This window comes from Struthio camelus, chromosome 4, assembly GCF_040807025.1.
Source record: "Struthio camelus isolate bStrCam1 chromosome 4, bStrCam1.hap1, whole genome shotgun sequence".
In the NCBI taxonomy this organism is placed as follows: Eukaryota; Metazoa; Chordata; class Aves; order Struthioniformes; family Struthionidae; genus Struthio; species Struthio camelus.
The window spans coordinates 70,469,456-70,753,087 of NC_090945.1; the positions used below are offsets into that span (position 1 = coordinate 70,469,456).

General features: G+C 39.7%; 6 protein-coding genes and 1 long non-coding RNA gene across 22 annotated transcripts; 3 read left to right on the forward strand and 4 right to left on the reverse strand.

Moving 5' to 3' along the window:
• Nucleotides 1-9,967: 9,967 nt before the first annotated feature.
• FGFBP1 (fibroblast growth factor binding protein 1) lies at nucleotides 9,968-12,614 on the forward strand. The gene is made up of 2 exons (XM_009673281.2): nucleotides 9,968-10,021; nucleotides 11,358-12,614. The coding sequence occupies exon 2, from the start codon at nucleotides 11,390-11,392 to the stop codon at nucleotides 12,104-12,106; it is 717 nt and encodes a 238-aa protein (XP_009671576.2). The 5' UTR covers nucleotides 9,968-10,021; nucleotides 11,358-11,389; the 3' UTR covers nucleotides 12,107-12,614.
• A 20,262-nt stretch (nucleotides 12,615-32,876) lies between these two features.
• Nucleotides 32,877-60,900, reverse strand: LOC104143030 (ADP-ribosyl cyclase/cyclic ADP-ribose hydrolase 1). 4 transcript variants are annotated; one of them, XM_009673279.2, is made up of 9 exons: nucleotides 60,609-60,900; nucleotides 43,755-43,884; nucleotides 42,960-43,095; nucleotides 42,252-42,334; nucleotides 40,290-40,366; nucleotides 39,441-39,533; nucleotides 38,454-38,540; nucleotides 36,574-36,688; nucleotides 32,877-33,229 (listed from the first exon to the last, which is right to left on the reverse strand). In XM_009673279.2, exons 1-8 carry the CDS (start codon nucleotides 60,845-60,847, stop codon nucleotides 36,610-36,612), a joined length of 924 nt encoding a protein of 307 aa, XP_009671574.2. In that variant the 5' UTR covers nucleotides 60,848-60,900; the 3' UTR covers nucleotides 32,877-33,229; nucleotides 36,574-36,609. The 4 variants fall into 4 exon arrangements, with proteins under 4 accessions (XP_009671574.2, XP_009671572.2, XP_009671575.2 ...); XM_009673277.2 differs by lacking the exon at nucleotides 32,877-33,229 and having other exon boundaries at nucleotides 33,554-36,688; XM_009673280.2 differs by lacking the exons at nucleotides 32,877-33,229; nucleotides 38,454-38,540 and having other exon boundaries at nucleotides 33,554-36,688.
• A 10,728-nt stretch (nucleotides 60,901-71,628) lies between these two features.
• Nucleotides 71,629-90,718, reverse strand: LOC104143028 (ADP-ribosyl cyclase/cyclic ADP-ribose hydrolase 2). Of its 8 annotated transcripts, XR_011141092.1 has the most exons (11): nucleotides 90,337-90,717; nucleotides 86,437-86,566; nucleotides 84,767-84,902; nucleotides 84,196-84,278; nucleotides 83,473-83,549; nucleotides 82,259-82,351; nucleotides 80,982-81,068; nucleotides 80,430-80,489; nucleotides 78,217-78,282; nucleotides 77,982-78,108; nucleotides 77,148-77,268 (listed from the first exon to the last, which is right to left on the reverse strand). XR_011141092.1 is itself a non-coding variant. In XM_009673274.2 (10 exons), coding segments are annotated over exons 1-10 (900 nt in total). In that variant the 5' UTR covers nucleotides 90,504-90,717; the 3' UTR covers nucleotides 71,629-77,267. The 8 variants fall into 8 exon arrangements, 5 of the variants coding, with proteins under 5 accessions (XP_009671569.1, XP_009671565.2, XP_009671566.1 ...); XR_011141093.1 differs by lacking the exons at nucleotides 77,982-78,108; nucleotides 78,217-78,282 and adding an exon at nucleotides 78,629-78,777 and having other exon boundaries at nucleotides 71,629-77,268; XR_011141094.1 differs by lacking the exons at nucleotides 77,982-78,108; nucleotides 78,217-78,282 and adding an exon at nucleotides 78,692-78,888 and having other exon boundaries at nucleotides 71,629-77,268.
• Nucleotides 90,719-94,513: 3,795 nt separating this feature from the next.
• FBXL5 (F-box and leucine rich repeat protein 5) lies at nucleotides 94,514-129,186 on the forward strand. The gene is made up of 11 exons (XM_068943346.1): nucleotides 94,514-94,718; nucleotides 106,491-106,706; nucleotides 108,663-108,758; nucleotides 110,170-110,353; nucleotides 113,580-113,762; nucleotides 115,744-115,869; nucleotides 116,842-116,990; nucleotides 117,176-117,258; nucleotides 118,949-119,671; nucleotides 121,837-121,985; nucleotides 128,539-129,186. Exons 1-11 carry the CDS (start codon nucleotides 94,587-94,589, stop codon nucleotides 128,613-128,615), a joined length of 2,118 nt encoding a protein of 705 aa, XP_068799447.1. The 5' UTR covers nucleotides 94,514-94,586; the 3' UTR covers nucleotides 128,616-129,186.
• A 2,033-nt stretch (nucleotides 129,187-131,219) lies between these two features.
• Nucleotides 131,220-198,046, reverse strand: CC2D2A (coiled-coil and C2 domain containing 2A). 5 transcript variants are annotated; one of them, XM_068943340.1, is made up of 38 exons: nucleotides 197,971-198,046; nucleotides 196,222-196,282; nucleotides 195,440-195,520; nucleotides 195,060-195,156; nucleotides 184,497-184,585; nucleotides 183,941-184,042; nucleotides 181,969-182,070; nucleotides 180,948-181,130; nucleotides 180,630-180,783; nucleotides 179,072-179,208; nucleotides 177,430-177,561; nucleotides 174,942-175,151; nucleotides 172,143-172,249; nucleotides 168,884-169,024; nucleotides 168,286-168,442; nucleotides 166,873-167,108; nucleotides 166,058-166,235; nucleotides 164,766-164,922; nucleotides 163,391-163,538; nucleotides 161,557-161,695; nucleotides 160,751-160,954; nucleotides 155,934-156,026; nucleotides 153,841-153,932; nucleotides 151,919-152,083; nucleotides 150,388-150,493; nucleotides 148,861-148,970; nucleotides 148,648-148,744; nucleotides 147,213-147,311; nucleotides 144,614-144,790; nucleotides 141,681-141,701; nucleotides 140,340-140,543; nucleotides 139,759-139,848; nucleotides 138,951-139,064; nucleotides 137,003-137,137; nucleotides 134,578-134,700; nucleotides 133,897-133,955; nucleotides 133,190-133,367; nucleotides 131,220-132,134 (listed from the first exon to the last, which is right to left on the reverse strand). In XM_068943340.1, the coding sequence occupies exons 2-38, from the start codon at nucleotides 196,258-196,260 to the stop codon at nucleotides 131,946-131,948; spliced, it is 4,845 nt and encodes a 1,614-aa protein (XP_068799441.1). In that variant the 5' UTR covers nucleotides 196,261-196,282; nucleotides 197,971-198,046; the 3' UTR covers nucleotides 131,220-131,945. The 5 variants fall into 5 exon arrangements, with proteins under 5 accessions (XP_068799441.1, XP_068799442.1, XP_068799445.1 ...); XM_068943341.1 differs by lacking the exon at nucleotides 141,681-141,701; XM_068943344.1 differs by lacking the exons at nucleotides 141,681-141,701; nucleotides 195,060-195,156; nucleotides 196,222-196,282; nucleotides 197,971-198,046 and having other exon boundaries at nucleotides 195,440-195,706.
• On the forward strand, nucleotides 195,043-207,432 carry LOC138067234 (uncharacterized). Its single transcript, XR_011141095.1, has 4 exons — nucleotides 195,043-195,193; nucleotides 203,483-203,536; nucleotides 205,651-205,908; nucleotides 207,060-207,432. It is a non-coding gene; the product is annotated as an uncharacterized lncRNA (long non-coding RNA).
• Nucleotides 207,113-241,032, reverse strand: C1QTNF7 (C1q and TNF related 7). 2 transcript variants are annotated; one of them, XM_009673260.2, is made up of 4 exons: nucleotides 240,942-241,032; nucleotides 211,084-211,279; nucleotides 208,594-208,839; nucleotides 207,113-207,744 (listed from the first exon to the last, which is right to left on the reverse strand). In XM_009673260.2, the coding sequence occupies exons 3-4, from the start codon at nucleotides 208,829-208,831 to the stop codon at nucleotides 207,113-207,115; spliced, it is 870 nt and encodes a 289-aa protein (XP_009671555.2). In that variant the 5' UTR covers nucleotides 208,832-208,839; nucleotides 211,084-211,279; nucleotides 240,942-241,032. The 2 variants fall into 2 exon arrangements, with proteins under 2 accessions (XP_009671555.2, XP_009671558.2); XM_009673263.2 differs by lacking the exons at nucleotides 211,084-211,279; nucleotides 240,942-241,032 and adding an exon at nucleotides 210,669-210,894.
• Between the last annotated feature and the right edge of the window lie 42,600 nt (nucleotides 241,033-283,632).

The window sequence follows — 283,632 nt, forward strand, 5'->3', positions numbered from 1 at the left end:
TCATTACTCTTCAATCCTTTCTGTTCATTGCCTCAGATATGTTGATTTAGAGGGGAGAAAAACAGCTGATAAGGAGTGGAACATAAATAATAATATTTAAAACCTAGTTTGTTTTTTTGTATAAAAAAGCTCTGTACAAATAATCAGTAATTGGTCTGGGGTAGCCAGGTGTACAGAGTATGTATTGATAGGTTAACAGAAAAGGTCCCTTGAGAAAGCCAAGATTTCACTGGTTATTCCAAAACTAAAATTTACAGGTAGCTACATGAGGAGAAGAGATTAATGGAAAAGGTTTCTTTTGCACTTCTGTTGCACGTCATTCTGTTTTTATACCACCTTTAAAATAAATTCCTGTTTTGAACTGATTTTGTGAGATCAATTCATAGATTTTGTTCATCTTCAAAATCTCTTTATATCTAACCAGTGCAGAAACTGTGTGAATGTTATTTTACTTCTTGATGTCAACCTAGTGTTGGAATGAAAGAAACCTGTCTGATGCACCCCATCTCACCCCTTCCCATAGGGATGGGACACCACTAAAGCCATTTTGTTCTACAGACCATGCTTTAATGGGCAGCTTTTGGAGTTTTTAGTGGAGCTAAAATGACGCACTAGGGTCTCTTGGGCTCAATTATACTTCAATTATACTATAAAATACTGTTTTAAGGAATTGCTTAGCTCCATATATTTTAAAATCTGAGGTCAAAACATGACTAGAGCAAATAGAAAGAATTCCACTACTTTCCCTGCCAATTCTGGAGTCTGGATTAAGAAAAGACTTTACAAAAGCAAGAGGAAAGCCAGTTTCACTATGTATATGCTGTGCTCTTACACTAATCGTTAGTGGAAGCAAGTTCAGACCATGGAACTTTTATTGAGAAGGTGGTTTGCCATCTAAATCCAGCAGCATCTAAAGTTTCTCTTCTTTTGATATTTTCTTCCTTTTCCTGTTCAGCCTCAAATGTCCAATCAATCAAAAGTGTTAAGTAAGTTTTTCTAAGTTACAGGCATAGGTCAGATATTCTTGTGAAGACTGTAAGATATCTGAGCAACTTCTGAGAACACTAGCCGTTTCTAATTCACTTGTGAGAATGGGCAGGGGACATACAATCTCTCTACATGCTGACTTTATTCCTCCTGGAGAGATCTGAGAGGATGGCAAATGTCAGCTGCAAGTCTGCAAAAGATAGTTTTCTATTCTGTTCTTTTCAGCTTTCCCCAAACATGAGGCTTAGTAGATTTTCTGAAGCAATTTTGCCTATATCATCATCAGCATGCAGATAATATCCAGTATGTATTAAATCATTGTTTTAGATATTGCATTAAATAATCTAGAACTCAGTTATGAAGGCTGTGGATAGGCAGTGTGGGGAGTGGTTATGTGAAGACTGTTCTTTACTAGATACAGCCTCCAGCCCCTTTCCGAACCAGCAGGGTAGTTAACCAGGATGTAGGGTCCTCTCCATCATCCTGTGAGAGAAAAGCCCCACATCCCCTGAAAGCATGAAGAAGGATATAGAGATTCCTATACAGCCATTTAGGAACAAAATAAATTAAACACCAATAAAATTAATTTGTGAATTTCATGTGATAACTGAGAAAAAATTGTAATTTAAATTAGAATTGGAATTGTAATACCGTAGGGTTGGCAATTGCATTCTGATGTAGCTAAGAATCTATTACACTGCTTTTCCTCTATTTTCAGAAAATGATTTTATTTCAATCTGCCTGAACAGGGTTAAGTTCCTCTAAAAATGTCCTAAATGTTTAGAATATTACTGGTCCTGTGCAAACCCATAAAAATAAGTATTAATAACTAGTGTTTAGGCTTATTCATTTCTTGATTGTTAATCTCCACATGGAGGAGCTGTAGAGTTAAAAATGATTCGAGAAAAAACAGTGTTAACTTTTAAAAGAGCAGTAGAATCAGAGGCATCACAACTTCTGTTGGTCAACTGAGCAAACTTCAAATCTATCTTAAATTCTTGGGGATGTGTATCCTTTTAGTTTTTCCTAACCATAACAAGTCTCACTAAAACTTGGAAAACGTGGTTCGAGAAACCTTTTTCTTTGTTAACTGCTTCTATTTGCTCTGTATCAGGACATGCTGATGTCAGTATAAATACGCATGAAAACTGCAAGTAAGATTTGTCCATTCCCTTTGTCCTTTCTCTGTGCCTTCAGAGAGACTTAAGTCAGGAGTGAAAATGATGAAAGCTACCAACCCACCCACTAGCTGTGAAATGCAGACGTTTACAGTCATTCTTTTGACTTACTGAGCTTTCAGTGGGGCTTTTCGGAGCCCTTCCCAGATGTGAGCTTAAGCCTTACAACCATAGTGCATGTAAGGGATGTTTACACTATGCTTCAGGGATAACCCGAAGATTATAGAGGATAAGCTTTGTGAGTGACCCTGTCAGTGGTCACTTGCTCTGGTCTCTGGTGGCCAGCATAACTTGTGGAGGCATAGCTTGTGTTAGCCCAAGAACACTTTTCCCATGTAGCTGAAATAGCTTCTGCAAATGCAATAATTTGAATTAGCAAAGAAACTGTCACAGCTGTGACTGTTTCTCATTGCTGATTTTGCTGATATAACTGTGTTGGTTTAGAGGCACGGAGTCAAGGTGGTATCTGGGCAGCTTTGCCACCAATATTTTTTTGTGAAGGGCAAGTTCTGCACATGGACTGAACTCTGTTTATTACCTTCTACCTGAAATACACTGAAATCAACATTTCTTTTAGGTATTTGTGGGATTGGAGTCTCACCTATCATAAAGTCCCTGGTTTCCCATTTCTGGTTCCTGGTTTCCTTCTTCTGGAACCATTTGCTGGTTCCTAGTTTCCATTGTCCTGCTATATGTAAAAGGTGTACCCTAAATGAATGCTTATTGCATAGCAAGCTCTAGAAACGTTCTGCTGTACTTGGCACCAATCCTAAAAAAACACAAAATTGCCAGGCACCTATAAATTCATAAGAGCTTTGGGGTATACTTTCTTACTGCAGATCCATCTACTCTTCTTTCTCCACACACATATATACACCCCTTATTTCAACAAATATACAAATAAAAGCATTAATGTTTATGTGACTGTAGTGGAATGGGAAAAACTATTCAATAGTATAGCATACTATACAGTAATATACATGAATACATTATTATATTTACTAGTGCAGCTTAATGTATTTATGGAATAACTCTAAAGTTTATACAAATGATTTTGAGAGTAGACAAAGCCCAGAGCTATTACTGATATCAAAGACACAATATTGAAAGTCCAGTTATTCTGACCAGCACTGTATTAGAGAAAAACTGGAAAAGAAATCTAAGTCGCTTTGGTTTTTCAAAGTAAAAGCTAGAAAAGATAATTTCTCTATCTTCCTTGGAAAAAAAAAAAAACAAAAACATTGTTTGTGTCAGTTTGGGTCAGGGGTGGTTTACAGAAGCCCAGAGAAGATCTCTGAAAAGGCGATGGTGCAGCTAGGAAAGAATGTCTTTCTAGTATACCACATCTTGGCCTGTGCATATTCTGTCTTTAATTCCATTCATGTTCATTCTGTATCACGTTGCAACTACATCAAGTTGTGGAAGAATGTCACCAATGATGTAAGTATTTGAAATGTTCCACACCACACTATAACCGTCAGTTGATATTGGTCCACTTTACTCGTATAGGATCAGTTAATATTTTTGCTACCTGTGAAGGAAGTAATTCAGCAGAGTTTGCTGTGTATACTTCAGAAAAAATAAAACAAATGCCTAAGATGAATAAAATTCTCATCAAGAAAAAAACATCTTACCTTTATGAGCAGGTGGAATAGGACTAGAAGAGGGTTGAATCTCATTTTTTACCCTAGTCTTTCTTTAGTAACTCCACCAGAGTTGCAGATTTTTTAGTGCAAAGGTTGTTTTCGACTATTCATCTGAATAAGCATATGGAGCATTTTTTACTACAATGCTTTAAAGAAATCAGATATTCTTGACAAATAAAATAATTTTTTTGATTCACTGTTAAGCTCAGTGCTTGTGGTAAATAGCGCTGCTCATAAGACAGTGCCTTATTTTCTACAGGTACGTGTTTGATGATTTCATGTAACATGTCAAATTCTTCCTTCTCATGAATATATATGACTTGCTGTTACCTTGAGTACAGATTCCAGTTAAGTAGCCAACGGTAATTTACAATGGCATCTTTTTATTATTTTACTCATTTTATTATTCTGTAAGAGAATAATCTTTTGTCTGATTGTATCTTTCAAGCTGTTTCGGTCAGACAGACAGGCTCTTGCATTGCTCTAAGCTATAAAAATCTTACTAGACTAAATAGTTCAGAAGGCAATTAGTCAATAGCTGTTTTTCCAGGGCTGCCAAAACAACTTGAACATGGCCAGAATATAGTAAATCTATGCTAACAAATCAAGGAGCCGGCTCACTCAAAACCACAGGATAATGAAATGATTGCACTTGGAGAATCTTTGACCATAAGTGATATCTTCCATTAAAGCCAAAAGTAATGAAAATATTTAGAATTCAGGTGTTGACATTAGGTTCTTTCTGATACGAGAAAAAAATATAAAACACAAATTTCTGTGTAGTATCTCTCCATTTTACAAGACTTCTAAGATATTTTTTTGCTTGATGGAATGTACCCTTTATATTCTCTGAAAGCTGAATTCTAAAGAAGAGAAAATATATATATATTTTTTAATTAGGAAGTAGCATTTCAAGTTTCTGGTTATCTCATATTTAGAAAGCCTCTTCTTTCTTCAGAAAGTCACCTCTTCTTTGGTGACCTCGTAGTTTTATCAGATGCAAATATGGAAGGACCAAAAATCTTAGGAAGTGCTTATATTGGGGTATATTTTTCATGAACTCTTGCAGTAACAATCATCTTTGTTATTTAACATGGTATCATTATTTAACATCCTGAATAATTGAGAGTAATTATGTTTAGTTGGTAATAACAATTCTTTGTATTTGGGAAGTTTCAAAAACACAGTATATTTTCTCTAAGTTTGTTTCAACATACTTTCACAGTAAAAACAAGGAATGGAGAGCACCTCAACTTCTTTTATCCTTGTTTCGGTTTGGACGGCTCCTCCTACCAAGGCTAAACAAACGCCGTCAACTGCATTTGGAATCAAAGTTTTCCTTCTCCTAGAAATTCTCCTCACCGCTGCAGAGAACATTCCTTAAATGGTCATGCTCCATCACTGGCTTGGATCTCCTTGGAAATTACCGTGTATATATATATATATATATCTTTTTTTTTTTTTATGTATGTATTTTTTTTTCGAACCACAGCTGTCCTTGCCTACCAACCTAGACCCTGCAGATCTGAAAAACATGAACTTCCCCTTTTCTAACTGTGTAGCTGGAGCAGTGTGATATTGTAAAAGTGTGTTCAATATGCAGCTAGGTAATGGATTAACAACCACTGACTGCCAGATATGAGCTGGGAAGCAGGAGAGGGTTAGACATCTGCTCCACAGAGACTAAGCCTTGGCAGTAATGAGTTTGAGGGCATTTTTAGTGAAATACTACCTACATGATGCAGCAACTAAGTGAAGAATGACACTACAAGTAAGACCGACTGAATTCATAGATGAGTGAAGGTAATGAGTAGTAGTAGAGCTACAAATGATGGCCCAAACGATTATGTTGTGTATTTCACTATAAAATAAGCACTATATGAAGGAGTAGTGCTTACCTACCTTACCAATGTCTTATGAATTCAGTCCTTAATGGAAATCCTCAAGCATCTGCAGATGGGAACCTCAGCATGAACTGGAGTTTGGTGTAAAAGAAGAACCTTACCCTACAGTATGGTAAGGTTTCTTTTTTATTATGTTATAATTAATATATCCATTTTAATTCACTATGCTCAAGCACTTGCATGGAGGAAAACATCATGGCGTCTATATAGGTGATTGACAAATAGCTGATATTCATATAGGTAGACATATTTGCCTGTGGTCAAGGGAATTCACTCATCATTTACTATTTGTATTTAACCGTTTATTCAGTCAGGGGAAGAACTGTTTATGAGCAAGAGCATCACAATGTCACACGGATGACACAAAAAGTAAACTGCAATTTGCAAATAATGCACCAATACAACTAATAAATAGATTAATAGTAGCTGTCTATATTAAAATATATATTTATGGATAATACATAAGCAGCAATAAGGACTACCTATAGAAAATATTGTACTTCTTCCAAGTGTATGAATCATATATTCATAGTTAGGAATAAGAATAAAAACTCTTTCTCTCTTTGCTTGAACAGCAGAAAGATACCAGTTAGATTTAATTACATCAGTTCTAACGAAAATAAAAAATGCTCATTAACTACCCCATGTTTCAATCAAAAAGGCAGCTGGGAAGGAAGACATCTGGGATAAAATTTTCAGTAGAAGATTCACTTGGAAATTTTTAGACGTGTGTGTATATAATTTTTAATTACTTCTTCCATGTGCTAACATTGCCAAATATTTTCTGTGCCTGTCTTTCTATTTCAACAGCTAAACAGATCCCCATAAAGGTGATCTTGCTGAATTAGCTGTCCAGATTTGCTGTATGTTGCCTGGATCGAGTTGTCTTTAGACTACTAGTCTGCACTGCTCCATGGCAGAGTTGTGCACTCAGTTTTACAGTCAAATAGGGTTCCTGTTCCACGAAGGGTAAGACTAAGGCATATTTTAAAATGTGTACAAAAGAAAGGGAGAGGAAAAAAAAAGACTTTCTTTGGGACTCGTGTTAGAAACAAGTTTTTACAGCAATTTTTTTTTAATAGTTGTTTGCTAATTAATTGTAACCAATTCAGAAATGAAGATACTAGTTTAATTTGCTATGCTTTCTTTCTATGGTGAAAGTTGCAGAAACCCAGCATATTGATCACTTGGTGATAAGACAACTCCCTCGTAGAGAGGATTATTGAGCACAATAAAAATAGGCTCTGTATGGCCAGGCAGATAAAAGGCAGTCATAAAACACTTGCCCACGTTTAAAAACAAAAAAAGGAGTTAAGGAATTCTAGAGACATAACAATAAAACTGCAGGACATCCAAGGCAGCCTCCATAGAATGAGAATGTATTTTATGCACCTAGGAAAGTACATATTTGTCTATTGGAATTTAAAAAAATCTAAACAGGTTAGGCAAGAGGTCCATCTGGCTCAAGACAGATAGACAGTCTTGAAAAATGTAATCACCCATAGCAACAAGCAGTAGATTACAAAGTTCTCTCCAGAAGCTTCTTCAGTCTAAAGACAGGAAGGGCTAATGTATCCAATCTGTCATGACATCAGGAAGAAAGTATGAGATCTGCAGAAAGGCAAATCATCCCTTTCCTAACCGTTTATCTCCCCTTCTTCCTCATTTGTGTGAAGTTGTGAAGTAGGAAGCCTACACTGACATGTCTCATTGACAGTGGGGCGGCTGAACTGAGGTGGACATTAAAATGTATTTTGGTAGGGAAAAACTGTCAAAATAGGCAATTTTGAAAATGGTGAGTGGTTAACAGCTTAAATATTTTCAATACATTGTGATTAATTTCAACAGAAAACAATGTCTTGTAAACACCAGTAAAAAATCATTGCAACAGCATCTGCAAAAATATTATTATTCCCTTTCCAGATAAAGAGCATCTGGTAGACTGACATCCAGCAAACATTTCAGAGAAAGTCTGTGACAGAGCTAGAACAAGAATGCATCCTTCCTTACTGCAAACCTTGAGCTCAGTCCCCTTGCCCATATTTTCTTGCATAATTCTTTGTAACCTTTCTCTCTTCTCTATTGGAAGAAGTTGTTCAGCCTAACTTGACTCAGGCAACTTCTTTGAAGAGATCCTAATTATGCTATTGGTCTTACGAACAAAGGTAGACAATATCTTTAGAGGAAAGGGGAAGAAAATATTCGGTCTCTATTTCATTTTCATTGGTTACGTTTTCCAGGTTCTCTTGAAGGGGAAAAAAGAAAATTAGGGAAGGAGAGGCAGGGAGGAAGAGATTAGAAACAAAAAAGCTAGAAAGATGTTAAAAACTGAGGTCAGATCTGTCTTGTTGGGTCACTGCAGGAAGCAGATTCACTGATGAGGGCATGGAGACTGCAGACTCCAAAGGTTAATATTTGTGTTCAAACTATGACAAGCGACCTACAGGTTCCAGACCGATCATGATCCTAGATCTCCTAGATCTATTTTAAGAGTATATTTTAAGGGTTGGGAGGGTTTTTGGTGATAGACCCAAACCAAGTCCTTAATCAGACATACACAAATCAATTTATAGTGTGCTTACACAAGGCAACGTGGCCTGGTAAAGACATACCTGAATTAGCACCAGCACCTGAGGCAGTGCCGCCACTTTGACTTGATGCTGTCCCCAAAGTAATTAGCCCTGTAGGGAGGCTCATTAGCTTCGGCACATAGCCATGCTAATGCAGCTGCACTGTTCTGAGGATCCAAGCTAAACTCTCCAGACAATACTGTACATACTATGTGGTGTTAGTTTAGGATTCCTGAGTAGGATAATCCCTCCTTTACTCATCTCTTACATTATCCCCTGTTCTCTGATCCCCATCCCATCTGCGGCACTGCTAAACATTTTCTGATCCCTGAATTATCTTTATTTCATGGGCCCTTGCTATTGCTAACCACAAATCTTTCATATTTAGTGGAGTGCTGCAAATACTACCTCATGCCAGTTAGAGGTGCACAAATACAAATTCGGTGGCTGAACTTGCTTAGAAAATATCAGAGGTAGCTGAACATACATAGGTGGGTTAGCAGATGGTTGTAGCATACAGATCAGCCCCTTAGTATTTCCAGTATGTGAATCTCCTTCCCCACACTTATCTGCTGTGCACACATTACAGAACTATTTCTCTTCCTTTTTCTCACTTCTGTTTTTCTTTTACAGAAAGTTCAATCTCCTCATCCCCAAACCAGTGCAGACAATGCCTTGCCTATAGCTTTGTGTCCTTCTATCTCATTCCATTTATATCTAATTGGAAAGAGTCAAAGAGGAAGACCTACCTATTTCTTGTACCAGTGTCTACTTCCGTCTCTTCTTACATCCCACCTTTTATCTTTGAAAGTATTTCCCAAATATATATAACAAATGTCACCCTTACCTCTCCCCAGTAAAACCACTTGAAACACCTTAGCTATAAAGGCACTAGCTACTCTGTCTGTTCTTTCAGAGCAGCAAAATCCTAGCTCCGAATGCACTGCATTTTTATATTTGTCTAAAGCTTGTACTTTCACTGTCATATTCTTTTTCAGGTTACTATGCATTAGACACGGTCTCATAATGTAGTCGTATAATGTAACCTACTTCTCTACATACATAGAAGCTGTGAGAGAGAGGGTAGCACAATCAGTTTTGTGCTACCAATCCTAGCTCTTAGACTGTCACTCTTATTCACTAATCTGAGGGAGCCTGAATTTGTTTCTGTACTTTGTGGTTATGAGCATCTCATTGTAATGATTTTAAAATGGTCACCTACATTTTTATGAGAAGAGGTAAAGAAATGTCCCAAAGGTAAATTTAGAATGCTTCATGGAATGGATTTCATTTTATAAAGAAAGAATAAACACTACTACCCAAATTCTACTAAACACAGTGGTAGTGCAAGTTGTTGAGGTCATTGCTGGATACAGCTCTTAGTGGCTGTGAAGAGTTTTTCTAAAGAAGCTCATGATTTAATAATGTTCTTATCATTGTGCTCAAGGAGAGAAGGACTTGGCTAGAGTAAAATTTATGCAAACACACCTTATCACCCCACAGTAGCTGATTTTTTTATGCTATCAGTGAGAACTGGCATTTTTCCAAGGAGGTGTGTCAGAGGTAAATGAACATGGCACTGAAGTATCCTATTGTGTTGTAATAGTCTTGCTGGAGACCTGAAGGTGTGTCTCCGCTTTTATAAATACCACACTGCTGTTGTAACTAACTGATTCTTTTGACGGTACTGAGTTTCATCGTGAGTTGCATCTGGAGAACTCCAAGTACCTTGCAAGGTATGTCTTTTAGTTATCTTACTTCTGCACTGTTCCACTTGAAACAGAACATTACTGTCACATCATTATTTGTTTTAATCATATTAGTTGCCATATTTGCAATAGAACTGTAAATACTATATGGTATTTTCTATAAGGATCAATTTATAGTGGGTTTATGCAGTGAAAATCTCTGTGCCTGGAATACGGCATGAACACAATAAAGTAAGAACTATGCAAAAGTGGGACCTGCTCACATCCACTGAATACCTATTTTTCAAGATTAGTAAATTTATGAAACAAAAGATATCTGCAGATAGATGAATGCTGAAATAGGTATCGTATTAGCACGCCATCACATGAAAGTCTGCTTTCTTACATGGAAACTTGGCTAAAGAAATGGCCAAGATGGAAACATCTGAATAGTACATTTAGGGATCTGATCAACTAAATGCCAGATCTGAACCCTCTGCTATTATGGTACGCTCTGCTAGAGCTTTGATCCTGAAAGCTTCTTCACACAGAGGAACTTCTAGAGAAATGTGCTTTGTGCAATGCAAGGATCAGTTTGATGATAATTTGCTAACTAGCTACATTTCAAAACTGAAAAGTTCCACTTGTCCCTTGAGTTGGGTAGTTTTAGACATAGCCAGGCATCTTCAAAAGCAGGAAGATATTTATTTTTGTTTAACAGTCAAGGCACTGAAGAATGTATGACTGGTTACTCTTTTTAGCATCCAAAAAGACTAAAATATTTCTGTCAATAGAAATCTGAAATATTGGCATTACCAGTGAATTAAGACAATTTGCAAGAGGCATAAGAAGTAATTTTGCTTAACACAAATGGCTTCCTTTCTGTTTGGCGCATTTTTAAAGAAAAGCCAAAGATTGGAGTCAAAATGGCTTGTGTGCCATTCACAAAACCTCCAGGAAATGGGAGGTCACGGGAACAACCGTTGCTTTATGTTATATAAATTCAGACGTTCACCTGAGATAGACAAGTCCCAGGTTCAAATTCCTTCTCTGACTGCAGCTGAGATTTTTTTAATTAAGGTGCCTCAATCACTGGGCTGTGGCATGACCTGGGAAAGTATGTCTTCTGTTGGAGCTGTTCCATGTTGCATAGATAATTAAGTAATTGGATCAGAAAGACTTACTCCCTAGCCAGCTACATTTTTCAAGAATAATATGAAATGGCTCTAGAAACCAGAGATTATTCACACATAGGCCAGAGGATCCTGTCAGTAACATCACTCTAATATGCTATCAAAGACTAGTGCAATACCATGTCCAAGATACTGCAAGCATTCAGTCCAGAATTAAGTGAAAATATTTTAATGCATATATTTTTTTTCAGTTGGAAAGCAGATAACAAGCGAAACAAAGGCCATGAAGATCAAAAGCTTTGGACTTCTTTGTATGTTGCTTCTGCTCTCTCAGATGCTACTAGCTAATTGTGAAAGACAGAAGGAAAGAAAAAAAGAAAGACAAAATATAGAAAAGGGTGGAAAAAAACAAGCTGAACCTAATGAACAGAGTGAAAAGGGGAGGAAGTCAAATGGAGAAAAAGCATTGCCTAAAGGCAAGTTTAAAACCAAAGAAAATGCTGAGTGCACCTGGGCAGTGGCTGACATCAACGCTGCTACTGTGCACATAGAATGCAAGAATGGTGAAAGCAAGTTCTGGTGTGAATTCACAGGAGACCCTTCCGCCTGTCCACAGTATGCAGCAAACCAGAGATCCTACTGGAAACAAGTCTCCCGATCCCTAAAGAAGCAGAAGCAGATCTGTCAAGACTCCAAAAGTGTGCTAAAATCTAAAGTTTGTAGGAAAGGCCCACAAAGTGCTCACCTCGAATTGACAAACTCAAGCCTGTTAACATCAATGGGTCCTGTGAAAGGGACTGCAACTCATCACGCAAAGGAAGGCGCACGGACTTCAGCCTCTGCTTCTGTGACTAAAAAGCAGCCAGAACAAAGTTCCCAAGACTGTGTTGAAGACATAGATTATATTGATCAGAGAAAGGTGGCGGAGGAATACTGTCCAGAAAGCTTACTCTCTTTCTGCAACTTTTTTATCGCCATGGTACAAGACAAAAAATGCTGAGCAATATTTGTAAAGCTCTGAATCACACTTTCTTGTCTCATCTAAGTTACTACAAACTATTCTAGATTTTATTCTCATGTTACATAGTGTATATAAGGAAAAAAAGGCATACAGCTATATATTTATGTGTCTTTTGTGATTTTGTGTTTACGGAACAGACTACACTTGGCATAGTTGCAGATGTTATAGATTTGTTTGCATATATATTGCTATGCAGATGTTACCAGTAGATGTTACATATTCAACATAAAGGTAAATAAGTAGTCTCCTTGTCCCTCTCTGAGCTGTGCTAGCCAAAGTGATGTGTTCAGTGCTATGCACTTCTTGGTTGTGTACAATACTTTTGACCTAAAAATTACTAAGAAAAATAAACTTCAAAATACATTCAAAATATTCTCTCTCTTTCTCTGCGTTGAAATTAGATTCCTCTGTAAGTGCTAGACCTTTATCAAAGATAGATCATTCACAGGATCCAGGCACAATGGTGATTATAAAGCAGTTTTAACAATGCTCTGCAGCTTTGCAGAATTCAGCTATCTCAACCAGAATAAGTAACATTTTGATAGGCAAATATATTGTCACTAATTTTTCATCATCATGATAATAAAAGGAAAAAAGATTTTCGAATTGTCATAATTTTGCAAAGCTTTGACTTCCGAATCTCATCAAAAGATCTCAGAAAAGTTTGCAAACTTAAATTCTTTCATCTCTCCTGTGGTACTTGTATTCTGGCAGGTACACTGAGACACAGGGATTAAATGGCTTGTCCAGGTTCAAATACCAAGACAGTAATGGACCAAAGAAGAGGCCCAGAACTGGACACCTTACTCTATCCACTAATACACTTGGGCTCCCTGTTGCTTGTACATTCTTTTGAAGTTCTGTTATCTTTGTCTATGGACAGCAGTAATAAATAATTTTCTATGGTTTAGATTTCATCTGTATTTTTTGAAAAATAGCCAAACTCTTCAAGAATAGAGATTTTAGAAAATCAAAAGCTAAATAATGACAACTGATCTTTACTAATCTTTGAAACTCCAGCTGGAAGCAATGTAATATACAAATTAAACTCTTCTGCTGGCGTTGGGCTGGTAACAATGGTCTTCTACCACAGTGATCTGCGTGGAGAAACTTGAACTTTCATGAAGTAGAATTTTCGTGAGCATTTCTAGCAGATTAAAATAATATTTCTGTCTCTCCACTTGTATAGCCTTTTTCCTGCTACAGTTATCCCACTGTGCTGCCCTGGCTTGCCCTCAGTCTTTTAGGGAATATCTGTAAGATGGGTAGTTATGATTAACTCATCTCCTGCCACTTCCCTCTTTTCCTTCACTGTCACACATTCTCACTTTTTATTTAAATGAGCATGTCTAGGGTGGATGTTTTAATATCTCTTTAGCTTGTTTGTAATGTCGTAGAGGCATAAGCCATTACCTAATATCAGTTTATATTTTCTTTGCAATGCAAAAATAGATTAGAAAAAGTACTTAAATTGAGACAGAAGCCCTCAATAAGAAGAGGAAAGTGCTACAAAACACAGCTTTTCAGCTTTTTGCATGACAGTAGGGATCATGCTCTGTTACACAACCTGAAATGATTTTGGCAGTCAGGAAGAAGGCATGGCATCAGCTCTGATGCGAGCCACAGTACTTAAAGAGGATGTTATTCTGGATTTTCTCATAAGTACTTGGTTTGGTATGCAGTTACATTTTTTTGCTACTTGTGACATTGCTACAGGCAAATTAATCTCTATGAGACTAATGCCTTGAATATAGCATGCAAACTCTGTAATTTTAAAAGGATTCAACTGTATTTTATAAAGTCCAAATGGCAGAAAGGAAGCAGGTCCTTTTTATGAAGCTCTAACCTCTGCATGCCCTTTGGGAGAACTAGGTATTACCAGGATATAGAATATAAGTTCTGTTAGACTCTGCCCACTGCAAAGCAAAATTCTGGTAAAGAGGATTTGGTGCTAACTCCTGAGGAGGCTGGAGGACATATAGTCATTCTAGTGCCAACAAGGTGGAAAAACAGCTACCAGTTCCTTGCTATCCAAACAGATATGTAAGTATTGAAAGCGCAACAGAGTTCTAGCTTCTAGACACCTTGTCTTTTGGCATAAACCACTTAGTATTAGGAGACTGTAGAAATAAGAAAGTGAAGAGACGCAGAGGAAGCACTAGGACCAAACATTTGGCTCAAGCAATCACATACTGAAGCAGTTAAGCATGAATACCTAATCCAGTATACAGATACCTGTAAAATAGTCCCAGCTCACAACTAGAGCACTGGCCATGGCTGGCTTAAGAGCCTGCTATTACCCTCACAAATATTAAATTAAGTAAGTAAGTTCTTCATTGCGTTAAGTGTGATCCGCCCCTCACTGTGCTGCCAGGAGGCACTGCTCTCTCTGTGGCTGCTGGTCAGCCAAGCACACTGAGCCAGAGTGACATATCCCAGAGCAAATTTGAGCCCAAGATTCCAGACCTGAAAGTTAGGTATCTGTGTGCAGGAGTGTCAGGAGCTGGAACCATGTGTGGGAGCTGCACTTTCTTCAGCAGGGATGTGGGATGTGTTCCATTTCTGCTTCTTTGTCTTCCTATTTTCTTTCAGGACCTATTTGTATCTCTGCACCTGGCATTTTCCAGCAAGAAAACATGCTCCATCTCAACAGTTCCAGGGTTTGTTTCACCTGTGATGTGTGGAATTGTTCCAATATCCTACAAGGATGGTGTAAAACACTAGGTCAGACATGAGGAAAAGCATGAGGATGTGCGGCCTTTTTCCTTGGAAAGTGGGGTTAATGTAAGAGCGCGCATGTCAGAACTGCTTCAACCAAACGATGGGATTTTTAACCTTCTGCGGGTATGTAATTTTACCTGTTCTTCAAAAGGGGCACATTTCAGAGTAGCAAGATCTGAGGAAGTATGGCTGGATTCCAACTTCAAGAACAATCTTTTCTATAACAGTGTAGACCACAGGTCTATATACTTCTGAGCTTTCATGCCATTTGCCAAGCCTTGTATTTTAGTCATGCATCTACAAAGCCATCACTTGACAACAGTTACATATGAGCTGCTTTCTTCTGGGCATTACAGAACCAATTAGGTCAGTATAACCTTGATGCTTCAGGAGCCAAGCTGGTTAGAATAAATAAAGCATTTCCTGGCATTCTTCATCTCAAGATCTGTGATCATTATAAAAAAGTTCACTCTTGAGTTCTATTCTATGCATTTATTCCCTAAGTGCACCAGTTGTCACTGTGTCAAAACTTCAGGTTTGAATAATTTGGAGAAATGGTTGTAGTGAGTTTTCCAACACCTCCTGCGTGGTAGGGCAAGAGGGAGCACACTGGATGAAAACATTTGTGCAGCCCAAGTCCTCTTTTCTACCGTCTTCAAAGCATAAGGAGTTCTGCTTTCTTAGAGGCTCTCTGAGTTATGGAAACATCATCCCCATTTTACACCTGGGGAAAGGATGTATAGAAAGAAGGAGAGGATAACCTAGAGTCATGAGAAGAAAATCAGTGGCTGAATCAGGAACAAAACAGAGGTCATCAGAGTTTCATTGGCCCCTGTCTCATGTCTCGTGATTAGATCGTTCTGGACAGGCACAACATATACTTAGTCTGTAAAGTATCCAGCTAACTTCTTGGTATTTAAAAATTATTAGGAGTATCTTTGGAAGAAATGTAGTTTTATTTCTGGTACAACGTAGTTTGTTTCCACAGTTTCTATAGTTTGTTTTTGTAACCCAGTGTATTATAATTTGAACATTTACTTAGAAGGAAGAGTAGGACTTTTGAAGATGGAAAACTCGTTCTAGTTTCAGAGACAAAGAAATTTCAGGGAGTTTCCCTACTCTTGCGGTGTGGAATATTGATACATATGGTAACCTCTTTAGACTATGGATGATCTTTTTAGGTAGTCCCAACCCACATACTTACAAACTCTTCCCAGAATTCGGAAAGACAAAAAAAAGATTGGAAAAGAAGAGGAGAGAAAATTTTGAAACTCAGAGTTTTTCCAAAGATCTCTCCTAAGATACGACAATTTTATCAAGAGAGTTTTAGATATGTCTCTGTATTTACTGGGAAATGGAGAGATATTATTAGTGCTCAGCAAATAGCTCTGGCAATGCAATACTAGTTAAAAATCTTTAAAGTGTCAGATCCCTTACTTTAAAGCTTTTATTCTTTTATTATTTTCTGTAATATATTTTCTGCTCACTTTCACACACTATTTCATTTTAATGAGTTTCCGTTCCTTTTGCAACCTCCTTTATTCATTTGCCACTTTGGCAACAGTACAGATTGCACATCTAATCTCATAATACATTGCAGAACTGCTTGTAGGAGAATAGAATGAGTGACTCAACCCTCCTGCTTTCAAGAGTGCCCAACTCTCCTCTTCCCCTGAGGGAGCCAATGAGTACCTACCGCCTGATATCACCTCACCTGAGTTTGGCCAACCATTGCAGAAAACGAATGTTCAGTCGTGACACATTTTATACTGCTGTGCTAAATGTGTGTAGACACAGCTGAACCTAGATAACAAATTCCCCTCCCTTTTCCACCTTTGCCTTATATTTTTCTGATGCTGCCCTGAGCAGGGCAGCTCAATACTTGTTGGTAGCTGCCACACCTCACCTATACCTTCACCCTGTTTTCATTCAGTTTCAATATATTATATTGTTTGTTGCTCTAGGCTATTTCCAAGAGTGATTACCGCTTTGATTAGCACTTTGATTAGTCCCAGCCCCGGGACTTGATCAAATGCGAAAACCCAGCTTAGAGGCCAGAAAGTTCCACAGGTTCCAGCTCGCAAAGGTGTCTTGCAATCTTGTCAGTCTGATGGCAGTACCATCTCATTCCATGGTGGAGCATGCACAGCTTCTTGCCCTTCAGCCCCGTGAACGGTCTTACAGATCCCATGCATCTCAGTAGCACCATAGGTATGCCAGTCTTCTAATGTCTCTGAGCTTCTCTCTGCTGCTTTCCTTGAAAGAGCTTTGAACCCCACTTTCAATCTTCACATCCCCTTAAAGAGCCCAGGAGCGCACAAGGCAAAGTATAAGAATCCTGATAGGGTTAGAGCTATCAGACAATGAAAACCTGGAGGTTCCAAAACGAGATGGTGAAATAAGGGTTCCCAGCTTGCTCCTTCTGTTGCCATTACTGCAGTGAGACAATACAGTCTTACATAAAGAGAAGGGACTGGCCATGTGACAAAACTTGCTACCTGTTTGTAAAGCTACTGCTAGCAGAAAAGGATGCATTGGGGCCCAAAGTAGCTATTTAATAAGGATTATCTGACAGGTTGCTCTGGAAACATGCTCCTATCCATGTGAAGTATGTGTTTTTTCAGCAACGAGAACAGGTTTTTTTCCTCCTGGCTTTCTTCCAAATTTGTTTATTCATTTCACTTTAAATAGCTGTTTTAAGACAAAGAAGTGATAGGGAGGGGGTGGAAAGGCTGTGAAGATTTCCCATCAGGTTGTTGCCACCTGGCTGCCTCAGTCACCGATCATAGCAGTTCCTGTATAGAAATGATAGATTTATTAACCTGAAGCTCCCAGTGGACCATGGAGGTCTCACACTGATTTACAGGCAACAAGCAGTCACTTCAAAGGGACTTACTTTGTTATACAGTGAGAGACTGCAACATGTTTCAAACCATCTGTGAGTGTGCACATAATAAGCACTCTGTGGTGCTTATATATGTATGGCAAGGAAGAGGAGAGTTGCTCCAGTTAGCCGGAATGTTTAATGTTAAGATGGATCTTAAAATCCAGGAATTATGGTATTATCTGTAACAGTAAGGTATTTTATATATCCATAATATGTGCACTACATATAGGTAATGAGTGCACTTATATAATAGGATATTATTTAGTTAGTAAGAAAGAGTTACCTTTACATCTAGGTGATGTGGTTTTCAGTCACCCTGGAGATGGTGTGACTCCCTGGCCAATCCTGGACTCCTTTTGGGCTACTCCACAGCTGCTGAATCCCCACAGAAATATATACTATGGCAGCTTTATTCCTATTCCTCATTCCAAAGGGCTATGTAAAGGATATTGGCAGTTCTCTACAGTGCAGGCTTCAAGGGAATTTTGCCTCTTGTCCCTTATATCTGCAGGTATGAATAGGGTCTCCACTCTGTATGTGTGGCAATCTACAAGTTTCAGCATCCTATAAAGAGTACTCCTGTTAAGATTGTAGTGGGAGATCATAAAAAACAAAAACAGTTCAACCGTCATGTTTAAGAGGCTTTGAAGAATAGTGTACGTTCCTACCTTATGCAGAAAAAGTAAGGAAGCCCTATTGTAACATACAATGAATTTACTATTAGAAGTAAAACAAAGCGTTGTCAAGACCTTCTAACTTCTAACAGTTAGAATTTTTCCAAGCAAACTTCCAGTGGAGTTTTCCTTTCCAAAAGCTGAGAATGTTTAGCTGGATGCCACTGCTATCATATTTCTTTCTTAACATGCTGAGCCTATCCTATTTCTTCAGCTGGATAACAGCAACTTGTTTTATGTCTTTGTGGGAATGAAAGAACTGAAGACGACCTATCATAAACCAGGATCATTCCAGCAGAACACCACACAGATTCATGTCTTTTTCCTCTCAAAGAAGAACATATGAAGTAGGCAAGGAGAGTCAGGGGCAGCTGAAAAAAGCAGAATTGTCTGAGAGCAGAGTGATTTAGTGAGGTTTGGTCAGTCATTACAAGCTCCTGGACTGGCAGGTGCTTGTTAGCTTTTTGAGCTGTTCCAATTAATAATTTTAAGCATTTTATTTTAGTCATTTTTTATGCATAGTATTGCAGCATTGAGGTCACCTTAACGCCTGAATTTAGGCTATTAGTAGGAGCTGATGATACAGGATTATGCCTGTATGGCTAGTTGGAATTTGCTCTGGGCTTGCTCTTGTGGATAGTTTGACAACGATATAGCTGACATTTCTAGTACTTATCATATTGGTTTCAAAGTCTTTGGAAGCAGGGCAAGATTTACTCAGAGATGAAAACGAACTGACCCGAGTTCCTACGGTTCCTACCGGTCTTTATAACATGCTTCCTATTTCCTTCCTATCTCTAGCCTATGCCAAGCATAGACGCTTGCTGTATTTGGCTTCTCCTTTGCATTTGGAAATATTCTATTTGTATTCCTTGAGAGGCCCTGTTTTTCCCTTTTGAGGTCCATCTGTTTACAAACAAACACTGCTTTCGGTAACATAAGTTTTTTCGACACTAATGGAGCTCCTCTGAAATTATATAGGTACTACGCAGAACTGAATTAGGCCAATGGCTTGCCACTATAATTAATTTTATTCTTTGAAATTACTACTGTAGTTTACTATTGATGAAGAAGTCAGAAGAGGCCAAATAACTAATTGCTTTCAAAGCAGTTTCTTGTACAACTGAAAACAGGAACAAAGGAGAAAGCAGCAAAGGCACAGTGGTGACCGTTAATAGTTCTCTCTTTCCATTCTCCTGGTAGATGTAAAGAAGAGTCATATCTTTTAGCCTTCCTCATGAATACAAGACACAGCTATTGCATGAGTTCGGCAAACATTCTCGACAATATAACTCCACTGATACCTTGAGGTAAAACTTGATGGAAAAGCAAGTTCTTCAGTAGCCAAGAATATGCAGCTCTCATCCAACTACCAGAAATGCAGCCCAGGTACTGAACAGTACTTGTAGGCAATATACCTTTCGCTTTGGCAGTGGTGTAGATAACTGTATTTGAGCCTCCTTTTCTCCCTTACCTTTGCCTGAAATATCTGGTATGAGAAAATTGTTAGACTGTGCAGTATACAATATCAGTATAAGCCTTAGTGTTGGCTTATTAGAGTTGTGTGACGCAGAGTTACTCTCAGCTATTCATCCAGAGAGTTTGTGGAATTAATTCAGAAAAGCATTTGCATAGTTCCTACCTTTGTTCTGCTCAGATAGATAGCACACTTACTTTTTGTGACAATAGGTATGTCAGAAAATTTTAGACAAAGGCGGTTCTGTCTTTATGAATTTGAATGGCGAGATGAGAGGAGAAAGTGAAAATAGGTGTTGCTGCAGGAACAATAGAGGCTTTTCTATTGCTCAGGTTTGGCTAATGGGAGCAGTCTGGGGAATTTTTGAAAAAAAATTGCAGACACAGTAGAACTGACCAATATCCACTTTTTTATGTTTTCTGACTACAGAACTACAGCTTTTGAGAAAGCCAAATGCTCTTCTGGGTGTGATTATGCTATATAAATGTTATATAATGCTATATAAGTGCTATATAAGCAATGGGCTAGGTCAAAACCTAGGAAAGCAGTCGAAGCCATCACGTATCTGTAAGAGTTCTTGGCAGTTCTAAATGGAGACAGCATGGGATATGGCTATGGAGGATCCTCTTGCACCTCTCCTGAGAAGCTTGCATGCTTGATTGGCTCTCTGAAATGCCTGTATACCAATGCACACAGCATGCGGAATAAGCAGGAAGAATTAGAGATCTGTGTGCGGTCACGGGGCACACAGATCTCGTTGCAGTGACAGAGACATGGTGGGATAGCTCACATGACTGGAATGCTGTCATCGATGGCTATGTGCTTTTTAGGAAAGACAGGCCAGGAAGGCGAGGTGGTGGAGTTGCTCTTTATGTAAGGGAACAACTAGAATGTATGGAGCTCTGCCTCGGGGTGGATGAAGAGCAAGTTGAGAGCCTATGGGTAAGGATTAAAGGGCAGGCTAACACAGGTGACACAGTGGTGGGGGTTTACTACAGTCGATGAGGCCTTCTACAGACAGCTGGAAGTAGCCTCACAATCACGGGCCCTGGTTCTCATGGGGGACTTCAACCACCCTGAGATCTGCTGAGATGAGAGAGCACAGCTAGGCACAAACAAAGAGGTTCCTGCAGAGCATTGATGAAAACTTCTTGACACAGGTGGTGGGGACGCCAACAAGGAGAGGTGCACTGCTAGGCCTTGTACTAACGAACAAAGAAGGTCTAGTTGGAGATGTGAAGGCTGGGGGCAGCCTTGGCTGCAGTGACCATAAGATGGTAGAGTTCAGGGTCCTACGAGGAGGAAGCAGGGCAATAAGTAGGATTGCAACACTGGACTTCAGGAGAGCTAACTTTGGCCTCTTCAGGGACCTACTTAGGGGAATCTCATGGGGTAGGGCCCTAGAAGGAAGAGGGGATCTAGGTTAATGTTCAAGTATCACTTCCTCCAGGCTCAGGACAGGTGCATCCCTCTGAGGAAGAAGTCCAGCAAAGTGGGCAGAAGACCTGCATGGAGGAGCCAGGAACTCCTGGCAAAACTCCAGCAGAAGAAGGAAGTCTACAGATTGTGGAAAAGGGGACAGGCCACTTGGGAGGAATACAGGGACATTGTCAGAGTATGCAGGGATGCGACAAGGAAGGCTAAGGCCCAGTTGGAATTAAATCTGGCAAGGGATGTCAAGGACAACAAGAAGGGGTTCTTCAAATACATCAAGAGCAAAAGGAAGATTAGGGAAAATGTGGGCCCACTGTTGAACAGGGTGGGTGCCCTGGTGACGGAGGATACAGAGAAGGCAGAGTTGCTAAATGCCTTCTTTGCTTCAGTCTTCACTGCTAAGGCCAGCCCTCAGGAATTCCAGACCTTGGGGACAAGAGAGGAAGGCTGGAGAAAGGAAGACTCTCCCTTGGTGGAGGAGGATCCGGTTAGAGATCATTTGTCCAAACCTGACATCCATAAATCCATGGGCCCTGATGGGATGCACCCACGAGTGCTGAGGGAGCTGGCGGATGTTATTGCTAGGCCACTCTCCATCATCTTGGAAAGGTCCTGGAGATCAGGAGAGGTGCCTGAGGACCGGAAGAAAGCCAATGTCACGCCAGTCTTCAAAAAGGGCAAGAAGGAGGAGCCAGGAAACTACAGGCCTGTCAGCCTCACCTCCATCCCCGGAAAGGTGATGGAACAGCCCATCCTGGAGGTCATCACTAAGCACATGGAGGACAAGAAGGTGATCAGGAGTAGTCAGCATGGATTCACCCAAGGGAAATGATGCTTGACCAATCTGATAGCCTTCTATGACAGAATGACTGGCTGGGGAGATGAGGGGAGAGCAGTGGATGTTGTCTCCCTGGACTTCAGCAAGGCTTTTGACACTGTCTCCCGTCACATCCTCCTAGGTAAGCTCAGGAAGTGTGGGCTGTATGAGTGGACAGTGAGGTAGATTGAGAACTGGCTGGATGGCAGAGCTCAGAGGGTTGTGGTGAATGGCACAGAGTCTAGCTGGAGGCCTGTGTCTAGCAGTGTCCCCCAGGGGTCAGTCCTGGGTCCAGTCTTGTTCAATGTATTCATTGATGCCCTAGAGGAAGGGACAGAGCGCACTCTCAGCAACTTTGCCGATGATACTAAACTGGGGGGAGTGGCTGACACACCAGAAGACTGTGCTGCCATTCAGAGGGACCTGGACAGGCTGGAGAACTGGGCGGAGAGGAACCTCCTGAAGTTCAACATAGGCAAGGGCAGGGTCCTGCACCTGGGGAGGAATAACCCCAGGCACCAGTACAGGCTGGGGGCTGACCTGCTGGAAAGCAGCTCTGCAGAGGAGGACCTGGGAGTCCTGGTGGACAACAAGTTGAGCATGAGGTAGCAGTGTGCCCTTGTGGCCAAGAAGGCCAATGGGATCCTGGGGTGCATTAGGCACAGTGTTGCCAGCAGGACGAGGGAGGTGATCCTGCCCCTCTCCTCAGCCCTGGGGAGGCCTCACCTGGAGTGCTGTGTCCAGTGCTGGGCTCCTCACTACCAGAGAGACATGGCACTACTGGAGAGAGTCCAGCGGAGGGCTACAAAGATGATGAGGGGACTGGAGCATCTCTCCTCTGAAGAAAGGCTGAGGGAGCTGGGCCTGTTTAGCCTGGAGAAGAGAAGACTGAGAGGCGACCTCATCAGTGTGTACAAGTATCTGGAGGGAGGGTGTCAAGAGGATGAGACCAGACTCTTCTCCGTGGTGCCCAGTGACAGGACAAGAGGCAACGGGCACTAACTGAAATCCAGGAAGTTCTGTCTAAACATAAGGAAAAGGTTTTTTACTGTGAGAGTGACAGACCACCGACACAGGTTGCCCAGAGAGGAGGTTGTGGAGTCTCCTTCACTGGAGATATTCAAAACCCACCTGGACGCGAACCTGAGCAATGTGCTCTAGAGGACCCTGCTTGAGCAGGGGGGGTTGGATTAGATGATCTCCAGAGGTCCCTTCCAACCTCAACCATTCTGTGATTCTGTAAAGATAATTCCCTTCTGTTATTCCTGTGGAGCTGTAATAGCTTCTATCACATATCACAGGAAGATTTGCCTTTATTAGAACACACTAAAAAAGAAAATTAGCCACATTTTGTACATCTGCAGAATGCTAGGCAGATAGTGCAATTAAATCTTTTTTCTGCTTTACTGCTATATGTCCAAGTCAACAGGAAACAAAATAACCCAATAAAATATCAAGGACTTTCATTCGTACAGAGAGAAAGTCCCCTCTGTGCAAGGAAGCAACAAAAGGCCCAGCTCAATGAGTCCCAGTAATGACTTTCAGAATGACTGGAAACCTTTTTGCTTTTGCATTCTGCAGCTTCTGGAGGAAGTTGAAAGGCTGGTCTGGGTAGTTTTCTTTAAGTCTGAAGTATGGAAATATCCACTGCTGAGTCTGAGTTAGGTAGAAGAGAACTCAAATTCTGTTTAGACTTAAAAATCCACAGTTAGTAACATCCAGTAATCAAAGTAGAAACTAATGGACTGAGATATACAAGCAGAGAAAATAAGAGGTTAATTTATTTCCTGATGGCAATCTTTAACTCTTACAGGTGCAACACTCTAGATGTATACAGGTATTTGTGTGTATGCAGGAGTACACATACTTACAGAGAGATTCAGAGTAAAAAAAAATCACACGTTGTAAAGATTTACAGTGTAGCACTTCCTGTTACAATGAAATATGAAAAGTCTTTTATTCAGTAGATAGATGTTTCTTGTTTTTATAGTTGTGGGGTTCAAAAGACAGAATTTATGCTTTTGGGAACAGAGGACAGAGCTTATCAGTGACATGGTTACATTCATATTACTGAGATTATAAATAGTTTTGCAAATAGTGGAAAGGAGACAGGAGACTGAAGTAACTTACCTAAGACTACCTTGTTTATCAAGGTAGTGGTAGAATCTGCAGACTAAATATGTTTCTAGTTTAAGTCCATTCAAGTTTATGGACTTGCATTAAGCATAAATTTGGCTCCAGAATTTACTAATTGAGTGTTCTTTTCTTGAGGTCACCACAGAGCGGCACTTAGGAACATCATGCAGTCAAGTGACTGGGAGCTAGCGATTTGACAGTAACTTCTGACTAGCATGTCTGAATGTAACAGTGCTCTCCTTGTAAGTCCTTGATGACTTCCGCCAACACCTACGCTTTCCAAGAGCTCAGAATGACAACACTTATATCAGTCTCTCAGTTCTTCCAGAAACCGGAAGTGTTTATTTATGTGCATGGCTGAACATGAGCAAGATGAACAACCATGAAGTGGGAATCCAGCAAGATCATAGATTCTGGAAGAACTCAGATGTAATGCAGAGCTAGCGTATAAACTTAGTCCAGCTATTAAAATTATCAATTTAGCAGACCATCTACTATATTTACTAAACTAACTGAATAGTTTTAATTTATAAGCAAAGGAAATCAACTTAAAACTCTGGACAACTTAAGAGCAAATTATGTAATAAACGGTAATGTATGGAAAAAGGCAACTTAAAATTCTGATTATATAAACCATATAAATCATGTGTAATAGTTGAGTGTCTATAAAGATTCTATAGCCATATTTATTCTGGTTGCTACTGACACCAGGACATCCGGTTATCATGGAATGTTATTTCCACTCCAGGGCTGGTTGCTCCCGATTTTTGTTTGCAGTGGGAAGTTCTCCTCAAGACTGCTACTCCCTTGCAGCCTGGAGCTCACATCAGTAGTTGGTAGTGAGCAATAGTCTCATTTAGTAGCTGCTGTTATGTCTCAATATCCTTCCTAATTTATACACAGAAACAGACTTTACTGTTTGTACCAACACTTAAAATGTTTGTTTCTTTAGGCATGTTCCCACTAGTATAAATGTTCTCCTTTACTGCAACCAGTGAGTTGTTTAGTCCAATTGCAAGTTTTATTGGCTCATCATAGTCACCTCAGATTTCATCTACCGATTGCAGGCATGCAGGAGGCAACAACATATCTGCTATTTGTTATAAATGCTTTTGAGACTAGAGAATCTTATGGTCCTATTTTCTCTCCCATATTTGGGGTGATGTCCATATGAACAATGGAAAGATACAATCTTTTTTTAATTGGACTTGGTCTGAAACTAGCAGAAATTAACATGGCTTTGGCTCAGATCGGTTGTTATTGTTTGCTTATATGTATTTACAAATATGCCACTCATCCTTAGGAGTCAATCAATAGGGTCTAAATCATGAACTCTGAACTGTGAAGGTTATATAGTAAGGAAAGATATTCTCCTAGAATCTGGGAGACTTTGGAGTTGATCCATTGGCTGATGAGTTGGAGGTGGCTGAATTATACTTCAGATCTGTGATGGAAGATGTGCATAGCTCCTTCGAGCGTGTGCAATTTCATTATATGGTACTAAGCCACCAAACACACAAACTGCTGGTGCACAGGAAACAACAAATGATGGGCACAATCTGAATGGTGTGTTGCAGTGCAAACAGCTCAGGGGCTTCAGGGGCTCCAGGTGGAAGGTGTAAAAGAAATCTCCTTTGAAAATCATTTTAGGAAAACAATTACCAGCGCTTCTCTTTTCCTAAGTTGATTTATTGTGCGCTGGATATGTATCTATCTGGCAACAAGCACCACGTGAACAATGCTTTTCTTGCACTTTCCGAAACCAGCTTGCTTCATTGAGTTTTGAAGAGACCTCCCATTGAGATGGTAACCATTGTACTCAGTGAAGTCTGTCTGATGAAAGCATCGTTGCTGGTGAGCTGCCAGGTAGGCTTTCAGCTTGAAAAAAGGATTTGAAAAATATCCTATAAGAAAATGTCTATGCCTCTTTTGTGTTCATTATCTCAGCATCTATAAGCGAGGGACACAGCAAATGAAGCAGGTCCGCAATCCAGGTCACCACTGTGTACAGTTTTTTTTTTTTTTTAATGAAGATGCATTGACTTCAATTTTCTGCACAATTTGAAATTTTCCATGTCTTCTGCATCCACGCTTATGAACAAAGGAGCCTGTATCTTGCTCTAAACAAATATCTTCCTTGGCACTCCTATTGCTTTAGACTTCCAGAGTACACTGACAGCTGAGCAGATCTGCACTATGCATCCTGTCTTAGTGACAAAACACTGTGCTCCAAAGAAGCTCCTATAGACAAGGCAGTAGTCCCTCTCACACTCCTTGTAGCTGAACTTTACTGGTGATTGCCACTGTCGGGAAGACATGGTTAAATGTTGTCTGAGCAGGACTACAGGTAGCGCAGCACTGTATACAAATAACAAAATCAATCTCTGCTGAAAATTTTGGAAAAAATAAAGAGTAGTAATAATATCATTACTAATAAGATATATTATATAAGATAAATTAGTGCTATGTGTGGCTGGACATTGTGTTTAATGACTATCCATATGGAGAGATGGAAAAAACATGGAGTGAAATATTCAAATGACCATAGTTAAAAGCCTTCTGTTATTCATTATTTATTCATTACATATTATCTAGTAACAAAGGAAGTTAAAGTGTCCTCAGGATACATGAGGGCCGAATTTATTTGCATGTAATGTATTGACCAAATCTTTGTAGTGCTTAGTGGCAAGCAGCAGATGTAGACAAAGAAAGCTAGCGGGGTTGGGGTTCAGCAGCGGTGAGGTTCGGCCCAGGAACAATATACAAAATAAAGCAAGTGGCAGCAGAGCAAAAGTAGTGGACATGCTGAATGGTGCTACAGAAAGCACACCATCAACCTTAGTACTGCACAGTTGTTCTCAGCCACAACAGTTATGTGCTGATGGTGAGTATGTTGTTTACTAGTAACAGAGCAGAAAACTGTTATAATAGATACTGCAAGCTACAAAGGGAGAGAAAAACATGTTGCAACATGATTTTTCTTTTGGGAAATAAACCAGGATAGCTATATGCATGGCCTTGCCCGAACTTAATCTTTTTTTTTTCCGGTAAGAAAGGTTGTCCTGGATTTTTCTGAGAACTTCAGGCCTTTACCTAGGATTCTGAATGTCTAGTAGGTTGAACAGAGCAGGAGCAAAACAACACATGCATAGTGCTGTTGCCTAAGGTGCTGCAAGTAACAGACTGAACGGCTACTGACTGTGCCGTGAAAGATTTATCCAAAATGTATAAAATAACCCTATGGCTTGCAAAAGCATGTTGTCCACAGACCCTGTTGATTTGGAACCTGTCTGCAGAAAATTAAAAAGTTAAAGTTGGAGCTGACAGGTCAAAATCCAACATTACTGACCCTTTACTTGCTTACTATTATTGCCAGAAAATTGCCCGTTGTATTGGCCAGGAAAAAGCCTTTATCGGAGGCTACCTTGTGAATTTTGTAGGCAGGAACATCTGAAGAAAGAATGTTTTACATAGGGAACAGTTTGTTCAGTTTCAGTTCTTAACAGGAGCTTATAATTCCGTTGCAAAGTGTGTTGAGTCACTATATCCATGACAGGGAAAACTGTAATTATTGTAATGTAAGATCTTTACACCCTTACTATGGTAGTCTGTCATTATAATTAGTACTACATTCATATTACCAATAGATCTATACTTCATTCAAGCCCTGAATTTGGACTTAAATCCCTGCATCTGCCAGTATGCTGAGTATCACAAGACTGTGTCTGTTTGAAGGGCATTACTGGGTGCTAAACTGGAAAGCAGTGTGCAAAGCTGGCTAATCCCCTTCTCCTCACTAGAAGCTTCCAGTTACGGCCTCAGTGTATATGCTGAGATCTTTCAGAAGCTTACATACCTTTCCCCAAGCATTGACCTTTCTAAAATTTATGTATCCTTAGGGACGTGCCATTCTCTAGTGTGTTTTACAGTAACCAAAAATCCTGACAATCACACCAACAAGAAAAGCTCACCACTACCAGTGATGTGTCGTATTTATTCTTTACTCCTACTCCAGCTCTTTATTTCGGGGTTTTGGTGACAGAGCTCCTATCCAGCCCCGGGGGGAATTTTTCCTGCGGTGGTTCCCGTTTTCCTTTCTCAGCCTCTGTGATACTATTGCAGGCAGTGTAATACAAGAAATAGCTGATGCCCTCTTCTGTGAAGTCTTACGCTGCCAGACAGCTCTTTGAAGTGGTGTTCAACATAAATTCTGCTACACTATGGACTGGGCTGCTGCAGGGCTGCTGCAGTGTGGTCACTGCATTAACCCTCCACCCATGCACCGGGGAGCTGTTTGGTCTCAGAATTTGGGATGAAAGAGCACACAGGCTGAGTTCTCTCTCAGTAATGATTGCTGGAACATCCCTATCAATACCTAGAGGAGTTTTAGCTGAATGTAAGTAATATTCATAACGGCATACTTATCTCTGACCAGGGACACTTTGTAACAAACTCTGCTGTGAAGCTTTGGCTATATGCACCACTAAGTGCCTATGAGCTCATGGGACAGCCCAGGCATTTTTTTTTCTACTTTTGCTGTCATTAGCATTTAGCACAAGTCACCCGCTGCTGAAAATAGTGCTGGGCCAGATACATAAATAATTTCCTACTAATTTCTAATTCACTGCATTAAGGTTTATCATGCCTAGACATGACTAGTGTAACCTTGCCTGAGCTAATTGAACATAATGTCAATGAACAGACCTGCAGTTTTAGAAATATAAAATGGTATATTTCTGCTATGAGAGTGTATAATTTTTAATGCTGTAATTAAAAAGCAATTACTTTTGCACTGATGCAATTTGTCATGCTGTACTTCCCTTGATCAAAATCAGTCATCTCCCAATAAACTATCTCTATTTCACCTATTTAAGGTAATATTGTGAGACTGGAAATATGAGCAATCCAAACTAAAAAAATATAGAATATTAGGTGATTTTGCTCCCCTTCTTTGAAATGCTGAACATCTCTTTTTGTGTTCAATGTTTATTTATATCCCACAGCCAATATGTTTGTGCCCTCCATTTTGGGTTACCTATGGGCACCTTTGTTTTCCTAGGGAATTGAGTAGAAACGAGGCATGAACAGGAAAGGTGAGTAGAATTATGGTCAGAGAAGGGAAACGTGTGGCATTTCAGCCTGTCTGGGGGTTAGAGACACCTCTCTTCTCCGTGGTGCCCAGCGACAGAACAAGAGGCAAAGGGCACAAACTGAACCACAGGAAGTTCCATCTGAACCTGAGAAAAAACTTCTTTCCTGTGGAACATTGGAGCAGGTTGCCCAGAGAGGTAGTGGAGTCTCCTTCGCTGGAGATATTCAAAACCCGTCTGGATGTGATCCTGGGCAATATGCTCTAGGTGACCCTGCTTGAGCAGGGAGGTAGGACTAGATGATCTCCAGAGGTCCTTTCCAACCTAAACCATTCTGTGATTCTGTAATGAGACTGAGTAATTACTGGAACAAGCTACCAAGTGAACAGTGGATTGCTCACCTCATGTTATCAGAGAAGAAGAGGCTAGAAGCCTTTCTGGAAAGGGTGCATTAGCCTAATGCACAGTTTGAGGACTAAGGAGAAGCATGATACAATGAAACTGAAAAAATGTAGTATTTATAAGATCAGCTTAGATATTATGATAATCCCTCATGGTCTTAAACTTTAAAAATAGGAATTTATCATTCCTCCCTTGCAGACAGGAAATCTAAACCCTGGAAATTAAATCTCTTGCTCAGTGCCACATAGAAAGACACTGATAATCCTAGAAGTAGATCTCCAATTTCCCAACCACATAGTACGTTCAATACAATTGCAGCTCAAAGGAAAATATAGTTGATTAATGAATGAAGAATCCAAGCAGTCCTAGGACAGCCCTCATGAACTTAGGAGATTTTATTCCTTAATTTTTTCATATATTGTATGTCTGACATTACTCATGAAAGTTATAAGCCCCAATAAAAAATTGCAGAAACTGTCACTGTTTTTCAGCTTTCTATTTTGAGTAACTTTTTTAGTATAAGGAAGGAACTATTATCCGTAGTATTATTGTGTTTATTTCTATTATTCAAGACTTCAGAGGAGGCAAAGTTGACTTCTTCAGGTCAACTAACATTATATGCGACTTATTATAGCATACAGCGTAGCTGTGCACACGGCCTCATGGTCATTAAGTTCATTTGTCCCAGCGTAACTCTAAATGACTGCTTAGTGGATTATACATCCTCTCTGTGTCTGATCCGCAGAGAATATAATTTTGTTTAAGTTCTGAGACACAAGATCTAAACCTTTCGCTCAAACTCCTAAAGTTCAAATTCAGCTGTGGAAGTCCCATATCTGATTGCAATGCAGTGCTATTGATTTGGTTAGTGTTTCAAGAGGAGTAAGAATGGAAAAAAGTTTTTCCTTAGAGTTTGTCCCACTTCTGAGGAAACTTTTAGAGAAACTTTCATACATTGATTAATTTCTGAATTGTTGATTTTTTAATAAGAGAAAAAAATCTTTAAGCTACCCTATATATATATATATATATATATATATCTGTAGCATTTTTACTGTATTAGGAAATATGACAGGAATTGTAAGATTTACCATCAAGCAGTTTTGGCTATGCTGCTCTAACTTAATTGACAAAAAAATCTAAGTATGGCATCAGCACAAAATGAAAACCCTAAAGCAAGCACAAGTGGTATCAATCTTGAAAATGGAGGCAGCCAGCAGAACATAACCTGTGAAATGGAGGCAGCTGCAGAGCAGCTGATTAGTAACAGCAACTTTTTTTCTCTAGCATGACTCTAGATTTTCTAACTGACTGCAGTTGATATGCCTGAAAAACTGCATTAATCCAGATCAGTTCCAGATCACTGAATAGTGATACTGCAAGACAAAAGAGCAATGCAGCACGGCTGCATAGGAACTGCTTAAGCCAGCATTAAAATGAGAACAAGCGTCCATAGGGCTGTGGCTTAGTCACACTCTGAACCCAGTCCCGCTGACTTTGAGGACGAGGAGGTGTACCTGTATGCCTGTTGTTACAGATGTATGTAGCCAGTATGGTAGTTTTGATCTCACTTTATAGCTAGATCTTTTAAACAGCTTTTTCTTCCACTACTGCAGGTCCTGTTGTGTTATCTGTGGTTTTGCTTCTGTCATTCAGCCAGCCTGTTTTTTTAAATCTTCTCATCTGACTTTATGTTTTACAGGCAAAGTGGTGTAGATTAGCCAGTGCATTACTCCTTTCAAACTATTTAATAGGAAGGATCAGCCTGTTAGTTCATTTAACTGCTATCTTAAGCCTGTAAACAATATTGTTAAGAGGGAGTTTCTGAAGTACAGCCCATTTTCTTTCTCTTCCTGGCAGGGCCTTCCTATGTGCAGGCTTGCTGATCTCATTTTCCTGCTCCTTCTGCTGGGTTCTTTTATGTAAGATGATGTTTGAGGGTCACTGTTTTGAGTATCAGGGAATCTTCCTAGGTACACGCGTAAATGAACTAACAGATCAATCCAGCTGAAAGCTCTGCATCTGATTAAGAGTCCCTGCAGCAATGTCCACAATCCCATTCACAACCAGTCTCCTGTTGCCAGTGTCTAGGGGGAGCCAGACCCACTACACTGTGCACTGCCAATGCACATATATATAAAATGAAAAACCCTTCTTCAAAGGCTTTTCCTCACAAATTATGTCACATACACTGCATTAAGAATGGTGGACTCCATAAAAACAGGAAAATAGCTTAAAAATGTGAGCTTTAAAAAAAAGAAAAGATGCCAAGGGCAAGGTTTATAACCCCTCACGTAATGCAAATTGTCATTTAAAATTTTCACATTTTTGTCCAGATTCTTAAGGGTTATTATATTAAGTGAAAGCCTACAGTCACAGTCAACTTAATTTCACCTGTGTCCCTACCCATAAACGAAGGAGAAAGCCAGCAACCCTTGAAAGATGACTGCAGGGTGATTCAGGAGGCTGAAGTAACGCGCAAGTGTGGCATTACCTGGGGTCAGCCAAAAGGAAACATTAGGGGTAAGGGACATCAGTGAAATTTAGACAATTGGCATACCATCCTATCGAGTCTCTTCTCCTTAGGAGAGGTTCATTAGGTGAGTTAAGTTTGTTTTGTTAAGATAAACACTATGATTCATGATAAACACACAAGGCCAAGAAACGACTGTCCAAGAAAACAAATCCTTCTGCGCTTCTTTTCTTTTCTCCAAAATAAGGGAAGAATACCAGGCTATAGTCAGCTTAAGTATGTTAAAGAGCAGGGGAGCAGGAATACTGTGGTAACAGGGACACAGAAGTACCTTTCATAGAGCTGTGTGGTTCTGGGAGCACACAATGCTGCTACCACCTTATCCTGCCATAACTCAGATGCCTCTTGAGTTTCTGAGCAGTGCTCTTTGGCAGTGTTTGCTGTGCACTTGGGGCACAATCAAGCTCATTTTTCTTGAACAAGTTATGATAGAAATTAGCTTTGGAAATTGAAAGCATATTTTCAAAATGGAACAGGCTTCTAACTGTATTAAGAAATATTTCTTCCATGTAGTGGAAAAAATGCATTGTTTTAAGATTGTTGTTTTTTTTTCCTTCAATTTAAATTTAAATGAGTTGGGGACTTTATATTAGTTTGGGAGGCTTTTTGGTTTAGAAACTTTCAGCAGAACAATAGGATTTAGAACTAAACTTGTCTGGTAGGCAATGTTTGCATGACATTCCAAATGTGTGACCATGGAGAATAAAAAAGCCTCCCCTTGCTTGTTGGGAATTAGCTCAGTACTGTTCTACTAGATGTGTAACCAGCATAAATGTAGCCCTTGTGTCCTGTTACACTTTTTAGCCCACACCAAGCTCTGTGAGGCTGCAGCGACCTTGTGAACATTACCAGAGAAAGTGGCTGAGCCATATGGAGAACTGGAGATAGCCACAGTATAGATGGGCTGCACTCTTCTCCCTTTGTGCAAGTCCTAACGAGGGGAAAGGAAGAAGCAAACGAGCCATTAGTGTTCTGCACCACCACCCCCATACACCCACCTGCACAACCAGGAAATCTGCAGTCTCTTTTTAGCAGCAGAATAACTGGAGAAGAAATAATCACATGTTCAATTATTTTCCTAATGTTAATTTTGCTTTAATGCTAAGTCTCCCTATGAAAGTATTTCATTGTACATTCTTTAAAAAAAGACTCTTTGTTAGCACTTTACTTGCCAAACATTAATGTTACAAAGTCATCATTTACTCAAGTGCAGTTGCTACTATCAATGGTGCAGAGTGGCTTTCAAAAACACAAATTTGCTTTTTAATTGTTTATTATGTAATCACTGATAAGAACAGTAAAGTTTCTTAACCAATATAACTAAGAACAGCATATGTATCTGAATGTCTGTGTTCAGACATTCTGAACCTACAGTCACGTACAAAGAAAATGCCTGCAGAAGATAGAGAACGGGGTTGTAGCACTACTGTGGGAGGATATGCACTGTGCCCTTTCTCTGCTTTCTTGAGTGAGTATACGTGGAGCTGCATGTTTTGAGTGAAATTATGAGTTATTTTTCGTGTGCATTTCTGGCTCCTGTGATAAATCTAGCTAATAGTCATAGAAATTAGATTTCTTTCTCTTTCTGAGAATTTAATAGGTTTATGCTAGAAACAGTGCAGTGTAATTTGATAAAACCAAGAGACAAGCCCAAGTTATTTGTTAGTCATCCTTCCTTGCAGAACATCATGCATTTCTCCCAACTTGTCAAGTATCCCCTTCTGTTCCTCAGTCATGTCTGGAGAGGGACAAACTGCTTTCAGACAGTCACGAGGTATGGGACAACCTCTCACTCAATTCAGAAGACTAGCTGCAACTGAGAGAGAATTGCCTGCTGACCCTGTGCCTGTAGCCTCATCCCCTGACTCTCTGGTCCCATCCCCAGAGCCAGCTCATGGGCAAAACACATTTCTGTGAGCATGCAATGCTGTAAACCTCCATACATCTTTGCACCCCTTTGACAGCCCAGTTTGAGGACTATCTGGGGAAGCTGAGAAAGTAATTGAGACTGCCATGACTTGATCAGTCCCTGTCTTCTCTGCCGAGACAGTGAGGAGGTAGATGTTTGAACTGCTACTTTACAATATAGAGGCTGAACTTCTAGGTGGGGTGGGGTTGGAGATATACGGTAAGCTTAAACAAAACACTGTAATTAGTGCCATATGCACTCCAGTAGGAACATATATCCTAGACAGTGCTTCTGGTCATAGCGAGAATGCTCCAGTGAATACTTAAGTGTAGAGAGGTCTACGGACCAGGGACAAAACAAGTTGGTTTGGAAGAGGCCTTTGGGTAGTGTGCCCAATGCCTCAATACAGGCTAAGTAGCCAAACCCATTTTCCATGCAGATGGCAGGGCCATAGGCTCTCATTAATGCCTGGAAGTAGTTTCAAACAGAAGAAAAAAAAGTTAAAAATAGTTTGGGAAGGAAGAAGGACAAAGTTCCTTGGTTTGCTGAGTTAGTTCTTATTCTTAGGGTTCAAGTAAGGTTTGCTGTGAAAATGCTTGTAAAATTATTCCATTTCGTCCTGATTCCTTTAATTCACATGAAAATCTTCCTCTTTTTTAGGAAGTCATTTATTTTCATATCCAGTCTGAGATTAAACAGAATGTGAAACTCAATTATCAACATTCACTATCAACGATCTGATTATAGATCTCAATTTTACAGTCAACAGTTTGTATTATGACAGACTAGGTACAAAAGTGAGTGTTAAGACAAATTTTTGACCTATAGTCAGAAGTAACCTACTTAAAAGTTTTGGTATGTGTCTGAGTTGTTACACTTAAGTAGATACCTAACAGAGTGCAAATAAAAATACAATTCACTTAATGTAAACATTACGGGCAAAGCCTTGGGTACGTCCAAGTATGCTCAGTGCAGGCCCATGTGTTATAATGGTGCATCTAGAGATGCTCTAAATTATGCTAGCTTGCATAGTTCCATAAGGACCCTTCAGATGCTGGGTAGTCAGTAAAATATTTAGCACTACAACCTTCTGCCTGTGAGATCATGAAAATCTTGGTCTACTTACAGAATTGCTGGTTACTCTTGCATTGCAACACCTAGGACTATATCTAGCAAAAGCCTTTTCTCCTGATGTCAATGTCATTGCATATACATACTACAGGTGAGGCCAGAAGCTGGCCTCAGATCTTTATTTTCTTATAAAGACTGCTCTTGAATATGCATATGAGAAATAGAAAGTAGAAAACAGAGGAAATCAATGAAACCTGCTGTTTTACTGTGTTACAGCATGTCCATGCTTGTGAATTACACACTGCAAGGTATCACCTTTCACCTAAGAAACTGAGGTCAGGAGAGACTCCTTATTTTGGCAGCCTTCTGATGTAGATGGGCAAGCTGTGGCCTAAGCGGGCATTTATGAATGTTTGAAGGCTTATACTTATTGCTATATTAAGAATAAAATGTAATCTGAACTGGAACTATGTTCCCAGAACTGCACTAAGTGGGATTTTGATGGAAACGCCTGAGTCTTGTCTTGCTATTTTCTCTCCCCAGCTACACACTCAATGTGTTCTTACAGATGCCGGCAATGCTCTGAGCAGATTCTGGTCTTTACTTTGGCTTGGCTCAGCTGTTTCCCCATCGGCCACTTTCTGTGATGCTCATTAAAAGGTAAGAACAGCTCTGTCTTTTCCACTGTTTGCTTTGCCTCTCAGAGCTGCTGGAGTCTCTAGGAGAAAAGGTCAGAACCTTGTTGGGATCTACTTGACTCATGACAGGAGTAGAAGAGGAGAAACTTAAGGTCTTCCTCATTCACTCCCCCCCTGACCTATATAAATCAAAGTAGCTCATGTGAATTTATGATATGTACCACTGGACAATATTCTCCTCTAGGGGATATTCCACTTGGGAACTGCAAGAGTGCAGCATGCTCCAGGCATTCTCTTCTAATCTTTCCAGAGAAGGAAGCAGAGAGCTGACGCTGGCAACCTCTGTCTTCACTGGAAAGTCTCTTCTCTATGCACACCCCAGGGAATTCCTGATCTTATTCCTTTCTGTGTGCACAATGGCAGCTGTGCAAAAGGGAACAAACCAGAACAAAACATCTGCCCTCAGATATTGATCCTTGGCCTTTCTGAAATAATATGTTCATATGTTTGTGTACAGTAATCACACCTAAAATATCATCTGCTACTTAGCTGTCAGTATCAACAGCAAGTATTTCTGGTTATTGACTCTGTACACGCAACGGTGCTATTTATCACTCTAAACTATGTAGGCATATCTTCTCTCTCGGTTTTACATACAATTAAAGAGTGTCTTAAATAGCGTGGAGCGGTGCTTCATGGAGTTTCCATGCTGCTGCAAAGTCGGCAGTCTGTGTGGTCAGGATTATTTACACACTGAAGGAGCTGAACTGGCCTGTGATGAGACAGAATAACAAACAAATAGCAGTCATTTTGCATGTACAACAATAACACCACAGTTACTAAATGCAACATGAAAGTCAAAGTGCATATTACCTCTGGGCTCATCAAGCGGCTGTCCTTTCTAAGGATAACTTTTTTTTTTGGGGGTCTTGCTGCAGAAAGATAACTTTGATGTTTATAGGGGTTGGGTACAAGAACAAGTGTCTCCAAAGTAAAGGAGGATGAGAACTTACAGCATGTCAGCTACACTGTGGTAACAAAAATAATTATGAAAAAGAAGTAAGATATCTTGCACTGACTATATAGAGTTACTGCCAAGCTCAAAGTTCACCATATTGCTTATCCCTTCCTAACCCTTATTGTTACAATGTAACACTACTGCTAAAAATGTCATATATGCTTAGACTTCTTGCTGGAAGTATATCCAGTGTGTTAACGTTTGAGCTACTTCTGGAAGACACTGCCGACACTGACAAAAGCAAGAGGTGATGGTCAGCATCAATTGCCGTATGGAATGTCAAGCCAGATGCTCTGCCGATATGGACCCACGTAGCTCTGTTTGCACTGACTTCCGTGGAATGAAATTAACTTGCCAGATCTGGCCTGAAGAGTTTCACTGTACATGCAAATTGCTGATTTTCTTATTTCTCTGTACATGAAACAGTATAACTAGCTGTCAATGTTGCTCTACATAGTTGTTTATCTATGTATCAACTGAACTTTGGCAGAAAGCCCGATTAGTTATTCTGCCTTAAGAACCAATTGAGACATAGCAATAAGTGTAAACACATTCCTCATGATGTGTTACAAGTATCTCCCTAGTTTGAGCCATGAGGAAATCTAAATTACTACTAATTTCCCTTTCCTCCCCTGGCCCCTTCCTACGCAGTAGCTTACAAAAACATAGGACAAACAGGAATATATTGCTCTGCCTTCCAGAAGATTAAAATCCTAGCACTCAGTAGTTTATTGAAATGTTTATTTAATCTGGAAATGTTCTTATCAGAGTATGTGTTCTTCACTCTGGAAAGCTGTTCTTAGCAGATAAGAAATGATCATTGAGCTTTATGAATAAAACTGAGCCCTTACTCCTTTTTTAATGCCACTAAAGAACATTCTTCCCTCTGTGCGAAAGTCTCTGAAACCTCGCTGAGGAAAAGAGGTCTCAGGCTTTTGTAACTCCTCAGCAGGCAGGCTGAGATCTTAGCTAAGTCAGGACTTGGGCTGTTTTGTTTCCCAGACTCCTTTTTATATCTCCTGCCAATGAGGAATTACAATAACTAATAATACTTGTCATTGCTCGCGCTTGACTCTCTGACAAAGCAAATGGATAGACAGGAAGCTCAAGCAATAGCGAAGGAAGTAAGGACCATCCTTGCCATAATCTGTTACCTGCATGGAACAGCAAGGCAAGCCAAACCGAATAGGCAGCTTTCCATAGATGAAAACCTGGCCAGATAAAACTGAACATGTTGAAAGGAGTTGACCTTTTGGAGTGCAGGGAATAAAGAAAGCCTCAGACTCTGCCAACAGGAGGTTTGCAGCACAAGTGGAAGCTCCTGAGAAGAGCTGGAAGGAGACATACAACATCACTGCAGATGTGACGGAAGCAAGGAGGGAGTTTGCTCTAGCTGGCTGTAATCCAAGAAGCCACAATACAGCACCCCAGAAAACCACATCCCAATTGTAAGTGGTAAGGGAGATGCAATGTTAGTTTTACGTTAGCAGGCTGGCACTAAACCAGAGCAGGTGATTACCTATAATTTTCTTCGCAGGTGATCTTGAAGTTTCGCTCTTCCAAGATGCCTTTTAACCTCTGTATGGAATGACTTGAGCAGGACTCACTGGAGATAAAAGCCTTTTGTTACTTGCAAAATAAGAAAATTGTTGTGAAGGAGCACTTAGCACAGGAGGATGATGAATCAAGAAGGCTGACAGGACACCAGGTTGTTGGAACTGTTCAGAAGGAGGAGCAGGAAGTTTTTTCTGATATTGGGAAATCATGGGAGAAAGAATCAAGAGCCATGGTAGTGGAAACAAGATACATACATATTTCCCAATGTCCTTTTCTTCATCTAATTTCTATGCGGTGGGCCAGAAGAAGCATGGCTAGCATGCTGACTACATGACAGAGGTATGTCTGTGACTCAGGCTTCTGTGGCAAAGACAGCCTCTTGGGTGTTAGGGCTTATGCTAGGTCAAGGCTTGCAACACTGGATGTCATTTGAGGTCAGTGTCTGGTATCAATAGTTCCATGATAAGAATTAAAGCTAAGTACTTATTATTAAAAATGACTTTGGCAAATATGGTTCTTGGCCTGGTGGTCATCTGCTCTGCATATTTATGCTGTTCCCATGTAAGAAAGATAGTCTCCAACTGTTCACCCTTGCAGATTTAGTCTGCTCTGTGACTTAAGTGCTGCACCCATAATAAGGCTCTGCAGAGGTCAGTGGAGTTGGAAGAGTAATAAGGAATTTAAAGGTCATGTGGCTTACTGAATGCAAGGAAAATGTTATTCTGTCTCAGCTATACCTGTTCTGGAGTGCCTATGAAAAATATTAAAGAAGATAATGATGAAAATGTTATTTTTTCCACTAAAGTAAGGAGCTAGGAAAGTGAACGTAGAGAAAGTTTGATAAGTTAAGATAGCATCACTGTTAGACAGCCATTTTCCAGAATTGAATTGCACTGTCTGCATTCTAGACACAAACCGCTGTTACTCGTTTTGTGCTAGCACGCTTTACCTCTGAGGTCCACCGATGTCATGCATAAGCCAAATCTGTACTGCAGAGACTTTATCTGGATTTAAGTTAGAGATCTCAATACTTCCAAAAATGCTGTAAGAATGGGACATGAAAAAGTAAAACATATTTAGGTATCTAAGTGAGATGTACAGAGTATCTTCCCCAGCTACTACTGCTTGTTTATTACTGCTGCTATTATTCTCAGTGAAAGAACATCTTATCCTGTCACTGGATTTTCAAAGAATATTTAATGATCTTGTGGTAAAAGATTTTTTTCCCGTTCATATTTAACTTTCATGCGAACTTTTGAAACTGTCTGCAGACTGAAACAAGCTGACATTTTTTCATCTTTAGTGTCTTTTCTCTTGTTTGGTTTATTGGATATTGGTTTGGTTTGTTGCAAAGTAAATGATCATAGCCATTTTGCTGACCAGCACATTCTTCATTTTTCAGTATTATCAAAGACTGCATTTCCTCTCAGGTAATCCAAGGAAGCACAGTCTGCAGGAGAAAAATCAAGTCAGCTTGGTGAGTAGTTAGCAATGCGTCATTCCTGTGAGCGTAACATACTACAGAGATCTAGACTAATTGTAATAACAGAGTTACTTTATGCAGTAATAGCATATTGGAGGTCATACCACATACCCTCAGAAGAATTTAAACTGGAGTTGCTGTATAGAAGGCTATTAAGTGAATCAGCTCTGCAACCGCTGAGGGTTTAGATGCATATGTGAGTTTACCAAAATCCATTCTGCACTGGGACTCACTGGCAGAGACCCATTCAACAGCATGCAGGCCCCCAAACAAGTAGTCACAGAGAAACATGCACGATGGCATGCTGAATAATACCTGCTGCTTCTGAAAGCTCCAGCTTCTATCGATCCATTGAGCATCACTTGAACCACACCACATGCTGCTTCTGCAAACTGAACAGAACAAATGGACGTCATACTCTAACATTACATGCTGTGTCATATTAGATTTTTGTGGAAATTACTGTAGCCTCTTTGATGTCATCTGAGCTGATTTATACAAGTAGAGGATCCGGCCTACATCTTCACCTGAAGATGCTAGTGAAAACAAAAGCTTCTAAAGAATATGACAAAACAGTCATAAATCTGCATTAACTAACTAAAAATTGGCGATCTGAAATTGCATGGGACTGGTACAGCAACTCTGCTCTCCCTTTCATCTTCAGTATTTATAGGATGATGCAACTTTCCAGAGCTCTGCCAGTTACAGCTGTCTGATGGGGCTGTTAGCTCCCTCAGTAACTTGAAACAGTCCTCAGGCTACTTTAACTCATGCTGTGAGGACAAGCCAGAACAGAGTTGTCACAGGTTTAAGGTGTGAATCATTAATATTTATTACCTTGTGAGTCATGCTCTGTGTTCTTTTGTGGCTTGGGATTTTTCTCTCCAGTGGTATGAGTTTAACTCATCCAGTGGATGAGTAAAACTCATCACCAAGTTTTGTTTGCTTTGATTTTTAAATTACTGGATCACGTAATCATTGTTCATTTATTCTTTAAAACTTGTGCCCAAATACTTTAAGACTACTAAGGTTGCAACACAGAGTACCCACACTACTCTAGATATATAATCCATTGGTAAGAGAAAGTTTTTAAACACAGCTTAACACAGATAACTGTACTTACCAAATCCTCCAAGCACTCTTATGTATAAACAGCGTGACTCAAACACAGCTCTTGGGAGCTGTGAAGTTACAGGAGAGTTTAATTATGTCTAATTTTCTAATGTAATAATCATGAGTTTTAGTAGATCTTAAATTTGGACTAGAAAGCCCGTAGTTGAGCAAGCCTAAGTCTGCCTGGTGGTTTATCCCACCCAGATTCTGAAACTGATGGGATTAATGAGAACACTGAAACTGTTCCGTGTTTGGGAAATTTTATGTACACTAGTTTACCCATAATTATTCTATAAATTCTATGGCAATTTGTGAGCTGCCCTTGACATTAACATGCAAAAATGTATTTTATTTTTGCAATTGCAGTTCTGTAATTAGACTAATACAGTTATTATTATTATTATAAGTATTATTTGTGAAGCTCCAGCCGTCTGCCGAGTGTCTTTCTAGATACTGGCACATAGTCTCTGTCCACAAATAAGAACAACCAAACTATTTTGACATTAAATACTGTACATAAATATGGGACCACGGGAATACAAATTTCCAAACCCACTATTTTTAATATCTATGGCTAAAGCCCATGTTAACTATTGCTATTCCAGGTTTTAAGTCCAATCTTCAAAATTAGATTTTTTTTTATTATTCAAGAGGGAAATGAACTCTCTGGTGACTTGTCAAACACCGCACAGCTCTTCATAGTTTCAAATAAATTTGTATTTAATGACTGTGACAAAATAGATTTGGTTATGAATTTTTTACCTTTTTTACTTTTTTAAAAGCGTAAATATTTTATCCGAAATATTTTCTAAGCACAAAATCAGTTATTACATAAAAACGGTACAGGTATCAAACTTTTATTGAGACCCTGTTTGCAGATGGATCTGTGGCAGAAGACTTCAGCATTTTTATTCATAGTTAACATGGCTTCAAGGGATGGAAGAAGCCACAATGTATAAATTTGATTGCACGATCAAAGCTTATGATTCCCATCCAACCAATCCAATACAGAAAACAAACTTTAATGAGATATATTTTTCTGTAGATTTCCATATTGTGGATGAAACACTGGTCCCAGTCACGTTAGCCCGTGACTTTAGTGGTATCAAGAATGTAGAGCCTTTCAGCATTCTCAGAGTAGTTGAGATTTATTCGAGATTTTACCATCTTGGATGCCATTTTCCAGAATACAGAGTTAGGATTGCTCTCACATTCACTCCGTTTTGGGCAAGATTCATAGTTGATTCCTGAAAAGAAATAAATTTATCGAATAGGTAAGATTAGAGGGAATGTTGTTAATATGTTCATGTGACTTTGAGAGCTATTTAACAATGGTAAAAAGATTTGCCCCTTATCAAAGCAAGACGGCTACATGAGGAAAGAGTTATAAGAGGAAAGTTAATGTGTACGTGTTGGAGGTCCTCCTGTTTGCTCATACATGTTTCAGTCAGGCAATTGCAGGACCTGTATGCAAATAGTCCCCAGTAAACTAGGTATGGGAAACATGTAGTTTGAAACGTGAAAAACAGGTTGGACAAATGCTGTTGAAAAATTAAACTTTGCCCAACATTTTCAATAATTCCAGCCCTATTTAGAACTTCCTGAGCCTTAAGCACTAATCCAGAAATCCAGTGGGTAGCAATAATCCCAAGGCACCTACGTGCTCTTCCAGTCACTATGAATGGCCAAAACTTGGGATGTTCCTGAACGGGATTTTTTAGTTTTCCATAACGTGGGATAGAAATGGTTGAGGTTTTAAAATAAAGACCAGAATATTCTAAGAGGGACTGTGTTTAGGTCTACATATACATGAAGAAAATAACCTGGAATACTGATGTTGATATTTGTAATGTAAAAAATAGGTCTTATTACCTGGGAAAGAGGGGTCTCCACACCATGAAACCCTATCAGCCATATAACCCAACAAGGTATCCTCCAAGGTAAGGAAATTGTGATTGGACTTTGTATAACGATGAACGAGGTCATTTGTCTTGCTCCAAAACAGTGACTGTGAAATAAGGTACAATGTGGAATAAGTGATACTAATACTAGAGCTGGCCAGGAAATTTTCCTTTAAAAAATCATAATAACGAAGGAGTTTTAATTTTTATTGAAATGTTGCAAGTTTGCGTTAGCGGGTCCGTTTTTATTCCTCCAGCTCATTCCAGCTCCCATTTCCAAAAACTTTTTGGGTGGTTATTTTTTGTGGAAATGAGTGTGTCCAGCCTCTAAGTCAGTTCAAAAGAAAAGTTTTGATCAGTTCTCATAGTGTATACACACCTAATTTATTGTGTGCCATTGAACTATGCATGGAAGAGTAGCTTTTTAGAAGTAGTGCCCTTCTAATTGCATGCTTGCATATTCCTTTCAGAGAGCTGTATGCTTAGGGAGCAGGGACATCTCCATAACTTTGCCAGGATGACTTCAGTATTGTCCTTTGAAGCAAAGCCTTGTGTAACGATGTTTTAATAGATAATGAATAAGTTTACTTAGTTCTAAAGGTGATAACAGCAGGACGATTGCAGTAAGCCCAAGGGCAAAATACCTGCCTTGTCGACTTAGTCACACTCACAGTTATGGAAAAGATCCATTATTCTAGGCACAGTACAGACACGTTGTCCCACAACAATCCTTCTTATGCAGTGCACCACATATTACAACTATTACCTTGTTACAGGGTGTAGGATGACTTGCTAACTCCATTAAAGGCTGATAATCTTCTGTTGTAATATTACAGGGGTTCTTGTAAATGAACGCATGCTTTAATGATTCCCATATTTTTAGGCAATCTTTATCTCTGCCAAAAGATTAAAACATAATTAATTAGTATTTATGAGTCTTTATAACTGTGAAAGGCTCTCCTACTGCATATTCAAACACTATGTATCAGATTTTAAGAGTTCTTACTAGGTTCAGGCACTAAAATAATACATCTATCAAAAAAAGCTGACTATCTTCAGTGAAGTGAGTATAAACTGAGGAATGAGCAGTTCTAAAACATCTCTCTCTCTCTCTCTCTCTCTCTTTCTCTCTCTCTCTCTCTCTCTCTCTCTCTCTCTCTCTCGCATTTTACTTTGCTGATTATTCTAATATCTGAGCGGACTTTATGTCTCTTAAAAAAGCTTTGTTGACATGACATAATTAGAAGATCAAATTTCTTAATTATTCATACTAAATCATGAGAAGCAAATGTGGCAGAATATAGCTTGTACATTTTACAAGTATGGCTGAAGGATACTGCCTGCTCAGATACAGTGATCCAAAAAGATGCCAATGAGTCCCCTTAGGGTGCATGCAACCCTACAGAAATAGTATCTGTAATTTTATCTAAAACAGAAGCAGAAGTCTGGATATTTTGGACTTCATATTATTTTTAGTTATGCACTAGTTTGTACCTATTGACTTTGCTGGAGCTGCTGCTGATTTGCACAGGTTTATCTGAGATCCTAATCAGGTACTTCATCTTCAGTCTCTGCCTGATCCTCCACTGTTTTACAGGTTCTGGGTCTTTTGCTTTCACTGTTGTAAGTTAGAGGAATCTCACTAAAATTACACTGGGGAGAATGGTGCATGCTCAGCTGAACCATATCACCTCAATCTCCATTTGTTTCTTAAGATGTTGCTTCATCAGCATAGTCATCAGCCTTGGAAATAAAACATATCTCTGCTGACAGAACAGAGGGCTCCTTTTGTACTACCAAAATGAAATTTGTTGCATTCTTCTGCAAGAGATCATATTTCTGTGCCTGCACTGCAATAGTGCCAGGCTCCCTTTCTGAAACTCCACCATAAAAAGCCTGGGACTGCTCAGGACATTTGCTCTCTTGTATTTGAAGTAATGAATGAAAATGTTACATTAAGATAATTCATAGTTATTGTCTGTCTAGTATGTGTCTTCAAGGCTGTCTCCCATAGGTGCACTTCCCTTGCTCCTCATACTCCTGTGATTTCAGGCCCATTTTGAAAGCTTGCCTCTCTCATTGCATCTCAGTGAAAGAGATGTTACTACTTGCAATTCTGCATCTTTCTTTTCCCTATTTTTATGTAAATTTTAAAAAGTTGATTGCAGTGTCCTGCTGCCTGCATGCCTTGAGTAGGGCTAGTCTGATCATCTCTGACTCATCATTTCTTTCTTCACTATTTATAATCATCTTCCAATGTGTTCCCACTAAAAGCTCTTTGAAGAATGAATTTTGTCTTTTGTGAAGAAACTCATGCCCTTAGAACACTGTAAAAATAACATTGATCAATTACTATATGGCAGACAGACAGCTGGAGGCTTTGCTACCGGTTGGTACCCACGTAACATGTAAGATGTGGAATTTGATTAGTCTTAAAAATAGTCCTAAAAGTATTAAGAAAAACAACAACAATTAATTTAGGATTTCAAAGTATTCTAGAAGTTAATCTTCACCCCAGCTGTGTGATCTCATTTCTATTGCTTAAGTTGATTAAGATTTCTATTGAGTGTCCATTTAAGCATCAGAGGGGCAAATGGAAAATATAGAGTTGAGTTCTTCATATTATATAGGCTTTGTCTAAACTACGCTACCTAGAACCACTACTCAGCTCCTGGTCATTTCCTGACTGTGTTGGGATATGTCTGGATGCGAACTGTCTTCCTTCCGTTCCTAAACCTTATGGAGAAGAAATACCACACAAAGAGCAAGTCAGACTCTATTTAGCTGTGTCCAGAAGAGAGCTATAGCCCCTGACAGCACTATGTAACAGAGAGAATGCCTCTGCTAGACACACTAGATGGGGCTTGGGCCAGTATCATACCAGGACGGACCACTCCAAGGTGTCCTGGCCTTTCTTCCCTTCTGCCTTTATTTATGCAGTTACAATTCTAACTTAGCATTGTACATGATATTGGCTATTTCGTTCAAACTAATTAGCATGTATTCTTTTTCTTATTTGGCTACTTTTGATTGCAATAGTACCTTTTATTTTATGACATACTCCTCTTCCTCTCCACAACGCTACAGCAATTCTTATTTCACGATTGGCTACAACTCCTCTGCCCTAAGGGCTTAACAACTTCTCTAATGTTACAACTGGCTGCTTCTTTGCTCCAGAGTTTTAGTACTCTTATTGTCAGCGTTAGTTGCTTTGGTCTTCTTTTATTAACTTCTCCTACCTGATGTTAACTAAGCTCTCACAACTACCGGCAGGCCTCATTACCAACTTACCTATGTCAGAGCCCATGAAAGCTGCTTAAATGGCTGCTTCTGCTGAGGAAAGGGCAGAAGAACACGGGAGGTGGCACTTGCTCCTCCCACAGCAGGTTTGTGCGCCAGCCTTCCCACTCCTCCTGACTCTCTGTGAAGGGTCTATTAGCAGATATGTCCTGGTCCCATTCCTGTGGCAGCAAAATTCATTCTGCTGCTGAGCTCTAGCTGTGCTGCAGATATCCTACAGCCTGATTTTACTGATTTAAAACTTGTTTGGGTATTGCCACTGTGCAGTGCTGTCTGAAATGCAGATAGACCCTGGAGGGCAGGGTCAAGGCAAGTGGAGGTTCTCTGGCAACCCTGGATCACATGCCAAATTTCCTTTCGTACCACACCAGTCTGTTACAAGGACAGCTCCAGCCATGGTAGAGATTGCACCCCTTGTTTGTACGCACTAAATTTACCTCCAGGTAAGTAAATACTAGTAACAATGATGATTTTTTTCACTGGACTGTTGTCTTTTATCCAGGAATCCAAAAGCACTTTCAGTTATAGTTACTATAAAAACAGTAAGACAAACTGCAAATGCAGTTTGTGCTCTAGGATAGGGAGCACAGTCATTGCTTTGCTGTTGCACTGTCATGTCAGAAAGTATTCACATGTTTGTTTTACTAAGTGAGGAAACTAGTATCTCTTGGACCTTTACATACTCAGTAAGTAGGTTCCTTCAGAGGACAATTCAGAGCAGCATTTAACTTGGGCATATTAAATTTTCTTATGGAGGAGCTTGTCTCTGGTTGCAAACTGTATAAGTATCCCGTAGAGACCAGCTTCCTAAGCTTGAGTACTTGAATTTAGGGGCTGGGTAGTTGCAAATTCCTCTCACTATGGCATAGGATTACAACATGACCACACTGAATCAGCCAAAAGAGATGGCTCATACTGATTAAACGGGTGACATTACAGAATAGGCAGCTGTCCCCTTGGCATTGCACAGCCAACCATATCATAAAAGAGAATTTGTAGCTTTTAGCTATAAGCACTGGTACATCTCAAAGACATTTTTATGGTTCACAGTTTCTAATTTGGCAAGTAATTTGTCCTCCTGGCAGGGCTCTTTTTAAGTTACTCCTGAAATCCCTTATATGTAACAGTGTTAAGAGCCACAGTTGACAGCTGACTACCTGGTCATTTATCCTTTCATATTGCAAAGTTCTAGAAGCATGGTCTCAGAAGACAAAATATTTTCCAAGAAATGATTAGAAAACCTGGGTTTTGTTCCCAATACAAAGAGGTAAATAAGAAACATGGCACAAAGCATTTCTGCTGCCATACTGTAGTCATGACTAGGAGAAGCATGAAGCAATAAGCATTAATATGATTCAGGATCCTGCTAAGACAGCTTGCTGAGTCATGAATTCAAAGCATCAGTTTACTAGCATTTCAAAACACCAAGCTCAGCACTAGATGATGTGCATGGATGTCACTTATATCTGAGAGAACAGTGTTTATCCACAATCCTGGCAGAGTTGAGCAAAAATTTATTTTTAATATCATAAAGTTGTAGGGCTCAGCTTTTGAATAGGGGGGAAGCTCTTCTACAGCTGGTAGTCCGTAGGATATTTTTATTTGTACCACACAGAAGAAAGCTGAGGCATTAAGATGGACTTTTAGCTGGAAGGCTAAGCCATTCCAGCATTATTTTAGAAAATAAAACACAGACCTTCCAGGTAAACAATACATACAGTAGGTAAACAATATTGCATTTTCACTATCCTCACCTAATAACATTAGTGTTTGTAAAACACTAAAAATAATTCATTGATTTGCTGTTGGAAGGCTATTTCTCTGATATGGCTAACTTTGCTTATGATGAAATATTTAAGGCCTTTTTATTCTACTATAGAATCCAAAATGTTTAAGGCAAGTTTATTGAGGCGTAAAATAAGTATACACAAATTTTATGTTTCATTTTTTCAAGCATCATTTTCTGTGAATAACATTTGGGTAAAGCTAGTAAAAGTGAAATAATAATTAATGCTCTTAAAAGGAATACTGTGAAACCTGCTGTAAACTTGGGGACTGAATCTCTAACCCTTTCTCAGCTGAAAGTGAGGACTGCAGGACCAGGCCGTATGTCCTTTTGGAAAGAGAGACTGTAAATACTTCACTGAGTATAGTGTCGAATAATGGCTGGGATACAGATTGAAATAACCATTAAATAACCATTATGTTTCCTTATTAAGTGCAAATGTTACATATACGTCACAGCATATCCTGTCCTTACATTTGGGTAGAAGTTGCATTTTCCCATGAATATGCATATTTCTGTCCATTTACCTTTTTAATTGAATATCACATTAATCTATCAAATAGAAACCAGGGCCAAGAATTTTTCTATTAGCAGCTATTCTAGCAGCCAAACTTTAATGTATGTATTAGAAAAATGGACAGCCTCTGAATCATTATCTCTTGCATATCAGTACATTGGTCTGGCTAACCTTGAGAGAGTATCCTTTCACTTAAAGAAATGAGTTAGCATGGAGATATCTGGGGAATTGCTATTAATATAGTTCTTTTTTTTCTTCAATTTGTAATTTTATTTTTTTCTTTAATCGGACATGACAAGGCAATTTCATCCCCAGTTGAAATTGATCTATTTGGTATAATGTCAAGGATGGATTTCATCCCTGGTGGTTTCAGTTACTCCATGAACAGAGCATTGTTTTCAGTTCAGCACCAGCCTGACATCAGTCAGATGCTAAGAATATCTTATGAAGGGCAGTGCTTCCTTGGTGTATGTTGCCTCTAGTTTTTACTGAAAAAGGGAGACATGCTTGAAGTATGGGACCCATTTTGAATTTATGAGTGAAAATGATTTTCAGGCTTTGTTCTGGAGAACTCAGTCAAATCTGATCATATGGTTCAAACCACTCCACCAGGCAGGGGAAGCTTCTCTGGTGAGATATGGTCTCCCCTATACTCAGTGGTGACTTTTCTAAGGTCCTGAGCTTTTCTTTCTAAAACATGACAATCTCTTCAAGCCAAACTGAGACTTTAATTGCAGTGTGTGTAGTGAGGCTCTGAAGCTAGAGCTGTGAACAAGCCCCAGAGTTGAAGGACCTGTTACACGGTTGGCCTCTGCAGGTATTAAACCTCACAGGCCCGACTGTCAGCAGTTGAAATGTAGAAAGCTCCTCTGTGGAGGCTGTGACTCTCAGCAGAAAAGTTGCAGTCAAGATGACTGTGACCTGTGGCTTTTTTGTTGCCTTGTGCATGCAATTACCCAAATTTCCCTCCCACTTTGCTATCACCGCTAACCAAAATAGTAAGGCAGATAGCACCTACGTGCTTAGAAATATGGCTCTTTAAATAGTCAGCGATAAGTTTTATAGTTATCAGAGCTCCTCAAATACATAAGAACAATCACAGTCTGCTAGGGGGTCTAAGGCATTATCTTAAGGCATTATCTGTAAAAGACTGAAGATCATGTGTTTTAGAAGGAGATTGCATATCAAAGGATCTGAATGTTGTAGCAATATTTCTGCATTTAACAGACTCACCTATGCTATGTATCAGATTATCTACCTCTTTCAGGTGAATTGCTGCTGCTGTTCTATTTGTACATTCGTATTCAATTTATTTTTTCATTTGACCTTTTGAGTAGCTATGTCTCTATGTGGTCAGAAATCATGCAATGAACCTTATTTTTATGTCTGTGTTGAAGGGCAGCTTGCTGTAACCTGGAATCGTTTTGCTATCTTTTTTCCCCCTACATATTTTTGTTTTTCCTTCTGCTGCCCCTTCCCCACTTCAAGATTTGCCATGTCTCACTGCTGGTTTGGAGTAGTTTTTTGGAGTAGTTGCAGAGCCCAACCCAAGCTGAGGTAGTTAGAATTCCTGCAATCGGTTTAAGAAGCTTATGAGAGGTGTTAAATGTAAGGTGAACACTGCCATCAAGTGGGAGAAGGACATCATCAGAAGGGGCAGCTGAGATCAACTTTAAATGTGTGCATTTTATGTGATGTGACAGTCTGACTTATCTTCAGATCACTGAATCAGAAAATGAACAAGTGCATACAAGGGATTAGATTCATTACTATTATTCTAGCATCTAAAATCTCCCATCAGATACCTTTGTGCTAGAAATTAGACAAATGTGCGTGAAGAGAGGTCAGCCAATACATAGTCACAGCTGAGGAGATTACTAGCTGCTGGTTTTAGCATGAGAGGAATGGAGAGGGGAAAAAATTACCGAGGACAAGAATTAATTTAAAAAAATCATGAAACTGAACTGTCACCCTCAAAGTCTTCAATAAGCACTAGCATTTCACTACCCACTTAGTTTAATTACATATAAAGTGTCCATCTTCTTAATATTTAAAGTAACCTATCTATTTTATTCAATACGAGAAACACACTTGATTTTATTAGTATTGCTCTCTCTCTGTTAATTAAATATTTCAGAGGCCAGTAAAGAAGGCATTGCAGGAACTGGCTGGGGGTAGAGACAGTGACCCAAAACTGCCTTGGAGAAAGATGACTTCTGGAAAGGTTGCCTGTAGGCAGAATAACTGATTTCCCCACAGCACAGGTGAGGCATCCAGAGGTCTGAAACAAGAAGTATGAGATGTGATTTCTCCTGTGTGTGCCCCAGGGCTGTGTTTGTTCCTGTGAGGAAACAAGGAATGACAGGCAACAAGTGATAACTCCTTGCCACTGAGGTCCGTCACCATTGGCAGGAACAAGACAATTGCACGGGCAGCTGTGCTTATGGCCTTGGTTTATAGCCCCTTAAGTATTTTATGCAAGTTGGGAATTGATGCTCCAAGATGACACTCAGTGATGTCACCCTTTCTGGAGGTGTTGAGCCAAGAAGTGGCAGCTTTAAATCAGTGAAAAGTTCATCTATATCAGCAGATTATTTGCTGGCCAGGTTTAAGCTTTCCTAGGTGAAAAATCAAACTGCTTAAGTGGAAGATAGCTTAAACTATGTTCTATAACCTGGATGCAGTCTTTAGAAGGGCCAAAGTCCCATCTAGACTGCTTTTTGACAGAGGGTTGTAGTTGTTGTACAGTTGAAGTTTCCAAGTGAGGGCCATGTCATCAACAGAGATAGAGGGAACATATTTAAGCTGCCATCTTGATTAGAAAATTTATTTTTAGTATTACTTAATTCTGAATACTAATCTTGGGAAAACACTTCCACAAGAATGATCTAAATAAAAGTATAGGACAACAGCGAAATACTCAGTGGTTTAATGCAGTTGTAGATACTTCTTTTCTGTAACAAGGATCTGAAGTACTTGGGTTTTTTTTTTTTTTATAGAACTAAAACTGCTGGGATGTGGCATAAATGCAGTAAGTCAGGAGAGTTCCCTGATTGGTGGCATGTGTCAGCAGGACAAAGACAGGGCAGTAGACTGGAGATTTAGAAGAACTGTCAGTGAGCTCCTTAGCGATACCTTATTTTGATGTCATCTTCCGTGAAGAGACATTGCATCTTTAGCATCTGTTTTCACTCTTGGAGACATGAAGGAGATTTCTGTTTGACCTTTGAAGGAAGAAGAATTTATCCCTCATATCCCTGTGGATAAGCAAAGTGGTATTTCCCCACAGTGCTCTGAGGTTTTAAACAGTTCTTGAGTTTTCACCATACCTTAGCAATGCCGACTGAACTATCCCATCACCAAGCCACCTCTGAACATGGTACGTTTCACTGACATCTTTACAGATTGTATATGCTCCAGGACTGAAGCAAGGTTGGGGAGCAGGGAGAGGTGGGAAGGTACGGGATTCCACCTTTCAGCAACAGTGAATTGTTAGATTGGCTCATCCAAACTTATGTAATTTCAATCCTAGTGTGTTGCTAGAATTTAGAGAGCCATCAGTAACTGCTCTGTATAGCCAAAGTGAAATCAATACACAAGAAAGAAGGCGAAGAAAATGTAACTAAATGACTGGAGGATAAACAACTGTACTTGACTAAACACCTGCATAAAATTAAAGTACAAAAGTGCTTCATCAACAGATGTTTCTGATTAATTTGTAGAGGGCTAGTATAGCTAGAATGATCTTCTCTCTGTCATATGGGATGAAAACCAAAGGAGATGATTGTCACTGCTTATGCAAGGAGATTTTTGTAGATATGATGACAGGGTAAACCTCGGTCGTGAGGTATGTCTAGACTATCCCAAATACCAAAAAATGCTTTGAAATCCCATAGAATCTTGCACAAAGAACCACAAAATTTCTTACCACTATTAAATAAACTTAAGTTCTCTGAGAATATGAGAAACATAGAGTCATATAGCCGTCATTTATATGTGTCTATAAGTAGATCTAGACAATGGGCAGATAAGGAAACATAGGACTGCCAAAATGAGAGCTAAATTCCCAACAGAATCAGAGCCCAACAGCATTGCATTGCTCTACTTCAAAAGTACATTGATGTTGGCCACGGAGATAGGACAACACATCTTTTTTCATCTCCCGCCAGAATTCCCATCACACTCATAAACTTTAGAGTTACTGTCTGGGAGGGTAAATCTGCACAGAACTAAATATGAGATTTGCCATCCAATTTTGTAATTGGATGGCATTTCTCAGACAGGCATTGATGTTCGTACACTAGAGGAGGAGAAATAAATATGTTGACTACTAATTATCTCAACAACTAACGAATGTTAGTTACTCACTGCCATCTTGGCTTGTCTCTTGCTAAAAAGGAAATTATTTCTTTCTGATCTAACGTTCTAACTGCCTCTAGAGAGAGATGATAATAAAGCTCAAATGGAGCGCCATCTTGTAGCACAGAATAGTTATGAATCTCACCTGAAACAGCACAAGGAGTCATTTAAAGAACCAGCTATAGAACCAGTAACCTTCGCTCTAAATCCTGAAGTTCTACTGCTTCTACTAAATGATATTTTCCCATTCCTCATTAAAGCTCACTAGAGCATGTTTCTATGGAATTGTACTTCTGAGTGAGACCCAAACAGTTGTTAACATTTATAATCATAATATCTTAGTCATTAAGAAATTACAAGAGGGAACAAAGTCATTCATACCGAAGTTAGGGAAAAACAGTTGTAAAAGATACATAGGACCTTGCTATAAATGGGCAAATGTAAGCAGCTGTGTGTACAGAAATGAAAAACAGAACTATGTTATGTTTCTTATATTTCAATTTGTACCCGTTGCCTCTTGTCCTTTCACAGGGCACCACTGAGAGGAGTCTGGCTTCGTCTTTTTTATACCTTCCCATCAGGTATTTATAAATATTGACAAGGTCCCCCTTGAGCCTTCGCTTTTTGAGGCTAAGCAATCCCAGCTGTCTGAGCCTCTCCTTGTGTGACAGATGCTCCAATCCGCTTAATCATCCTTGTGGCCTGTTGCTCCAGTGTGTCCATGCCTCTTCTGAGCGGAGCAGCCCAGCACCACGCACCACACTCCAGATGTGGCCTTACCATTAGAGAGAGTAGAGGGGAGGGATCACCTCCCTTGACCTGCTGGCAACGCTCTTCCTAATTGCAGCCCAGGAGACTGTTGGCCTTCCTCGCCACAAGGGCGCATTGCTGGCCCATGTTTAACATGTCCATCAGGACCCACAGGACTCTCTCTGCAGAGCTCTCTCTCTCTCCAGCTAGTTGGGCCCCAGGCTGTACCAGTGCATGAAGTTATTCCTACCCAGGGGCAGGACTTTGCATTTCCCTTTGTTGATCTTCATGAGGCTCCTGTCTGTCCATTTCTCCAGCCTATTGAGGTCCCTCTGAATGGCAGCACAGCCCTCTGGTGTATAAGCTACTGCTGCCAGTTGTGTAACACCAGCAAACCTGCTGAGGGTGCACTCTGCCCCATCATCCAGGTCATTAAGGTGTTAAACAGTGTTGTTTAACAAGAGGTCACTGTAGCAATTCCACTTTTTTTTTTTTTAAGTGTGGGTTTTTTTCCAAAATAAAAAAGGAAATTTAAATCCTCTGCAGTTCTAAATTTACTAAATTGAGATGCTTTAGAAGTCTGCAGTGCATTCTGATGGGGTGCAGTAATAGGTAGTAACACAATACTCGTTGGACAACTGTGATTCAGTCAAAAGTTTCTCTTATGCAGGGCTTATGTTCTTGTTAAAAAATCAAATGTCAGGTAAGTTTGAGTATGATGCCATAATCATATAAGATAAGTCAATTCTATTTAAATAATGTGCCATTGGACTAACTGTAGAACTAGTTTTTTTGTGACAATGAATCAAACCATGGCTGTTGTGACATGGCATGCTTGGTGTGAAAGTGTTAATAAGCAGTGAACAAATACAAGGAGATTTAATTAAAAATGCTTGGCATAGCATGAAGGCAGAATGTAAAAGTAAGCACACACCAAAAACCAAACTTCTTTCTAGAATAAATCTTACTGCAGGTACAACAGTATCTCATACAAAATCATGGTGCCGTGCTTTTTTTTTTGGGGGGGTGGGGGGTGGGGGGGTGGTCAAAGTGTATCACTATCTCCAGAGACTGCAAAGGAATGAAAAGGCAAAAATGCATTCATGATCATGCAGTCAGAAGACAAAGCTCTCCTAACTGTTAATCAGTTATTCCTAAATTTAATGGAACTATAAAATGTTAAATTTGTTATATTGGGAATTTGCCATTGCCTTCAGAAGCAACATTATTTGGTCTAATTATATTTAAGGAGGAAATCTATATTGTATGGCTACAACACTGCATGAAAAATCTCTTGAAATTCTACTGAATTCTATTTTTTCTTGAAATCTTTAGCACAGGCTTTTTACACTGCTTAATCAGATACAGTAAGATTGCTGGGCCTATAGAGATTCACATATCTTGCTAAGTTGGCTCCTTGTCTTTGTGCTTGCTGCTATCTCATTGGCAGATGCTAGACAGAAAATAAACTGGCTTAACTTCAGCCATTTTTAAATTGTAGGTCCTTGCAAACGTGTCTTATTTTGAGTGGATCAGTGAGCAATAAATATGCAGATCTGAGTCAGGTAGGGGTAGTCTTTATCTGGGAATGAAAAAAAATCTCTCTTGGACTGCAAATGTAAGGTAAGTTCATTTTAGACTAAAAAAGAAGCACTGTTTGTGTTTCAGGGCTCAGTGACTATGACCTCCATATAGATAATGTTTCTTAAAATAAAGTTGTGGCAGGATTTAAGTAAGGTATTCTAAAACCATTCCGATTATGCCAGGGTTAAATTTATGTACATTTAAATTTGTATTGTATGAAAACTGAAATGATGTCAAGTGTTCAGTTAGCCACAAGAGGGAGTCTGTATTACTAGGAAAGAGGACATGAAGTAATTTGAAGTCAAATCCTTCTGAGTGTTAATGCCTTTTTTCAGACAAAAGTACAGCACATATCAATGTCTAGTGTTGATGAGTAGGGGAATTTTGGAAGACTAGAGAAAGCAGAATTTCCACCTTTTGTTAATATTCAAAAAGATAACACTACTGAGCTGTGATAAACTATTGCTTTGTCTTTGTCTTCTGGCAGAGGTCAATATTTTTGAAGGAAGCTGAAAAGAAATAATGCTAATCTTTAATGAGATTATGCAGCTGTGCAATGCCATGTGCAGGGAAGAAAAATACCCCTAAAGCCTGCTGCTATACCATCAGCATTTTTTTCCTAGAAATGGGGCTAATATTGCAAATGCCTTGCTAGAGGCATTTGGCATTCGCTGCCTGTTTCTCCTAAACTTTGGCAGAGAGAGAGTTCTGCGCGGGAGGAATAACGGAGGAAAGTGTATGTGTGCAAATTATCCCTAAGCACCATGTAAACCTCAGAGAGTACCTGACGGATGAGAGTAATCTAAACAGCAACAGAAATAATCCTAAGGGTTGTATTGCACACAGCCAGTTAAAATTATTAGAAGCAAGTGCTGTATACACAGCAGTAGCGAACTATTCTTTAGCAAGCAACTGCAATACAGGGGCTGAAAATTTTGATGATTTTGGAGAACAAGCAAACTCACAGGATAAAATCAGATTGCCTATGAGGTATTCACAAAACTCTACTGCAGTCTGCAACAGTCTTTCCAGTGGCCTTATTGGTCTTGGGTTCTGGCCCACATTTCAGACTGGAAAAGATGGAGTATGAACAGAGCATGCTCATTGCATACTGTGTACAGAGCTCCATTAGTGTGTTCAAATCCTCTAGAGTTATTGCAGACTTGATGGTAAAGGTGTACATCAGCATGTCAGTGGTACTGTCACATGACTTACAGTCTGCAGTTGAAAAATCAGCGCTTAGCGGGGACTGTAGATTCCTGGCCCCTGTTAAATCCATCTGTGAGGTCTGAGAATGCTAGAAATTCCTATTAATACAGGTCACCAATCCACCTTTGCTTCAAAACCAGCCAGCTATTCTACTTTCAAAATATGGCAGTCCAAAATGTAGTAATGATCACACTTACTAACTACTGTAATGAATATATTGCTGATATCAGAAAACTGAAAATATTATCAAAGATGGAACTTAGATTTCAATTTTTTTGTATAAAAACTGTTTAATATGCATATTCAGGAATGCAACCAAATTTTGTAGTTCTTCCTCATTTCATGCCCTGTCTTACATTGCAAGATGTGCCCAATAAAGAAGGGGGAGAGCATTTCAGGGTTTTTATGGGGAGTTTTTTTGGTTAAGTGAGATTCTTACAGCTTCTTTTATTAAAATGCAAATGTAGATCAGGTTGGACAGCAAAATTGGCTCATCACAAAAGCAAATTGAACGATTGTATTTCTTCTTCTAATCAAGCAGAGAAATGGAGAATGTCAAAGCTGCTTTTATGCATATATATTTACAAAATTTAATCATTATACAAGATAGTAATGTCACACTACCTTGTTATTATGCACATTGTAAAGAGAAAAAATTTATATTTTGTACAGTTTATCAGAAGCTGTATTTGCAATAAGGAAAATGTATTGTTTGAGTAACTTTTAGAGAGATGTGAATGCTAATCAGGACTTCTGTTTGAATAGCCACTGATAAGCACATTTTAAATATCTCAATGGACTGATACAAAATACCTTTTTGAATAGCTAGTAGATATTGGTGGTGTGCATTAAAAAACCAACCTATTGTAACTAATGTAAAAAAATTGCAATTCAGGTCCTCTGATGGAATTCTATCAAGTGTTATGTTTATTCCAGCTGTGGAAACTCTGCCTTAGTTTCTCCATTTGTAAAATGCAGATAATGATATTATCTGTAAAATATTTTGTTCTACAGTTAAAAAGAGAGCACATATAATACACATACACTTACAACATTTTATGTATGTATGCATATATATATGTTATTAAAGGAGAGGGAAATTAATCCACACCATGCTTTAAACAATACTTGCAGCAGAGCCACATTTAAAACATTACAGATATCAAATTATACATTAACTAGAGTATAATACTACTGTTAAACATGAAAACACAAGTGGAAGAGAGATGCACAAGTTAAGGAAATGATCGAAAAGCGGCATGTTTCAGCACAAAGAGTTGCTGTAATATTTGGAAATGTCAGATGCTAATTGAAGTAAAAGCAGTAAGCCAGTAAGCTGTGTTTTGAATGGGGGGAGAGTTGGACCAACAGGCTGACTAAGGTCCCTTCAAGCATACGTTAATCTCTGACTCGAAGTTGTAGGATAATGAGAGAGGTTTGGCTGAGGCTTAATGCCAACATTTTTGGCATTTGCAGTGAATGTAGAGGTGTGGAACCAAAAAGCACTTTTGTATTGGTTGGGCTATTGCTTTTGAAGTGCTATGAAAGTAGGAAGTAACGGCTTAGCCAGGAAAACATGAAAGTCAAGATAAGCAGGAATATGTGAGTTAGACCCAAAGGATAACAAAAGGGTTGTCAAAAGAGAAAAAAAAATACAGTCTATGTATGCTTGTGGTTAAGGAGAGCAGATCTGGATTATTCTGACTGTAGAAGAGCAAACAATATGTAAGTGTGGTAAAAGGAGAAGGAAGGAAAGTGATCAAGGCAACTAGAGGTCTGTTGGTCTAAATTAAGTCATATCCAAGATTTTAAAGCAAATTTTAAAAAGCCTTTAAAGGCATAATAGGTAAGTAAAAATAAGAGAAAATGTACAAGACTTTACTAAAAGCAGAGCTTTTTAAACAAACGCACATGTTAGTATAAGATTGAAAGGGCACAAGCAGACTGTAAATATGAGGAAATTAGAAGAATTATAACCAAAGCAGTGAAGTTCTTCTAGAATGAGTGATGGCAACAAAAGGCCTGAGTATAAGATACAGCATGATCAGTTTATAAGCCTGTCTGAGGTTCTTCAGTTCCATTTTCCTAATCCTTTTGTTCGATTAAGCACACCGAAGATCTCATGGAATGGAAGATATAAGGCCGACATTAATGATGGAAGAACATAGGATGAAAGATATAGGGATCTGTGATGTGTCCCAAAGGCACTGGCTTTATTATCAGTAAGTGACAGTGATAAAAGCAGTTGGTTGCACTGCATACTACACTGATCTCAGTAGGGTAGGAAATGACAAATCTAAGATTAGATTCTTAAAAAAGGCAGCAACCTACGTTTTAGTTTTTCTGTTCAGGAGGTTCCTGAACATTTCAGATGTACACAAATGAACATTTTTCCTTTTTCAGTGATGTCTCTCTCAGATACATTTCACATTTTTTCTTCAATAGGTAAAAGAAAGAAAGTCCTACTATAGAGAAATAATTCCACCTACAAGAAAGAAAGTGCTCACAGTCCTCCTGAAGCTATTAAATATTATTGGATTCAGAATAGCCTCATAAGAACAACCATTTTAGAAAAGTTATGACCATGGATCCGTGACTTTTTAAAAAGTATTCTTCAAAGCATTCTTTAAACAAATTATTCCCAGCCCTATTTGTGGTTCAGATTTAGACCGAGTTGTGAATGAAAACATATGTGAAGTTGGCTAGAAACATGTTTACACAAAAGTGATTTTTTTATATCTTCAGTACCCCAATTTGAACGAAACAAACAAGCATAAGTAATGAAGGCTATTAGGCTTGCAAAATAATTTCAGATTTAGATATTGAATGTATTCTTATTTAATAAATGAATGTACACTTTTAGAAACATGTACATTATATTGCAAAAGCTTCAGGAAGTTTTAAATTTTACTCAGAAAAGCAGCCGCCTTAACTGGAATCACTTAGATATTTAATGTAAAACATGTACTTAAATCCCTGTGGGGTCAGGCCATGATATTTCATGGGTCCATTTCCCTTCAAATAGCACAAATCAGCTTTTTCATATAGGATTCTTTGCGCTGCAAGCAGAGGCCAAAAGAAGTCAAAATCCAAGCACACTCTGTATATATTTAAGCTTTGTTTTCAGCTTAACGTCATGAAAATGTGAAGTGGCAATTATCTTTTTAAGTCGAAGACCAGGAATGTGATATTACTGGGGCAAGCTGTGAGGCAAGCCCCACCAGGCTCAGCTCCAGGCAATGGAAATCTCCGGCAGAAGCTCATTCAGGACCCAAAACAGGGTGTGTGGTGCCACAGAAATGATTCAGCCCTTTCCCTCCCTACCCCCTTCCCTGGCTTTCCATCAGGAAGTTTCCAGGTTTTCAGAGGAGAAAGGTTTTTCGAGGATGAGCTGGGGAGAAGGGAAACGGAGCTGCTTCCCCCTTCTGTCGTGGCAGAGAGCTGCCACATGGGCCAGGTGAGCTGCATGTGGAGCTTCACCTTAGACAAGCCAATTTGCTGAGCAGAACGGCACCCAGGAGACGCGTCCGTGTTAGTAGTTTAGCATCTACGTTTCTTCCAGGTTCACAACCTCCTTTCACCCAGGCTTTTATGCCTGTGCTGATGTAACAGTTGGCTGCTACTGCAGGGGATGGCTTTGCTCGTCTCTGCCCTGGCCCCGTCCTCGCCACCCCTGCTCCCAGTGCACAGTCCCTTCCCTCCTCTGTGTAGCATGCAGCTGGTGGATGGGTGCCTGTTAAGGGACCTCTTCGGAGTCGGGCCCGAGGTGTTGGGTGTCCCCACTACCTGCAGGGGGACCCCTGCTACTCCTTATTCAGTACTCAGCCTTTCCCACGGGGCCCGGACACCCTGAACATGCAATCTCAGCCCTATTGCTCTATTGCAGAGCTGGGCAGAAGGAAATTCATTCTGCAGGCAGTTTCCTTAAGAAAGCGCTCAGGCACAGCCAGCTGCAGCCTGACTTGGTGCATTTTGCCACACGACTAAAACTTTTTTCCCCAGATTTCTCTATGCCACTGCAAACCTGGAGGACATGATTCAGTGGAGATGGTAGATGGCTCTTTTCTGTTCACTTCCCTTATACTGCGTTACGCGTGCCAGAGGCTGTTACTCACCCAAGCTCAGGGTGCCTTGCCATGACATAGCTGTAGCACCTTCCTAGGATGACTTCTTGGAGGTTTCTGGTGGTCCCTCTGTCCTTCCATTTCAGCATTTTTGGACTGATCTCCTGCTTTCCCTGTGTCAGAACAGAAGCCAGGATGACAGCCACGACAAGGGATACAAGCAGGACCACGATGCCCACTAGAAGGACAGTGCGCTGCCATGTCCTGGCAGAGCTGTGCTGGAGAGGCATCGCTAGTGCAGCCCGTGAAGAGCAGCAGCAACTGCTCTCCCAGTTCAACAGAAAAGTGGCTTCTAGCGTGTCACTGTGCACCTCCCCCTTCTCCATGGCCCTGCCCTGGACAGAGCAGTGGCAGAGAGGCTGGCCCTGTGCCTAGACAGGGGCCCTGCCTGGCCAGCTGCTAGCAGGGAGGCCGGCCTGGCCGCACGCTCGCCAGGGGTCCTGCCCCAGGGGCTCCACGTTGGGGAGGCCGGCCTGGCCGCACGCTCGCCAGGGGTCCTGCCCCAGGGGCTCCACGTTGGGGAGGCCGGCCTGGCCGCACGCTCGCCAGGGGTCCTGCCCCAGGGGCTCCACGTTGGGGAGGCCGGCCTGGCCCCACGCTCGCCAGGGGTCCTGCCCCAGGGGCTCCACGTTGGGGAGGCCGGCCTGGCCCCACGCTCGCCAGGGGTCCTGCCCCAGGGGCTCCACGTTGGGGAGGCCGGCCTGGCCGCACGCTCGCCAGGGGTCCTGCCCCAGGGGCTCCACGTTGGGGAGGCCGGCCTGGCCCCACGCTCGCCAGGGGTCCTGCCCCAGGGGCTCCACGTTGGGGAGGCCGGCCTGGCCCCACGCTCGCCAGGGGTCCTGCCCCAGGGGCTCCACGTTGGGGAGGCCGGCCTGGCCCCACGCTCGCCAGGGGTCCTGCCCCAGGGGCTCCACGTTGGGGAGGCCGGCCTGGCCCCACGCTCGCCAGGGGTCCTGCCCCAGGGGCTCCACGTTGGGGAGGCCGGCCTGGCCCCACGCTCGCCAGGGGTCCTGCCCCAGGGGCTCCACGTTGGGGAGGCCGGCCTGGCCCCACGCTCGCCAGGGGTCCTGCTCCAGGGGCTCCACGTTGGGGAGGCCGGCCTGGCCCCACGCTCGCCAGGGGTCCTGCCCCAGGGGCTCCACGTTGGGGAGGCCGGCCTGGCCCCACGCTCGCCAGGGGTCCTGCCCCAGGGGCTCCACGTTGGGGAGGCCGGCCTGGCCCCACGCTCGCCAGGGGTCCTGCTCCAGGGGCTCCACGTTGGGGAGGCCGGCCTGGCCCCACGCTCGCCAGGGGTCCTGCCCCAGGGGCTCCACGTTGGGGAGGCCGGCCTGGCCCCACGCTCGCCAGGGGTCCTGCCCCAGGGGCTCCACGCTGCGGAGGCTGGCCTGGCCCCACGCTCGCCAGGGGTCCTGCCCCAGGGGCTGCAGCCCGCTGAGGGCACAGGCGCCAGCAGGACCTGCCGACGTGGCAGGGCAGCGCTGTTGTGCGTCAGCAATCCCGGTACCACTGAGGCAGGGCGAAGGCAGGCTGGAGGAGCGCCAGCTTTCCTGGGAAGCGGGCATCCGCCTGGGCTGCGTGGTACAATGTGGTATTTTATTTCTCTCCTATGCAGATAGGCTTGGATTAGCTGTCCCGTGAGTTTCTAAGACTAGCTGTGTAAATTGTGGGTGTCTAACGCTGTATTAAATAATGTAATAAAGCATTAAGTGTTCTCTGCAATAGTGAAGTTAGTTCCTTATTGCCCTCTCCAAATGAAGCAATTCAACTTCCTTAGTCAAAAGCCAACATTAAAAGAGAGTCAAATCTCAAAATCTAACCAAAATAAGCAATGGAATGTCAGAATAAATATACCATTAACTAGAAATTATCCATAATTACTTATTGATGAACTGTCTTTAACAAGTTTAATGCAACAAAAGCCTTTTGGTCTACCTCTCCGCTAGAATTAGGCAGTTCTGAAAGACCTGAGAAATGCTGCTCCATGATCAAAGGCTTCAGTGTTAAGCAATATGTAAGCACATAATCATCTGAATTTTTCTGATACCGTTTTCAGAGAAATGATGGAAACGTTTCAAGGTTGTTAGTCAGAACTGAAGCCTGAGTTTCGGAGTGGCTTATCTCTTCACTCATGGACATATTAGTTCGAGTGACCAAGAAAATATTTAGTGTCAGTCATGTATCATCCTTAATTTGAAAAATGATTGTTTAGCTGATAATTATAATGAAAGGTTAAGTAAATGCCATTAATGTTTATTTTAGTACTTTATAACATCTATGAATTATTTGGTATATTAATAGGAAAAAGGAATAAAGTCCTCTATACAATAATAGGAACACAAAAGTTTCCTGGCTATGACCTGGCTTAGCCTGTCCGCTGACTGCTTGTATCCCCATAAAGGGCCCTATCACAGGTTCTGGAAAAGTGCAAGTGTCCATATGAGACAATTCAGTAATAATTAGCTCATAAAGGATTTTTTTTCCCCATAGTCCTTCAGTAAGCAAGTGAGTTTTGTCCTGACAGGTGCAGATAATTGTTCTTTATTTGTTCTGAGTTCCAATCATAATAAAAACATGAGTACATGGCATTCACATCTGAACCCTTATGGTCTTTTAATAACTAATACACAAGGGAGGTTATTCACTTTGTTTTATTTTCCTCTTAATGCTTCTTTATATCTGTTTTCAACTTGTTGCTGTTCAGATTCATTAACTAAGTAAATTCCATGTTGGAAAGAAATCTGGTTATCCTAAACGTTTTATGCAGTAAATTGCAATATCTGCTTGTTCTGGGTATTGAAGATATCTCAAAATATTATATAATTATCTCAAAATAAGATATCTCAAAATATCTCAAAAAATTCTTGAAGAATAACTCTTAGAATGGAACAAATTGAACAGTTAAAAAAGCACTTTAAAACTTTAAAATCCCTGTTTGTCAGGTTAGAATACCTAATATAAGAAACATCTTTTCTTGTCAGATACCACATTGATTCATTAAGAATAAACAAATAATCCAAGTGTAGACTCAGTTTCCTCTGGAAAGTGTCCTTGTTGTTGATTTTGTAGCACCTCGAACTACACAAGCAATTTAAAAGACAAGTAAATGTCAAGTCTCCTTTCAGCAAGCGTTCACATCCTAATCAGAATGAGTAAGAATCACAAAGAGAGAAGAGGGGGTGGCAAAAGGGCCGGTAAAATCAAATATTTCTGTGTTTAGGAATGTGATAGTTTTGTTCTCAGTATGAATGTGAGAATGAACTCCCTTGCAAATGTTCTGGCACAGGAAGATTTGACCAAGGGGGGCTGAATAAGATGCCTTAACAGCTGAATACAGTGCCTTAACAAAGAAGGGATGAAATAGTTTTCCTGAACAGGAAGGCATGAAAAGTGCACATAAGTCAAAGGGAACTGTAGAAAAATGAAGGGAGGTAGCAGTACGTTTTACAATGATCTTGCGTCCCCTCAGGCTTGAGGGAGCCTACCTTGAATTCACTTTATTAAGCAGTTCCCTCAAGCAGATAACCTTAAACTAACTTTATTCTACCACAGCAGCAGTAATTCAGCACTCTTAATAGAACTTCATGGAAATGCAAATTTAACATTTCTCCTGAGACTGCAGTGAAGTGCTTATGGATCTGTATCCTTCTTGAGCTGCTAGTGGATATTTCTGCCTTTTACAAGGAAAAGTATGTTTTTAAAAAGTGGCATATCTGATAAACTTATAGCCAATATTTGGAGCCTTCTGAGTTACCTGAGTTTCCAAGATAGATAGTGCATCTAAATTAATAATGATCTAATCAAGGGGTGTCCACTCTTCCACCTCTGTTTACACTAAATCCCCAGGGAGTTCTAATTAAAAAGGGAATGTAAAAGATTGCAAGACAGAAATACTTTAGGCCAGTGAATGCCAGCATCTGATTTTGATACTATTTATTGCAGCAGGGAACTTTTTTAAGAACGTAACCGTATTGCGTGTAAGAAAAAAGCAGCTAAATCTCAATTCTACTTAGAAGTTCTGTGGCTCATATTTTTGATCCAGGAAGGGATAACAAACCACTCCCAACCATTCCCAAGGTCTGATTGCTCAAAAGTTTGATTTATCTTTTTTTTCATCATAAATATCATTTTTTTCTATCGTAGATAGTTCTGCTCCTAAGAGACTGTATGCAGCACGTGGGACTGAACTGGTTGAAGAAAACCTACAAACCTAGGTAAGACCTGCATTGTGCATCTTTTTGGTGTCCAGCGTTAAAATCTGCTCCTAGAAAACTCTGGAAACGTTTCTTCTTCAGTGGTGAAAATGTTTTTTGGAAATATTTTGTTATGATTGTATGATTTACCTATGTCCTAGTTACTCCTCTTCTATTTTTTTGTCTGGATATGTGGTGTGGCCAGCTCTCTGGTGAAAATGGAAACAGCATCACTGCTGTTAAGGAGACTAAGTTATACTAGGAGTGAATTTGTCCATATTATAGCTTCTTCAAAGGCTATACAGCTTAGAAGTCATGAAGGATCATATTAACGTAATGCAATAAACTACAATGATACCATACTATTCACAGTGCCGTTAACTACTACCAATCTTGTGGAAGCCTCTAATCACTAGTTGTCAGTTCTTTACAGAACTTATAAATAAGAGAATTTGAACTAAAAAGAGCAGAAGCTGTCACAATAATTAAAAAAAATATATGTCTTTCCTGGGTTTTGTTGGAATAGCAAGGACTGTAGTCTTCTCACAGCTTCCCAATTTCACAAAGTAGAAGCTGTCATAACATTTAGAGAAGACTTGAGAAGAACACTGTGAAAGTAAAATGATAAATGGGCTGGAAGAAGAAAAACAGCTAGTACAAAGTGACAGCTGTGAAGAGCTGTATGCCATCCAACTGCATGCACCAGCTACTGTAAAAAATGCATTTGTAACTTAGTGTCTCAGCATCCTGTTCAGCTTTCCTGTCTTTCAGCTCCCCTGCCTGCAACAACATGAGCCTTACTGGAGAGCTGTGCTACAGCCTGAGTGCATTAGTGCTTGCAGGACACAGAGCAGCTTCCTGACCCGTAAGTCTCTGTACCTTTCAGGAGGTTGCCCCTACCTCAGCCATCCCAAGAAGGCTGATACGGTGACTGCTTTACAAGCACAGTTTAGAACAGGACTACAGGAGGACAAACAGACCAACAAACAAGCGTGCCTTAACTCCAAGCTTGTACTGGCAGCCATCGAAAGGACAAGAAAAGCTTCCCATTTGTGTGCTCTGTAACAGCCATATCCATTACTAGGAATACTGATTACATTATTACTTTGTTTATCACATGAGCTACCTGGACACAGACTGAATACCAGTCCCTCCTACTGATCCCAAAGTTCATTTCTTAGATGGTTGCCATTATCCAGTTGTCTTGTTCAGTTTGCTGTTCCTTGACACAAATTTCTAGCCTGATTGCATTTTCTTCTGTTGCAAATTCTTTGCAATTACTTCTGATGACAAAGTGCTTTACATGTTAAAGGCTCAGTATCAGATACGAGGGAGATACTGGGGTGGGGGGCAAGGTGAGGAAGGACTGACAGACGGAGGAATGGACAAGGCAAAGTGACTGCACAGGCCTCCTTTCATCTGTAAACCTGCCTAAAGATAAATTACCTTCCCACTTATAAGGGTACCAAACAACTCTACAGTAGTATCTTTGCAACTGATGCAAAGTGCTGTGTTGTGATAAATAACAGCATATTGACAACACAAACTCTGCAGGTCAGTTTACTATAGCAAGACTCCTCCTGAACTGCAAAATAAAATCTAGCTGATTAATTGGTGATTTCATTTCATGCCTTTCTCAGCTAATCTGATATTGCTATGTTTCATCACCTTATTTTTTATACCTGCAGCATTTTTTTTCAATTCTTTGAAAGTATATCACATGCATTTTATCCGTCTACCTCATTGTACACAGAAGCTGTTTCATAAACCTTTTCCAGTTTTCCTGTGGAGTCTGCATACAGAATGTAGGGCTCTGTTGACATACAGTAACAAAACTGCTGCTTGTTAAATCATGTGGCAAGCGCAGAAAAGAGCTTAGCTTTCTCTGAGCAACTGAAGCTGGGGGTTTGGTGCTGTTGTATTTGTCTTAGATCCCTGATTTATTCCGTTAAGTTGTCGTCGTCTTTGAATGGTGAGTTAGTTTGTACCTGACCTACGTCTGATTAGGTCAATGAATCTTCTTGTGCCAATTACTGCTGTAGAGGCAAAACTGGCTGTGTTTAAAGATACATGTATTTCCATGAAGATGGGGGAAATGAAAATCCTAGATCAGCCCACGCTAACAAGCAAGAAGCCTGTCTTTTCTCAGTAAAGCATTCTGCTCTCTTGACCGGAATTTACTATTTTTTTCCTGTGTGTTCTCACACATTAACAGAGTGTAGGAGGACCAAATGTCACCACTCTGTCTTGTTACTTTGCCAGTGACCTTTTCATTACCCTACAGACACGTCTGACTGTATGTAGTGTGGTTTCTTTTCATCGCAAGACTTACATAGGAAATTTAGGGGAGAGTTAAGAAAAAACAATATAGATAAAATCTAGCAAATGTAGTAGTGTTTCTGCTTTTTGTGTAAATAAATGTGAAGAAGCACACATATCAAGGGCCTAATGCTAGACTCAATCCCAAGACAGCTGGACAATTTTTGAACTGTACAGACAAAAAGGGCCAGCACAGCAGCACATGACAGAGCAACGCGTAAAATGAGAAGTCTTTTTTCAACACAAAACATTTCTGTATTTGCACAGCCCCAGGCCAGTCATTCCCCGTTCCCCCCATCCTTTCGCCCCTTGTTTCTCAAATACAATACTAGTGCATTGCTGAAGGGCAAGCTGGGGTATGTCTTCAGACCTCCAGCACAAAACTATTTCATTCCTGTGGCTGATGTGGTCTGTTACCATCTACCAAATCTGCAATTGGGAGCAAGCTAGATGGGCATGGGACAGTACGTAGACCTGTTTGGGTTGCTCGCAGAGATTCCCCCTCATCATCCCCAAATATTCTATCTACTTGCTGGCGCTTGCCACCTTCCACAGTTCTCTGCCTCTGCCCCATTTTTGCATTTCATCTTTGCCACTTTTTCAGTGGATACAAAATCAGTCTCTCAGGACTAATCAGTTAAATGTTCTGGTGCTGGGCGTCAGCATTGACTGGGCTGTCCTTGCAGTGAGCTGGTGCAGTGACAGGTGCTTCACTGTGTTTTATTAGGGATGAACTGATCCTGTAAAAATTTTCTCAAAACCTTTGGAACCAGTGACCCATTTCTAGATGCTAATCAGTAGGATGGGGTATTTTATGATCAGAATTGACAATTAGTCAGAAGTGACTAGTTAGGGAGTGTTGAAAAATGGGCTTATGAAGGAAAAAAGATACATAACTATATGCACTCAGTTCCAGAGACCTGGTAGGTGGGTTCCCAGAGGACACTGCCCTGAAGATCAAAGGATCCCAAGAGAGCTAGCTGAATCACGGACAATCTCCTCAAAGCACAAGAATGATCCATCCTGATGTGCAGGAAGTCAAAGGTGTGGCAGGAGGCCAGTTTGGCCAAATGGGGAATTCCCGACTGAGCTTAAATGTTGGAAGGAAGTGGAGGAAAGGATGGACTATCAGGGAAGAATATACAAGCATTGCCCAAACTTGCAGGGAAGGAATTAGGAAAGCCAAAACTGAACTGACGTTAACACTGGTGAGGTGTGAAAGGCAACAAGAAGCTTCCAGAGGCACACCAACAACAAAAGGAACACCAAGGAAAATATGGGCCCGCTGCTCAGTGGGTCACATGCTGGTCTCCTGGGCAGGTGACCTAGTAATAAAGGATGTTGAAAAAGCACCTCACTCTTTCTTGGCAAGGTCTGCTCTCAGGAGTCTGAGATCCTTGTGCCTAGTGTGCCTTGGCAAGAGTTCTTGGGAGAAAATTACTGCTCATAGTAGAGGAAGATTGAGTTATGGACCACTTAAGCACACTGGATGTGTAAGAGTCCCTCGGCCTAAATAGGATGAATCTGAGGGTACTAAGGGCAAGCTGGCTTATGTCACTGCAAGGTTACTATAATCTCTGAGAGGTCCTTTCCAACGTATATTATTCTGTAATTCTAAGAAGCTTTGATTGTGTGATAACAATGTGCAGAATGCAGACAGATCTTCATGCTTTCCAATGAATAGCTAGTGGAAATAAGGAACTTAATCAGGCAGGTTTCCAAAGATATTGGGATTTGGGGAATAGAAGACAGATGAAAATCTAGCTACTCTTTCCTCAAAGACAGTGGCTGCAATCAATTATGTATAAGGGTAGAGCTCCAAGTAGCTTAAGACTGACTGCAACTGGCTAACATACTGTGGGATATTATTTGTACTGCCACAAGTAGAATCTTAAATGTCCTTGTTAAAGCGTGTTAGCCATCAGGTTTTCAAATAAACACATCCAGTGTGACTGATTGCTAAAACTCTATGGACAGCTAAATGTGTTAGAAAAATGAAGCTGTCTTGCTAATTAGTGTTATGAGATCAAAAAAGGATCAGTAATATGCGTGGTAGACCCTTCCTGACAGAAAACAGTCACCAACTTCCACTCTTGGAAAAATTGTAGTGTCACTGAATAATGAAGGTTGGAACGGACCTCTGGAGGTTATCTGGTCCCACTACCTGCTCAAATTGCAGCCCACTTTGAGGCTAGACTAGGTTGCTCAGGACCTTGTCCAGTGCAGCTTTGAAAACTCCCATGGATTTTATAGATTTTTCAATCCAGAACCTCTCTGGGCAGCCTGGCCCAGTGTTTGACCACCCTCATGGTGAGTGAGGAATTATGTCTAATCAGAATTTTCCTTGCTGCACCTTATGACCATTGCCCCTAGTCTTTTCCCTGTGCACCTCTGAAAGAAGTATGGCTCCATCTTCTCTGTAATGCCCTTTAGGCTGTGGAAGAAACTATCCTTTCTGGCCAGCCGCATGGATCTTATTTTGGACGATTTGTTGCTACAGCATACAGATGTATATCACAGAGTCATGACGTTCAGATTTTTACAACGAGGTTTCTGACATTCTTCCATCAGTCGTTTCCAAAAGGTTTTAAAAAGTGCTTTGTTCACTAGCATTGTGCTCGAGTATGGAGAAGAGAGTTTTTTAATCCATAACTACTAAATTTTCCTGATTGGTAAATTACCCTTCCAAACCTTTCTGATTGCTTGGATAGGTTTGTTTGTCTTTCTGTAGAAAATTACTGCTCTTTGCTTATATTCCTGTGAAGTTTGTCTGTAGTCCTAAGTAAAGATGCAGGGATATTTTGAAAGGCTTTTCTTAGTTGTACTTATGTTAATTCTTCTAAAAACGTTTTTGATCAGAAAACTCCTTCCAAATACTGCACACAAAATTAGCTCCCATCTTTTACAAGTCACTGTTTCACAGCAGACCACAGAGATAGCAAAAGGGATGAGAGTTTTTCAGGGTTCATAACAGAGCTTAAGATCCTTAAATTAGTGACCTGCTTCTTCCCTCAGTCTCGTACTCTGATGGCTGAAGTGACATTGGAGCTACTAGATTTTAAGCGGCTTGTTTCTACGAAGTGATTTATGGTCAGTCAGGTTAATTCAGTAGGACTGAATATCCAGTGAGGTATGCTGACAAGAAGGTAGATGTACCCTGATCTTTCTCAGAAGTTATGAGATCTGTTCTGCAGCTCAGATGTTTCAAACTTTGCTAGTGTTTGAACTACCTTACAAATTAATAATGCGATGATGGGATGTGCATTTAAAGCTCACATTTGGGGAAGATGTGTTTGGGAATGGCAATATTTATTTTCTGCATAGACATGCATACCCTAGTTCCTTTCCAGCTGTCTGTCTGATTAGGACTTGCTTCTCCACTTGTTGCCGTGTACGCTCACTTTTAGCCAGTTGGAGTCATGACAACACTGACTGTGCTATTCAGCATGAGATAGGAAAATGGACACGAACTATGACGGAGTTTTAACTTATTTCTTTCAAACAAAGATCTCAAAGAGTTCAAAAAGCTCTCCTCTTTTGAACCAAACTTCTTCCTCTCATTCCTGTCTGTTTGCTTCCCTTGCTGGACCTCCTGAGTGTCAGGCCATCTGCTCATACCACTTCACGTACCACCTGGCACCTTCAAAGGTACCTCAGAAGCTTTTCTGCTGCCTGAAAAATTTCCTGCTGTCACTGTTACTGCTTTTTGTGTTTTGTAGTTCACAATTGCTTCCTCAGCAAAAGTTGCAGGTTTGTAACAGAACAAAGTCATAGCTAGAGTTTGTGCATTGGTTGTGTTACTGAGCAACACCCTACAAGATCCCCTATATACAGGGTTGGAGAGGAAGGAGATGGACTGGACACAGAATCACAGAATCACAGAATCGTTGAGGTTGGAAGGGACCTCTGGAGATCATCTAGTCCAACCCCCCTGCTCAAGCAGGGTCCTCTAGAGCATATTGCCCAGGATCACATCCAGACGGGTTTTGAAGATCTCCAGCGAAGGAGACTCCACTACCTCTCTGGGCAACCTGTTCCAATGCTCTGTCACCCTCACAGGGAAGAAGTTTTTTCTCAGGTTTAGGTGGAACTTCCTGTGGTTCAGTTTCTGCCCATTGCCTCTTGTCCTGTTGCTGGCCACCACGGAGAAGAGGCTGGCCCCATCCTCTTGACACTCCCCCTCCAGATACTTGTACACGTTTATGAGATCCCCTCTCAATCTTCTCTTCTCCAGGCTGAACAGGCCCACACAAGCTGTAGAGTACACACACACAAGCTGTAGAGTAGCTCTAGAACAGTTTGAGGGAACAAGTTGCTCCATTCTTCTGTAGCATCACCTTTTTTTATATGTCTTTCTATTTAGCCATATCAAAAAATGAAATCCAGGACAGAATTTTGAAAAAACGCAATCAGGAGTAGAGTGGTTAAAGCACTGCTCTGCAGAGTAGGAAACCCAAGTTTAATGAATTATGCATTCATCATGAATCAGGCTACGAAGAATATATTTTTTACTCAAGAAATGTTTAATTTATACAAAATGGAATAGCTGCAACAGAAGAGAGTGCAAGGAAGTGAGAGAGACACCAAATCTATCAGCTGGTAGCTAGGGATCTTACAATGAGTTCTGATTGCCTGAGCAGGCATCTAGCCTGGGGCTATTTAGTAGTCTGATGAGGTTGCAGTACTTTTTGTGCAAAACATTTTTTCAAGGCTTAGTTCTGTTTTAGTGCAGAGTAAAAACAAATGCAGAAATCTCTCCAACTTTCATGAAACAGAGTGTTTGTTTTCTGTCCAGTACTAATCACTATGCTGCTCAGATATTCTGAAGGGAAGTACCCAGCAGGCTCCCATCCCACTGATGCAGCTAAGGAAACAAAGTTGACACAGAGATGGGCTCTAAACTGGAAACAGGGGAGTGTGTAAATTGCAAGTTTTCCCCTAAAAGAACTATAGGGGGTAGCCTAGCCACTTGGAAGGGATCCTTGTGAAGGTTCCAACGTTCAGTTTACCTTGAACACTATTGCTTGAAAAATAACATAATGATCTGGTTGATAGATATGTAAAATACACTTTTGTTTGTATGCATTTAAATATTTGTCCAGGATTTGGTGATGTGGCTTCCAAGTTTACTGAATAATCACTCTTTCTGTTCTCAACTTCTTTTTGTATGATATATGCCATATACTTTGCTATATTATCCCAGCAGCTATTTGTTTATTTAACCCTATGCTAATGGGCAGTGGTAAAAGAGAAAGTTTGAAGTGAAAGCCCAGCCCTACTTTATGGAAAAAGCAGCTTGGGATTTACTGGCACTTTTCATTAAAGCAGAGGGAAAAGTAAGAATGAAGGGCAATATTCGCTAGCATGTCCTACAGTGGGATTTGAGACTGCACAGCTGAAAATTCCGTGGAATGCTTATTTGTGTTCGTTTGTCTGTTTGCTTGCTGCTCTTCAAAATGGCATAGTGCAACCTATGGAGCTTTTTTACATCTAGACCCTGAATTAGGGTATAATGTATAATACCTGTCATTTTCTTAGCACTTCTCTCTTGACTTTACCTGTTGCAAATGGGATAAAAGCGTCTCCCTACAGTTTGGTGGTCTAGTTTGGCCAAGCTCTTGACCTGTTTTCTTGGTTTATGCCTGCAATGCCTGACACTCCTAGTTAATTACTTATCCAAGCACTGGTTAGCACCTGGTATCAGACAATATCAAGTGTAATCAGTAAGAGATGTCCAGGCAAATACAATTACCGGATAAACAAATATTATTTCTTTGTTACTCATATGATGTAGCTCAAGTTAATCCAAACATACAGGTCTGGAGGACAACCCTGTCTGCACTTTGTGAACTTACTACACTTACTGTTTACATAGTGCAGAGGTATTCCTAGTCAAATGGTCACAAATGAAGGACTAATTACTTTACTTCACTCTGTATTACTTAAATGAAATGTGTATTATTGAATATATTTTCCTGCTTCATTTTCCTTCTATAAAACTTCCAACATCATAATTTTTCACTCATCTGTTCTGGTAAAAACATGAAGTAACTCATCTGAACTGAGACCAGATTCATCTTTGCTGTGCGTGATGGGGAAAAGGGCAGGAGGCAGGCAAAGAGGAGGTTGCCCTGAAAGGTGGATACTCCAGCATTGTGTGCGGGCAGCCCATGTGCTGTGCTATTCTCGGAGGCTCCTCTTGCCCTAACCCCACTGCCTGCCAGCCCGCATCTAAGCAGCACTGCCGCAGTGAGAGAAATGGGTCTGCTGTGAGCTTGCTTTTGTAATTTACTTTGCAGGGACCACAGCTGCCTGCAAAATTTGGCAGAACATATTCTTTACCTCTTGAATAAAAGGCAAAGTGAATTTAGGCTGGACAGAGGTTGGCATTAGTAAAAACCTGAAAACCAGAAAAGCACTTGTAAACTGCTTGAGCCACCCTAAAATTTGCCTAAATTAAGACAGTGTGCCTCCCCATAACGAGCTTTTTTAAACTGAACTACTTGGCTCTGCTTAAAGCACCTTTCTTCCAATTAACATTCTCTATTTGTGAAGCAGAATACATGAGAATTATTCCTAGCAAACCCAATTAAAAATAAAACAGTGCTAGGTAACTTCCTGTCGTTTCGGTGGAAGTTTCATTACATTAGAGATTGCTGACAGGAAACACAGTCATGTCAGCTGAGTATCACACCAAGGCCAATATGACAAAAATAAACACCAGCAGGATAATAAGGACAGAGAGGTGAACAAGTTGTCCTTGCTTTATTCTCATAGGTTCTCACTCCAGAGCACTCACGAGTTGCATTTAAAAGGAGACAGCACGAGTGTGAGCACACGTATAAATGCCCAAACACATGCACGCTGAAAAAAATGAATTATTCTCAATTAGTCAGTCATGCAGCAGAAAAAAGCAGATTAGCAGATGAAGAGATTATATCTATTTCTATGTAGGAATGAAGAGCATGATATAATGGAGTTATTAAGAGGGCCACAAAATGAATGAAGATAGGAAATACTAACTTCTTAGCTTCCAGCAGGCTGTCTGCATAAATGAAAAGCACCTTGTAATGCTTATGTACGTGATGCTTTTATTCACCATGAATAGTTGGGTATTAACAGATCTACATAGAATTGTGGCATCAGACTAGACTGAAGATGAAATGATATTCACAGTATTTTCATATGAACATTTGCTCTTACTTTTCACCTGGAATTCAGTTCAGAGATAGCTGGTTTTGTACTATTCCTAGTACAAGTATGAATAACTGAAAAAAGTTGAATACATATTTGAATCACTCTGTTGAACACTACCAGGCGTGCATGTATTTACTGAGAAGGGCGGATACCTTTTATGCATTATGCTTTCTCCAAATTTGGCTAATTGAGCTGGTTAGCCACAGCTGTTACATGAGGCATTCCTAGTAAGAACATTTACTAAGTGCTCAAGACAGAGCACAGATATACTTAGCTGATTCTCACTACATACCTGTAAAATACAAGTGTAAGTATATGTGTAATTCATGCACTTTTTAAGGGGAGAAATAGAAAGAGAGAAGGAGAGATAAGAGATGCTCTTGTTCCCAACTTGTTGTTTACATGTTTCTCCCTCCCTCAGGGAATAACAAATGACCTTATTGCGTCTGCCTCCCTTTGCTAACACTTGTTCTGCCCCTTTGCACCCTAGATGCCAGTCACACTGTTCTTTCTCATTGATTAAAACAATTATATTAAACTCAGAGCAACTGGTCTATACTCAGCTTGAAATTTGCTGCCTTTAAGATCTGAGGAGACTATGTATCTAAAACTTTGCCTGCTTTTTTTCCCAGCTATACTAGTCGGGCAGCTAAAAGCAATTACCCTTTTTCTACAGATCTTCCCAAGCTTTTCCAAAATGCTTGAGACACTTTACTCAAAGAATGTTGGAAAAAAACCTTACTGTCTTTGCTACTTGGTTGAAGCAATGGGAAGGGAGGCAAGAATATTAGAAAGTAAATACTGCAAGAAGTTTCCAAGTACGTTGGGCTGAATATGAGTTTATGCAGTAAATATCCTCAAATTATTTGAACTATATCTATCCTACTTTTATAAGTATTTTATAGCTTTTTCAAAATAGAATTATTTATCATTTCCTACAGTATGTTGGGTATCATATGTAACTGCCAGTACTGACTGCACTGCTGAAGTAGATGATTGTATTCAGAGGCTGAAAAGCTTTCACATGCTGGAAAGCGTAAGTTGGCCAGCCGGGGGATGCTTGGCTCGTGGATGGAAGTTGCCTAAGAGGCATATGCCTTCTTAACTGTATTTAGCTATTCTCAGAATCACCCCCACACCATAATACACAGATCAACAGGTAGAACAACACTAGACTGAAAGATGGCTTGGATACCTATTTGTGAGTCTCATATGGCCTGTCTCGATAGCCTGTAGTGCCAACCAAACACATGATGTGATTTATGGTGGACAAAGAGAAGATGGATCAAAATTGCTTGGTTTTAGTTACTTGAGATGTGTCTGTGTTACAAATACTTGCCTCTCCTCTTATTCTGGCAGTTGCTGTTAAAGACAGAGTCAAACAAGCAACAAAAAGGAGGAGGATGCTGAAGGAACTAATCAAAGGACTAACATTTCAGAATGGCTAAGGGACAATTCTGAGGCATATTACAGCCCAGATTTTCAAAGGTGTGCAACTTCTGATGTCAGTACTTTTGCAAATTTCTGAGACAGACACAAAAACCCTTTGAGCTTACATCCAAATCCAACTGTGACACAGGCAAATGCAAGTAGACATGTATTTAAAGGGATTTGCATTGGAACTGATTTAAAGATTATTGCAGAAATGGATGCAAGACAAATAAGCAACAACAACATTTATCTGATATTCTTTCTTTCAAACATGCAACATGATATAGTTTTACCAGGGACGGAAAACTAGGGACCAGGGACTACTATGAAGTCCTAAATCAGAAACATTGAGATAAACAGGAACATCCTATGCCAGTTTCCTGAAAATCAGCTAATACACAAATAAATAGTCAAGAAGCTAACCTGAAAGTAAAACCAAACTGTAATTTAAAGTTATTTTCTAGAAGAGCAAATATTTTTTTCCAAAGACTTATGTGCCATCTTGACAGCTAAGTCTTGGTCGCTTAGATGAAGAGGTATCCGGAACACTTAGATAACCGATAGAAGCAACTTAAGAGACCTTCAAGATGGTAGTTGCTCTCTTCTGAATACATTCTGAAACATGCCATGTGAGTTAACTGAAAGCAGACAGCTGTCTGACTTGGCAGGTTCTTGTCTGAATTTGATATGCCACAAAGCTACTCATCACATCATGGCACAAGATCTGTGGAACTTCCAAGACCTGGTACTACTGATTATTGGTTATCTAGTGGCCAGGAAATATTTAGCTGAGGAATAGCTATGTAGATGTCAGAGCAATTGACTATATGTGGCAGAATATTGTATGCAAGCCAGAATCTCGCTGTACAATAGTTTCAGGTAAGTTTGGCTTTATAAAATACTATACTACTTTCGAAAATGAGTTTATTTTTCCACTATTTCATCTATTGTATTGCTTTTTGTGCTGAGCATCTAAGTTCTCTCCTGTCTGAATTCGTATTCCTTTTCCCAAAATAGGATAATCAGACACTTAGTTTTCCAGGCCAAAATGCTAGGATTATTAAGAATAAGGAACGTGTTTGGGAGATGTAGGATGGACAAAATACAGCTTTTCTTACTGCAATATATGAACAGAGAGAATGTATTATCCTTTGTGGAATGCTAGAGAATTCAACAAGAGGAAATTACAATGGATTCTTCCTATTCAGGAAAATAAAAATGAAGGGTGAGGCTTTTTAGCAGCAATAGAATATTTCTTTATACTATTAGCAGTTGATCTCTACATAGAAATATGCAGGTTTGCCAGTCTAGAGTTAGGGTGAAACTGCAGTTATAAATTAATTAAAGCCAAATTTATAGCCAACTGAAGTAAATAGACGATTTGGATTCAGTTATTAACTTAATACACTAAAGCAGATCTGAACAAAAAGCCTGCAAAAGTAACAAACATGAGCTTGTTCCAGCTGCCTCCTCTGTCTGAAGATATAGGTCCTCTTTGTGCTGCTGGTGCAGATCTAAAAAACAAACAAACAAACAAACAAACAGGATGTTCACAGCACAGAACTGAGTTGAGTTGAGATTCTTTTAAATATCAGAGGTTTGTAGCCAAGGATGAAGTTTGCAGTTCAAGCTAAGCTAGAAGTTTCTTTACAAGAGCTTTTCAGTGGATTCCCAAATGTGCTCAGCTGACATGATTTTATAAACAGGACAGCTGTGTGCAAAACCATGGGTACACCCCTTCCCTAGCCACTGAACAAGACTGTCTCCTTGTCTCTCCATGTCTACGTAGCATCTCTTGCCTTATACTAGAGACTACAGAGCTTTTCTGAGCAGCAATGGTCCTACAGGTCTGTATTTTCACAGGGCTTGATACAGAAGGATCCAGATGCATTGCTAAGTCTCTCTGGCATTGCGGTAATTCACGTTATAAATACCACCACTGACAGGTTGCATTCGGGTTCCTTTCTGCTTATGTTTGTATGCCATCTAGTGGGTATTTTTTTTTTTTACTTACATGCTTTCTTTAAATGTCAGGGTGTTGAAGTTAACAAGCTAAAGTCTATATTTTAACTCAGAAGGAACATAGCTCAAGTCTGGAAAAAAGTAAAGGGGAACTCCATTACTCAAAAAGCCCCAAGAATATTACAGCACCCTCTAGGCCACCTGTCTTGCAGCCCTTTCCTTTGCTATGCCTACGTAACAGGAGTTATGATGACAAAAAAGTCACCTGCACAACTGTGGGCTGAGGACACTACTCTCCAGAGGCTGAGAAGCCAGCTGTCAGTCTCATAACAGCAAACAGGCACTGGAAGAGGGGATGTGCCGAAGGCCTGGATGCCAAATTTCAATATTTGCTATGGAAGTATGCAAAATGTAGCATGTGTACATTAATGAATACATATAATGCATCAGGTGTCATTTCTGAACAGATATGTGCTCTTAATAGTGATACCATCACTGACCAAATTGTCCCAGTGTCAGTTAATGGACCATCAGAGAGCTGGGATCCATCCACAGAGAAAACAGATCTAGAAAATAATCATCAAATAATTTATATACATCTGCTTAAGGCTCTTTTTGCAAGGGACACTAAATGCAATGGAGATGTTATTTTTGCAGAGGTGTGATTTGTGGAAGCATGTAAGTATTCATTTGCATTAAGTATTTGAACGACTTAAATTTCAGGCTCAAGCAATGATGTTTAGCATGCAAATTGAGAAGCTCTCCGTGTTAATTAGGGACAGCATAGATACGAAGTGTATCAAGCCAATTACACTGCCATGCATATGAGAAGGAATAGAAGGCTCAAGGAGGGAAGAAGCAAGGAAAATTTTCCTAGGGAGGATGATAACAGCTAAGTCACTTAGCAATTACCCAGGGACAGTATGAGACTGGTGCTTGGCATACTCTAGTGGTTATGATCATGTTAGTACTGACATGGTTGGAAGGGACGAAGTGGCTGCTCCCCTGTTTATCTACTGCAAGCACTGTGTGGTTGTACTGGAGAACTGGTACATTCCTCCCTTAGGTGAAAGGAACAAGACGTTAATGATTTTCAAAAGGCTTCTCATCCAGATTTCCTCTGCTGAGGAATGTACTCACATCACAAGACTTTGAGGGAAATAGTTTAAAACCTGGGCGAAGAGAGAAATCATCCTTTAGGAATTCACAGTATTTTTTTTTTGAAGTCCTGTAAAGACTTTTTTCCTCCAGTTTCCTAATATTGTCATCATGTTCATAGCTGTGATTTCACATGGGGCAACTGGATTGTCCTTTGACATTTATGAACAAAACCTTCACCATTCACTTGCAGAACAACGAAACCTTATTTCAACCCACCATAGAAGTGGTATCAAGTGACAAACAAATGCCTCAATAGGCCTACAGCAGTCTGAGTCTATGGTCTACTACGTAAAAGTTTGGAGCTATCGGCGATCTCTAAAACGCCACTGTTTTCATCACATGATTATAGATGGGTCCTGGGACATAATTTGGATGACAGAATAAATGTTGTCACATGCCAAGATGAGAAAAGGTTTTCAGTGACCAGAGGGAACAGGGCGTACTCACTTTCTCTGTAACAGTGTCTTAAAAACAAAAGCTATGCTACAGAGAGACGTACCTCCTTTTCTGCACTACTGCTAGAAAGTCGCAGCCCAGAGGCAGGTAGAACGCATCCAAACCTGCATGCAGCAATAGCATCGCTGTGCTGCCATAAGCAGGGACAGCAAATCAGGCTTTTGATAGCAGAAGTTACCTATGCAGTATTATATGGGTTTTTAGGCACTTGAATTAGGGCAGAAAGGACATTCAGAGATGGGATGTGGCCGAACGTATGGATTATAAATAAAAGCAAATCTAGAGAACAACTTTCATACGTTTGCATATCCTGCAATTTTCCAAACTGTGAGGAAGTTTTCATATTCAGATATTCAAAAATCTTATGTGTACCTATGTAACACACAGATCAGGAAACCTATGCACAAATGAACACAATCATCTTTTCTCTAAGTTCATTGAAATACATCACAAATGAATTTAACCCTTTGTATATAATAAAGAAAAATATTCATAGGAAGGGAGACAATTAAAGCCTAGTTCTGGAGTGATGCTCACTAATTAAGACAGGTGTATCTTATGTATGATCCACATCCTCTGCAGATGGCCTACTGGCCTAAGGCAAATATATTAAAATATAGAAGTTGGGTTTGCAAACAAAATGGAGGATAAGAAAACCTTCCTCAAGATTTGGAAAAGAAAGTTCCAGTAGCTGGAGACATGTTGTTCCACAGATCTGTCAGTTGTCATTTGACCTACCATTTCATTGTTCATGGAAGAACAGTAATGAAAACATTTTTGAATTTGCAATAGATTTTGCATCAGAACAGTGATAGTTACAAACTTCATTCGTACCATCAGTAATGTACTGTGTGATTGTGTGATCAATGAGAACTGATTAACACCTAATTTTGAACAGCAGATACTCACAGATAATTGTGCCCAATTTGTAAATAGAAATTGTTTACTCAACACACAGTAAATAATAAACTCAAAAATACTGTATATTGCTTGGGGATGATATACAATAATGATACAGGTGGAATCGGTTGAATTGTTGTGCATTATTTACTTGGCTCTAATGACACTGAGGATGGATTGAACTTTTTTTACTTACGATGAAAAAGCACACTTCGGATGATCAGGATAATCCACACAGAGTAAGAACATTACAGGTCTGTGAAGAGATTACTTTATTTAGCATCTCACAGTTAGAAAACTGAGGAAAACAAAAGAAATGAAACAGACTCAATGGTATTATCACGTCTAAAGCTTCCCTTTAATGATATTTATCTTAGAATCTACTGTGAATGACTGGAGAAATTGTAAGCAATTCTGCAGACATTCAACAGCATTTTTAACTGTTGTCTAGATTTTTGATCCAAATTAAGATTTTAGAGTGAAGTGGAATGGATGATGCCCTCTCCTGTGTCTAACATTGGGTAAGTACAAAGTAATTGCACTTAATTATACAATTAGACGTAGTGTTTTGTTCAACTCATGGCTGAAAATGTAAGCCTGAAAAATGTGAGGCCACCCCTCCAAGACATCAGTCTCTTGCTGAAGACACAACATTAACAGTACTCAAATACTGGAAAATAAGAAATAGTTTAAAAATAGATGAGGTATTCCTGCAAATACACTATATTTATGACGGGTATTCACTTACTTATAATTGTCAGTGCACGTGACATCGTAACCAAGGGTTTTCAGTCTGTTTTCTAATATCTTTACAGTATGAATTCCACAGGAATCTCTATGAGAAAGGATTTTTTAATGTTACTGCAAGCCTTTTACCATGTCATTGTTTCCTTTCACTAAACTTGAAGGAATTAGTAAAGTAAATCACCATTACTTTGCCCCTTGTATGTTTCTTAACACCTACAGAAAACTGAACATTGCTTTTTATAATACTTCATTTGCGTACAGTTGTATAAAATTTTATAGTCAGTTTGCGGAGACTGGAATATTGGCTTCAGCCTATGAAGCGTTTGCAGATTCAACTAACCAGGATTACTATTTTTAAGATTTCATTACAGAAACAGGAAAAGAGCTAAATAATTCTGTGAAATGATAAATAAAACTTTCATTTGTAACATTCTTTGGCATTTATTTAGACAGTGCTAAAGTAGATGCTAGCTGTCTTTATGGAATAAGTTGATTATAATAAATTGGAATTATTTTTCCTGTTGGAAGCTTGTCTTGCTGTCTTGAATATAAAACAAGGCAAACACACAAGGAGACAGAAAAGAACAGAAACAATGCTAAATGCAGCTTTTGTGTCTAGCACTATTTTTTTTTATTTGGGGCCTAATTAGCAGAGAAAGCTGAGCATAGTATAGAACCTATTCAGACCTGTTCTGTTTGGACTAACCTGGATTTTTTATGTCTTCCTTTTGCTGTATGTGAATGTTACATGTTAGGGCTTTTCAACTACCTTTCAACAATTAAATTAAGAGCAAGATTAGACCTGTTAAAGCCTACTCGGTTGTTGGGTTGATTTTAAGTACTGAGAGAAGAGCCCTCTTGTGGCATTTCACTGATCCTACTAATTTCCAGAACTGTTAAGATAGGAGAAAATGAAAAGAATGCATTAGACAAGGCAAAATAAATACTTCTCACACCAGGATTTATTCTGAAATTCAGATTGGTCCTTTTCTTAGTGAAACTGTACATGCTCTATCCTCACTTAAGGTCTGAATTCTGCACACCTCTCTCTCCAACTAAATGGATTCCAGACCTAATACAGAATGTATTTTTATTTTGTCTAATTCTGGTATTTATATGCTCTTTGGGAACGGTGGAATTGTGCCTTCTGTGTTATGAAAGCATCTAAAATATTTTCAGTTTTATTGTTATGTAATAATAATCAAAGAGAAAACTAAGGTGAAATTTTAAAGGCAAGTTTGAAAAGGACAGATGATTTTTTTGGAAGATCAAACTTACCTATCAGGTCCTTCAATATCATCTACAACCCAGATGACAATTTTTGAGATTTTCTCTTTCTGGAGATTAGGTATTTCATAGTCTGCAAAAAAACTGATTCAAGAAACAAATAGTTGCAACTATAAAGAACAGGAAAACAAATCTTTCTTTTTTCCCTTTTCAGTAATTAGGGCTCTGATCCTGATGTAGGATAAGGGCTTCCTTAATTTGACTATGTATCTTCCGATCACAATCAGATTTAACACAGAGTTGAAAGAATCTGATTCACAGATGTAACCTGTGCCTGCGTACAGAGATGGACCCTTTGGAGGAAGGAGGTAAGTAGGTAGTTGGTGTTTTGGAACAGAGGTGGCTCTTACAAACTTTTCTTTTCCCTCCTGTCTGGTGATAAAATGACCTTTCAGTGATTACTTTCAGTCCTCCATGAGCAAACAAGAGCAGGATTTGTTTGATTTTTTTAAAGTATTTTTTGATCTGCCTTAGATAAGACAGCCGCTGAGGCAAGGAAAGATGTGAGTATTCTCATCAAAGGTAGATAGTCACTACAGCCACATATTCTCTAATAAATCTCAAGGATAAGGAGCCACTTAAATAAATCTTAAATATAAATGTAGATGAACTGCTGCAGAGCAATACACTTGTAAATCAGGGAAAATGCGTTTGTCCTTAATTGAAGGAGAGAATAAGGTGAAAAGGCAGCTAATCCTTTCTCTTATCTTTCTTATTGAGCTTTTTTGCACTCTCAAACCAGAACGTATTTCAAAATACCTCTTGGGCACGGAGAAATAACAGATCCAAAAACTTTCCCTATAGAACATATGTTGCTCCTAGAACTAACAGAGGCTATAACTCCTGTAATAATGTCTTCTCCTACGGGAGATCCCTGAATAGAAATTTGGTAGTGCTCATCTTGAAGACAGACACAAATATTCTGCCATAGTATGACAGCTGACTTGAAGAAGGCTTTCACAGGCCATTTATCTTACTTGGGCAGCCGTTTGTTAAATGCCTACAGGAGTCAGAGCACTGTTTTCATCCATTTCATGTTAATTCCTACAGACGAGGATACTTCCCACAAATCTTGATAGACCTTGATGCAACAGGCACTTCCAGTTATACACTTCCACTGCTTTGTGCAGCAAAAGACCCAAGCAACCAGTTCACCTTTTTTCAGGCATCAGACTTTGAACACATTATTAATTAAGTTTTCTTACCCTTTGACTGGATAAGCTCCTCCTTCTGCAGAACCATTCAGTAAGACATGTATCACGCCAGAACTGTGCTGTGCATACTGCAATACATAACAACATTTTTTTCAGAACTCACCTTACAGATTGTACATGTGATTTGGTATCGCACTGCATGCAACAACGGCCGAGGAGAGAATTTTACAAAGCAGAATGTTAGAACCGTGAAAATAACATCAAATTCGCACCCTATCTGGTCATTGCAGTAGAGAGGACAAGAACTACATGGCCATTTTTTTTAATTCAATGTATCATCTCAAGCCTATAAATAGCTTCTTCAAGACAGAAATAAAGCATTTTGGCACTCCGTGCTGGGCTTGCTCTGTGAATAGAGGGGTTTCTACCACGGCTGTCAAATGTTTTAAGTACTCAGATCACTTAGAACCTGTCTTCCTTAGAAAATTATAGTGCTTAATGTGCTTAATATATGCATAATATATGTCATCAAACATAGAAATCTAACATATTAGCTAGATAAGGTGAAAGTTAAGTTCCCCTTGTTACAGGGGAACCTCTTCTAAAAAAAGCATGTCTGCACCAGAGGATATAATCTGGTGTAGTTATACCCTTAGATTTCTTTTGATCCAGCAATGCCTTTTTGAACCACCAAGGATATACTCATTAATGTACAAAATGTCCATTAATGAGTTAATGCACATAATTAATTTATAATGCACATAGTTAATTTACAGTGATTGAGGCCATTCGCCAGAAAGATTCCACTGCGTTGTTTTCACATTCCTCCGTGGTAGGGCAGGAGTCATAGTCCAGTCCTATAGGAAGACATGTGATATGTACTATTAAAGATATGATAAGAGTTGTAAAAAGAGACCTTAGAAAGCAATTATTTATATTCTTGCATTACTCACCGAACATACATAATGGTGTGACTTAACATAGAAATGTGATAGTTGTATCTCTTCTATCATTTACCAATCCCTGCAGTTTACACGGTGAGTGACATTCTGTGGTCTGAATAATTTGGCTGAAATGGCTCTAACTACACCTGTGACACAGAGCGCTCCAGGTTCAGAGGGCTGCGAAGGAGGCTTATCTCCTGTGCAGCGTTATTTGGGTTTTGCCGTGTGCCCCCTGACTGCAGTGTTAAATATTTACACAAAACAGGAGGGAATGAGACAGTGAAGCTACCCCTGATTTTTCGTGGGATAAGAGCAGAATTAGCTCTTTCAGAACACAGCAACAGCAGTCAGCATGTTATGGTTTCACGAACAGGTGTTTAACATATCAGTCATTGTCTTACCAGTGCTGTTTGCCTGCCCACACCAGTTTAGCCAATCTCCAAAGAAGCCAAACAGAGTATCACCCAGAGACATGTAGCGACGACTTCTAGCAGAAAAGCTATTAACTAGCAGCTGATTATTTTCCCAGAAGAGAGACTAAATAAATAAAGGAAAACAAAACAGAGAAGAAATGAATCCACTTGGGGGTGAACACAATGAGATTATAGGGTGCTGAAAACATTTTAAAACCTTTTTTGTTACTTCCTTAAAAATCAAACCATATCAATAATCAGCAATGTTACGTATCTATAGGAATAAAGTTTGTTCTTACAGTGGAGTAAATTCTGATCAGTGGAGGTCTGAGAGGCATCCACACCATGCTGGGAATGAACACAGATCTATATGAAATATAATTAGGCCCAGCTTTGCCTTGCTCAGCAGACAGATTTAGAAAAAGGGAGAGAGAAAAAAAAAAAAAGGAAGACATATTTATAAGCCAGATATATCTTAGAGAATTCTGTCACACTGCTACGTTGGCTCATGGTGTGAAAAAAGAATCGTGTCGTCTAGCTGTTATTCCTAGGTTTATAAAATCCTTTCATGAATGAAGCTGTGGTGACATGAGTATTTGTTGGTTTAGCTTGTATCATTTAGACAGAAGGAATAATTGTGCTATCAGAAAAACACCTTTTAAGTATAACCTTTCAGACAAGGCTAAAGCATACACTCTGATGTATATTGGATACTATGGCAGAAAGAGCAGTATTTTTTGCAATTTCACAGCTCTCTGCAATTGCCGGAGACTGGCATCAATTGCTTACTGTTTTCTAGCACAGAACAACAGCCTATCTTATTCCTGCTTAGGCTTGTAATAGAGTATACAACACGTTGTGCCCTGAGATTTGGCCTGTCAGAAGCAGAAGGAAAAGCGGGAAGCAAAAACGATCTTTGCAGGCAGAGCAGTTGAGGAAAAGTAACAGTGGAAGTTCAGCAGAGCTCCTGACATGGCAGGAAAAATGAGGGCCTTCACAATGTGGAAAGGGAATCACTGAGACAAGGAAGGCACACAAATCCCCAGCGCAGAGGAAGCAGGTATCCGCAGGGCTTTTACTACGAATGGAGAGAGGAAGTGGGAATGCACACAGAAGCACTACCAAGAAGGAGAGGCTGTTAGTACAGGAGAAAGAAGAAACAAAGGACACGAAGAGCCCCTGGGGACAGAACAGCTATGGGGAGCAGGGACTCCTGCGTGGAGGAAGGCAGTCCAAAGGTAGTACAAGAGGGACACACAAGCCCCAGAAAAAGCAGTAAACTTGGCCAGTGGGTTGGCTTCTGGAATGTAAGGTCTGCAAAGCAGATGCCAGGAACACTGTGAATCGCTCATTGCTTTCCCTCTCAGTTTACTTATTTTTCCTCAATGGAGACTCCAGCCTTCTAATGTCTAGAAATTTCTCTTACAGCTGCAGAACTGGTGGGATGGACTACTGAGAAGTTACTGCATCAAATAAATGCTGACAAACAAACTGAAGAATACCCTCAAGCTTGAGCTTAGTTTGCAAACTATAGAGGGACCAAAAATAATGAATCATCAGTGAGCTACAGAATGCCTTTTCATCAATTTTGAAATACTACGTCTTGGAAAAGCTGGGGGATGTCACAGGACCATTAACATAACATGAATAATCAGTACCTTGTTAGGCGGAATTGTGTGCAGTGACAGGCTAATAAATAATTCATAGTCTGTAGGTAGAATGTTGCAAGGATCCTTCTTAATAAAAGCATTTTTAAAAGCTTCCCATAACTCTGAACAATTCTTCTCACTGAATCATTGAAAGAAACAAAAAACATTTTTTTTCTCAAAGCAGAGCAAGAGAGTGATTTGTTCCCAATGCCCTCCAATCCCCAAATTAAAAACCTCCTAAGGTTAAGGCAGAAAGCTGAAGACAGGCTGGCAGAAACGTCACAACTCTGGAAGACCACACAGGACTTTCCTTTTCCTTACTCCTTACAACAGCACCTATCCAAAGAGAGTAGGAAGAACTAGAAATGAAAATAACAGAATTTACACTGTGGAATTAGAAATATATAGCAATCCAGCAAAAATCTTAGCAGGTACAGTACTCATAGCGAGATCTCCTACCCAGCACTCTACAGATACGACAAAAAATAGCTTTCTTACAAATTTCTGGGATCTAAAAAGCCATTCCAATTAAAGTGTGGCTAAACAGTCAAAGCTATTGGAATGCAAAATTCCTATTAAAATGTCACATTCAAGAGCAGGAGTTATTAAAAATTTTCATGGTAGAATAATCATGTTGCCAAGGAAACATCTCTAGCGTAAACAGGCCCTAGCATTTGAATGGCCCTGGAATGAATACAGTGACTGTATGGGACATGTACTGTTACTGTGCAGCAGCTGTTAGGACTCAACGTTTAAACTTAAACTGCTCATGAAGAGGGGCTTGAAATAAGATACAAGATTGTGCACTAGAGAGGATTAAATAGTGCCCCTCTGCTGGCTTTGCCTTAGGGACAATTACCTCCTGTAGAAAGACAGGACAGGTCCTTTAGGGACAGAAGTGTCTTAAATCTCTGGATTTGCAGGAGCTTATCTGTTAAACAAACTCTGAGCCTGCCTGGAGTAATTAAAGAGTGAATTGCTACTTTCACCACTTCCCCGCAGTAACTTCCCTGCATATGCTGTGACAACGTCTATGCGGGGAACACTCTGCAGAATAGAATAAAGCATTTTTTGTGTATAAAGCATTCCTGATGTGAACAGCTGTAATTGCAAAGCTGTACCTTGAGCAATAATAGTTCCTATGAGTAAACCAAACTTTGCCATTAGAGCGTTTTGCTCACATAATGTCATCCATATATAGCAGGCTTTCTGCTGGTGCTTCTCCTCATGAGATTTTTGAAAGAGCTCCTTTGAGGTGCTGAACGCCCCAGACTCTTTAAAGGACCCCTGAAGACGAGTTAAGCAAAACTCAACGCATGAAATGGACTACAGAATTTCTGACAGTAATCTCTGATCAGGCTTCCAATATGTATTTAAATAATAACATATCTCAAAAAAAAAAGCATCTTGATCTCAATATCCTGAGTGATGCAATATGACTCTTGATCGGTGGTTCCCATGTTCAAATATCCTCACTTGGTAAAAGGATTTGCACCTGATGTCTAATTTCGAATTGTAAAACTTTAGCTTCTGACCACTGGATATATTTATGTCTCTTCCTGCTAATGAAATGCCTACTGTAAGCACTCACTTTTTCATGTTAGTACTTGTAAGTTATGATCAAGTGAACTCTTAACATCTTTCTTGACAGTTGAATCCAGCAGTAATTGTCTGGTTAATTCACTTACTGCATTTTTTCATTCATGTCTTTTCATCTCATGTTTGAACAGCTTGCAAATCAAAAGGATTATTCCGCTCTGTAACTCAAAATATCTTAGCTGGCAAAAATACTTTTGAAACTACAGGGTGGGGAAGGACTGCAGTTCAGGACAATTCCTTCTAATCTTAATGGATATCAGTAAGTCACAGGAGTTTTATTTCACAGTACTCAGTTAAAAAAAAAAATACATTTTGAAAACTTACATTCTATCCTGCCAGCAAAGAAATATGGGGGAAAAGCACTACAGCAATTTTTATATTTGCGTAATACAGCATACTTGCATTATAAAATTTCAGATATGATTTTCATTCAAATCCCTCACTTCTGCATGACTGTAACATTTTATAAAATTTTTTGACTGCAATTTTTGATGTTCGGTCTAAATGTAGAAGATGTTTACAATGTTCCAATGTTCCAGATGTTCTAATGTTTCTATAACTATTTTTATATTTTATACTTTTAATAAATATTTGTAACTGTGCCAAAAGGCAAAGATGTGCTATTCTAGCTTTTTTTCTGTTAACAAAATATTTATTTAAATTATTCTATTTAACCATAAATTCACAAGCAAAACCTATCCAGGTGGCTATGTCTCTGTAATATTTAGCTTGGGGGCAATTAAGAAACAGACAATGAACAGAAAGATGTGTTCGAGTATCGGTTTTGCACCTCTGCAATATGAAATTTCCATTTTGTTTAGATTACACTATTTGCTGATAGACATAAGGGAAAGAAAAAAATACATAAAATGAAATGAATTGTGCTGCTGTTCTTTTTATAATACCGTTTTGGCCCTTAATTCAGGAAAACAGTGCTAATGTCCAGCTTTGCTTCGTGCTGTTCTGAGATTCTGATGAATGTTTTCAGACTTTTCAATTTTAAAATTATGCTGTGAAATCACAGAAATTAGACCCCAAGGCTTTTGTAAACATGACATATAAAAACACTTTCAATAATACTGGGTTTACATTTTAGGAAGTTTAAATTAGTAAATGATAAAGTTAACATTTCCACAGTTAGCCATCCTTTATGTTGTACATTTTAGGGTACTTTGGATCATTAGTTATGCTCTGCTTCAAATATAAATAAAATTACATCCATTCAATGGAATGGTAAGTCTGCCTATCTGGAGCACACTGCAAGATCAGACTTCATAAATCCAAATGACTTAAATCTGTGGTAATCTATAGTTAAAGCTTTCGGATGCCTTCCACTCTGAAGTGTTTAAATTTGCCAAGCTTGAAGTCTTTAGCTAAAATTTCAGTCCTGTGTATTTGCCTTAGGATGTTTTTTTTCATAGGCCAACTTCAACCAAAGTGGTTTAGCCGTGTTAAGAAAGTTACTAGTAAGAAACATATTTTTTTTTCCTCTGTTAAAAGTCATAAAACTGTTTTCATGAGAGGTCCTTGTATCTTCCTGTTTTGCAGCAGGAACTGAAAATGGGAGGTTGCGGCAAGGTGGTGACACTTGCCGTTATTATGCAAAAGAATCTGACTTTGTTTAAGGCTGCAATCCTGTGCCACAGAAACCAAGCTAGGCCCTCTCTGCAAATACTACTTCAAGCTATCCAGAAAAATGTTGGTGCCAGGAGAAAGGGCTGAATTCAAGAATGTCTTTTTAGCATTCCCCTTTTTACTAAAGCCCAAACAATGCAAGAAAGACGGAAAACATGACCCTCTTACCAAAGTGGGGGACTTGCCACCCAGTACTGTCTGATTAACACAGACAATGAAAGTTTACAGCTACTACTTCAGCAGCGCCTGCTTTCGCCGGTGGAGGAGCTAAACAGATTCTTTCAGTAGCACAGGACAGCTATAAAGTGTGGCCCTCTTAAGGGACCTGACAAAGGGAAATTGGTCTTCCTAGGAGCGCTGCACTTACTGTATGCGTGTAGTAGATTTGGTGTATTAGAAATACCATACCCACAATTTTTGTGCCCTGTTTTCCTTGTAGAACCCTATAATACAAGGGGAAAATGTGAAATAAAAAAGTTGAAGCAGTAGAAGTCTTACCTTATTTATGCTACTGTTATCATTATTACATTTATCAAAGCTCATTTTTTGTTCCTGGACAAGCATGTCGGCTTCAGTAGGTCAGCTCTCATGGCCGGGAGTGAAATATCAGGCTTCTGTTTAGTAAACATATTCTAGATAACATAAAAACGAATTCAGAAACAAGCAAGAACTTACCCAACAGAAGGATTCACAATTCTAGTGTACTCATAACACCTTCCAATGACAACGCTTTCCAGGTTTTGTGTTGTACCTTCACCTTTCCATTTATGTCCTTGGCCTTCAGAAAAGCTTTTCATAAACAGAAGAGAGACAAGTAAGAGAGAGAAAAAAAAGCTGCTCATTATGAATTCTTGACAACCCAAGTTCTTTAAAAAAAAGATTAAAAAGGAGAGTTAAATGATACAATTTAAATGGAAAACAGAAGGTTTAACAGGTAATATTTTCAAAACAGGCAGTAGCTCTGTACGCAAATGACAAAGTTACACGGAAATCTAAACTTTGCTGGAGAATGTAATCTAACTGTTTCCTGGAATGATTGCAGCACAAGGATACATCACTTCCTTAAATTTAAATGTTCTCAGCTTCGGAAAAACGTAGTTTTTAGATCAAGAGGTTGCCACCTGGTGATAACTAGACGGAATTACAACATATTTTTGTAAAAGAAAAAACACTTCCCATTTCAGTGTTATTTACAATGCCTTAGGCTTGCTGAATACTCATTGCAATCTTAAATGCTAAAACATCGCAAGTGCTTGCAAGCAACAAGCTTAAAAGTACTTTCATTTAATGTTAAAAAAGTGCTACCCTTTTTGCATATATTTCTCTAAAGGCTGAAAAAAAGGCTGAAATACATATCAAGAAGAAAATGAAATATGCAAGTCCGCATTCATAAAAAGCCAGATTTTCACGTTATCTTGCATCGCAGATAGGGGTAACAGTGGTCAGCTCTTCTATTTTTCCCCTGGATACTGGCAGCAAAATTTTGGCGTGATGACAAGTTTTAAACTATTCTTAGCGAACAAAAGTGTCTTGCAAACAGGAATAAATCATAATGAGAACCAAAAGGATTAAGGTATGCTTCCTGTGCATTGAAGAAATCTCTTCAACTTCCACTTATGTTTATTTTCCCTCCAGCTTCTCCTCTCCAAGTACTTTGTTAGATCATCAAATGGGATAAATTAATCCAGCCGTCACTGTAAATCTTCTGTTGTATACACCGCTGGGAAAAACAACCAAACTACTTTTTTTCCACCCCTTTTTAAAAAACTTCTCTTTTCAACCGGAGCGTAATTTGTCTATGGATTCACATTTCTGAGAAATGTGCTGATTCCTTTTATTGTATTAAATAGTCCTCATGCCTCAGTGAATACATATATCTTTATTAATTATGTCTTTATTTATATAGTGTTATGCTAACCTGGGTGCACCAGTACTCAGCTGATGGATTTTGCTGTAGGCAGAATCTTGCTAATTGTTGAGTAAATTGCTGATGATGGATTTCTCCTATAAATGTGATATAACAAGTTGATTTGTTATCTGCAGCATCTTTTTAGGAGTGCCAGAGTTATCCTGCAACAGATGTGCCATGTTGTGTTTGATATGCTTGAGACACAGCAAATGCTGTACTTCATTTCAGTTACTTTTGTGATGCATTTTCTCCATATTTCCTTTTTGACATCTGTGAAACATGATGGCCATGTTGATCAGGGACAAGGATATTAACCAAATGGTTTCAAGTTCACTGCTTCAGGTTTGGGCTTAGAGGCTTTCAATCATCCATGGAACTCAATGAATGATTTTTGTTATTAACTTCGCTGCAGTCAAGTCTTGCCCAGTCATTTCACGACTAAGAAAAACCAGAGGCATCACTCATGTGATGCTCTGTACAGAATAAGACAGAAATTTTCACTGATTTTTGCATCAAGACTGAAACGTCTAAGTAAAGTATACAGTGCATTAGAATGACATAAAAATGAATAGAGTTTTGGAACGGCTTTTCTGCAAGGACACACCAAGTTCGGACTCGCCAACTCTGGAAAGATGTGGATGCTGCTCAGTGGTATTCTGCAAGAAGACATGACATGTCATGCCATTCCAGAGGGAATGGAAATATATCCAACGGTTGCTGGGATCCCCATCTCAAGCTCTATTGACTTTCCTTTCCTCAATGGCCACTTTGAGAAACACAGCATTAGGCTACGTGGGTCTCTGATCTGACTCAGTACAGCCATCTTTAATGCACGTTCTTACGCAAATTTGATTAAAATATTTTGTGTGATGGCTAATCTAACACATTGCCAGGGAAATTGTTCCAACAGTTGGATAGCCTTATGGTTTAAGCATCAAGTCTGAACTTGTCTACCTTTAGCTTCCCATCACTGGATCTCATGATGTCCTTTTCTGTTATGTTACTCAAAACAGAAATAGTCTCTCCATGTAAATCCTTATAGACCATGATCAAGTCGCCTCTTAAACTTGTCCATGAAAAATTCAATTTTTTAATCTCATTATTAGGCACTTACTTTAGTAGTACTGTACTTCAGTGCCATGATTGGCTGTCCAGCTTGCCTCCCAAGCTTTGGCACTTCATGCTGGATGTAGATCACTGCCCCTAGCTGTCTGTCCACCTCTCCTACAAGAGGTTACTGCCCATGAAGCAGAGTCAGCAAGGCCAGCAGCATATCTGCGCTGGAGATACTCCGATTCACAAACTGCATATTAACTCAAAATCAAATTTAGCATATGTTTATATTCTGAACCCTTGGAGGATGAGGATCGGACATGTTCTCTCTTGTTATTTCTACCAGATGAGAGCGGCAACTTCCAGCAGAAGAAGGGAGTAACAGCTGGGAGCATTAATCTCCCGTATTACTCAGGCATGGCCTGCTGGCAGACTGACCCCAGTTCTGTAGGATTTCAAGCTTTACGGTTGGAAATATGACCTTAAATTTGCCTGCATTAACAAGCTCTTCTGTAAGCAACAGACTTAACCAAACACTGTTTCTTGAGGGCTTGCATCTCTGTCATAAATCTCAATCGTAAATCCTACTTAGAGCACTAACCCTCCCTCTCCCACTTGTCTGCTGCTATACTCACTGTGCAAGAAATGGTGGGTACTGGGGGTAGTGCAGAGCCAGAATTGTCTTTACTGGTCAAGCAGTAACTGGTCAAGCAGTAAATGCAACCATGTACTGGCTGGCCGGCTGTATCATACCTGTGTTTTGCCTTCCTTTCCCTCTCTCATACATAGCTGCTGATTTTCCCCAAAGTTGCACAAATCTAAATTCCTTTAAGATTTGTAAACCTTTGTCAAATATGATTAAGTAGGCCAACAGGTTCAGAAGTTTCTGGGAGGAAGAAAGGGTGGATGGAAAAGGAAGCACCCAACACTGCAATTGCTCAAGCCTCATTTCCGTCAGTAGAAAGATTGCTCAGTACTAGACGATCTAGATAACTTTGATCATGTGATGTGTTCTTCTTAAATTATCTACTAATTTTACTAGCAATAATTTCATATTTTATTCCAAAGCATTACTATGTTGAGGAACACTTACTAAAAATAAGTACTGCAGGCCTTTGCTCAAAATATTTCCATCTGTTTATAACTAATTTTTTCACATTTGTTAACTCACCAGCTTTTAATCTGTTTAAGATATACAACTTGGATTTTGTCTAGTTTTCAGTCAGGAACTTCTGCATTTACTGTATCTTTGGCAATTTGGGGGCGGGGTGATTTATAACACGTGGACATGTGGGTGGACAGCGTTACAGCTTCATTTTGCTAACCTAACCTGTAATCTCAAGGCCGCTAAGGATTCCTGGATCTTTCGAGGCGTTTTAGGGGGGGACGAACCCCGAAGGGCAGCGCCCCTGCCCCTTCCCCCCTCGGACGTTAAACACAGGCAGCGCTTGGCGGGTACGGCAGCCCGGGCCCCCCGGCCGGGGCACTCTGCTCAGCACCGCGCGGGGTTTTGGGGGGCCGGGCCCTCGGGCCCCCCGGCCACACGCAGCCGCGGCGGCGGCGGAGCCGGGCCGCTTGCGCCACGGCAGGGGACAGGCCCGGGCCCGTCGGCCTGCAGCCTCCGGGCGCCGCCCCGACGCGCTCCCTCGCTCCTGCCTGCCGGGGGCCTCTGGCATCCAGCCTGCTGCCGCCCACGCTCGGCGGGAAGGAGCTGGGCGCGGCAGGAGGCCGATGGCGGAGGCGCGTTGTTGCTGACACAGCGCCGCGGCCCCGGCGGGAGGCGGGCGAGGGCAGCGGCCTCCCAGGGCGCCGCAGGGCTCGCCGAGCCTGGCATGCGCATGCGCGCGGCGGGGCGCCGGGCGGCGCCGCCTGAGCCGCGGCGGCGCTCGCGGGGCGGCCCCTGTCACGTGGCGCCCGGGCCGGCGGGGCGCCCTCCGCGCCGTGCCGCGCATGCGCAGCGCGCATGTTGCCGCCGCCAGTGCCGGCCGCGGCGAGGCTCTATGGGGAGAACATGGCTCCCTTCCCCGAGGAGGTGGACGTCTTCTCGGCGCCCCACTGGCGGATGAAGCAGCTCGTGGGGCTCTACTGCGACAAGGTAGCGGGCCGCGCCGCGGCCGCCCCTGCCCCGCTCCGCTCGCTCCGCCGGAGGGGCGAGGGAGGATTTCGCGTAGTGCGCAGCTGTCAGCGCGCCCCGCGCCGGCCCCGGCCCCGGCTCCCCCCGCCGCTGCCGCGGGGCGCCCCGGCCGCCGGAGCCGCCTTCCCCGCGCCCCGCTCTGCCCGGTCCCGGCCCCGGCCGCGTTTGGTGGCCTTGCCCGTGAGGCAGCAGCGCTCCCTCCGCCGCGGGACCGCGCCTGCCGCGCTCCTTCCCCCGCCGGGCTGGGAGCGGGGCCGGCGCCCACCCCGGCTGCCCCTTCCTGGAGGTGGGGCCGCGGCCTGCGCAGCCCCGGGCGGGGCGGACCCCCGAGGCGGCCGGGGGTGCCGGGGTGGAGCGGGGGGCAGGGGGTAAACAAACCTCTGGTGGTGTTTTGGTGTGTTTTGGTGCTTTTTTTTTTTTTTTTCCTGTAAATTGCCCGGTGCCCGGCAGCACCGCCGGACACCGGTCGTGGGCAGTGCGCTCGTTAACGGTCTGTGAGGAGCAACGTTTGTTTGCGTTTTAAAGTACAGCGTTTAATTGGTGAGCACCTGAAGGGTACGCTAAGGAAGTTTTGGTTTTTAAATAATGTTGCAAAAATAACTTCCGTTCTTGCATCAGGGCAGTGAGTAATCCGAGCTGGTGTGTCACCTGAAAGGCAAACTTCACTGCAGCACGTTCAAGCAGAACTGAAGGGTTTCAGGGAAACACTTGAAAGCCAGCACGCAAACTGAAAGTAGTGCCTCCCCCCTCTGTGGGCATAAACGGCTGTGGGGGAACCGGAGTCGTTTTAGCAAGCGTCAAAAAGGAGTGTGAAGTTGCATGAGAGACAGCGTAACAGCTGCCAACAGGCTGGGGGAGTCCCCCCTTCCCCTATTTCCCCAATGTCTGGTGCTCACCGGACCCCTTTTTGTGAGCCTGTTTGAATTGGGCAGAGAAAATCAGGGGAAGAAAAAGATGAGAGTGTTACCATTTAGCAATGTCTGACCAGATCTAGCTGTCTTCTGTAATTTCACTGTAAGTCGTTTTTGCAAGTGTGTTTGCAGTTAAGTTAATTTTGCAATCTGTGGCTGCATGAAAACTTGTGAAGCCTTAAGAGAGGGGATATTGCAGAAAGGGAAAGAAACACCTGAAAAAGGCTGCGACTTTTTTTTCCCACTAGCAGCCCTGCTAGCATTGTTAACAGTAGTTGAGCAAGTTTTCAACCTCCAGATCTTCTAGTCATTTACTACTGTTTTTGGTTTTTTGTTCCCGAGATGCATTTCTGTCACTCTTATTGAACCTCCCACAAAGTTTTGACCGAATTTATTAGATTGGCAAAATTTGATTAAAACCATCCAGTCTGCTATGAGCATACGCTCTCTTTTTTTTTTTTTTTCAATTGTAGACAAGAGCGTGCTAACTTTCTTTTCTTCTTTTAAACAAGCATAACCACAAATGAATCCTTGATGGGTTTTTTATGTAAGCAGGGAGGATTTATAGTACTTAATCCTACATTCTCTGGTCCTGTTACAGAGTTTGGAGTCTGTGCCTGGCTCGTGACCTTTGTATTTCAGTCACGATAGCTTTATATCAGAAAAATTTCTCTGAACTTTCCTTCTTGTGTGATTAAGATGTTGTAGTTAGCTCAGACTGTATTTCTGCTTACATGGCAATTATAATCCGCGAAGCTATGCTCTTTATCAATTTAGTGAATCCTTGAGGAGTCTTTAATTTCAACTACATGTGTACCTGCTGCTGCTAATGTTCCCTGTACGTTGTAATATAGTTGCCATCTGTTAGTGCCTCCTCTTACTAAATTCCACCAATTGTTAGTAGGGGTGAAACTGGTGCATCTATGCTTTTCAGGGAATCGGTTATAAGGTTAGGATGAGTAAAAGGCAGAGGTACTCCAGTGATGCTTTAGGACTGAGATAAAGTTTAGATTGTTCTTCTAAGACCTCATATGAGACAGAAGAGTAAATCGGAAGTGTAAGATGTTTGACTGCTAGCAACAATTTAAAAGTTCAGTAACTGTCTTGATGCAAAGATCTTACCATACGTTTTCTGTGTACTTGAATGGCATTTTAGGACCGTTGTATGCAGTGCCTTTACTTACATAATAGGAATAACTATTCCTATAGACGGTCTTTGGAGTAAAATTTTTTTTCCTAATGTCTAACATCATCCATACTATTTATTAATAGAGCTGATTTCTTTTTCCTATCTCCAGTGAATGGCTGTTTGTTTTCAGGAGAGTCTTCTGCTTATTTGCAAATTGTAGCCCTGTCCTCCATCTTGATCTGCTTTTTGGACTAAGTGAACAGATTCATTCAACTTTACCACATGGGTGATGCGTTCTGTGCCTCTTGGTGTTCTTGTTGCTTTTGTCAGGACTGCTAAACTGCAGTTTTGTGACAATCTAAGCCATCTAACTGCTGCTGTCATGATTATTGGCCCTTCCTTCCTCCCATCAGCATGTTAAGTGACTCACAAAGGCTGTAATTGGCAGAGAACTTTTTTTACTTTTTTTTTTTTTTTTAGGTGGTAGTTTTTCTGCTCACCAGCAAGCACTAGTCAGATGAGTACTGAAGCCAATGGGAGCTGGAGGGTGGGACTGTGACAGCCCGGCAACTAGGTTGGCTTCAGCTGCTGTGAAACCTCAGCCTAATTTTGTCTAGATTTTCTTGAAATCCGTTGTGCAAAACATGACACTGTTGATGTTGAATAGAGCTTCTTTTTTTTCCCCCCCTGTTTATTTATTTATTTTTAACAGCACCGTATTCACTTTATGCCTCACTGTAACCCTATGCTTATCTGTGAATTGTTTCTGGCAGCACTCAAAATTTTCCTTTCATATTTGTGCCTTTGACGCCTTCTGTCCTAACGTAGTACTCCGCACTCTTCCAAAATCCACATGTCGGTCGGTGTTCAGTAGAGAGCGCTTCTGTTGTTGCATTACGATCTTGTTTGCTGCGTTTGAGAATGTCATTCACAAGTTACGTTACTGACTGTCCCTCTTTCCAAACGGTGGCCGAAAGTATCTCATCTGTCCTGAAGCAGGACAGGTTCCCATTGGTCAGCTATTAAAATTCCTATTCTGATTTGGCTGGAAACAGAATAGCTACTATTTGAGAGCACTGTTTGCAAATGCTTGAGCTGCTGTTCGACTTCTGATAGGCTGTATTAGCCTGCTGAAAGAATGTAAAGCAAAGCAATATCTAAAACCTTACAGAAATCAAGATGTGTAACATGTATCATCTTCCTCTAAAGTAGTTCGTTTATCTTAACAAGAGAAAGTCTACTTTTTTTTTTTTTTTCTGAGCAAATGTTACTCCAGTAGCAGACTCTGGTCTAGATAGAGAGCCTGAAAACTTTGTCTGAGCCTTAGCCAGATTTGAGACACCTCTGATATTGCTGTGTGATTTCCAACGTCCTGTGATTCCTTACTGTCTTGTGGAGTTATTGCAGCCAAAGAGCAGGTTTTCTAACTGTAAGGTTACATTCAGGCCTTCCTGAGTAGAATGTGATGAATTACCTCGCCAATCTGGACTGCTGTGAGGAAAGGAATAGGAAAAATAATCACGCTCTAAATGCTGTAATGTGTGGTATCAGTAGTTGATTGATAACTTTGAAAGACAGAAGGACATGAGAATAAGTGAATGCGAGACTTCATACTATAATTGAATCTAACTGCTAGGTGCTTCTGGAAGGGTTAATTGTTAATGAAACTGCCTGTGCTTATCTGGCCCCTTGATGAGCAACTAGTTCATCTTGTTCACTGAAGCAAAAGAAAATTCAGTAAAACTGTCTGGCTGAGAGGTCAAACAAGCTCCAGAAGCAGGGTAATGGTGTGGGAGGAGGGAATGGAACTAATGATTTCAGTACTAAATAGCTGTTTTAGTTGCTCAGCTTTGTTGTGGAACCTCATTCTTAGGTGTTTGATCGAAAACATCTAAGGTCTTCCTTGTACTTGTCTTACTTCAGTCTTCCAGGATCTCGCCTTTCTCCAAAAGACCTCAGTGCTTTTTTCAGTAATTACTCTGGCTAGTTCTTCCAGGAAGTTTGGATCAATTTCATCATGTGCTGCTGGCTTGAATACATTGAACTTGTGTAAATATTTAATTATTTTTTTTAATTCTAGCTTATAATTCTGATGCCTTGTTAAAAATTAGCTGCCTTAACTATTTTGTCCTAATTAACTTTCTTATGAATGAAGACTAAAGCAAAGACGTTTTGCTCTTGTCATCTTTGTCTCTCCCGTTAATTAGTGGACTTAGATAAGAGACAGAACGTGACACTAAGGATTTATGGACTTTCTTGCTATATTTTTATGTCCTTTGTTAACTGTGACTTTGAGTCCTTCTCATTTGAAAGCTAAATGCTGTTCTGTTCTACTTCCCTTAGCTGTGCCATCTTGTTTATTTTTGAAGGTTCTCTTTAAAACTTCTGTATAGCTTAGAAAGTTTCTCTCTTCGTTGCTTAATAGTGGCTTCTTAATAGCATGCGTTCTTCCATCACCTGTCCATTTCAGCAGCCTACTATCGTGCTTCGATCATTTCTCTACCTTGCAGACTTTGGAGTATGCTGAAGAAAATGAATTATTCTTATACGTTAATTTTATGATATTCTTACAAAAAGGGTATTGCAGATCAGCTGTTCTAAGAATGTAAAAATGTTCTTGTATCCAGTAGTATTTCAGCTTCAAAGCCTTGTTCGGGGAATTAGGTGACCACATTATGTCTGCTTTTTTTAATGGCATCAGAGAGGACTGAAATTTGAAAAAATCAGACAATAATCAACATTCTGACTTTCCACTCCAAAAAACAAAATATTTTTTCCTGACGTCCTTAAGAGCAGAAAATGACTGTTCCACCATGATAAGCCTGTTTCTGTTTTTAATTAAATTTTGGTAAAGCTTTTGTTTTACTTTAGAAGTCAGTTTTCCGTATTTCAGTACGTTGCCATTCATTTTCCACCACTTCTTCAAATATACGTGAGTTGATTTAGAAATTCATAGCATTTGATTATTACCGATCAACATTGTGTAGCATTGAGCACGTGCTTTCACACTTACTTATGTTTGGAACAAGAAAACAGCTACCTCAGATGTTCAGTGTTAATAAGTCTGCAAAGGAAGGGCTACGCTATCAAGTGCCTTGGCTTTCTTCCAGTCTTCTGGATGGGAGGAAATTAAGCGTCCTCATAATTCACCATTCTGGTCATTATCCCTGTTAGCATCCAGAGGCAGGTGACTCCATCTGCTCTCTGTGCCTCTGACTATTTCATTAGAGACTCTACCAGTCCTCTTTCATCTTAACTTCTAAATGCTGGGTAGTTCAGTAACTTCTTGCCATGCCTATTGGGAAATAACAGCTTTGAGCTTATCTTTCTTGCAGAAGAATATTTTGAAGATGAATCTGAAAGTGACAGTATACTTGAAATGCATTCATTTGCTTTAAATACCTATTTAAAGCAAAGTGCCAGAGAAGGTCTGAAATAGGGGACAACAGCAATGAAGCATGTTTGGATTTTAAGTGAGGCTCTTCACAGACCTGCTTAACAGTTTTACTCCATTTTGAGGACACTCCTAGTTGCTGCTGTCACCTGACACCTTCCCTCTCTCTTTATTACTTGTTTAGCAAATTGCTTCTCCGTTTTTCCTCTGTTGTTTACCTTTGTAAGAAAACACCTTCAGGTTTTCCGTGTGCCAGGCACGTTGGCAGACTTTGAGTAATTGCGCAGCACCAATTTTTGTCCTCTAATTGTGTAACACCCACCCTAAAAAAAAAAAAAAAAAAAATCACACTTCTCGTGTGGCTCTGATATTACTGTTCTCTCTTGTGGCCTGCTCTGGAGAGCAGTAATAACCCAATGAACACCTTTGCCCTTCTCTGCTTCAAGCAACAGCCCTTTTTTTTTTTTTTTTTTAAACTCTTTCCTACTCTGCAGTGCAAAAATAAGCCACTGCTTTCTAAAAAAAACTAGAGACTGTAATTAATGTATATCAGTGTTTATGCAGGTATTATGTAATTATCTTAGAATATGCTTTAATCTCTGAAGTAAATGATTAAATAGAGCTTAAGCTGTAATTCTTGAGAGCCTTCTTGCTTTTCATTTATTTTTGCAGTTAGTGTTGCTGAAAATGGATTAAGCAAGAGTGGTAAGTTTTCCCAGTGCCTCTTCTGATTATGATAGGAAATTGCTGTCAGACTGGTGTAGAGAGGCAAAGGCATTTTTGCAGTGTCTGTAGTGTGTTACTGCAGTGGTAGAGTGAAGAGAAGCCTCAGAGCTACTTTTGTTTCGTTCTTGGGACTTTAAATTAATCCTAATATAAGGACAGAAGGCTGTTCTTGTAGTAAGGACTTAACTATAAGAATATAAGCTAGGAGAGAAAGCATGTTAAATGGGTATGAGGAATACTGTTACTCAGGTGCCTAGAAACAGCATCGTTGCAAGGGTTCATCATGCTTTCATTTGAGATCCTTGTATTTCTTACCTTTATTAATTTTTTTTTCCATACTTCATCGGTGCAAACCCAAAGACCACATGGATCTGTTCTTCCCTGGTAGTGTTCTATTTGTGGAAATTACACGGCGGAAAAGGCTTAGCTCGGGAAGCACGGGTAAAAATGGCTCTGTGTATTGCTAGAATGCCTGAGTAGATCTGACGCTCCTAGCAATTACATCATTGAAAATCTTTGTGCAGCTAGGCCACGGTTCTGTTACTTAGGCCTCTGTTTGAATTATGCAGGATTTCTCACAGACTGATCTGCTGGTATTCATTAGAAGAAATTCTTTGTTTTATTTATGTAGTACAAGAGAGTGATGTGAAATAAACACATTTCAGAAATGAAAATACTACAGTTTGTTTCCATCTCCAGTGTGCTCGTGCTTGGCATTTTATCATTTTACCTCAGCCCTTCAAGAAATAGAGTGCAAGGCTTTATCTGCCCTATTGCTTTTACTCTTTGAAAAACAGAATAGTTGTCTGCCATAATATTTATGCTGTTACAGTGGGGTTTTTGATTTTTTTTTTTTTTTTCCCCAAAAAGTTATTTCAGGATCTTATTTAACCTGTAAAACAACTGACAAGGTTATGTAGAGCAAGAGAGTTACATAGAGAACAAGACAGACTGGGACATTTGAAAGTCTTGAATTTTCTTAAGAGTTCTGCCATGGGCTGGACCAAATTGTGTCTTGCCTTTCACACTAATTACTATTGTTTTGGGGTTGTCCCACAGCCAAAAAAAGTGCCAGTGTGGCGAACCTGTATTACTTCTCTGATTTAATGGCTTCATATGTCCAAACAGCTGGAGCATGAAGTAGTTTAGCGAATTCTCTGACAGCTCACCTCACATAGCTCTACATAAAGAGTACGTCGGGGAGGGGTGACATTGGGAGGACGGTAATCCTTTTTGCTAGGCTATCTCAATTCTACAGTTTTTTCCTTGGGGACTGTGCAAACTGAATGTGCCATTGTGGACTCCTGAGCAAGACATCGCATGTAACCTGAACGTAACTGTGGATTGTCACCAAAGGGAGGCTACTGAGCTTGCCTCGCTGGCCAAATGAAAAATGAATGCCCCAAAAGGCATAACATATTACTAGATCGGTAAATGGAATGGGCTCATTTTGCAGCTCTGTAATTGCTAGAACATAATCAAGGGAAGTGGGAGGACAGCAGAACTGGAAGCAAGGGCAGGACTGCTGTTTCTGGCTTCTTTTTTTCCCTCCACCCCCTTGCCAGTGCGCAATGGATTAAGTACAACACGAAAACCTCACCCGCTTGGTATTGACACTGAGAGGCCTCATTATGATCTTTGTCCCACCATTTTCTTGCTCGTAAAATTGCGATAATGGTCCTTAATGTCTCCACAAAGTCTAAATTCCTGTCCTCTAAGTTTTATTGCTATTGCATGTAAGAAGTGATAACACCTAAAATATCATACAGTGAAAAGTTGTGGCTTACCAGTAATGCCAGTGTTGCTTTTCTTTTTTTCTAGTGACTTTATATTTTAAAAAATGTTAGTTTTTTTAAATCGGGATGGTTTTGCTAGCTGAACAATGACAAGATTTTGCAAGTAGGTTTTTTGTTTTGTGTGTGTTTTTTTTTTTTAATGAATTTTAAACCTGAGTTAACAGGTGGCAGAAATCTTGTCTGCAGTGGTCAGTAGTTGCCCGTATATAGCTCTTAACAAGCACAGTGGTTATGCAAGGATATGAGAATATAGTAGAATGGCCTGTTGAAAATGTTACTTGTGGTGGTATGTGTGTGGAGGGGGGGAACCACGAACAAACCCTACCTTTATTATTATTTTTAGTGTCTAGACTGAATTTTCATGGTTAACGGCTGTTTAAAAGTTATGTGCCTGTTGTGACCTGTTGTTACATAATTCCTGACACCACAGTTACTCTTGAGTTAGCAAATCCCGCCTCCTCCAAATTGCGTGAAACGGAGTCTTTAACTTGATAGATCTTTTTTAAGGTTTTAAAAATTAAAGTTAATACTGAGTTTAATAGCTGTTGGCTACTCCTAGGGTATGTTTTGTGTCCGATAAAGGTCCCTGAAGAGTATCAGACAGAGCTTGCAGTGTAACTGACCTCCTGTTGTTTGGGTTACTGCTCAGGCTGTTCGATGTTTTTTCTATAGCCTCTAGGATTATATATTCTTAAATTTCATGAGGTTTCAGGAGACATCAGGATTGTTTCTCTTCTGGAGTCTGTGGTACCTTTCCTGGATTGGTTTGTATATCAAACACATAAATGATTGTGCTATTAACTCCACGTAAGGCCTGTAAAACATGCAATTGTGTAAAGGTAGCATCTCCAGAAGGCCAGAAAGCTCGAGGTATCTCTCATATCTATAGCTGTGATAATCATTTTGCAGTGCTGCATGTTGTAAGTCTGCTCATGTTGTATTCCTGTACTGTGCCGTGTATTAACGATATTTGCCAATCAGTTAAAAATACAGTCTACTTCCTCCAAGCTCACCTCTCCCTTAGGATTCTGCATCTCAGTTCAGCGAGGCATTTTCTTTTTTTCCACTACCAAACTTCTGTACTAAGTTTCCTTGTGTAGAGCTGGTGAAAAATGGAGCTGAAGCGGGTAGAGCAGCTGCTGCTGGTTAATAGCCCTAGTCTCCCATTATCAGACTTCATCAGTTCCAGTAATGAAATTACAGATCTGACTGATTGACTCTGTTGCTAAGCTACCTGTCCTCCGATAAGCCAGTTTTCCTCAGCTTCAGCTGACCTTTTTAACGCACAAGTTGCTGATTCAAGTACAGCCATTAAACTTCAGTATCACTTCCATAGTTCCTAATTTCTGGGATGTCTGCTGGAAGCCTCAATAGGGGGTGGATATACAAGCATTTCACGTTACAACGTCTTATATAATCATATCTTTACAACAGGAATTCTCAAGTTGAACACGCAAATGGAACTCTTTGCTTATTGCAGTTTTGCTGATGATAGTGAGGAGATACAGCAGAAGGTTTTGAATCCTGAAAAGATTTTGAGTCAGGAGCATGAGAAGATACTGGCTTGTGTCAGAACCAAGTCTGTCTGTGACTTTACCCAACAATAAAATACGATATTTCTTTCTAACCTTCCTGTTGCACACATCGACAACTTTGTTTCAGTTTTTATGTCAACCAAAATGTGATCAGCCATTTGGGAGCAAAAAGAGTTTGGGACTGACTTCAGGTATTGTGCGTCTGCCTTATGGGTGGAATGAACAATTCTGAGACAGTCTTTGGTCCAGAGAAATGCTACACTAGGAAACAAACTTCACCATCGCTGAAGTCTGAATTCCAAATGGCTAATAGTTAAGAAGGTATTTTGGAGAAATATTTCTGCAAATGTTTCCTGCACTTATGTTCTGAGCTGGACGTTTTCGGTTTTGCAGTGTGGAAAACCTAGCCTTTAGTTTCATCTAGTACAGCTACTTTGTGTATTACATCCTATGAATTAGTGTGGAACAGAAATGAGGAGCCAAGATCTTTTTCTGTTTGTGATATGTATGTAACAGTGCATGCCTCAAATCCAAACACAAGCGTGTCACAAAGAAATCTGAATTTATTCTGGCCTGTCACCAGTTTGTCTAAATATACTGGAAAGAAAACCCCTTAGCTTTGCCCTGTTATCTGTCTGAACTAACGCTTAGTAAATGCTTTTTTCTTTTCCCTCCCCCCAAATAAATGACAGTCCCTTTGCTCATATGCAAGTACAGCATCATACTGTAGGTGCAGCTGACTTGGAGTTGCATAAGTATTTGGCAGATATCCACGTGTTTCACTTGCATTGCTAGTGGTTGCCACCAGGAAGTGATAACGCAAGAGCAGAATGAATAAATACAGTTTTTTGGTATGAAATGATAGGAAATTTTATATACATCAAAAATAGCCATAAATTAAGATATTTAAATATTATATGTGAACGTATATAGCTCAGATTCCCCTTTCTAATAAGATCCTTAAGTTTCCAGAATTTTTGTAAGCTAGAACACTTGTGTATACTACAGTAGCTTGTTTTCTGCGTTAAATTAAAATATTTTTACTTTTAGAGTGCTTGCTGTTGTGTACTGCTGTGGGCTATGACTCTTGAAGCCACAGGTGGAATGAAATACTAGAATTAAAGGCTTTTTTTTTTTTTTTTTAACCTTTCCTGAAGGCAGTTTTCAAAAAGATTGTTGTTGCTAATAGCAATTGTGCCTGTACGTATGTAGGAAATAGTACTGCTGTGTCAACTGGAACTCTCTGCACTCTTGATTTGTTGATCTTCAAACGATCAGACACCTTCTCTGACACCTTACTATATTGTGTGTTCGCTTGGTAAGATTCAGCATTCCTTGTGGATGGTACATTCCCAAAGGTAAACTCAAGGAGCAATGATAATGGGCTACGAGTAAGGACCAAAATGTAGAACTGGGAAATCTTTCACTTACTGGGCTGGGGAAATTGTATTGATTTCTACCGGGAAATCTTTCTTTCGACATCTGTTTATTTCAAGGTTTCATAAGTTTGGTTTATGTTCCTTAAATACGACTCTGATTTTACTGGGCTCTGAAACTAATGCTGAAATTGGACTGTTCTCTAAAGGGTAATTTTTCTTAAAGTTGTCACACACACAACTATTTTCTTAAGTTCTCACGTAGAATGAAACAGTTGTCTTTAGAATTTGTCTGATAAATATAACGTGCTTTTGGGAAATGAAGAGCTCTTCTAAAAATGCGCAGTACTTCTATATGTTGTGTTAAACTACAGTAGTTGTCTTGCCACTTGGCGCGTTGTACCGTTACTAAAATGCAGTTCCTGCAGTGGGAACTGTAGTTGTGCAGTTGCCATTGGAAATAAGAGAACCATGTAGTTAAATCCCTTAGTTGACTTAACCTTCATTCACAAAGTACAATGTTGAAGTAAAAATGTTTAGGTAACTTATTTTGGGGAATTAACAGACCTGAATGGGGATGGTGTACTGTTTTAACGAACTGTAACTGGAAACATGAAACAATCATGCCTAAGTTTTTGGAAACATCCAGTCGTGAAGCATTCATCACCTGAATTTTGATGCCTTTGAAGTGAGTTGCTTAAATTGAGAACTTGGGTTTTCTCGTTTTAGCCAGAGTTTTCTGTGTAAAACTGAAGTTTTTCAGTTGTTATGTAATGTTATGAAGAATAGGAGCTAATACCTGTTCTAAGGATCTGACTTTGAGATGATTTTCACTGTTGATTTTTATGAGCTTTTCTTTCTTCTAGCTTTCCAAGACCAACTTCTCCAACAACAATGACTTTCGGGCTCTTCTGCAATCTCTGTATGCCACATTCAAGGAATTTAAAATGCATGAACAGATTGAAAATGAATGTATCATTGGTTTACTTCAGCAGCGTAGTCGGACAGTGTACAATGTGCACTCGGACAACAAACTCTCAGAGATGCTTAGCCTCTTTGAGAAAGGGTTAAAGAATGTAAAGGTAAGGTACCAGAAGTAGACTACAAGAAGAACTTTTGTGGCCTAAGGAAAACATGCTGTGATTACATATTAGTTTGCCTCACCTTTCTTAATATTCTCCACAAGTAAATTATGGAAGACAAAGAAATAAAATAGTTGTGATTTCTTGATATGATAGTGAAAATGTCCAGTCTTAAAAACAAAATCTTTTGCCATTCATTGTAGTTACTAAACTTCTAGTAAAACTTCTTTTCAAGAGTATATTTTATGAAGTAGAGAAGTCCATCACCATTTACCTGGAGGTATTTTGGGGAGGCAATGTGGAAGTTTCAAATTTGAAATCAGCTCTGCTAGTTGGTGTAAGCAGTTTCTCACTCTGGAGATCCAAGCTTTTATTAATTTGTTGGGAAGCTCTGAGTATCTTTGTTTTGTGGCATATAGCATCATATAATTGTCGTGAATGGAGTTGATTACATGCCTTAAAAAAGGTGCATTATGCTCTTCTGTTAGTGGCTTATATACTCCTTACAGTCATCTGTTGCTCAGTAGTGCTGCTAATGTTCCAATCCTCAAGTAACTCTAAATGTTATTTCTCCAGTTGGCTTCTTCATAACTTGAGGTTGAATTCTTCTCCAGTAGAATCCTAATTTAATTTTTTTTTTTTTTGTGCCTTTCCCCTGGGTTAGCCAAATCCCTCTTCCTTCACTCCTGGAACTGTAGCCTCCAGTGGTAATTTGGTATCTCATGTTACACTGCTAGTGTAGATGATCCATGTTTTCCACAGTGAAAATATTTAACATACAGTTGATTGATTACATTTTACCATCTAAGGCTATTTTTGAACTGGGAAGCCTGCAAATAAAACTTTTCCCTAGGCAAATCATCCCTTAAGTTATTGTCTTAAGTTGTTTCAGTTACTAAATCAGAAAGTGAAGGAAAAACAGGAGAGAAAGTTGTTAGTAGGCTTTCTGTTATACCCTTTCTAATGGGATGCCAGTGTAGTTCTGTCATTTACATTGACTCCTTACATAGAAAAAAAACATGTAAAAGGAGTAGAAGAAATATTAGAGAGAGAGATGAATATTGTAACTTTTTTGAGAATGTAGTTAGTTTAAAGTGATAAATTAGGTTTTTTTCGGTAATAGTCCTAATTTTGGTTAGATTTCTTTAACTTATGCCCAAAAGTGTAAAACTTCAAGGCTTTTAACATGTTCACTTTCTGATGTTTTTTTCCATAGCAGTATCTATAGTCACACTACAGATAATGCGTATAGTAAATACTGATAACGTTTTTTTGGTAACTTACCTAATGAGCTACTGCAAGTTTGTCTTGAAAGTTAAGGGCATTAACTTGGCATGATGACTCTTCATTTTCAGCAGAGCAGCAAGTTGTCAGAGTTTTTTGATGTTGTAGCAGTTTGAAAAGAAGTAAGCTTGCAACATTTACTGTAAGAACTACCAGGAACTTCTGTATGTTGTAATTACCAGACAGACTTCAGGACCAACTTCTTAGCACTAGAGCAAAGAGCAAGCTAGCATGATAGATGAAGTTGGTCTTACTTATTTGCTATCTGAAACTGAAAAGTCAGATGAATTCTTATGCAAGACATGCAAATACTGTGTGACTGCTTTGAACTTTGGGTGAGACTGTAGATTGGCAGGCTTCAGTCTTTGTACCAACATACAAATTTGATTAGACGAGTTAGTTTGTATCTGGTAACAAAATACGTTAGAGTCCAGCAGAAAGGGAATACTTTCTGTTCTGCCTTGTGGCAGGCCAATACAGAATGTGAGATGGTCATCAGACTTTGTAAGTGAACACATTCTTACTATGAAATACAGTAAACTGCTTCACAGAACATACAGTATTTGTGGGGAAGATATAACGAGCTTTACCTTGAAACCCTGGCTTACTGAGAAATTTGACCCTTGAATGAATGGACAGGATTTAACAGCTAAACCTTTGCTTGCTTCTCAGAATGAATATGAACAACTAAACTATGCGAAACAGCTGAAGGAGAGGTTGGAAGCCTTTACCAGAGATTTCCTTCCTCATATGAAAGAGGAAGAGGAGGTAGGTAAAAACTTTCCTCAAAGATTATCCTAATTTTAGGGGGGCTTAGAATGACTGAACAGAGACGAAGGGTTTAGAGATTCAGTATTTTCACGATTCTCTGTTTTTATTACTCTGCCAATTTGCATTTAGGACGATTGTGTCGTTGTTCTGCTCTCAGACTGGAACATGACGTGTTCTACAACAGTGAACACATCAAAAGTATGGGGGGAAATCTTGATCCTTTTAAAAATTGATAGAATAAATCTACTGGGCCTGGAATTTGCATACAGCAGGTATCGCCAGAAATTATTTAATCCATACTATGCTATTTCTACTTTTTGGTGATTATGGATTGGAAAAACACTAAAAAAAGTTGAAGTTATTCATGTATTATGTAATTACAAGGGTAGTCAAGATCTGAGGGAATTATATGCATGTGTGTATATGCACATGGTCTCTTTTGGCATGACTGGCCTTCACAGTAAGGATTTAGTTATGCGAGTTGTGCAGAATGTCACAGTGAATTTTAGTTAAAAAGAATGAACGGTGTTCCTATAACATCTGACCTTATGCTTAATTTATTGCATGGATGAGTTGTTATATGGGCTTTTTAACCTTGCAAAACCTAATCTGTTTATGAAACAGAAGATGCAGTTTTAAGGTGCCTGAAAATCTTAAAGTTATGGGAGCAAGTAATACAGTTAGAGTATTTTACTTTGCGTATGAACATTTGGCTATCACTGTGACTCCTTAGACCTGCACAACTGAAAAAAAAAAAACAACTGCTTACCAAATACCTTAAAATTAGAGTAAATGGTATTTTAAACTATGCATTCCATAACTTTTAAATATAAAACAGTACAGTCCAGATAAGCAAAAGGGCAGTTGGCCTAAGGTCTACCAAAACTTCAAGGAAAAAGGAAAAGTCCTATAAACCAGTGACTCGTGACTCAAATTGACACTCCCAAACAGCCTCTGACCTATATTTGGAACATAAAGACTAGTACTGCCAGTCTGATGATTTATGGGTATCCAAAAACTGGGAAGCTTCTTCTGGAGGGAGTAAATCTCAAGTCTGTCCGAGAGAAGTCTTCCCTTATGTTTTTCTTCCTTACTCTTTTGCTTTCTGTGTGAGTATCTCAATAAGTTATTTATTTTAAGCAAGTTTAATCACTTCCCTTTTTCTGTTGGGGAAAGCAGGGAAAGAGTTTACCTGAGACTATGTAATGATCCATTTCTCTATGGAGGATTAGAACACAAACCTTCTGTGGTCGTGTCCTTCTATTCACTTATGTATTCTCCTCGAGAATTTGAAATGGGAAATTTCTGTCTTGGTAGTTCTGTCATAGTAGTTCTGAATCGCGGTATCAATTATCTGTGTCAGCACTAGACTTTCTGTGTTTCAAATAATTGGAATCTGTTGCTTCAGGTTTTTCAGCCAATGTTGATGGAATACTTTACTTACGAAGAACTGAAAGATATTAAGAAGAAAGTAATTGCACAGCACTGCTCACAGAAGGAAGCTGCAGAATTCAGAGGTCTTAGTAAGTGGAATCAAGCTGAAGAGCTTCAGAAGGTCTTTAAGTATTCTGTGGATGAGAAGGCAGATCAAGGTGAAGCATTTAATTAAAGTGAAAGCAATTTTAAAGCTGCAAATTATGTCTAAAAACCATGTCAGTGAGATAATTATATGTATAGGCAGTTAATAGCTTTTATAAAATGGTAATTTCTTCAAAGTAGTTTCAGAACTTGCAAGAATTTTATTGTATGGCATAGGCTTCTTGGCAGGTTCACCGTTTAAAGTTTCTCTTCTCAAGCTTCTTTTCCCCCTCCCTTCCATGGTAATACTTGATTGAAAAAGAAAAGCAGAAATGGTGCTTAACTTGCAATATCATACTTCAGTGTAAATTGTATTTTCTCTTTGCAGACCTTGCCTTTAATTCTTGGGTTTCAGGCATTCTCTATAGGCTTTTCTGTTGGTGGTTTAATAGCACAGCATAATTAGTCAGCCGACAGTATTTCCTTTTAAGGAACTTGCCTCCCTTACCTCCACTGACTAACTTCTTGGGCCTCTCAAGAGCCAGAAAGGAAGAAATTGTGTGTGGAGTGATGCAAGGGAATGAATTTGTACAATGTGTGAGTAGGTCAGATGAAACATGTGTTCTGAAAGTGGATATTTAATTTGCATTCATCTGTAACTCTGCTTTTCTTGATGAAATTTAGAATAAGATGGTTAATTTCTAAGGTGAACCTGAGGCTGTTAACGACTGTTGAAACAGCCCATGTCTTCCATGTTTAAAACTTTCACTCTTTACTGCCTAAGAAGAATTAATGTACCAAAGGAAGAGAATGAAGGTACCGGAAATGTAATACTGGTAAAAAGAGCAAGCTCTTGTGAACTGACTTCATGACTAGTTGATACAAGAGGTGGTGCTGTCATCAGAGAAGCTTGAAAAATCTATATTCTGTAATGAGTTCTTTGATGAAACTTGAGACTTCTCTAAACTAAACTGATCGTTTTCCACCTGCCAGATCAAGCCTTGGAGAAATGGGACAGAAGTAGTCTTATGGGTTACGTGCTGTTATTTGTAGCTGGAATAGGAGTTCTGAGACACTAGCGATTCTACAACAGTTGTATCCTAAGCTTTAGGGAAGGAGGAAAGTGTGTCCTTTTTCCATTTTAAAATTGGAAGAAAACATCACTGCCGCAGTCTTACGCAGTTATTAACTTAATTTTAATATGAAATTGTATGTAGGCTATTTGAGATGACTTGCCAAGTGTCCAGATAAATATATTGATTCGTCAAGTGAAACTATGCCTAACTGCATTCTGTTTCTGAAGTAGCAACAGAGTACCATAGGGTAAATTATTGTGTTCACCTTTGAAGCTTCTCTGGAAAGGGAGACCTAATTCCTGTCAGTGTGAGATCTTACGTGCTGATTTTCATTTGAAAAGCTTTCTGGGATACCATGCATATGATTTTCTGTGGACCTTTGATTTTTAACTCCAAGCCTGCAAGTGAATAGTTACTGCGTTCTGTTTGGAAGACTTTGGGTTTAGCTACACCTAACTGGCTCTCCAGATAAACAAATTGTACCTAAGGAGCTCCTAAGAATTTGGTAGTTTTGAGAGTATAAATAACAAAGTGAAGATTTCTAGTCTTTGTCCCTGGTTAATCTCACCTAACTTCTAAGCAGCTCTTCCTTCAAAGTCAATTGAGAGAGCTCGATCTCCGCTATCTAGAGCAGAGAAATTGCTCTATGGAAGAGCATATTTCAGCCCAAGGAGGATGTACAGTGCCTTTGTTATTAGCTTAGCCATCTAATTTTCATATGGCTGATGAGATGGTTCCTGTTGTTCATGACCATGGGAACTTGCATCATTGAGTGTGATTCTATTTATTAGTGAATACAGAGTGCAGTGTAGTTAAAAGGAGATGTTATTAATCCAGAGCATGATTTCTGTGTCCAGTTTTAGGAAATCTCAGGTGTAATATTATTGAACTAAAGAATTTATAAACTCCTGTGGTCACTAGAGAACAAATTGCCACTACAAATATGCCAGTGACGAGAAAAATGAACTCTGGGGTGTTACTTTACCAGAAGCTACTTGCTGTCTCTGATATCAGAATAATGAAATCTTTGAATGACCCTGTGTGAATTAATGTTACCATATCCTAGAAGAGCAAACCTGAAAGTAGAAACCTCTCAGAAAACATCCTACCTTGGAAAATACTATTTCCCTATTATAGGGAAAAACAGTTGACATATGACTTAATTTTTCAAAGGTCTGTCAAGTAAGAATTAAAGTTTTTTGTTCCGATAAGTTGTTTTCTGTCCTTACAGTTAAGAATGATCCGTGTCTTCTAAATCCTTTGCACTGCTTTGTGCGTCCTTACTTGAAAAATAAATCCCTGCTTATTTGTGAAACCTGCAATTTCTAAGGACTCCCGAAAACTATTTTAGAAATACTTTTTTTCCATAGTAAATCGGTCCTCAACAAAGATAAAATTCAAACTAACGAAACGTCTCTAAAACAGTAAAAGAAACCCTAACCAAAGCACTGAGTACGTTATTTTACGTAGCTTGCAGCTCTCTTGGTACTATGGCAATAAAGGAGAGTTACTGGAGGTGGGAATTCCTACTGCTGTCCATTGAAGTATGGATTACAATGATTAAATCTTAGCCTCTAACCAGTATTTACTCATACCTTCTGACTTGAATGGCTTGTCATCGTTCAGAAGTTGAAAATTAATTGCCTATGCTTGCAGCTAAAGTTAGGAATAAAAATAAAAGACAGCTGTAAAGAGTTAAACATGGACTTTTTGCTGTGTCGCAATCAAGAAGTTGAGTGCTTGAATGAGAGTGGTCCCTGCTGTTAATGTTCTGTGTACCGGTGCTGTTTCCTGGGAATCTGGCAAAGCAGGTATATACATGCACTGTGATGTAAGATAGATTTTTAAAACTTTTAGTGGTGAGTACTACTTGCATCTTGCTGTGGTTGAATAGCAGCAATTTACTTCTGTCCAGAGTTTATTTTGAAGGCTTTGGGGTCAGGCTTGGAAAAAACTAGCCTGTTGAGGAAAATGGCCAACAAAGTTGAGTTCAGTTGTTATTTTTTAAGGTGGGATTACAATGAAAGCTCTCCAAAGCCAAAGCAATGCCTACTTCTTTCTGATGATTTTTCCAAAAACATGTTAACTCTGGTTGAAACAGTTGTTTAAAATCTTTTTCATATACTTTACTTTTTTCACGTCACTGATCAAAATGTGAGTTCCGCCATTGTTATTTAAAGCTGTGAGGATGCGCTTCATTTAACGCACTGCTTCTGTATTTCAGAAACCGAAGTGACTGGGCACAACACAAATATTACCAATCTTCCTCCTGAAGTAATGCTGACCATTTTCAGTTACCTTAACCCCCAAGAGTTGTGTCAGTGTAGTCAAGTAAGCACGGAATGGTCACAGCTGGCTAAAACTGGATCCCTCTGGAAACATCTTTACCCTGTTCGCTGGGCCAGAGGTAAGTTAAATTTAATTCTTCTTTTGAAAGCATGTTGCTTGTGAGAACTTGTTTTGGTATTAGCGGTCCTGTACAATGAAGTTGACAGTGGAGCATGCTGTAAGGGTACACCCTTCTTACGAAGGTGCTCTGAAATTTAGTTAAGTGTTCAAAACCAAAAAAAAAAAAAAACATACACCCAAAACACACCTCTATCTTGTAGAGTTGAAGGAATAAAAGTTGAATTACTACTATTACTGTTTTTCATGAGTAGCTGGTATAGCCAGAGTGTTTGTTTATTAGTTTTACTGTTTGTTTTCTTGCATGAATGATAACAAGTATGTTCATTAGTACTACATATTCATTAGGATTGATGAGTATAAGGGGTTTTGAGTTATAAGTGCTGCTGTCCTAGCTGGTGTAGTAATATTTTTATTTCAGCAGGTTCATAGGTAGAAGTAAAATGTTCATGGGTAGAAGTAAAATCTGTTTGTTTTAGTTGCTGACCAGTTTGTTTTCCTTTGAGGTCTGTCTCGTGATTCATACCTTGCTGCAGAATCGAAGTTTAAAACAACAGAATTTTAAAACTTCCTCATAACCTGTTTTGAATTGCTTTCTTTGAAGTTGAATATAAAATGTGCATGAATGTTAGCTCTGTTGTCAGTTCTTTAAATGTCTTAAATTTAACATCTATTGCCATAAGCACTAAGAAATGGTTTGTTATACTTTCTGTTCCTCAAACTCTTTTGCTCTTTTAAACTTCTATAGGGAAAACATAACTTGTGCAGAAGAACCTGTTCAGATAGTTAAATACGATGTATTCTGAGGAGGCCGGTTACATGTCATCAGAGCATACTTGCAGCTTTAAATATTTGTTTGTGTATGTGCAGACTTTCTGTATACTTAATGTGTGTGAATATTAGTCAGTCCCTGGAGTATGACATTGCAGGCTACACAAATGCTGCCATGTCGGTGTCCTTGAGTAAGAAGGAGACGTTATGCATTTCTGATAGGTTGCATTTGATGTGCCTTTGTAAGGTTTTAAGGGAGGAGAAAGTCAAAAATCCATAACTTACAGCGAAAAACTTGTTCTGTTTGTGTCGTTATGGCTTCTAAAAATCTGTATAAGGCAAAGAGCAGTTAAAAGTGACTTTTAGGTCTGAATTCGTTTTTTTTTGGCTGAATCAACCTAACTTAAAATAGTAAGAGGTTGACTGCTGCGCTGCAGCAGTCTGAGTGAAAAGAAGGAGTTTCATATTTAAATGTATTAATCTTATTTAAATTACTGAACTTTAATTTTCATATAAAACCTAATTACCTTAATATTTAAATACAACACAAAAAAGGTAACTGTTGCTTGAAACAACCTTCTCCTAAACCATTTCTTTTAAATGACAGGATGCCATTCCCATAACATACTGTCTATACTATAAAGCAATCGTTTGTGGGGGAGTGCTCTAAACTGAGTGGAAGTAGGATTTACTGCTAGAGGAAAAAAATACGTAAATATGTAGACTTAGTTTTCTAATACAGACAAGGCTTTTGATGCTTTATGTATTATTAAGATGGGATTTAAAAAATAGAAGCATCATCACCAAGATCTTTTCATTCACAGTTGGTTGGTAATCAAATAATTAGGATTTCATTGTCACTGTCTGTTTACTCGAATAATAAACCTGTTCCTGTAGACAGTATTCATCAGGTGTAGCTCTTGCCTTGTGGGTCATGAGAGCCCCACTAGTGAGATAATAGGGTGAGGTCTTTCTTCCAGCTGTGTCAAAGTGAGGCAGTACACATGTTTGCACTGAGCCCAGCGCTATGCTATACTCAAACATGAAAGCAAGTAGATCAAGCAGGAATTATGTCAGGGTTCAGTCCAACCTCATCTGAGATGAATGTAAAACTTGTATCACTAGATCAGGTCACAGTATACTAATAATCATTGCAATTTTCTGTTATGATAAGAAAAGTTTGTAATTCTTTTTTTCCCTTGTGTGAGTAGGTGATTGGTATAGTGGTCCTGCAGCAGATGTTGAGACAGAACCTGATGAGGAATGGGTGAAAAATAGAAAAGATGAAAGTCGTGCTTTCCAGGAATGGGATGAAGATGCTGATATTGATGAATCTGGTAAGTAAATTCTGATTTCAGTGAAAAACCTTGTTTTTTCTTGAAGATGACATAGCTTGATTTGTGGCATAAAAGGTGGTCTTTTATTTAAAAACAGTTTAAACTATCAGTTTTCATAATTGATTCTAGTACATTTAAATAATGAAAATGCAACGATGCTTGTGTTCTGTTTAGATGAAATGCTTCCTAAGCCAAATCATCATAAAGTAACATACAGTAAAAGTAACTTGGGAAGTTTTATTGAGCAGTACCCGGTGTTTCTAAAAGGAGTGCCTCTTTTCTGGCTTCATCTTATCCCAACTCCCAGCTGGATGAAAAAACCAGCATCACCCCCCTCTCCCCTCCGCTGGTTTGGGTGAGCTGAGTTAGCATATGTAGGAGAAAGCAGACATTGGTGCAAGTAGCAGGGAAGAGTTGTGAGGATGTGTCTGGAATTGAGAAACAGGTAAAAGGTAGACTTCACCTTTCAGAAGATCAGGAGGTTTGGATGAGTCGTCTCGTGAAATTTCATGGTAACACATTGTAGACTTAATGTAAAATTTGTCTTAAATTGTCAAATGGTACTTGTTACAGGCTGTGAAATACCCTGTGAGATAGTATTCTTGGTTAGTTACTCCAGTTTCTGTTTCAAGCAAATCAGTGGAAATAACTGTCCCAAATTTGCTCTTAAGCAGTATCTGAAGTAAATATTTCTCCAAGTCACTGTATGGTAATTGTCTTTTGAGACTCTTTTACTTGCTCTTGGAGTTAAGCTCTTGACTGTCAGAAAAGCAGGCATACAGACCTCAAAGATGAGGCTTTAGTAGCTTCTTGAGCTAGAATTCAGCAGAAGTTTCAGGTTATGTTATGAAACGTATGCCTTGTTAAGCTTTCGTTAGTTTCTGGATACCTTGTTTGATGCAAGATGATGAGATGAATTCCAGATGATTCTCAAAGCATGTATCAAGTCTTTCTCTTTGGGTTATTTTGCAGAAGAAGCAGCTGAAGATTCACTTGCCATTAATATAGCACAGATGGAAAAACGTTTACTTCATGGCTTAATTCATAATGTCCTCCCACGTGTAGGCTCTTCAGTGAAGACACTAGTACTGGCCTACAGTTCTGCAGCGTCTAGCAAAATGGTATGTGATTTGAAACTGGTATCTAATAATTGTCTATGCAGTCTGTAATTAGTAACTGATGGTTCCTGAAAGCACTCTGTTGTTAGAGAAAATGAGTTGCAATTGAATATGAATGTGTATCTTGTCACGTGACACTGTCTGCAACTTTGTTGGTTTGTCTTTACTATTTATTTTTCCTTTTCTAGGTTAGACAGATCTTGGAGCTTTGTCCCAATGTGGAATATCTGGATCTCACTCAAACTGATATTTCAGACTCTGCATTTGAAAGGTTAGCTAATTGTTGGTGGTTGTTTTTTATTTTTTAAACCAAAAAATTGCAGCTTTTTGAGAGGAAAAACATTAAAACTTACCTACAACCCTATCTTTTACCCCAGGATGAACTAGGATTCACGCATCACCAGCAACTAAAACTAACAAATCAATAGAATAGCACCTGAAGTGTCTAACTTCAGTCATTTAAAACGCCCTGTCTTCACTATTACATGCACATAACCTTTCAGTGTATAACTGTCCATAATGATGATTGTATTTTGTTGTAGTTTTAAAGCTTGGAAGTGCCTATAGATTTGGGGAGTTGCTCAGAGGTATCACAGTAAGTCTTATAGGTCAGTTATAGCTGGCAGTACTTGGAATACCGCTATTTAAGACTTCACTCCGATCAAATGGTAGGGGAAGCTCCAAGGCTTAGATGTATTACTGTGGTTTTCTTAGTTTTACAGACGTCTGCAGAAATTCCATTGACGTCAGTGGGATGATGTCTGGATGCAGAGCCTGTGCTAATGGGTCTTGACGTAGTATTAGAACTCTAATGGCTATTTCAGTGTGCAACTTTTGCATCAGTATGGTACTCCTAAGCTTTACATATTAAGCTTATAACAGCATTTTTCAGCTTGTTCAAGCGAGAAGTTTTAGTTGAAATAAAGGCCATAGGGAAATTTTGAGGTTCAGAACTCAGGCTATGTGAGGCATTGTCAGTCTCTAGTGGTATGTTCCTTGCCCCTCTTCATATATCTGTATTTCCAACCCTCTACTTTGTATTTCAGAAAATGAATTTGGTTTACTGTAAGTAGTCATTTATGGAAAGTATGAACATTAATTATGGATAAGTAAAGGTTACTCAAGTCAGGCATATATATATATATATAGATATATATATAAAAAATAGCTAATAATGTAACACTTACTGTAAATCACATTTCTGTTTAATCTGGGAAAGTTAAGGCTGAAAGGATTGAGTTTTTGCTGCTTTGGAAAAAAAAAAAACTGCTTTTCCTAGCAATATGTAATCCTAAACACTGTTATGGAATAGTACTGTATACAGAATGTGTTTCAGGAATGCAGCTATTCTCTCTGAAAGAAATGGGAAGTGACAGGAGGATGTATTATCTAAGTACACTAATATTTCTATGTGTATAAACAGCGAAGCTTTGGAAACTCTAATAATAGGAATTATAACTATTAAAATACTTTGAACTGAATATTAAATCTTCAGTGTTTTTGTTCTTTTTGTGCAATTTGCTAGCTTAGTAAATTCACCTCTTTCAGCCTTGGTCTAATTAATGGTATAATTTTAGCAACTTAGATGGGTTTTGCTAACTGCATTATACACAGCAGGAACTGCTTTTTTAACTGCTGTTTCCTGTATTTCGTGTTTGCAGTCTGATCTATTTAACATTTTAAATAGGTGTAAATTTGAGCTTTCAGGTCTTAGTGTAGAGGAAAAAATACAGGATGTTTCTGATTTTTGTGGTTCACTTCACATTTCTCTAGTTTTTCTAGACTTGTATGCAGCACTTTGTATTATCAAATCTCACTTGTAATGCCAAGGATCTTTTCTTTAAATGTTCTGTGATGTAATGTGAGTATTTATTTTCCTTATGAAGTGTTCTTTGTATGTTTAGCCTTACCACCTATTTCTGAACAAAAACTTAAAAAGTTGCTTTTCCCCTTGATTTCAGTTGGTCTTCAGTTGGTTGTTGTCAAAACCTTCGCCACCTTGATCTGTCTGGCTGTGAAAAAATCACGGATGTGGCAATAGAGAGGATTTCTAGAGCTTTGGGTATCATATCAGCTCACCAGAACAGAGGCATTCTGAAGAGCTGCAGAAACAGGAATGCTAAGACTTCATGGAAGAACAAAGATGTCACTCTTCAGTCCAACAAGAAGTATAGTTGTTTGCACGAAATCAGCAATGAGAATTTCATTGAGGGAGGAGGAGGTAGTGAGCATCATTGGACTAAACCTGACAGCTCAGAAAGTTTCAACTCTGCTTACATATGGATGCTAGACGCAGATGATTTAGCTGACATTGAAGATGCTGCAGAATGGAGACACAGAAATGTTGAAGGATTTTGTCTTGTGGAACCAGCAGCCAATATTAATTGTTCTGCATCTTGCTACACTAGGGATATTTATGGATTAAGGACTAGAGGGTGGCAGCAGCACTGTGCTTCTACTGACTTGATTTACTGCGGTCACTCATTTTGTTGTGCTGGGACAGCACTAAGAACTATTCGAGCACTTCCTGAGTCCTCTGCACTGTGTAAAAAAACAAGGACTAAGCAGTCAGAGAAAAAAGACTTGGCATACTCTGGGAGTGAAAAATCAGGTGAAGAGACTGCACGAGTTCTTCAGTTTCTCAGTCTGTCTGGATGTTACCAGGTCACAGATCGTGCTCTCAGGTGAGAAGATGCTTTTTGAGCTGTTTTAATGCAATGTAGTTTGTCTTTTCTAATTGCGTTTGTTCCAGTTGACTCCTTCTGGGGTGAGTCTACCTGGTTTCCTTTGAAATATTTTTACTGAGAAAATCTGGTAAGCTTTAAATAGTCTTTGCATCTCAGAATATTTATAGTACTGAACTTGAAAATTTTATCCAGCTTTTCCTTTGAATGAGAGGATTTTAAAAAAAAAAAATTAGATACTATTAGAAGTACCTTCTGAAATCAAATATTTTTGTGGATTTATTCTTCTAAGCAGCATTTATGCTTTTAGATTTGATCTTTAGTGTTTTTGTGTTAGCAGGAAATTCAGTGTTGGTTCGCTGGTTTTTCATTATGCCTGCCAAGCGTGTGAATACTCTTGAAACTTTAAAAAACTGGAGTAACATCTCATTTAACTTGTCCAGATAATTACTTAACTATGTATGCGTATGAGAAGAGTACATTGTACGTGAGTTCATATGATGTACAAGGAGGGAAAAAATGGCTCAAGTTGGCATGAGCATTGAGACTGAGCTTCAAAAGAATTGTATAAAGTTCGTATGTGTGATAATACTTACCATTGATATTTTGTGCTGGAAAAGTATAGTTAGTGTTTCATAATTAAAGCAAGACAAAATTGAAATACTTGCAGTCATCTGATGAGCTGTGCTGTAGTATTTAGGACTAACTGTAGTTTCTTGAAGTTTGAAGACCTTGTGCCTACCTATATTGTACGTTGTAGTCAACTGAGAGACAGAATGAGAGGCTGGTGTTGCTGATTCTGCCCTTCATTTGGGCAAAGAATTCGGAAGTAATACTTGTTTGAATGTCTCTCTTAGCAGTTCTGACACTTTCTTCTTTCTTTTGCTCACTACCATTAGTCCTGCTTGGAGTTCAGTTTCAGATACTGTTGTTTGTATTTGAGCTTGATGCTGTTCAGGGTTGGCCCAGCCTGCTACTGTGGAGTGTGTATCATCTGGTCAAGATCAGATCATGCTGTGTGCAGTCTGTGTGTTGCTGGTCCTCTTTTTTTTTTTCTTTTTTTTTCTTTTTTTTGACCAAAAGTAAAAAGTAAATTTGATTGTTAAGTCATGGGAAGGGTTTAGTAGTGGTGCAGGTTTCCCATCGATACTTACTGGATTCCAGAGGATATTTAAGAGTTGAGAGCGTGTGTTGCAACAAAGGAGATAAGCTTGCATTTTCTTGCACTTACCTAAACGATGAGAGTCTCTTGAAGAAGAAGAGTGAAACTTGCTAATGGAAACGTTTGCTAGTTAACGTCGTTTGATTTGCTAACTGATAGCCGGTTTTGCAGTTAACAGTTCTGCTTCCGTCTGCTGAAAGCAGAAAGTTGTCTATTGATGCTCTGAAAGCATTTTCAGCGTTGTCCTGGCTAGATTCTGAAGTGTGTTTGCTCAGTATCTTTTTTCAGATGGAGGAGCTCATTTCATTGAACTTTGGCATGCCGTCGCTGAGGATCACGCTAACTTAGAGCGATTGATCAGCTGCTGATGAAGCAAGCCTCATGAGTACATTAAATCTGAACTGTCTTGCATTTGGAGGAAAAAGAGAATTGTATTTGAATGATATGGTGGTGTTTCGGCCAAGAGAGGCACCACTGGTAGAGACTTGTCAAACCTAGGAAAATACGGGTTTGGATTTCAAAGAGGTCAAACCAAAGAAATGCAAGACACAAGCTTTAAGTGCAATGCACCAGACTTTGTTCAGTCCATCCTGAAAATAAAACTAAAGTCTAGATGACCTTCCCAATGTTCCTCACCTTGGAGGATTCACCAGAAGTGACTGGTATTTTGAGGGAGAATGTCAGGCTAGTTCCTTGAAATGTTTGGTGGACTTTGGAGTCGTTCATAAGCAAAGTGGTTTACCGTTTAAGTCGCTACTTTTCAGAGGGAATCGTTAGCTTCACTCACTATACACCAGTTCATTTAAGCAGATCCGTCACACAGCTTCAAGAGCAGCTTATCTCATAGGATATAAGACGGCCAGATTTAAAGCTAAATGCTTTGTCGGATATGTGTGGTTTTCTTAAAAAATGCTAATAATTAGTCAGTGAACTTGGCATACTGGAGTATTTGTCAGTCTAGAGCTGTGCAGGCTCTTAACATCTTTCCTTGCTCTGTTAACAGGGCGTTGACTCTGGGAGGAGGACTGCCACATTTGGAACACCTTAACCTCTCGGGTTGTCTCACTGTAACTGGTGCAGGCCTGCAGGATTTAGTTTCTGCATGCCCTTCTCTAAACGATGAACACTTTTACTACTGTGACAACATTAACGGTAATGTCCTTTGTAAAGATTTGATGCTTTTCGAGGGTTGATGTTTGATTTAAGAACATTTGAAAAACAAAACAAAGCAAACCTTTTTCTTGGTCCTGTAGCACGGAGTTCTGTGGCCTAATTACAAAATGACAACCGTAAAAGTTTTCTCACTTGTTCTTAATATTCTGTACTTAACAGTCTTTTCAGTACAGTTCTCTGGACAGGTAAGTGTTACCTAGGGAAGCATTTTTTGTCCACATATCTATAATTTAGGTTAGTACAAGTAATATGGGCTAAAAAAAATAAATTTTCATGTAGTTGATGCATACTTTTCATCTCTTCCCTGTAAATAATGCAGTCATACATTTTTCTCTATGGTGATAACTTCAGGCAAAGAGGCTTCATTAAATTTGTACCAGGGCGATGATATTTGGTGAAGAAATGGTATTTGGTGAAGAAATGACACCTTTTTTTTTTTTTTTTTTTTGCCATTCAGAAACCTCATATTACTGTAGCTTTGGCATGGAGAGGGTGCCATCTGTCATATTGTAGGATATTTTTGTTCCTACCATCACGTGTCCTTGTGGAAAACGTAATTTTTTCTGTTCTTGCTTGACTCTCGCTAACTTAGGGATGGGTCTAAGTTGGGGAAGGATTCAGAAATAGATAAATGCATAAAATGTACTTACAGTGGGAGTCTTTCAGTGTTTTCCACATTGGAGTTAGGTCTATTATGCCAGGCTGGTAAGAATTCATAGAGTTAGAGATGTGAACAATGCTGTCACTTGTATTCCCCATAGGAATTGGAAACAGGTAAGTGCGACAGACAGAGGGGAAAAAGGAAGACAGTTCTCAGGGTTATACAAGCTAATTATCTGTGGTTCCGAACTAATGAAATTTAAAATCATGTTCTTTATTAATTCATGGTGTTTAGCTCAATAATTTGCATCTATATTGAGATGTAGCCACTTCAAGGTATAGGAAGGCAGAGCTTTAGTACTACAAATAAGGCTGTACTTCCATTTGGGTATTGAATCCATTGAAATGGATAAAAGATGATGCAACATTAGAAAAAAAAAGTTATATTTGGCTTCCATAACTTTTTGCACGTCTTCATGCACTTTTTTGACACTGACTGCTATCTTTTTTTCTGAGACATTTTCCATTTTTGTTACTTCCTTCTGTTCCATCCAGAAGCAGCTATTAAAAATCTCCTTGCGTTTCAGTCTGACAATTTTAAGGTTCCTTTTAAAATCTTTTGTTGACTCTCCTTTCTGCATTATGTTGAATTTAAAGAAGTCTTCAAAGATCAATTAAAAACCTTTTCCTTTTACATCTGGTTCCTTGCTATTTTCTCCTCTGTTTTCACTTCTGTCAGTAATACCGGACTTCATGATATGGTTTATCTTTAGTTGTTTCTGTATTTTCTCCGTTGTTCTTTTCACTAAAATGTAATAGATCTTCTTAGTATTAGTTTACAAAGCTAGTTTCACTTGTTTGAGTTGTGCACTACTTTAAGACTTGACTATTTCATAATATCCTCAAGAAATTGTTATTTGTATTTAAACAAAGTACTCTTTTAAGTAATTTTGTGAAGTTATCCTCATCTTCTTCCTATTTGTTTCTTCCCTTTCATTGCCTACTGTAAGCTGTAAGACTATAAGCTGTGCCCTCTTTTGTTCTGTAAAGCATACTCTATGCCTTTGGATGAAGTTTCTCCTGATAAATGAGCAAGAGAGAGAGAATGTAATGCTCTGACTTCTCACTGCTATTGAGAAATGGAAGCATCTCAGGTGTTTGTTTTTTAAGATGGAAGCCAATAAAAAGACACCATAGCAAAATTCTGAAATGGGAAATAACTTTTTTTTATTGAATCCTCTACAAATTTCACTGTGATAGCCCTATAGTGTTAAACTAGTGCCCTATTCCACCCTGTAGGCAGCAGGATTTCTGTGACAACTTATTATTTCTGTATCATTTGGTATTTCTAAGGTAACTGTAGGGAAAGTAATAGCTGTTTCATGTAAATCATTAAATATCTGAAGCAGTTCATGTTTCTTTAAATATATGTAGATTGCATTAAGTGCTGTTCAAAGATTACTGATCTATAAGCGTGTAGAGAATAATTTCATAATTTTCTTTGCCCACCAGCTTATCAGGGATTGTTTGCGGGGAAGGAGATATGTTCTGGGATCATGTTGGAAAAACCGTCAGTCTTGCAGAACAAAAAAATGGAACAACAGCATGGAATTTAGCCATCTTTGGATGACTAAGATACCACTTTCTCGTCTGCTGACATAAGGGCTTTACTTTCACCTGCAGCCTGTTTACAGATCTTTTCTATAAACATTGAGTCTGATACAGGGGGCCCCTGAACACAGCTTCATTGGATGTGCTTTGTGGAGGGCTTGCTGGACTTGCTTAGTAGGCATGTTCGCAGTGTTGGGGTGCTCCTCACCACTTATTCACACTGCTTTCCTGATGCCAGCATTAGTGTTTGTGTTGCTACTTGGTAGACCAAATCAAGAGCCAAGGTAACAAACTAATGGCTAAGGGGATGTGATAGCAGCAGGCAGTTGTGCCTGACTAAGTGGCTTTTTCCATCGTGCTCTTGGTCGGGCTGTTGTGTATTCGTGGTGAAATGCCTAACCTCTTTCTAGAAAATTCTGACTAGTTTTTGTTTCACTAGTACATGTAACAAAACAAAGTCATCAAATAAATAAGTAGACCTCTGTTTTGGGTCACCTGAGGCATCTTGAGTAATCGGATGTACATCCGTATAAAAAGCATTACAGTAATCTAGTTTGGAAGTAACTAGTAATAAATCTAGACTGTGGCAGGTTAAATACGAATCTGAGAATAAAGATTAACATTGATTCATCAGGTAAGCCAGCCCAAAACTCATTGTTTTTTTTAATTTAAGCACTTAATTGATTTATCAGTGCCAGCAGCGGTCCTCACAGAGTCCAGCAGAAAGAGGAACCCTTCTGAAAGTGATTCAGCCCCACTGTAAGATCTGAATTATCCTGGGGAAATGAGCGTCACACTTACTTGACTATATAAAGTGAAGTACATATAGCTACTGTTCCTTCAAATGACACTTCACTTGAGGTGGGATGGATTGGAGCCCATGTATATAGAGCCAAAACAGAAGAGAGTATTTTTGGCAGGATTAAAAAGGCTATTTGAACTTAAACAGAGATAGTTTGAAAACAATGCCGAATCCAAGTGAAGTCAGTTGCAAAGAGTATATGTAGTGGTGGAAATAGAAATTAGGAAGCCAAAGAGGTATAGCGAAAAGTCAGATGTATTAAATAAAGTTAGGGAAACCAAAACAGTCTTTAAGAGTATGAAAAGGAAAGGCAGTTGAATTCTGCGGTGTATATATCCGATATAAAAAGAAAAGCTAAAGAAGGGCTGTGATACTACAGAGGAGACAAATGACCTTCCTCATGAACTATGGTGGAGGAGATAGACTGACATGTTAAAAATGTAAGAATGAAATGACTAAGCTGTTAATTTTTGCTAAAAGTGTAAAGCAGTGTATTTTGAAAGGAACAACTTAAAATGCTCGGACCTAACCTCTGTTTTAGATTACTGGTAACAGTAAATCTGAGGTAACTCTCCAGAACCTGGCAGACTAGATGAGTGATGTGTTAACATCTGACTTACCTGACCCGGATGCATTCGCCTAAGGATTCTGCAGGAACTCAGATGTGGAATTGCAAAACTGTTGGCCAAAGTGTCCAACCCATCATTGCAAATGACACAGTGCCAGAGGATTGGCAGATTGCCAGCGTAACTCCCAGCTACAGAAAGGGGTGTGTGTGGAGGAATCTGAGGATTTTGGGGGCTACAGACCTGTGGGTCTGATGTCCATCCCCGGTAGTATCTTACCGTTTGTATCAAAGAATAAGGTCACTGAGCATATGAATAAATATGGTCTGTTGGGAAATAGGCTTCTGTAAGAGGAAATACTGCCTTGTTTAACCTGCTGGAGATCCAGTGGACACAATAAATTTGGTTTTTCAAAAAGCCTTTTACGAGGTTCCTCGCAAAGGGCTATCAAAGAGCCTAAGTTGCTGTAGGCCTGGATTAAGTTTAAAAACTGAAAGCTGGCTAAAGGATAGGAGGAAAGAGTGGGGCTTAATGATCATTTTTCCGGCAGGATTCTGGGAGGGCATCCCCCAGAGTTCTCTGCTGGGACTAGCTTTATTCAACATTTTCGTCAATGACTTGGAGTAAGAAATGCACAGAGAAACTTTTAAGTTTTTGAGAGGCGCTAAGCTCCCTCCCGTAATACTATGGAAGCCAAAGGATTCCAGGAAGCCTTTTCATGAACTTCAGTACCTGTTATGGTTTGATTTATTTTTTTCCTAGACACATAACCAGATTGTGTGAAACGAAATTAAGAGCTGGCAGTTGTAACTTGAAGACAATGATTTTGGGAGAGCTGTCAGTGATCTTTTCTGTGTGCAGCGACAGCCAGAAAAGCCAACACAACGTTATGCATCATCAGAGTGCTGAGAAAAAGATAGTGGGGGTTGCTGGCATGTTACTTGAAGCCTTGGTGCACTTAAGTTTGGAGTACTGCCTGTGATTTTGGTCTTAACTTGGAGGAGTGTATGTGATGGAATTGCAGAAGATAGGGAAGAGGCCTACTAAAATGAGTTAGGGGATGGCATAACTGTTCTGCAAGGAGACCTTCAAAGCGCTGGAACTACTCAGTCTGCAAATGAGAAGGCTGAGGGGGAGATGACTAATGCTAACAAAACTGTGAAGCAGTAGGTAGGTGAACATGTGTCAGTAACTCACCAAACCCTAAACTACCCTGCTAAAGCTAGGAGACAATTACTGAAACTAGTAGGGGATTGATTTAAAGCAGATGCACAGTGTAATGAACTTCTGGAACTTGCTCCCTGAAGATGTTCTGGAAGCAGTTAGTATCAGCAAGTTTAAAAAGGGATTAAAGAATTCATGCACAAGAAGACCGCAAAAAAATACTAAAGGGGAATAGATGTATCCTTTAGCATCCCTGCAACAACAGCAGTGGATGCTGGTGATGGGTCAGGAATATGAGAGGCTGATAGGCTTATGTGCTCTTGCTAGACAGCGTTTTCTGTTGCCAGTGCTGAAGGTAGGGCACTGGGTTAGCTGGCCCATTGGTCACACTTGGAGGGGCAATTCTTACGTTCCTGTTACCATCATGAGGAAGAGCATAAACCACCTATTCAGAAGCACGGAGTCTCCTTTTTAGAGGATTTTTCGAAGAAACTTTCAAACTCTAGCTTGTAAGTGACTTGGAGAGTCAAAATTTAGTTCAGATGACTACAAAGATTTGAAAAGGAAAATTGAGTTTATTGACAAATTAAAGTTTTAGTATAAATTTTGCATACTGTCCTGCATTATAGCTTCAGGTTTGTTTTATTCTGTCTCATGCATCAATGGAATGGTGAAGTTAATTATCTTGTAGAATATTGCTCCACTGATGTATGGTATGAATCAAAAAGCTGATCTCCAGGCACCAGACTCTTGGGAATTAATTGCATTATGACTTTAAGTTGCAGTTTTGGGGGAGGGGGGAGGGACAAGCCAGATATACCATGGTGCCCTTGTTCGTGACATTACTTTGCTGGTCCTTTCTAAATGCGTTAAAAACTTCACAAATATTCTTTAGTTTTGTGTCTAGGGTATTAAAGGGGAAAAGATGGGTTGTCTTGGTTAGTCCTTTACCATGTTGCTTTCGTTAAGTTGCAAGTGTGTTGTTGAATTAGGTTGGGTGCCAGAGTTCAGTCAACTTGAATGTAAATGTCTGTGTCTTTAAATCAGATGGATGCAGGAAATAAAAGCCTGTACTAATAAAATTTAAGTTTCCCATTTCATGATCACTTTAATTTTACAATATTAAAGGGATAACAGTAAGTAAAGGTAAGTGGAGGTGGGTAGAATTAAAATGTTGATTTTTGCCCTGTCTCTGCTCACAACTCTTCTTTCTTTTTTGAATGACTGGTTTTTAGACTTACGGTTTTTGATAATTGCAGTGATAATAAAGGTGCTTTTCTTTACAGTCTTTGAATTTCCAGTGAGAATACATGAGGTCTAGCCAACCAGGAAGTATTTCATGGAGAAAACTTTTTCCAAAATAAAAACTGTCTCCACAGTAGTAGACATAGCTCTGGAGATCTTTTTTGGTAATACTGTAAAATTACTATCTGAATTTGAAAAATTAAATATGTATTGTGCAAATTTACCTCAATTCAGCAAGATGGCTTTGAGAAGCTTTTTTTACACTTACTGATTTCGTGTTGCTCATCATCATACATTTGTGTTATTTTGAATGAGTTATCATGATGGGACTAGAGTATCAGAGTGGAAAACCTTTGAACAAAATGCGAGGCTTTTATACTGTAATGATATTGCCAGTGTTTCAGATTTGCACAGGGCTGAATGAAGATGTCTTTTTCTTTTTTATAAAAAAAAAAAAGATTTTTATTAATAACCAGGTTATGGGATTTGTGAATCTAAATGAACAGCCTGTTCTTCTTTTCACATTTCTTCTATTTTTGTGCAGGTCCTCATGCTGAAACCGCCAGTGGATGCCAGAATTTGCAGTGTGGTTTTCGGGCCTGCTGCCGCTCTGGCGAATGACCGCTGACTTCTGATCTTTCAGTCTACTTCATTTAGCTGAGCAGGCTTCCTTTCATGCACTTTACTTACAGTTTGCATCTTGTGTTAACAATCCTTGGAGTGAGATTTGTTATACTAGCCTGGCCCTCCCCTCAACTTTAAAATCTTAATTATGAGTGTACTGTACAGTGTTGTAACAATCTCACAAAATCTCATTTGATTTGAAGGGTGTTGGGTTTTATTTTACTTAATTTGGGGAAGATGGGAAAACATTCGGATTTTTTTTATGCCACTTTTCTCCAAGTTTGGCACTTAAATCTACTTTACTGGATTATTTTGTGTTAAGTGAATGGGATTTTTTTTTTTTAATCCACAGGAACAATATAGAGCTCTGCAGATAATTTGAAATGTATTGTTTGCATTTGGGTAACAATTACACATCTTTAGAAGCCTTGTTTCTCCCCCGTTCCTCTCATTCTGAAGTTGTTCTTTATACTGCAAAACTAGGGATATTCCCACCTTCCTTTTGCGTTTGGTTTTGTATTTGGGCTTGGAAAACATACTCAAATAAAACATTCCCATCAATAAAAAAGTTTTATGCAGTAGTTGAATATATACGCTTTTAAGATGTAATACCCAGGTATACAATGCCGGTAGGCTCCAGAAAGCATTTTGGGGCATATGCATGGTGGTTGCAGAGCCACAAACCTTGCACTCATTCTTTCCATGACTGTTTCGAAATACATCTGGAAATAGCTTCCAGAGAAGTCATTTTTCAGTCATAGGAATAAATGTCTAAGACAAAGGTTGAGGACTTACCAACCAACTGATCAACCAACTTCGTTTTAATGTGTGGAGTCACACTGCTGAGGAACTTAAATTGGAATAAAGATCTAACAGTAATCTTCAGTTAGAAATAAAAGGGGTATTTCACTAGCTGTTTGATTCTTCCTGCAACCATGAACTGTTACAGAAAAGTACATCCTCTCTATTCATCCATATATACTGTCTCCATGTTTACTGTTGTTCAAAATACGAAACCATTATATTTAAAAAAAAAAAAAAAAAGCATCGATCCAGACAAAATGAATTGAGGTGGTTTTGACTTTATTTACATCACCTTTTAAATGTGGGCCTGGAAAGATAAGGAGGTGTGAGTGCCTTGGTACTGACAGGTAAAATTCTAAAGTTGTCGTGGTGACCTGCTCATACCGCCGGGTTGTCTGCTATTCAGTTCTGTGCTGCTGACTTGTTGTGTTAGTTGATTAATTGACTCCCTGCCCTTTCTTTGACTTTCCTTTTGTATTCAGACTGAAATAAGAGGAAGAAGAAAACCCTACCTTTTCTTTAAATGTATTTCAAGTGCTTTCACCGAAGAGCTGTTCTTTGCCACCACTGTAATTACAGCAGAGTATGGCACAGGGGCCTTACTCCGTTTAATGGACATAGTAATTCATGCTCAGGTCCTTGTCCAATTTGATGCATATTCCATGTTCTGATGAATTTCCAGATTGAAGTGATATATCTGCTTTTTGGTAATGGTTAATCTGCAGAAGAGACAGCTATACATTATCCCCATCGCTGTAATTTAAATAGACTCCCTTCATTGAACAGTAGAGGCTAGTGGAGAGGCAGAGAATCAAAGCTGTTGTTGGTTTGAATGAAACCTGTGCGAGGAAGAAAGGTGAGTGATGGTGGGTGGGTGGTATGAGGAAGAGCCTCTTGCAAGAGGAGGTGAGTACTGTGACCCATGTTATGTTGGAAGTCCTAATGGCCCCTTATTTACTTGGCCTAGTTGTAGGCCGTTTTACCTCACAGGCGGAGGAGAGGGAGCTGGCAGCCTTTGCAGAAGACACAGGTCCTGTGTGTGTTTCTTCCGTGCCCTGGTCCACCCTGCCCTAAACCCATAGGCTGACAATATGTCAAGAGTAATAATTTTAGCTGGTTTTCTGTTTAGAGAAAGGGGAGGGGAAAAAAAAAAAACCTTTTGATTAGTGTCTCTGACAATGGCAGTCATAGTGGCATATCTGGCACTCGGGATTCTCAGGGTCTGGGATGTGGCTGGAGATAATTTGCATTTTATTGTATTGATGCCATAATGCCGAGTTGGCTGTTCATGAGAAACAGCTGAACATGAACTAGAAGCACATGTACAGCACTCAGATCAAAGCCTACAAGAGAGGTACAAAGGATACTGTTCTAGCAACTGTTGTTTCTGGGGGTGGGGGGTGGGGGAATGAGATGACTGTCATGAGACTCCTTTTTGCTTGATAACAGTCTGCTGGAGGTGCTTCTCTGCTGCTTATATAGGGAACTTGTGGCAACCCAAGGTGCTGAAGGCTTTATGTGCCTAGTACTCATTAGGCAGAATGAACCAAGTCAGGAGTTATGGCAGATATTCATCAGAACATAAAAATTTTTCGTGACCTTAAGTTCAATCTATCATCGCTGTGTGGCGGAAGAGTTTAATTAGCAAGGCAACTGAACGCAAAAAATGTATTTCATTACTAACAGTTAGATTACTACATCAGTAGTGGTGTTAATTTGATTTTTTTAAGTAAACCCTTTTAATGATAATCTTTTATTCTGCTAATTAGTGGATAAAGATTTCACACTCCAAAGCAATCAAATGAGAACTTTCCTTTAGGTTTTATTATAAATATTTTATTATAAATTTCAGAAAATGTCATCTTACTACCACTGCATGGTGCTGGTATTACACAGTCACTAAGTATAAAATAGCAAAAGGAAAACCCTCCTTAAAAAAAAAAAAATGGAAGGCTGATCTTCATTGATGGCTCTTTGGTGCATGGAACGTACTCATAGGTAAATAGTCCTAGCCTTTACTCAGGAATGCAGATACTGGAAAACTGTAATTAATTGTACTGTAACTGAAGGAGAGTGGCTTTAAAAGACAAGAAGGTCTGTAGATGTAGTAAAGTCCACAACTAAATGGAATAACTACAAATTCAGTCTTCAAGGCATGATTCCAGGAATAAAATTTCATCTGAAAAATGAGAAGGTCAGTTTCTACCATCTTACTCTGCACTGTTATTATGTGGGAGTGTAATGTGTTTAAATGCAGTACACTGGGAGCACTGGAAATGCTGTATAAAACTTACCTACTAGGACCGGAATTTTAAGCTGTCAGGCTCTTCCTTAGCTGTAGTAAGTAGTGCTACCGTCAGCAGTTAGAGTGAAAAAGGCTAATGTTTATGCAGCTGCTGAAAGTCAAATTCTCACTAGATTTTTGAAGTACAGGGGCATATCTGGAATCAGTTGTGTGAGAAACTTGTTCTATTTACCTCTGCATAAGCCAGTTTGCTGAGAGGTACTCCTGACTAGTTTATACTACCTATTTCGTACAAGTGAAGCAATGTAAATCCAGACAGAGAGAACATTTTGGGGATAAGCATGAACATACACAGCTAGTGCAAATTCAACATTTGAAACATCAATGGTATGAACTCCAGTGCTGTGTACAGCTTCTATTAAAGGTCTGACTTCAGAAAATGGCATATGAATAGGAAATCCAGAGACCTGGGAGAAAAAGAAGAAAAAAAAAACGCATAAGGCAGGAATAAAATGTAAAGTCACCTGAACCAATAAATCATTTAAAATTCTGCTTTGTTGTCATTTAAGTTAATCTTTTCTATTGCTGCTCTGAGGAGATGCAGGAAAAAAAAGCCCACATTTAAATACCACTTTAGACGCTCCAGGCAGGTTTCTGCCCTTTTTATGCTCTAGTCTGGACGAACTTCAAAGTTAAGATGAGTTGTATTACTGAACACACAGAGCATAGCTGTGCTGCTTTTCTGTCTCTCAACTGGTTGCAGTTTGTGTTCCTGTATCTGCAATGTCTGGGGATGAGAGGTGGCAGACGTTTGTCTACAGTATATTCCAGGTTCAACAGGAACTGAAACCTGAACTTGCTCTGAAAATTACTGTAATGCTATACAGTATTGTCACCACTTGTGCTTTACAGCAAGAATGGATGTACCTAACCTTTTTAACAGCCCAGAGGAAGAATGCGTGGTACAGTTGTAGCTCTAGTGAATACTTAAGTAAATTTTCTTCCCTCTTATTTAAAGGAAAAAAAGAGCTGTTCAACTGTAGGGCAAAGCAAAGTGCATTGTTGTGTTGGTTTCTGCATCTGTAAGTAAGTACTGTGTGCAGCACTGCTCAGCACTACTGCAAGGTGCAAACTGATAGGGCTTGAGAGCAAATGCACCTATCAACCCATGCACTCCTGTGCTAGCAAACTGCATTTGTAGTTATGTCGTGACTGTTGTGGTACAGCAGTAACAGAAGAACAGTGCTGCCAATTCACCCTTACAGTCAGCAGCAAGTTTCTCTCCCCAACATTTTAAACAAACTAGAATGGATCATCACTACATCACTTTGTGATCCTGATACTGATTGCACTTTAGTATACAGGCTCTCAAGATGTCTGGTCGTAGGGGAATGAGCCTTTAACATGGTTCTATACTATGGTGTAATGATATTAAAAGCAAATTAGTGATTTAGACCCCTTAGAGTTTGCTCTTTTCATGCACTAGTTTCACAGCACAGGCCCCATATTTTCACAACTGTACCCTGTAATCTCCTAGCTGTTTTTGCAATTCTGCCTGATGGTCATCTTCTACATCTTTGCCGTGGTTCTGTTCCAGCAGAGGCAGAAAGTGACGTAGGGTAGAGGTACAGTATCTGTTCCAACGCGTTAGATGCCTTGGTCTCCATTCCATAATCTTCTCTTTTAATATTTTTTCAATCCTGTAATAAAATGCACCTGTTGTTATTACAATCCTAGTATTTTCTGGACAGCTGCAATGCTCTCCCTTGACCCACTTAACTACAGATCACGGGGAATATATATGACCTCAGTTAAACGTGCCAATATGTAAAAGCACAGAAAAGCAATGCCAGCATAGCCATATGCTATGCTCTGCCCACATGGTTAGCACAAAAGCAGGAGAGTCCAGGCATTTACACCAATTTTTGGTCTATTCCCTCTTTCCTTTCTGGCTCCTAATGTATTTTGGCTTATTAGGAAAGTCTATAACAACCCCTGTTCAGGTTTTATTTTTTTCCTTCTGGCAGCCTGCATTAAACAGCATGAAAAAAGACCCTGCAAACTAGAGTTTCTGATTTAGGCCGTTGTTAAGTCCTACCACTCAAAGCAGATTCTTAGGATCTTGGTGTCAATATGCTTGAGGAATGTACAAGGTGCTCTACTTTTAGTGATTAGGCTTTTTTTTTTTTTTTTTAATTTTGACAGTATTTGTTTTAGAGGTAGAATTACCTGCCCTGTAGTTCCACCACAGCTGCCTTGTCTGAATGCTGATAAATTAATTCTTCAGGCTATTAATATATAAAACATTTAAATATTAGAAAGTACAATCTCTCCTAGCTGTACAACAATGTAATGTCAGGAGTTACTGCCTTCATAGTACATAAATGAGTTCACAATTATGCCAAAACACTCTCTCGCTTAGTAAATGAAATAAAAACATTAGGAGCTAATGTATGTAACTCTCCATTTTTTTTGCAGTAAGCCTCAATAGTTTTTTATGCATTCGATTAACAGCAGAGGAATTCCTGTTTGCTGACTGAGGACACGTGTATGGATTGAAATGATGCCCTCACAGCTGACAGACAGACAAAGGTTACAGTATCAAGCTAATTTTTTAGATACGGTTTTTGTTAAAGATTTGTCCTGTCATGCTCTTGTCCTCAGATCTTAAATCGACATTTTGAGGACAACAGATGCATGTTCATTTTGTGTAAAGCTAAATATTTCACAATATTTCTGCTTTCATTCTTTTAACAAGTTTCTGTAAAACATTTTGTACAATACACTTCAATATATTAACATTTTGTAAAATAATCACAGAAGTCCAAAGAACTTAGTCACTGTTTCTCTATATAAAGTCTGTGATCTCCCAATCCCCTCCCATTCAGTTGGTAATAGATACATTAATACCTGAACACTGCAGAGGCCAGGGTATGGTAAACTTCTTGAAAAGAAAGACTTCCACAGCTTTGGTTTGCTGATGTCAAAATTTATCCTTACTGGGGAATCATACTCTTGAATATTAAACCAGATCTAAAAGAAAGTATAACTTTTAGCATAACTTTTTTTTTTTTTTTTAAATGTATAACTTTTAACTGCGGAACACATTCTACATACCCAGAAATAAAATACTATATAATCTTGATCTGCTGTAGGAATTACCAGTATGAGTTCATATGAAAGAAGACAACCTTGTATAGTCACAGTGGACATGCAACTTTGGTACTCTCACAAAGGGGACAGTGCTGGTCTATCCCATCTTGAGCATCCGAGCATGGATTCAGAGAGAGAGGACTGTGTGAACAGGAACTACTTTCTGCAGTCGGTGCCTCTTCCTGCTGAATACCTATTTTCCTCAGTACTGCTTTTTCAACACTTCATCTACGGTGTGCCATCACGGTTTTTCTTCTTTCAGCAACTTTTGCCTTTACCATCACTTCTGCATTACATGATGCTGGGTTACAGTATACTCCTGCAAAGTTGCTTGCTTCTGCTGCCCTGAACTGCATTTCCCCTCCTCTGGGTTACTACACAACAGTCTTTTCTGAATTCTGATGAAATTCTTGCAAAAGCTCAGCCCAGTGCAGCTATGATGCGACTCCTGGCAGACCGCTGCACTCCAGCGAACACACGTTTATGATGCAAAATGTAGATGGTGCAAATGCACACACCTCTGATAAAAATCTTATCATCAAGGAGAACTCGCGCCTTGCAATCCACTTCTTTGTAGCCTCCCAGTTTGGTCTGCATTTGATCCCAGTCTGAAGTATGCAAACATTGTTGATTTCTTGTTCAAAACAGCCTTTAAATAACTACTGCTAAGGAAGCAGAATATATAGACAATTCAAATGTAACCTTTTGTAAATGCTGGATCTGGATACGGCCTATATGACATAGTATAGCTTACGGTTTTTTTTCTTGTTGGATTCAAAGTCATATTTCTCTGCTGACTGCATCATGGTCACTTGTAGATTGAAGTTGGTTACTCTGAAAGTTTTTGTAGCGCTCTTTAGTTCCAGATGAGATGATTAGGACTTCAGTGCTGAAGGCCTTAGTTGTTTCTTCCAGCAGTTAAAATTAAGTCTCATTTGTCTTAACTGTACAGGTTTAGTACCTCTTTTAAAAAAAAAATTCAAGCAATCCCCAAAACACTTTCACTGAAGGATATAACTGATGCTTTTTAAAAAATATGCTTTAGCATCTTAAATGATCTTCTAAAGTCATCATTTTTTGTTTAGAATAAAAACAGGAGATCAAAACAACACACATATGTAATGCTGGACACCTCAAAGCGCTTTTCCTGGTATGCTTTCAATACAGTAAGCAAAAACAAATGTTTGCTATGTGTGAGATGGAACCCTGAGTCGCCCCTACTGACTCCCAAAAAATTGACTGGCAAGCTTTTAAAGTCAATTTCTATTCCCCCCCCACATAAAACTCACGTTTTGTTTTCCCAGTTTCAGACTTCCACGCATCTCTCTTCCTGGCTATTGTATACCTTGTTTGTGTCCTTGGAAGCTGTGAGTCTTCGCTTCCAGCCAATGCAGGGAATTATACTGGCACCAAGCTGCCCAGGTGCCTCAAAACACAAGCTCAGCTCTGCCTCATTCTTGTAGCGATGTGATCCTTTGGATCACCACTTCCTGCCTCAAGCTCAGCAGGTCTTACTGATCACTTCTCTCCCCTCTGCCCCACTTCCTTCTTTCAGAGGGTTCTCACCTGAGCCAGCCACACTGGAAATATTAATATACTGTGAACATACATCAATATTAATGTTTTATAGCAAATAAACAGGAGAACTTGATGCCAGACAGAAAGTCAATGCAGTTGTTCTGCCCTGTAGTGCCAAATCTGTGTTCTGCCTGCTTTTGTACACTGGACCATCCAGGACTGTGCCCACCGTTATGTACGCCATTCAAACGACTCTTTCCAATATGCTTCACCTTTTTCAGCTACATTTCACCTGCAAAATATTAAGCTTTGCCAGGTTACTGATAAGCAGTGGTAAACTGAACATACTCTTAGGTCATCCCAGTTGCAAAGTAAAAACATGCTACTTGCAACGAATTTCAGGTTAAGTAAAGTCCTGTAATGAAAACGATTAAAAGGATGTTACGATCTGCCTAAATACTAATAAAAAACTCTTTTGTAGTTTAACTACTTGGCTAACTTCAGGGGGGTGAAAAATCTAATTAAAGTCTGATAAAATCACTAATGACATGACTTAGCCCAGATGTAGTTACACTAATGCACAAACTCATGATACAAAACACGAAGAAAAACATCGAGTTTCAACTCGTGCGTACAGAAACGTGAAAAGACTGGAAGCTCTTACATTATCACCGCTGATCAGACAGTACACGTTTTGTAATGGGCAGAAAGTATCAAACTGCCCATAAAAACATCCAGTACTGGGATTCCAAATTGCATATTGATTTTTCTCCAAAGTTAATACATATGCAGTTGCTCCCTAGGGAAAAATATGAGAAAGATGTTTTAAAACTGGCTCCAAATATAGTATGCTTTGTATTGTTTGGAATATTAATTTTTTACTATTGAGATTAGTAGTATTTTTCTTTTGGCAAACTGGTTAGAAGAATCTACAGATGATGACAATTCAACCAACTTAACTAACACTCACAGAATATTAAGTGCTCTGTGTCTCCTTTATGTGGCAGAGAAATGTTAGAAGTATGCAGCCCCAAGCCATTCTTAAAATACAAATTCTAAGAGTCATCTTAGTTTCAGCAAAGAACTGGTATGAAATTCTATATACATGAATGCTCAAACTGTAGGTGAAAACAGGGGAGAGGGTAATGTTTTTTGGTTAGCAGCCACTATACATGCAAATACTAATTTTTGACTCAAACTAAGCTTGCTAATATATGTTTATTATATAATAAATAATCACTAACTTCCAGGAGACTCCCCTTCATTCCCTTAGCAGGGAAAATAGTTTTATGTTACAAAAAATACAGTTAAACATAACACTTTCAATGAAATAAGATCAGGCTGCTAATTTCTTTTGCAGAGGTAAATTTAAGTATGTCTCATCCCTGTACAAAAACATGAAAGATTAAAAACTTCTCTCTATATGTAAGTAGTGCTCAGTACCTACTCACTCAGTACGATAGCTCTCTGGTAAGCTGCGTGTCATATATATTTATCTGTCCTTCCCCTCCCTCATCCTCCTGAATTTGATGCATCCCATAGTAGCTTGCGGGATCAGTCTGTAATACTCAGCATGGCTTTTTTGCTCTTCCTCACCTTGAAATACCTGGAATAACCCCGCTCCTTACAGCGAGCATAAACTGAATGCTTTATTCAGGACTACCATCAACATCGTATCTGGACAAGAAGGAATGTAACTGAGTACCTGTTCCTGATGCTGCAGTATCTGAGAATGTGCTAAACAAACAAGTCTGACAGAGATTTTTCCCAAAACTCTGTTCAGCAAAACTTCTACAAGTGTTTGAGAATTTGAGATACTAGTGACGGAAATTAGCATTATGAATATAGTCTTGCTGTGCCTTTCAGAAGAGCTTGGAAATCTCAGTGTTTCACTGAGAAAGACGCATCTCCTAACGAGCAAAAGAACCTCAGCATGTTAGTTCTTAGCCAGTCTTAGCCAGATTGCTGCCAGAGTGGTCTCACAGCGTAAATGAGGTACACAGTAGTCTAAGGCAAAGCAGACTGCCTAACCTGCCTATGTTACAGAACACTGACAAAGATCAACCATTCAAGCCTGAAAAAATCTGCTATTTCCTCCTAACTGAACGTCTCTACTCTTGCTGCAGCTTTCCTGTCAGCTGGATGGACACGTTTAAGTGCCAACAAGAATCCTTGGCAAGCACTTAAATCCTACCCTTTACCCAGTCCCACCCCTACTCTGTCACAGATTGTGTCTTCACTACTGATATGCCTTGAACAGACTCTCTCCAATAGCTTTGTCCTGGACAAATCATTTATAGCAGCCAAAGTACAAAGAAGGTTTACAGGTGCTTGATATTGTACTATGAGGACCACAGCTACTACTACATTTAGAGTGGAAGCAAAGGTCTAGGAACAAAAACAGACTATACTTATACTCAGATATGCTTTCAATCTTTTCAATCTATGCTTTCATTTCTATTTTTTCACCCTCTGACAAAATAGGGTTCCAGCATCTAAACATTACTTCCCGGAAGAACATGCCAACACGAGACAATTCTATCCATTGGTGGGACCCAAAGATTTCAGAGAATAAAAATTAATACTCAGACCAAATGAAAATATCCTCTTACCTCAGGAATAGCATTTCCAATTACAAGCCAGGCCTTCTTCCCCATACCAAGAAAATAATTACACAAGAGCACAGCATGTTCTTCCTCGTCTCCCGCCAGAAGATTAAGAAATTGCTAATTGAGATACAAATAGTTATCAGTTCTGTCTTCAACTTAAAAAATTTAATAATCTTTCCTAACACTTCTGAAGCAAAGCAGGTCTTTTGTCTTCTGAGTTATTCTAAAATTTGCAGAAAAGTACTAAGATCATCAGTACGTCATCTATGATTAACTCATTACCTACTGTCATTCTACAGATGTCAGGATTTACTTGCATATGATGGAGAATGCTAAATCTCCCGCTGTCAGTCCCAGTGCTGACACTAAACGCAGTGGTTTTTTCCATAGTTCTTTGGAACTACAATGATCGACTTTAAGTCTAGTTTTAAAACCTCCATCAGTCAGCATCCCCTTAGTTGAGCTTGACAAGACATTTTGATTGTTTTTTTAAATGAAAAAACAGGAATGCCTTAAAGTATTCTTAGCACTCCGTCAATTGTAACCTATCAAAGATTAAAATTTTGGCATACCTGTATCAGGATGAGCAACTTTTCTCAAGCACTGGTGCTCAGATAAAGAAATAACGCATTCTTTGAAACAAGTTGCTTAGAAAGAAAAAGAGTCCTCACTGTCAGAGAATCTCAAAATAATTTAAGTGAGAAGGGGCCTCAAGAGCTCAGGTAGTCTAATCTGCCCACCCTCAAAAGCAGGGTTGCTGGGATGTTACGTCACAAGCAAAAGGATGAGGAACTTCTGTTACATTACTTACATCTGATGTACTCCACAAGTCACAAATTCCAGCAAAGGATACACTATCTGGCAAAAAAGGAATCAAAGCAACATATCGGGCCACCAGTTCCTGCAAGAAAACAAGACAGAGCAAGTCACTCCTCCAATTCACTACACATATGCAATAATAGCATTATTGTACTAGATCTGAAACATAGTGCTGTTTTCACAGAAGTCTTGGACAAAACACTGACTGACCTTATTATTGTAACAGCTAGCTCGTTTAGGATCTGATATCACAGACTGATATGATATACTCCCACTGAAGTTTCGCATAATTTGTCTTTTAAAGGCCAATACACATTAATTTACCTATTTCTTCAGGATGGAAGTGGAGACAAATACCCTGTTTCAGCATGATGATGATGATGCTTACTTACTGTGCATCACACATATTCACAAGAAGCTTAGCTATACAGTATGCATAAACTTATGTGCCTATCCGTGCATGCATGGATACATCCATGCACACACGTGCACACACACACACACACACATGTTCTGAAATTCATATCCCATGATATCGTTAAGATAACTTTGTTATCTTTTCTAAGCACTTACTGCTGCTGTTTGAGAACTGTTTGGGTGGGCATCAAGAAGCTCCTCCGGTGGATTCAGAGGTTTGATATATCTGGTAATAAAAACTGATTTCCCACTGAGGTCAATTACAGTTGTTCGGCACTGGCGGCTTGGAAACTTTGACGTACACTCAGCTTCATACTTTTCTGCTGCTTGGAGCAACTTCTCATCTTCTTGGGTATCAAACTTCAAAAGACAGTAGAACTTATATGAAAACAGTCTAATTTATAATTTGGAACTACTCACTATGTTTTACCTTATTTCATCATTTACAGGAGCATATAAAATGAGTATAAAATTACTTCCTAAGAGCATTTTGAAATTTCCTTATAGTATACACTTTGGCTCACAGACAGATATAAAAGGTCCAGCTAACTGAGAATCAAGCAATTTGTGTTTACTTATGAACACACATAACAACCTGTAGCTATAGCTGGCTTTATTAAAGCACTGAAAATTCAGTGGAAGATAAGCAAAGTAAAACTGCGGGGATAACATCACATATTAATTTAAAGGTGAACAGCTACAATCAAGCACCAGAACACTGAACTTACATGCTAGCCACATAACAGTCACTCCATTAAAATTGCAGTTGGGGTCAAGCACAAAATCCCAGTAATTTTTATATGACTCCTACTGGGACAAACCCCGGACAATGCCAAAAATATTTGCAGAGAAGGCCAAAGATATTTGTAGATGAATTCTTGTACATCACACTTGTCTAACATACATTGTCTAATTTTATGAGAGAATTTCCAGAAGGAAATATAGGACTCAAAAGCACACGCCTAGTTATGTAACAATGACAGTTACTTGCTCGTATGTGACCCAGGATATCATCTTTTAAAGGTCTTAAAATCAGTCAAAGTCATTTCATATCTCCTTAGACTCCCTTGTACATTTCTAATGTTTCTGAAAATTAAAGATTATTCTGCCTAATATTTTGGTTCAAAATAAACCATTTCATCTTTTGTTATCCTTTTTCTCAAATCAGCCAGTGGTGGAACTGCTGGGCAGCGTCCTGTAACAAGACCGCCAAGTCACCAGAGAAGGCAAACGGTATTGATTCTTCTCAAATATAATTAATGGCTGAAATATGCATCCTTCAGCATTTTTAAAATTTTAATTTAGCAATTCACTGCACATATTACTGATAAATAAACAACTACCATGTCAGAGTCAAATGTTACATTTAAAGTGCAAGAAGATTGCTGAATGGCTCAAATTAATCTTAAACAGTGATCAAATTAATCTTAAATTGATCAAATTAATCTTAAACAGTGAACAGCAAGAATATCTTAATTTAAATTATAAATATTGTACCTTCTTAAGCATTTCGTTCATCTACATAGAAATTCAGGAAGGACAGCAAGAAAGAGAAAAAAATGGTAAAGGAAGAAGAAAAAATGTTGTGAAATTAAACTATAAATTATGCTTAGCATGCTGAAACAGAATACATGCATTTTAAATGACTTCACTACATCAGGAACGCAAGAATAGTAACAAAGGACTGAAAAAAAAATTTAGTTTTTTGACATTTTACTCCGAACACTCTCTACGATAGGAAATCCAAACAAGGCAAAACTCAGAGTTTGCTTGTAAGTGGCAAAGACGCAGCATTTAATGCCTCTATGAGAGAATTATGAAAGAACATGAAAAGAATACGCTTAATTACACTCTTAATACACAGATCTACATGAAAAAACGTGATCCACAACTGCAACATGGTAGGGTTTTCTGATGCAGTATATAAGCTCTGTCCGTAAGTCAGTTCAGTAATTCAGCGCTCACGAGGATGGTGCTGGCAAAAAGTAGTTCCAGAAAATGACTTCTCTTACTAATCAAATACAACAGCAGCACGAATGCTAACAGGGCAAGGCGCTCTGCCTCCTCTCCATTCCCTAGCCCTCCCCCAAACGCACACACACAAAACGTACTGAATCTCAGCAATGATCCGGAGAGAATGCCAGAGTGTGAATTCTATTTGTCTTCCTGATTGACCTTGTTCCAGACTAGTACCACTCCGGTTTGTGACACGTGATGCTATTATCTGTCACTAGGAAATGAATTCCACTCACTTTTTATATAAAGTCATCAGCAAGCACTAATTCTGATGATTTCCTATCCTGAAGGTGAAAGATTCATGGGCCAAGTTGTGTGGGCAATGTCTAATGAGCAGACAGTGAGGTGGACTGAAAACGGGCTGGATGGCAGACCTCAAAGGGTTGTGATCAGTGGTGCAGTCTAGTTAGAGGCCTGTAGCTAGCGGTGTCCCCCAGGGGTCAGTACTGGGACAAGTCTTGTTCAACTTACTCGTCAATGACCTGGATGAAGGGATAGAGCGCACCCTCAGCAACTTTGCCGATGATACTAAACTGGGAGGAGTGGCTGACACACCAGAAGGCTGTGCTGCTGCTCAGAAGGATCTGTACAGGCTGGAGAACTGGGCGGAGAGGAACCTCCTGAAGTTCAACATAGGCAAGGGCAGGGTCCTGCACCTGGGGAGGAATAACCCCGGGCACCAGTACAGGCTGGGCGCTGACTGGCTGGAAAGCAGCTCTGCAGAGAAGGGCCTCTTATCAATGTGTTTAAATATCTGAAAGGAGGACATAAAGAGGATGAGGCCAGACCCTTTTTCAGTGGTGCTCAGTGAGAGGACGAGACGCAACGGGCACAAACTGAAATCCAGGAAGTTCTGTCGAAATCTGAGGAAAAGCTTTTTTACTGTGAGAGTGACTGAGCACTGGCACAGGTTGCCCAGAGAGGCTGTGGAGTCTCCTTCACTGGAGATATTCAAAAGCTGTGTGGACAGGGTGCTGGGCAGCCTATTCTAGGTGACCTTGCTTGAGCAGGGGGGTTGGACTAGATGATGTCCAGAAGTCCCTTCCAACCTCAACTATTCTGTGATTTTGGATATATTATTAGGACCTGGGATGATACCTAAGTTATCTAATCATTTAAACTACTTAACCTTAAAAGGCATCCAAGAATACATGATACTCATCTTCATTTTCAACAGTACTAAATTGTAACAATTACCATAGTATTGAATGAGAGCAAACAGACAATATGAGAGGATAAATTCCAAGACCATAATTTAATAGGAAAAAGGATTTTTAGACTGCATCATGTGATTTTATAAATCTGAAAAATGAATTACATCAAGATAAACCTTTCTCACTGATTCCAGTTCGTTTGTAGTAAATGATCAATGCCGCACTGAATTCCAAAAGAATGAACTGCTGCTGTTTGTTCATAAACAAGTTAAATCCTTGCTGGCCAGATTTCAGAATCACTGCATAATGTAACATAAAATGGCAAGAGATGTATGTGTTTTGACTATATATGAATATTGTTCGTGCAAGACACTTCTGGTTTAGCAAAAGAACTGAAAAATATAACAGTTGCTGTTTAGAAGTAATTATCTTCAAGATCTGGCAGCACCCATGAAGAAATAATAAATGCTATAATTGAATAGTACAAACATAGGAGCAAGGAAATGCTGAATTTTCTATGTTTGCACCTTCCATCTCCTTTTTATCCACTGTTCATAAATACTTGCATGAATACTTTTTAATAGAATAATAATTATGGAAGTAAATGAGAAAATTGTATGCTGACAGATAATGAAAGCAGATTTGCTTTCCATGAGCATTAGAACCAGATAACTGATAAAAGTTACCCTTCATGCTTCAAATGTCCATATAACTTAATGTTCAATCACAGCTCAGTGATAAAGCTGAAATTATGACTAACAAATCACAGATTACAGTTTTTTTTTAAAATGTCATTACATAATATATACACGCGAGAAAGCAGAGATCTCTGTTCTATAAAGTTATACTTATAGCACAAAAAAATTCATCCAAGTCCACTACCAGCAATATCTCATGTCTGGCTGATCTTAAGCAGTTTTAATAATATTTAAAAACCTCAAAGTTTAAAAGTCTGTTCAAGACCAATAAAGAAGTGAAGAAAGCAGCTTAGATTAAGAATAAACTCGTATTATTACTCCTGAAATATTAAAAGGGTACAAAAAAGTGATAAAAAACTTGCATTTCAGCATCTACTTGTGTCTAGTTAAAATATTAGTAAATCAAGTCCAATTCAACTGAACTGAGCTAAAAACTCTTGAATTAGTACACTCAGTACTTGTATTCCTGTCCTTCAGGACACTAAACATACCCATTTATATGCATCTCATGAACTGCAGCACTGGAAGCAAAAATCAGGACGCTTAGTTACTGATTAGTTACCTTTTCTCTGACTGATTCTCCAGGAACGAGCTGTGGTTCAATGGTAATAAACAGGGTTATATACGAGCCCTCGCTCAGGTTTCGCACAGAATCATAACCTCGGTCATTTCCCAGGTTCTTTTCTTTGCTGTAGCCAAGGAGGACTGGAGGAATGTCCACCTTAAAAGTACCATCAATCTATAATATATACAGAGAAATACTAATCTGTGCATATCAGTCATCCGTAACCAAAAATAACAATTCTCATAAAAGGCAAAAAAAGCAAAACTTCCTTCTCAAATACATTTAGTACGTATATTCAAATCTCTCATTTCACTGCTTTTATTTCTATCTTACTCTGAACTACAAAATAATAATATCAGATAATACGGCACATATGCTATTTAACTGTGGAGAAAACATGAGACATTTCCTGTTGCAAACAACAACTTAATTTTGACAGTGATTTCAGACTCTTTTGCTTATTATGAACACTAATATTTAACATAATGGAAATCAAACACACTAGTTCTTGGAGGAAGAAAGAATACAAGCCTCTCACCATTTTTTTTGGAAACATGCTTTTTTTTTTTTTAATATATATGTACACTGTAGGTCAACATAGAACAAGTACTTTGAAAGAAACAAAATATAAATTTTTGAAGACTAACCTCATGCAGGTAGGGTAATGTGTACTACCACACTGATGCTCTAGTCACAAAAAGCACTTATCCACAGACTCTTTCCCCACCAACAGATTATATATGATTATACACACACACACACACACACTTTATATATACATACATATGTATACATATGCATACATACATACATATCTCTCTCTCTCTCTCGACATTGAGGGGTCAACGTGAGAGCTACATACTTTACTCCTCATTCTCTAAATTCTGTAAATCTTTCGGAGCTGCTGGTGTGAGAGGTGAGAGGACAGCAAGTTATGAATGTACATGTATGTAAACACTTCTCAAAGAATATTTACAGGCGAGTAATTATTCTACTTCTGCTTTTCTGTATGTTCTTTCAGACTGTGGGAACCTCTAAGCAGCAGACTCCACAACACACTATTTACCTGGGATAATGACTCAGAGATACTGGAAAAATACAGGCTGCAGAACTACTGTCCTGAAGGGAGCACCACACCAATAGACCTTAGGAGTAACCTCATGTTTGAGTGAAGCGGAACAATGCTCAGGCATCCAACAGACGGACCCCCTTCCACACAGAAGCTGCTGATACTGCTTGAGCGCATTTGGAACTGGGCCCATTCAGCCAGCTTTCCCATGGAAAAGTGCTAGTATAGACTCACCAAACCTTTGTACCTCCCTTTCCCGTCATAAAGGGAAGATAGGGTCTTTCTGAAAGGACCTGTTCGGAAAGAGAGGGCTTGCCCCACGCTTGCTTGGGCAAGTCTCAAAACTAGAAGTATACAGCTTTAAGAGAAAAACAAGTAGATTAACCTCCTGACTTGGAGAGAATTCAGACATCTAGGCAAAATTTTATGTTGTTTAAAACACACAGCGTGTGAACCATCAGCCACAAATGCCAGAGTCTTCTATCCTGGCTGAGATGACTGTTATCAGGAAGGACATGTACAGTGCAAGACGAACAGGTGACCAATGACTCACTGGGCTCACTCATCAAACATACAAGAATAAAGTTAAGTTTTGATGAGAAGACTCTAAACAAACCACTCAGAAATTTTGCTGCATTATAGTATAACAGGATGAAGAAATGCGTCATTTGCATGAAATGTAATTGCTAGATGCACCTTGATCTAACTGCTGAACTAATCAGACTTTTTCAACTTTAGTAAGAAATCCTGTTCACATGCAAATGATCTGTAATGCTGGGAAGAACTGTGCAGGCACTCCCACTTTGCCCAGGGACTCTCAAACAGCAAAGGCAAACTGCAACACCTCCTCAAAGAGCGAGTCAGGAATGCATCTGACAGGAACCTTGGAGCTAGTCTATTTTACAACAGAACGACTGCTATACTAACAAGAAGCATGAAGAACAGAAGTTCACCTTGGTTGTTGATAATCCTTAAAGATGGATTACAGCCTTTGTCCTTCACCATCTATTGGTAAGCAATCTGTTAAAGCATTTGAGCCTGCCCATTAAGCTGCAAAGGGCTGTGAGCAAGCACACCACTCAGGTGATTTTCAGGCCCAATGCATTAGTTCTACAGACAGAACATTTCCCTGCAAAGAGGAAAAGATCTTGCTCGTCCTTGTTTATTGACCTATAACGAGGGTCACATTATCTGACATTGTCTGCATAGGATGGCCAAGGATTTATAAAAAGAAGGCTAGGTCTTCTTACTACTCATCTCTTACTTAAGTCAATGTAAACTTCATTCTATGGGAGACCAGAGCCCTCCAGCATTCAAATTCATTGACTGACCTCCCAAGTTGAAGATAGCATCTATTATTAGTGATCTAGCAGAAGCAAGCGGTGATCTAGCAGAAGCAAGCGGTGATTAGACATACACTGTTCAAAATTTGTCCGCAATGAAAAGAATCCCATGCTTTCTTTAATCCCAAGACAATTATGTTTTTGTAATGCCTGTTGTTCTGTATAATGTGTTACTGACACTTACCCTTGCTTGAAAATATATGGTAGTAAATGGAATCTTAATATATCCCAGCCAGTGTCTCTCAACACGAGTGTGGATTCCACCTCCTCTTTCAGGATCATCCTATTAACAAGTAGCCTAATATAAAACTTTATAAGAAAATTTCATTTCCTTTAACTTAGCCAATGGTTTCATCAAGGCATTAATAAAAATTCTATATTGTTTTAATACTTTAATTTACTATAAATGTAAGTTCAGTTACCAATAAGGCAATGATTATTCTGCGTGCTTTTTAAGCTTGCCAGATGCTGAACTAACACAGAAAAGTCGCAGTCCATAATACAACGTGCTTACGCTTCAGGATTCGACTCCTGTATAACTTGCGATGGAGAACTCAAAAACCTGACAAAGCATTCACTAGAGTCTTCCCAGACAAAATACATTAAGCTCTAATCCTCCAATGAAATGTTTTACTAGGGTTTAAAAAGACCTTTTGAAATTAAAGTTATATGACATCTAACTAATCTCCATTGATCGGACGCATTGTCTCCACGTGTACTGCCGTTCAATGATTTCCAAATCTAAAATCATCAAGTTTGAAAAAAGAAAAAAAATAAATAAAAAGAAAAAAGATTTCTCTAAATGCTAGAGTGACATCTGAGTTTCAGCCTGGATTGTTCCTCCTTCTGCTTCATCAGATATCATGCAAGTTTTGACGGTAAAATCCTGCTCTCGGTGAAATGTGTGCGTTATTTCCTTCTGGGTGACACTTTCAGTGCTGAGTGCTGCTATTTTTATGTATGCTGAGCTCACTGGGAAAACTTTCACAGGTTTCAACAAGGAGAGGAGTTATGCCAGTAACTGGGAGCGTATAAAAGTTTCTTTTTACTAGTATTTGCTATTTTTTATCTCATTCCAAAAATTCAATATGAATAATGAAAAGGTGTTTTCTATACCAAACAGCTTGAAAGAACAGGATGAGACAGAACATAAAAAAAGGCAGTTAATCCAAAATACACCCACTGAGACAATTCATCTAGAGTTTAGTAAAAAATGCTGACTTAAGTTTAAGAGGAGTAGAATTCAGATTACTATCCACGAGCTATATGTTGCCTTTCAATTTTAAGATCTTCAATACTATTAAAGATATCAGTAAGACAGGCTGATATACACATGTGCAAGTTTAGCAGCAGATTATATAGTACAACCTTTATACTGTTAATCTTTGTAAAAAAAATAAAGACTGCCCCCTAGAACAAACTTAGTGTTGATTAGATATAACATAGGAAGGAATGACAAAGAGAGAAAACACTGTCAGAGGAGAGTGAGAGATACTGCACTGAAGTCTTACTCTGTCAGCTTCAAAAATTTTATACTATTCCATAATATACTTGATACTAAACCTATTGAAACTAATACTTTAATATATATCAACAACGTCCTCCTATTATGAACCCACCTCTCCAACATCATGAAGTACTTCGTCAAAAAGATTAATGAACACTTCATCCTTCACTGACTGCAAACTGTGGGTGCTGTAGTCACCATTAGGGGCTCTGGTAAGGTTAAAAAAACCAAAATGATTCGAACAAAACAGGAAAACTTGAGCATGTCTGCATTCTGAAATTGAATTACTATTACTCAGAAATGATTTGGTTTCAATTTGCCATACCTAAATGGAAGCTCAAGTTCCTCATTCCAGTTGGGGTTGGGACCCTCTGCTGTTGTTGTCCGGCAGACAGTTCGCTGAAAAGAAACTTCTACAAAAGGACGAACTGAAACCTGTAAAATGTGATCAAAACAAAGGAAAATAGACTTCTATAACAATATATAACATATTAAATTATCAATTTGCAATGGATTTAGAAAAATAAAAACATACTTTGGGGAGGTCAGGCTGGTCCTGCTCAGATAAAAACACTTCAATGCACCTTAAAAATTTTGCACTTCCAGGTTTTTAAACACTTAATGATTTTTTAATTTATTTTAACGTTAGCATTTCCAAAAAGCGATGGTGTGTATATATGCACGTGTATTTTGAATACACACTAAACCCACATTTTTCCCCCAAGACTGGGGAAACTACTGGCTAATTAATCAAAGAAGGTAACCAAAACAGAACATGTGATCCAGGCATCAGTGGAAAAAAGTGCATTTTTATCCCCTTATCTATAAATCCAGGACACCTACTGCTACAATCCTGGTTGCGTCTGAAACTAGCCCTTCATGCTATTTAATACAGATAAGCAACTTTTAAACTAGACAAAACAAACCCCTGATGTGATTAAAAGTACCTTAATGGAACATTTCATTAACAGTTAAATGCATGTGGCAGAACCCTTTCTACGTTTCAAAAAGCTATAGTTTTGAAGTAAAGTCGTAAGAAAAACAGAAACAAAAATGAAAGAACTTCCATCTTTCTTCAGAAGCATGATGAATTTAGTTCTCTACAGCAAGCAAAAGTAGTTTCCGTATCAGTCCTAAGACGGCAAAGAGAGCAACGGGCCCAAAATTCAGGCTGCAAAAATGGCTATAACCAGATGCCTACAGAAGACTAAGAACAGAGCAGATATATATTTTCCCCTATGACTCTTCCAGACTTGAATCGTCTTCAGATGAAGGACTTTCCTAAGCCTGTAATGATTTTTCCATTTGGTAATTCCAGACAGAGAACTTTCAAATACTTGCCCAACGTCCACTTCAATATAAGCAAATCTCTAATATCTACAATACACGTAAGCAGCTTCCCTGGGCACCTACTAACTGCTGCATGAAGAACCACTTTCTTTTGTTTGTTTTGAACCTTGCTCCTTCCCGCTTCATCTGAGGATCCATAGTCCTTGTACGGAACAAGCTACTACACAGTCAATCTCTATCCACCCTTTCCCTATTATTCATAATTTTGGGCATCGCTATCATAGTCCTTCTTCTCCCCTACTCCCAGTTACTGCCATTCTGGTTGAAAAGTCCTACCGTTGTTCACTGTACAGTAGCTATTCCCTATTTTGACATCATTACTGCCCTTCTCTGAACTGTTTCCAGCTTTATTCTATCTTTTTGGAGCTCCGGGAACGGGCAAGCCAATCTCACTAGTAAGATACCTTTTTGATGGTAAATGTTACTGCCTGTGGAAAAGTGGAATGCTCACAACTTCATATAAACAAATGACTGTTGTGATTTTGTCAGTTTTATAACATACCTGGTTGAACACCCAATCTATGTTCTCGCCTGGGCTCTGAGCTGATGGAGAGGCCGCAAACATTTCATTAAAGGACCTTGACTGTCTAGATGGTTGCTGAAGTTTGCTAGGAGAGGAAACAGACAACAATAAGAAAAGGCAGAGAACATATTACTAAGTATGAATCCCTCCTATCATATATTAACTATACAAAATTATGAAAACGCTTCTGACATTTTTATGTCATGACTTTAACCTAGGAAACATATTTATCTGGTCAAAGAACAAGAAAAGCAAGTGTGTAGCTCTTGTAAGCCTCACTGTAAAAATGTGTTTTGTGCCTGAAGGCTCACTTTTCTAAAGACTTCATAAACCCCAGATTTTCTTCGCCCTCCCCCCCACCATCTCCATGTGCTACAGATTTTTCAATTTAAGATGAATCCTCACAGAATTCATAAACAGTGTAGACTTCATGGTATCCAGGCAAGACCTCTATGGCAAAATTAGACCCATAGGAGTATTAAACAGTCAGTTATCCATGAATGAAAAAATAAATCTAAGTATACTTATTTGTATACTGCTTCCCTGTAACATTTTTGGTAGTAACACCAAAGTAGAGATTATAAAAGAATATTTGTTCAACTTGATAAAGCAGCTCAAAATAAGAACTGGCCTAATGCAAGAAGATTGGCAGGGTTTTTTGTTATTTTTGTAATACTGACAATGAGTTGAAGTTTCATCTTCCTTTCCTTTTCATCAAGATGTTTCTAATATGAACTGTTTATTTCTCAGCGTGAATTTATTTACAGAAATCCAGCAGAACCTTTATTATAGTAAATAGATAAAAGAACAGCAGGCGCTAAATTCTGTACGCACAATAATTAGTTGGCCTGAAAATAACTGAGTTAAAAGCAAAGTATATTTGTTTTCAGTGAGAGAATGCTGTGCTAATACATTGCTGGCGGAACTGAATCAGAATTGTTCAGAACAAAGTCAAGTATCTCTACATGACACAGCACTGTGCAGTGCAGGCATTTCCTTAATATACCTGAAGGTAAGGGTCACACCTTTAAAATTAACCAGAGTCAAATTAGTCTCAATCCACTGATTTAAATAAAGGGTTCATAAAGGCAAAGGCTAACAGATTACACTGAAGAGGCTAACACAGTATCTCACAATGAAGAACTGGATTTTTTAAAATACTTATTTTTAATATTTAAATATTGGGTAAATATCGGGTATAAGTAGTAGGCTTTTTTAAGGTATAATTTATCTGTTACCACCAGTCGCGCAACATTGTCAAAGCAGTAAATTATCTTCCAGCCATTTTCTCCTTCCTGAATTTAGCAGGTACTGATAAACGTTCATATTATTCTAAAAGCTTACAAAACAATAGAACTGTAGTCTTAAACAACATAAATGTCTATATGTTTTTATCACAGGGATCAAAACAACACATGATGCTGAATTTCAGTACGAGTTACTTCAAAAGTCCCTAAAACAGTTGAAAACAGAAGATAAATCTGTATTAAAAATAAGCTTTTAAACATACCTCCCTGGTTTTCTCACTGGAATGTCATAAGCTCTGATGATGTTCACTAACAGTTTTATGTCTCCATCTGATAAATTCTGGGCTGTAACCTTCTTTCTTTCTCTCCTTCTTGGCTTTAGCGGTCGTCTTGGCTCTGCCAGTTTGAAAATGCTGAGTCCCAAAATACTAATAATCATAAAACAGAGATTTAGTCATTTTTGCACAGGATCCAGAATTCTAGTGTTTCCATGACTCACATGCAAATTATGCACTAAAAAAAAAAAAAAAAAAGGAAATATATACTCCTGTTAATGCCACAGAAAACTCTATGAAATGTCAAATTGTTTCAATTGTTTAGTAGCACATGACCCAGTTGTGTCCTATATTTCATAAATTCTAATTCAAATGTGCAAAAAGGATTTTTTTCAAAACTAGGTAAAATACGAATGAGACAACTGGACAACTTCAAGATAGATCTAAACTACCATGCTACAAATAAGGTATCTAGTAGATGACGACCAGTGCGAAATAAACAACAACAACAAAATCTAATTTCACAGCTACATACAACAAACAATAGGCTACAGAAAGGAAGCAGAATGAATATGCCACAACATACCCTGGACCCTCAGAACTTATAACCCAAGGCAAAGCAGAACCAAAGAAAAAAAAAAAAGATGAAAAGAATAAAAAACAGATGTATTTTTTGTACATCACTGATGTCAACTTTAAAAATGACAGAAGACATTTCAAAATCTACTTTAAAAACTAAGAGCTGATCGCAGCATTTTGTTATATATAATTTAAAGGTTACATTAATTGCTGTTAAAATTATAAAGAACTGTGAGCTACTGAAATATTAGGTACTTTAAACAAATATTAGATACTTTAAACAAATCAGATTATTACCCACATATTAAATCAAATATACAAACTGATTGGCAAATAGTATCCAATATGAATTAGCATTCATGATAAAATATCAATAAAGCATTTGATTTTAAAGAACTTCAAAAGCTGATTACAGTCTCGCTTGGATTTTTCCATTCTGTAACACGAAAAAACTGAACTTTTAAAAAAAAAAGGGGGAGAAAGGGAGCAAGTCTCCATTTCTCCAGCAGATGGGACTGTTTAGATTTATACTGTTGATTCTAAAAGCTTAGGTCATACTTTAGGGTGTGATGCTTTTAGTGAACACAAGCAACTTCTGCAAGAAAAAAAAAAAAAACATAATTTGTGACCTATTTACTTAAACAAATTTTAAGCAAACAATGCTAATTAAGAATCATTTATGTGGTGGTAATCCAGAAAGGTCAAAATGAACAAGTATGGAATTTGGAACAAAAATTCAAAGAAGATGTATAAGCAATAAAACCAATACATAATAGTCTGACAAGAAAAAAAGACACTATTTCCAAAAACTGTTAACATTTCTTAAAGTAAACAGTGTATGAAGATATCCAGCAACAGCATACGAAAATACATGAGATAAAGTAAACAAAATCCTTGATTAAATTTTATTCCACATTATTTGCTGGGCATATGCACTGACTCAAAGAGAGCACCACCTGTACAACCAAGGCCATTATCTCTGATACTTCTGTGATAACTGGAAATCATTCACTGTGGCACCACCTAGGGCTCTGCTCAGCTTATCAAATCACATCCTGATGCATTATATCATGCTAAAGCGTATTTATATACTATCACATTACTACTGCCAAAGATGGACTTTTTTCCTCAAAAAAAAGAAGTTTTGATACACATTTTTATTCAAGCATTGTACTGGCAGAGGTATACACAGTACTTGGAAAACTACAGATTATACTAAATATAGAATAACATTGAAAAGTCACTCACCTCAATATACTTTGCAAAAAAGGATCAGAGATGGTTTTAAATTAATTACTTTGATTTAGAACCAATATAGATAGCTCCCTTACCCCAGGCTGGGAATCTCCTCTTCATTGACGAGGTCAGAGAGAAGGAAATGGTGTTTTGCTACTAGGAAACGGTTTATTACTGATTCTCGAACCTGTGGATGGTGGGGAAGAGAGAAAAAAATTACACTTTTAATCCAAAAATCACTGTAAATACTTGCACTCTGTCATTCTGTCTACTAAGAACAAATAAAAAAGCCCAAATACACATTCTTTCTCTTTTCCCACTTTTAGAAGACTCATGGTCAAGGTAAGTTTTCTTTCCAGCAGTTACTTCTTCAGAACATAATACAAACTCATTCTACGAATACAGTAATTTCTATAAGAAACATACAAGATACCCAGATGTAGGAATACACAAAAGCATACAATCAGAAAAAGAAGTTTTAGTTGATTCCAGCAAAAAAGGAGTTCATAAGCACAATCAAAACAAATGACACCGAACAAATGAGAAAATAAACGACACCAAAAAATATCCTTTTTGGGCACCTAAATGAAGTTACAGAAAAGGCTGTGAACAAATCTATATGGTATTAATTATAGGGAATGAAGGCAATCTTCTGGACTGCAGGATAGTCAGTGAGCCATATTTTACAAATACTATGATTTCAAATAAATATATTTTTTAAAATCCTCAATTCCTTTCATTTCTATGCTGAAGTGATAGACTGAAGCACAGAGATCAAAGTCTTCACCCTTCTCCCAAAAACTATGTTGATGCAGACTGAAAGAGTGATATCTTTATCATTTTTTCGTCATAAGTCTAGTAAAGCCTTTATATACTATTTTAAAATCAGTGTTGTAAGAACAATAACAATTTTCCGTAATATATCTTCTTTAATTCTTGTCAAAGTCTTTACTAACATATGAAATATTCCTTTGGGGGAAATGACAGGCTTAAAAAGATCACATTTCAGAGTGACCTGAATTTCAGATCTGATGTGAGCAATCTAATTTTTAAGCACATCTGACAATTTATGAAAGTGTCAAATATCAGTGTGTTATTTATGTAAGACTGACTTGTATTTCATCTGAAAAAAATGACAAATATAGGTACTATAATGCATGTTACTCTGTAATACAGTACTATTATTCAGCATACTGTACAAACAGCATTTTTAAGTACACATCTAAATACCACGCAAAGCATAAGAGGCTGACACAGACTTGAAAGCTTCGTTAAAAACTTTTGATATTACCAATTCAGATCCGGGCTTTAGCATTTACCTGGACTCGACTGGAAGATTTAATCGCTCTCCATTGTCTTTGATTCTTTTATGAACCAGTATTTCTAACAGGCAATGTGTTACATCTCACATCAAACCAATCTTATTCTCATATTCATCTTGGACATTTGCCAGCTAGCCAAAAATTTGTTATACCTTTCAGTTTTTCCAGTACTGGTAAATCCACAGTCATGCTTTTATCACTCCCTACTTTGCCAAAATACTCTGAAATTGCAAACATTTCCTGGATACGTGACCAACATTTCCTCAGTTTTTTTCACTAAGGATTAAAAAGAATGCCAACCTAACAGAATGAACAGATTAAGAACAACAATTAAGCCAAGATAAGGGGGAGATGATAATCCAACAATGAAGGTAACGTGATGGAAGATATGCCCTCTGCCTTAGGCCACAGGACAAGATATACTCTCTGCATTGCATTGCATTAAATGATTCAAAACAGTGGTTAGGGCCACTCTCCCAGAAATAATTTCAATTCTTAATGGCAAAAAGGGAAGAAGGGGGAAATCAGTGAATACCTGGGACACAGCAGTACCTTAAAGGAAGAAAGTCTCTAGGACACTGGAGTGAAAAATAACTTATAGAACAGCTAAGACAATCCAGAATGTCTTCTCATTCTGAGTACTGTATCTTTTTCAAGCACATTAAATCAGGTATGCTCAAACCTCTACCTGTTTGATTAGACCTCTTTCAGGACTAACTTGGCATTCTGAAGACATCTGTAGGTCATGTTTAGGGATGAACCAATTCTTAATATTCATGCAAAAAAAAAAAAAAAAAAAGAAGCATCCACGCATAGTAACAACGCATGGCTTAAAGAAATATAGATTCACATTTTTTGCAGCTTACCTTCTGTAGATAGTTGGCAACAATTGCTCTGTGTGCATCTAGGTAATGTTTGCTGTCAATCACATCCCTCTCACATAGTCTTTTCTCATAGTCCTAAAGATATTTACCAAAGTTTGTGATTTGCTATATATATCCAGTGCTTTATTACATACAAGAAAAATGGTTAATATTTCATTAACATATAAATCAGAGTACACCAAAACAGGTGTCAGAAGTTTAGAAGCCTGTTCTTAATGCTGAGGTATACAGCAATAGCACTGCCTAGCTTCTATGAATGAAGACAAGAATTCCATTATGTTATGCGATTCATGTGGCTTAAATTACTAAAAATAACTTTGAAAATTTTCCTCTCCTTTTTTTTTTAAAGCTGGACTTTGCCCTGCTGCCATAAAGTGAAATCCCATTTGAACTGGAAATGGTTCGTCTTCCTGCAGCTGCAATAGGGAGAGCCCTTTATATACAGAAGTGATGCAGTCTTCATGGAAGATGGGCTGAAATTTGAACTGCCTTTTAATATATATAACTAGTTTTCATAAACACTGTAAGGCACTTTGCTTGTGGGAGATTTTGCTGAGAAACAATTAATGAGCTATTTTTAAGCTATATTCAAGAAACAGAGAGATTTAATAGCACCATAAAATCTTCAGTTATATACAGTAAGAAAGTGAAGACTCTTTAATCATCTAGTATGTGGGATTTCGCTTTGCCTGACATTTGATAACAGAGTCTGTGAAGTCTAACTGATGGACTGAGGTGAATATTGGTAACCTCCACAAGAAAAATTTTCAGCAGAAGCACTTGGCTCATGCAGAAAATTTTGGTGAAGGAGTAGTTCTCAGGGTCGTAGTCACTCTTCTGGTGCACCTCTGAACTACAATGAAAGTGGTACTGACAGATGCAACTCTTCTTCAAAGAATTTTGAGAGGTTGAAGAAAAATGCCTCATAAATTAAGGAAACGTTACAGCTGACTGAAATTTTCAGATGGAAAAGGGACTCTTAGTTTTTGCAGACAAAATATGGAACCTAGAAGTCCAGGGAGACTTCCAGGATCTGTAGCTCCATGGCAGTCTGCAAATAAAGTTGGTTTTAGAACCATAGATCCTAGGTACCATATAGCAGCTACACAGCGAAACTGATCTTCCTTTCACTCTGTGACTGTTGATACTTCAGAGAACATCAATTTTCCCCTGAGATAAAGGGACCTGGAAGCAAATTAATTTCTGGAAACACAGCGTTTCATTATTTTAGAAATAAAGCTATATCTGACTTTTCAGTGCATAGGAAATATTGGTGGTTTTGAACTACTTCAGTTCAGACCAGAAAAAAAAGTAAAACAAGGACAGTTCTTCTGAGCCAGAAATCTTAATTTTTAGGTAGATCGAATCATGACTAGGTTAGAAGTCCAATGATGGAACTGAACATCTAATACACGCACATGCATTATGTCCTTCAGAAATTTCTTTACTGCGAACTGAATCACTAATCATTAACATTCTTTTCTGTTAATATCAAAAGAACTTTTAAAAGAAATAGGGGGCTATCATGAATTTCTGATAAATCAGATATTCAGAAACAGACTGATTGGTCCCGACTCTGCTGCTGAGCACCCCAAATTGAAATGCTTCCCCTTTGACATAAGATTACTTGTAATTGCTTTATTTCTGTTAGTGCATCAAAACATTCTGTTCATTCCATAAATATCTAGTCTTGAATTATCAAAAACCTATGGCCATGTTGCCAGGTTCATCAGGTATGGATGACAGCCTCTTTCGCCCCGAGACAATGCATCTGTGGTCACAGAGAGATTTTTATGCTTAAATCAGGAAGCATGACTGAACGTGAGTATGTGGTGTTCAAGGAGCCAAAAATACAAAGCAAAAGGTGATTTCACAGTAGTACTGGATGTTAGTACTGCAGACCGTGAAAAAAACATTGGATAGGACAGGTAAAATAATCACTTGGGGAAACACACACTGAGAAAGAAAAGTAGAAGCTAATTTTATGGCATAATAACGGGAACGTGCATGATCAGAGTTAGATATGACTACAGATTTTGTCATTTAGAAATATAAGTACAATATAGATTGAAAATATCACTACTGTCACTAGGTAGATGTAGTTATTCCTGGTTGGGATAACCTGAGGAAGTATGGATTTGCATGGACTGAATGGACTGTTAGGTGAGTTGAAAACTGGATGGACAACTGAGCTCTAACAGCAGTGATCAACAGCGCAATGTCCAGCTGGTGGCCTGTAGTACCCCTGGGGTTGATAGTAGAGCAGTATTACTCAGTAACTTCATTAACAACCTGAATGAGAAGACACAATACACCTTCAACAAATTAGCCAATAATACTAAATCAGGGAGAGTGGTTAGTGTAACGAATGATGGAACAACAATTCAGAGGGCTCCTGATAAACCAAGACTAGAACAACTGAAATCTCAATGAGGAAAAGTCAAAATTCTGCATCAAGGGTGGAATAACCCCCCACGCTGATACAGACTGAAAAGCAACTAGCAGAATGTAAGTCATACTGAAAAGAACACGGGGGTTGTGGTGGATGCCAGGTTTAACATAAGCTAACAACGTGTTCTCTGTGAAACACGGCTAACCATCCTCAGGGCTACGTTAGGGGTTGCATGGCCTACAGACCAGGGTAATTATTAGCCCCCCGAGCTTGGCACTTGTGAGGCCATATCTGAAATACTGTGTCCAGTTTAAGGAGCGTGTGGAGAAACTGGACAGGGTCCACTAAAAGACTACTAAGACATCATCAGAAGCCTGCAGTACATGACATACAAGAAGAGGTCAGAAACCAAGAATAATGTAGATTGGAAGAAACCTCTGGAGGTCATGTGATCCAACCCTTCACTCAAAGTAGGGAGAGCTTAGCTCAAGATGCTCATGGCTTTTGATAGTTAAATTCCGAACGTTTTAAGGATGGAGATTCTACAAACTTGCTGGACAACCTGTTCTAGTGTTTAAATACACTTCTTGTGAAAAAAATTGTTCATATTAACTGACTGGAATTTCCCTTGGTATAACTTGTGTCCATTGCCTCCTGTCCTATCACTAAATACCTCCGAGAAGAGTTCAGCTCTGTCTTCTCTGTACCTTCCCATAGGTATTTGAAGACAACCATCAGATCCACCCTTAGCCTTGCCTTCTTAAGGCCTGAACAAACCTACTTCTTTCATCCTCTCCTTGCATGCCACGTGCTCCAGCCCTGAGGACATTTTGGTAACCCTGTGCTGGACTTGCTACAGCATGTCAGTGTCCTCCTTGCACTGGAAACCCCAAATCTGGAGAAAGGGTTGGACTTGGTCTGATCAGGAAAAGATTAAACAGCAATCCAGTATCTACCCGCAACTATTTGAAGTCGGGGGAGCCAAGCTCTTCTCTCTATTGCCAGAAAAATGTAACAAGGGACATCGGCCACTAAATATAGCCTGGAAGGTTCAGGTTGGACACAAGGAAGAAAATTTCAGTAGAAGGGTAGTGAAGCACTGGAACAGGTCATCCAGAAAGCCTGTGGAATCTCTCCTTTACAGCTTTTCAAGACTTGGTTAAACAAACACATAGCTGACCTCATCTAGCGCTGGCAACACTCCCACCACTTCAGTGGACAGCAGAACTAGATGACCTCCAAAGAGCCCTTCCAAACAATATTTGCATGATTCCAGGGATTTTCAGATTCCTAGAATTCCAAATTGCTAGTGAACCAAGTAGGAGCACTACCATTTAAATTTAGTTTTGGCTAGAGTAAGGACATTAAAAAAGATCACGTTATATAAAATGAACTTGGAATGAGTGATCATGGGTATATTCAATTTACCCTAGATGGAAAAAACAATTCTTTAACTATGTTTTTCAATTTCAGAAAATAAAATGAAAGGAACAAAACTAATCAGTAAAATCAGCTGGACCAAAAGTGCCCATTAAAAATGGCAGTACATCTTCAAATAAAAGATACAAAACCAATCTGGAATTGAAAAAGGAAAAAAAAAATATTGTGAAGACCTGGAACCGACTGAATTAATAAATACCTTTTAAAAAAATACATAATCCAAAAGAAATGGAAAAAAGGAATTCTTCAAAGAAATTTATGCCAGGGAAAGTAGGGATAAAATAGCAGTTGCTAGAATCCAGGATGATTCTGACCCTGCAAAGGCAACAAACACACTAAAATGCTGCTTAGCCACATAAACTGCTAAAGAACAAAAGAATGGGTGACTTAACGCTAATAATGGAGTTGAGATTAAAGATTATTGAGCCAGGACCCAAGGAATAAATGTACACCTTGCATTTCAGTAAGTTAATGCACAGTTGGGCAAGGACAGGGTAAGCTAATTGGAACAATGTACTGAGACAGAAATTCCTACATCCGGTGTTCAAGTAAAACTTGAAAAGGTTTTAGTTCTTGCTAGCTTCATTGATTCCACCACTCTCCATAGAAGGGGCTCAAAAGTAAACAAGCCCAGGTCTGAATTACCTTTGCATTACCGTTCTGTATTTGAAGTCACCTTCAAATGAATCTTCTAAGATTCGTGCCTACAGCAGTTGCTGTATTTTATTTTTCTTCCTCCACAGTATAGCTGTGTAAGTATTTAATTGGAAGGAAGCTATTCTCATTAGAGTACGATAATAGTAGAAAAGATGGAAGGAGTGAAATTCTCTTTTTTTTCCCCCGTATCAGCACAACTGTACATCGTTTAAGGGACCAAATGAATATACTACAAGTTATAATATTATTGACATTAAAACTAGAAAAAAAGTAAGATATTTTACTAGAGAACATACTTCAAATAACTTACCTGGAAGAGTTTTTCACTGATTTCTCGTTCATGCAAAGGGACTTGCTTATAGTTTCGAAACTCGGCCACTTCCGCGTTTCTGAGCTGCAAGAGTCGAAATCTCTTTGATCTATTAAGTTCCTCCTCGGAAACAAAATTAAATTCTTGCTGCAACTGTTCCAGTCTGAAGAAATCGGGAACATGTGCCTCTCCACTAGTGGCAACCTAAGTTAGACAAGTAACTATCAGCATTTTGATATCAAGCAAGAGAAGTCTATAATACACTTTAATACACTTTCGTTAGACTTAAACATATATTGCAAGGATGTTCATTTTAAGTAAAAGCAGTTAAAATGGATCAAGCAGAGAATGAAAGGCTATATATTTAAAAGCAGATTTTCGTTAAGTAAAGTGCGTAAGAATATATACTTAAGGAATATATTTAGTAGAATACTAAAATTCTATTTCCCCTTAATTTAAATAAAATATCAGAGTGGGAACATTTTAACAGAGTAAACTTGGAAGCTCTCCTGTAAAAGTGATTCATTTACGCAACTTCAGTTCCTAACTTCTACAATACACTAAATCTCTTCATACAGCTCCCACTAACGAGCAATTACCTGTTTAATATGTACGAGTACATTGGGAATGCTCATGCCATCTAAGAAAACACAAAACTCAAATCCTAGTTTTTTTAATTCATAAATTAATCCATTTGAATAATTCCATATATCAGTTTTTCATCACTGGAATACTACTGCATTAATAAATCCATATTTTTATAGCCATTTTACTTCTAGCCCTACAGCTCTGTAAAAGCCACTTACCGTGATCAGCTGCATCAGAGCTGCATTGTTTGGGTCGTTTGGATCAAGTTTTGCTTCTGCTGCCCACTTAGCTAATTTCTTCATGTCAGTTAAGCCTGATGTGCCAATGGATGCAATGGCATCAATATTTTTTAAAGCGCTACAAAGACAGAATTGATATCAGATGATTCTATGCGAAGTAGATATGACTTTGCAATAGGAAAAAAATATTGAAACAATTTTGGGGGGGAAAAAAACCCCACCACATCTTGAATAGTAAATTCCACTATGCCAAAGGTATCATTCCCACCCGTACATCATTTTTGCCCTTTCAGTTGAAATGATGCCATTCCTTGTGTGAACACACTGTAAAACAGCTCACTTAAACGATTCATTAAAAAAAAAAAAAAACCCAGCAACAATAATAAAAAGCCCTCTCCAAACAAGAGCTGTGACAGGGAAGGAGAAGTCAGCTTTTTAAAACCTATGGAATTTCTATGATTCTGTTTATAACACAATGTCCTAAAATTTGCAGTTATGCAACTGAGGGAGTGATGAACTGCAAAGGAAAGTGAGGACGAAATAAAGGAACTGAGCGAAAGGGAACTTGATATCTGCTTTTCTCAGGGTGTTTCCAATTGCACCCCTAGCTGAAGCACAGAATTTGACTACGTTCTTACAATCAGAAAATAAGTTTTTGCAATTTTTCCATGACATAAAGTGTTTATTAATACAAAGATTTATGACATACCTATACAATTCCAGGTTGCTGATTACTAGAAAGTAAGACGCTGACTTTCAGGTTGTGAGGCAATTTAACACAAAAGTTTTGACAAATCATACTTCCCAGATTTACAGTTTGCATCCTTTTTTGCAAGTCTCAGCAAAAGCCAGTCACTGACTGGGTATGTCATTAAAATATATCCTCTTGGTTTTTAAAGGTAGTCTCTCTAGGCTGGGCTTGAAATGCCTAGGTGGACAAATACTTACGTTGAATTAGATACACTGGAAGCTTGTGGACTGGTCCCCTAAATCCTATATCCAGGCTCCAGCGTATTTGTCAGAGCCCTGAGTGCACCAGTCAGCTTTAAAAGCCCTCACCAGCCTCACCTGAGGCCTTCACATCCTCCCCCTACCATGGGTTCAAGAGCTCCATTTAAGCTCAGGTCTGGGCCTTCAGTTCTTGGTTGAACTATGTCTCAAGTACTTTAGCCCATCTCCTGGATGGATCTCTCAGCCCTACACTGTAGCTTTGTGTCCTGCCCTGTTTCTGGCCTCATCCTCTGCTGCTCTTGGCTGTACTCTCTGGATGGATCCTGGGCCTGACTTACCACCTCACTGTACCTGGGGCTGCTGGTGGACCCTGCTGCCAGCACCCTGCTGCTCTGACTTCTGCATTCAGACCCTGTGGGACTGTGCCCCCGTGGCTGAGGGCACTTAAAGCATGTGTCCCAACAGCCTCCCCACATGCAGTTTAGATAAGAAACAGCTGGAATGTCTGTTCTTACCAAGCCAATTACAGGAAAGTTCTTTACCCTAAAAAAGAAAAAATGTGGACTGCACCTACATGTTCTATTGGAATATCATAAAAACTAATTAATTAGCTTGTGTTTTGTTCAACTTTTAATATTTTCTGAGTCTCACGATAAAAAATGAAATTGCTGACAAAAATCTGTTTTACCAAAAAGGCATACCCTAAAATATCTGCATAGGATTACAGTGCAAAGGAGAAAGTTTCTAAACCTAGGGGGGAAAAAAAAAGTATGACGATTCTAGATTATAAAAGTCATCTATTCTTTAGATACTAATAAATAATCTGTTTCCCGGGTATTACTGAGAATTTGTATCGTATTACCTTGCAATTCCTGTGTTTTGCTGAGAAACTGGAGGAATTAAGGGGACTCCTTTTTCTCCAACTGCCCAAGAGACACTATTGGATACTTTCCCAGAGGTCATTAAAGTCATTCTGTTGCTACCATCAGCTTCAAAGGAAAATGACACACCTATCACAAGAAGAAAAGCAAGGCAGCGTATTTATGCATTTAAACATGTAACATCTGAACCTTTTAAAAAATATTATTTCTTGAACATAGTGAGTCAGATAACCTGTGCCCTTATGCAAGTAGGGGAATGTGAAACAACTTGATTTTGCTGCATGTTACAGGGGAGGGCTCTCCTCTGGAAAAGGAGTGAAAAATTCCATTCTGCCTGGAGAAACACTTCCAGTTTCGGTTGGAAGAAAAGACTATGCTTCATAAATATTCTCTCTTTCAACTGTATTTCTCTCTCTAATGACGAGCCAAAGGCTTTTTTTCTTTACAGATGCATGTTATTTCTATGAAAATATCTGATAACGTTTCTTGTCGTCTTCAGATCCAGCCTAATGCTGCTATTAAGGAAAGAGAAATTCAGAGTCAAAAGAATTAGCCATGACTGACAAGTCAGTCCCAAAGATCTATGATACACGATTCTATATACAGCCACTATGGTCAATGACATTTACACACACATCTGTCGTAACAGTTTTCTTCATGCTAATTTCCTCTACAGGTTTTTATCTGTTCTTTCGCTCTTAATCTAATCTGTATTTCCTGTACTGCAAATGTATGCAAGTCAGTCATCTCTTAATGCAGTCTGAGCTTATCTATTATATAAAATTAATATTTAAGCTGTGTGCTAACACATATCACTCTTATTCCACTTTTTTTTTTTTTTTTTTTTTAAAAACCTCCTCCTTATCTTATCCTTCTATTTTGAAGTCCCAGGGATAAAGCATTTTACAGGATGTCAAAGCAAACAGGAAGATCAAAAATTCATCTGCATATGCACTTAGGCAGTCAGTTCTTCAGCTGGTTTAAAACATTAAAATCGGTAGAATTATACTGATTAATACCATGTGCTTGCTCTTCTGTGCCAGAACTCTGACTACTTAAACACTAAGAAAATTTCTATAGCCAGTACAGGTCCACTAATACGATAAGCCAAGTAATAAACGCACAAATTATTTCATATATGGTAAAATGAGTAAGAGAAAGACAAAAATTCCAAAGCAAGTTTTAGTAATAATAGGAAGAACAATGACTATTTTATGATTTAGTCGCAGAAGTTGTAAACGCTCTTAACTGAATTCACTCCAAAACTTAGACCAGCCTGTTACTTTAACATGGTTTTAGAAAAAAAAAAAAGAGAAACATCGAAGCACTGAACTGAGAAACACTCAGAGATCCTACCACTCCCAACTCCTTCGTGGTCCAACATCACACGCTGATTGCTGCTAAATTCTATTTCTTCGATAGGAGCGCTGCCTGTCAGAACCGTAGTCTCAGGAATAGGTATGAACACTTCAGCCAGCAAGGTAGTGCTGCCAATACCCACTGTTTCATATATCTAGAAAAATCCACAGTCACAAAGACAGTAAAAAACTTAAATGCTTCACAATATAAAACAGAAAGCATATTTTAGGATATTCAGATAGAAGGTTTTATTATGACTGAAGTGTAAAATAACTCAGATTTAAAACAATTGTATCCATTTATATTTTAAAACATACAATTAGCAGACATATCAGTTACCAACAACTACCTCATCAGTATGAATTTTTTTAAAAGTATATCCTCCTCGTCTTTCTAAGGCACCTAAGAACAGTACAAAAACCTCTAGGCTTTAACGAGCATCAGCGTAAAATATGTAACCGCTCACCAGCTTGCTTTTAACAGTCACCAGCATCAAGTGAAGATGCAGCAGGGATTTTGTCTCAGCAATCTATCCTTACTGTAAAAAGGTAAGGCACGTAGTCCCCATTCTGTGAGTATTGCAGGTTGCTTCCCTCATTCTTGGCTGGTTTTAGAGTGATTTGAGTAGAGGTCAGCATAAGGGCCCTTTTTCCTCCTATTCCCCATTCCGATGTTTTTAATCCAAGTGCATCAGGAAACACTCTACCAACAGCAGCAGCACTATTGCACATCTCTTTCCGTTTGCGTAACGCACAGCAGAAGGGAATACACCTTCCTTTGAATTACCATTGATGAATTATCTAACAGGAGAAGTCATGTAACAGGAGATACAGGATCCTGACCATGCATTTCTATATTTAAAAATATATTTTACTGGCTCTGCAATAAATTAATTCATATCATTCAGTCACTTATTCATATTAGAGTGTTTTTTTTTTTTTTTATTTTCGGCTTAGCGGCACCTAACTTGAATAACAGTGTAATAATTGAGATTACTAGCAATAACTATTTCTTTCTACAAATGTTATGATGATTTTACTGTGTGGACAAGAATGTTCTAGAGAACAGTGTTGGAACAAATTTATTTTATCTGCAATATAAATTACAGGTTTTCTGAAGTTAAGAGGCCACCCCATAAACATATTTAATTACATGCCCTGGTTACTTAATAATTTTCCTCATATTTAATCAGAATTTATTAATTCAAAAGAGTACCGTAAAGCAAAAACAAGCATTACAAGAGGCGTCATGTTTCATATTAAAACTTACTACGATATATCATTATCTACCTGTAGTTTCAAACTCTCTGGCCAATTGAATATTTGTAAATTGAAAATCTGTCCAAAGTGAACTCTGAAGTCTGAACTTATCGGTCGGGTAACAGTCCTTGATACTTCTTTGGAATTGAAAAGGACTTTTATAAATGATGATCGTTTCTTCACATCTTCTCGTCGCAAAACTTCTGCCCTGTAAATATGTCAAACAAGCTGTCATATCCATTATAACAACAGTTTTTTCTTTGGTTATTTTTGATGAGAATCTGATACCTCAAAGAGAACAGAAGTCAATCAAATAAAGATGTTATTCTTCTTTAAATTGCCACTATACAGGAGTGACTTAAGAACTACTATTTAACAGTTGTTTCATCTTCTCATGAACATAAAATTATTTTACAATGAATATGTCAAATTTTAGATGCATCAGAGACACCTCCACTTAAGAGAGTTATTAAGGGAAAAAAAATTCTTCCTATCCCCTTCCCCCAAAAGCACAACCACTAACATCAAACTCAGTTAAGATTCTGGAATTTTCAGTCAGTGCTAGTAGAACAGCCAAAAAATATTCTTTGATGAGGCTATTTGCTGAATCAATATGATATGGAGCAGTTTTCAAATGACTGAAATCTTTTACGTATATGTTAAATTGCGTGTGTAAACGTAGAAACAGAAGCTTATCATTTTAATCACTAGGTTAAATAGAATGACTAGCATAGACTTCTAAAGTTTCATTTAAAAAAAAAAATCAAATAAATAAATAATAAAAGAAGATCAAGATGAAATTATGTATTACAACAAACTATTTTGCAGGCCAAAATATATCTTACCGAGGACAAAGCTCACTTGGTGTTATGCTTCCTGACAGGACTAACTCAGGAATTAAAATAGGCTCTCCAGGTTTCCTTCTAAAGTTGTCAGCTTTTTCTCTGACTTGCTGCTCTATTTCCAGGCTACCGACCATTTTTGGTGGGATGGGTTTTACTGGTTCCTCACCCGGACCACAGTCATCTACTGATTCTTCTTCTTCTCGAAGATCTTTTTTCTTCTTTTTCTTCTTGGACTTCTGCATATAAAAATAATAGTGTTCTACCCGAATTTCTTTTAACCAGTATAGCCTTTTCTCTTGTCTGAAATGATTCACAAGTGATGAACATTGTGTGAGAAATGACTGTGTAATTTTAAAAATCACCATATACCAAAAGATTTCTCTCATTCTGCAGTCCTTCTTCACAGGTTTGGAATTCAGTAATTTGTTCCATTGATATCCTTCAAAAACATGATGTGCTTCAAATAAAATATTTGTTTAATCATCCCAAATAATTTAAAAAATTGTGTTTCTTGAATGTTCTGGCTAGCAGTTGACTTCTCATTTAGCCTGAGCGACCCTATTTATCGTGTTAGGATTGAAGGAAAGTTGCTCAGTCAGCAGCCAAAGTTCCTTGAGACGTACTGTCCGTACACACCCTGACAAAGTGAATGCACATGTGCCACAAACCTTGGAACGTTTGGAAACATTTTAGCCTAGTGGTGTCTTCAGCACATGCAGAACCATCTCCCTTTCTCTGTGCTGAACAGACAAATAAAAGAAGCAGGGCACAACATGCCTTTCGGTTTCTCCTGAACTACAGAACTCTAGTGTTCATAAACATTTGGCTTTAGACAGCTGCAAGACAGGTCCTCCTCCCACAGACATATAGATTACACGGAAAGACAGCTTACTTGGAAGTACCACCCACTGTGTGATTTAAGACTCCATAAGCAAAACAGCAGGAGGTAAGGAAAGGACATATAATTTTTCTCACTGACTCAAATATTTAGCTAAGCAACTGATGACACTGACTGCTTGATCATTAGAAACATCCTATACTATTTTCCTTCACTGCTCACAAAGGAAATAAATTTTATCCATATGTTCTTCCTTGTCATAAGGACACAAATTTAACATGAATGCGGTAAACTGTTTAATTTAATTAAAAGAAAAAAAAAAAAAAAAAACAGATAAAGTGCTGAAAATCAATACCAGAGAAGCAAATACTCCACAGAAACCTATGCCATTTTAATGTATTCATTAACAATTAATTTACTAACAAATCCTAAGTAAAAAGAACATATCCAAAGAAATATAAATAAATTAAAGCATGTATGCATGACCATCCTGACATTTAAGTTGTTTCTACACCAGCAGGACAAAATCTGAAGATATTTAGTAACATGGTAATTTTTGTAAACTTTAAACAAACCTGTGCCTTATTCCAGGATTTCCACTCTTGTAGCTCAGTTTTATATTCCTCCATTTTCTTTTCATATTCTTCCATATATTCTTCTAATAATTCATTTATCTCAGCCTGAATTTCTGCTTCATATGCTTTTTCATCTAATCTCCGATTAACCTCTTCCCTTCAAAACAATGATATGAACATGCTGTATAAGCTAACATAAAAAGGTCTGCAGTTAAGCTTCTAATATACAACATAAGTCTACTTCTGTATGAGCTAATTTCATCACACCCAAAGCGTGTTGTACGGAAAATTAATAGCACAGACAGGTTAGCAGAGTTGATGGCAGATCGCTGCCATCCAAAATGAATGATTTTTTTCTTTACTTAGTATCCTTTAGAAAAATAACAAGTAATTACTGTCACAGGAAGGAATTAACCTTCCCGCTTCCCCAAAATCAAAAAAAAAAAAAAAATAGTGGCAGGCTCAATCAGTGCCAGATACTAGTCAAATCTTTATCTTTGCACCTTTCACATTGGGATTATGAGTTCCCAGATTTGACTGATGTCATTAAAACTCCACTGTTGGCAAATGAAGTATGAAAAATGTTGTCAAAACATACTTTCTCAAATAAAGTTTCATGGGTGTGTTAGTAAACTTCTGAAAGTCACGAAGGGATTTCATTTCTTTCCAAGCTTTTATAATGGTCTTAAGCAACGTTCTATCTTTTTCTTGTTCAGCATCACGAAGTCTTCTTGTTTGCCTAGGAATATATATACATACGTACAAAATCAGAGCTACATAACTCAGTAGAACAATACAGTGAAAACTTGAGATACTTAGACAAGTGATGTGCTTTTCTATTTGATTGATGGCTGAAGAGGTTTACAAAATTGAGCATAAAACTCAAATGTGAAAGTGACGGGATTTGGTTTCCTTTAATATCTGCACTCTAGTCTCTTGCATTTCGGGTGATTTGACTTCAGTTACAGTTTGTTCTCTAGAGATCTCAAAATCTTCTGAAATCCTTATTACGGCTGTATATCATCAAAAACTTTTCCAAAGTCAATGCATATAAACAACAGCCCAGGAAACCTACACTGCCGATATGAAGTAATGCTTATTAACAACCATATTACTAAGTATGTTTTAAAATTAGCATGCTTCTAGCTCCAATAAAAAAAAATTTATGCAGAGAATCATTTGGCCCAACATCGTAAGAGTATCCCACATTACCTCATAGGCAAGGGCTAGTTAATGTAAATCACTTCACAGCCCTCCAAGATCCCAAACACAAACAAAATTCGCAGGGCTTTTTTTTGGCCTCAGAATGGTTATTTCATACTTGGAACCATTTTCACCTTCTAATCTGTACGTAAGAGAGACCTTTAATCACCAATACACACTTGTAAACGATGTAAATGACTATGCAGCACAAGCAAAGACTTCTTTCAGCATCCTCTAGGTAGCTAAACATGTCTAGTAAAAAATAATATGATTAAAAAATGAAGCAATCTGAAACATTATTATTTGTAACATTCAAAGAACGTGAAAGAGAGAGAGGCTGAGTTAAAGCTCAGAGAAGCAATACTTCCTATACTATTTAAAAGCACCAAGTTAGTAAAAACAAAGATTTAATACAGACTTTCCAAAAAGTAACATGAGTAGCTTCATCACTTCTTTAGCTAGTAGTTTGAATAGTACTTACCCATATAGCTTAGCAACCTTTCCTTCTTTGTCTACCAAAGAAAGCTAGAGGAGTACCGGGAGGTACAGGCCAGCCATAACTGTTATCTAATGTATCCTATTGTGAGGCAAGACCTGAAAACTTGAGAGAACCATCTCTGCTGAAATGCATCAGCCAGAAGAGCTGCAATCCACAGCATGTATTGGCTTCCTCTTCAGCAAATGAGGACAATAGCGCTGAAACTGCTAATTTTCAAGAGTCTCCTGCATTCAAATGCAGTGATTCCTCTCTCAAACTGATGAAAAACTATAGCTCTGTTGCACAGACTGCAAAGAGTATACAGCTATTGTGCTACTGGAGGGAGGAGGAAATAATGAGGAAGGTGATTTTCCACGCTATGCTTCTTCACATCTGTAATTCCTTGTGAGTGTGCTACATTCACCAAGAGGGGAAAGGTAGGTCAGTTACTTTTACCAGTACGGTACTCCAAATTAGGACTGGACACCACGGCAGTAAAAACTCCTGGGCTTGTCTGAGACTCTCATTCCTAAGTTTCCAGTAACAGAGTTGGACCCAAAAAGAATTACAGATATGAAAAGCCCTAAAGTAATCCCAGCCAAACTCATCTCACATTACTTATGCAACACTGTGATCTCACGGATTTCAGCTGAGTTCCTCCTGATTCATAATGGTGTGACACTGAACTAAAGCACTCAAGACCTGGAAAAACACTTACAATATTCCTTCTGGATATCTTATCTAATTACAGTTAACTATTAAGCAAACCTCAGAGCTGGTGCCAAAATCCAAGAACCTCCCTCTCACAGTGAGCCTTCTCATTACTAAATCTCATGCCTCCCCTGGTGAGAGTTCCTGTGTCTGAGGCAACGTATGGTAACTGCACACCTCTTGCCCTAATCCTCCAGTAGATGTGTTAAAATAATAAACAAAAAAAATCCAACCAAACAAAAAGCCACTCCTTTATGGAAGAAAGTCTTTGGCACCTGAATGGCTTTGGGATGTGAATCCCACGTTGACAGAAGTATCTAACAAGTCAACAGAAAAACGTGGGGGAGAGAATGAATTTCAGGCATGCTTCTCTTTTGAATCCCCTGTGAACTACTCAGCTACCTCCACTCTTAAAAGCACGACCTTCTGTGAGTAGCGTTCTAGACGGCCACTGCTTCAGTGGCAACTCATAGCAAGCCTGTGCTTGGATACTATATGTGGCAAGTTAACATACTTGAAGGATGGAAATCTGAAGAAGCAATTCCCAAACTAAGAGCAGTTAGTGGATGCGTAACTGTAAGCTGATACAGACTTGAAGGCTGAAAGTGGAGTCGTGATTAAAAAAAAATTTGGAAATTGTAATACTGCTATAAACATTACTGAGGTGAGCCCCTACTTAAGTTCAAAGTTCTACTTATTTAAATGCAATACAGTATGACACACCTTTGGATTTTGATAAACTATGTTTACTAAGTATCTACTATTTAAATGGCTGTTCAGCATACATCTCCAAAGTAACTTTTCATCGTACTACTTGCACTTACAGCTCAACATTGTCCATCTGCCAAAATTAATACCACGTTTCACTACCAAACCAGAAGACTGGAATATATTTTTACTCTCAATTTACTGTCCAAGAACAATAAATGTAACCTTGTAAAACAAGATTCTTCCATTTCACGCACGTTAACCCGTTGGCAGAAAACATGATCAACATACCTAAGAATTAGGAAGTGAGTCAAGAACTCTGTTTTGATGCCAATGTGTAACGAGCAAAAGGAGGAAGGGAAAAATTAACTTTTTTGTCTCTTCAGAAATTATGTCACTTGCATTGTTGTGTGAGCTTTAGGCTTCCGAGTGATGTTTACTCAAACTTCAGTTTAATTTTATTTTAATTGTACAAAATGCAGCAGTAAATATTTACTAGGTGATCAACAAGTAACCAAATTAAACCATTCCTGCATTAAGATTTCTGCCTAAGTTATATTTTCTTCATAGTATTTTACTCACCAGTAAGAATTCTTAAGCCCTCAAAATTCTACCTGAATGGATGTTTTTTAGTTACAACTAGAACTCTTTACAGTAAAGTTTAAAAGTCCGGCATGCATTTACATTCTGTACCAGCACAGAAAGAGAAAAAGAACAGAGTTTTAAAAAACCAGTGATTTAATGAACCTGTACCTACCTGATTTCAATTTTGTATTCAGGTATGCTCTGTTGTGCTACAGGTTTAGGAACAGCAGCATCACCACCATCCACACTACCTTGCACAGCATTCCTCAAAGCATGAAGCTTAAATGAACAAACAATTAACAGACGGTCACATTTACGGAGCATGCTATGTACTGCACCTTGACATGAACAGAACAGTTACCACGTAACAGAAAACTCTAAATTGTCTCTGTTCTCTATTTACAGGGTTATGGTTTTGCCAAGTCTGTGAGTCTCGCTGATTTTTTTTTTTAGGATTAAATTGTAACCTGAACCCCAGACACGTGAGGGAAGCTTACTGACTTAGTTCACTGTGACGGATCTGAACAAGAGGCCAGGACCTAGGCATTATTCAGAAAGCTCAGCAATCAAAGAGCATTAAAAGGGAGTTTGCAAAACATTTCTATAAAAGGCAGGACCAGAAAGGGCTGCTGAAGGTAACCACAGAAAATGGAGGGAAAAAAAAAAAAAAAAAAGAGTGGATTTGCTCAGTCAGCTACAGAAGCTGTGCACCTGCAATGAAGTATTTAAGCGTAACATACTGCATGTTACAACTTGAGGAACAGAAGGTCTAATGACATGACAGAACTGGGAATAATAACAGAGTTCAAATGCACTTTTGGAGCTTATCATAAGAGTGGAGACAAGAAGCTGCACATGCAACTAAAATTTGAAGATACCCATCAAACGAGCACTTGGAAGATAGACAGCTACATGAGGAAAATACAGAAAAAGTGCATAGCTGTGAAGAACAGAATGGAAAGGACTGGCTAGGCAAAAGGAGAAAGATCAGCACTAGAACAGGAACTAAAATTTTAGCAACTACATTGCTGCAGTTTTTCCTCAAGGATGATGCTGAATGTAAAAGTGGGATATGTTCAATGGAGCTGAAGGAAATAATAGCAATTATATTCAAAGTAGAAACAACTGGCACATGAAATTACAAATCAAATCAAGGATCAAAGATTTTTTAAAAATCTATCAAGTCAGAGAGATCATATAACCGGACAGTAGTAAGCAGAGTTGAAAAAGGACATGGGCAACCACAGGATCTACAAGAATAATCCCATTGGTATAAAAGACTTTGAAATAAATTTTGAAAGAAAGAACTACTGAATGCATGAAACGCTGCTAGTAGAATCTGGGGCATGGATAGCCTGTTTTGTAAGGGGAGATAGAAAATTCAGTTTCTTTAGGTTGCCAAAACGAAGACTGAAAGGAGATGATGAGATGTATCATAAGAGAGAAAGAGCAAACATCAGGCGAGGTGGATGAGGAGAAGAGCACTAAGGAAGGGGAAAAAAAAAAAAAGAAAAAAAAAAAAGAGTTGCTTATGCTGAAGAACAATCTGAATGTTAAAAATAACTGTTAAAGGAGACAGGTTTTAAAACTGCCTCAATAGCAGGATTGTAGCTAAAAAAAAGTAACAGTAAAACGAGTTTACGAAAAGTATATTATGCAGGTGTCTACATTCTCACTAAATACTGTGGAAGTACTCGAAATCCCTTCCAAACTAAGGTTCCTGCAAAAAAAGCCTAGAGAACTCAAATATCCTATTCCCTCTATTTCACAGAAAACTAAAGTCAATCTTTCAAAGCTAAGATCCGGTGAAGTATATCAAGGAATTATTTTGAGACACTGTATGAAATATCTGTCTATCACAAGGAGTTAAAGCTAATGTTTGACACAGAAATTTAGAAATATCCATACAGCACCTACCGACCCTCATTATATTTATACATAATCATCTTACACACAATGATTATTTTTTCCTTTCTCAATACCCTTGTAAAGTAGAGAATCATCATTACTTGTAATTTATAGAAAAACTGTACTTACAGCTATATACTTAATAATCAGACTAATTCTTAACAGATCAGCCCTACTGGACAGAGGTATGCTCTATAGCACATTATTTACCCCACAATTCTATTATTATCCTTTCAAATTTCGGATTCCAAAAGCAATCTGAAACGCTTTAAAAACATTCTTGTACTCCCTGCTGATAGCATTATTGTATTAACAATGCCTAACTCTTACGTACAAGTTTTCATCAGAGAAGAGCATTACCACTATTTCCAACTTACAGATGGGGAAGCAGTGATAGTACCAAGAGTAAGCAGCCTGGCCAAGGTCATCCAGCCAGCAGAGCCAGGAGCAAAAGTTTCTATGTTCAGCTAAGGGTTTTGCTGATCACAAAGCATCACACAAGACTGACATAGTAAATGTGACAATGTTAGGCATTTAAAACACAGCATCTATCATAAATATATATGTGGAAATGGGTCACTAGTATTTGCGAACTTTAGTGCAATTAAAACTGTTTTCTTTTACTCCTAACCTACAACTGAAACGAAACTTCACTCACCTCTCTCCATCCTTGAATGCTGTCTTTCACCGTCTGCCTGTTAGAGCCCCTATACACAATCCTGTAAAACCTTTTATCTATAATTCACCGAAAAACATTTTGGATATTCTATATAAGCAATACTATGCAAGTTTTATCATGTTCTACCAATTATATTCACTTTTACCTCAGAACCTGTGCAGAGTTCATTTTAAAGAGATCAAAGTATTCTCTACTCTTAAAAAGGTAGTTCTGCATTGAACACACAGCAATATAGGTGAAATTAAGGTTTTATCTTCTGGCAAAACATCTCTCATGCCATACAATTAGAAATGTCATTGTTATATTTTGAAGACACAAATTCAGCTTTTTACCTTCAACTGTCATACCACATTTCAGCAAGCTATGATAATGCAATGGAAATACCTTGTCCGTGAGAAGCGTGGTAAGATTCTTCTGTTTTCTTGCTAGATATTGATCATATAACTGAGCCAGTTTAGCTGCCAACACATGTTCACGGCTAAAACACGGATGATGGGTAAATATTAGTCCCAAAATATCAATATCCAATTGAAACGGTCCCTGAAAATCTCCAGGTCCAACAAGATACTGATTGGCGGACGTCACTTTTATTGCCTGAAACGAAAAAAGACTAAAGTGTATTTAGAAGCTCTGATAAAACTGTCTTGCAAAGAGCTCCTGTGATGGGCAACACCACATTTAGCATTGCCTACATCTAAGTCTTGAGTCTTAAACCATAAGGGCTTCTGCACTAACTTATTTTATTGATGAGTGGATGACCTAACACAACCAGGAGTATTCTGCACAGCAAAATCTTGATAATACATATCAGGTTATCTTTCTCTTTGAGAGAAACTCATTCACTTGAGGCAACAGATGGGCAGTAAGATTTTCAGGGATAAAAGAGAACATGGAATCCTCAAACCATTCAATTTTCATTTCGGCAAAACAACATGGAATGAGAAGTGTTCTGGCTGTACTGAAGATTTTGCTTAGGCTGAGCAATGACAATGACAACACTGGACTGGAAAAGGGAAAGCCCACCAGTCCTACTTTTACCTGCTGGTTTGGAATCTGCTTCATTTCCTCTTGGGGCTCACCTTTAAGAGAGACAATCCAGCTCTCAGAACAGCTTTCCCTGTAGATAACTTAGGTTGAGCAAAAGGGAAAACATGTTCTTTGCTTCCCCATTCTAACGCCATGGAAACGCACATCTATCAGGCCCAATGAGAAAACTTTCAGCGACAAAGTTTAAAGAGTCTATCTCAACTCCGTGCAGCCTAAAGGCAACCGTGGCACATATCTTCAGTTTATTGCAAGCAGGAGGTAATTAGCAGTGCTAGCAGACTGCTTTCCAGCCTGACTTCTGCTGATCCCCTCTTTAAATGCTGCAGAATAAATTTATTAGAGATATTCTGGCACCATAAAAGACAAAGTTGGTAGTAACGTAGTGCTCATTGCAGGTCCTTTGTAAGAACTAGAAAAAGGGAAACTGAGAGGGCAATTAAGTTGCTGCATAGCTTTCTCCAGGATCAGTAAAAAGGCCAGGAAAAAGACTTTATTCTACCTGATCCTTCCATATACAGGTTCTTCTCGAAATTTTTAACAGGGCACAACCTGCCTGTCTGTGCACATGCTCAGAGCAGTGGCAGAACAGGAATGGACAAGAATATACCTCTTTAAAATATTTGTGTGCTAACCATAATAGCTGTGTGCCTCATACTGTGCCCTTCAGCAAGGGCCAACGCAGTCAGATTTTCCCCTCCTGGAGGGAGTAGCCCCACCAGGATTACAGAAAGAAACAGCTTTGCATTCCTCATGCTTTTTGTCTGTTTAAGAAAACTATAAATGACTATGAAGCTTAAAGCCCTAGTTTCAAAAGTGATTTGGGCATTTATATGTCACTTCTCATGTAAGCATGGTGTTTTTGAAACATAAGCTCTCTTGGCTTAATTTATCTATTAGGCAGCAACCTCTTTCCCTGTAGGCAGGAACACCTTGCACAGATTTGTGGTACCAGATGTGTCCTGAGAATGATATGTTTGTAACCAGCATAAGCTGAAGGGCAACATTCAAATCTGCATCAACAGCAGCTTGACAGAAACATTTTCACATCCCAAGAGAGCAATCTACTTTAAAGCACAAAAAGTGACAGTGTTTTCAGGGGTGCAAGAGAGTTGATAAACAGAACAATTAAAGCCTGTGCATGTAACACAGCTGAAAGGTTTTAACTGAAACTCATTTGGATCTGTGCTGACTGCACGCTGCAACTGCTGTTTGGGAGGCCAGATATACTATGGTTAAGGAAAAAACTAAAAACAAAAAAAAGAGAGGTCTGAACTGGTGCAACTTAACTCAAAAAAAGATGCTTTCTGCATGACTGAAGTGCATAAAGGCTTATTTTAGAGCAGTTTCATCAGTACAAAATAACCATGCACATGCACAACTATTTATTTTACCTCAAACTGCAGAGAGTACCTTCGCCCTGATTGTCAAGTCTGACAACAGCTCCTGCCCTGAGGAGTCTGACAGATACACTAACATGTATTAACACTGGAGCTATGCTACCTTGGCATGAGACTATCCAAGGGGGCCCCACAAAGACCTTCGTGACCCACAGACTTGAAGCTTGTCATGCACTGTCTTTTTCTGTCTCTTTACTATTTTAAGCAGTATTACTGGCTAAACTCTTCATCCTTCTGTGTGCATTATTTTTACAGAAAAATACAGGTGGAATATATTTGAAAAAGTGAAACGCAGAAAGCAGTGTTTGTGGAGCCCCATAAAGCGGTACTTGCAGATCTTAGCACAAAGCCCTTCAGCTCACCAAGGCTTCTGGTGCAGGGAACTGGGATATAGGGTCTCAGGAACAACATATATGAAATATACCTACCTTTCTATACAGCGTTTCAAGTTCTGGTTCAATGCCTTCTTCCAGTGAGAATATGGGAGGCCTGGTAAGAGACTGCTTAATTGGATTGGGCAATGCTAAGATTTTGCCATCATCACCAAACCACTCTTTCCCCTACAGACAACAAAATAACATTACACTGTTTCTTACTTTATATGGAAATGACTTGCAAAATTTTAATTGTTATGAAAAATAATTAAGGAAGAAAAGGTGACCATGAATTGCTTGCGATCGAATTAACGAAAACTTTTCTAACGCACGAAAATGAAAATTCCAAGCATACCGTAGACACGTTTTGAACTAAAAGGATCAAGAGTATGTCCAAACTTTAAATACACTGACATTTTTCTTCAGAATTCCATGCTACAGATTTGAAAGAAAAATCAACAACATTTACAATATTTAGTATTTAAATAGTATGTCCACTTAAATCACTGGAACCAAAAGAATCATAATCTTGTTATATCAGACTTGCCACCCACATCTTTAAATTGGATTATAAAAATCATAAAGCAAAGAATTTTAGGGCTACATGGGACTACAAAGAGATCATCTCTTAGGACATCGCTCAACTGTTCTAGTTCACAACCTGAACTAATTCAGAATAGCATCTCTGAAAGCAGATGAAGCAAATGTCTTGCACACTGATCGCTACCCATGGCACTTCAGAGTTTAAGCACCGACCTAATCCATCCCTTTCCTCTCATAACTTGGGTTCAAGGACAGCGTAAACCAATCCAGCTGCTGAGAGATGCTACCTTGCCTTCTTACTCCCAAACCTATTTTAAGCTGTTCCTAGTGCCAGACATATTTACATGGTAACACAGTGAAGCAAACCAGGAAAATAACTGTGTTGAAACTAGCCAGCCAAAAAGTTTAAACCTATATATATTCCCCAGTCTTGTTGGCCAAAATATTTCTGCTAGCATAGGATGAAGTCATAGAATCATAGGATAATATATAAAACAACTGCTGTATGCTAGCTTAAATGTATACTAAGCTATGCAAACTAAAGGAGAATAAAATACATGCAAACCACCTTCGCAGGTATTCCTATAAGCTACTCTTAAAAATCTAAAAGGATTCTATAGCTTTTCCAGATAATCTACTTCAATATTTAATTACCCTTGGAAATTTACTGATCAGACAGTGAGAAGTCCATTACTTCATGTTATCTTCAGTGGACACAGAAGATAGTCATTTTGGAATTGTTTACTTTTTTAAATCTTCCAGTAAACACTAACAAGAGGGCTCTTGGTAAGTTTATAAACACACCATTAGCTCTTGAAGCGTTTTACAGGAAAAAGTATTCTTACCCCTATTTTATTGGCAACTAAACTCTGGCACAGGCAAGTCAAGTAATTCGTTCCTCAGAAGGCTAGGACTAGGGATAGGAACCAGATACCAGGTTTCTAAGACCCAGTCTGACGCTCTGGCTATTGGGGTCCGCTAAAAATGTATTCCTACAAAAGCCACAACTCCTGAAGTCTGGTACTGCTAAGTATTTTGAAGCTGAAACCTCCATATTACCATGACCATCTGTCTACTTAACGTAACAAAACACTAATAAATCTGATAAACAAGAGTCTGAACAAGACATCTAAGAATGTAAGTGATGACTTACTTGCTCCTGTCTGAGTATTCTGTTTTCTAAAATATTTAGATTAGATGGTGATACAAAGGGCCTTTCTCCTGTGTAAAGACCCTCATCCTCAAGGTACCTAGGCTGCATGTTTCCAGGTATCTTTTGAGAGGCAGGCACTAATGAGAAATAAAATAGAAAAGCATGTAAAATAGCTTAAAAATGGAGTTCTTGTTTATCAATTCTGAAAGACCCCAGGCTGTTCTTAAAACAAACGGTATTGCACTATAAACACGCTGTCAGCGATATTTTTCTAATTAGGAAAAAGAAATTTAGGTATATCACCAAAACAGGTCCCTTTCAAAATCAACACAGATCCAGTTTAATTCTCTCACAAATGTGTCACAAGTTTTCCAAACAACACATTTAAACATTTCCTCACCAAAAAATTTTTTTAAATAATTCAGTGGAGTTCAGTTTTAGTGGTTGCTTGCAGAAACGTTTAGTATCCCTTTAGCAGCAGCAACTCGGCATACGAAACACTCCCGAGCCATTCCCATGTAAAGTGAAACTTAAACTGTTGTTAATCTAAACTGTTATTACCAGTTTCTTAATGTGATCTACTCTTGTACGAGAAGTGAAACATGTATAGAAAGTCATGTTACACCAGTAACAGCAGGTGAATTAAGACTGCCTGCAGGATTACTCCACTGGCTTACGGGCTCAACATTTTTCAGAGAGCAATCTCTCCTCTTACTCCATATCCAAACAGAAAGTGGTTATGCAGAGGGTTACAAAGCTACCCCCTAAAATTAGAACATAGCGAACAACACTGGAAGCAACCAGAAGTTAATTACGACAAACTGGAGGCATCCAAGGTCAAATATTTTCACATTGCACAGCAAGCTGCTCCTGACGTAATTCTGATGCAGACCATCATCATGAGATTCATATCTGTTTCTTCCACTTCAAATATTAAACAGCAAGTGATACTACAAAGCAATTTTTTTTTTTTTTAAATAGGATTTTGTAGTTCTTCCATGGGAGCAAGGCAATCAAATCAGAGACATGATAAACGTTGACTAACTGCTTCCAAGTCACAAAAACAGAGTTTGGTAAAAGTGGCCCCTTACTACACAGAATTACTAGGGTAACTTAGGGGACTCATGGCAACCTTCCTAAATGGAAAAAATTAAGGGTGTGGCTAACTGAAAAAATACTGTAAATGACAATACCCTGTGCATCAGCTCCTCTTAGTACCTAAATGTGTGTACACTGTAACCTTTTGGATACGCTAAATAATGTAATAGCTAAACCTCAGTGGAACAGGGGCCAACCATCTTGCATTTACCATGCAAGCCACTAAGGCAATTACCTCAGAGCAACTAATGTGTACCAGGTGGTGGCCTGCTGAGGTGTCCATATTCTTAGTTAAGCCATTTTGTCAGACCTTTACAGACACAGATTTGTCTGGATGATCAGTGTCAGAGCACAACAATTAAATGCATCTACACTGTCTGATACAATATTTTTCAGTAGATCAAAGTGTGCTATGTTATACAAAATGCAGCAGCAAAAGGGATAAGCACAATCTTCATACCTGCTTGCATGCTGGGAATGAAGAGAAACTCTTTTTCCTTTTGCAGTTGCTCAGAGTAGCTTTCATACTCAGCAGGTTTCATTACCAGAATATCTTGGGCTGTTTGCCCTAAAACGAATAAATCATCATCTTTCACAAGGTGTACATCTTCATCCTGTAGTTTAGATGCAAACATACCGGTTATTTCGTCTGTTTATTAATATGGAAATCTTTAGAAAGCATACTTTCAGAATTTTAAAGGAAACAAAATGAACTCTAAATAAAACATGAAAAAAGAACTTTAAATAAAAATATGAATATGTATTCTACAGTTCATACTGTTTCCTCCTCCTCCTCTTGTCCTTCCTCATGGGTTTCTACATCTTCTGCTTCTGCCTCCTCTTCTTCACGATTTAATTCATTCCTTTTCCTAGCTCCAGCCTTTACTCTCTCTGCTTCAGAATCAAAATCGAAAGTAAAAAAATTATATGCTTCTTCAGCAGAAGGAAAATTATTCTGGATCTGAGAAGAGAAGACATATACTTGTGTATGAAGTTTACAAGAAGTTTAGGACAAGTGAAAATATCTTTCTGTTAACAACAGCAATAACAACACGCACAAACACTTGTGACAGGATTTTAATTGCTTTATCTTAAAGAAGCGGCACAGGCAAACACTGAAGCTGACTGAAACATTTCAAAACGGCACATGAAACTCCTATTACTACACCATTATTTCATGAAGTGCTTTTTGTAATGCTTTATTAAAAAGGTTATTTCATTCAACTTGAACCACCTCATCGTTTTGAATATAAACAACCTGTGAAACAGAAACGCCAGTGTTTAAACTGATTATAATAACCACTGATCTACAAGTGCAGGTGTTAAGGAGAGTCACAGGAATACAAATTGCTAATGATATTTTGCCTCTAAAGGACACAGGCCTCTGAGTGTTAAGAGGAATGCTTTAATATGACAACAAATAGAGGTATTTTGTGGTTATAAATATCAGCATGGAAATCTGTACATTGCCAACTGGTGGCATTCAATAGATAGGATTAAAAAAGAAAAAAGAAAAGCTGAAAGTTCTTCCACGAGCTCCAGTAACTGCGTCCAGACGGATCTACTTGATCTATCTACTTTTTATTAAACGACCCCGGACAACTCCTATAATTTATGACATTTACCTTTCTAATATTTCAATTGTTGGCATACTCTGTTTGCAAAGTTTTTTAAATTAAATGCAACCCTCTCCACTGCTTAAGACTAAATTCTGTTGGCTTCTTCATCAAACAGAATCCTGAAGCCATACAGAGTTTAAATGAAATTAATGTCACTGAAATGAAGGAAGTGATACTTACTGGTGGCTTTTGCTTAAGATTTTTGGCGGAATCACGAAAGTTTACTTTTGATGATATGCGAGATTCATCCTCTTGCATCTCCCTAAATTCATCTTTATCAGACTGCATAAGAATAAACACGCAAATTATCACATACATTCATTGACACATCAAAAAGAAGGCAGATAGCTAAATAAAGAGATTAGATATTGCATTTCCACATTAAAAACTAACAAAAAAGAAAGTATTCACAATCATTGTGATAATTATACTAATTTAATGTTTATCAGAAAAGGGTGCCTTTATTCATTAGTTAACTTCTTTTTCATTAAATATGGGCCAAGAAGCACACTGCAGAGTATCAAGAAATGGTTCATTGCGTAACTCTTAGTTTACATTTTTCACTGCTGATGAGATCCGTGTTTCCGCCCTTCTGAAAACAGGCAACCACATGCTAGTGTCCAGGAGTGGGACAGACGGAGTACCAATGAGAAAGCTTTCAGCTCTGTGGATTGCACAAATTAGAGGCTGACAGACACCACAAGCCTGGCAGCAGTGGCAAGGGTGCTACTGTCTGACAGCGCGACCTAAGGAAGCAAATCAAGGAGCCCAAGAGAGCTACTCATATAACCCCTACCGCAATCAGGAAAAACCTGTTTAGGATTATTAAGAAAAGGTACCCTCCACTGTTTGGGTGCTTTAATACAGACCTGATTATTTGTTTTGTTCCTTTTCAGACAAGTATTGTTAGGTTATTCTAAAATTCCACGGATGATACTCCTTTGCCTTCTCAAGAAAGGAACTAGCATATTTACCTTTTCCAATTTTCTAAAGCCTATCAGTCCCCACAGTTTCTTGCAAATAATCATTACCGGTTCTGATATCGCCTCAGCAAGCTCAGTTAAGTAATTCAAAGTGATTTGCCTCAGGCCCAGCCAACATAGAGCGTTAGATGGGTTTATCTGGAATTCTTAGATCAAATTACGATTTCTCTCAATTTTACATGTAATCAACCCAAACTTCTGAATAATAACCAAAAACAATCTCAAACCCTGGCAATCTGATAGCCACTTGTTAAAACAAAATAGTACTTCAAACATGTATAAATAAGTACAGGAAATAAAACCAACATGTGGAAGGCTTCAAATATGCTGCGTATAAAATCAGTAACTAACTTTTAATAAGGATTTCACTTCTACAATTTCCTAATACAAGCAGATTGACACAATACTAGTTAACTGAAAGCTACGGCAGAGCACATTTTCTAAGAAAACACTATAAAAAAAAAAAAACCTCCCCTGAATCTATACAAACAGGTACTTCCCCACCAAAGAAAACCCTGGAAATAATTTAGTGAACCAATTTTAGCCAGGCTAATTCATGTTGTTTGGAATTCCAAATAAGAATGTTGCTGCTACATACTATTCTTTGCCTGGGCATACAAATAGTTAGGAACACATTTTCCACAGGTAAGCAGTTACTAAATTCTGAGAGATATCTGGGTGCAAGTTCTGCACATGCATTGCCTTTGTTAATTTTTCATATAAATTTCATTTTCTAAAAATAATGTGCTTATACGAAAACATTAATATAAAATATGAACAAGGAAATGCAATGACATAAAAGTTAATATACTGTCTTTCCCCAGTACACTATGCAAATTTATATAAAGCTATATAGTAGCGGTCTGTTCTATTACAGTATCTTTTAAATACTTCAAAGCATCTTAAACAAGAGAAGTTGTTAATCTGTAAATGACAGAAGTTTTACATGATATTCATGCTATAAAGAAAGCAAATGATTTTTGTTAAATATGTACATTAAAAGCAGTAATTGGAAAGGTTCCTGGTAACTACTTCAAACAATATTATCTTTTTTATCACTCTAAAATATGACTAAGCTGACCTTAAAGGCTATCCATAGTTTTTGATTTATGTGATGTTTCATCTCCATTTGCTCATTAGCAGAATAGCAAAACCCAATATAGTCTTACCTCTTTTTCCAGTCTGACTCGTTTTTTTTCCTCTCTGATGCTTTTTAAATGCCTTCGCTGTGGACCGGGGTCTTGTTGCAATAAAGTACTTTCTGCTTTTGACTAAGCAAAACCAAAAATAATGCTTAGCCATAACAGGAATATAATGAGACTAATGCTATAATAATTCCCAGAAGCACAAGATCTTGTGCATGTTTTTATCAGTGACAGAAGGTTTTAACTATATAATCAGCTTAAGTGATTTTACAGACCTGGCTGTTAATACTCCTTATTACACCGCACAGTAACTTTACAAGCAAATTCATTTATTTCTAAACGATATAAGAATTTTTTTGACAGAAACACAGAAGGATCTTTACCATTTTAATTATAAACCAACAGATTTTATATTACATGTTTGAGTTAAATAATCTTTAGAAAAAATATGACACAAAACAGACACTGAAAAAGTAGAGCTATCCCAACTCAGCTTCACACAGCACTAAGCAAGCAAAATGAAGCAGGTGGGATTTATAAGAATAAAATCAATCAAATAGGATCTCTGAAGGATTCTCACCCTTGCAGCTTTCAGTTTCTCTCTCATTCGTTCCCTAACAGAAAATTCTGCAAAGCCTGTCCTCGATGCAGAAGGAACAGGTGGCAAGCCTGTAATGGAGAAAACGTGGCAGCACATTTAAATTAAGTATTTTACGAAAGAAACTTAAAATTGTATAAAATAGACCATTTATTCCATACAGAAGTCACAAGTTCCAAAAGAAAGGACCTGAATGAGAAAATGTGCCAATGTGAAACATACGGTTTTGCAATTCAGACCATACAGACTATCACTTAAATATCTTCAGTTGAGCTGGATCTGCCTTTCATAATATATTCTGAACCACCTTAAGTACTGCATATAAGCATTTGTTCTATTTAATAAATTCAAAGAATTACCTGACATTTTATAAGGTATTAATTAGAATTGTTTAGTTTAATTCTGAGTGGTGATGTGCAATAAATCGTGACTCAGGTGTCATCAGAACCGCAGAAGTATTTATAAACCTGCTTCCTTTGTCAGTTTAGAGCTATCTGCTTTTTGTATTGACAAAATGTTAATTTCCTCTAACGGTGTTTTTGTGCTATAGCTCTAATACAATCAAGAGAGTAAGATGCATTTTACCCTGTCTCATGCATGACTGACAGAATAGTCGATTAACTTCAATTTCACACACACAATCTCCTCTCAGTTCTACTTCCACCATGCCTCTGGAATCACTAGAGCTTCAGAAGCACACCAAGGAATTCTTTCATCATCACCCATCCCGATGAGGATGCAGAGCATCCCCTGGAGAGCAAAGTTTGAGATTTTTTTTCTGCCTAGAAACTTTTGTTAAAAGAAACATTGCTCACTGTTAGTTTCATATTTGCATAGCTTCTGTATTTGATCTGAAAACAATTTGTTCATTTTCAAGACTAACATTTTTTTCTAACTTCTAGCCATGCACGTCAGAATTCCAAAGCGCTTATTTCAACCCAGAAGCATATTTCATGATTACTATCGGTTTCAGAAAAAAAAAAAAAAACGAATTTTGACCTGAAGAAATTTTTCTTCACTCAGAAGATCTGAGGAACATATTAAAAAAAAAAAGTTTTGTGCCCCTAAGATAGGTTTCATCCTGCATCCACAGGATGCAGTTCTACATCAAAAGATCAGCATTTTCCCCCAGTTTTAAAAACATCTTTAACTGTCTGATAAGCCTGATGATTTCAAGGTTTAGCATGGAAAGCACATAAATTAAACACTCAGATTAAAACAAAGCACTCGGATAGAGCACAGCTAACAAAAGCAGCCGACGGATGCGGCCCTCTGCTCAGCAGTTTTCCCTCTCTGCTTATCACCTTCTGGGAACTTCTCCTGGCAACATCAGCATACTTCTGGGAAGCCTTCTAGGAACTTCAGGGTGCCTGCTGCTCCCTGGAAAGGATAGCTATAGGAGCTGAAGGCGGTCCACACTAAGCGCGCACACAGTTAAGGAAATGCAGTGAGGACAGCAAGATGAGGAAGCTCTCGTCCTTTCCTGAGAAATAAGCGTGAGTGGGTGCTTCTCTGAAGAGTCTGAACAGTAACGTCCGCAGCACTGGAAACAGGATGAACTGGAGGTCTGCATACGGTTACAGGGCTATGATCTCACTGGCATCACAGACACATGGTGGGATAGCTTCTGTGATTGGGGTGCTGCAACACAGAGATAGGTTCCTTAGGAAGGGCAGGCTGGGAGGGGGAGTTGCCCCTTATGTGCGAGAGCAGCAGGGGTGCATGGAGCTCTGCCTGAGGAAGGATAATGTGCCAGTTTAAAAGTTAGTATTAGAGGGTGGACCGCATGTGTGACACTGCAATTGGTGTGTGCTCCGGACTGCCTGACCAGGAAGGAGGTGAGACCTCCTTCAGGCAACTGGAAGGAGGCTCCCATTTGCAGGCCCTGGCCTTCATGGGGGCCTCCAATCAACCCAGCACCTGCTGGAAGGGCAACACAGCAGGTACAAGCAATCCAGGAGGTTGCTGGAGTCAACCTCCTGACTCAAGTGACTGAGGAGCTAACAAGGGGAGATGCTCTGCCAGACCTGATACTCACAGACAAGAAAGAACTGGTTGAGATGTGAAGGCTGGGGGCAGCCTTGGCTGCAGTGACCACAAGATGGTGCAATTCAGGATCCTGAGAGGAAGCAACAAGGCAAAAAGTAGGATCACACACCCGGACCTCAGGAGAGCAGGCTTCAGCCTGTTCACAGGTCTACTTGGAAAAATCTCATGGCGTATGCTCGTGGAGGAAAGAGGGATCCAAAAGAGGTGGCTGATATTCAAGAATCACCTCCTCCAAGCTCAAGGACAGTCTATCCCAACCTGCAGGCAGTGAAGCAAGAGCAGCAGGAGGCCTGCATGGATGAACAAGGAGCTCCTAACTAAACTCATATATGAAAAAGCAGCACAGAAGAGACGGAAGCAGGGACAGATGACCCAGCAGGAATATGGGGGAACAGGAACATATTCCATATGTTGTCTGAGTGCAGGGATTGGATTAGGGAAGCCAAAGCCCACCTGGAGTTGACTCTGACGATGGACGTGAAGGGCAACAAGAAGGTATTCTACAAGTATATTAAAAGCAAAAGGAGGGCTAGGGAAATGGGAAAACGGGCTCACTGTTGCACGGTGCAGGGGACCTGGTGTGAGGAGAAATGGAAGAGGCCAAGGTACTCAGTGCCTTCTTCACTTCAGTTTTTCCTAGTAAGACTTGCCCTCAGGAACACCAGGACCCCGGAGACCAGTGGGAAAGTTCAGAGCCATGAAGACTTGCTCTCACTAGATGCAAAGTCAGTAAGGCAACATTTAAGCAAACTGGACATGCACAAGTCCATGGGACCTAACACAATGCACCCATGAGTGCTTGGAGAGCTGGCCAATGTCACTGCAAGGCCACTCTCAATTATCTTTCAAAGGCTGTGGCAGCTGGGACAAGTTCCTAAGGGCTGGAAGCAAGTAAGCATCACTTTTACCTTTGAGAAGGGCAAGAAGGAGGATCTGGGAAATTACAGGGCAGTCAACCTCATCGTGATCCCTAGGAAGGAGATGGAGCAAATAATCCTGGAAACCATCCTCACATATACCAAGGACAAGAAGATGATTGGGAGTGCGCAGAATGCTTTTACAAGAAGAGGAAATCATGCCTGACCTACCTGATGGCCCTCTACAGTGAAACGACAGGCTTAGCGAAAGAAAGTCATGAAGGTCTCACGAAGGTCAACAAAGGGAAACGCAAAGTCATGCACCTGTGGAGGTGTAACCTCATGTATCAACACAGGCTGTGGACTGACCGACTGGAAAGCAGTTCTGCGGAAAGGGAGCAGGGGGTCTAGCTGGACAGCAAGTTGAACACAAGGTAGCAACGTGCCTTAGTGGTACAGGTGGCCAATAGTATCCTGGGCTGCGATAGGAGCGCTGTCAGTAGCTCAAGGGAGGTGATCCTCTGGGGGATCTTATCATTGTGTATAAATACATGATGGAGGTGGGGGTAAAGAAGATAGAGCCAGACTCTTCGCAGTGGTATCCAGTGAAAGGACAAGAGGCAACAGACACAAACTGAAATACAGGAAATCCTGTTTAAACATGAGGGGAGTTAAAAAAAAAAAAAAAAACCCTTTTACTCTGAGGGTAATCGAATGCTGGAACTGGTTACCCAGACAAGTTATGGAGTTTCCATCCTTAGAGCTCTTCAGAACCCAACTGGACATGGTCCTAAGCAACCTCCTTTAGGTGACCCTGCTCTGAGCATGGGGATTGGACTAGATGACTTCCAGGTGTCCATCGCAACCTCAACTATTCTATGATTCTGAGGAGGAACTGCAAACAATTGCTAACCACAAGGACTAACGATTTGTATTCAGCTAGTGTTGTACTTTACTAACAATAGAAAGACTTCAGTATAAAAAGAAAAAAAAAAGTCAAATTCAGAGAAAAATATTAGAAGCTGATTTCTGCAGCAGAATTTCTTGCCAGCTGACTGCGACTCCCAAGTAATTTGCAAAAAGCAATTAAGACTTTCATGAGAGAGATTCATCATACCCCAATGCAAAAACAAAATACCAAAAGAAGCACAAAAAAGACAAAACCCCACAACCTCCCCACCAAAAAGACCCACAACCAAAATACCCATCATGATATCAAGTACTCTCCTTGTACTATGTATCCTTTGAAACATACAAAATTGAAGTTTTAAATCAGTGACATATAGTTAGATTTTTCAATAGTAAATATCAAGTTAGGACTTTGACCTACATAATCATGTGGTTATGGAAAAGGAAAATTACTGTTTGTAACAGCCTTTGAATTGTTACTCAAAAGCCCAGGCTCTTCTTCCAAAATTTAAAATGAATGAGTACTCATCTTTGATAACCAAACTTATCAGGAGCTCCTGCTTTGAAAAGTTGATAGCATTCCTCCCCCTCATCTTCCTCCTATCTGATCCTTCAGGTAGATTCAAGTAAACATTAGTAGTGTGACTCTATATGCTACTGAGTTCTCTAATTCCTAAATAAGAATGAATAATTATCCAGTTGTTGACAGAGAAGCTACACTCTTGGGGTTAAATATGCAAAGGAGTGATGACACCTGCAGCCCACCTTCTCGTATCAACAGAAAACATTTAAGTGTACAATGAAAATCAGATTCTTTGTGTAATCAAACAGCAACACTGCCAGTGGTAGTATGCATAAAGCATAAAGTGATGTTTTCATTCTGCATCGCATGTTGAGAAGGGACAGCTCTCCCCCTCCTGCATTGCACTACCAGCGTAAAAGGGTTAAGGTTATCCCTCTTTATAAAAGTCTCAAGAATATTTTTAAATTGAAAACATAGTTTTATATGCCTAATAGCTTAGAAGGTAATTTACGTAAAGCCTGGTGGTTTTCATTTCTTTAATAACAAAATGGAGTCTAGTTACGTACTAGTCTCCTCATCTTCACAGACCTCTTTAATCTTACTGGAATCCTTGGCGGTTCTCAGGAGTTTACTGAGACTTTACCTTTGACTGATATATGCAATATTAGCTTTTTAAAGAGAAATGCTTTTGATCCCTTCTCACATGAGTAATTCTCAGATTTTATTTTCTTATTCTGAACTTTGGTAACTAGCTTATATTTCCAAAAGGAGCAGCACTGTTCCAGAAAGAACACATTATCCACTATACTGGCACATGAAAAATGACTGGTGGAAGAAAAGACTAGCTCCTTCAGCTTTTATGGTTTGCTGTGCCTGTTCAGCTTGTTTTTCTGTTTTGTTTTCATTTTTTTAAATAATTTCAGAACACTATGACATTCTGGGTAAATTTTCCTAGTTATCTGCATTTACATAATTATATTACTTGTCAGTTCTTTGGGCCAAACACTGATTTGCTCTTTGGCCTTAGGAAAAAGCTCTGTTTGCCAAGGCAAAGGAACGCTTCAGGTTTATATAAGGCATTAAATTCACAAAAAGGAGATAATAAAGCAAAGGCTAAGGACTTAGAAGCGGTAATGTCACACATAACGTATATTATGGCTGATTTAATATTATTCTGAGAGCTGCATTTAATCTATCGGTGGCAGAAAATACTGTACTTAGGATACATAACTAAAAAATATTTAAAAGCTATCTACTATACCAAAGTCAAAGGGCAACCTAATTTCTTGGATGAACCTAGTCCACTATCATTTAGAAGGGAAAAAGTCTTTAAGATCAAACCACACGAATACTGATTCTGCTCAGAAACATCAAAAGACTTGGGAGTTTCTTAATCCTTTCAAATTACACAATTTACTGTCTGTATCTGTAAGAAGCATTCATTATATTCAGGAAGTTTCAAGAGAAAGAACAAGACACAAAATGAGTATTATTAGCATGAGACACATGAGAAGAAAGCAAGCATCCAATAACCATATCCTTATCAAGAGGAACACTGAAAAAAATGAGCCAGTACTCAGTAGAGAAGACTAAGAGATGACATACAGAAAAGTCTAATTATGTTTTGTCTTTTCTAACAAGGAATATAGTATCAGTGAGAACAAGACAAGAATTAATCACAGAGAAGAGCAGATCTAGATAAAATAAACATTCATCAGACTCAGCTGATTAAAAACCATTATTCTAGGGTATCTAATGACCTGGCTGAAGCAATATCAGAACTATCAGTGACTGTAAGAAATGATGGAGAATGGGAGAGTTCCAAAACAGTGAACAAGTGCCTATTTTTAAGAAATGGGAAAGAGAGGGCCGCAGAAGCATACAAGAGGCAATCTAACTTCAGTTCTACTAAAAACACTCATCCTATTCATAAGAACTTAAAAGAAACTAAGGCAAGAACCATGAGCAGGCCTAGATTAGCTCAGATCAAGATTAGCTCAGATCAAGATATGTCAATTTACTGTTCTTCAGCATGTATTTTACTAGGTCTTGTGAATAATGGAAAAAGCATACAGCTCGACTTTTGACTATGCCTTATAGAAAGTGTCACTCATTAGAAAGTATCTGGATGAAATGACCCCCCCCAAAAAGGGGAGGTAGTATGCAAGTCACTGGAAAACCACATTTATACAGAATTTTATTAATAAACTGTTACTTGCTTATCAAAATCCACAGTGAGCACATGCTTTCAGGCACTTGTCTCAATGTAATGCTTTTTAAAACTTGCATTAGTAATTTCATTGATGGAATAATACATAATCTGTGGCAATAACTGCCAGATGTCTCACATAAGTCACACTTCCTGAACGACTGAATTTGGAGGGATTTTGGTATAGCAGAAAAAAAGTTCAATATTCATCATGATTCTTTTTGACTTCTAGTCTATGCAATGCTGCTTTTTTCTCTGCATATATAATTTTGTTCTGTTGATGTGAAAGGACTCTATAGCCAAGTAATTTGTGCGTAGCTTCAAAATATATTTATAAAGTGGTAGTTAAAGATTGCTATCCACAAGAGCATTACTTCACAGGATAACCATTTCAGGCCTGTCAACAGCTGTATCAGAAAAGGGTGTATCATTCAGTTCAATATTCCTTGAACTAAAGTCTAGAATGTAAAATACCAGCCTAAGGGTATTTTCTTATTAATTTTACAATAATCACTCTAACCTAACTATCTAATAACAGAAAAGATAAACTATTGACAAAGCTTCCTGCATTCGTAAATCAAAATATTTTTAGTAATTGTCTATAAATACTACCATTAAACACACAAGTAGAAAATTCAGATAATGTGGGTGTTTATGGAAACTAATCCTGTAGATTTAACTCATAATAGAGTATAAAAGTTTAAGAGCAAGGGAATTTCTACTAAAGAGGATGACAGCATCTCTCATATCAAGCCTTTTTAAAAGGCACAGGTTTAAAAGATAAATGATTTGAAAGAAATCTGTTTTTCAATAAATACTTAGCTATCCAATTTAATTTAAATGAAATATACAAAAATTGCTAAATATAAATTTTCCACGACGCGCTGTACCAAGCTACATTTTAAATCTATTAGAAATAAACGTAAAAGAAAGTGCCTGCAGTAAAGCACAAAGAATAGCTAATGCAAGTTCTTAAAGTTAAGAAACTTCAGAAACACTGTTGCTGCTTCCTCCCAGCCTTTTGAGATGGAACTGTATGTGTGGTTTAAAACGCACAAATAAAACATGCACAACAGTCACATATCCCTGTGCAGGAAGAACAGATGAAGGGAGGCTTCCAGCATGCTGCTGTACATAGAGAACAGGAGAGAGGAAGAACAGTTAGGAATTTCCAGTTTGGGCCTTTAAAAAAAAAAAAAAGGAAACACAGAAAAAAACCTCCCAACAAGTAATAACAGCTCAGGATCCTTGCAGAGTTTGCACAGCAGTGCCACCATTGGTAGAATATGGCTCAGGAGCAGGATTTCTAACAACCTGAACTCTTTCCTGAACTGCTGAGAATTAACTAGAGCACTTTTATGTTGGTAGTGTAAATATCCTACCATGGCTCCATATTTTCCTTTGGGAAGATCTAATAAGGAAGCTGGATAGCGAAATTAAGGCAGAACTGAGAGCCTGAAAATGTCTTCTAATAAGCCTTTTTATTGATTTCATCAGTACTTGGAAAAGCCTGAAATCAGCAGGGCTCTATGCGACTCTATAGAAACCTAGAACTGCTCCAAATGCCACACTACCAATCCCATATCTGAACAGGATGCAGAAACCAGGCGTAAGGGAAAGCAGATGCACCCAAAAGTTATGCTGTGGCAAAGCATCAGCGTTGACTGAAAGAAAAGAGGGAATCCTGACTTCCACCCCCAGCCCTAGAAGCACCTCTGTATTTTGCACAGATACAATGATTGTATAGAAATGCATGCTCAGACATTCCGAAAACTTTAACTAAAAAATTAAAAAAAAAAAAAAACAGCAAGAGCAAAAATAAAGATTTTGCAACACAGTAGCTGTCCTGACTTCACAAGGCAACAGCTATCAGAAGCCAGGCTTTTTCTTTAAAACAGCACATGATTTGCAACTGTTATTTATTCGTCTAAGTAGTGGACTAACAGCAAACTTTTTTGATTTAAGAAAATTATTTAGGGATCCAAGCACATGCAAAATTATATTACAGGAAAATAATAAATTTCTGCCATTGGACTGCATTAAAAAAAGTAAAGATCAATTAAACACTTGAAATACTAATATTGACAAAAAGACACTCTGTAGTGAATATTAAGTGAAGAAATAGTTAATGGATATGTTTCAAAATAAACATTGCCAGACTGCGAAGAGAATGACAAAGGGATAGTACAATGCTAGGCATACAATAAAACAAATATTCTGGGGACATCATGTGCTGAAAATGCCACAAACATCACCCACTTCCCACTTGGGTTAAAATACAATTTCCACAATGCATAAATTTAATATAAACAATGAGCAAATATGTAGACAACCATGACAAACTAAAAAGGCACAAGAATAGAGGCAAAGTATTATCGCAGACACTAAAACAAAAACCAAAACAAAATAGCAGAGGACTGTCTACGTGGAGTTTCTCAATGGCAACTGGGAAATAGCAGTTTTTATAGTGGGATGTTTTTGTTAGTTATCATTGATGAGACAATGGTAAGCAGAAATTCACGTGCAGATCACCAGCCCAGTAAAGGTAGTGAGGAACTGAAAAGGCATCTATTTTTACCTTATGACTGGGCAAAACACTAGCAAACAAACTTTAGCGATATCATATTCAAAGATTCATATAGAAGGTGATAATTTAAATTACTTATAAACCTATCAGATTGAGCTCCAGGTGAAAGAAAAAAACCCCCCACAACTCTGAAAGTAGTTCTAGATCGATCAGTGAAGACTGTGACTCAAGATGCAGTCCTTCTACAAATTTTAAATGCATGAAAAAAAAATTAGAATAATAAAGTATACTGCAATTAGGTAAACCAATGACACAGTCTAATTCAAACCATATGCAGTACTTTTCACTCAATCGCAACAAAGTTAGCGGAATTTGAGAGATTTCAGAAGAAGCAACAAGAAGGAGTAATGGAAAAACGCTTAAAAAAATAATTTATCACAGAAGGGAACTAATGGCTAATGTTCTTCTCAGAGCACTGCTGTGCTGTTTTGTTTATTCTTAGAAAATGAGCTTCTGTTAGGGAAAACAACTGTCTCTAGAGGGTTTCTCTTTACTTCCCCATGCAATCAATTGTAAAAACTATTTGGACTCCCATCTGTCAACAGTGGCTAATTTCCTAGCACAAACTGTCACAATCAGACTCAGAAAAACACTCAAAAGAACAAATGATAACTACACTGATTTTAAAAGACTGGGAAACATCAAACATCCCTGAGCTGTAGATGTCTGTAACGAATATCATTTGTCAATAAAAGGAGGAAGATCTATGACCTTATTTTATATTACCTTATCCCCAAAATATTGATGAAAAGCTGAGCATGTTTATACTGTTGTGAATTTTGGTTTTATTGACTTTTTAATTCGCAGTTCCATTAACACTTTTGTGTGTCCTACTTACGTAATTCCATAAAAACCTTGTAGTGAGAGTCACAGTATTAATGTTCCCTCAAGTATTTCACAGAAACACTGCAGACAAAGATCCCGCCACAGAAACTGAGGATGACTTTTTGAATACCAGCAGCCTCCACGCTCTCCAAGCGCACAGTAAGACACTGCCCTTCTGCAGGTTCACGCTACCTCACTCTTGCATACAGATTTCATGCTCCATTTCCCACATGCAAAGTAAAATACCCTGGCAATAAATCCATACACTGTCATAATCATGAACGAGACTTAAAGCAGAAGAGGCTGTGCTTTGCCTTTGCAGGTTATGCACAGGCTAACGTTCAGTTACGGCAATACTGCGTGCCCACACGCGCCTTTTTGGAAACTGTTTATTTTATACAAGAACTTTTAATAATCAAGCGGTATTTCAGTGATACAGAAGAACGTTTTCCTGTGCAAATCCACCAAACTCATCAGGCTCTGCAGGGACGCCCACAGCCGTTGCGGGCCCCGGCCGCCCGGCGGCCCCTCCCGCCGCTCCGCCCCGCCCCTCCCGCCGCGCCGCAGCCGTTGGACGGTGACTCACCGCGCGGCGGCGGAGCGGCCGCCATGCTGGCGCGGCTCCCTTCCGGCGGCGGCGGCGGCGGCGGCGAAAGCTCGGGGGCACCGTCAGCTTCCCGCAGCTGCAGTGGGGCAGAGACGGAGCAGGAGAACGCATGAGTAGGATGGGGGTGAGGGGAGCGGGGGAAAGACGGCGAGAGCCGCGACCTGCCGCTGACCCGGCCCCGTGGGGGTCCCCCGAGCCTGCGGCGGAGGGGGCGGGCGGGAGCGCGCGTGCGCCGCGCCCGAGGCCGCTTGCGCATGCGCGGCCGCGTGCGGCGCGCTGAGGGCGGCCCACGGCGGCGGGCCGGCGGCTGCTGGCGCTGCGGAGCCGCCCGTCGCAAATGAACAAATGAACACCCTCACCGGTTTTCTTCTTCGGTGCCTGTGGGCTGTCAAGGTCCGCTTCAGCCTTTCAACCTGGGCAGCGTCCTCATCCAGGAAATCCTTTCAGAGAGAGGGAGTTGTGCTGTGGGCCGCAGACTGGGCCCCTCTCCCGGCCCACAGAAGTCATCTGTTACTCTTATCAAGTGCTGCGATTTAAGCAGTTTTGCCTGTCTGTATTTCACTGATGTCGTTTGCAGGCCCCAGTCCTGAAACTCGTGACACGTGGCTGAAGTTACGCAAATGTGTGGAGGGTAGTAAGGATTAGCAGGGTTAAAGCCGAAGGTCATCTCTAGAGCATTTTTTCATTTCATCTCCTCCTGTCAGCTACCTGTTTGGCCATGACATAACATGCTTCTCTAGGCACAGTTTAAACACAAATGCAGTTGCCCAACTAAAAAAGTAGCTCTACTGATTAGTAACCTCCTGTTCTTATAACGCACTCGAGCTTAAAATACATTTCACTAATAATTTAATCCAGCCAATATGTTACACCAATGTGAAACAATAGCAATGTATATAAAAAGTGTATATTTCACACCATGTGGTTATGATTATAATGTATTTGCCCAGAAATATAATAATTATACAAGCCTCTGTTAATTAGTACTCACTGTACAGAGCTAGGGAACAACAAGAGCATATAAGGTAATTTTAGTAACACTAAAACGTCTTATAGGTCAGTTACGTATGCAAAAAATCCCTGTCACTCTCACTGAGAAATGATGTTAAAACGGTTTTGTCTCAACTAAGGGGACACTAACCTCCATGATTATCATCCGGGATTCTTCACTGCAGTCCATCTATTCAGTAGCTCACACCTGGCTGGCAGAACCAAAACACAGAAACTGTGAGCAGTTATTTTACAGTCAGAGACACTTTACTGTGTGCACACTGATCATTCCATGTGACCTGTGCACCCTGAACACTCAAATGATGTACCATTTAACATGTAGTCTTAATAGTTTAAAAAAATGCTATTTTTTTGAAAACTGAGTAATTCAAAATACATGTGTCAGTTTATTTAATAATTCTATATAACAGTGAATAAAGTGAGCCACTATATGAAGGTCACCTGTTGCATGTTTTTTTATAAATAACCCACCCAGAGTCCATAAAGTCTCCTGACCAGAGAGCAGATTCACAGAAATTCAGATGTCAGAGACATGTTCAATCCCTTTCTTCTCTCTCAGCATTGGGCTTGCTTGACATTTCATGTTTACCAAGTCTGAAATCCATCAAATTACTATGATTTTATATACACCAGGAAGTTGTAGTTGATTACAAACATTCGAAGAATTTTTTAGTTAAATTGGTACAACTCAATTCATTACTACTATTGTTTCAGTTTCTTGTACTGCACTGCATTACCTTTAATCAACAGGGAAGTGCCTTTGGCCTGCACCACCATAGCTGCACTAGTGCAAAATCCAAGTGTTGATTTACTAATCTAAAAATGACTCACAGCAGCATAATTTAGTCTGGATTTCAAAATTCCCATGAAAGGACTCACAGGATTGAGACATATGAGACATGTTTTCATATCTGGCTGAATCTCTCCGTTAGCCAGAGGGCTAACGGAGGCCGACACAGGTCATCCTTGGTTTCTCCATCCTTTTTAGTACTGGGCATGTAAAGGCTCTTTCACTCTTACTTCAAATAATGTTTTCAGGCCAGGCAAGGCTGGTCTTCAAACTCCTCTTTATCTTTTAGGAGGTGCCTAAAAAATGGAGGAGGAGCCAATGGAGGATGTAGGAAGGTGGTAAATAATTGCATTATCTCCTGCCTAAGGATTAGTACTTACCAGCTACTAGGCCCAAAGGATTTTCAGGTTGCCAGACAGCTTCCCTGACTAGCACAGTGAGGAACTTGCCCTGAGCAAGTGTTTTCGTTAGACAGATGTGACTATGTGCCAAACCACCTTTGTATTCATCTCAGTACCAGTTCCCTCTGTAAGTATGTTGCACTAGTGTGAAGAAGGACATGGCTGAAAATTGGAATGTTTCCTTGCTGCGTGCAAGTCTCATCAAATGCCATCCTCGTGGCAGAGAAAATACCGCACTGCAAGAATCTGCAGCATTTTTATTACTCAGCACAGAAGTCTTTTTCATATCAAGCATTTACATAACAGATTTAAACAGTCTTATCTTACAGGCACATGTAAATGGAAAATGCCACAACATAGGTGAAGACCAGTATAGCCACTGTCTTTAACAATTTTCTAGCATTTCTTGAAAGCAAATACTACAGCAGGCATTTAAAAATGTAATAAACAACTGAATGTAAGAACTATAAAGCTCTCTCTCAGCTCAGAGGTTGTTTCTAAAGCACTTAAAACTGAAAACAGAAGTACAGTGAAGTTTCTCTAACTTCTCTTTGAAAAAAAAGATTACTTTGAAAATGTGTGAAAAATAATTTTGAAGATTTTGGATTCTTAAATCGGCCTCATGCATGAAAGCAAGGAAAACACAGTGGTATTTAAAGAGGTCTAAAAGAAAGCATTTGTTTCCTACCTGGGTTTTCTTATGCAGCAGCTCCAGGACTACAGACAACAGCCAGCCACAAACACTCTCAGCCTAGCAACAGGCTGTAAGGAAACCACTGGCCTTCCTTTTTAAAGAGAAAGAGTCAGATTCCCTCCCATAAGCCACTGAAAAAAAAAACCCTGGAAAATGTCTTTTTTATAAACTATTTTTCTAAAGGAAAAGGGAGTGAGAAAGTCATGAATAAAGCATAGGGAAGAGGAAGCGCTTAAAGCTTCTGCAAACATCTACACATTTCAATTACTGCAGTAACTTGGAAAAGAATATGCATTGTATATTTTTGCAGGATCGGAAATGATTATTTCTGACTGAAATACAATAAAAATAGTCACTCTTCCTAACTTTAAGGACCTAGCTCTGCTAAATTATCTGGCTGATTTCTCTATACTTCCTCTGTAACCAGAGGAGAAGCATATGCTATCCATGGGACATGTAAGATTCAAAGCAATTAAGTTATATATTCCTGAATGTAAATTGTTTGCTGAGGAGCATACCTCCCCCTGCTGACTACAGGGTGATAGTAGACCCCTAGTTTAGACTACATGCCAACATTCAGATAAGCAAAATTTACTTGGATGAATTTCAGTCTGAATTTCAACCCTGACATTAATGATGTAAGGATAAATCCTTAAAGTGGACTTTACTTCAAGTAAAGTTACTATCCAGCAGTTTTTCAAGTGCTATCTCTGTTTTCCAATGCATTAAAATATTCAGAAAGAATATTAACCCAAATTGTATCAAGAAGACAGCTGTATCCTATTGTTTACAGACGATCCTAACGGATCAACATAAGTCTCAGCAAACTTCTTAGCCTGTAATTTTTGGGAAAAGTCACAGGAAACATAGCACACTGGAAAAAAAAAAAAGAAGTATAAGCTTTCAGCAGCTGCACTTTGCCAAGACAGGCTTTTTACCACATCAAGACTAAAAAGGTATCTCTAAATGATCTGACTTTGGAGGAGGAAGACCATGAAACCAAAGTAGTAAGTAAGACAAATGATAGGACTTCTTATTTTTAAAGTTTTTACTGTATTATATTACTTCCATAGCAGAATAAAAGAAGGGTATCAAGGTTTCATTCAGATTTCTCTAGAGGCTGCTTAACGGGAAATACAATCCCTGACACCCCTGGCTAGAGAAGCAGTGGAGGGATGGGTTATCTGCTTGTTGAGTGCTCACAACCATCTTACCTAGATACTAGCAGTGGAAGGAGTATCTTAGCAGTTCCAGATAGTTTGTAGAAATGTGGACTTGTATACAATTCCTAACTTTTACAGGTACAAAGTAATTGATACTATTCCTATCAAGTATAGAGAGGGTCTTTTTTGCTGCACTGAATTTGGTGAACAGTAATTTCTTATCTAAACATTTGTATTAATATCTTCCTTATGAACGGAATAAATGTTATTGCTGATACCAAATGGAGCTGTTATTAGACCTGGTTATCCTTGCCCCTTCGTAACATCTGCAGGTCCATTACTGCAAAGTTTTAGTACCTAAAGTGACATGAAAAGAGGTGGCTAAGTTGTTTCCTATTTCTGAGTACTGTTGTTATCAAAAAGGGGTTCATGGGAAGAAGCAAACAGTCACAGTAGAGAAAAGATTGGGTGTAAGCGTTTTTAATTTGCAGAGAGGAACTATCACGGCTAGGAAACACCTTACGTGCCAACAGATTACAAGAAGGGGAGAGGAATGTGATCAGGAGAGCGGTTTGGTGCGGCACATGCACATACGCAGCAGTGAGCCTCCAGTGCCTGCTGAGCTTCACTGTATCACCGTGGAAGTGATCCAGTGGGTGAGCCTTCATATAGGGTTTTGGCAATGAATCACATTAAACATCTTGTTTTGCTAATAAGTCTGCTTCCCAACAATTTATTCTAGTTTCAGAAACAGTTATGCAAACAATTTAAATGATGGACAAATATGAATAGCGTTACATAAGGAACATCACTACACTACCCTGGAGGAGCAGTGGGGGACCTTTGCCTAGCAGGATGGAGAGCTACGTAAAAAACACGTCAGTACAATGGCTGTACTCACAGGAGAAATACAGAATTCAAACCACATACGTTTCCCGGAGCTAGGTTCAACACATTTATTTCAGCCAGTATTATAAAAACAACAGCAAGGCCAATGTCTGATTACCCTGGACAGCAGATGTCGTGCTCTGAATGAGCTGTCTCGACTTTGTTAGGTGTAACACTGTCACTCGCTTAGGCATAAGCTGTTATTTTGCTAATGACAGCCCAGGATGACCTTTGGCACAGGCAGAGCAGACAAACAAACTATGCAACAAACCATGGGGCGAAGCAAAATCATAATGCTGGTCCTCAATAACCAGCAGTTGCAGCTGTGCCGCTAGGCTGGCGGCCGCCACGCTGCCTCTGCCCCGTTCCCACACCTCTTGCTGCAGGGATGGGAGACCCCCGGGGCCAGCTGCCCAAAAAGAGGCAGCCCAGGGAGCGAGGGCTGGAGGCGGGCTGGGCTTCCCCTCCCTCGCCCTCCCTCGCTCGCGGGAGAGCTGTCACACGCTTTGTCCGCGTCCTCGCCCTCTGGGACATGCGGCCACCCTGTCCTGCCTATGGCACAGGGATTGCCGGCCCGATGACCTGAGGGAGAGCAGTTTTAAGATGAATAGCAAGCAACAAAGGATAGAGTTTATTTTCAGTTTGCAAGGATAAAGTAAGGTCAGGAATGCCATGTACAGCTCTTTTATCCTGCAGAATCAAAGCCAAATCCTGTAACAACAAATGGAAACAGAAGCAAAATTCCAATTCTTACGACATCCATACAGCATCTACAAAATATGAGGACATGTTGCTGCATTCTTAGAAGAGCTAGTATATGCAGCTCTAAAATGATCCCAATTTCAGGGAGATAGATAACCAAGGGGGAGCAAATTGTGCTCATCTTGATTTTCTTTAACTGATTGCACCTTGCTCCAACATGATAGAAAATCACAATAAAATGCCCTCAGATTTGTCAGAGAAGAAAAAGAAATCACTGCTCATTACCAGAACATCTGACAGAATATAGGTGACTACAGGTGGTGCTGGAGAGGAGCAAAGCTGCCGCTTGGACATCAGCATCAGTGGCAGACTAGTTTTTCCGATGATTAAAGAGACTGTTTTTCAACTCAAAGTTTTAAATCCTTTCCACCGTACGCTGCGGAAAGTGCTAGTGGGTGCCATTAGCTCTGTGGGTGCTAAAAAGTCACAAAGTACGTTATTCTTTATACACTTTACTCAGTTCTAGAAATCTTACCTACTCTTGCCAAGAGGTCACTTCTGGAGCATTCTGAACATGATTCTGAACTCATTTATCCCTTTTTCAAGAATTCAAAGGTTTTGTTCCTTTGTTAACACTACATTAACAAGGTGATTTTTGTGAATATTTTGTATTGTGTCTAGGATTCTGACAGGTGCTTTAAATTTGAAAAGAAACAAATTTGTCATTTCCTTGGTGTATGCAGAAACATTCTAGGATATATTTAGGTTTCCTACACCTCAAATTAAGTCTCCTTTGAAAGTCAGGTATTTTCTATATACTTGAATGTGTTGAATTTGGCGACATGAAAAGATTATCTAGCCCGCCTTAATAAACTGTAATAATATTCTGGAGGATAGCCAAGTTAATGCAATTGAAGGTGTCCCAGGAGGAACTTGAGCAGTACTTGACAGGTGCTGTGACAAGAGGTCCCTTGCATCTTTGTAAGGGTGATTCCGTGTTCTGCTGGTCAATCCAAGCTTTCTTTTTAGTTATAAGGCGTGTAATTTGCCATACTAAATTAAGCCACTTTTCCCACTTAGCAGGTTGCTCTCCAAGAGCAGAAATCTTATTTAACTTTTGCCATCTCAAAGTTAAATTCTAACCTAAGCTAGTCAATTTGGTGTCCCTCACTATTAATGCAAGAAGGCAGGTACCTCCAGATTTTTTGTCTTAAAGTAGTTCTCTAGTATAGTTGTCCGTATCTTTGCAGTGATGACAGGAGAGCTAACAACTGGCTTAACCTACGCACTGATCTTTTAGAGACTGCAGTCAGATGAACTTCATGCTAATATTTGCTGCTTCAGGAACAATCTACATCTAGGAAAAAGTTTCCTTCCAGCCCCCATCAGGTAGAGGCTGGACCATACCAAAGTAATTATACTCAGAATTGAGGGTTATAAGCCATATACCAAATAGTTCAAAATACCTTTTTTTGTAACGTATGTACTACTAAACTGTAGGTATTATCGTCAATATCAATGTATAATTGGTGTACTTAATTTTTCTTTTGCTTTAGGTAATAACTCTCATGAGTTGGTACGATGTATAAAAAAGGCAAAATCAAGTATCAGACACTGAGAACTTCCTTAAAGTACACAGAATTTTTTCATGCCCGTATGAGGAAGAATTGTGCCTCTGATATGTCAGAAACACTGATATAGCCCCAGCTGGCAATGTTGACTTAAGTGAATACACTGAAATGAATATTACCTCTCAGCGTTCTGTAAGCTGAAGTCTAAATAGTTTATACCGAAACAAATAAAATGCTTCTTCAAAAATATATTTACTCCTTGAGAAAGATATACCAGTGAAATGAAACCGTGCAGGTGCAACTCAGCAGGTGAAATAGCAGCAGCCCATTGTAATATATTCCTTTCTCAACTATGTTAATTTCCTGCTTACTCTAATGTGTTTTTTCTTGGATGGAGTTCATCACCTACTGAAATACATATATAAAGTATGCCAAATTGCCATTTAAAACAAGTTCCTACTTACCAAATTGGTAGTACAATGCTGATTTAGTTAACCTGAATATAAAATAAATGCCAGTGGGTAAATTAAACCTGTTAGTAAAAAGTGAGTGTTTCAATAAATGTGTTAGTGAATAAATATGAACTGAACTTAGTGGGTGACCTGTGGAAGGCAGATAAAAAGGAAGTATTATACAAACAGCACCAACTAGTGAAACAGACAGTAGGGGACAAAACCAGCTGCTTGTCAGATTTTTATATTTTCACCTATCATAAAAACACATGAATGCTATTAGGTAGAGTTAAAAAGATTTGAAGAATGTAGGTTACTTTTTCAATACTTATTTCTATTGGTACTTTTTTCCTCTATGTTGTCTGAACATTGTAAATAACTCTTCAGGACTAATTTTATATATCGCTGCCTGAAAAATTTGTATAGCAGCATAAACCATATGGATTTGAATACCAGTAGTGAAGAAAAAGAAGGTATTTAACTGAAATTAACATACCCGTAACTATTTGAAGATGGAGTTTCTAGTGCATTTAAAATGTTTAATTAGGTATCTAGGTTAAAAATGTTCAGCAATGGAACATGGGACTGATCTTTCTTGTCACTCTATAACATATAAAGAATGTCTGGAAGAAAAAAAGGTTTGGGGAGTATTTTGTTTGAAAGAACTTTGTTGTTTACTTATGTATATTTGCACACATATCTCCCAAGTAAATATATATTTTTTCCTTAGGAATCTCAAGAACATGAATCTTAATGTTGTTGGATGATTTCCCGGCAGTCTCAGGTTTGTATGAATTCTTGCTGCCTTGCCCAGAAAGCCCAAGAGCTGGTGCGGCAACAAAGTCATGCTTTCCCCCTCGGATTATTCCCTGCTAATACTGATTTCTCTCTTCTCACTGTAGAGAAAGTCTAGATAACTTACTTAGTCCAGATGCCTAATTTTATATGACACTGTGGCATGTGCAGAATGCTGTATAAACTATGTAGAAATCTTTGATTAACTTCAACTTTAATGCCAAAGAGATTCTGCTGTTTTTTATCCTACAGCATGACTATGGTTCATTGGTTATGAAGCCAAACCAAACCAAACACCTCACCTAGGATGCAAATAGAGGATGCAGTTATCCTGGACTCTAGCCCAAGATATTTTTGATATAAATTCATATTTAGGCAGATGAATACACCTAGTGACACAGCATGCCATCAAAATTATCTACTTTCAAGTGAAACAACAGGGGTAACGAGGATTTACCTCAGGATAGTGTCTTGACTTCCCAAATGAGGGAAGGGATACATGCTACTTGTATGTATGTATGTATGTATGTACGTGTATGTGTGTGTGTGTATATACATATGTATATGTATATTGTCCATACATGTGGAAAAGACATTCTTCTTGCCAAAACCTAGAGGAATAATTTAACAGATTTTTTTTGGTTTCCAACAGTTTGTGCCAAAATATTAGGCCACTCAAAAAACTGCATAATCCAAATGGGAAAAGTTAGGGAACCTAAAATGACTTTTCAATGATTGTACGAACATAAATCTAAAATTATCAAGTAGAAAGAGGCAGTAACTCTTGATTTACTTATTCCCATGAAGTAATTTTCAACATAGGTGTGGTTAAAGCACATCTTTTATATTTATTTCATTCACTTTTACAAGATTATTGCAGGGAAGCAGCTTGCTTTTAGTTAGGATTGCAACCAGTAACCTTTCATTATAAAGCCCTATTTTTTCTCTATTTAATGTTCACGAATCAGTTTTGTCTAAAAATTGCCAAATTTATGCTAACTACCAAATATGTTCCTGCATCGTCCAAAGAAAACCAGTCACACTCTTTTCTTAAGTATTACTTTATAGGAAATTTTCTAACTCGAAGGTTTGAAGCATTTTTAAATTTTCCCCGTAATAAAGATTGAGTTGTTACTCTTAATATAAACTTTCTGCTGAGCCAGATGTTGTAAACCAATTTTCATTTTTTTTAGTTAAAATAAATATATGACTAAATGCTTTTATTAATTGCTTTTGTTGCACAATGTACACATTGTATGTCCAATCGTGCATCCATTGAATCATGCTTCGTGGGAGTTATGGGCCCAATATGCTTGTCAGTTATGTCCTATGATGTTTCACTGCAGGCAGCTCTGGGCACTCCTGATAGTCCTTCTTTTTGCTTTGTAAAGTCACTGATAGCTCTGAAGAATTGGCATAAATCATTGTTGTAGAAATGATGATTAAGGAGCATTTTGTGCTTAATTTACAGATGTACACATGATTAGAGATTACAATGATAAACCGAATCTGTAAGTGTTCTCTTTATATTTTCACAGGAAGCAGCCCTTGTATAATACTAATAAATTAGATGTCTGGCTGGAAAATGATCCACTTCCATCTTCCACTGTCCAATAAAATAAAAATTGTACAAGTATTGCTTGTTCTTTGATTTGTGGACAGAACTTTACACCTATTCACTGCGTAAAGCAGCAGTCGTACCCAAAGACATGCATGTTAGTGCATATCTGTATAGCTGGGGAAATGAGAGGACAGATACAATGAGCACAGATTAATGTTCCATACATAACTGTAGTGCTAACATTTCCTCGTATTGCAATGTCAACAATATTTTGTGCAATTTTATTTGGTTGTAATTTTCTTAATTAAATCAAGTACACAGAAAAAAACAGAAATTCATCCCTTTGTGAGTCATCAACAAAGTGGGAGTAGGTGTTGTATAACAAGGACCAGATAGCATTTGAAACTATCTGAATAACTGTTAGAAATAACAGGCTTCTGTAAACCTGAGACTAATAAAATAAAATCAATAAAATTGCAATTTCTTGTGGAGTAACTACATCTCTAAACACTCAGTTAAAGACTTCTAATCTTGACTTACAGGTATTGAGTGCCGAAGAACTCGTGATGTTCCTAGGTGCTTTTTACAACGATTGATTACCACCACTGGCAAAACATGTGTCTTGTTTCCAATGGGAATTTATACAGTCTCTCACTGTTGGATCTTGTTTTCTGATGGCATGAAGTGCCAGCTACTACCAGAAATTTTATCACTGGACGGGTACCTACGGACTGCAATCAAATCACCTCTTAACCTTCCCACTGACAGGAAAAATGAATTGACCTTCTTAGGTCTCTCGGGTAACCCACGTGGCCAGAATTGCGATCTTTTTTTTTCAATTTTCCATTAACTTTTTGAAATGTTGACATGAGTAACAGTTTCATAAGTAATACTACTCCCTATTCCTTCTTGTTATGTAATTCCACAGATGTGTAATTTCACTGATCGTAGCGCCAAAGTCCTGCAGCAACAGCCTACTCTGATGACTCATCTTTAGCTGATTATCCGTGATGGGTCATGTACCTTTTCCAAGGTCAATGAATTTCTGCAGTCCTTCATCTTGTCTATGACTTGTATTCATTGTATTGCATTCGGCCGTGTTAGAATACACGCCTAAATTGCTTGTGTGACTCAATTTGTTCTATATAATTCATCCTCATTACTGGTTACTGTTCTATCGTTTTATTGGCACCCATAAATTTTGTAAGCAAAAAGTTTGTATTTTCTTCCACATTTTTCAGAAAAATACCGAATAATACTGGAGAAATAGTGAATCCTCTTGAAGTTGAATTGAAAATACCCACATTGGACACTGATTGTCTCTGCAAGTTTTCAGTTCTCCCAGACAGTTTTAAGCTATTTTATATGTTTAATACCTTTATTTTGTTCTTTTATCCCTGTCATGGGGCAGTCCTCAGCCGGTAAAGGTCTGCATGATTTAGGAGGTGGGCTAACACTGAATATCTTTTGTTGGTATAAATATCAGATGCGTTGTGCTTGTGACCTGTTTGGGTGAATTCTGGAGCAGCTATTCCTATTTTTTTGCTTTCCATTTTCTAAATCAGTGTTTTGTCTATTTTTAATGTCTTTCCCATCTTAAAATTACCAAAGATGATATATCTGTCAATTGTTCAATTTTATTTTAATATCATATAGAAAATATCCATTCTAAATTTCAACTTGATATATTTTACATATAAAAATGTACATTATCTTAAATTTGCTTAAATAGTATTATAAATGTAACTTTCAAGAAGAGTCAGTCTTGGAGTGATGCAGTCTTTTATTAATTATTCCTTTTGTTCCCCTTTGTTCCTTTTGTTATCCCTGCTGTTTGGTAAAGAATCCAATTTAGATTCTAGAAGCATTCTTCTGAACTTCTGAATTTGGTTCATGTCAAAGCAAAAATCAACTCCCATATTATTTCTGTTTGTCTCCTATGGCTGGCCAGATAAAATCCTCCTTCGGACTGTCCAGTTTGGATGTGATTTGACATCATCCACTTCAGAGCTCGTCTTCGTCTGATAAAGCATCAAGATAATCTGTATCAACATATAAGAGGAATCCAGAAAACAAACTGTCTGCCCATGTTGGATCTGAAAAGAGACCATTCTGGTCAGTGTAGAAGATCTCAAGCCACACTTCATCTTCTGGCTGAAGGTAGATCACTGTGGATCCAGATGCTACATCATGGTTTCCTGTGTTCGCATCAAATGTCTTTATCCGGTACTTTCCATTATGAACGAGCCCAATTGCAAGATGCTTATTTGCTAAGGTGATATCATAAGAAAAATAATAAATCCCTGGGATGGCACATATAAACTTTCCCGTGGAAGGATTGTAATGTTCACCCTCATTGAAGAGGACTTTATTGAATACAATTGGTAATCTTTCCTCTGGGTAGCTGGTGGTGATGCCAACCGAAAAGGCAGATTTCAGCACTATCTTTCCACACTTACAGAACCCTGGTGCACCTGGCTCTCCTCGGTCTCCTTTATCTCCCTTAGGTCCAGGTGGTCCAGCTGGACCTACTTCACCTTTGGCACCAGTCAATCCTCCAGGTCCTTTTTTACCAGACTGACCTTGGTCTCCTTTCTCTCCAGCTGGTCCTAAAGGCCCAGTCTTCCCTCTTAAACCTTCAAAAACATTTTAAGTTAGTTAATCATTACACAGATCATCTCAGTAAATGATTGTGTGGGCTAATGTGTATGTCTGAACAAACAAGAAAAACAAAGTCAGAATTTCAAAATATTCCAAAAGTACTTTCAGAATGCTTCTGGTGACTTTGTGGAAGGAATGGCATGTTGGAACAGGGGCCAGACTCTACTGTCTATAAGTCTTTTGTTTCTATATGCCTAGTTTTCGTCATACTTCTTGATTACACATACTAACTACATACATCTGCAATTTTTTCACATCATTGAAGGAATTTATATATAATCACTCCATTGCTGACTGAAGTTTTGACACTGCTGATGGGAAAGCTAGCAGCATGGTTACCTATATAATGGTCCTTACGCACAAAATATTTCCTACCGTTTGAGCATTTTACTGTGTACTAAAGTACTTGTTAACCTTTTATTCCAGGGTAATGGCACAAATGAGACTAATTATTTGACACCACTGCTGCCACACATACTTCTTTCCCCAAACTTTTAGCATTTAGCCAAGGAAGTCTATACATTTATATTTATTTACATATATTTCAGTATATGTAGATTTCAGTATATATACCTATCTAAATATATATAAAAATATTTTATTTCCCTATATATACATGCATACACACAGACACACAGACATATACACACATTCATCTTTTATATGTGTATTTTTGTGTGTATATATATATAGTATGTGTGTATGTATGTATGTATACACACACACACACACCCACACACACACACCCACACACCTATATGAAACAGTGATGAACGATCTTAATTTGTTGGCCTACTGCATTAGTTTACATGAATATTCAATACCTGCACTCCCTTTTTCACCTTTTTCTCCCTTCCTGCCATCTCTACCATCTCTTCCTGGAAGACCAATACGTCCATGTGGCCCTGGGGATCCATTAGCTCCAGGAGGACCTGCAGGACCTGGCAAACCAGGTATGCTACAAATATATCTCGTGTAGTAATTTTCTCCTTTGAACTGGCTTTGAAGAGGTTGTTCGCTTGTATAGATGGCAAAACTTGTAATGTAAAGCAACACAAACATCCTCGTATCTGGAAGAAATACATATGTATAAGACTATTTATGCATATTGTTACACTCTAGTCTTTAGATGGCTCTGAATGTAATTATAAGTGTTAGACTACAATGCATTATGCACATACACACACACACAGAGGGAGATCAAACTGGGATTTCTGGAATAGCAGCATAAACATTTTGAACCTGTACATGAGGCAGACAAGAAAGTCTGTTGTATTGAATCTTTTCTTAGTCACAGTATGTATTGCTCTATGTCTTCCAAATAGCCCGTAAACACACATAGTATACCTGACAAATACCAGCTTATTTAGACCAAATTTTGACACTTTTAAAAAAGAACGTGGATTTTTCAGTGCAAAGCCCTTTGCATGTATAGTTTATTTTGTCTTAGGGACTTGTACAAGCTTTACTGAGAAAACGCTCTTTTCCTGGAGAGTATTCTATCCAGACTATAAAGATCTGCCAATGGGAACAGTCTTTTCTAGCAAGGACAAAGCTTACACCTTTATTTCGTTCTGAAGCCCTCATGATTGTAATTAAATCTCCAACCAGAGTAACTGTAGCAGAAACTTTCTAGGTCTGCAGAAAAGGTGCTAGTAAGAGACCTACAGCTTCACTATTTAGTAGTAAACCCTTATGGTACCAGCACAAGTAACTACTTCAGTGTAATCAATCAAGTAGAATCAGACAGCTGCTCTGTGAGTGAAGAATGAAGTGTGAAGGGGCTGCTAATCACAGAATCACAGAATCAGAGAACAGTTGAGGTTAGAAAGGACCTCTGGAGATCATCTAGTCCAACCCCCCTGCTCAAGCAGGGTCTTCTAGAGCATATTGCCCAGGATCACATCCAGGTGGGTTTTGAATATCTCCAGTGAAGGAGACTCCACAACCTCCTCTCTGGGCAACCTGTGCCAGTGCTCTGTCACCTTTACAGGAAAGAAATTTTTCCTCATGTTCAGATGCAACTTCCTGTGGTTCAGTTTCTGCCCGTTGCCTCTTGTCCCGTCACTGGGCACCACGGAGAAGAGTCTCGTCTCATCCTCTTGACACCCTCCCTCCAGATACTTGTACACACTGATGAGGTCGCCTCTCAATCTTCTCTTCTCCAGGCTAAACAGGCCCAGCTCCCTCAGCCTTTCTTCAGAGGAGAGATGCTCCAGGCCCCTCATCATCTTTGTAGCCCTCCGCTGGACTCTCTCCAGTAGTGCCATGTCTCTCTGGTAGTGAGGAGCCCAGAACTGGACCCAGTACTCCAGGTGAGGCCTCCCCAGGGCTGAGGAGAGGGGCAGGATCACCTCCCTCCACCTGCTGGCAACACTGTGCCTAATGCACCCCAGGATCCCATTGGCCTTCTTGGCCACAAGGGCACACTGCTGCCTCATGCTCAACTTGTTGTCCACCAGGACTCCCAGGTCCTCCTCTGCAGAGCTGCTTTCCAGCAGGTCAGCCCCCAGCCTGTACTGGTGCCTGGGGTTATTCCTCCCCAGGTGCAGGACCCTGCCCTTGCCTATGTTGAACTTCAGGAGGTTCCTCTCCGCCCAGTTCTCCAGCCTGTCCAGGTCCCTCTGAATGGCAGCACAGTCTTCTGGTGTGTCAGCCACTCCCCCCAGTTTAGTATCATCGGCAAAGTTGCTGAGAGTGCGCTCTGTCCCTTCCTCCAGGGCATCAATGAATACATTGAACAAGACTGGACCGAGGACTGACCCCTGGGGGACACTGCTAGACACAGGCCTCCAGCTAGACTCTGCGCCATTCACCACAACCCTCTGAGCTCGGCCATCCAGCCAGTTCTCAATCCACCTCACTGTCCGCTCACCCAACCCACGCTTCGAGAGTTTACCGATGAGGATGTGATGGGAGACAGTGTCAAAAGCCTTGCTGAAGTCCAGGGAGACAACATCCACTGCTCTGCCCTCATCTATCCAGCCAGTCATTCCATCTGAGAAGGCTAGCAGATTGGTCAAGCATGATTTCCCTTTGGTGAATCCATGCTGACTTCTCCTGATCACCTCCTTGTCCCGCAAATGCTTTTTTTTAATGCTTTTTTCTAGCCTGGCTTGGACTGTTGTAGGCAATGAACTGTGTTGCAATATGTTGCAAAAAAAAAAACCTTTAAAGCATTATATTTTAGTAGCTGGCTGTTTTCATGAACAACTGAATGGAAATTGGATTTCTCTGTTGCCCAATGTATACCGGGGGACAAAAAAAAACCCAAGAGTTTTAGTTGCTGCTAAGGAGCTGAGGAGTTATAGTACCTTATATACAAAGGTGTCTTAAATTAGTGTTGCATTAGCAGATTCAGTCATGGGTCTGGAGAAATTCTGCAAGTCAAGTTGTTTTTTCTAGTTCCCTTACTGGAGTCTCAGAACACTTCTGAGGGTTTTCTGTTGAAGTTTTCCATTCCTTCAGAGCTAATTTGCAGCATGCAAGGAAATCAAAATCCACTGGTTTCTGTGAGGAGAGGAAGAAATAGAATGGCAAAATCAGAAAAATCTCTTTGGAGAATAGCATCTGCCTTTGTTACAGTGAAACTCAAATTCATTTTCTGAGTCACGGTTAAACAAGTTGCAAAGTGAATCAACCTAGAAATCCGTGTTCCCATTCCCATCTCTGTTATACTGCTTGGCATTCACTGATTGATTTAAAACCCAAACCATTAAATTTATTTGCAGTTCATGAAATGTCATACAGTATATGGCATGTCCAGATCAGTTCAGCAAGGAAAACGATCAGCATATGTACGTACACATACACACTCTTTACCAAGAACCTTTTCTATTTTACAGACTAGAGAATGAGAGACTGCATGTTGATATCAATAGCAGTGCAGAAAAAAAGCATTAAAATATTTTAGTTGCAGAGAAATAAGTGATGTTCCAAAATTCTCTTCAGTGATTTATATTTTGCTTTTCATATTAAACATCTTGTATCAAATTGGCACAAACCAAACTATTAATTTTGCTGTCATTTGATAAAGGCTTACAAAATAAGCAGGCACAACTGCCCTCTAAGAGTGGATTAACATATGAATGCATACCATTACCAGAGAGTAGCAAATGATGACTCCAAGAAAGTAGTTATCTACAAGCACCAACTTCATAGTGACATTTGCTCTGATGTACTAAACATGCTACCCAAATAAAACTCATGGATTTTCATAGGACCCAAGTCAAAGACAACAAACCTTTCAGCACAGGAGAACAATTTTAAGCATTCAGCCAGGAGGGAGCAGCCTGGAGGGAGTTCATGCCTGAGCCTGCATATACATATGGCACAAAGCTGATGCATAAGAAGTAGGCACAACCTCAGAATCAAGGACGGGAACAAAGACTGCCCTTCGCCAGATGAAAGTCTGAACCAATAGGCTAGATATTCCCACATTGTGTTGCACATGAGCCAAGCAAAAACAGTTATCAAGAACTGCTTGTTTTGCTTCCATCCAGGATCTTTTACAAATCAGAAAAAGAGCCTTCACACAGCTGCTCCTGTCACGGGACTGGCCAGTAACTTCTTGATGTGTGAAGCTGTCTGCAGCTCCCAGACCTCCCTGCTGTTCTCCTCATGTGCCTACCGGAAACGAATTAGTCTGGGACATGTGTTTTGGCTAAGGCCATGGGAAAAAAGTTATGTGGGGAAGGTAAGGAGAATAGGGTTGTTGAGAGAGGGTGTGCCTTCAATAGCTGGGGAATTGTGGTTGAAGAACCAGTTTGGGAAGGGGAAAGCATAGGGGGTTGGAAAATGAAGAATAGGTGATTAAGATCTTGGTTTAAGCAGCTGACAAGTGTGGGTTAAGGAGTGATAGGGCTGTGAGACAGGGAGGGGAAGGAAGAGGGGATTGGGTTGAAACAGTGGTAATGTTCAGGTGATGATGTTTACAGTCTCAAATTTAGGCTGCTTCCAACAGTAGTACCCCCAAAAATGGCATTTGGGAAACCAGGCGTTAGGCCACAGGTTCAGGACCTCTCTTGCCTCTTGCATTTTCTTCCTGCATAATGGTCCAGCTTCAGAAGGAGAGGTGGAGGGTAACCTCTTATCCCAGTTTTGCTGTGTATGGAAGACGACATCTGTCCAGGGCTTGATAGGAATCTTTTTTTTCGCATTCCAGTCATAGTTACATTAACAATATTTTTAAATGTACAAATGGTCTCTCTGTGCTGCTCTTGCAACACAAAAAGCCATTAGCTTTTCCAAGAGGGGAACTGGAAATTCTGCCTATGCGGGCAAGTCCCCAACTAATGCTGAACAGAAATGGCTTGCTAAACACTATTCAGTGTGGTCCTTTCAATCCAGGTGATATTTTAAACATTCCCTAACATACTGGGGAGTGCAAAAGTAGTAAAAGGTCACCTTTTCCTTCGCTTTCTTCAGCTATAGAGTTAGTTTGCTACACCTTAATTTTCTGACTTCAAAATTAGTGTAATTATGAATGTCTTTGACAAGACTGTGGAGGACTATTTACTTTATATTTATATGACACTTTGAAGATGTAAGACATTGCAAAACTCCTATATAGAGAGTTTGATTTAATCATCTAAAATCAGCCTGGATTTTATTACTGAGAGTTTATATGTTGCAACATATAAAGGCATGATAAAACTAGGAGTTTCTGAAGTGCCCAGTGATGACCGAGTTGTGATCCCAGGAATGGTAGAACTGTCCATTACAATAGGGCTTAGACTGTAGCAAACACTCCTGAGGAAAAATCAGTGCAGCTTCCAGAATTCTGCCTGAGAACCTTTAAAAAATAACCGCATAATTATGCATTTCAGAACAAACTTAGAAAATCAGTGTTCTGGAATTTACCATTGCTAGGTAAGAAGTAACTTTGTGGCGCTAAGACCTTTGGCCAAAATTTACAAAATGTCCTTAAAAGCCTGTGTTTAGAAACAACCCATATGACAACCACACAAAGAAAATGCATCTTGGCGGGGAAGTTAGGTATCTAAGTCCAAGTGAATGATCCGTAAAACCTCTGACATACCAACTGGGGCATGAGCGCCTGCCATGTTCTAGCGTTTCTGAAGAGGATTGCTTCAGGCACATCTGTTAGAGTAGCACTGTGCAACACACTCAAGATAGCAGCAAAAGAGCTGGGTCAGGGAACAGATCCAGGCTGTACACACTTAAATAGCTCAATGCCTGAGCAACATGCAGCCATGCAAATGCTGCTGGAGCTCTTTCAGCACTGCATCTGCGGGGCACTGCACTACCCACTGGCCAGAGTTGGCTACAGGGTCTTCTGACCCTTGGTGCACTGTTGGCACATTCAAGAACATCAAAGTGATGCAGCCTCAATGTGAAATTGAGGAGAGTAATTTAAGGAGGAGGTAGCTGGATGTCACAGAGGCATGGGGCTTAGCTGACTGTGTCTCATCTGCAGAAATGATATAAGTATTTAAAAGCTTTAGCCCTTACAGTAAATCAGTAGGGCTTGAACTTCTGAAACACTAAGGCATTCTGAAAATGGGACCAGAGCTCCGAACGCTTTTGATGCTTTTGAAAATGCTACCCTTTAGCCTGAATAAATTGTTGTAACATATGAATGTTAGGTGTCCCTAGCCTGTGAGATTGCTAGCTGTCTCAGGAGCCAGGCTCTGATGTCATTTACACCTCTGATTGATAGTCTCCTCAACTCCAGTGCTATTACACTGGACTTGCAAATACATGAGATAAACATCTGGACTCAGATCAGCATAGTTTCCTGACAATTAGTGGCTATTTTGAATAAAATCTTGTTCTTGTGGAGTGACTCTACCACAAAGCTATTACTTCAACAGCATTGCCTATATATTTATACTGGAATAAAAGAAGGAGAGTTTGGCCCAGTGTAGTCACATTTGTGATTGTAAAGGTAAATGTCAGATTCCTGAGCTAGCAGCCAGGAAGATATAAAAATAGAATGAATTTTATGTAATGTCTGCTTTTGGGTAATAGCACGTTTTTTAATTATGCTTCTTCCTGATTAGATCAGCTCTTTGAATAACAACTTGATTTTCAATGAGGATAAGCAATTGTTTCTGTGAGACTGAGGTACATGCACATTTGAAAGCCAACTCAACAACACCTTGAAGCTGTCACATTCACTTTAGATTCTATATGGTATAGTATATTCCTGTTTAAAGAAAGACCTATGTTTCCACAGAAGAGTGAAGAGGACAGGGCATCTTGCCTCTCATTATGCTCACAGAAAGGCCAGCTCCATCCAAGCCTACCCTCTGTGAACCCAGTTTGTACCAGATTCTATGTCCCATTTCAACAACCCAGAAGAGGAGCACCAGGGAAAGCATGTGAGCTTTCACAATGGACTGTTCATTCCTTTTCAGAACTATATGTAGGTTCAACATGTAGGTACTCTCTAGTAATAGCTGGCTTCCAAGATGATCACTGTAATGGTCATCTTAGCATTAACTGCACCATCAAGCACTCACAGAGCAGTCTAATTTCTAGTTTATGGGCCTCATTTTCTGCATAAGCATACGGATGCTTATCCCCATTCACCACTGTGATATCAAAACAAATTTCATTAAGCAACATAACAAATTCTTTTCATTCAGGATTTGCTCCCTCTTTCATCAATCTCCTTATAAGAGCCATTTCTATAGTAGAGTATTTGCATTTGCACAACCTTGATCTGAGGTTTTTGTTTGTTTTTCATATATGCTACCATGCAAATGTAAAACTATGTTTTATCAAGTTAGTATCAAGCTTGTTTATTTGAAGAAATGTTTGGATTGTTCTTAGTACACATTTAAAAATACAAAATGTGCTATATGGGCTTTTTGCTTGTTAAAGTCTTCATCCTGACACTAATCTTTTTTCCTCTGTATTTGTGTTATACAGACTTCAACATTTTAGGCAGACACCTTTTAATCTCCAAGAAAAAAGCTTATGAAGGAAAAATAAGAAGTAGCGTCTCATTTGTTTGTTTCATCACTGGTACTACTGACCTTGAAAGGTACAAACTCATGCTGTTTTATTGAGCGCTGAAAAGCTGAGAATCTCTGAAGAGCTCTATCAATCTATTTGGCCAACTACTATAACCTACTATATATCCTAGATGCAATATATTTTAATAGCTCTTTAACAAGAGTTTAACAGGTATAAGATATTATTAAGGGAAAGGGAAAAGGAAAAGGAAAGGGAAAGAGAAAGGGAACAAAGCTTGCCTGACACAAATTCACTTAGAGTTACAGATTTAACTGTGATATGATAACTTTTGTTTGGTGCATCTAATCATTTGTCAGCCTGTTTCTGTACACTGAAATCAAATGCAAATCTCCCTCTTATTAATCTGGTCTGTTTGATCAGATTCACAAGGAGATAGAAAGGAAAGAGAGCCCGGAGTTTTCTTTCAGGAGATCTAATTTCTGTTCCTAGATCAGCTGAATTTTTATTCTGTGGCAGTTATTTAATCTTACGTGACTCTATTTCTTCATCAGTAAAACAATATCAACACCAATAATAAAGGAGATAATATTGCTCTGCTGATGTGGAAGTAGGTTATCTCAAAAGCACTTTTCAGATTCTGCTTTTCCTAAGTAATTGTGAACTGCCATTTCAAGTTTAAAATCAACTTTCCCATGGGACATTAAAATGGTTGAAGTCAGCATAATTCCTGCAGTTTCTCTCAGGACTGTGCAGATGAGGTCTAGCATGCTGAGAGCTGGCCAGTTCTGATTTTTTACAGTGCATCAGTTCTGCTCAACATTAAGAACGAAATTCAGGCCTCATGTAATTGGGCATATCTCTACTGAAACCAAGTGCCTTGTACTTGTATTCAGTCTTGAAAATGTCTCCACGCTTGAGTTCTTGCAGCAATGATTTTACTGTCCTTTGAGAGTCAGCCTATTTGGGAAGCATTTGCTTCCTTGGGTTTCTCTGGGAAGCAGCAAGAGAAGGTGCAGCTGTCAGCCAACTTGACGCTCTTTAGTAGGACAGGTCTGACCTTTGGCTAACAAGGAGTAGGCTTTACCTTGACTTTGTTCTGCATGTGTGTGATGCTGCAGGGTGAGCTCGGCAGGGTCTACCTGGGACCTCAGTGCCCATTCCTGGATGGTCTGAAGCTTATCAGCTTGCTGATGGCATGCTTGGCAACCAATTTCATTTCATTTTCACTTGAATTTGCTCTGATCTCAAGCTGCCAACAAATTCCACCTATTTTTGGATTAGGTGATGTTAGAGTCAACCTAGAAGGTCTCCCGCAATCCATCTAGTCTTCCCAACATTGATCGAGATGCCACCATTTGGAGACAGCTTAGATGGAGACTTCTTACCTAAATACAGCGTGCTGAGGCTAGTCCACATGGCCAGTAATTGTATGTTTGGGCGCCACGTAAGCTTTCTGGTGCGCTCTGCTCTGGGGATACCAGCTGGATTGTCCAGACACAGCGCCAGAGGTGTTCCTTCAGGCAAAGTGTAATAAGGACAGCCAGGTAGCATGGTGTCACATCTACAGAGGGCACAGTCTTGGGGTCACATCTGCAGTGCAGATACAGCCCGGGGTAGTGGAATGTGGTACATTTTGCCAAGGTATACGTATTTCTTTTGAAAAATGGGAATTGCAGATAACCCTCTTTGTGATACTGTAATGAGTGAATATGAGGGTGCCTTACTGTAGACTATAGAGTTTTATTCAGGTTCCTCATTCAAGTATCTACTGATATAATTCACAGCGATGATAAACTCAATGCTATTTACAGATGCAATTTCGTGACAGCTGTCTGCCATGGTCCTTTTTGCATTTTAAGCAGCAACTTTGATGTAAATGTACTATTTATTTCTGAAGAAATTCTGGCTAGTCTAAACAGTCTGTCAGGTTCACTTCTTGTGAACTGTCCCTCAGGAATTTCCTTATGTAATTGTTAATACACATAAAATATAACAAAGGAGTGAAAAGCTCAAAGTATATTCACTTTTTTGATCAGGGTAAATATTTTTGCAATTTCTACTTTAAATGAAAACCTACAGAGATTCAAAAATTTATTGACTTGCAAATAAAGTTGAAAATGCATAGAACATGGACAAGCTTTCTGTTGACTTGATTAAAAAGACGATTCCTTTCAGTGATAAAACTAAAGTTTTATAGAACGGAATCAAGGTATAAACCTGACATTTCTTAGTGGATTTTCTTATAATTTAAAGTCTCTCAGATCAGTTCTGGTGTTATCCCTCAGGGCATTATTTTATCTAAGACAAGTAATTCTGTGTGTGTATGTGTGCATGTGTGTATACACACACACATATACATCTGTACCCTTACACAGTCAAAGGTGTCCAGATTCTCACTTAGCTTTTCTTCCTGTCCTGGAGAATGCTGGATGCATTTTGTGTCCAAGATATTATTAAATGTTCCTTTCTATTTGACTTTGACTGATGGAGTTAATTTTCTCTAATACAGATCTATTCTCTGATGGCCCCAATTAATGATCGACTTAGATTTGTTTCTAGCTGATAAACAGTCAGCTGAGATGGAATAAGCTGTTTCGTTGTTCTTATCTTTGTGATAGGCATCTTCATTGAGCATTGCAGAAAATACTGTTTTGATCTTTGTGATTTTGTTTATTGCTTAAAATATACATTGTGTCTTGAACTTAATTGCAATTGAAAACTCTCCTACACTCCAATGTCTTGTCTTTCCTGCTTAGAATACTCTTTTTTTTTTTTTCTGTGAGATACTACGATTTGTTATGAGGCGTCTGCTTTTCCTCTTTATTTGGGAAAATTTAAGTGTATTTCATGTGTACATACACACACACACACACACACACACACACACACACACACACAAAATAGAAGTAGAAAAATAAGTTTTACGGACCTATCAGCTCATGGGGCAAAACATCAAAACACTTCATTTGGAGACAGTTTTGTTGACACAGCTTATCTCTTATGGATTTTATTTATTCTATTTATTTTACTAATGAATGAAATTAGGTCTCTGCTGAAGTTTATAAGTCACTGCTGTTCCTTCTACATAAAATTAATTGGTGTGCAAATTTGTTGTCCTCAGGCTATAATGAAGTCATCTGTAACAGTCATTTCATTATGTCTTTTTTTTTCAGTTAATGCTACATATGAATTGCTGTGATTGTGGTTAAGGTCTTCCTGAAGCGGAGATATTTTCCGAATCTTTCTGTAAGCCTCGATGAACTTTTTAATCCATAAACTTGGAACTTATAAGAACTTCAGGCTTCTGCATCAGTAGGCATTCCACATCAGTAAGTTTATTGGCTTAACCAAGCACATAATAGAGCATTTATTTTCCTTTAACCTTTTTGTCTCCTTTGAACATTTTTTCTGATAATTTCATTTGATTCTTTTTATTGCTTGCATTATAAGACTGATTAATGTGCTATTTAATGTTATCCTTCTCAGAGAAGTGGCAACTTTGGACTCCTTGTGATTGCCACAAATACGTCTATATTTAATATTTTTAGTATACAGTTAAATATTCTAATGGTAACACGGTCATCTGCTCTTGTGTAAGAGTCACCTGCTCTTCTCCTCTAGTGTATTAACATTAGTAAGCAACATTCTGGAAGTCATGCAGTAGCTCTATGCAGCTTCAGTGCTCTCATTTTATGCTCTCAGATCAGTATAAAACCACCATCTCTAACAGAAATGCAGCTGCCTAAGTTGATGCTGATGCTGATGTTGTTATCTGGTCCCTGCTGAAGACATACAATAGGACAGTGAATCTCACCATCGTAGTGATCACTATTCTGCAATACTTAAAAGCCAAGAAAGTATAAACTTTTTTTAACAAATAAGCAGATGCTGCTCTAACTCAGAAGAAGAACAGATCTGTTGAGTAAGTTGCATTGCAGAGTTTCTTTCCAGAGCCACACTGCATTATAAGCTAGAAGGTATACACAACTGGATGGTAGCAGTGGGAACGAAGATCTTTTGCATTCAGAGCAGCTCTGTAAATTTGGTCTGAATCTCTGGAAGCAGAGGACCATCATCAGCCCATGGCATTTTACTAGTAAGTTTGTGAGAGGAATCTCTGCTGCCATCTCAGGCTACTTCCCAAAGAGTAGGACAGTGTCAGAGAAGCTACCACTCGAAGCCAATGTTTTGAGAAGCTTTCGTGGCTGATCCCAAAGTACTGAATGGATATAAAGCGTTTCAAAGATTTAATGGGGTTCAGTAAGAAGACGAGTGAAGATCAGTGGTGGTAAACTTCCATAGCTTCCATAGCTGTGCCTCCTGTGCAGACAGATAAATGGCTCTACTTTCAACCTGTTTATTCCACATCTTTTAGAAGTGTAGTCTCTCTCCTTTCCCGGTATCTTCATTTCAGTCTCATGGTTCAGGCTTCCTTCCTGCACTTTTCATACTTTGGTCCCTTGTCATGAGGGGTTCTTTTTATTTCTCCTACTTCTATGTTTCTGCTGTGGCAGAAAATGTGTCTTTCAAATGTCACCTACCTTTGTTCAAGCTCTGAATCCCATAGCCCTTTCCACATTTGAAAGAATAGGATTTTTGTTGTTAATTTGAGCTCTGATCATCTCCCATGGATTTCAGTGGGTCTGCATAAAATGAGCAAGATTTAATTAACTCCAGAAAAATAGGACATAGTCAGAAGTGTTTCTAAATATAATGTTTTCCAGGAGAAATGAATGTCTCTTATAGAAAAAATACTCTTAATTCATCAAAACTGCATAAATTCTCCTATGTTTGCTACAGACAACTGAAAGGCTAGTCTAGATACTCAATAAAGCATTGCTTTTACTGGCACACTTTTTACAAAATAAAAAAGGTTTCTTTTCTTAATGCAAACGCGTCTCATTATTATTCAAAATCTGGTTTGTTTATTTATCTATTTTAACCACAAAAAGTCAGACGATGCAGACTCTTCCTTTGCTCTCCGTAAGCAGCCAGCTGAACACAGCAGTGTCTCTGATGACTGCATGTCCTCAGCCCCACTGCTGGCTAAGTTATGGGGTGATGGCATTTGCCATTCCTTGCAAGAGGTTGCTCTCCTGCGACTGCCAGCGAGACAGGTCTCCCACCATCGAGCTCCCCTCTCCTTGCTAGACTCCTGACACGTTTGAACTCTCCTCCCTGGTCTTTGGGCAACAAGAGCCCCAAAATAAAATCTATCCTGTCCCCAAGTGGAATATGGTTGAAGAGACCCTCTTCCCCTTTGTTCCCCCAGCCCATCTGGATGTGGATCCCTCTAAGTTTTCTTTTATAGTAGCCAGATGCTGAGGCTAGAGGTGAGGGGGAAGGACAGATGCAACAGCATGTGAAGCCCAGCAGCGGCCAAGGTCTTCCTCATGTGCCCCTGTTATGTCCCTTCAGGCTGCCACTATGTCCACATGGGATACAGAGAAAGGAGTTTCTACCTATCTGGAGAGCAGCATGGTGGCAGGAAAGCGCCCACAGACTGACTTCATGCTGGGTGAGTGAAAATGTCCACGCTAAGCGACGCTGCAGCTGGCTGAGAAAAGTCCGTAAATGGAAAACCCAGACATGGAACGTTTTTTCTGCCAGCAACCTATCCAAAGTACATTATTGGCTATAGTGAATATTCACGTTGTGAGGAGCCCAGATATCATAGTCACTTCTCTCTGTTTGAGGTCTATCTTCAACTCACAATAGGGATGCAACTGCCAACAGTTGCAGAAAATGACTCAGTTGGAAAGTCATAATGGAGATGGTATAGACCCAGCCCCCACTCACTGGCTCTGCTCTCCCCTCATTTACACACTTTTTAAGACTAATCCCACTTTTAGACCGTGAAAATACAGATTCTGTGCAGGTGGTACCACTTGTGCAGAAGTAATTGCAGCCAAAACAATCTCCTTTCCAGAGACTTTCGATTGCGGAAACAGGGCAATAATGACTCACAGCTTATTAGCAAAAGTAGTGGTTTTGGCAAAAACAAGAATCCCATTAAGTGGAGAGATTGTTCTCTCTTGGAGTTTTGTCTGTAAGCTGTGGGGTTTCTTTTTTCTTTTTTTTTTTTTTTTTTAACTTTTGCTGTTTCTGTCCTGATTGTGAGTAGAGCACGCAAACCAGGGGAGAGCCAGGCTGCCTGCAACTCTTTCTATGTTGAAAATCACATATAGCAGGAGGCAGACGGACAGCTAAGACCTGCTATGTGCAGTGAGTGCATAGAAATAAAGCTGCTGCCATTTCAAAATGACAAATGCTCAGCGGCTTCTGGGTTTCGTGAAGCTTCTTTTCTGGTATCTTTGAGGGAAAAATGAATATAGCCAGAGAAGAAAGCAAGAGGTTATGCAACAGCTTCTGCTCTGAGATAAGCAAAAGTTCATGCACTTGCCTGGTGGGGCATTCTGCTTTTCAAGAGCAGACAGAAAAATCAAAAGGAGCAGAAGTGGGACATGGCTGTGGCTCCTCAGTCATGGTCTTGTTACCATGACTTTGCTTTCTGGGAAGTGTAAACCATTCAGGAACACCAAGATCTCTCTATCATTCTGTGTATGCATGTAATAGTAACTGTACTATTTATCCTAGTCAAGTCTAAATAACAGGAGAAGGCTTCGGGAGTATGAAGTCCAATCTTACTGTATGATAAGTCACCCATACCATTCTCTGCTTAGAGACAAACAAAAGTTTTTTAAAGCACATCCCGTCCCTTCTGTTCATTCCTTTCCTCTGGCTGTGCCCTATCAGTACCAGATAGGCAGCTCCAGGATATCAGGAGATTTTAAGGCTCACGGTCTTCCCTCATTCTCCTGATTTACTTTTATTGCAGGCTAAAGTTTATAAACCTTTGACTCTTGTTTACAAATAGCCTGGATAACGTTAGCAAACAAACAGCACTGTCCTTGAAAATGCTATTTTAAACTCAGATATTTAAAGATCAATTTTATCTCTGCCATCTGTAACTAGCTAAAATTCCAAGTGTTTTTCTTAAAAAGGACTTTAGCAATGGATAGTAAACATGAGCTAGATTAAAAACAATTTAAAGTGCAGTTTTTTAATGCTGGAAAAAGTCTATTAGACACCTGTGTTATCTACAGCTTCCAAATGATGCCGAAAAATGGTGGGCCTCCCAGTTGTCATAGATGATTTTTTTTCTTTTAATCTGTATGATTTGTTTCTAACATTTATGCAGGAGCTTGCACTGGTTTATCTTCAGATAGTTTAGTTAAATAAATGTAAAATCCTTGATGGACACCTTAGTTGACCTAGAATCAACCAATTTATTTTTAATTGGGCCTAAGTTGGAATAAGGAGGTATATAAATTAAGGATGTAGTCGGGTACTTGCTGCAGAAAGGTGTATGCCAATTTAAAATTTAACTACCCCTCGGCTGTTTGTTACTGCCCTTCTGTTGGTGCTCACTGTCTTTGTAGGTCAGGCACTTCTGCAGACTGTTTAACTCATCTGACTTTGCATTACATTGGATGAGGAGCATTTGCCTGCTTTGTTATCCATTACCATCTGGTAAAGGAATATGACAGTCAGCTGGATAAGAGAGGGAAGGGTTCCCCCACAGCAAATGGCTAACAACAGCATTGTGCGTTATAAACCATTCCTATACTCATTGGACCCGCCTAAATCAGCTGTTTAAGCTGGGCCTTACACCTCCGCAGACACACATTCCTCTCCACTGCCCTTCCGATGGTTGTGGCCACCTTACGTAGGAAATCTCAGCAGACAGCAACTGCTGTCAGAGACAGCTTTAAGCATCTCAGCAAAGTTCACCAAACTTATTTGTCAAAAGTTGATGATGCTAGAATAGCTGACACATGCTCATTTCCTTCTGGCCACTTTACAACATGGGCAGGTGATAACAATTTTTATCCATTGCCATTGTTTACTAGGTGAATAGGAGCCAAAGAGCTAAAAGTGTCCAGATGGGTGCTTGCAGTTATCTAATTAAATCAGTTTTTTAGGCTTTAGGCTGTGGACAGATGTTCAATTTGTAGAGAGCTGTGCCAGATGCAGATTACACAGCCACACAGCTGGAGGTTATTGCCCTCACGACTCCGTTGGCAGAGCTATCCCTGATCCTCTTTAGCTTAACCAGAGTGCAGCGATGCCTCTCCCCCAGCTTGAGAGGGAGCGGCTGAAGAAGTTGTCACCTGGCCTCCCACTCCTGGCTCCTTGTTGCAGCGTCAGGTTTGCTGTGTACTCCAGAGTGCATCTCCTGGCCCGTTTCATTCAAAATTAACGTGGTTAGCCAACGCAGTTGACATAACAGCTCTCTTGGCTGTCCTGGTTCGGTGTGTCTAAAAGGAGCAGGAGCATTCGTGCCAGACCTCACAGAGGACATCCCTCACAGCTTTATCGGCCAAGGTGGTGGTGATGGCCCAATGTAATAAATTGTTTTGCGTTGTTCACCTACCAAGACCTTTTCATTGACTTGAGCCAGGGCTGCAGGGTTTGATGAAAGATAGTAAAAGGCTGGCTAGTCCAAAGAAGGAAACTTTTAATTAAGCTGTTATGTTTTCATCAAATGTGTTAATGTATGCACAGACAAAATAAAACATAGTTGACCAAATCAGGCGAACTACTAGCCTCAGTAGGCCAAAAATATCTTACCAGACAATATTAAACTTTCCATGTAACACTAAGGTTGACTGTGACTGTTGAACATGCTTTTAGTGTCTTAAACCCTATCTACATTATGAACTATCATATTCATTCTCACGACAATTCTCAATTGGTGCAGTTCTATTGCTATAAAAGCACCTTCAATACCTTACAAATACATCTATGTAACCACGACTTTTAGCTCTTGAGCTGGCCTACTTTCAAGCACGCTCAGTCTATGTTTTCTTCCCATTGTTCAACAGTTGGGCTTATTAGTAAATGAGGCAGGTAATGATGTGTCCAACACAAAGGAGGAAAAATGTCGCTACAGCTGATGATGCTATTTGGCTTCTCTTAACACTCCAAGCAGTCGGTTTGGAAGAGCTTTGAATTAAGCATACATAATGCACTCCTATACTGCCCTTGCAAAGGGCAGTATATTTCTCTTGATTGCATTTTTAGAGATCATGGTAACATAGAGAAATCAGTCCACATCTTTATTTGTTACAGAAATGAATGAAGAGCAATGGATGAAAACAACTCCTAGGCCACAGCTCCCTCCCCTAGGCCCTGCTCTTGCATTGCTTGTCTTCACAGGGCGGACTGTTATCATGCTGAGCCACGCAGAGCAGCCAACCTTTTCACTGTCACTCAGAGAGTACCTAAAAATCACAGAACAGAACCCATTATGGCTGTATACAGCATTAAGATAGCTAGAGGAAATCCTTCACTTGTGCATGTCTGCAGAAAATGGAAGATTCTGTGACCATTTGTTCCTCGTAACAGTCACCTTGGCTACCTCCATCATGCAAAGCATACGGTCGTGTCCATCTATCTCCTCAGGAAATGAGTGACTAATCTTCTGTGTATATAAGCTGCTATTACTTATTGCTTGTGCTCAACAGTCCCCACAGTTTCCTTTACACTTTCCAAATAGTGAAGAAAGTGTGTTCGCTATTCCAAGAAACAGTATTTATGTGAGTTATGAGTACTCCTGAGAATATCCATTTAAGTCGGTTTTCAAGTCACTTTTTACCAAAGCTTTCCAAAGTTTTAGCAACACAGCTAGCAATTATCCAAGCAAAAAACCATCAACAGCAGCAGCAAGAGAAAGGGAGACATAAGCAGCTGTATTCGAGACAGGGATCAGCAGAGCAGAAACTCAGATTTGCTGCAGTGCCTTTGCTTAGTTGTGCACTGGTTTTAAGCTCGACATTTGATTGTCTTTGACCACTAGATGGCATAAAAAATGCTCTTGTGTGCATCATCTTGTTTCTGAAAAATTATGAAGCCCTGGGTTCACACTGTATTTAGAAGTGGATTCTTACATTGCTTTTGATCAGAAGGATATTTGGATATTACACTTAAATGTAAAAATTTATCAGTAGGATTCATCCTATTGAGTGAAAAACAGCAAAATTCAGTTTCAAAATCAAGCATTGCCAGAGAAAGTACTTGTTCTCAGGAGCCGGAAAACATAACATAAAATCAGGAGAGAAGAAGATTGCTTTGCTAATCGGGGGATAGGACCAGGTACTAAAAAATTTCTGATTCTCATCTTGGTCCTGATGATTATTCTCTTTGTAGCTTTGGGCAAATTGCACAAGCTACTTCACTTCTTTATTTGCGTATGAAGGGTTGTTTTTCTGCCTTGCGATGGTGCTGGAGGAGTTGATACTCATAAAGCAGAAATACAGAAAATGCTAAGACTTCTGAAAGCTATATGGAAGAAAGAGCTCTCCCGGTTTGCCTTCCCTTATGTGCTATTGCAACATCCAGTTATTGCTGTGCTAATGTGATAACTATAGGAAGACTATGTGGTATTGATAAATTTAATGCATACTGAAAGAAATGTTGCTGAATACTACTGAAAGAAAGAAATACTACTGAAAATATTGGATTAACACTTTTTGTTGTGTTTATAATTATAATTATAATTCATTATGGATATTTCATGGCAAATGAAAACTTATGCCTGTCTGGTACTCTCCAAAACCCTTCTGAGTTAAGGAAACATCCTGATGGAGGCTTACGCTAGTCTGATATACATCCTCAATCTAACTTCCCTGAAGTTCAGGGGAACTTTCAGTTCAAATCTGAAATTTTGGTGCAGTCTCTAGTTCAGTTGCTTATTCATAATAAAAACTGCTAGTTATTCAGAGTGCTCTGTGGCTGCTGGGAAAGGTAAAGTCTCTTGTACATCCTCAGTATTAAGCCTGATGATCTTTGATGATTTCACCGCTGAAATATGTGATCGGATTATAGTGCCTTCTGATATTGCCAGATCATAAACTAAGACTTTTCTGAATGCTCTTAGGAGACAAATGAAGAGGGTAACGAACTCACTGTAAATTATCAGTGACTGGGAAAATCTCACAGTGCCAATTTACATTACTGCTATGGTCATGAGATGACATATTCCTTTTACTCTTATCTTTATTGGGTGTAGTGGATATGAATACCCTAAGGAGAGCCAAAGGATTTTACAGTGTACACCTGGAACTTGTCAGCATTTAGAAAGAAAGATTTACAGGTTCAGATGAGGTCAGTGCTGAAAAAATGAACTTGGCATGATGTCCCTGAGAAAACAATACTGCAGCAATGAACAATGGTATTCAAGCGTGCCTTCTATGCTGATTTCACTGCCAATGAAAGGAGACTGAATATATATATCTTCCCATAATCACAGATGGTATTTATAGCATAAATGCAATTTTTGGTTTATCTGAAGCTGAATTTTATCAGCTGTCCTTTAACAAACTCTGAAAGCAGACTGTGAATGAGAGAGAGAGAAAAACTGTCAGACCAAAACAAACCTAACAGCACAAATGATTACTGATTGGCCTTAAAGAAAACTGAGAAAAACAATTTTAATAACGAAAATAAGACCCTGAAGTGCTGTAACTGCAATGCCAAAATGATTTCCAGCCGCTCACAAGAATATCAGCTTTGTTTTTCCAGTGATAAATTTAGTGTTTTCACTTGTCCCCGTTGAACATTCTAGTGATGATATTGGAGACTTTTCAATTTCCATTTAAGATTTTTGAAAGCAAATAAAGTTATCTTGGCAGCTCTTGGGAGAGCTAACGCAGTGGTTATTAGAAGATGTGTAGAAAACAGTTTATACCAAGGTTGAGTTCAGTGTCAATGCTGAGCCCATGCCGTTGTCTCCCAAGCCATACCATGGCAAGGTGACAGTAAACACCCTGCAGCCTCCGGAGCACCCAGAAGTTCTACGCATCAAAGAGCAATTTAAGAAGGTATTTTTGAAATTTGCTTCCTTGTTCTGCTACAACAACATCACCATTATGCATCACCTCCTGGTCGAGAGAGGCCGTATGGCAGAACCCTTCCCCTATAGCGACACGCTATGTATGCGCAGAATGAATGGACCAAGCACAGCTGTAGTTATAGCAAACCCTAGCAATGGGAGCCCCGCTGCATTCCTACACGAGGACGTTTCTGGGAGGGCTGGCCTTGCTTTGAATACGCAGGGTTTCGGTTTTCTGCATAGGCATGACGCGATAGAGGAGATAGGGTGGGAGGAGACCGCCAGCCAGAACAGGCTGCTGCCACCACAGGAACATCCAAAGTATCTCGTGGTGCCTCCAGGAGTGAGCCATAAGCCACACTGGTTCTGGTGTGCTGTAGTTTAGCTATCCCTAGTGCTGAACACGCTCCTATTGAAAAAGTCTTTGGGGTTCCCATTTTGGATGCTAACATCGTGATCCTTTGGAACCCATGACAGGTCCTCTCCTCATAGCCACTGCTTGCCCAGGTTCACTAGTAATTGACTACAGTGCTCCCCTCCTGGCCAGAGACGGTAGGAAGCACAATTACCTGTACTGATAACCTGCAGGAAGTGTTTTATGATCCTAAAAAATACAGTTAAATACCACTGATATATGAAATTTTATAATAACATGCACAGTAAAGGTACAAAGTTTTAGGCCTTGGCATTATTTTGTTCCAAATGATTACTTTTCTAATGCTATTTTTTCTAGATATTGAAATTATAGTATGTTGTTGCTCATCTAAACGGATCAACAGGAATCTCAAATTAAGACTCTAATAAAGCAATAACAAATTAGAGACATTTTAGTTTCCAAAAAAAAGATCAAGCTGAGACTGAAATTTGCAGAATTAAATTATAGGGAAAAAGAAACATAAAGAAGCACGAGTATTTGGCAAAGAGCTGACAGCCTTAGAGATTCCCCTTACTACTCAGAGAATTCACTTATTTTCCCCATGTAGAACACACACAATACCTTATTTAGTAATATTTCAGGAAGCTTTTTTAGCATCTGGCATTGAGCATAATTTTTGCAATGTTCTGGCAGCATGCTATGCTGTAAAACTAAAGCATTATTAGCATTACTAAAGCATTATCCCCTTCTTCTCATTTTTATTGGTCAAAGGATTGTCAGCTTCAGATATTCACTGCCCATGATTGTGGTTCACAGCACACGTGTTGCAACACTTACCAATATGTGGGAAAAGTGATTCTAATTAAGGCAAGTAGTTGCACTGTGGTTTATAGGATTATGCAAGCCATAAGCGGATGAGACAAGTAATGTTTTCTGCAGCTTCTTTAATGGCATGAATTGAATTGGATAGAGTCTAGTAATAGACCTAGAACACTTTTTTATCTGATAACTTCAAAAATTGTTATGCAACTTATCTTTAAGTGAAACAGCTTTCATTAGCACTTAGTGAATACCATCCTTAATGATATTAATAAAGTCAATATAAAGGTCAAATAATTATTATCAACATTTCTTATAACAGGCTAGATTTTGGTGGATATCCTTTTCCTAAAGAAGATAAAATAAATTTTGGCACGTGACAAAATTATTGGATGTTATCATTGTTTTTCCCAAAATTTTACATAAAATGTTTCTGTCTATAATAGTCTATTTTGGAGTTAAAAAGGCAAGACTAAGAAAATCTAAGCCAACAACAAAGTACTGTGACAAACAGAATGAGAAGCGCTAAGTCCTTCATCAAGTCCACTAAAGGCTTTGCAATTGCTATTAATCATTATGCTCAGGGTGCTCAGAGACTCTGGTGACAATAGCATAAGACCAAAAGAGGGAGGGGGAAAGTGAAGAAGGAAGGAGATGCATTTCTAAATAATCCGCAGTGAATGACAATATTAGTGAACTCTTAAGAGGTATTCAGATAGGTTTTAACACACAGTGTAGAGTGTCCATGTCCACTGGGATATAAGGTAAAATCAGTGGGCTAAACTAAGTTCTCATTGACATTGATGTAAATACAGAATAACTCATCTGACTGCATCATGGTTACTTCCAGTTTTCCAGTGAGTAACCAAATAGAAATTGGTCCCATGTTGCTAGACTCTCTCTTCCAGTCCCTTCTATAGAAACTACTCATAAATAAATCCACGAGAATATCCAGCTGGCTCTATGTAATCAAATGGCCTCTTGTCAATAGCATGAAAAACAGCAACACCATATTTTTTGTGTGTGCATTCTTAAGAAACCACCTCTCAGTATAAGAGGAATCAGTAGGTACAAACAGCCTTAAGGATCTTGTATTCCAAAAAAAAAAAAACCACCCACCAAAAAGGCAATACTGAAAACACAGAGGCGGTCCTAAGTGTGCCTGCACAGGTGTGCATGCAGGGGAGAAGGAAAGAGGGGAGAACTGAGAGGGCTGCAGAAGAGCAGCCGAAAAAAGCAGAGAGTTCGAGAAAACAGTTTGGACAATTTGAGCTGGTGGATGTGCAGATGCTGGAGCAGAGGAAGCCTAACTCTGAAATTGGGAGCCGCATGCCATCCAGATGAACACCTGGGAACCCAGCAAGGGCACCTTTTTGTGACACGAGGGTATTTCATCATGCTCAGCTGGAAAATAATAAGAAGGGAAATGACAGGAACTGAAATGAGCAATTTTAATATGAAAAGCTGTACCAGGTCATCTGATAGCTATGTGTTCAGTTCCTGTGTGAGTGCCACAAAATGCCAACCTGCTCACATCCGACACTGGTAGGAGATGGACACCAGCTTGTTGGTGCTAACGTGTTGCAATGACCTCTGCTTCAGGCACAGGGCAAACATTACTGGGCCAAAAAACATGCCAGGAAGGCAGAGGTGCCGGGGTCTCTATCTGATTGCAGTTCTCCTCTGCTGCCACCCAGGTCTGTTACTTGGTCTCAGCTGGGACACTACAAGCCAGGTGCCAGCATCAAGCAATACCAAACTGACACTCTTTCAGGGTAATTTTGTGCCTGCTGGACTGTGTGCAGGTTCAAACTGTGATTCCAAACGCTGTATATAAATCTTATAAACAAAACTTCAACTGGAGGCCTCTGAGCGTGAGGAAGTGGGATAAACAAGATTTCAGTGGCAGAAGCATGAACTATTATTGCTTACCAATACGAGGGCCAAGTCCTATCGTGGCCAATGAAGGAAAAAGGCTGAAGCTGCCGTGTGCTCGAGGAACACTGTTGTCCAGCTCACACCTTGCCCCGCTTCGGTCTGCTGGCTGCAGAGAGAGTAAACTAGCTGCAGATAACCAAGCTATCCTTCTACCCAGCCAGCTAAATGGATGAATTTGATGAGCAGGCTGTTCTTCTATCTTACTGCACTTCCCAGTAAAACACTGAGCCCCTATGGGACTGACTCACTATTTATCTGCCCTTTAAGTGGACATTCACCACATTCACCAGCACATAGGGAGAGCAACGTAAGCATGGCACAAGCGAGTGAAAGCATTTTGTCCTCAGTCCCATCATGCAGGTCAGGGATGAACCAGACCCCCAGAGATAGTGTGGCGATTGGCTGCAGAGAGAGGTGGGCCCCGGTTACTGTGTTACCGCGTATCTGCTTCACCTTCTGCCACGGGCCAGCAATGGCCAAACAGCGGCGCTCTTGGAGCCCAGGCCTGGTAGAGCTGCTCTGCATTCCTAAAGGATTGAATCAAAAGGCAGAGCCTAAAACCCATAGGCTACACGCCTTGCAAGAGGTTTATTTTTACTTTGTGAATTTGAGTGCTGGAATGCTCTGTGCTGAATCCAGAGGGGTTAACACTTTCATTCCTCGCAGCATGGCAACACAGGACACCGATGCCATGGATACTGCCTTTTACCTTATGCCTTGATAACCAGAGCAATTAAGATAGCTCTCCCTTATTTTCTCAGCTCACCCTTCCTTTGGGGCCCCCAAAGGAATTATTGCTCCCCCTGTGTGTGACTGTCCTGCACATCTTATTTCTCCTCCCCTCTCCTCATCTTCTACTCCAAGAAACCTTCACAAATGCCAGCCAACAGAACTGTTCAATCTTATTTCTCTAGCTGCAGTTTAACTGGCACATGTCTGAAACGGGCGCATTAGGGTTGAATGATAAAATCAAGATAAGCCAGGGTCCTGGTAGAGGTAGTGACGCCAGCTGCTGTTCCATCTCTGTGAACCGGGCTCACTGGTTTAAAAGTAATGCTAGTCTGAGGAGAAAGATCCTTCACTATCAGTTCCAGGAGGTGGCTGAAAACAATACATAAAGGAAGATTTCTGTACTTTCGCAAGGCAATATCCTGTTCCCTTCTTCCCTCCCAACCAGCGATACCACTGCAAAAGGCAAGGGCAGCACAGGTTGGCAGAGCCACTCAAAGCCACTGTGCCTGCTGCCACCGTGTCACAGGACTGACAGAGTTCCCCAGTCGATTGACTAATGGGCCTGTGCAGGCCAAGGTGGAGAATTTCTTCCTAGCCCTGCAAATCAAAACTCTTGTGTTCACATTTCAGTTTTTTGGGATAGGGTTGCCTCTTGTGATCTAATGAGACAGAGACTCTGGTTTAGTTACCCAGAGCACACCTAAACGGTTAACAAAAATGCTATAAGCAAGTTATACTGCGAATAAGCAACACTGTAGGCAGCTGCCTGCCCCTGTGCTTTCTGGAAGAATTCAGAGAAAGTGAGAAACATTGGTAGACAGAAACATTCATTTGCTCTAATCTGCCTTTGGCTGATATTCCAAAATACGTTATTTAATCAGTGCTCTAAGGGCCTACTGCTGAGCAACCATGGTTACTTCTTTTAATGCACCTTTTGAAAGATGGTTTTGTTTCATCCTGGGCTTTCTTAATGTTCCCTTCTGACTGAAAAGCTGCAGAGGCCAGAAATGGAAAACTTCTTAAATGATATGACTTTTCCAAGGTCTACTGTCACAACATGTAGTTGGCTTTCGGCTTTCTCCATTCAACATCACTTTGGCAAACAAGCAGATAGAGACGGTCACAGCGCCACGTGGAATTCCGTGTTGCTTTTCCTATATGGAGCTATTTTCCCCAAAAAGTTCCAATTCCCTTTTTAAAATCATTTTGGCATCTTCAGTCTATGCAGGGACTTTGAACAGCTTTCATTTGAGCAGACAAGAGAGTCAAAACACAGGAGAAAAGAAACATTTATTCAGAAGCTGAGGCACAGAAGAACGAAACAGCTTGCTCAAGCTTGCAGACGAACTTTCTGGAAGATTAAAGACTTGAACCCAGGTACTCACTCTGTAGCTTTACTACAGAACACTTCCCTTGTCCAAGAGACTAAAGCACTACAGCTCTGAACTCATCAAAATCTCAGCTGAATTTTTAAATAGATGACTTTTAAAGGAAAAATAAACCTATAAATATCTTCTTCAACCACTCATTATCCATAGACTCCACTTCCCCCTTGTATGTTAGTGATAAAATTAACATTTCTGTAGTTCTAATGTGAGCCCATTACTTGGTGGTATAACTTGGTCTCAGCCACCACCACATATCTATACCAAGCAAAGCAAATTTATTCATTAGATTTATCCTATGTTTATTAACAGCCCAGCTAAAGTCAGTGACAAAAACCATCTGGAATAAACATAGTGAAAAATAAACAATGTAATATATTCCATCACTCCAGCCTAATTACACTGCTTGGTGCAAATACTATCAATCCAAGTGACAATTTACAAGCTGAGCTATTAAAGGGAAAAATGAGCTGTGCAGGAAAACACAAATCAAAGTAACTAATCAACACAGGCAGCACAGTCAGGGGATTTAAGAGCTGAGGTGGGGTAGTCCTTTATTCCTCCTTGTTTTCAATTTCAGAGACCTGCTGTGATGTTGTAGTGCATTATACATTGTATCTACTAAGGCAACAGTGGGAAGAAGCATGTCTCTGGCTGCTGTATTTTTCAGCAACTGCAATCAACGTTTTAAGCTGGGAGCAAGGTACGTTGTCCTAGACACCAGATGCCTTTTAAAGCAACTTTTCTCTTTTAGGGTATAGTGAAAAGCTAGAATTTAGAAGAGATAAGAAAGAAAAATTAGCAAAAAGTGATGCCAATTTGATCTAAAACAAGTTCTCGTTGAGTGAATTGGTCCAGCAAGAGAAAAAGGAAAAAGATCTCTCCCTCCCGTCCAAGCATCTGAACAACACATGGCTGCTGTCCATGATCTGTTTCAGCTTGGAAGGTGGAACTGGAATCGCATCTGGTGTCCCTGGGGAAGTGATAGAAAACACTGGCAGCAATGAAGAAAAGATGGTAGGAGCCATCGGAAACAGAAATTAGCCAACCATTCTGTCTGCATTAGTGTGTGAACTTCAAGAGCAGCTTTAGGCATCTGCATGAAAATTGAGCCCTCAAAGACATAGCATAGTGATATAATGCTACAATGTGAAACACACCATCAATTTAGGAAAAATATAGCCATGATCTGGAAAATACTGCCTCGGGCCAACAGGGAAGAACTTAAGATCTCATTACAACAAGGGGCAACAAGCAAACATTAAACTGAAATCAATGCAAGTAAATATACACAAATCTCTCGCCACATAAATGTGGTCATAACTTCCATAAACGTTAGCAAAATATGACTGACTTAATCCTGCACTGAAAAATTCCCTATTAGTGCTGAGATGCTGGAGGAATTTTTTAACCCTTTCTGTGGGAAAAAACAGTGACAAAGTGCTATACTTTAAACAGGCCTACTGAGGGGGACAAAGATGTCAAAAGCCTGCCTGTCACTATCTGCCATAAGGGGAGACATCACCAGTCACCTCAGCCCCTTTTATAAAGTACCTCTCTGGGCCCTCACATTCCTTCATTGCCTAAAGATAAAATGGAGCCAGTGTCCTTTTGTACTTTGCAAATGGTCATTTAGCTCAAAGAATCCCTATCATGGGATTGTTTTGAAAGCAACATTCATCTCATGAAAAGATATCACATTTCTCCCTGAACTGATTTATTCCGGAACAGGACCTGGTGCTCTGTTTCAGGGCCCACTACTAATGACCATTGGCTTATTCTCAACCAGAAAGCCTCTAATGAGGAAGGTTTTGTCATAGCACACGTGTGTGAAAAACATCCAAAACAGTGTTTCGGCACCTGGTGTTTTCAGAAAGAAATAAAAAGTGTGGCATCAAACTATCATGAAGAATTGACATATAGGTGTGGTCACAACAGGATGTTTCTTCATTTAAAAGGCAAGGTGCAAAGTTAGAGAAACACACCCCTCAGAGTTTTGAAATTTCAGTGATTCATAAAGGCCAAAATTTTTATTGCCAGCTAACTCTGTGGCTCCACTTCTCCAGAGCCATACTGAATTGTCTGCACTAGTATGTGAATCAAGATGACCTACATGTTGCTAACTAATTTCAGATGACATTCACAGCATAGGTGCACTACTGAGATAGTCTTTAGCAACCCCTTTGTCCAAGCGTATCTGCATATGCTCTGCCTGATACTGTCATTCTCTTCAACCAAAAGGATGAACATGAAAAAGACTCTCCCTCATATTAACCTCCTGAGTTTATGCCTGCTCTTAAAAACAGGTACGTTCAAAGCATCTGTCAAACCCCACAGGTATCATGCTCATTAATTTCCTTCCTTTGCCTTAACTGTTTTACTTCAAACAGATACCCCCAAAAGTTAATGTTTTCTCTGATTCCCACCTGGGCTATAGGAATTTCAACAATATTCAAGAGCAGATATAGATAAAAGAAGGATGATTCAGAGATCCTATTCAGAGATTCCAGAAATACAGGACTATTCTGTGTCTGTCAATAATTCTAATGACAATTATCTTAATCTTCAGTTTATATGGATTCTTACCTTCTTGCTCTGTGACCTTTGCTGGTGACTCTGACTGAGGAATCTAAATATTCACTGTGAACAAGGAATGGCCATGGATACAGAACATTTTCTTTAATGAGCAAAATGTAGCAGCTGTGGAACGGTCAAGCCAACATAGTCCCATGGAAAATGAGACAGTGTCTGAATCTTTAGTCTTGTGACCGGAAATTATTCTGCCCTTTTGAGACACTGAGGCACTTGTCTTGAGGCTTTCTTGAATCCTGAAGATTTTATGTAATCCTCTAGGATAACCCAGTCCGGATTTTTCCTCCGGAGGCAAAGATTTGGGGGACATGCTAATGATTCTGTACAGGTAGATGGGAGATGGTTCATGCACTGAGGAAATGATTAGAATGCACTAGCAGTCCCCTTGGTGTTGCAACAATATCATGCTGAATCTGTTTCCCCACTGTCACAAAAAACCCAAACAGTTCCATCTTTCTGACGACTCCCTGCACTTTTACCTTTTCACAAATGTTCCACCAACTACTTTCTGTGCTGGTCTGTGCAAATTCAAGGACCTGAATTTCTGATAACTGCGAAAGTCAACCTTTAGTGAATACTGATCTTTTTTTCCCCTCAGATTTATCAAGGACCTAGCAGGGACAAGTGAGCTGAGACAGTGAACTACAGCTTCCCTTTCTATCAATAGCCCTTCAAGGCTGAAACTACTTGCTAGAGCATTAGCTGATAAGCCAAAAGGGAGATGAGGTTCAGAGAAATAATTATTTTAATTACCACATACTCTGCTTCACCCTTATTTTAGAAAAAGTTGGAGGTATGCTTACATGAATATAATTACAGAATTCAGGAAACAGCTCAAAAGCCACAGAGGAAAACTTTATAACAGAAATAATTTCCTTTGGAATATGAACTCCAGCAGTTTTTTATTCCCTCCATAAAGGACTTTTAAGATATCAAGCACGTTAGTTACTTAGCAGAAGTTCAGAATTCGGCAGACACTCACAGATACATTACGTTAGCTAAAACGACGCGCTCAGTCCTATCTATAAACTAAGGACTATCTAGTAGAGCAAATGATAGTGTCTATTCCAGCAGGATGATCTTCCTACAAGCAAAAATGCCACATTTCCATTGTAACCCTCCATTGTAGCTGCTTGCTCAGTGCAGCTTCCAAACCAGCTTTCTGTATGCAAAATGTCATGCTACTGTACTCCCTGCACAACTGCCAAGAGCTACCCGATGAACTACTGTAACGATAACTAGTCCGTACTCTCCATACCCGTCACCTCTGGATAGTCTGCTACTTATCATCTTTTGATGGCTGTTTTGCTGATTGTCTTGTACAACAGTTAGGTTTGGAGCTTTCTGGCAGGCTTAGAAGCGTTCTTACTTTTCTGCTGTGAGGAATACTCTTCAATTTTGTGGTCTTTAATGTTGTTTCTGACTGCATGTGAAGATTACAGACTCACAACAGCATGGCAAGTCTTAAAAAATTGTTTCCATTCCCTGCTTACAGACAATCCATTTATTTACAAATGACCATAGATGGACACGGATTACCACAATTCAAGGAAAACTACCTTCAGTTTTCTGCATCCTCAGACTTTTGGTATGATCTTGACAAAACAATCATTTAGTCTTGCCTCAGTTCGCACATCTGTAAGCCTAAGAGGTGGTATTCAGAGAAATAAATACGTACGTTACAAGGTGCTACAACAGAACAGTAATGGATAATAGGGCTCCACTCACAGTGAGCAGAATTATTTTGAGAGATACAAGAGAAGAGTGGCACACATCAAAAAGGCAATATCTTCACATCCCTGAAAAGATTTATTTAGCAGATCATCTCTCTGAGTTATGTTGCCGTCATGTAGCAGAATAACACCTGGAATTTCCAAGGGATTTGAATGTTTGCAGCCTTTATGCAATTAGAATTTTAAAAAAAGAAAGATAGCCCATCAATCAGAAATTTTCACAACTCTTTTCTCATTTAGTGTGTAAATTTCTAACCTTCATATCTGCAAATAATATCATTTATCAAGACTAGAGACCCCTTCCTCCCACTGTATTAGATACAAAACAGGTTTTAATACTTTCAAAGTGGAACTAAGAGAACTGCCAACTGTGGTCAGATTAATGGTTCTATTGTCTTAGATAATGACCAGTGTCACTATCTTAGCAGAAGACATCTGGAAGAGGCAACCACCAGAAAATACATAGCTATTCAAACAGTAATCAAAGTAGCCATTAGCCTTCTGCAACAGGCTACAAGTCAACACTGTGCCTGTTTTGCTTACATATGGGCTTGCTTTGCTTATACCTGGGGAGACAGGCACTGGCTGCTTAAGTCCAAAACAATGAAATCCCACCTCTTATTTGGACCACCAGCTATGCCCCTTCAGACCATTTCTACAACTTGGGCCCACCATCGCCTCCTCTTCTCAGAGGAGGAGCAAAGTCTAGCACCAACCCTTGTGCTGCCAAGCAAAGATAGGCTGATGTGAGCTGCAAGAAGACAGAAATCTCTATTCCCGAAGCGGAACAGCCTGGCATTAAGGGTTACTATGTCTTGGAGATGTGAAAAAGGAGAAGAAGGTTCTCAGAGGGAAGGGGGAAGAGAGAAAAAGGGAGAGAAAGAGAGAAACCTGCATTACTGCTGATCCCTTCCAGCATCAAGAACCTTTCAGCAGCCCCAATCCTTCTCAAAGGTAAGGGCAAAAAAACAAAAGTTGGTTGAAATGAGGCATTTCTGTTCTATCAGGTCAGGCTGGTGCCTTACATAAACATTGAATCCATGCAATAGTATGGTTTATGTCATTAATAATTAACAAAGCCTTAGATAATCTGTGGAAAATCCCTTCTTCAAAAATCAACTGATTCGAGTTTAAGCAGTGTTTTCACATGGCAGAGGCTGTCTGAAGAGATTTCTTTAAAAAAAAAAAAACAAAACAAAACTGTTCAAGTCTGAAAGTTGGGTGGAGAGGGGGGAAAAGAAATTTAGTTTTAAGCATTAAATTAATATCCCATAGCAAAACATTTGAACAAAATCTGGCTATCTGGCTTCTTTTTTATTGAAAGAAAATGAGAGTTATATTCTTATTGGAGCCTTATTCTTTCCATTTGTGTTCCCAAATTTATTCCTGGTTTCAGATCTTATATTCTTAGATCCCTTGCACATGAAATTTCATAGCTTTACCTCTTGAAAAGTGAAGTTTTAGAATAAGCACAATCAAAATATTTCTTCTCAGTTATTCCCATAGACACTGCATTATTCCCCCAGGGAAATTTTACAAGAGAAAGATTTCGGCCAGCTCACAATATGCATTAAAGTGAGAATGCAATCCGCACCTGATGTTTCTTGTTGCTTATTTGTATTGACTGAGCACACATCAGACTAGTGCATTTGACAGTTAGTTTGTAGCTTGAAATCATAAGTTGAGTAGTGGGATGAAAATATCTCACAACAAATAATCCTAAAAAATATGTGGTTTATTGGTTTGCAAGCTTGGAAGAGACATCACACATGCAGACATGGATACTTTTATTTAGTGTATCAGTTCTGCATAGTAAGAAAAAGTACATTCCTCTTTGTAAAATATACACAACAAAGTATTTAAAGATGTTAAAATTCAAAGCCATAACCATCTGCTTATAACAGACATCTGTTGCTTCAAAGAAAAGGCCTATATGAGAGGTTCAGAGAGTTTTAGAGCTCAAAAGATGCATTTGCCAAGAGACTAATGGAACACATGAATATACATAAATCCCCAAAATATGACAATCTGCTATTTTCTCCCTGGAGTACAGTTACACCAGTTAGGTATGTGAGAGTTCAGTTGCAAATCAAAAAGTAGAGTTACCTCACATCTTACCCCTCTCCATATTGAAAATTAAATATTTTGTCACTCTCCAAACACTCTTGAAAAACAATGTTTTCTTCCTCCTTCAGCAGAGGAGTCTGTTCTCTCTGCCATTCACACCGACCCCTCTATGTCATTCAAAATCTCCTGTCAACGCACCTTCAACACACGACTGTTTCCATTCTGCAGTCTTCTTCATAAAGAGCCTTCACCTGTCCTCATTCAGGGAGGTTACACCCCCGATTCATCAGTGGCACACTGCAGCTACACATTCCTGCCTTACTTATTAATTTCCTCACTAGTTTGGCACCCATGGTCTGATTGCCCACCTGTAGTCAAAGAGGCCTTTCCATTGACTTCAATGAACTAGGGTTGTCTCCTTTAGTGGACAGAGCCCCTTTCACCTCGTGACGTTAGTATTTCTATCAGCCCAGAAAAACCCTGGAGACAGAGAGGAAATTAAGGTCAATGGGAGGGACATGAGTGGTAACAAGCTCTTTGGGGCAGCGAAAGTGTTCCTCAGAGCACCTGAAACAAGAGGTCATTGCAGTGACACACCTGCAACAAATAAAGCTGATGTCACCCTTTGAGTTTGTGCCTGGTCCAAAGTCAGAGGGGTCAGGTACTTTTGGGAAGATTGCAAAGAATGAGAATGGGCTGGTATCTCTTTGAATGGGAAGATACCAGGAACCCTGAGGATGTTCAGATGAACCCATTACATTTCTGCCTCAGGACAAAATCAGCTCCACCCTGGTCAGTGGATATACTTGAGCTTCTGGCACAACAGCCAGTTTTCATTCACTTATCACACCAGCTGCATGTGGGCAGTCATCAAAAGGACAGGGAGGAACCCACAGACAGCAACAGAAATTTGGGACATCAATGCCTTTCTGTGTAGACATCAATAGACATGTAAACTGAATAAAGAACAAGAAGAGACAGTGCAATTTGCCTTAGCATTCGTAAATTATTTCATGATTTTAGGTTATGTTGTGAAGATCAGAGAAAAGTTGAGCCCATCCTCTGTAATAAACCCCAAATAACTATAAAAAAGTGATTAATATAAATATGAGCATAATCAGTGAGATTATTTTTTATAAAGCAATCAAAATGTTTCTTGTGTCATTTAATGTTGCTGCTCGCTGCATAACCTGTGACCTCTTAAACCTCGTTATAACGTATATAAAATCCCACAAGACCACAAATTCAGTGTGGTTCACATACTACTTTCGGTCTTACTCATGCTGCTTTATAAACTTGCTTTCTTCTCCCTTTGCACAGGTTTTACGTTTTGCTGCTAGTTTCATGTTATCCTTGAAATAGCAATAACAGGAAACTTAAGAAATCAGACAGTTCTCCATGATCACAAACAGAGAGCAGAAATTGTCAGTGACTGTAAAAGAAGGAGAGCCTGACTGACTTGCACACAGATTCTGCTCCTCACGCTGCTCACAAGTAAAACATTTCAAGAAATGCAAGTTCTTTGTTTATTGTGCCTACATACATGCATTATTCAAAACAACACAGTGAGATAAAAACAGCATTACTAGGATTAGAAAACCCAGCTGAAATGTAGATTATCTAAGTGTCTTTATGAGGCAACAGAATACACAAAGTTTGCTTCAGCAAAATGAAGCCCTTTACTTACATGGTTTGCAGTAGCTTCCAGCAGCTGGAGTCTCTGAATTATAGTGCATGAAGATACTGTGCTTTGCTGAAAGCCCCCTAACTTTGGCACTGAAGATGACATATAACTCTCTGGTGCTTCAGATTGATAAGTAATTTCCTGATTTCCCTTTCGCAGTATTCTCACATACTTTGTTATCAGTGGTGCACACTGACAGCAGAATGCAAAGCAGAAAGCATAGCAGTTGTTACTGAGGAAAGAGTTCCCTCTTAGCTGAATTCAAAGAAAAAAGGAGTCCTTGACCTCAGTGACTAGAATAAATCTACTGTATCTGTTGGCTCCTTTTTGAATGCATACTTGGGCAGTAACATAAGAGTGAAGAATCTGAGCGCAGGAACTGCGGCATGTCATGTTATATATGGGTAGGGTATAGGAACAGCACTTCTAACACAGACACAATAAAATAAAACCACAAAGCATGTTTTCATTTTCAGCTTTTATTTGGTTCATATATTTAAAAATAAAACAAAGATGACAAGCTTCTCTATGTCATTTCACAGTTCTCAAGTGGCAGCATTTTCGGTTCTGTCCCCTCTACTTAGTTTCGTTACATTCCAAATTAGGTCACTGTTGACTTTCTATTTCAACCCTCGATTTTCTGAGAATTTTTGTATTTCAGCCAGGAAATGTAACCCAAAATGATGTTTGGCATTTATGACATCATAAATGCAATGAATTGCCTGCAAGCAACTTTTTTCCCCCAGATTTTGTTTTCTCCTTCAAAAAAACCTTTAATTCATTCTCTTTCCTTCTCTCCTGCGGTTTACTTAAACTTGTTAAAGCCATTATAAAACAGCAAGCCTTCGAAGCATAGCTATTTGAGCAAATGCTTGGTCAGTAGAACAAACAGGGAAACTATATAGCTTTGAAAAGCAAGATAATGATGTAGATTAACATAGGTAAATATAAGGTTTCAGCAAAAAAAACCCAGCTCCCTGCTCCATTGTAAAATTCCATTTACAAAAAAAAAAAAAAAAAAGACATTATCTTAAACATTAGTCATTCAATTCCCAGACAGTGAGGACAGAGGATTCTATGGGGAGCATGAAAAAAAAAGTGTTCTAAGGATAATGAAAGAAGTAGCAAAAAGATAAAAAAGAAAGAAAGAGTAAGTCCTCATTCATTCTGTTGCATTCAGATACAAAAGAGGAAAAAAGGGAAATGAACTTAGAGTCTAAATTCAAGCTTTAAAATATTGTAAATGCAAAATTCTTTATAATTAATATAATTTAATTTAGCTATAACACATAAACAACTCCTTGAATCTCTTAATAAGCATTTCTAGTTTAAGCAAAAAGCAGTTTCTAATGAAAAATGATCTAATGATGTCTTTTATCTAGTATATTGTTCTTTTTGTGTGCCAATGGACTTGAACAATCCCCTACACATTTTAAATTTCTGGTGTCAGACAGTTTGGGCTTTTTTTGTTGTTTCTTTTTTTGTAAACTTTATTGAAGACACTAAAACACATGTATGACTTTAAAGTTGTTTATTGGTAATCAGATTGCTTTTCCCAGTTGTAGCAGACTAGTAGCAATGATCTATTGTGTTGAATGAGAGAAGTCTCAACAATTTCAATTTAGTTTCCATTTATATCCGTGTCCTTTGTCAAATACTGAAACTTGTAAGCCTACAATAAACTCATTTCAACTCTTTTCTTTTTGACTCTTCCTGCTGTTTTCCCCTCCCCTCCCAACATTTTCAAAATATGCGGTACTATCAACCGATACATAGTTGAAGAATTCCAAAATGTTAAGTTACTGATTTCTTACTCTAATTAAAATTCAAGTTTGAAAGTTTAGCAGTTTGGGCATGGCGCCTGCAACCCAGGGGATGCAATATATGTTGGAGCAGGCTCATATCTGGCCATCGAAATGCAGGCGGGTGCTGCCAGGTTGGTCCCAGCCTTGGGACGGGAGCGCCCAGCCTGTGCGAGGGCTGCTGCATGGCATGGGGGCGAGCAGATCTGCACGTCCCCGCGGGGGCCGCCACGCAGGTGCGCGGGCTGCACACAGCGCCGGGCAGGAGCTGCGCACCCTGAGCCCAGCCCGGAGATCGCCGCTCGCAGGCTCTGCACCAGCTCCTCCCCGCTGTGAAGCACGGATGGCCCGATCTGCAGCGCAACAGCTACACTTCATTAACCAGCCTAACCCCTTTAGTGCCTTTGCTCATGTTGATGTTCATCACGGGAACGTTAACTCCCTTTTCTGCAGGCTCTTACTTCACAAGCTCCCTTACTGAGCTCTGTGCACTGCCCTTCTGCTCTGCTCAGAAAAATCACAGATCTTCATCATCAGTGTTGCCTATTTTCTCATGTACTCTGCTGATCAATATATTTTTTTCAGGAACAAATTCACTGTTTCCAGGCTTTCTGTGGGCTTGCACAGCCTTGTTTAAATGCCCTCCTCGTCTCATACCACTCTGTCTCCAACACCCAACCTTCCCACTGGCAAAGTAGGAGCTCTTTTTTTGCTGCAACTCCTGATACCCACAATAGTTGGCATCAACTGCCACGACAGACTCAGCGCTCTTTGCTAAGCCATCAGAAGATAGCTGAGATTTTTAGAAAATAGCTGAGATTTTTTTCTTTTAATTTCATTTTACGATACAGAGGTCTTGTGACATGGTTTACATGAGCAATGCTTGACACACAGGACTGCTCTCATACACCCAGATTTCAGAGGCAGCCCCGTGAATGAAGTGTGCTGGGAGCCCATCCAGCTTTCTGTCCATAATTGCAAGAGGCTAAACTTTGAAAACTGCTTGGGAGCTATTAGCAAGAGTCAGTCCCCAGGAGAGCACTGACCTACTTCTTTGGTTCTGAGACAAGCAGAATATATACCTAACTTTTGAGGACCAAGTCTTATTTCCATAACGATATTCTCAGGGTGGACATCCAAAACACGCCATTAATCTGAGCACCACCTAATTATCCCAGGCACGATTCTGTTTCTACCCAGGGATCTGGCATGCACCAGAGGAAGGAACAAGTCAGCCTGCAGCACAGTGACAGCATCGTACGCACGGGCTGTGCCGTGCGTTCCCAGGCCCCAGGCCCGCTCCAGCCATAACACAGCTGTGTAAGCTAGAAGCCTCAGAGCATTGCGTTTTACTGTGGAGATACACAACTGTGCCTCGCCGCTGAAGACAGCAGTGGTCTCTGCATGCTGTTCCTTCACTGAAAATGTCATCTGTTTCACAGAGGATTGTATATGCATTCACAGACATGTCAGGATTTATGTAGGAGTTAAGAAAACAGTTCATAAACTAAGGGTCACAGTAATAATTACAGTTGTGAATGTGGAAGTGGAAGCTTGGCCAGGACCCCAGAAGCTGTAATGTATACAGAAATGTATGAGACTTGTTGGGTAAGCCTATGTCATGATGTACCATATCAAGCAGTTTAAAATCTTTTATCTTTTCTCTTAGAAATGCAGACACTTATATACCAGTTAAAGTCTTACTTTTCTCTTTTATCTTTAAAAGGTCCTCCAAAAGGTTGGGAGGGCTCTACTGTCAGTAGGCTGGGGAGTACTGCTTTGCTAGCACCTGATAAGGTACTGCTAGGTACTAGCAGGACAGAATGAACTACAGAGGTCTGTTCTGTTCTTCCAAAATTAAAATATTCAAAAATATTCTTCCAGTAAAAACTTCCAAATACTGCAGTTTTTCATATAATTGAAGATAATTACTGTCCTCCAGATTCCATTTTTCTCACAGTAGGGAAACTCAATTTTCCAGCCAGTTCCTCTTGTGAGGCTGTTATATACAGATCTGTATGCTGTATTATGTATGTATATCTATACACACACACACACACACAGAGCACATATATCAGTGGATGCTGTAACATACACTGATCATATAACATTGTACGGTTTCCTCTGAGACCCTGAAAAATATTAACCTGAAACATAAGTCACAATATCTGATATGATACAGTACATTAAATTACTTTGAGCAGACTTTGCTTTGAAATTGTCTGATTTTATGCTCAGCTTTAAAAAATTTGGGCATCCCAAGGATATACGTACCAGTAGCTGTTATTTCCAATGTCAGTTGGCTAGACTTTTACAAAGTCCACATTTGATTGATTGCTCAGATCAAATGGGGTGATGCAACATGCACAGAATCAACAGGAACCACAAGGTTCAGTTTCACTGAACATAAGGGCCAGAATGACTGAAATGCTGAATCCATTATATGATGACATGGCAGGTAGATGTGCACTAGAGAGCATGTTTCCCAATACCGCAGTCTTTCATTACCTTTACATGGTCCATCTGGAGATAAACTATGCCATTGATTCAGGGAGTCACATTGACTCCATGGAGGTACAGTGCTACCTAAATGCATTTACCCTGTTTCTAGGCTCCACCTAGAAACTGAGCTGCACTGAATCAGTTCAGTGCATCATGACTCAGTTGTTCTGTTACCATTGGAGCAGGCTGTATCCTGCTGAACTAGCCCAGGGGCTGGAGCCTACACTCTCCAGTGCTTCAAGAGGACATATTTGCTAAGATGCAGTGTTAGCATCAATTCACAGAACTACAGGAATATTTAAGGTTGGAAGGGACCTCTGTAGTTCATCTAGTTTAACCTCCTGCCCAAAGCAGGTCCAGATCAGGTTTCTCAGACCCACGTCCAGTTGAGTTTGAACACCTCCAAGGAGGGAGATTCCAGAGTCTCTCGGGACAATCTGCACAAGTGTTTGGCCACCCTCAAGGTGGCCAAGATATAAGAAAAAATTCTTATATCTAATCAGATATAAGTCTGTGCCTACGTGCTATGACACACAGCTGGACAGCTTATGTCCAGAACTGTGTCCAAGTCAGTCAGTCCCTCCAGTAGTGGGGGATCGAGATACGTAGGTGGTTCTGCAAGACTTGGCTGAGGTCCAAGAAATTTGCCCCTGTTCCAGAGCTAAAGAGCTCACATGGCCCCACAGTGACTTCAGTTGGCAGCTCTGTCTTCAGCGCCTGTCATAGCACCTGTATTCAGGCTTTTCAATTGCATACAGCATACGTGACCTCCCTCACCTCCAGGAGCAAGGAGCTGACTATACATATGATTATGACCCAGAGGCAGGTTTGCATGCCTTATCCCAGATAATTACTAGGTGTTGGTTATTGCCGTATCTGATCATCTAATCATTTGAATGTGCTTATATATCCTAGAATCCAAAAGATAATATCATATTTAACAGATGAATATCTAGGGCACAGGTATGACATTATTTGCCAGAGATCACACAGTCTGTGCAGAGTAAGAAACTGAATATACATCTCTCAGGGCTAGCATCCTAACTACTGGACTTTCCTGTCCCCTGTGTGTGCTTTCCATAGATTTAGAGGACTGAAAGCCTCTAAATCTTCATTTTCTGAAGAAAGGGGCAAAATAACACAACATTCATAAGATGCTAACTATGTAATGGGTTCCAGCACTGAAGCTGAAAGTGGGGAAAAATTAAGAAGTGGTAATGCTGCTGCTGTTATACATGTGGCAGGCAGCTGTACTGTGGATCGTCAAATGAATGATTCTCCTTAAAACACAGTCCTTCTAACAAACTGCAATGGAATCCAAATTAGTACAAGCTGGTTTTGAAAACCAGGAAAGGTCTCCGTGATCACCACTGGCTGTCAGTGCAAATTCATATTATAATGATCAAAAACTATGCGAAGGTAAGTATTGCTGTAACTTGTTTAAATTGCAGGCCTGGAAAAACATACTTAAAACATCTGGAATCTATTTTTGTTTTGAAATTCAATTCATTCATACAGAGAGCTCTTGGAGAATTGAAAGATAAGATAGTTTTGTCTTGAAAGACAAAAACTAAAATGAAAACCTTGAAATAAGGAAGTGCCCTAAGTGCATGACTCTCATACTTAAATCTCATTTAGCTTGTAGTGAGTAACATTGTTTTATGCAGGGTCCCACCAACATATATAAAAATAATACGTAGCTAGGCAACAATACATTATTTCTGGAAAAAAACAAAAACAAAAAGAATATAGCATGGGTCACAGATCTGTTAGATGTGTTTTGTTTCCTGAAGGAATGCAGTTAATTTTTTTCACAGCCCCTACAACTTTGTGTGCTGCATACCTGCCCAAACTTGTCAGGCCAGCAAAGTCAGGACCACAGCTATATCTCACTTAAATGAGGTACTGATGGTGCTTGTTCACAGGATCACAGCTAAAATATGAACTAATAAATAATGGGCAAGAACTCTGGAGCTGCAAATTCCCAGTGAGGCTTTAAATCTAAATTTAAATTTAAATACATTAGGAAGAATTCTGACATCTCCTTTTTAAACTCGTAGTGCATAATATCTGTCTATATAACTTCTAAGTCTTGAAAATTGACTGACCACATCCTCAGCTGATATAAATTGGTACAGCTGCATTGACTGCAAAGGAGGCATAATTAATTTACACCAGCTGAATTTCTGGCTCAGAAATGCACAGAAGCATACATATTCCCTTTCTGGTCATGCGGATGCCACTGGAAGATGACTCAGAACCGACAGCTACCATGGGTCTATACCCACATCAAAGCTCACACTTAGGGTTTTTACCAGACCCCATGGGGACTGAACATTTATTTTTTAATGCCTTACTGAGCTGTATAATTTATGAACTTCAACAGGACATGCCATTAGAAGCACATCTCAACTACAGATACAAATGTCCTGAATCTATTACTTCAGGGGCTGTGTGATTTTCCACTTAAGGGTCAGAACGAATTCTTTAATGAACTGCCTTGCCTCTTAGAGGTCAGAAAACATGGGTGAAGTCTGCAGGTGCTTTAAGGCAAGGACATTCTCACTCTTCCGTGTGGGGCGTGTCTTCAGTCAAAAGCAAAACTCATTTCAACTAGTGCTACTTTGTCAGAGGTAGGAATGCAAAATTGACTCCCTTGGAATTAGAAAACACATTTTATGCCAGTAGTTTGTGTCACTTCCCAACGAAAATCTTGTGCTCATGAACATGTGCTCATTTCACCATGATGGTAAAACATTTAATTATGTTATTTTTTTTTGACAGTTTAAGAAAATGGTCCTGTTTGCAAGAGGTTAAATCCTACACAAGTTAAATCTGTAGTCCTTTCTTATCCACAGCCTTGGAAATGACCAGTCAGAAACAAAAAACAGTTCCCCAGACTATCGTGTTCAAGACTGTACCTGGATATTTGAAACAGCTTTCCTCCTTCAAATTCAATCTTATCATCAAATCCAGAGGAAGGTTCAGGCTATTTCAGACCAAGCAACTATAAATATCAAAGACAAATGACAAATCAAAGACAAATATCAAAGACAAATGTTGCAACGACCTGCAACCAATCTCCTTCCTTTAAGTATGAGACGTTCTAAAACAATGGTACCCCTGATCATAACCTCAGGAGTATAGTATGCGGAAAGGCACCTAATAAACATAATAATAATAATAATCATCATCATCATCATCATCAGACCAGAAGTCAATGTATATATCAGCATCTGAAGCTCAGCCTTGTTTGCAGCAGGTGAAGGTCTACATCACTGATACAAAGTAATGTAATGGCATGTGGCTATCTTCAGGCAGGAAAAGGCTTCAACACTGAAAAGCAGCCTGCGGCTTTGCAGAATATCCTGGTGCTGGTGTAGTCACTACATGTTACTTAAAACTGCTTGAGTGAAAAAGGCTTGTCTGGATTGATTTTAAAAGTTATATTTTTGGTTTAGTCCAAAAAAAAGAACTGTTTCAGTTTGCAAGATTATTCCAATTGTCTTCAGTTTTCTTCTTATATCAATTGTTTTCCTAGATCTCTTTAGGGATATGGTCTATGGAAGGGAAGGGAGTGTAGTCACTGGAGCAGAGCGCTGAGAGCTCTTATTCTCACTCTTAGCTCTGCAGTTGACCCTGATCCCTTTCTCCTTCCTTTTTGCTTCTTCTCTTCTATCTCACTCCTTCCTTTAGCCTGTGTCACATTCTGACCTGATGTGAAGTTCTGTATATTTCTGACATATTGTCTAATCCTACCATTTAATAGAATTAATTGAGGAGAAAGGTTTCCTAAGCGCTCCAGACCCCTGGAGATGCTGCTCACAGCAGCTGCTGGTCTTCAGAAGAGGTTGCTGAGGAGAGACACACTGGTCATCAGAATGGTGTCCCACAGCATTACTACAGCATAAAGTTTGATTTTTCATGCCCTCAACAAAAAACTGAATATGAGGTACTTTGCATTTTCTTATAACCGGTTCAACTATGGTAGTTAAACCTGAAAAAACAATTTTCCAAAAACAGTATGCAGTGCCATGACTGCAGTATGTGCACCCACACTGTCTGTGCAAGAGCCATGGGAGGGCCAGCTCATGACTACCCATCCCTTTCTGCAGCAGAGGTGGCTCCATGGCAGGCTCCAGCCACTAGGAAGGAGGAGCACTGCAGGCTTTTCTGAGAGAGGACACCTAACTGAACAGCATTCCTCTATTTTTAAAGTTGAAGAAATCTGTATAACCATTCATTTCTTACGTAGCAGGACTAGGTTTAGCATAGCAAGTTTAGGATCTGCCTCCATACTTTTCCTGGTCTATCTTCTATGTCGTAAAGATGGAAACCCTCAGAGTTCACATAACAGCATGCTAATTAATGCTGCTTACCTCTCCCTGCTCCCCAGGGTACAGTTTTCCTGGCTGCACAGCGATCCGCATCCCGGGGCCTGCTGCCCCAGTGGGCATGACCCTGGCGAGTCCCACACACCGGCCAGCTCTAGCCACCAGGCACTTTCGGCCTTTCTGCTGTGGGGTCCCTGTAACTTCTAAGTGGAAGTATAGACACCTCTTGAAATTTAGACCATTGTGCTGCATATAATGCTTGCATTTTTTTTGTCACTTTTCACAGACACGCAAGGCTGCAGAGCCCTCAGGCCAGCAGCCCCTGTATGCTGCTGTTCTGCAAAAATGGGCTGACTTTACCGTTGTGGCTCCAGGAGCTTTGAGGCAGATCTTTTTAAGGTTACTGCATTATTCTTATTTCAGTACTGCATGTACATGATGGACATGCCGTGGGTAGGTGCCAAGCTTCTTGGACAATGGCCTTTTTCAACATAAGCTTTAAGCAGTAGAAACCGATGGTCTGAAATAGGTGTCAGCTGAAGGAAGGTTTATAGATTGTTCGCAGGCTTCTGGACCTCTCAGGATATGTGACCATGCTGAAATACCGGTGCTGCAGCCTCTATCACTGATACAAAATAGATAACACCAATAATTTCACAGTCCCCATCAGCCTCATTTAAAATTGGTTTGGGATCAGGCCCCTTCTCACTCAATTCATTCAACCACTTCACCACGTGAAGCAAATCCTATTTCTATTAAACTTGTCAGACCAGCTCTGCTAGAGATTTCGGCTGAGCGCTAGGGCTCCAGCTGGCAGGAGCAGTTGCTCTGCTTTGGCCTCATCCGGGCAGCATCCTCTCCTTTAGCTGTTGCTTTCAAACAGCCAATGCTGAAATCATGTTTTCAAAGGTGAGACTGTTGCCCTTTGGAGCTACAACCAAGGCCTGTCTTTGGCACTCGCGTGACAGAGGGGTGCCATGTCTGTTATACATAAATAATGTTCTGATGGCCTAAATAGATAAATATTACATTTTGATTAAAGGAAGCACTGCCAGCCACTTTTGGCCAGTGTAACAGGAAAACGTGTCATTATCTCAGGTTTGAAAGACGTTAGACGTTGTTTAGCAATTCCAAGGGCTTACAAAAATTACAGGGAGGAAGAGCTGGTAACAGTATCTGACACACATTTGCTTCATTTATGGGCAAATTAACATTAATTATCCAATTTATATAACAGTTTTAAGTGGAAGGGCCTCCTCTTACCCCCCACTGCTGCATATTTGGGGAATTAAGTTGTTTGTTTTTAGTGACAAATTAGAAACATCTGCTTCCGCTGACATGCTGGAAAGAAGGCATGTACAGCAAGCTTACTGGGCAAGCTGCTCAAATGCTTGCGGAGGTTTTGGTACCAGCGTGCTGGCACAGTCCTGCTAATTTCTGAACATGGTGTCGGGCAGGATTAGGCCATCTCAGTGTTAGGGCTCCGTGGAGAAACCACATGGCTTCTCTCAAGCTCTGCTTAGACTGATTTTTGAAGAAGGTCAGAACAGCAGTGAACATTTTGAACAGCATGCGTTAGGCAGATCCTTCCTTTTAAGGGCATCTTGGCAGTTCTTCTGTGCAAGCAAAACTGTTTCTGTTATGGGATCATCTAGTCTTAATTTCAAAGAATCCAAACCTTGTTCCAGAATAACCGCAGAGGTCATCTAAACATGAGAAACAATGGCAGTAAGTGTATACAGAGAGAACAGTCCAGCTATTTCTTCTAATGAAGAAAATGGTGCTAATTGAGGGAACTAACATATTTTATAACCCTGGCATGTCTCTGGAGAGGTGATACTACTTCCTGATTGTTGAGATAGCCTAAAAATAGCCAAGAGATACACCATGTCAAATTCACTTCACACGTGCCTTCACCTCATGCAGAAGATATGAAAACAACTCTCCTTTTACAAGCCGTTATTTGTAGAATTGGAAAGCTCAGACTAAACCCTGCCAGATGCAGCAATCCAAATATAACCTGGGCATCCATAGAGCTGCACCCATGATGAACCCTGTACTGACATCACCTTACGTAACCCTGCTGAAGAGAAGAGCAAGACTTGTTTTGACTTCAGTGTGGCCTGGATTTCGCTGCAGAGTTTTAATGTATGCCCTAGTAGGCTGCAACAATAGACGTTTCACATACACCGGCCAGATTTTTTCAGTCTTTGGCAATCAAAATTCTCACATTGTAGCCCTGGGCCACTAGGACAGAGCATGCTTAGAAAAAGGGAAAAACTGAGATGCTGGGTAGTTTCTAGCAAACATCTCCTGTTCTTAAGATGCTTTCTTTTTCTACCTTGGTATTTTCTTCATATAGGCTTGAGGATTACGTACATTTACCCAAGATCTTCAGATAATCAGCAGCTCTCTCGGAGCAAGAAATCCTAGGCACGTTCACCACACACTCTCAGATCAGCTGTACATTACACGTATGATGAGCCAGCCACTTCCTGGAGGCACAGGAGAAATAGTTCACATGCACCGCAGTGCAATGCAAATATATTTCTACCTGAGAAATTCCAGGCACAGAAATCTGGAATTGCAGTTCTACCTGAAGAAGGCTACGAAACCACCAGTGAGCTGTGTGGGCCTGCAGCACGCCTGTTGTTAGCAGCGAGCAGTCCTAGTGGGTCTTGCAGAGGAAATTCAATTTTCTTTTAATAAAGGAAAACTCAACTTTTAATTTTCCTTCAAAAACCTCTAGTCCTTTTTCTCAGAAATACAGCCTTGAAAACCATACTCTGATGTAAGCCAGTGTAATCCAACTGTAAAGGTTAAAATGCAGTGAAATGCAGCTGGTCCCTCTTGCTCTAGATAAACTAAAAACCAGCCAGTTGGGCAGTGCCCTCTCACAGCACTGAAGATGTCATTCACGTACTGTTGCGTGCAGCAGAGAATCAGCCCCTCCTGAACTCATGGGCCAATCCCAGATAGAAATAAGCTGCTCTGTATGTGGGTGGAGAAGAGAGGGTTGTCCTGACCAAGTTGTTTTCCTCTGTCTGACTGCTCATGTTACACATTTAAATGCAGTAGTACCCTAGGGAGAACTTGGTCTTTGCATTCCCACATTGGGCATACAGAAAATAGTTGAAATGAAGTTGAAAGAGGAAAGGAAACACTTTTTTCTTTATAACTGAAGTTGCAGAAAGAAGTGAAAATTTCCTTCAGGAGAAGAGTGGGAGCTACGACCAGCCTTTACGGTAATTGCTTTGCTGGAAAGGAGACTGTCCCGCTGACACCCCCATAAATCACTGCCTCTCTCTGGATGATTTCTCCCTGCCCCACCTCAAAGCGGAGCCTGGAGAGCTGTTATTCAGAGGTAGCCTGCAGATGTGTATCTCCACCTTCTAGCAGGAACCTCTGCACTCAGTAACAGAGACAGTAATGTAGAGAGGCCAAAGCAGCCTCAGTCTTCCCCCCTAGCCCCCCCAGGAAAGCACCCATCTGGTAGCACAAGAGCACTGCTGCCTTCCCAAGCTATTTGAGCAGAGGTTACAGACCAGCCCATTAGCTGCTGTTACTTCATGGAGGAGCAGCTGCCACGCAGGGCCTCCCCAAAAATCCTCCTTGAGGACGTGGTGAGGGGGGAGCCCCTCGATAAACACACAGTGAGGCCAGGAAGATGGAGGGATTTCAGAAAGGGGAAGAATATTGAATTGGTAACATACAGGAGGGAAAGGATAAAAGAACTGGAGGGGATTTAGAGACAAGTCAGAATCTGTGGAACTGGGAGGGTTTCTGAAGCAGGGCTGCGATCAAAGACTGTTCTCACGGCTTCGGGCCAAAAAAGCACAGGCTCTGGAAGATAGCCTTCAGAGCGTATCCATGCAGAGCTGGACCTGATAAAGTCTCAAATGAGCCAACCACTCTGTAACAAAATTCTAACATGATGTCTGCAGTAAGCAATGGATGCAGCAAGTAATCTAGGTGTTTCTCTTTCAAATCCCAAAAGAGCCACTTCCACTGTTTGTGGAGAGTGAAAAGGACTTCAAAAGTAAGTGAAAAAGGACTTGAAACAACAGTCTGGGATGTGTTTTGGGGGGTGGAATCAATCCCTAGGTGTATTAAAACACAACAGACTAGAGCTGTGCAAGACCATCAGCGCAATGCTAGCAAGGCTGGCGTAACATCAACTTTTTATAGCCTGTCGGAAAGGGAAAATACTTTTGGTCCTTATGCCTATCTGCTAGTGAGAAGACGTGTTTTAGCAGGAAGATATTTCTCCCTCTGAGAAAATGGAGAATATTCTTGGACCAGTCTAGAAAAAACTTAGACTTTTTTTTTTCCAAAGGGTAGAAGAACAGAAGGTCCCTCTCTCAGCAGCTTATAGAGCAGGCCCCCCATATGGTTACGATGCTGAACTCCAAATCGCACCTGGAGCCAACTGTGAGGCACATTAGGCAGAATGGATGGTGCATCCAAAGCAAAGAAGTGGGGAGAGCAGGTCTGATACATGGCTCTTTAGCTCTGCCCTTTGAGACCTTGTTACTTTTACAGCACCGGCACTCCCTCTTTTTATTGCATATTTTTTAAACTACATTTCAGGTCCTCTCTCCATATCAATACCCCTTCCACTCTCATTTTTCCTGAAAGAAAAATATCTTTATTGAAGGATTGTAGCAAAAAATAAGAGAAATAAAACAGAACACATGAATTGCAATACATCCTAAAAGGCATCCTGTTAAGGAATAGTTCCCTTCCTCCCCACAGCTGTAACTTCAGAATCTACCAGATGTTCCTGTTTAGAGAAGGGTGTCTGATTTTGAGTTTGGAGTCTTTCCAAAGGGGGAGGGGAAAGTGTAAGCTAAAAATAGGATGGATGGCCTGAGTGAGTCCAAATGCAGTCAAATATCTTGATTAAATCTTATTAGCGATTTGGAATCCATTTCTGCAGCCTGCACCACTTTCAGATCTGAAAGACACAGATGAGGAGGACAAAACCAGTAGATAGACTGAAGACAAGCCAATACATTTAAGTCAGCACAACATATGGATTCTCACTTCTCTCAGCCCAGGAGAGCCTGCTCCCCAAGATTTGCCCAAACTAAGTGAAACATCCCAGTCAGTAAGCCTTTTCCCCTCTTCTCTCTCTCCCTCAGGAGACTATTTTATAACCACATACCTCTCACTGCCAGGATCCTTTCCGCATTATGTACATCCTATTCTTTCCCTTTAAAAATGTTCCCCATTACTCTCTGTGATAAGAATTGGTTTTATTCTAAACAATTCTGCCCTTTCCCACACTCACACCTCCCAGAAATGTGTAGACTGTTTGATCACTTCATACTACCTCCTGCACTAGTTAAATATCTTTGAAGACTTGATTCAGTTCCTCTGCAGTTCTGCCTGCAGTACTTTGAGCTTTCCTATATGCATTCAGTATCAAGTGAGCCTTGAGGCTAGATATCCAGGAGCAGATTCATAATGCTCATGCAAAAAGACAACAAAATCCTAATCTAAAAAGAATCCAAACAACTTCAGCACAGCTAAATTGTAGTAATTTTGGTCTCCTCTTCAACCCAACAGTGAATCTGCCCTATCAGTCTGAACCTCTTGATTTAGAAAGATTATGAGTAGAAATGAGTATCTTTTGTTGACATTTGCAGCCTGTAACTAAAATGTAAATCTGGCCAGTAATTATCTCATACTCAGCCTTTATTTTTCTCATACAATCACAAAGGTTACCCTGCACGCCTCTAAAGTTTTCTGCCAAGGCAATCACATCAACTGCTTTGCTGTCCTTTAGACTAGCAAAGTTTCCACTTTGGCAGATAAATGGAGTTCGACCTGTTTACTATCCGTGACAAACAACCTCTAAGAATCAGAAAAGCTAATTTTTTTAATGCCTCTTAATTGTATAAGGGAGTGCAGCCTTACTCCCTCTCTGAGGTTAAATTTTCCTGGCCTCCATAAATTGGCATTTTGTCATTTGCAATGTCTCTCTTCAGGAACTTGGATGTTGTTTGATCATGCAACTAGGTTTCCCAGTGCATGGCACAGACCTATGAATTACATAACAGAGAATTCAGGATATAAGTCAGCTCTATCAGAGTGAATGGGGAAGAAGATCCTTTCCTGCAGAGACTCAAACCCAGTTCTTAGAACACTGCTCATATGTGGATTTCCACCTACCTTTTCACCTTGCAGCTGTGACTGAACTACAGATCTGTGCAACAGTGATGTGTGCAGATGATAGATAAGATGAAATAACATGAACAATGTTCTTTGTTTGCATTATTTCCTATTATTGCTGTCAAAGGAGAAGCAGTGTGATTCCTGTGAGCTTTGTGGGCAGCTGAGATCCTCAGCTTCAGAAACTGTCCTGTCTCTTGTGTCACTAAGCAACATGGAGAGGAACCAGCTTTCACCACTGTCACTCTCGTGTGCTCATCAAGCCCATGGGATATTGTGGAGGAAGGACCAGGAATAGACAATAACTAAGCAAGTAGAATAAACCTCCCAATCCCCAAGCCATTCAGTCCTTGCCTAGGTGACACTTGATTGAGATTTGGCCGTACCTTTTGGGAGCTCCGTGAGGATAGTGAAGGTGGGGGTCCTCCATGTGCACAAAACGTAACACACAGGCAGCTTCAAAGGTATCGAGGCTTTCCGGATTCTCCTCGTTCCTGTGGGCTGGGCCAGGCATATGAATTTGTCCATTCCCAGCCCAACCCAAGGAAAAAAGTCTGCTTTTCCACATCCTAATCCTACCCTGCCCTCCCTGCTCTGTGTTTCTCTCCCGGCACCCTTCAATGCGTTTCTCAGGTGGAGCATGTCCATGGGAGACACAGCCTCAGCGGTGGCATTGGTTCTGAACGATTTCAGGGGGACCAGCAGTGTTGCAGCCCAAATTTTCCACCTACTCTGAAAGGTCATTCCCAGCGGGGTCTGGTTAAAAGGAAAATCCACTCAGTAGCACAGATTAAATAGTTCCAAGTCAGGAAAACAGGGAGCAGGGCATTGCAGGAAAGAAGGGAGTTTCCACCTCTTTCATGCACTGTGCAATGTGATATGGTAGTTTTGCGGTTTCCGAAGCAGGCTGCTGCTCTTTCTCCAGCCATCTGTAGAGCCACTCTTAGCACATTTCCATAGCTTGTGCAGCTCCAAGGACTGTGGATAATGCTGCACTCAAACCCATATTTTCCTAAAACTTCAGCTTGAAAAGCTTCATCATTTCCTTGAAAGTGAGTGGGTTAGAGAAACTAGCCACCATTGTGAGTATCATGCTTTGGGCAGCTGGCATGCAGGCAAGCGTTGCCTCAGAGTCATCTGAATAATGGTAACTAGAGACTCAGGGGAAAAAAGGGGCTCAAGAAATTGCTTATCCATTTACACTCTCACCTACCCAGACTGTGGTTGTGCTTAATCACTGACACTCATCACTTCATTTATATTTAACAGCATACATTCTCTCTCCAGTTTGTACAGCACATAGACATAAAGCATACTGTCAGTAGCAAAGGAAGCACAAAAAGTTAAATTACCTTGGTAAAAACCATAAGAAACATCTCAATGAAAATCAAACTGATATTTCTGTGAGAGTTTACTAAGTTAATTTCAGGAGCTCAACCTTGTAAGAGCACAACCCTGAAGCAAAATGATTTACTTGGTATTTACAGATTTTTTTTTTGCAAAACAAGTTCGCATGAAACCATAGCAACAATGGTTAAAGTGAATATTTGGAACGATGTTGGAATCATTCATGAGGGAAAAAGACTTACAATCTCTATTTTGGACTGATAGAATGTAAGATGAAAGCTAAATATGGAGAAATATTTCAAAAGATTTTAAACAATTAAATTACCATAAACCCTGTCAAAAGGGCATTTAAAATACGTTTTGATCATAAAATTGTGCTCTTGATTTTTTAAAAACTCTCTCTGGTAAGTTTCTGATAAGGAGGTTACATGCATAAATGACGAGGTTTATTACTCTTCTCTTACAAGACAGGATATATAAACAGATTTCACTGAAGCCCTACTACATGGATTTCTAGTGGAATCACATGTATCCCAGCAAAAATCTACATTTTTCTGAAAGGTGTCTCTATTTTATTCCCTTTTTTAAAATGCATTTCGGAGAAGTCAGAACAAAAAAACAGAATCAGTTGCAACTTACCTTACATCCAAGTAGATGACACCAATTTTTTCAGGAAAAGCAATACTCTTCTTTTGAGTTGTTCTGTAAGTGCTGTAAGCTCAAGCCAACAGGTAATTGTTGGTGAGTCAAAATTCTTTAAAACAAATTTAAATGCTTTGATGACAAGAAATGTACTTCATGAAAACTTATTTGAAGCTTGATGCTCTTGTATTAAGTTTTGTAACTGTCTGTCTCAGCTAAATAAGCTCCCACTCCTTTCCTCGGACACTTGCCAACGTCTCTAATTTAAAGCAACTGTTAGCTTGCTCTAAAACTCCCACTGGAAAGAGCGCAGTGTGTAGTGTGGAGCAACGAGCAAGTGTTTGCTCCAGATTAAAGCAGTATAACATGGAGTCCTAACAGAATTTGGGGGATAGCCTCCCCAAAGCTGTTCCCCCCAAGGAACATTACATCATTTCTGGAAAGCATTATAGGCTAAGTTTTCTCCTTCTGTGTAAAGACACAGAGAAGAGGAAAAAATCATGCTCTTTCTGGCATGTAGTCCCCTCAGCGTAGGACTTAGGAGGAGCAGGATCTGCCTCAAAGCGAAGGAAGAGGGAATAGCCTTGAAGGCACTAAGTGCTTAAAGCTCCCAAAAAAGCCCGATCCCCAAATCAGTCAACAGGCTGATCACAGTTCTAAACTTCTCCTTCACACGATTTTGGAGTTTCAAAAGCAACTTATATGAGTGATCTTATCTTCTGTTGTCAAGTTATAGACAACAGAAGCATGATTTTCAAAGGCATTTGCTTACTGAGGATGGCTGTATCCCATGTTGCTCAAATGCAGATAGTGGAGCATGTGAAATTCTGTCCTTGCAGAAGGGGTTGCCTGTGCTCATGTGGAAGGAGAATAATTTCTTGCTGTTGCAAGGAATTTGTTTCAACCAGTTATGGTTGAAAACACCTGGTGTGCATTTATGAATTGACAGTAAAAGGTGCCCTTTTAAATAAAATACGAGTTCTTTCTACAAAGTAGCTAAAAACAAGCAAACAAAAAGCCATAATTGTGCAGGCTTAAATTTTAAAACATTGCTGTGATCTGGAGAATTTCAGTGCCTGAGTACCAAGCTTCCATGTTAGTAACATAGCAAACTTTTACAAAAGTATGTGCTGAACACTTTCTGAAAGTGAGGATCCTCAAAAGCATATCTCAAACTGGGCCCCAAGTCACTAAGCACTTTTAGAAATACATCCAGCAGACCTGCTGATGCTGAAGTCATATAAGGTTTATAGTTACCAAGTGGCTTTGGCTTTGGCAGCCATATTTTCTTGCAAAATTGACATAAGTTAAAATAGGATACATTAGACTGAAATTTTCAGGGGTGTTTAATGCTCTTGGAAGAGGAAATGAATCTTTAGAACGGAACCAGCCAATGTCAAAATACCAATGGTGAAGTGACTATGAAAGTTTTGTTTCATGTAAATATTCTCATTTGCATGGCACTGAAATATTAACTATTTCATACTCTTAATGGAGACTTAGCAAATAGGGTCTGCCAATGATGAGAAAAAAGGTTTAAGGAAAACTTAACTCTTTCACTAATAAGAGTTTCATTTCAATATTAAATGATGCTAATCAGGAAATAGAATACTGTGGTACAAAATCATACAATTAATGTGAAAGCTTCAGTATATTAATGATTTGACAAGTCTCAATTTTTCCTAAAGTATAGCTATCAGAGTACTTTTGTTTTGCTCTGTGAATCTGCTGCTGGACTTGGTCGCGGATGGGCAACAGAGAGTAGTGCAAATATCATCCTATCCTGTCACTTCAGCATACCACCAGAAACAACTTACCTAAAGGGTTTCTGTATCTTAATCTTCACTTTGTGATCAGGCATAAGGATTGATATATTACTGGCAGCACTGGAAACTTGTATGTGGTTTATAGTATACCTAGCATGGTTACGCGAAGTATGCAGAATTTTTAAAGATCATCCTGAGTGCTACCCTCATTCTCTCAGTTTGCCTCTTTCCGCTCCTGTTTAGGGAAATGTGAAGTGCTGCTTCCTCTTCCTGATGGGTTTTTCTCCGAGGAGCAGAGGATGTCTTCCCTGTCACATGGGAAAGAGCATGCTTTCTAATAGTCTGTGCATTAAACTGTGAGGAATTCTAAACCTGAGCTCTGCAATAGATTTTTCTCTAGTTCTCATCAGATAGTCTTCCTCAATTCCGTTTATCTACCTGCTTCATAGGAATGTGACTAAGGAATAAAAAGCCATTGGTGAAGCAGTAAAGATTCATATTAATCCCCATAATCTTATAGCAGCAACGATAAAAATCAAATATTTCTAATAGTCTTCCATTAATATTTTGTGCCCTCTAAGTCTACTTAAATACTCTTCTGTGGTCCACAACACAAAGTTAAAGCATAAGCCAGTAGTTCAGCTCTTCTGTTACAGAGCAGATGCCTTAGGGCGGAAGATGCAGTTGAAGCTTTGTCAGAGGCAGCAGGAAGCTAGGTATGGCTTAAAAGAGAGTTTTAAAAATAATGAGTTGAACCTGTTCCTTTCATCTGCTGAGCTTTCCAGATTGAGGGTGGGAGGCAGGAGTAAAACTGAGGGAGAAACTGAACAGAGCTCTGCAAGCCACAAAAGGTTAACTGTTCAACAGAAAATATAGGTTCCATTTTAGGGAGGAAAAAAAGGCGTACTTTTATAGGGTTGCTCACTGGTGCATGTGATGATAGGCTCATTTTTAATCCCTCTAAGGTTACAAATAGAGGCAACTATTTCCCATTTTAGTATTTCACTAGAACACTGATTTTCTTGCTCTTGGCTTTGTTTAGACCGAGATGCAGACCGAGATGTGGCTGCTAGCCACAGCAACTAGTTTGGTAACAGGCATTTGGCGTTCATGTCAACGCAGGCACAACTCATCAGCTCACAAGGGTTTGGAAAAATGGAATTATTAATCTCTGAGAAATTTCAAAGGGAAAGAAAATGGACCTATCGTCTTTTGTCACCTTTGAGTGCAAGTCTTCATATGATCAGGTGGAGATTTGTCACATAGCAAGTTGTTGTATCTGGAATACAAAAAAATGAAACCACATAATAGATGCACAAGAGTTGATGCGCTCTAAGGAACATAGTCATCACATCCTTGACAAACTGTCATCTTTGATCCTCTCATGTGGCAAACAGCTGGGGCCTTTTCTTGGTGATGTATTTAAGTCCTTTGTCTGACCAAAGTTCTTTTAAGATTCAGCAGGTTCTAATAATTATCAAGGATGTTTCCAACACAAGTACCAACATCAGGAATCAAACAAAATCTTTCATGTGCCGTGAATCATTAAGCAGTTGATCTGCTGGCAGGAAATAGTATGACTCTGTGGAATTAAAAAAAGAAGTATCCTTTGATGCTAGGACTTGGGATTTTCCTGTGGTATGGCTGGATGCATTTACATTCAGATAATACTGAACTCAGTTATCAAGATGTCAGTGTAACTGCTCAGGACTCATCTAGCTTCCATACTGAGAGAATGAGCAGGTTTATATGGCACACATTGCACTCTAGGAATTGACACAGCTGCTAAGAGTCAGAAGCCTAATTCTTCCCTCATTTGGAGTGGTGTGGACGAAAGCTGGCTCCATTCAGGTAGACAGAAATATGGTATTGTCCAGTGGCTATAAATGAGAGGAAAAATAAGTTGTCACAAGGAAATTTGATGTCAACATACAGGAAAGTGTTTTTTGTTGGTTTTGCTTTTTTTTAATTACAGCTAGCCCTTGGCCTTTGCAGCCAATTCATAGGAGAGCACCCAGAATGATAACTGTTCAGTCCCAATGAGGCCTGAGGGCATGGAAGAGACTGTTGTAAGACATGGCAGCAATAGCTGAGGAAAAGATCAGCAGGAAGACTTCAGGTGATTCAGATTTCAGTAGCCAGGAAAAAGAAGTGAGAGGGATGGGTGCTCTGTTTTTAAAGGGTACTTCTTTCATGACCCCACTGGTGTACCCATCTGGAGATGCTCAATAAGTTAATGGCTGTGAGAGAAAACTCACCAATGATAAACAGCTTATGTCCTGGTGCCTGAGAAGCTGCTGGGGTCTCACACCTCAGGAAGGCGTCTGGGTAGATTAATTCCACATATATTTTTATATCTATATTAGATGCAAAATGCCATTTCAACAGGGCCTGTGACTTTTCAAATGTGCATAATTTATTCTTTCCACATATATTTTTATATCTATATTAGATGCAAAATGCCATTTCAACAGGGCCTGTGACTTTTCAAATGTGCATAATTTATTCTAAGCCTAAATTTGCTAGAAAACACAGTCCAAAGCTCATTTACCCAATGAGATTACCTAATCAAAGTAATCTCTGCTCTGCCTCTCCATTTAATCATCAGTCACTAATGTAAAACTAACAAGAAGCAGGATTTAAATATTTTCTGCCTGGAACAGCTTGGAACAACTATACTGCTATACTTGTCTTTTCCTGCCATAGGTAGCTGCGCAAATGTAGCCTCCAGAGGCACAGCAGCTTCCTCTCTGTGAGATGTCAGCTTATCACTGTCCTTTATTTCAGAAGAGAAAGAGGAAGCACGCCTCCAGTTTATCATCTTCTTGTACAAGTCAGAATGTAATGAAAACATGCTTAGTATTCAAGATAGTGTAGTAAGAATGGCTTATATTTATTAGTCTTCTGCCAAGTGCAGTCAAGCAGCAACTAAAGATAAGTTTGAAAATAACAGAGATCTATTTAAAATTAGCTCACATACTGGCTAAGGAATACTGGGAAACCAAATACTTCCTCTAAGCATTCTTAACAATTTTTCCTTCTTGGGTGCATTGAGTTTATATACTCAGGAAAGAAAACTCAGTTGCCCCCATAGTTGTTCCAGCAATTTGGCACCCGTGCTATTGCGCCTTGCAACGCAGCCTGTCCCCTAGTTAGAGCTCTGCGACTATTGGGTGAAGTTCGCTCTGCCCTACTGCTGCCTCTACATTGTGGGCAGAAATCCCCCAGTACTCCCCACCAAAATACTAAATCCTAGACTTCACCATAACTATTACACTGTAGGCCTATTGGTACTGGAAACCATGAACAGAGACAGTGACAACAGCAGTATATGAACATTTTTGCACTCCATTTGCCCTTCAGCTTTGTTAGGTCCACTGCTCAGAACTGAAGGGTACATTAGAGAGTTGATATTACCACAGGCCCCTCATTCAAAAGCGCCTGTATGAAGAAGAAGGCTATAACCATGCACAAAGGTTAACCAATATTTCACTTCTTGCATACATCAGTCTTAATTTATGTTAAATGTTGACATGAATCTATTGGGCATCACCCAGGCAAACTACTTATTTTTGTTCTATTTCTACAGGACAGGGTAGGAAAAGACTTCTATCCTGTTTCGCACTCCTCAAGTGCTTCAAGTGCATACAGTGCTTCAAAAGTTATAAAGAAAATATTATCAGCTTGAACTACTTTCTAGTTTCCTTATTTTGTTTTTCAAAGAGAAAGTTATCCGAAGTTTATCTGGAAGCAGTGTGCAATATGCTAGCCGAGTAGTCTGACCTTTTACATATTTTGTAGTTGATTGGTCTGGCCATCCATCTTCTCCACTTGTTGAAACCCTCACTTAGCAAAGTGAGGCCAACAGCCAAGCCTGCATGAAAAATGTGTTGCAAAAGGAATCGGTTAAGAATAGGGTATATTTCCTCGTATTTCCCATAATGTATCAGAAGAACATTCCCATAATGTTGAAGATTATGCAGAATTTGAAAAGTTGCCTGAGGTGTCTGGATTTCATGACTGCTGACAAATTATGGCTATATTGCTTTTTGATAAATCCTTTGGGTAAAAAAAGCCTGTATGATCCCATCACCCCAGCAGAAAGCAGTTCATATTCCTACTCTTACAATTATCTTAATTCTACTGTTAGTTTTCCTGCATTTTCCTGCAGTTTTCTTTCTGATTATCTTGTCAATCAACTACTTTAATTTAACATAGCTAAAATCAAACTCTATATTTTTCTTGTTGCGCTACCTCTGCTACCTGTTACTTCTGACAATTCCAATCTTACTTTTGTCCAGAAATATGAAGAGAAAAAAAAAAAAGATATGGGTGAAAAAATTGATATCGAGCTAGGAATTTAATCACAGCTTTCACAGGTAAGGTTCTCCTGAATATGCCCACTCTGTTGTGCTTATGTATATATTCAGATTTGCCTTCCTACTGGTTACATCAAGCATCCAACCCTGGTCATCTCTCCAGCCACCCCTCTTGTAAGGCTCATCACAGTGAGAGTTCAAGGCATGCCTAATTCCAGCCAACAGTACTGAACTCCCTAATTAATACGGCAGTGGATGCCACTTTCATTTTAATACTAGCATAGTTGGTGGTAGGAATAAATGCCAAACCAATCCAAGAAGCACAGATAGGAAAGCAGACCCTCCCAGTCCAAATGAGGGCTCTAACCACAGGGCTAAATAGCAAATAAAATTCCCATTTTTTTCACTGACTCTTGGAATTGTGAGTTCTCCTCTGCAGGATGGTGCAGCTTTAGTGGAGGGGTAGGAGGTGTCTGTTAGCCAGAAGAGCCTATAGCCTGGTGCATAGGGCACCCTCCTGAGCATCAAGAAGTCTAGATTTGAACTCCCTCAGGCTCTGGATAGAGGTAAACCTGCATCTAAAACTCCCCTGGGCAAGTGCTGTTTACAAAAGGCTACCGAGCCCTTGGATATGGAGGTTTGCCATCTGTCTAACCATGTTTTAGTAGGCATGAGGAGTTCTTCAAAATAAAGGGTGCAGAGAACATCACATACGTCTCTCAAAATGGGGTTTATGAAAATGTTTCAAATACTACTGACCCTGAGTCTAGGTGAAAAAGTCACTGTAAAAGAAATTAAAAAACCAGCATGCCAGAAAACTGAATTTTAAATGTGCACGTGAGAACTTCTGCTGAAATATTTGCACTGATGTGCAGACAGAAATAGAGCATTTGAATGATTCACAGTCCAATTACCCAGTATCAAAACTCGTAATTAAATTCTAGCAATTAGTCAATATAGTAAAAAAGAACGGGATAGGAATATCTGATGACAGTGCTTTCTGCGAATGGAATAACTGAAAAAGGCCCCTTACCTGAATATGGGCAATTTTTTTCTACACAATTCGAAGGTGTCATACCTTTCAACCTACCCAATGTGGTGCTTGACCTGTATATGACTTCAACAGAAAAGACAGCTATCAAGTACAACTCTATATTCATGCCACAAGATAATCAGCCAGAAGTTCTGTAGAGCTGTCTTCATAACTCAGTAGATATCAGCCTCAGATATCAGGCAACAAGTGGTTGTTCCAGACTGTATATACAGCTCAGTTAGATTTGAAGAAAGCATTATTTGATATCCTCCTGATGATTCAAAGGTTTCTCCAGGATAAAATGGCAATAGCTCAAGAAAACTAAACACTATGAATGGATACACATGTATATTCATTTCTGCTGTTCCTGCTCTGGCTGTCTGATAGACTGTCCTCCCAGCTGCCAAACTACTATCAGAGGGCAGCTTTTTTTTTTTTTTTTTTTTTAAGATGGCCTTTAATTTAACGGAAAAAGGATTCTTTTAATTGTTGGTGATTCCTTCCCCCCTTAGCTAAGACAAAACAAATGCAGGGTGGCTTACCTGCAACTGATTGCAGATGGCACTATGCTAACAGTAGCAGGGCAGACTGCAGTATACATTACCAGAAGATTACCTAACTACAAGGACTCAACATCAAACACGATCTTTAAGTTCAGTCTCTTCAGAAAGACTGGAAAGCTCCATGCCATTAAATTTCTTTTCATAAAACTTTATTGTCTACGGATGCTTTTCCAAGTGAGTGGGCTGTTGGCTATACACATTTCCTGACCTGTACAAGTTCTCTGACACTAATGGTAAGAAAATGTAGCTGGTAACTTTCTGAAATGAAACGTCTGGTTCAGAATGAACAAATCACTGCTGTCACAATTAGCTTGACTATTTAAAGCTACTGAAGCAGTATAACATCATGGACCAGCATGAGCAGTTTATCTTAAAAAGTTGAAACATTTATATTCTTTAGTATAAAAGCCTTTCATTCATTCATTCAAAGAGGGATCAGAAAGCCCGGAACTTTAAGTTAGAGACTGAAACTGCATGAGAGAGAAGTCAAATGCAGAAGCTCAGCTGTGTCACTGCGTGGCACAGGAGTGACACAGACACCCCAGTTCGTGTTGCTTTTAGGGAGCAGACACAGTTGTTTGAAGGTTATAACACTCATCGTAAATCTCTGAGCCGAACTGTCAAGGTGGAGACCTACTGTTTTTGTGCAATTATTAATAAAAGAAGAAAAATTATTAATAAAAGAAGAAGACTAGGGATCAGCTTGTAGGGGGCCATGAACATCTGGCTTTCAAAAATACAGGCACTGGGGAAACAATTACGTGACTCTAGGCTTTGGCCTGTCTTAAAATTTGACATTTGAGCCTTGGCTTCTGAGACTTTTGAGTTGATCCCAGGCACAGGAAGGGGAAGGCTGCAATGGGGTAGACACAAAGTGTATATGGACAGAAATTGCCCCAAACTCTGGCAGGTGGCAGCTCTGCCTGCTCGTGATGCAGCCCAGAACTGGGTGGCAGGACACTGCAGTTCTCACCAGGTCACGGGGACTCCGGCACGTCTGCTCGGCCAGATGCTGTTAACGGAAGGGAGGGGAGGAGAGGAGCATGAAAGCTTTCCTTGTCTGTGCTAGGAATAGTATTGCTGTTGCTAGGCCACTGAGGGGCCCCAGATGTCTGGAACTGGAGACAGTCCCCTCTAGAGAGGTCAGGTAGTGTTCCTCTTCTCCTTCCTCTCCCAAAAGTCCAATCCAGTCCTTGTCACTTAGAAGCGAAGATGCAAATGTAATGTGAAGAGCAGTAACGGATTTGGAAAATCCTATGACACTGCAGAACTTGAGGTGGTAATAAACCCTGGCAAGCTGCACAGAAGATCATGGATCAGTGATACACAGTGATAAACAGACCAGTATTCTGGAATCTGGTTTTAATTACATTGTTGTTGCTTTTCAGTGATGAAAAATGAGGATATTCTTTTTCTGTCCCATGTGACCAGTTTTCTATAGGGTTTCTGTTTTAAAAATACGCAAAGATCTTTCTCTTCTGATTCTAGAATTTCACTGTTCTCCACCCCTTATATTTCCTGGATAGCATTTTAATGCCACAGTAACTAATTGCTTTGTGAATATATTTATTCTTGCATATACAAGAGACACTTCTAATTTCTGTAGCGTTGTTTTTCAAGTGACTCCAGCCAAACAGACCAAAAGTAATAGTACTGCAAGTCAAGAGAATTATATCATTAGGAATTCCTGAGAAAGAATAGAACCAATCTCTTTTTGCACTCGTGTCTCTTTATGCCTTAAAAAGGACTCATTAAGGGCTCTCTACCAGGGCACAAGTACCTTAGTGGCCCCCTCCCAAGGCTAATATTTAAGACAGAAAATTACTTTGGTTCCCAAACGGCCCCAGAACGTAGGGAGCACAACCATGGTTTTAATTACTATTCTTTAGAGGCCCTCTCTCCATCTAAAAGCCTGTTCTTAGTGTAAGAATGGAACACCTGACAACTGGAACCATTTCTATAGGGCATTTTTGCTATTTTTAAGCAGATATTTCTCTCCACTTTCTGAATGTCTTTTAAAGAGCCTTCTAAATCACTTCTCCCAAGCAGTAGGGGTAAAGTGCTTTCCTCAACATACTCCTGCAGGTTAAATCTCCAAAAAATGTGAAACTCCAAGGTGTCCTTTGGGCCCCTTTCGGCAGAGGGGTGTAGTCCTTCACATATTCTCCTGTGGCTGGAAGAAGAGGACATATCTAAGCTACTCGGCACATCCTTTCTTCTGTTGGACAGTAAGAACAGGATGAACTTTTCCAGTTTAAGCTCCAGACTTTTCAATGCAATCAAAGATTTGGGATTTTACAGAAACTTCACTTCTGACCACCAAAAGCTATCCCTGCAGAGGCCCTAGGATGCTAAGAGAAGATAAACAGTTGAGGACACATTTTATCACAAAACTCACAGGACTTTAAAAAGACACCAGCCAAAAAGACTGAGGGAAGCAAAGGCAGATCCAAGTGCGTCGGAGCCTCTTTTGTGCTACAGAATCCCCAATGTAAAAACACAAAGTAAAGAATAAGCAAAAGCCTGCAAATTCTGCTTGGACAATATGTTCTCTCTGGTCCAGATCCAGCTTCCACTCAGGCCAATGGAGAGACTCCCACTGAAATCACAGGGATGTGGACCGGGCCCCTTGTGAGCAGGGGAGAGAAATGCAACCCTGGCGAGCCACAGGGAGTGAGCGGAGACACAAACACCGAAAACCGGCAGTCCTCTCCGGCAACGTAGGAGCATGCACTCCCCCTTGTGTTGCACCACTAATCCACAGTCAAGAACTGCAGAAGCTGGTGGTGTACGAATCAAGTTTCTCCAAGCCAAAGCCCAGCACGCTGAGAGACAGACTACCTCCTCCAGATCTCCTCTTGATGTCAGTGCTGCCTCGCTCCTGAATGTAAAGAGAAATGGTGATTTCTAGAATGCGTGAGGTAGCAAAGCGGTTTGCATATCACTTACTAAGAAAGCAGCAATTTTTTATAGTAACTTCTTGGTTAAAATTAATATTTTTTCCAACATGATACGAGGCCATGATTACAGCATAACGCACAGAGCAACTCTACACGGTTTGCTACTCACTCCAAGATGGAAGCATGTCTTGATCATTTCCCTTACACTAGCGTTTGCATAAGTGGATAGCTCTCTATGCGAAGAGTTGTCTGTATTTTCAACAGGACCTCAATTAGGCTGTCCGTTCCTGTGCAGAATTAGCGTGTGTGCAGTTGTTACCCACAAACTAGGAATCTGTTCTTTTCAAAGATCCCTGTTTGCCACTTTTCAGTATGGGGTAAAATGGTCTAGATCACGGTTTTGCAGTGCAAGAATTTTTTTGTTTGGCTGTAAATCTGTAGAGGAATTGGGCTAGACTACTTTGAAATATTTAATTTTGTTTTTTTCTTTTTTCAAATAAAAACAAAAGGGAAAATGGAGGAGAAGGAAGAAAGAGCTGCTGTGAGTTGGAAAAAACTGTTTAGTATTTTGGGCACTTGTATTAAAAGAAAATGAATAAAAGATTTGACTAACTTGGAGTGCAGGAGATCAACTCTTTTCTCTTCTTCAGGGGATCTGAATTCATACTTCCCTCCAAGAAAACATATTCTGACGACCAGCCTCAGGAACATTCTTGGGTGGATCCTCCAAGTCTCTCCTGACATGAAATGAAGCTTTACACAAGATGTGCAAATGCTTTCTGCACCAAAGAAAAGATTATTTTATAATTGAGAGGGTGAGGACACTCTCCAGCGATGGGGGAAACTTTAGTTCCAAGTCAGTCTTCCCACGATCCAGCAAAAACTTAGCCTGAGTTCACAGATTCCCTTGTCTGCTTCAAAATTACTTTATTTCACGAATAGGTGATTTGTTCCTCTGCCCCCTCCCCAAATAAAAGAAAAAGCAGACAAAAAACTCCACCCAGTTATATCCCAGCGAGTCTATTAGCTTAGTGATTAGTTTTAATCCTTTGGGGAAGGGGGGAAGGTGACACAGAAAAGCAACATTTGTTATTATTACACTTGCATTCCATGAATTCCAAATTTTCCTTTGAAAGAACCAAAGCAAGCACCATTAGAAAAAACAACTGAAACCCGGCAGCGCCTGAGCAGCACTGAGGAATATTCCCGGACTCCATCTGTGAAGAAAACGGCTGACAGTCGCCAAAGGGATATTTGCTCAGTCGAGGATGGCCAGAGATGGCCTGATCCCGCACGGCCCCTGCGAGCCATGCACAGCCACGCGTCATAGGAACGGCGTTAGGCATCCTGGGCAGCATCTCCAGGAGCAGCTCTGCCTGCCGCCCAGAGTCAGAGGCCTTCACTTAGGGTTGACTCTCTCTTCTCTGCATCCTCATGTGGGGCAAAGAAGCAAATTCAGATGGAAAAAGGTTTTCTCTGAAGCAAATCAAAGGCCTTTCTGTTATCTGAAGGTGAGGCCCAAGAAAATCCCCAACCCCCAAGTTAGCTTCGTTTTCTGCCTATTATTGCCCTCTGGTGGCACTTCCAAAAACACCAGCTTCTTTTTATTACTGCGACGACTTATTTAGTCCCCATTACTTTTACCCTTTATACTCTCTCTCTTTTTTTTCTTTTTTTTTTCTTTTTTTTTTCCTTTTTTTTTTTCACTTGCCTCTAATGCATTTGACCGCATTTCCAGCTTGAAAAACCTCAGGCTGGACATGATAAAACAAAATTCTATGGTTGTCAGGTTCTTTTAAAATCTGCTCCTTTATCATTAGGGTTTTGATACTCGCATTTTTGCCCACACACCACGTTTCAAGTGGAAACTCTGAAAGCAGTGGGAGGAAGGGCAGGCGCGAGGGAAGGGGACTCACTGCACTGCTTTGCATGCCACTTTTCTGACCACATCTGTCTCCAAGAATATCACAGCTCAAGTGTGCACATGTTTTCCATAACCTACTCTGCAGTCAACAACATGGTTTCTTCTCCTTTTAACCTTACATTTTTTGTTATTTTTTCTTTTCCTGCTCCTTGGGGGTCCTCCTGCAGTGACATGGTCCTCTCTCCCTGACACATGGCACCTACTGGGAGCTGTGCCCCTACAACCCACCTTTCTTTCTGATTAGTACCGTCAGATAGCCAAAGTATGTAAATCTTTCAAATCTAACATTGCAAAGATCATCCCCTTGGCTCCTGCCCTCCTCACTATCCAAAGCACTAATACATGTATTCTCTCTCCTCAAATTCTGATTAGTAGAGTGATGCCCATAATAATAATGCCCTTGATGCCTGCGTTTTGTTGAAATCAACACACATCAGATGCCCAAGCACCTTCCAGGGTCTGGGTCTTAGATCTGAAAAGGTCCGCCAAGCATGCTGACGACCCTGTCATATTGCTACCTTAGGAAAGGTGGAGATGCCCTTCAAAGCTGCCAGAGCAGAGGCCTCCATTACGGAAAGAGTTGCTTCAGGAGTTGGCTAATATACAGGAAAAGTCAGTCACAGCGGGCTACAGCTTTACCTGACATAAATCAAAATAATCTATTGAAATTCACAGAATCACAGAATGGCCGAGGTTGGAAGGGACCTCTGGAGATCATCTAGTCCAACCCCCTCCTGCTCCTACAACTACATCAAATTGTACTAGCTCAGGACACAGCCTATTTTTTACACACTCTTTAATTCACTCTTTGAACACAGTATCTCAGTGGACAGGATCTCCTGGGTAGGGTTGAACGTCTTCCTCACCCTGTATACAAGCTTAGAACCTTTGCCAGTTTATATTCCAAAGATAAGCTTTTGCCCAATAAAAGTCTCTTTCTGAAGCCAAGATGATAACAAAGTGGAAGCTTTAGTACATTAGTGAAAATGAATAGAGATGATCTACCCTACAAGCTTAGCATTATGTTTTCTTGGCATAACTTCTGGGCATTTCAGAGGACTGAAACTAGGAGAGAGCTTCATCATTTACTAAGGGAGAAGAAGCAGGCTACCTCTCTAGCTTACAGCTTAAAAACCTATTACATGAAATAAATGCGTGAACATCTCCCCTGCCTTTACCTTCACTTGGAAAATGTTCACATTGACTAAACCAGGGAAATATCCGCTGAAGACCAGACTGCCTGCAGCTTTTGGTGGTGTGAGGGTTTCCTGTACAGGACCTGGATTCAGCTGTGTTACAGATGATGCTGCAGAGCCACCGTGCAGGACAGTGCTGGCTGGGTGCGAAAGAGGAGGAGTGCTATTGCCTCTATGTCTCATAACCCACCTTAATGTCATGCAGAATATGAAATCTTTTGTCTCCTGTTAAAAAATGACTCTCCAATAGTCATCATTCTTCCCCCAAGGCAGTGTCCTAGCCAGTTGAAATCTGAGGATCATGTTTCCTTTGCTGCCCTCCGCACACAGCTTTACTCCTGCTGGAAAGGATGCAAAGACTGCAGGAAGTCAATCTGATGAGAGCTTGTCTTTACAGAATAGGAAACCTTAGCACCAACCGCATTAAAGGTCACGAAAAGCAATAACCTAAGTAAAAGAGCCTGCATAGGTTGCTCTGTTCAAAGAACTGGACAGCAGCTAGTACCTAGCCTACCCTAGATTTGCCAACGGTATCCTTGTTTTTTGTGGCTGCATAGCAGATCTGCTCTGTAAATAAGAGAAAATATAACAACATCATAAAAAAAAATTATATCTGGAGTTCCAGTCTGAAACATTCAACTGAACAAAAGGGGAACCTGTTCCCATATTTAATTAACCTTTTTTGGAAAGGTTTAAAAATGATTGCTGCATTCTTTGAGTTATCATTCAGGCCTTAGGAAAAAAACAGAAAAGCAGAGCTTGGTTCTGAGCTCTTCTTTATGCCAGCCCAGAGGTAAGACAGGAGCAGAGTCCGCCTGGCAGTTCAGACTCTCTTGTTGTTGGGGTTATCTTCCAAACTGACAGCCTTTGGGACTCCACTTGGGTCAGAGCGAGAAAAGCACATTATGGTGCCTTGCTGGTGGGAAACCTTCAAGCAAAAGAGCTGAAGGAAATCTGTTGTTCAGAGGCCTTCCCCTCTCTGCCCTCTTAGCCTCTCCAAGCTGATATTGCAGCGCAAGGGCTGAGAGAGGTTTGCACCAAGGACAAATGGCCTGTGGGAAGTGCAGGCTGTGGGACTCGGGGCCTAGGAGAAGAAAGGGAAAGGCCTGGGGAAGTCTGAAATGCCTGTAAGGACCCAGAAGCATCTGCTGGACTGAGAAAAGGAAACAAGGCTCAGAGGAAGGAAAAGAGAGACCTCAAAAAGGTTTTAATGTGCATGCAAAGATGCAGAACTGAGCCCAGGTCTGAATTCTCTCCTGCTCAGAGAATGTAGGAAGTGCTGCTACCTATATGCCTTAACTTCACAGAGTAGCTGGGAAATTAACTACTCATCGTAGAAAATGAGTACACCAACAGAGTGAGTTGTGACTAGCAGGGATAAATGATGGATCTTTGTGGGACTGCCGCTGATGAAGGATGGTGCTGAGCGTGCCTCAGGATGCTCAGATCCTTGCCAATGGTCTCACCATGCCCTACATGTGCATGGAAGGAGAAGATCTTTATCTTTTGGTCCCCATCCTAGGGCTTCAATGGCAGTTTTATCTGATGAACAGCAGGGCTGGATTCAAAGGTTGGACCTGGGAAATTTGATACAGCGTTGTCTTCTAAAACAAAGGAGGAGAACAGCCAGGTTCTTCAGTCTATTTTCAAAACCCTCATGCTCAAAGGAATACATTCTTCTCTAGTTTTTTAACATCTCCAATTCAATTTTTGGAGATCTGAGATTTTAATCCCCTTTAGTATTTTCAATAGCAGCAATGTGGCACACCTCTCCCCTGCTGATGAAGGCTAAGACGTAATTTGGCTTGTCGTTTCACTCTAAGAATGGTCTTAGTGTACCACAGAATTTTCTCTTTATATTTTGGCTATACAGTATGTGAATTCAGTGCCTGTTCAAGATCTCTGCCAGCACCTGAAAGTCTCCTGAGTAGGATCAAATACACATTTTCCTTGGTAATATCAAGCTCCCAGCTCTCTGTAGCAGTTTCTTCTTACAAAAATTCAAATTAGTAATCTAATACAGAAAATTCAATAATAAACTTATTTGTGGAACTTGAATTTTACATTGCTATTATAGTTAATCACTGAAAAAAAAAAAAAAGATTTGACCTCAAGGTGCATAATTTAAAAAAAATCCCTCTAAATGCAGAACAACAATGTTATCTGCTTTTTGGGATGAAAGCAGCAAGAGGGAAGAAGCAACGCGGATATCAGTTTACTGCCCATTTGCAATAACTGAAAAGCCATTTTTCAGCTTCAAAATGACACCACTGTGCAGCTGAGTAGCCCTTTCCTTGCAATATGAATGAGGCAAATCAAGTGCCCGTGAGATTATCCCCACGGAGAAATAGGTCGTGGTCAGGTTGGGGGAGCAGGGTGGCAAGAGCACCGGTTTGGGAGACAGAGGCCTGGACACTGAGCGCAAAGGACATTTGCCTTTTACTTAAAGTGTCTGCCTGCCGGCTGGTGAGTGAGCGTTTCAGCGCTGAAGTGCCCGTCCGAGGACCCAAGCACTTAGCAGCCTTTAACATATTTGTCCTAGGCACGGCACATGGCGCGCCTTCCTGTGCCCCTCCGGAGTCCCCCCTGAGCCCCTCCTGGTGGGGACGAGGCCTCCGAGGGCCCCGGCCGCGGCTGCACCCCACGTGCCCCTCCTCGGCGGGCTGCAGCAGGCCGGGGTGCTGGGGTGAGCCCGGGCGCTGCGGGGACGACGGGTTTCGGCGGGCCGGGCGCGCGCCGAGCGGCTGCGCTCGTCCTCGGCTCGGCGCTGGCGTGGGCCCGGAGCGAGCGCCCCGGCCAGCCGCCCGGCAGCAGCCTCGGCCCGGCTGCCTCACCGAGGGACCGGCTGCAGCCTCCTACGGCCCAGAGCCCCCCTAGAAGTGTCTGAGGTGACGTTGAAATGGTGCCGGGGTGCCAGGCCGCGGCGGCAGCCAGCGAGGCTAGGCCAGGCCAGGCGCAGCGAGGTGAAGCGGCAGGGCCGGGCTCAGCCCCACGGCGCGGCAGCCCCGCGACAGGCCCGGCGGGCGGGCGAGCGAGCAGCCTCTCTCCAGCTGCCTCCTCAGTACTGAGGGCGGTTTCTGATTTCCTTCTGCAGATCTCCATTGAGGCCTGGGACTGAGGTGTCCGGGTGGCTGCTCTGAGTGAAATACCCCCTTACATCTCTGCACAAGCCCCCTCTTCTGTGCTCAGACACCTTGCGCTGGTCGTATGGGACTCCTGTTGCAGCACCTCTAGGACCGCCAAGCAGGCAACGTGCATCTCATAACAGCTTGCGTAAACTGAGAGTACGTGCACATTTACCCTAGTTCCATCATTTCTTTATTCGGAGCGGCAGGAGGATTTTCAGAAGCACCCCTTGTTGACTAAACTTTCACATATTAATTTGAATTTCAGTCATGGTTTATCACTTTGAAATGAATTGAAGAGCTGGAAATCACAACAAGTTTCTGAGAATACACTGGAGAAATCAGTGGAGACAATTTTCGGATGAATTTGGCAGGTTCATTTTTGCACAACAGAGAAAATGGTTCTGGAACTGTGCTGTGCTCTTCATTTGAAACAATGGTGAAAAAATACAGAATTCGTTAAGATACTGCTACTTTAGCATTTAGTTTAAAATAGTTACAGAATTAGTTACTAACACATGTAAGAGACATTCAGTCCAAATAAAAAGTGTAAAGGATATAGCCCAGACGCATCCTACATGCATCCCTGAAAGATTTTTCAGCTATAGTGAAAGCAGTGTTCAAATACCTTTAATTTCTGCAGCTAACAGGATAGAATGCTATTTTATCTTCAAAATAAGTATATCAAAACTAGAACAGTGTTGAGCACAAGAGAGAGCTCAAATTTTACAGCAGCAGCCCGAGCTGACTGGCTTGTGTGTTGATATACCGTATCTGCAGAGCTAAGCACAGCTCAGAGCCTTGGAAAATTTAAAGATGTTTCTTTTGTGAATCATTTTCCAGTTTAGCCCACAAAGTGAAAGTTATTTCAGCACAAAGACAAACATTTATCAAAAAAGGTGGCTGATTTTTAGCGTTAGATGTTCAGTCCTGTACTGTGTGTTTCATTTTAGTAACGAGGGTTTATTGCAACTGCTTTGCTGGTACATGCCTGGAATATATGATCAAACTGTTTGCAGTCCCAATTTAAATTTATTTTGCGTCATTCTTTTGTCTCTCACTCTCTCTTACTCATCTGGCCTTTTGGAAAGCTTTCATTTGCACGTTTACAAGTAATTTAAGTTTTTTCCTTGTCTATGAGTTCCAGAAAACATCTGATTATTGCTGCTTGCATTTGATTTAAACTATGATTAAAACAAGAGCACTTCCAAACATTCAAAATTCATGAATTCAGCTAGTCCCTGACCCAAATGATAAAATGTTAAATGCAATAAACATGGGAGTCTTCATTTCCCATCTGGCTTTTGAATCTTTTGGATGAAATCAGCCCGTATTTTCAAGCTTTTCTATACAGTCATGAGAGTTAAAGGCTTTCCATCCCCCAGCTCAATAGGTCCTCAATTTTTCAAGCACAACTATACAAGGTATGGAATAGGCCAGTCCAAAAGTTGCTAAGAATATTTGTGAGCAGGCTGCAATCTCCAAACAGTACAGGAAAGAACCCTATAAAAACTGTTACTAAATAACAGCAGATTAGAAGCTGTGCAAAAATACTCACATCCCAAAGCCGAACACACTAAACTCACTGTTTGGGCAGAGAAATTTTTGGCACTTTTACTGAAAAGCAGCTTTGCTACACCAGAAAAAGAAAGAGAAAAAAGAAAACTCATTTGCCTATTGGATTCTTTCCTGCTTGCTGGAAAATTATACGAGGTTGTGCCTCGCAGGTGTTACAGCTAAAGCGTCAGTAAATTAAACAAACTATCAAGTTAAAGCAAATTCATTCTGCAAAAACAGGAACTGTGGTGATTTGTGTTTCTAAGTTCTGCCTCACAAACCCAAAATGGGAGCACAAAATACTCTAACATGAAACCTTGGAAATGCTGCATCCCAGTGAAAGATGCAAGCACAGTGTCATGCTGGAGGACAAAATGGGGAGGGGAGAGGCAGGAAACACCTCAGTTTATTTTCTGAGCTGGCATGTTACTACGAACATAATTTATGAGGACTGAGGATGAGTTTTAAAACAGACAGGCTGTTGAATCCTGAGACGTTTCCATCCACTCTGCTTTCACTGCATAAATCAAAGTCTGCCTTTATTAGGTAGCAGTGTTGTAGTAGCATGTAAGAGTTCATTTAGATGAAGGATCAATCTGGCTTTGAGTTAGCCACATTGCAAAAAATAAAAAGCAAAATTCTCCAGAGTAGATCATGTACCATATACCTAGTTTGACAGCCACCATCCAGACCTTGAAGTGTGACCTGAGCTACTGTTCTCCCAAACCAAAACCTGAGCATCTGCAGCTTGAGCTAGAGTCAGGATAAATACTGTAACATACTCAGTCTGTGAGGGACCAGGCATGGACAACACACTCCAGCCAGCAAGGTGCAACGGCAATACATAAGTTGTAGGTAAAGAAAATTATGGGCAAATTGTGTGCATATGTGCAGCATGGGATAACAAAATAAACTCACAATAAACTCACTCTGCAAAATACTCAGCAAGATTCTTGGCTGGCAGCTGGCCTGTTTGACAACTAGCAGTTTTCGGTAGGCATCAAAGTGTTAAGTTTCAGTGAAGGAGACAAAGTACCAGTTACATAATTCTGACAGAGGGGTTGTTCTCCCCCTTCCTTCCTGAACAGAAGAGGCTGCTGCAGGAAAATATGAAGGTGTTTGAGAGAAAGGCGGACAAATGGCAATAAAGGTCAGCGCTGCTGGAGGAACAAAGGCTGGGCTCAGCGCTGTGAGAAGAGCATGACAGAGAAAGCGTTTGATATCATATTCACTGTAAGGGACATAATGGCTCTTCAGGACTCATTCTCCTGCTCTAATTTATCTCCATGGGAAGACTCTCTATGCTTTTCTGTGTGAAAGCAGCACTTCCAAGCCACGCATTCAGGAGTATAAGTCAGAACCTGTCAATGAAAGGAAATGTACTCAGACCCTGAAAAAAACAGCTTTGTTGGTTTGTGGGCCTGTACCAAGATCCCACTGCTGTTCAAAGTCCTCAGGCTGAAGTCAGAAACACAGAGAAGTGCCACGCACCTGATGCAACCTGTCCTCTCCAGCTGCTTGGCGAGGGGCTTCTCGCATGCTCCTAACCAGATGGGTGGAAAACCTATCATTTCTACCCCTCTTTACCTGCTCTCCTCACAGACACCCAGGCTTTTTCTCATTCTTTTTCACATCACTCTACACCTTCACTCTCACATTTTCTTCCCATCTCCCCTAACTCTCCCTCCACCCTCCAGCTTATTGACCATCTCCTAAAGCATAAAGCAAGGAGCTGTTTTTCTTTCTGAATTTGACAGCCTCATTTCTACCCCATTGAAGACTATGAAATGGTGGCCACTGAAGAAAGGAACAGATATGAAAGTGCATGATGATGGTATACAAAAGAATGAATCATATAAAGTAGCTGTTTCTTTTTACTCAGTCATAATAACCAAGAAAGGGAGCTCTAACAAAATTTTCCTACAGAACTTAGTACCACAAGACATCACTGTGGATAAAAGCTTGGGAGATTGGAGTTTACTGATCACACATTAATATGAGCAGAAATGACATCTATAGTTACATATACACAAGAGTAAAAACTAAGACTGCCAGCCTTCTTAGTTGAGGACATACATCCTTTTAGCTAATAAGAGAGCAAAAATATTCTTTCTGTTTGCAGCAAATACCATTCTGCACGCTGTAAAATAACTGGTGTCCTCTCCTGAAGCATCTTAGAAGCAAGCTGCTTGAATGCCCCCAGCACTGCACTGGCATGATACCTTTTTGTTCTGACCGGTGACAAGTTCGTATTTCTTCAAATAGATTAATTGCTCTAGCACATCTCTCGCATAACCCAGAGACATCTTTCCTCAATATTCTACAAGATGTATATCTCTGGCTGAACCTGAAAGGTTAAAATCTCCTGTAAAACCGGAAAAGTAACAAAGTACATCACACCCAACAGAAATAAGCTTGAACTTCTGAAATATTTATGAATAGCTAAGCAAATGAGTACAAGAAAGTATTTTCTTTGCAAGGGCAAGCAACCCAGGGACTATAAAATGAATTACATGATGAACTATGACAATTAATACGTTTGAGATATCCGTAGTTGTTCTATCGCTAAATTAATTTAGGTAACTGTACGATATGAGCAGAGGTCTGAGAATTTAACCTAATCATTCAGATGTGACCTGCCTCTTTTATGCTAAGAAATTAGCAATAAATCATTTGTTCCTGCAAGACCTGTGCTATCTTCAGCTCAGTCCAGTGTTTACGAAAGCAATTATAATTGTGCAAAATAAGCAAAAAAGGATGGAAAACACTAATCAAATCAGAATTGCAGTGGCATCACTTGACTGTAAAGCTGCAGGCAGACACTTTGGTATAGCTGCAAGGGAGTGGAGCTGAAAGGCTGTTCTCTCCTCCTTCTTTTCTTTCCCCTTTTCACAAAAATGATCAGCTTCTCAGGTCTGCCAGTCCAACCGAATGTGCTGGTAAGCTCTCTCAAAATTAGAAAAGCTCTGCTATTAAAAGTCACCAACCCAGATCCTTTTGCTAGGAGCAGATGAACATGCCAGAAGATCTGGGGATACAGTAATGAGCAGCTCTCCAGTAGCCTGCCTCAGCTGCAGCCTAGGCAGTGTGTCTCCCTTTTGGAGACAATGTGCACCTCTCTCTACTGCTCTGCATCATGATAAGCCATGTCTTTTACAGTCAACAGCACTAAAAACAACCCATCTCTCTCTCTGGGACCGCAGACACCTCATGTGGACACAGCCATGCACGTGGAGGATGATCAGATGAAGTTACAAAGCAAGTCCACATTGGTCTGGGGATATCAGCTGGTGACAGCAGGCAGGAGTGGACAGGAAAGATCAGGTGTTTTAGTACCATGACTAAATGCCAAATTGCATTTACTGTTTAAAGGAAGCCACCGCAGTCGAAGAGACGGATTTCCTAAATAGCTTGTTTATTAGCTGAGCTCTTGAAGCAGACTGTTCTGATTTCCAAATCGATGCAGCAAGGGATGATCACTTTGCCTCAAGACGACATGTGGAGGGGAAAAGTCACTTAAAGGTGAGCCTCATAAGTATACCAGATCTCTCCTTTGGACTGCAAAGGGCTAGAGAGAAGCAGCAAACTACAAGCGGTTGTTCAAGTCCAGAAGCTGTTCTTCCCCTTGCTCTTACCTCTGACATCGCATGAGAAACTGCTGCCTGCCAGCCCAGCCTTCCTGAGCCTGCTGGCAGGTTCCTCTGCTCGGCAGAGAGGAGCCACAGCCACCTGGGGATCACGACAGACAGCCTGAGCACACTGGTCGCCCCAGGGAAGGGATGCAGGGCACGGTGCTTCTGGCAGGGCAGTCCCTTTGTGGGATAACATGGAGACGGGCTGCAGGCTGAGTGCGGGCAGCCCCCGGGCAGGCAGGAAAGGGAGCAGGGAGCAGCATGGCCTCTCTCAGCCCTGTGGTGCAGTTCAGGGACCAGAAATTAACCCTGTGTCCAGCACGCTGCCCTAATGACTGGAAGAGCAACGAAAGGAAAAGACGCAGTGGGGGGAGCATCCTGCCCTGCTTGGGTTCTTGGCGGGCTGCTATGGCGCCGCGGGGACACCGCTGTCATGCTGCAGATGCCCTCGGAGCCAAAGGGACAGACATCTTGCCAAGGCATTATGTTTAAATTTGTGCTTCGATTTGAGTACGAGGAGAATATTGGGATTCCTGATGAATGATACTGTCCCTTAGAGGTGTGGAGATGCAACCCGGCCTACTATAGCAAATTTTATTTCCTATGTGCTAGAATTTTCCTGAGTTAGAGATGTCAGTTTGGGTTTACAACCAAACAGCTGCTAGTTACTTTCATCTCTCTATAGAAATGATAGATCTCTCTTTTTTTTAAAGGTTCTCTATATTTTTATCCAGGGGCTAAGGTAAACTGAAAGGAAACACTGAAAACAGCAAGGGAGAGAAAGCAATTCTGGAAAAATGCTAGAAGAAATTTCCCTCACCTAGAAACTGCTTTTTTTTCCTCCTTTTTAACTTTCAGACCTGATCTCCTGACTCTGCCTCTCTTTGGTGTATTTCACCAGAAATAAAGCCTGTCACAATATTTCCTCTCCAGCTGCCACCACTTATTAGATTTCAGATCTTGAGAGGTATCTGAAATAACAGTTCTGTTAGATGCACGTTAAAATCGAAGGCTTTAAAATGGCTTCTTCTCGTGCCACGGGTCTGCTTTGCTGTGCTGCAACACGCTGACACTGAAGAGGTCTCTTTGCAGAGGTTCACTTCTGAAAGGAGTGCGCATTGCTGGCGGTGACATACTTAAAATTGCTGAGTGATCGTTTCCAGCGACAGGCAGCTGCTGACATAACTGGAGAAAGCTGCCTTCAGACCGCGTCTGCAGCACAGGGCAAGGGGAGGAAGCCAGCAGAGGACAAGCGCGCGGCGCCTGTTACGAAAACTGTCAGATTATCAGTAGCGTGGCTGAGCTTTATTTTCAAGTGTTGATTTACTTTAATTCCTTTCTGGGGGCAAAGGCAAATCCTTCCTCCCTGGCTTTGATCTCAGTTTCTTAGGCCGCATTTCTCAAACCTAGATCAGGAAACAGGAACAGAGGCACAGAGAGGTACTGACACTTTGGGGCAGGCGGGAGCAGTCTAGGTTTTCTTGTGGGTTCATCCCCTTCAACAATGTGCTGTTTTTCCAGATACATTATTTTTTACTCCTATAAAATTCCTTTATTTTTGCAAGATATATAATGTGAAAAAGTGATTTATTTTGATTAGTATGAACCCATAGAATCTGTTTTTTTTGCTGAAAATGGCGATATGTCTGATGTATAGGTAATGCACCGTGATTTATCTATCTTTGTCCATTTCGTTTTGTGTTTTACCATTTCCTCTGGCCTTAATTTCACTCAAGGATTTTTCTAACCAACAAATTATATGTAAAGGATGAAAAACTAACTGACAGGCCTGTAATTCTGGCCAGTGGCCAATTTCTGCCACAAAAGGAGTTGTGGCAGTGGGTCATGAATGTGTATTGCCCACACTGGGACTGATCCAGCTCCCACTAAAGTTGAGGGAAATTTTGTCCTTAATTTCAGCTAGTTACAAAGAATTCCAGCTGTCCTGACAGTCTCTTGCTTTAGCATGAGGAGTATTTCCGAAATGTGAGTAGCGACTTTTCCTAACAATGACATTTGAATCTGTGGTTTTACAATTACTCATCAAATAAATATGATAGAATAGCGTATGGCTGGCTGGAGGGGGCAGGGAGGACTATGGCTATTTCTTTGTCCACCAGGAGATGGCAGTGAGTATGCTGAGTATGAATTTTCCCCCTTTATTTTACTTGTGTGTAATCCCTGAAAGATACCAGGTCCTTTGAGGACAACGGAGCTATAACGCTTTCATTTCTGTTTAATTTTTTTTTCTGTTGTTCACATCTACATCTGTCCTATAGCTCCTTCTTCAGTATAATGTTCCCTTCACACAATATCTACCATTTACCTTTTTAAAGTATGTGGTTCACCCTTAGAGACAGGCATAAAACAGTATGGCATAAGCTGAATAACAATATCCAGGGAAGAAAAAGAAGTGTGTATGACTTATTTCAAACTTGCAGGCGCTGTATGTGCAGGCTACTGCACTGGAAACAAGTATACAGCGTTTGCCAGGGTGATTTTCTACCCATCCTTTCTTCAAAGAAAAATATGCCCTTCTGGCAAAATTAAATTGACATTTAGCTTCTAGATTTCATCCCTTAAGTTCTCAGCTGGCCAGAAGACGTCAGGAGACACATTTCCTTGTCTAGATGAAGCTCATGTGCCTTTGGGCCATATAACTCATAGTGCTGTGTGCCTCCCGCTACGGACTGTGACATTTTCTGCCGTAATGTCCTCCATCAGAGAGTTTCCCAAAAGGGTACATTAACATATGAAGTCCCATAGATTCTGGGAGCATGGGGGGAGACAATAGCTCAGAAAGGGACAGTTTGCCTGATCTGCCCCAGCTCAGTGCTCAGACTGCTGGCTCTGCCTGACTGGCAATATTCATAGTGGAGTCTTTATTTTCTCCTTTCCCTCACTGTTTTGGAGTGGACTCTCAGGAATTTTGTACTTTTTGCACTTGGAGATGACAGGGCAGATAGGGCTGATCTATGAATTGCAAATATCCAAAGACTCAAATTTCACTGTTTAAAAGGTGATTTTTTTTTTTTTTGATTGTGCCTTAAATAAAGAGACTTTATGTCCCCATTTCATGTAGTGCTCCAAAAACTTTCTCAGGGACACCTGAAATGTCCCAGTTTTTCACCGCACGTATCAAAACATTTTTCTAAATAATTACAGAATGTTAAAAATGGATTACAGAACCCAGGGGAATTTGTTCTTTGTTTGCCAGGAACAAATAGGCCAAGAGAACGAGTGCTCAGCATCACGAGTGGCGTTTGAAGGAAAGAGCAAAGTCAAAACCACGTAGACACCACCAGAGAGGCTCTATGTTCAAAGTGAATGTTAATAAGACATTATCAGTGTCGCAGGTTAAACTTGCACACGTTACGTTCCTTGGGAGTGGGGGTTAGGGAGGACTCTTCTCATTTGAGGATAACATACATAATGCTGTTGAGCCAGGGGAATTCTTTCAATTCTTTTTTGAAGTAGCCTCTTCAAAACTATTTTTTCATTTCTTAAGATGCTGCTTCCAAACTGGCACTGAGTTTTGATTATAACAGTCACCATAACAGTTTGCACTTCAGTAGCATTTGTGTGGCTCCTCTGTGAATCCCCAAGCACTGAGCAAATAGAAACCAAGAAATGCTCAAAGCATTCTGCTGCCATTGGTACCTCTGGAAATTGTTTTTCATTTTTAGAATATCCTTCCTGAATGGTGTGCACCTGAACAATCTGTTTCTTGCTATAACGGTAATGCTGGGTGGCAGGAAGAAGGAAAAGGGGTCACTACACCTAGTTTCCCTTTTAGAAACCACTTCCCTACAGGCAGCCCCCCTTACACTCTCTCATGAGAAGTCTAGGAAAATGTTGATTCCTCTGTGCCTCCA

Excerpts from the sequence above, each read along its gene's own strand:
- FGFBP1 (XM_009673281.2), top strand. The coding sequence starts at position 11,390 with ATGAAGATCAAAAGCTTTGGACTTCTTTGTATGTTGCTTCTGCTCTCT.
- CC2D2A (XM_068943340.1), bottom strand. The coding sequence starts at position 196,260 with ATGGACTGCAGTGAAGAATCCCGGATGATAATCATGGAG. Across the intron at positions 139,065-139,758 it reads ACTTGTGGAGTACATCAGAT|CAATTTCTTAATCTTCTGGC; the intron begins GTAAGTAATGTA and ends TATCTCAATTAG. Across the intron at positions 133,368-133,896 it reads GTGGTGGAACTACAGGGCAG|GATTGAAAAAATATTAAAAG; the intron begins GTAATTCTACCT and ends ATTTTATTACAG.
- FBXL5 (XM_068943346.1), top strand. The coding sequence starts at position 94,587 with ATGTTGCCGCCGCCAGTGCCGGCCGCGGCGAGGCTCTATGGGGAGAAC. Across the intron at positions 110,354-113,579 it reads GGATGAGAAGGCAGATCAAG|AAACCGAAGTGACTGGGCAC; the intron begins GTGAAGCATTTA and ends TCTGTATTTCAG. Across the intron at positions 115,870-116,841 it reads TGCTGATATTGATGAATCTG|AAGAAGCAGCTGAAGATTCA; the intron begins GTAAGTAAATTC and ends GTTATTTTGCAG.
- LOC104143030 (XM_009673279.2), bottom strand. The coding sequence starts at position 60,847 with ATGCCTCTCCAGCACAGCTCTGCCAGGACATGGCAGCGCACTGTCCTT. Across the intron at positions 43,096-43,754 it reads ATCCTACACCCTGTAACAAG|TCACTGTTTTGGAGCAAGAC; the intron begins GTAATAGTTGTA and ends CTTATTTCACAG. Across the intron at positions 40,367-42,251 it reads GGAAAATGGCATCCAAGATG|TTTGCAGAAGCAGCATGTGG; the intron begins GTAAAATCTCGA and ends TGTTCTGTTCAG.
- C1QTNF7 (XM_009673263.2), bottom strand. The coding sequence starts at position 210,762 with ATGACTGGCTGGATAGATGAGGGCAGAGCAGTGGATGTTGTCTCCCTG. Across the intron at positions 208,840-210,668 it reads CTCCCATCACATCCTCATCG|ATACGAGGATGTTTGTGTTG; the intron begins GTAAACTCTCGA and ends TATTTCTTCCAG. Across the intron at positions 207,745-208,593 it reads AGGTGAAAAAGGGAGTGCAG|GTTTAAGAGGGAAGACTGGG; the intron begins GTATTGAATATT and ends ATGTTTTTGAAG.
- LOC104143028 (XM_009673271.2), bottom strand. The coding sequence starts at position 90,503 with ATGAGCAGCTTTTTTTTCTCTCTCTTACTTGTCTCTCTTCTGTTTATG. Across the intron at positions 84,279-84,766 it reads TGGGCAGGCAAACAGCACTG|GACTGGACTATGACTCCTGC; the intron begins GTAAGACAATGA and ends GTCTTCCTATAG. Across the intron at positions 82,352-83,472 it reads GGAGCTTATCCAGTCAAAGG|TTTTTTTGCAGACTATGAAA; the intron begins GTAAGAAAACTT and ends TTCTTGAATCAG.